Raw genomic sequence first — 288,358 nt, forward strand, 5'->3', positions numbered from 1 at the left:
ACAGGTATTACCATGTGCCTATCACCCAGAAGAAGCTGATATTATTATTATAGTATAGTGTATATATTGAAGACTCAGTTATGTCACATCCTCTAATACAGCTTCCAATATATGGTGCAGTTTCCCTCACAAACACACTTGGGTCTGTAACTCAAGGTGTGGAAGTGAGAGTGGGTTCACTTACTATTATACCTAACTACCTATTTGAATAATGTTTGCTTCCATATGCCATTTGTGCTTTGCTGGCCTAGAGGTATTAATACCCAAGGGATATTTCATGAGGGGACATAACAGTGGTCTCACCAAAGTGGAAGTCAAGATTGCCATCAGACTATTTTGAGGTCTTGGGGTTACTGAATTAACAGGTAAGAAGGTGAGTTACTGAATCAATAAGTGATTGATCCTGATTGTCAAGTGGAAATGGGAGTTGCTGCTACATTATGAAGGCAAGAAAATATATTTAGAACCTAGGAGAACTTCTGGAAGTACCTTCCTTAATTGCTATATCCAATGGTAAAAGATAATAAAAACCATAGCAACACAATACATGCAGGAATTCCATGTATTCATATCTCTCTGTAACAAAGATTTGAATCACCTAAAAAGGCAAAGAACCCCAACTATCTAAGGTGCTAAACGAGGATAAAGGAAAAATGGAAGAAGTGCTGGAAAAAATAATTGTAAGTGCCAATCAAAGGCTTTGTGATAAATTGTGGAAATTAGGATTATGATAGCTCTTTTCTTCCTTGTGCTACTATGTCTTTATTTTCTTTACTCATTTATTTACATTTCCCCTACTACTTTATATAGTATGAGTGGTTACTTTTATTATTCAATCCTTGAATTACAGGATATTGTGCTGGGGATGTGATTTAAGGAGAAAAGGAATAAACATCACTCAGAAATAGCTGTAGAGACTGATGAGACTTTGGGTTTCCTCTTTTGGGAGTAAGTGTGTTTTAATCTGTATAAAGGCTAGTTTCATTGTGGCTGGAAGAATGTTACGGTTGCAATTGTTATTTGGGAGTTTAAGTCTCAACAGAATCGTGTTTATGAAAGTAGAATAGCCAAAGGTATAAATTGTAGTGGATATAGTGGATTGGCACCCAGAATGTATGTTAGCCACTTTTCAAAGTATCTTCCAGAATGGCAGAGGCTGCAAAATTACAAAATAGAATTTTCAGACTTCCTGTATGTAGGATTCTGAATATGAACTCAATTCAGTCAATTAGATGCATTCACAAAAAACTTGAAAAATGGAAGTGAGGGTAGAGGCCATTTATTTTCTGTTTTGGCCGATTGCTAGCCTAGACGGTATTTGTTTCTTGATCTCTGGATTGTATATAGTAACCGGTTCCTATGGCAGCATCCCAATTCCCCACTTTCTTCATATTAGCATACTGCTAACGCTTGTTCCCTTGGAAAGCCTATTTAGCTATGTCATTCTGAGAACCATTCCTGAAGGCCCTGCCTAGAGGCTACTCATTCACCCTTATCACAACTGTATAGGCAACTAATTCCTTTTTTTATTAAAGAAAACATTTTTAATCTTACTGTACAGTACCTTGAAAAGTACAGTACAGTACAACAGCTGGCATACAGGGGCTGGCATTGAGCCAGCGAACACACATTCACATCTTTGAAAGTTTGCAGCTTGAAGGTTCGTATGTAGGGGACCTACTGTAGAGTGAAATATACAGAAGAGATGAAAAAAACTTAAAATTTCACCACCCAGAAATTAAGATTATAATTTGCGTGTATCTTCCAAAGATGAAATGCACATGCATATATAAAGGTATATATTATTTTTACATCATTGGTATTGTGCTATTTATACATTTTCTCTTTCTTTATTTGCTAATTGTTAAGAGAATTTTCCCATTCCACTAATTTATCTTTAAACAGCATTTTTAAAAGCCGTATAATAGCCCATCATATGGATGTGCTGTTGATTTATTTAGCCTGTCTCCTACTGTAGGTCAAGTCCTGGCTTCCAGCTTTCCAGTATTATAAATAACAAATGTCCTTGTCCCCTAACTCTAGCCATTTGTTTTCTGTATCATATGATGTGGCATTTTTTTAATAATGCAGAGGCCAATTGCATTTATTGAGCTACTGCTGGGTGTCAGCCTCTCTGCTTAGTGCTTTTCCTTTCAGTTAGAAAGCCTCAGAGCCTCCTTGCAAATAGGCAACTAATTCTGCTTTAAATGTTTTTAGCGCAGAGGCAAGTGAAGAGAACACAGACTTCTCGGGTATTAAACTATTCCAACAAAAATCTTTGGATGTGGTTTATATATAGAGAACTGACCATACACAAAAACTTGAAGCCTAAGTTTTGAGGGAATTATATTGGCAAAGAAGTTCCAAGTCTGTTCTAGAAGCTTATGATTATTTGACTGCTAAATCAACCTGAAGGTCTCCAAACCTGTAACAGAAAGATGGCTGCAAAAATTGTGAAACACTCTCCACCTTCACCCAAAAATTAATTCTCTCCAATACCCACTTCAAATGTGTCATATAGCATAGTGGACAAAGAAAAACTTCCAAGAAGGCAAAGCTAAAGGCCATGGAGGATAATGAAGAAAGATATTCCTTCAAGAGTAGAGAAATACAGGATGTCAAATGAGCTAAACTAGAAGTTTACCCCATTTTTAAAATGAGGGTTCTTTACAATTTCTACCCAGCAGGATTTCATGATTTCTGTAGATCTGTGACTATTTCCCATCCTTTCCTCTTCTGAATGTGAGTTTTTATTGTAGTTATCCTTTCCTGATCCACCATAATATAATGGGTATGTGTATGTGTGAGTGGAGAGGTGCATATAATACTTTTAAAAAATCTTATAGGATGCCAGACCACAGGAAGCCATATCCGGAAATGATGAAGAGGAATGCATTTCACCCACAAGTAGAGGACCTTGAGCTGTATAGAGTTACGAATGAGATTACATTAGGAAAAGAAACATGTTCTGTGTGTTATTAAAAGAGAGTACACAGGTTTGGGGGTTACCAAAAGGGTGGATTGTATTAGAAACTATTAGTTGTCCCCAATATCCATTTCCTGCTTCTTCCACAATTAAAAAAAAATTTTTTTTAGTTGGACAAACAGGCAAAATAGACAGAATTCTAAGATCACCCACAAGATTCTTAACACTAGTGTACATACCCTGTATAACCCCTCACCCTGAGTACGGAAGGATTTGTGAATGTGATGGGATTTCACTCCTGTGATTAGATTGCATTACATGGTAAAGGTGCAGGTATTTTGCAAGAACCTGAACCTGAATTAGCTTGGAAGCAGATTGTTCCAGTCAAGCCTCCAGATGAGAAGAGAGCCCAGCCAACACCTTCATTTCAACCTGGTGAGATCCTGCGCAGAGGATCCAGTGAAATATTGCTAAGACTCCTGATCCACAAAAACTGTGAAATAATAAATATGTGTCAGGTTACGCTACTGAATTTGTGATTATCTGTTACACAAAAATAGAAAATGAGTAGAGGCACATATTTAAACCTTATACTTCTATGCTTCTCTTGCAGTAGGTGTGGTCTGTGACTAAATTCTGGCCCATCAGACAGGAGCTGAATTCAACTGTGCAACTTCTGAATCATTATTGTAAAGGTAAATAATGGCCATACTATTAATTCTTTTGAATATATACCCACAAGTGGAATTGCTGGATCATATGGTAATCCTATTTTTATTTATCTATTTTTTCTGGTAAAAAATATATAACATAAAATTTACTATCTTAACCACTTTTAAGTAGTGTTAACTATATGTACCTCATTGTGCAACAGATGTCTAGAAATATTTTCATCTTGCAAAACTGAAACTCTATACCTATTGAACGATTCCCTTTTCCCCATCCCTCCCAGCCCCTGGCAATCACCATTCTACTTTCTGTTTCTAAGAGTGTGACTACTTTATTTACCTCATTTAAGTGGAATCATACAGTATTTGTCTTTTTGCAACTGGCTTATTTCACTTAGCATAGTGTCTTCAAGTTTCATCCATGTTGTAGCATGTGACTCCCTTCCTTTTTTTAAATTAAATTAAATTTAATTTTATTATTATTATTTTTTTGCGGTACGCGGGCCTCTCTCACTGCTGTGGCCTCTCCCGTTGCGGAGCACAGGCTCCGAACGGGCAGGCCCAGCAGCCATGGCCCACGGGCCCAGCCGCTCCTCGGCATGTGGGATCCCCCCGGACGGGGGCACGAACCCGCGTCCCCCGCATCGGCAGGCAGACCCTCAACCACTGCGCCACCAGGGAAGCCCCCTCCCTTCCTTTTTAAGTCTAAATAATATTCCGTTGACTATATATACCACAGTTGTTTATCCATTCATCTGTCGATGGGCATTTGGGTTGCTTCTGCCTCTTGGCTATTGTGAATATTGCCGCTATGAACATAGGTGTACAAATATATCTTTGAGATCTTGCTTTAAATTCCTTTGCATATATACCCAGAAGTGGGATGCTGGATCATATGGTACAGTAGTTCTAGATTCAATTTTTTGAGGAACCTCCAATACTGTTCTCTACAGAAGTTGAATCATTTTAAACCCCACCAATATTGCACAGGGTTTCAATTTCTCCATATCCTTACCAATATTTGTTATTTGGGGGAGATTTTGATAGTAGCCATCTTAATGGGTATGAAGCAGAATCTCATTATGGTTTTTTTTTTTTTAATTTTTTAATTTATTTTTGCTGTGTTGGGTCTTCGTTTCTGTGCGAGGGCTTTCTCTAGTTGTGGCAAGCTGGGGCCACTCTTCATCGCGGTGCGCGGCCTCTCTTGTTGCAGAGCACAGGCTTCAGACACGCAGGATCAGTAGTTGTGGCTCATGGGCCTAGTTGCTCCACAGCATGTGGGATCCTCCCAGACCAGGGCTGGAAACCGTGTCCCCTGCATTAGCAGGCAGATTCTCAACCACTGCGCCACCAGGGAAGCCCTCATTATGGTTTTGATTTGCAGTTCTCCAGTAATTAGTGACCTTGAGGGGTCTTTTTCATATGCTTGTTGGCCATTTGTATATCATCTTTGGAGAAATGTCTATTCAAGTCCTTTGCCCATTTTGTAATAGGATTATTTGACTTTCTGTTGTTGATCGGTAAGTACTCTTTATGTATTCTTAAAGTACTCTGGATATTGTTGTCCGTGGTTTTGAATTCACATCCAGGAAAACATTGCCATTTCTTGATGCTAGCCTAACACATATTTTCTGCCTTGCAGAAATGCCTGGAAGACAGTGACCCACTTGTAATGTGCAGGAAAAAAAACACATCTAATTTTTTTCCCCTCACTTTTCATAGGGACTGCTATTCTCGGTGCACTGAAAGCCAGTCACCTTCTCTTTCTCAAAGGACTTCTCACAGTTTTTTATTTTCTCAGGCCCCCCAATCTCCTTCCTGCTCCTGCATGACTACAAGTGTTGAGTTGGAGGAGGAAGACAGAGTCCATGTTAGTTCACCATTTTGTCAAGAATTGGGAGTCCGACCCTTTTTATTACTTTCTTTGTGGTGGAAATGATTTGGTCTGACAGGATCTAATCACAATTCCATGGGTGGGTTGGAGGTTAGGGGTTAATATGCTACATGCTCTCTGCTCTTTACAAGCAATATTAAATAGTAAGAGTGCTGAGAGAGAGAATTCTTATAAGAATTTTGCAGGCATACTGTATTGTTGTGATAAACTTGTGAAATACAGCTTTCTTAGAAAAAATTGTAGAATGATTTAATGAAGAATACTAGTATAATTTGCTGATCCCATTTGCCTCCTGGAAAGCTGGGGGAGAGTCATTAATTTTAGGGGACTTCCAGAGCAAAGAAGAATTGGACCAAGAAGTTTATAGAAGTATACTAAGCAAAGGAAATTTTGTTACCAATCCTCAATGAGCATTTAACTCAAAGGCTTGTTGTGAGGATTATATGAATTATTCATGAAGAAGCACAGCACAGTGATTAAGAAGATAGGCATCAGAGTTAAGTAGACTTAAATTGTACTTCAGGTGATCTTGAAATATTTAAACTTACAAAGCTTCAGAAATATTTACTCTGTAAAATAGGGATAATAATAGTACCTTAACAATAAGATTCTTTAGAATTATTTGAACCACTTTATGGAAAATACAGAAACTTTGCAATTACATAGTTCTATTTACAATGAACCCTTGACAGCCTTTATGCTCTGATTTTCATATATATTACATCTACATGCATTACAAACTCCACCAGAAAATGCTGTAAGTTTTGCTTTAAAAAGTATTATGTATTTTAAAGAAATTAAAAGGGAAAACAGTCTTTTATATTTATCCAGATAGTTCCCATTATTAATCTTCATCCTGAATGCCCAAGTTTCCCTTGGTATCATTTCTCTTTAGCCTGAAGAATTTCCTTTAGTGTATCTTGTCGTGTGTGTCTGCTGGCAACACATTCTCTTAATGTCCTTCATCTAAAAATGTCTTCATTGCACCATCATCCTTGAAAGATGTTTCTGTAAGAGACATATATATATATATATATATATATATATATATATATATATGTAGTTTTACCTTTTTTTTTTCTTTAAACACTCTAAAGATTTTGCTCTGCTGTTTTCTATCACTCATAATATTTGCTGGGAAACCTGTGACCCTTAGAATTGTGGTTCCCTATATGTAATGTGTCATTTTTCTGTAGCTGCTTTTAAGATTTGTTTTGGTTTTCAGCAGTTTAATTATGATGTGTCTAGGCATAGTTTTCTTTGAATTTATCCCATTTTATGTTTTCTGAGCAGCTTGAATCTGTAAATTTATGTTGTTGGTCAAATTTTGGTAAGTTTTTTTAGCTAGTTTCTTTAAATAGTTTTCTCTAATTTTTTCTACTTCTTCTGGGCTCCAATTCTTTGTATATTAGACCTTTTGATATTGTCCTACATGTCCCTTGGGCTCTGTTAATATTTTTTCCTCATGCTTTTTCATATTGGATAATTTCTATTGATTTCTGGCATTTTTCTCTGTTAAGTCCATTCTGCTGTTAGGCCCAGCCAGTGAATCTTTTTATTTCAGGGACTGTATTTTTCTTAAAATTTCCATTTGAATCTTTTATATTTGATTCCTCTGCTGAGTTTTACTATCTTTTCATTGATTACAAGTATATTGTCTTTTATTTCATTGAACATAGTTCAGTATTAGCTGCTTTGAAGTCATTGTCTAATAATCCCAACATTTTTGTCATCTGGAATTTAGCTTCTCTTTACTTTTTCCTTTGACACTAGGTCTCACTTTCTTGGTACTTTTAATGTCAAGTAATTCTGAATTGTGTGTTTGGCATTTATGAATGTTGTTTTAGAGTCTCTGGATTCTGTTTTATTTCTCTGCAAAGTACCGATGCTTTTGTTTAGCAAGAAATTAACTTGGTTTGAAACAAACTGAAGATTTTGTTTTGCTTGTAGTGGGTAACAACTCAAATCTTGCTTCAGTTCTTTTAACTGGAAGAGTAGTAGGTTTTTTATCTGAGCTGCTTGCATTCTGCCTTTATGTTATTCAAATCAAAATAGGGTTTTTAAAAAAAATTTGTTTTTATTGAATGATTTTTAAAATTCTATAGTGCTTTACAATTTTCAAAAGTTTCACGCAGATGATTTCATATAATCTCATAATAACCCCCTTTTCCCCTACTCCTATTGCCCCTCTCCCCAATGATAACCAACAACGAATTTGTTCTCTATATCTGAGTCTGCTTCTTTTGTTGTTTTACTCACTAGTTTGTTGTATTTTTTAGATTCCACATATATGTGATATCATACAGTATTTGTCTTTCACCATCTGACTTATTTCACTTAGCATAATGCCCTGCAAGTCATCCATGTTGCTGAAATGGCAAAATCTCATCCTTTTTTATGGCTGAATAGTATTACATTTTGTGTGTGTGAGTGTGTGTGTGTGTGTGTGTGTGTGTGTGTGTGTGTGTACACCACATCTTCTTTATCTGTTTATCTGTTGATGGACCCTTAGGTTGCTGCCATATCTTTGCAATTGTAAATAATGTTGCTATGAACATTGGGTGTATGTATCTTCAAATTAGTGTTTTTGTTTCTTTCAGCTATACACCCAGGAATGAAATTGCATATGTCTGAGTTTTTATACCGGGGCACAAACCCGCGTCCCCTGCATCGGCAGGCGGACTCTCAACCACTGCGCCACCAGGGAAGCCCCGAGTTTATAGTTTTTATCTGTGGAAAGGATACTATGCAACAAATTCTATGTAGAGAAAAACAACCCATTATATGGGTATTTTTAATGCCATATTAGAAATGAGAAAACTGAGTCTTGGTGAAGCATCTTAATCAAAATCACAGAGCAAGTAAGTGACAGAATCAGTATTCCAATTCAGATTTTTCTGGTTCCAAAGTCTGTACACTTAACATTACTGTGCTTTATTAATCATCAAATAGACTCATATACAAATTATTACATCATCAGGCAGATGGTTTCAAGTGCTCTATTAACACAGTGCTAAAAATGAACTGGGTAGTAGAAAGTACATGGGTCTCCCGTTCAAGAATTCATCAGTTTCTACTAAACTTAGCTTGGAAAATCTATGTCAAGGTATCAGATGACAGTGAGCCAGCATTTTGGAAGGCAGGTAGGGATGGAGAAGCAATATTTTTTTAATGAATCACTGTAGATGTTTACTCTTGTCAAGTGTTCCTGACTACCTATTCTCTCTGCCTACCAGAGGAGTACAGCTCTCTTTAAAAGTTATAGAAATGGGCTTCCCTGGTGGCGCAGTGGTTGAGAGTCCGCCTGCAGATGCAGGGGACACAGGTTCGTGCTCCGGTCTGGGAAGATCCCACATGCCGCGGAGCGGCTAGGCCCGCGAGCCATGGCCGCTGAGCCTGCGCGTCCGGAGCCTGTGCTCCGCAACGGGAGAGGCCACAACAGTGAGAGGCCCGCGTACCCCCCCCAAAAAAAAAAATTATAGAAATAAAACCCATCAGTTACCATCCTGTCCCTGCCAAGCTGGAGAATGGAACAGAAAGGCCACGTCTTTCTGCTTAAACACATATTCATTCATTGTAATAGGTACTATAGTTTATACTGAACACAACTAGGCTAGTTGTTCCTCTGGGGAAGGTACTTGCAAGTTAATATTTCAATTGCACTGGCCCTATACTTTAAGATTTTCTTAAAAACATCAGTTGTCAGTATAAATTAAATATAGTTTAAATCAACATAATTCTATTTATCCTAGCAAGGAAGTGTTTTTTTTTAAAAAAAACTCATTGTCTTAAGTTTTTCAGAAATAATCTTTGCATATTTTTATGCCACATACACAAGGTGATTGGGATTCAGTCTCTATCAGAAAAATTCTTTTATGTATCCTTCCTATGGCATTCCTTTGTCCTCTGTAACAGAAAATCACCAGCATAAGCATTTCTCCTTCACCCAGTTCTGGTTCTCTTATCACAGTTCTATCCCTCTACCCTCCCTTCCTGCCCTGCTTGGGAATTTGAGAGGACAGGGAAAGATTACTAAAAGTTTGCCCTCTGTCCAACACCACTGCATCCAACAGTATATGTGTCTAATGTTTTCACACAATTAACAGTTCCTTCCCCATTTCCTCTTTCATACTGTTTTTGTGTGGACAATGGATTAATGCCAAAAGTGATTTTCCCCTTCAGACACTTCCAGACCACAGAGACTTTAATCCAACTCACAGTAGGACTGAAAGTTTCAGCTTCTGTTCTAGCGCCCTTTCTACAATGCTGGGCCAGGGCTGCAACGGAAATAGAATGAACATTAACTTTTTCTCTACCTGTTTTATACTTTCCCTATTACCCTTCCCATACCAATCACTTGCTTACTTCTCAGCCCTGCTTCCTACATCTTCCTCTCCTACAGCCACCATTTTTGAAGTTGTTTTAGAAACTGTTGATATACATTAGTCCATTCCATCCTAACAACCCCTACGGAGACAGTAGTAATACTACTTACATTTGAGTATTTTCTATGTATCAAGCATTATTTTAAGCATTTAACATGTATTAACTCATTTAATCTCTGAAGCTATTATTATTCCTATTTTAAAGATAAGGAAGCTGATGTTCCATGCCTTGAATTACACTGCAAATAACTGGCAGAGGCAGGATTTGAATGCATGACTAACTCTAAAGCAGCCTTTATGATTTAATGAACAACTATTTAATCATTATTTTCAGCCCCTAATCCGGTGAACATTTTGCCATTTCATCTCTCACATCCTTATCCTTTACGCGTCCCTATGTTCTCTTCCTCCCTTCCTCATTCCCCAAGTCCCTCTGCCCCTCATCCTACTGTTTGCCCACGTTCCTTTATTACTCTGTCCTCCCACTCTCCCTGACCTCCACATTCCTGTCACAATCTTCCCAGTCCTTAAGGTCCTTGTCTCTTTCTTCTCTTCAGACGCTCGTTCGTAACATTCCCTGTTTCCTCTCTCTTATTTTTAAAATGTCCCCTCCTTCCGCAGCCCTGGTCCCTCCTGCCTCACGGAATCCCCTCCCCTCCGGTGCCGCCCCCTCACTTTCCCATCGACCAGCGGAGGCACGGCGGACACAGCTGGCGCGACGCGTGGGGGCGCTGGGGGTCACAGCGTGCGTGGCGCGTGGGGGGCGGGCGTCTGAGGGCGCCGCGGGGTCCTCCGGCTCCCCGGCAGCCCCCGCGCGCGGTGCAAGCTGGGGGAACATGGCCGCTTCCGGTCTCCCTCCTGGGCCGGCGCGGGCCTGACCGCGGCCCCTGCCAGTCGCACTCCGCCCTCCGTTTCTCCAGCCCGGCAGCCGCGGAGGTCGCTGCAGGCTTTCTCTCCCGCTGCCTCCGCCGCGCCATGGAGAAGAGCTCGAGTTGCGAGAGTCTTGGCTCCCAGCCGGCAGTAGCACGGCCACCCAGCGTGGATTCCCTGTCCAGGTAACCGGGACGCCCAGGGCCTTGCCCAGCGTCCGAGGGGGATGAAGAGGGGCCGGGGCCTCGTTGGATGGTGCCCCAGCTCGCCGCCTCTGGTTCCAGAAGACTGCGCCGGAATTCCTTCCCTAGGACTGGGAACGTCTTCTTTCTCCCTCTCTGGGGGTTAGAGGCTGGGAAAGAGGAGGTTAAAACTCACTGCTGCTTTTTCGGCTCCTCTACCTTTTGTATTCCGAGGTCGTTTTATCCGCGGTTGGGGAAGCCCCGGTTCATTACATTCTCTAATCTTTCATTACTTCTTAATTCATTTTTTTATAGCCCTTCCCCCATTTCCTCCCTGCCTTTCTCTCTTGACCACTCTTTCCAGAATCATCCTCCAGTGTTTTCTCCATTCGTCTTTAAGTCTTTGCTTTTTGGTTTCTTGCCGACTCTTTCGTCTCTTTCCCTTCGCTTCACTTATCTCTTTTACTATTTTCCTTACATTCTGATCTCCACCCCCGCCCCCCCCTTTGCTTTAAAATGTAAGTAAAAATACCCACCACTGTGCTTCTCTGGTCTGAATCTTGCAGCTGAAAGTCATTATTCCCGAGTAACTAATGAGCGGTAGTTTTCTTCCTTCTTGGGCTACCGGTTCTCCAGGTTATTTCTCTTGTACCAGATGGGATTTTGAGGAGGACTTTACTATGCAGCTTTGCAGAGAGCTGTTGTGAATGTTAACTACACGTGTTTCAGACGCAGTTTTTTCCTTTGGTTTTAAAATAATGATTTAAAATTTTATTAAGAAATAATTGGAAGACCTGTATTTGTTATATGGCCACAATGAAATCAGGTTCTTTTCCATTGAAAAATAGTCTAGTTGTTATTAGAGAGTTATTAGATACTAAACCGCTGTGAAAACACTATTTTCACTTTTTCCTGTGAATAAATTGAAGTTGCTCTGTGTCTTCTAATTCATTTTGGATTCTGCTAGATATGGGTGATACTGCCATTTTTTTTCCTGTGGCTGTTCGGGAACTCATTGAGAAATCATTAGCTGATCCCACCGTTCTAAATTAGATTCTCCTAAATGCGTTCATAGCAACCTGCCCACACTGTTTTCAGAGTCCTTAACAAGCACAGTGTAATTGTTGGTTTAATTGTCTTCTCTACTAGGCTATAAGCTACTTGAGGACAAGGATCGTATTCATCTTCATATCACCAGCATTAAACAGAGACCCTGCCTGTCAGAGGTGCTTAATAAATGTTTTTTTTTTTAATTTGTATATTGAGTTATCCAGGAGAGAAGAATTTTTCTTTGTGTTTGATTATGTACAGCGTACATTTGTTTTAAGTATTTTTTAAGTTTATGTTTATTACTTGGAAATTTAGAAAGCTGGGGATTTACACTCAGCTGTAAGATCATTCAGAAAACAGGTTGGAAAATTACAATTTTATGGGAGAATTACGAATGACAACTATGGCTCAGGATAGAGTGTAAAGAACAAAAATGAGGCAACTAGTAATCTCATCCAAGGGAGAGGATTTGGAACCACAGGAGGCAGCATAGTGTTGTTAGAAAGAAAGTACTGGAAGTCAGGAGGCTCAGGCTCTTTTAAAGTCCTAGGCTCAGCTAGTGATTTGGCCTGTATCATTTAACCTTTCCAGTCTGCAGTTTTTTCATCTTTTGAAATAAGGGGGTTGATCTAGAAAACCTGTAAGGTCCTTGGGAGCTCTAAAATTCTTTATCTTAATGATAATACTTGATGATAATAACCTTTGTTATGAATTTTTGCAATTACACTAAATAAATGTCTGTTAGTATTACAAACTAATGTACCTACCTGTGCCACTTAAGCACAATTATTTTCTAAAAAAAAAAAAAGTCCAGCAACTTTAAAGTTTATATATATATATATTTTTAACTTCTTAATGAAACATTATGTTACATATGAATTTGAGAAAATTAAGAACTCCTTGAATTTTGACTAGAGTATGTTAGCTTCATCCCCTCCAGACAAAAATATAAGTATGACTCTACTTTCACAGGAAAATGCCAGCTTTTATTCCTCTTCTCTAGAAGGTGGAAAAATAACATTTGATTGTCTACTGTATACAGTCCACCCTGCTAAATTCTTTCATATCTTTTATTTCATGAATCATTACACCTGTTTGTGGTATTCTCTTTAATCAACATTATAGAAAAGCTGCATTGTAGACACTTGTTAGAAAGCCTAATTTTAAACTTAATTTAGGGGAACAGTCACAGATGATTCTAGTACATGGGGGACGGGGGTGGACAACTGTGGTTATAAAAGCAATGTTAAGTGGCTACCCAAATTAAGTTTATTACTTTTGTTAGCCTATAATAAAGCAAAATATTGGTGTTTGAACTGTATTATCTCAGCCTTTTGCAGAAATCTCACCCTTAAATTGTAGTTATGCTTTTGTTTTATACAATTAGGAAATTTTCATTTTCAAATTTTCAATTAGGAAATTGCCTTGTGAAATTGTTTTGATATCTCCTGTAGAATAATAGTTAATAATACTGTTCAGTGTGTTACAGATTGTCTTTTACACATTTGATTAACAAATTTCTGCTGAGTTTAGTTCCAAGGAAAATTGTTTATGCAAAAAATTATATTTCCTATTTGTTTGAAAATGGAAACTATTAATGCATCTTCAATTTGGCAAAAGACTTAAGTCAGATTTATAACTGAAGTTGGTAATATACTCATCTTTAATTTCTTAAAGTACTTCTGTTAGATGAATTCATTTTAAATATTATGTTTAAATGTGTTAATTTGTAAAATGTTTTACACTGTTCTGGGAAGTAGGAAGAATATAAATCTGAAAAATAGTACTGTAACCTATGTGGTTGCCCATTGTTTTTTGGAAAATGACACACTCCATTTAAGTTGGGTGACTAGCTCTTGTGGGATCTGTAGTTCACACTAAGCATATATTGAATCTTGATATTTATATATCTACTGCCTATGTATGTATCTATAAATCTGTAGTCAGCTCAGAATTGCCGTTGCTCTGGCTTTGCCTTCTAGGTCATCATAGGCCTGATATCTTTGGTCACAGAAGAACAGTTTCATTCTTCGTATGATATTCACATAGCAGTTTCCTAATCAGCTGTATATGATTAGGAATTACATCATCTTGCATCCTTAAAAAAAGTAATTTTCTTTGGTGAGTCCTGCTTGGTATTGTCTACTTCAGTGAGCTGTTCAGCAGCTCTTGTATATCCTGCTATTGTCCATTCATCACACATGTTCTGCCCCACAGAGAGAGAGAGTTGTGAAAAAATTCACTTCAGCACACTGTTTATCTGGCTGTATTCCATAATTTTCTTCTTGTTGGTTTTGCTCTGATTCTTGTGTAGGATATTGATAAAACAACACTGTAGGCTGGATATGGTAGCTAGGGTAGGCCTGAGCCTTAGAATTGTAGAAGTTATACAGCAGAATTTGATACTATATTGGTACTATTCTGCCTTCTTAGTCTGGTTTTCCATTTTGTACACTGTTATAAAATGTACTGCTTAAGTGAGTTTCTTTGATTACTTTTTACAGTGCATAATCACATGCTAATATATCTGGTGCTGAATATGTGCCCAGTGAATGATTGAATAAAGAAATGTTGACTGAATGTTCACCCCACTTGTCTTATTTGCTGTTTCTATTCAAAGAATTAAAAAGGGTTTTCTTATGTGGATTTGGCCTGTAAAGTCACAACTTCAGGTTCAAGCTGGGAAGTTACCCTTGCATGAAGCCTCTTGACACCCTGAGCTATTTTATTGGCTGCATTATCTTTTCTGTGCCCACTCCTGTACGTCTTCACAACATTGTTTCCTTAGCCTACCGGATTTTCCATCTGTCTTGATTACTTTGGTCTCTTTCTCTCTAATTTATTTTTTCAGTCATTTTATTTAATGTATATTTCTTTCATCCTATATATATATCCTCATTTTCTAATTACTCTGGGTACCACTTGTTTGTCTCAGACGATTTTGGGTTATCAGTTGATTTCTAGTCTGTATAGTCGTTAGTATTTATGAGCATTCTGTATTTACGTTTAACTTAGATTAAAAAAAATCAGAGGGGAGGTGCACATAATGTAATCAAAAAAGTAGCTCCAACTAATTAGATTTTTGAATTGCATGTCTTCCTTAAAATTATCATCATTCGAAAACAGTAGATCCTGGATTTCTGTTTCTATGAGTTTTGATGGTACTTATAGCCTGAAGAGGTAGGAGAGTTTTTAAGATTTCTAAAATACATTTTGTCATAAGGTCTCATTTCTAGTTTCAGCCCCAAGGTTACTTAGAGGTGATGTAAGTAGGAAATATCCTTTTAGGTTGTTTTTTCAGTAGTGGTGATGGATTTGTATCCAATCACACATTCTTACCAATACTCCTTTTGACTCTTGGCATGTCTTCTGAGGCAGCTGGCCTGATTGGTGGTAGAAACTATAGGTACAGAACAAAGTGAAGCTAATAGGTTGAATCTCCAACCTTGGCCTTGTTATTAACACCTTGCATCAGACATTGAACATTTTGGTAGCCTAAAAATTACTTATTTTGGGTTTCATTATAACAGGACCCTAAAAGAACCTTAAAGTTCTGTTAGATAAGATCCAATATTCTTGTGAACTAATCAGTAATTGTATATATCTTTCTGGAAGAACATTTAAATTACTTACCAATCAAAAGTATACAAGTTAATACTAAGGCTGAGACTGGGTCCTGTGTATGTTTTATTCTTTCTTCCTTATGCTATCATCAATAGTCTTCTATTAATATAGGTCAGTAGTTCCAGGACAGTAGCATCAGCATCCCTTGGGAATTTGTTAAAATACAGATTTCCTGGGCCTACCTCAAGTCTAACTGAATCAAAAGCTTTGGGGGTGGAGACCGCAGTTTGTATTTTAATAAGACCTCCAGGTGATCCTGATGCATGCTGAAGTTTGAGAACCATTGTCTTGGGTCTTTTCCTGATAGTTGCCTAGTAACTCCATCAATATTAGTTGAAATGGACTAGATTAAGGTCTGTGTTAGAACTACTATAAGCCTGTTACTTAGCACTTTTGTAAAAATACTGACTGAAGTAGTGAGAGGTAAAAGTCATCTCTTGTGGATTTATTGTATCTCGCTTTTTGGAAATTTCCTGAGCTTTTTTCTTTCGTAGCTACAAGAAAGAACACCAAATCAAGAATATATGTTTTAGGGTTTTCTTAAAAATAGATCCTTGATGAGATGCATTAGTGGTAACATACATATTAAAAAAGTATTATAAAGAATTCCAGGAGGCCATCACCTGAACCGATAAAGGATTATGTCCAAGGGAAGGAAATAACCCAGATACAGATGTTCAGTAAGCAGTGAGTTTATTTTGGAAAGCTGCCAGGTAATGCTATTGTATTCAAATTCATCAGGGACAAAGGTTGCATGTGATTCAGGACTTGACCATTCTCTAGATTAGTATAGAATATTTTCTCTTTTTAAAGGAAGTTAGTTTTGAATAGGTAAAGCACTTGCCATCTCTGGGCCTACTCTATAATTTAGTTAAATCAGTGGGTAGGATTAAAACTATTGAGAGGTGATATGGATAGGGAGTGATCTTATAAGCCTGCATTCCACAGGAAGTCAGGTTAAAAGCGGAACTATATAAAATGAAAGATTGATACAAGGTTCTTAAAATTAAAGGGACTAGAGAAGATGCCCTCTTAATGAAAATAATAACCTCAATTCCCTTTCCTGTAGCTTTATTACACAGAACTGATTGTGCTTATCCCTCTTAATTTGTTTCTCTATACGTACCAATGTTGTCATCACTATAGACCACTAATGAGCAAGCTTCATAATTCTTCTCCTGGCCAAGTACATAGTACCCATGCAGTAATTGCTGATGAACTTTCCTTCTTTCAAAGACTCTTTACTGGATGTGATTAACTCTTGACCTCTTTAAGTACTTCTTAGTCTAGATTAAAGAAGGGCAAATGCTATGTTTTCAATATAATAAAAATTAACTTTTAAAATGTTTCAACCTATACACTTCAAAAAACCTAAATACACTTACTTGGAAAACTCTTTATTATTTTTTTAAAGTTAGGATTTAGGTTTAGAGTATAACAGAAAATCAAACTAACAGTGGCTTAAAACAGATATTTTGTGTTTTTTTTTCCCCCCACAGTAAAAGCCCGGAGATTGTTAATACAGATCTGATATAGTGGATATAAAGTATCAAGGACACAGACTCTTTCTGACTTAGTGTATGTTACATTCCAGTGTTAGCTCAAAAACTGAAATTGCTATTGCAATGCTTTACCCATTGGATCTTCATTAGTTGAAAGGAAGGAGGAAGGGAAGAAGAGAGGCATGTTCCTCTATGTAAAGAATACTTTTTTTGAAGTCACATACCGCCTTTAAGCTTACATCCAGTTGGCCAGATCATAGTCCCATGGCCATACCTAGCCACAACGGAGGCTAGGATACGTAGTCTCTTCTGGGAGGCTTTATTCTGAGCTGGACATTGGAGGTCTATCTCTAAGGAATAGGAGAGAATGGGTATTGGAGATAGTCAGCAGCTTCTTCCACGTATACAAATAAATCATCTTAAAGCAAGGAAAATATTTTTCAGTTCGAGTGTACAACACTTAATTTATGCCAAAGGCATTCTTAGATTTGCCTGCAATGACCATAATAGAAAATGCTTGGAAAGAGATGATATATCATAGCAGACCGAAATAGAGAACTGTATCTTGGAATGCTCTAAACTCTTGAGTTTATAAGCTTTTTACTTTTTTTGTTTGTATTATCTTGGGCCAGATTTTTATAATCTTAATCTAGGACCATAAAGGGGATAGACTTATTAATTGCCAGGTGATTAAGAGAAAGGCAAATAGAAATCAGATGAGAAATGATCAGCTGTTATTTCATTTGAAGAGCTCAAGGAGTTGCCTGGTAAAGTAGTGGTGGTATGAGGATGATGGCCTACACTGATTACTCCTCTGCAGTTTGGCGTTCATTTCCAAGCCATGTATCCATGTGTTGTATCTCCCCCTAGAATATTGCATCAGGTCACACTTAGGTATTTTCTCTCATTTCAGTTCAAAATCTTTGGTCTTCATAAGAGAAATAAAGCAGGCCATTTTGGGTTATGTTAATTTATGAATGCTTTTGCCAGTATCTTATGTTTATTTTTACATCTTCAACCTAAAGGTTTGATTGAAAATTCAGGGAATTCAGTGTTTTATGCATTTTTGTGTCATCTAACTTAAATATTAATATTTTAAGCATGTAATGTCAAACAGAGGAGTTTAATCATTTGGGGATAAATAGAGAAGGGTAGAAGAGTCTCTTCTGGGTTGATACAGCATTATTCATTGGGCTCATAGGGTTTAATAGGCATGGGTTACAAATATATCCATCTCCTTAACAGAATTGCCATTACTGAAAACAGCAAGTGAATAGTTGTTCACCTAGGCCTTTGTTAGGAGGTTGTATATTAGCAAAAGGTGTAATAACTTTGGCTGATGATGGGCTAGTGATTATGAGCCTTAATTTTCTTGAGTTGAGCCGGGAAATGCAGCAAATGTCAAAAATAAAATTTTAATATGATATGAATGTCCTCTGTTACTAGTATTGGATAATACTCTTCCATTTTAACCAAAGGCAGTACCTAAAAATATGAACATCTGAGATAAGCTTTGCTTTTCAAGTGGTAGAAAGTTGTTGTAGTAAACAATTAATAGTATTAATATCAACAGTCCCAATAATAATAATATAAATAATAGCACTTAACATTTATTGAGTGCTTACTATATGCTAGGCATAGTGGTAAATCCCTTATATGCATTTTCTCATATAATCCTCATAACTGTATAAAATGAACAGTATTACTGTTTCCATTTTACAGATGAGAAAACTGAAGATTAGGGAGAGCAGTTTGACATTTGAACCCAAGTCATTTTTAACTTCAGAGTCTCTGTGCTATAATGAGCTCATCATACCTGACGATCTGGTGCCCCAGCTCCAGGGCAAAACTTGGTAGTTAAGGGCAGTGCCAGGGCAGGTCAGTTGGGTTGTCTTGATGAGGAAATGAGTTTCCTTGACCAGCTGTACTGCTGAGCAGGAGAAGGATAAGGTACGCAATACATTAGTGAATTCAGAATGTCCATCTTTGGAGAGAATTTTCTCTAGCTTTGAATGTTTTTTCTTCTGACAGAAAATAGGATTTTTTTTTCTTTGCCTGATGATTAAGAGGATAGTATCATTTTCATTCAGAAGAATAGTTTTACATTTTGAACATCAGATAAATAAAAAAGCAAGTAAACATGATGCCTCTTCCCAACCCTCCCTCCCCTGTAGGCTTCACAGAATACTTTAGAATACTTTACTGTAGGGTTCCTTAAATATCTGAATTCCCCTAAGTTCCTTTGTGTTTGTTTACAGTTAATGTGTTAAGAGCCATTGACATTTGAAGATCATCAGAAGTGAAGATAAAACATCTCAAAAATTATAATGTAAGTGAATGGGAAAATGGAAATAAAAAATGGACAGAAGGGAATATTGCCAACAATATTTCTGCAATTCATATATTACCCCAAATGCAATTTATGCATATGACTAACCAGTAACTTCAAACTTTAGTCCCAATTCCAAGTCCTAGTTCTTAAAATTCTGTTCTCTTCTACCTAGGGAAAACAGTCACTAAGTTTTAGTCATCAGTAATTTTCCATTAGGATTCTTTTGGCTTCCATGTACTGTTTTTTGCTTTTTTCTCCTTAGTACTTTGCACTTTCACAGGGGGTTATGTTGTATTTAAAATTGTACGTGTGTAGAGACTGAGGTCTTCGCTTTCTAGCTGCTGATGTATGTTTTGCACAGTTTTAATTTTACTGTCATTCTTTATGTTTCTTGGCAGAACTATGACCAGTAAGCTAGCTAGCCTCCTCCCTGCCTTCCCTTCTGTCTTTACCAGCTCCCTTCCTTCCTTTCTTACTCTCTGTAAGTATTTGTTTAACATAGATTATGTCCTGAACATTGAGCTAGATCCAGAAATCCTAAGACCTTGTTTCTGAAATAAGTTATGTCATCTTGTTATGTCATCTTTTTATACAGTTGGTACATTAGAGATCATGTAGTTAATTTCTCAAGTGTGGCTGAGGCCCGCCTGCACATCTCAGTCACTTGTGGTGCTTGGTGAACACTTAGCTTCCTGGGTTCCAGGCCAGACATTCTGAATCACTGGGAGTGGGCCCAGGAGTCTTTACTTAAAGTGAGAACCCCACCGATCCAGTTACTTTTTGGATTCTAGTACAGCTCTATAAGTTTGCAGTTGAGGGAACGACCTAGAGAAGTTTCATAACTTTACCCAAAGGCACCATAAGTGCTAGAAGGCCAGGAATGGTTGGTGGTGTTTTCTCCAAAGTCATGGAGATATTTAGTGCCAGAAGTGATCTGCTGACTCCTAGACTTCAAGTCACGTTGTGGGTTTTATTAGGCCAGACAGCGTATATATATAAAATCACAGGCAGTTCATCACTGTTTCTGAAAAAAGTAACTAAAAAAATAACTGAAGAACATCAACTGTTTGTTTCTTCATCTTTAGTCAGATATATGACTGGTTCTGATTTTGAAATCACTGGGGTTGGGGGGAACCCCTGGTAGTCCAGGAAGAGGAAAAAAACCTTTTATTCCCACCATGGCACTATCCCTACTTGGTCTTTAAATTTTATGCTTCTGAAAAGGAAGGATCTGATTTCCATTTTGAATGATGGGTAGCTAGCATAGTGCTTTGCAAATAGTAGGTGCTTGATAAATAGTATGAACAGGTTACTGTTAAAACTTTGTTTTGTTTCCTTTGTATTCTATAAGCTATTATTAGGAGTGGTTTTATTTGCTTTGTACAGAAGCTGATACTTTGTATACCATGCCAGAGACCTTAAATAATTGAAGTCATTTATATTTATGATACTCCATTGTTGTAGTTGATATTCACAATATCTCTGAGGGACTAAATTATTCTAAAGTATTTTCTGAACTATATGTATTTGAATTAATTTTAGTGTTGTATGTGTTTTATATTGTATTGTGTATGGTATGTTGATAGTTACTGAATTGTAACCTTACATTAGTAAATGTCGTTATCCAATTTTCTTTGAAATATTCTGTAATTCTCAAATTAACGACTGAGTTTAACTATAAAATGCTATTACTCAATTTTCCGGAAATTTTGGGACATGTTTTAACTGTAAGATTTTTAAAAAGACATTTTAAGATCACATATTCATTTCTAATAAGCTGTATTTTTGTAATTTAAAATTTTCTTCCCATAAAATATTTTTGTTTGCTCTTTTTGTAACCACAAACTTAAAATTGTAAATATGGTGGTTCTAAAAAGGAGTCTTATCACACAGTATAATTCCTTCATTGTATTCCTTGATACTTTCTTAGGCCTGTGGTTTTTAGTTCGGATTCTACTTCTTAACTATGACCCTGGATGAGTCCCTTGATTTCTCTGAGCCTGATTCCCTTATCTGGAAAAAGGGTAAAATGATACTTGCTGTCCTATTTTTACAGAATCGTTGTGAGACCTAAATATGGTGACTTATGCTGATGACAATAATTTAAAAGAATAGTTAATGCCTGTGTAGTGTGTACCATGTAGTAGGCACTGTTTTAACTATTTTACATATATTCATTTAATTTTCATAACAGTCCCGTTAGGTATAAGAATTATCATTATCCCCACTTTATAGATGAGGAATCTGAGGCACAGAGAGGTTAAGTAACTTCCTTGAGGTCACAACAGGGTGGTAGAACCAGAATTTAGTACCAGGCAATCTAGCCCCAGAGTTGGTAATATGTATGGAAGATAAATGTGTATGAGCGCTCTTTGACATTTGTAAAAGGCTATACTAACGTTAAGTATTATTATTCTAAAAGTACTTTAAAAGAGAGATGTTTTCCTCATCCTTTTTATACAGATAGAGGAAAAAAAGGCAAAAACAAGCAAGAAAAAACAACCAGCTTAATCTGGTAAATAGAGAATAGTATTCAAAATTAAGAAGGGATAAATCACAGAATGATGCCAATACATTAGATTTTTAATTTAACCATTCCAGGCTAGGAAGAGGAAGAGACGTTGAATGCTCTTATTTTCCTACAAAATGTTTTAGTGAGTGCAGGACAAAACAAAATGAAACACCTATTCACTTATATGACTGAAGTTTGTGCAGAAAAGTAATATCTCATTATGCTGATGGGGTCGTTACCAATTAATAGTAATAATTTGTTTTTCTCTGTCTTGGGAAAACGAAATGTCTCTCTAGATAGCCTAAAGAATGGATATGTGACTTCATGGTTTTAATAATGAATTCAGATTTTCATGATGGAATGAGAAAATTACATGTAAGGTCATTTATCAAAGCATGAATTCCCCATGTGTTTTCTATTGTTTGTCCAGTTAAAAGTGTTTGTTGAGCAAGCGTTTACAGAATAGGTCAACTCTCCTCTTTTTAGTGTTTCTGCCCTTATACTTCAATTTGGATGGAAGTGTTCATTTCTAAAAGGAACTGCAATTTCAATGTAGTGTGCTTTGAGCTCTATTCTTTCAACTTTCAGTTTAGTGCCACATTTTTCCCAGCTAAATTGCTAACTTTTCCTCTCTAGGCTACTTATGAATCCATGTGAGTTTTAATTTCAGCTCACATCAGAGTCTGAATCAGGATTTTTGAAGGGGTTCTGAGAAACTCTTTTAAGGAGTTGCTGAGGGTGTTGGGATTGGTGCTGGGACTGAAAGTCCCTCCTCCTGTCCAATTGTCATCCCATTCCCCGTGGACACACTCATTTTGGCTAGAATACTTTGGCTTTTACCTATTTATTTATATTTCCAGATAAGATCTTTGAAGAAATAATACTCTGCAGAAGAAAAACATGTATGTAAACCATTTCTATACAACCTGGTTTTTCACACTTTCTGTTGCATTACCAAGTAATATGCTCTAACTTTTAGTTAGGGAAATGTAGTTGATAGACCTGAAAATAAAATAATACAAATTAAACTGTATCCAAGGTCATGTGTACCTCAGAACCTAGGAATTTTCCAGACTAAGTGCCAACATGCACTGCACCAGCTGTCTCAGAGCTCAGATCTCCTTTGTTTCTCAGAAGAATACAAAATGTAGGCTCTCATCTGTCAATCAGATGCCATGATGGTAAGATCACTTATGTCATCTCTTTTATACTATAGATTGGTTAAGTTAAGAAATTCAGGTTTCTGGTGTAGCATTTAAAAAAATAATTACTATAAGCTGTAATTAATTTGTTGGGGGAGTTGTTTTTCTATTTTGGAGATCCTGCAAATATTCTGACAATACGTCTTTTGTATCCTAAGTGCATTATACACACTGCAGGCCCTTTTTTTTTTTAATAAAATTTCCAAAAGAATGACTAATAGAGCATGAACAGTGCTTATGCACTGTAGTCCATTGTGTAAGTATTGACAGCAAAATTTGCATTTCTAGAAAAGCTCGTTCACAGTCAGAACGTAGAATACATTCTTTAATGTTCTTGGGCAAACATGCTATGTATGTGTTCAGGACATTACTTACAGGAGAATACTTTTTTGGAAAGAACCTTTTCTTTCCATGGAATACTGAAGAAAAATTGAATTAGCAGTAGGAGTGAAGCAGTTTAAATAAGGCAAGTGATTTAAATCTTATTGTAATGATTATAGTCAGTAATGACTGGAAATAAAAGAAATTAAATCCTCGGGAGGCATTGTTTACTAGGATATATGGAAGGATAGGTGACTTGTTTCTAGGTTGTTTTGAATTAAGAGTGTAAAATGTTGGTATGTTTATCTGCATCCCTAATTTTCAGACACACTTTTTTACTTTTGCTAGAAATGTTTTTATGGGATTTTGAAATGTTACATCAGGAGAACTAAGAGGAGTATAACTATATTTTTGGCATCATTTAGTGCTTGAATTTTATTGTGAAATACACCAGTGTTGGTGCGATTGACAATAAAGTAATGTTAATTCCATTAACAGTCCAGCAAACCAGCAGAGTCAACGAGGGTCAGTGCTTTGCTAACAGTTACGTTGAAAAATACTGGTGATGAAATTGGTTTTGTGATTGAAGCTTTGGGCCAGTCTTCTGCTTGAATCTATCAGAAGTTACACAGGATGCACGTATGCATGTGTGTGAGGGTGTGTGTGTGTGTGTGTGTGTATGTGTATAATATGTACATATTTATATGTATTAAAAAATTTTCCCCTTGATATTTGTGCTTAGTATTCAGTGATTCGTCCGTTAACTAAAACTTTTTTTACGTTTAAAAGTTTATACGTTTAGTTATCTTAGTCAAATGAAGACATTTTACAGTGTACATCTGAGTGAAAAGTACTTTTAGGGCCAAGGGCTCTGCTTCATTTTAATTTAATTAGTGGGTTCCTTTTTAAAAGGAGACCCTTATTTCTGATTTCATACTGTTTTCCTTTCTGACAAGGGTACTCTTGTATTTCCATGATACTATTCATTGAACGCTTTCTACCAGTTAAGTATTTAGTACGAATTGCTTTCTACAGGTCATGTTTTTTATCCTTACTATGGTCTTAATAAGATATCATTACCTTATTTTATAAAGAAAGAAATTAGGTTAAGTAACTTGCTTGAATTATTTGCTAAGCGGGAAACCAAGTCCTTGTGACCCTGCAGCTCATATTTTCAGCTACTGAGCACTTCTGCATCTGTGCTCTATGCTTTGTGTTCTCTTCTGTGTTTCCATTGCATCCTTTATATCCTTTCAGTCCTGCATTTTACTATTATGAGATACTTAGATATCCAGCATCTTCCTTAGACCATAAGTCCCTTGAAGAAAATGAATCTGTTTTCAACACTGTCCCCAGTACATGATACATTGGTGATGTCAGTAAATGTCTGTGAGAGGGGAGGGTATGAAATAGGAGACTTAGGAAGTTCCTGCCCCGCAAATGGAGGGGAAGAGTGTGAAGAGCCAGAGGGAAGATGGCTAAGAGGCCTTTAGTGGAGGTAGAGATTCTTAGTCTCCATCCTTGAAGGAAGCTGAGGGGTACTTTGAGGCATGGGAATATTTGGAATTGATAAGTGACCCCTGCTATCTGGAGACAGATTTTTCTGCCTTTGCAGCATTACCAGGGATGCTTGTAAGTTCACTAGTATTGAGGCAAGAAATACTTTTGTGGTAGGTACAAAAATTCATTTGTTTAGACATAATTGTCATAATTAGCAAGTTTTTAGCCTGATTAATTCTCAGGAATAAGTATAACTTAAAAAAAAATCTAACTGAAACAAACAAAAAAATTGAAAAGTGGAGAGTACCTTATTTAATACTATATATTTTGAAAAGCATATAAAGAGTAATTTCTATCTTCCTACCAATGATTAGTTTGTATAACTCTGTTCGCCTAAATGCTACACTTTGACATAGTAGAACTTTTGAGACCGAAAGGGTGGAACATTGCTCTTAGGAATAGTGTAGCAAGGGAGAAAGATATTCTGTTGCAATAACAACAGACCAGTAAATGTGTGGGAAAGACTAAGAGTCAGATGATGGGATTTCTGTTTTGATCTTGTGGTGGAAAGAAAACTGCATCACTCTGGCTGAGATAGTGGCAGGACTATTGAAAAATAGTATGACTAGTGCTGTCCTGTATTATGCCTCTCTTAGTCACTATAAAGCTAAGTTCAGTTCTTTCATAGGTATGTGTGTATGTTCATTTGGTTATTCTGTGGAGCCAGAAGTTAACATTTAAATAATATTGACTTGAATCCTTTAAATTAGGAATAAAGAGAATAATATAGTTTAGGGTAGAATAAGAAGTGGGTTAAAGAGGGGAGTTCTACTGGGAATGGTTTCCCATTTACAATGGCCATGGCTCTGCAAATTTGGATAAGCACATCTGAGAATGTAAATTGTTTGCATGTTCATATAATCTTTAACTGGTCTTCCAAAGGATTATACAACGGATCAGAATTTAGAATATCACGCAGTTTTATTCTGAGATATTTTGAGCCTCCTGAGAAAAGCAGTCTACATATGAATAAGTATAAAGAATAATTAGTATTAGTAACAAGAGTATTCCACAGTGCTGGTTATATTTTTATCAGTTTTGTAGCTTTTGAGAAAATATTCTCTCTATAACAACTTTATTAATTTCTAAAATGTGTGTTTTATTTATACTTTTTTTTTGACATAGCACACTTCTCTAAGTACAGACATTACTGCTCTTGAGGGCAGAAATTGTTTGGCCTACCCTTGAGGTATTATGATTGTTTTTGTTCCGAAGTACACTTACCTTTCCATTATTCTGAACCTTATTAATAACCTGCAGGTTATCCAGGGCCAGGGAATGTTGTATTTATTTATGGCTTAGGTATTTGAACCTTGTCAGTGTTTTTTTGTACCTCCATTAAAGGATTTATAGGAACAGAATGATTATAATTTGATACTATTTCTTAATAACAATTCTGATAAAAGGTTTGGGTAGAAAAGTGCCCACACTAATTGAAAATGAATAAAATTTCACGATGTTGCTGCTGTGTGACGGCCTTTTCATAGGGAAAGTTTATGCAGTATACGTAAGAAATAATGTTGATGGAGAAGTCTTTGAATCACATTTTCATATGGGACAATAGTTCATTTCTATGTATGTATGCATGTGTGTGTATAAGAGGGAAGAGTTGGGGGCATTATGACTATCAAGAGCTGAAAGGGATATTAAAAATGGTAAAATCCAGTTTAGCAAATATTTCCAATAGTTAGAACCATAACTCTTCATTTATAATCCTAGAATTTTATCTCTAGGATTTTTATGCTCTGAATCATAGAACCTTAGATTTGAACTTTGAGACCATCTTGTATAGCAGCTCCACCCCTCAGGTCTTCCTTATGACTTGAATGTCATCATTCACAAAGCCCCTCACTTCCTCAACACTTGTGCTCCATTTTGGAGATCACTCTCATCAAAGAAAAGAGGCATTGGGTACAGGAAATGACCCTTTTGGTAGCCTGTCAATTAAATGGAATATGGATAGTGGAGAATGATTGCTTAGTTTGGAACCATAGTTGTATTTCTCATTTAAGCATACATTTGGAAGAATCCTTTTTGTCATTGAGGGCAGGTGACATTTCATGATTAAAGCAGATACTATGGAACGGTTATAGTTTAATTTGAATAGTAACACCACAATTCTTTTCATCTTGACTCTTTGAAATCACTCTGTGAAACTGTTATGAAACTAATGGTCATTAAAAAAAAAGTATTTGGACCATGAACCTGTGACTCTCTATGTCATCTTTTCATTTGTGTGCCTAAATTCTATCCAATTTGGCTTTTGTCAAAAATAAGATGATGTGATTTTTTTTTTTTTCTGGACATCTGGTGACTTTTCCACGAGTCTTACTGTTTGTCATGATAGATTTGATCATCTCAAATATAAATAGACATTTATTTAATGTCTTTTCCTATAAATCAGTTATTCCTTTAAATTATTTTAGTGTAAATAGGTCTGGCTTACCATTTTAAATATAATGGATATGTCCTAAATGCTAATCTCTGAGGAGCTCTGATTTTTATTTGGGAAGTTTTCTTGATACATAAGCATTTATTTTGCACATTTTACCTAACTAGAAAACGTAAGCTTGCTTGAAAACATTAGCAAAGAACCGTAAGAAATAGCTGTGACTCAAAGATGAATGTGATGAGGAGGGTATATATCCAAGGAGTCATCCAGGAGGAATGGTGTTAATGTGGAAAGTCTTCCTGAGAAGATGCCTTGTTTCTTAGATAGCCCCATGTATATCTTAAACATTTTAACAGTTAACTTCATTTTCCATATTTTAGTACATTATCAGTTGTTGCATGCTGATCCCTCCCCTCCTCCCTTAGTAGTGGTGTTTATATATAAAAGAATCTTAATGCTTAGATAGCATTTTCACATCATTTTAGAACTATCCAGTGAGATAAGAACAAGTATCAGTGTTTTTATCCCTACTTTGCAGTATGAAATTGAGGCTCTGAGAGGCTAAATGACTTTCCATGGTTTACGAGACCTAATTTTCCTTTCTCTTGTGGCTTAAGCTTACATGTCCTAGTTGGGGTGAGAGAATAGTTTGTGTGTTAGCATCCTCCAAAGTGTCCCATGCTTCATACTGTGAAGGTGCTTTGCAGTATGGTTACTTATAATAATCCATTATTAAATGCTTAATGGTAGACTTCCCTTTTTGGTCATAAAATGACATAGTACACGGCATTTGTGTTGAAAGCAGAAAGGATCTTATGTTTCCAACAATGATTTAATAATTGGAACTGGTTGCTAGAGGGGAAATATGAAATTTCCTTTTCCAGAAGTTATTTTTGCTTTCTTGTCATGTTTTAAATAAATTGTATTAAATTTTCTCTGGCAGAGACTATCTGATTATGGATAATTTAGCTCCTTGCTTCTTTAAGGATAAAATTGTTAGAGTTTCATTTGTTTTAATTCTTCAACCCTGTGTTTAACCTCATTCTGTTAAACTGGTGTTCTCTGATGACAGTAGGCAGCATCCCATTCCAGCCTTCATTAGATAAAAATAGTATTTTACATTGTTAAGGTGTTTCTGTCAGGTAATGTGCTAAGCTCTTTGCATGCATTATTTTATTTAATCTTTATCAGTATGTGAACTGTTTCTGGCATGTGGTAAGTAAGTACTCAGCAAGTATTAACTAAATGGAGGAAACAGAAAATAAATAAGTAAAACAAAAAGTATGTCAGATAGCAGTGAGTGTTTTGGGAAAAATAAAGCAGGGAGGATAAATAGAGAATGAGTGGGTGGGTTTGGAGTTGTTTGCAATTTTAAATAGAATGGCCAGGGAAGGTCTCACTAAGTAGGCAACATCTGAGCAAAAAAGCTGAAGAAAGTAAAGGAAGAAATGGAATATCTAGGAGAAGAGAGTTACAGATAGAGGTAATGGAAGATATGAAGGACTTGAAGTGGGAGCTTGCCTGGTGTGTTTGAGGAACAGCAAGGGCTTCTGTGTTGTTATAGTGCAAAGAAGCAGAGGGGGGAATAGTAGAAGATGAGGTCAGGGAGGTAAGGGTGGGGGCAGATGTGAAAGCCTTTTGGGCCGTATTAAGGACTTTGGCTTTTGTTTTGAGTGAGATGGGAAGGTAGTGGAAGGTTTTTGGCCGAGGAGTGACTATGTCCGATGTTTCAGAAGGATCACTGTGGCTGCTGTGTTAAGAACAGACTAGGATGCAGAAGCAGGGAGACTGGTTTGTAGGCAATTGGAATCATCCAGGAAGGAGATGATGGTAGTAGCCGAAGAGGAGCGAGAAATGATTGGATACTAGACATGTTTTGAGGGTTCAGCCAATAGGATTTCCTGATGGATTGAACATGTAGTGTAGGAGAAGAGTCAAAGTTGACTCCAGACTTTTTGGCTCAAGAAAGTATAGAAGGATAGAATTAACATTTACTAAGATGTTAGAGCTGGTTTCAGGAAGAAGAGCAGGAATTGGTTTGGGGCATGTTGTTCACCTGGAGGTGTTACATAAATAAGTTATTGGAATCTGGAATTCAAGAGAAAAGTGTGGGATAATGCTATACATTTGGGTTCATCAATTTAGAGATGTTAAAGTTGTGAGACTGGATGAAATTATTAAGGAGGGGAGGTGTACATAGAGAAGATAAGTTTCAAGGACTGAGAGTTTAGGGGTACTCCAGTGTAAGGAGGTTCAGAAGTGAGAAGGAATCACTACAGGAGACCTGAGAGGAAGAAAGGCTTGTGATGTAGCCGTAAGAGTACAGTGTTTTGGAAGCCAAGGATAGAAAGTATTTCAAGAAGGAAGGATCAGCTATGTCAAATGCTGCTTATAGATGAGGACTAAGTATTGACAATTGAGTTTAGCAAAGTGGAGGTTCTTGATGGCCTGACAAAAGCATTTTTGTTGGCGCATTGGAAGTGGGTTCAGAGAGAATGAGAAGTGAGGAATTGGAAGCAGTGAGTAGACATCTGTTTCAAGGAGTTTTGCTGTAAGGAAGCTCAAAGAAGTGAAGTGGTATCTGGAGGGTAATTTAAGAGAAATAATAGCATGTTTCTACGCTGACTGGAATGATTGAGAAGAGAGGAAAATTTTTATGATACAGGAACCAGAGGGAAGAATTGCTGGAGAGATTTTCTTGTGAAGATGAGGGGAGATAGTTCAGTGGAGGAGCTGGCTTTAGATGGAAGTATGGATGCTTTCCCTACAGTAAGAGAAAGGAAGGCAGAGTACGTATGCACTGATGCAAAGAGGTTGTAGTTGAGGGAGCCTGTGAAAGATCTATTTTGATTACTTCTGTATTTTTCAGTGAAATGGGAATCTAGATCACCTACTAAATTCAAGACGGAGAGGATGGTAGATGATGAGGAAAGAAAAGACCATATGAAATAGTTGTCTGGAAGAATGGGAGAACATATGGATCAGGGAAATGTAGTGTGTTTGCTGGGCAGTATTAAGGGCTTGGTTGAGGTGAGTGATCATGTATTCAAAGTGAGTCCAGGCCATATGGTTGTGTGTATTTCTCTACACTAATCCAACTGTATGGGTACAGATCTGGAGTAGGCATAGGGTTGGCTTAACTAGCATTTGGGTGTTGCCAGGTAAGTACCATGAAGCAGGCAAGGACCAGAGATGGTTGTAATTACAGGCTATAGAATTTAGTAAGTTGGGGAAAGAGAAATAAGGTCATGAAATAGAGACAGTGAAAGACAGTAGGAATAGTGGAGGCCTTGGTAGAATTGAACAATTAAAAGATGTTGGCTAGGGTCCTAGAGAGATGAGCTGGTAGTTAGTAGAATGTTTGAAATTTAAATTATGGAGGTCAGTTAATTGGGAATGCCAGTGTTTTATGACATTTGAAGTAGAATCATTAAGTTCTGAGGTAGAGTGGAGGACAAGATCATTGGTGGAGAGGAGGTAAGGCACTGAGAGGCCAGAGTGTTGGAATATTCATTTATATGGATATTGAAATCAATAAGAATTATGGCAATTGTGTTGATATTAGAAAGAGGGTGAGCCTGAAGCTAATTCTTCAAGGAGTGAGGGAGAGTGAGTTAGAGACTGGTCGTTGACCTCAGCAAGGAAGGGTAGAAGGTAGTATAGCCTGATGACATAAGATTGAATGATTGGGGTTTTTAGACATGGAGAGGAAGAATAGTCTGAAAGTGGCAATGGAGAACAAGGCCTAATTTCCAGGCCCAGTTGTGGGAGAGAGATATTGGTGAGAAAATAAGAGGGCTTATTTTTCCATTTGAAAGGGCTGTAGGGAGAGCAGTGTTCTCAGGGGGAAAAACGAGGCTTTAGTTAGAGTAAAAGGTAAAGAGACTATTTAAGAGAGAGCAAGGTAGAGGATATTTTGCTGATGATTGACCTTGAAATTCAGAAGCACAGGAGTTGGGGGGGAGTGAATGGAAGATGAGATGAGAGGAGGGAATTAGTCTGGTGGTTCTGACTTCTTGTGGGAACTGTTGTAAACAGAGATAAAGAGTATAATGAAGTTAGTCCTTACAGTTTTTAAGATGGGATAATGGAATGTAGGGAGACTGAGTATTGAGGGGGAGGGAAGGGTGAGGTCCTGTAGAGATCACTCACAGTTCTGGGATCTACTCTTCACTTGACAGTGATGTTGGGGAGGCTATGGAGAGATGGAGACACACAGTCTTACTCTTCCAGAGCACTTGGATTTCTGATGTCCTTTTGTAACTCCTGCTGATGAGGGCTGGGGGCTGGGGGGAATGAGTGGTCTTATTTGAAACACAAGGAGCTGAATAAATGATCAATTATATGAGGTAGAGTTTATCATTTCCATTTTACACATAAAGAAACTGAGACTTAGTGAGGTAGAGCATCCTGCCCACAGCCACATGGCTGCTGATTAGTGGAGTAAAAGGAGATGAAGCAGTCTTAAACAGTAAAGTAGATGAGGAGTCAAGGAACAGTAACATTCTGAGATAATAGTAGATTGTCATTGGAGCTTTCATTTACTTTCAAGATTCTACAATATCACTTGGATTTATAGTGAATTCTTTTTTTTTAACCTCATTATATATGTATATTTTATTTTTGTTCTTATTATCACATCCTTTTCATACTGAATTCTAAATGGGAGATTTAATGAACAATCCAGTCTTCTCATATTGAATATGTTCCTTGTGTTTATTGTCCAAAAACTTAAAAAAAAATTATGGGAAAGAAACCCAAAGAAACTGCTTTCTGGTTGTTTTATTCTTAACCCACTTCTAAATCCAGTTCAGCTTTATCTTCTCCAGGGAGCATTCCTTGATTGGTCTCAGCTCAACTTCATCTGCATACAGTGAGCTTATGTGATAGAAATATTGGGGGGGGGGTGTGTGTGTGTGTGTGCGCGCGCACACGTGCGTGCGTGCGTGTGTGTGTGTGTGTGTGTGTGTGTGTGTGTATTTGTTTCATGTCCCTAGTTAGATAGTAAACACCCTGAGGGTATTTGTCCTTTTGGTTCTGTACTCCATATCAGAAGCAGTGTGATTTAGTCAGAATGGGACCTGATGTATCTGGCTCTGCTACTTATTTGATATCGTATTTCAAATCATTCACGTCACTTCTCTGGGCTGTATTTTATCTGTAAATGAGGGGAGTTTTGCTAAAATCTTGGCGGTCCTTGAAAGTTATAATATTCTTTAATTAACTGGCTAACTATCAGAGTAGTTGGCTAACTGGTGCCTATACTTGCATTTGAAAGGAACAATTAAAAACTATTATTTGGTATAACTGTGGTTACTTACTGTGCAGCTTAGTGTCATTGTAAGGTGTGGGCAGTAGCCAGACAGGATCAGAGTGAGAAATAGGACTGGAGAGAGAGAGGGTGGGGCCAGATAATACAAGTAGTATTTGTAAATGTGGGACTGAGAAGACTAAAGATGTTTGAAAATCGTTGGCACGGAGGTGATAACTGAAGCTGTGGGAATCCATGATGTTTCCGAGAGAGACTGAGGACAGAGAACAGAGCCAAGGTCAGAACTTTCAAGAGAATCTATATTTAGGGGGCAACTGGAAGAAAAGAACCTGGAGGAAGCCAGTAAATTTTAATGACAGCGGAAATTTAGAGAGGAAAAAAATCCCAAGAGGGAGGCAGTGCCAGTAGTGTCAGATATTGCAGAGAAGTTAAGGAGGGCAAGAACTAGAGAAACTTCCTGAAGTCACATGACATCCAGAAAGCAGTATCATTAGAGCAGTAGAGGGTAGAGTTATTAATGAACCTGACATAGATTCAGCAAATCAGTGTTGAGTTTCTACTGAATATCCAGTGTTGTATAAAGTCTGTGCATGTGTATGCATGCACACACACACGCACACACACTCACTCTCCTCTCCTGAAGATGACTGGATGGGGCAGGATGAAGAACACAGGAGGAGGGACTTGCCTTGAACCTGAGAAGGGATGTGTTATCATCTAAGATAGGGGGAAAGAGTGGGTTTGGACACAGTTAAGTTTACTGAGAGAGAGACAATATGCCTTATTACCTCAGTTTTTCATTCCTATTAGATTATTGTTTCTAAAACATATAGATCTTGTTGACGTAGTAATTGATTTTACATATCTTATTAATAATTCCATTGGATTTTTCTCTTATTTTCCTTGACCTCTTTGTAGTAGTATTATGTACTATGAACCACCAATTTAAAACACTCTTTTTGGCTTTCACTAAACTTTTTCTCTTGATTCTTTCATCTCTCTGACCATTTTTTTCTAGACTTCTACCTCCGGTCTGTATTCTGTGGAAATGACTGTAGTTCTGTTCACTAAATCTCAAATCTCTTATTGCTTTATACATCCTGTCCCTGGGCTACATGATTCAGTTTCATGGATTTAGCTGTCACCTAACTGTAACCTCTCCAAAGAATTTCAAAACTGGAAAAGTTTTGTACTTCCACTTAATGAGCATTTGGGTACTTTGTAAGAGCTTCAAGTTCAACAACATCAAAATCTACTGCGTATTTTCACATACCCCATTCAAATTTGCTCTTTTTTCTGTATTTCGTGTCTTTGTCATTGTGCGGCCTGTTCCAAATGTCTATTAATGATTTAGTTCAATAGCCTGTTAACTAATCTGACTTCCTCTAGGGGTTTTCCCCCAGTTGGTGCTCCATCATGCCAGCAGAATCTCTCTCTGCACATAGAACTGATTATGGAACACTTATGCTCAGAAATGTTTGATGGCTTCCCATTGCCTACAGAATAGAATCTGAACTCTTATTGTGGTATCCTTCATAGAACCACAATTTCTATGGTTTCTTCATAGAACATAGCTCAGCCTTTCTTGCCTCCACCCCTGCCATGATCCACAAAGCCCAGTCACATAGGTTTCCCCAAGTAATCTAGTTACTTCTGCTGTTCTCTGTGTGGAATGTTTTAACTTTTCCACTCTACCGTCAAATCCTGTTAACGGGCCGTTGTCCATAACAAAATGACTCATTTTTCAGGTCTACCTCAACCTTTCCCAGTCACACTCAGTCCTTTGCTCTTCTACTCTAGAGTATTTTTTAAACCACTCTTATAGCATTTATCACAGTCAGTTTCATAGATAGTTGAATAGGAGTCAGCCTCTCCCATGAAGATTTAATTTGGGAGCACATCTAATGTTGCCGTATTGCACGTATCTTCACAGTGCACTCATCCAACACAGTGTAAGCAGCAAATCAAAATTGCCTGAATGAATGGATGAACAAATGCATCACCAGGTAAAATATAAAATCCTCTGGCCTACTGCTGCATGGGGTGCGTATGTTTCGCTGTGGATGCCTTGATGCCACCTCAGTCTTAAAAATTCCAAGATGAAACTCATTAGCTCCCCAAACTACCTACTTCTCTTGCTCTGTAATTTGGCACACTGGTTTCTCAGTCAGCAGTACTTGGGTTCATATTTTGACCCTTTTCTCTCCCGTTCTCATAATATCAAGTCAGTTGCCAAATTCTACTGATTCTGTCTCCAGTGTGCCTTGCATCCGCTCGTATTTCATTTTTCTGCTAGTTTAGGTCCTTAGTACCTCTGGCTTGAGAAGGTCTCCTAATAGTTTTCGAACAGATTTTCCTGCTGTTGTCATCCATTCTTTGACCTATTGTTAAAATGATCTTCCGAAAGCACAGAAACTTTCAGTGGCTTCTCACTGCTTTCAGAACTAAATATCTAGATACCAACTTATTTTTTAGCACTTCTACAGGCTAATCAAAACTTACCTTTTCTGGCATATCTCTGATCGAGCCTTATAAGTATCCCACACTTCAACCAAAGTGGTCTGCCTCTTACAATAGCTTTAATATGCCCTGAATTTCCTAATACTTTCTTTTTCTTTTCTTTTTTTCATATTGTTCTTTTGCTTAGTGAAATTGTTGAGAAAGTGTTGAACCTCTTCTATAGTCTAACTTCAAATGCTACCTCTTTCTTAAAACCTTTTTCAAGCCCCTAAGTTAAAGCTGTATATGAGCATTCCAATTTCCAAGCCCCTAAGTTCTTTATTTCATTCATTTTTCATATTCTGTATTGTGTTGTGATTTTTCTGTACTTGTATTAAGTACATTGGAGTGAAAGCTCACTAGGGGCAGCAACCCTATGTTATTTATCTCTGTATCTCTAGTAGTTCCTAGAACAGTAGTGTCTTGCATATAGTAGAATCTCAAGAGTATTGATGAAATTAAACTGAGATATGGGATAACCAAAAAAATATGCTAGTGAAGAGAGCTGAATTTATAGTATCAGAACTGAGAAAAGACCTTTTTTTTTTTTTTTTTTTTTTTTTTTTTAGAAAAGACCTTTTTTAAAAAAATAATCAGGTCATTAGTAACTATAGGAAGGAACCATTTTAGGGGCTTGATAGAGGCAGAAGCCAGATGGGAAGGAATTAGGGAACGAGTGGGTACTAAGAAAATGGAACCATTGAGGATAGACAATTTGCTGTAATGTAGAAGGTAGCTAAACTCTTAAGAAATGGAATATGGCCTGCAGATTCGGAAAGAGACTTGTGAAGGAAAACCACATGCGGTGTTTGAAAGAAAAATGAGTGTGCTGTCAGAAACGCAAGTGCCAAGATTACTCCAAGTCATGCATTTTCGTTTTTCACCTTGGCAGAGGAGAAGCAGTCCAGTGAGTCAGGCCACTGAAGCTAATAACGAGTTCCAGTGTACTGAGACCACAAGGTTAGATTAAGTGTGCGAATCACAGAATAAGAAGCCTTGTAACATAACCATGTTGGGCATTGGCAAGGGTGATGTTCCTGTCACTGAGTTTATATTCTTGTGTTCCAGTTCATTCTGATGAAATTATCTATTTAGAAGAGTTACTGAGCCAACCATATGTATATTTTTAAGGAGGTATCTCCCCCTAATTATTACAGGTATGTTTTGAAATGTATGACATTTGAAATAGAATCATTTAGCTCAGAAACCCTAATGGTGGAAGCTGTTGATAATGTATGGTAGGGCCAGGGAGGCAGATAGTGAAGGTCTTTCCGTTGCACTTGAAATGACATTATGGGGGAGACTTCTGTTGCCCATCTGTAGTTAGTTAAAAAAAAAAAGGAAAAGAGAATCATTACTTAGCTAAATTAGAATATTTTTCAAGTGTATTTTAAAAGATAGATATAGCTTCTGATAAAATCACTTAATATAAAAACAATGAAAATATTTAAAGAAATTGTGGCTTATATTTCTTGATAGGGTATCGTTTCTATTTATCTATAATCAGGGGCGTTGAATTTACACAGTGATAGCCCAGAGTTCCTGAAATAAGTATAGCTATTGGATTTAGTTTCCTTTTGACTCTGTTGTATGAAATACAATATTGGAATATTTCTATTTAGTTTATGAGTCTTAACTTCATATTCAAGACTGTGATTACCTAATTAGGAAAAACATACGTATATATATACTTACATAGACATACACCTTTTGGAGAATCAGTTTAATCTTTCAGTATTTATCTAGATATTGTGTGAATATTTCAAAAGGCAGAATACTCATTTCTGAAGCTCTGGACTATGTTAGAACTAAAAGGAATTATCTAGGCCACGGTTCTTAACCTTAAAGTCCCTGACATTGTAAACAATTCAGGGAATAGCTTTCATGAGATTTTTCAAAGAGGTATCTGACCATCAAAAAGCTAACCATTAAAATAGTCTAATCGGTACTTTTCACAGATAATGAAACTGTAATGGGGAGTGGGGATTAAGTCACTTGGCCATGGATACTGCTGTTAAGTATCCTTGTTTCTTAATTCCCAACTTTTTCTTTAATCATTCCAGTAGAAATAACAGTCAAAAACCAATTCCCACCAGTTGTTTAAGGATTATTTGTCATTCACTTAAGGCATAGCCTCCTTAACAAAATATTTGCTCCAATGTCCTAAGAAATTTTTCAATGGAAATGGAATACTATATATGGTATATAAAGTAACATATGCACAGGAACTCCAGAAGGAAAATGAAACTTTCTGTTTATCTTCCCCTGCCTTGTTCTGCCCCCTCCAGCCCCGCTTTGCCACATTTCTTTTTCGTCTTGTCTTATGTTCTAGTCATGACCTCTGATGAATTTGATTAGAATAATTCAGTCTTTTGATCATTCTCATTTTTTCACTCAGTTAGTTTGAGCAGTATTTCTTGAGTGCCTGTTCTATACCAGGTACCATGCTAGGTCTTAGGAATAGAATGGTGAGCAAAATTGACAGTTCTTCCTTCTTAAAGTTTATAGTCTTAGAGGAACTAGTCAGGGAGTTTTGCAGAACTAGGCTCCCTGCACAGGTGCCAGCTTATTTAAGGATCTCAAAGAAGGCCACTGTGGTTGGACAGAAGAGCAAGGAGGGAGAGAGAGTTGTACAAGAGGAGGCTGGAGAAGGAGGCAGGGGCAGATCATGTAGCTACTTGAGGCTAAGGTAAGTAAGAGCAGTGGGGAGCCATGGAAGGATTTCAAGCAGGGGGATGTCATGGTGCATTTTAATTTTTTGGCTATTATGAATAATGCTGCTGTGAACATCCGTGTACATTTGTATAGTTTTTTAAGTAGGCATGTTTTCATTTGTCCTGGATATATGTTCAGGAGTGGAATTGCTATGTCATTTGGTAACTCCATTTTACCTTTTAAGGAACTGCAAGACTGATTTCCAAAGTGGCTATACCATCTAACATTCCCATCAGCAATGTATGAGGGTTCCAATTTCTCCACAGTTTTGCTAACGCTTGTTATTGTCTTTTTGATTTTAGCCACCCTAGAGGGTGTGGAGTGGTTTCTCATTGTGAACCCCTTGCCTTTTCCTAGCAAGGTTTTTAATTAACCCCGGCATTTAGGATTCTCACTGTTCTGGTACCAGGCCTTTTATCTATTTTGTTTGAGTCAGTGACTTATTATTCACAAAATACGCCCTATACTTTCCAAAACTCTTTTTAAAAATTTCTGTGTGTGTGTGTGTGTGTGTGTTGGGGGTGGGGTGGGGTGGGAGGGGGTGCTTGTGGTTTGCAAACCCTTGATCTGTGCCTTGCAGTCCTTCCTTAAAGGCCCAGCTGAATTTCTTTCTCCTTCATTTGAACACATCGAGCCATGTGGAATAGTTGATATTTGACCATTTTACCTACAAAATAGCAATTTCAAATGGTTCAACTTAATGTATTTCTTCTTTTCTCTAATCCTCAAATTATTACCATTTCCTTTGAGTTTTTTTCTCCTGGCCCTTGTTTGTATCTCTCACGGTATTATTGATATGCTTATGTGGTATAATGTCTCTTATCGGGCTGAAATCTCAATGGCAGAGGCTGTTCTGTAATCTAGTATTTTGTATATAGTCAGGGTTTGGTAATTGTTAAAATTTTTTTAAAGGTATATGTGCATTATACAGTGAATCAATATAGACAAAAATGAATCAGTGTAAACATAGTACATTAATGTAAACATAACTGAATACAAATGCAAAGGTGTTGGAATGACTAGACTTTATTGAAAGGGATCAGTAGGAATAACTTAGGACTGGTTTATAGTGGAAAATGCACCTTCAAGATAAGTTTGAGGTGGTTAAAACCCAGAGTTGGTCAGAAGAGAAGACAGTTTGGAGACTAAATTAACAGCTGTTCGGAGCGGAAACAGAGAAGAGTCTGATTCTCCTGACCAGGGACAAAGAACAGGTTTGTCTGGCTGGAGTGAAATGTAAACTGGAGCTAGAAGTAGGTATGGTGGAGAGCCTTGGCACTCTGAAAGCTATTACGAGATTTAGTTTGATTTGGAGGCAATTGGGTACCAGTATACGCACTTTCATCATAATGAATACAGGTGCTACAGGATTGTTGGAGTGGTGCTTGAAGAACATTATTCTTGTAGATTTGAATATTATATATTAGAAAGTGATGAGACTAACATCCCTGAATGAATCCAGTTATGAGCTGATTCCAGCTTTTTTCAGCGAAAGTGTATTGAGCTACATTGAGACATGAAAATGGGAAATAAAAACCATATTCAATGTGAAAGAAGAGAAGGGAAGAAGAAAAGAAAATATAAACTGTTTCTTGATGGAAATGACTTCATGCAGTTGGAGTGTCTATCAAGTTGGGGTGAACAGTTTTGGGAAAGGTAGTTCTGTGGAAAACATAATAGGCAACATGAACATTAATTTTTACTCATATTTTTCCCAGAGGTTATTTCTGATGACATAATTAGGTCTCTTCTGGTAGGACTGCCATGTCCTTTTTAGTACTTCTCAGAACTTTTGAGCTTTTTTTGTAAAGAAAAAAATTAATTTTATATTATCAATTTCAAATTGGAAATCTTTCACTTCTATCAGTATATCCAAGAAAAATTCCTTTGATGACTTTTATTCTCTGTGACTGTATTAGTCAGCTCAGGCTTGCATACAAAGCAGTACTATAGACTTCTGGCTTAAACAACAGAAATTTATTTCTCACAGTTTTAGAGGCTGGGAAGTCTGGGATCAAGGTGCTGGCCGATTCAGTTCCCAGTGAGGACTCTCTTTGACTGGCTTGCAGGTGGCTGTCTTCTTGCTGTTTTCTTACATGGCCTTTCCTGGTGTGTGCTTGCAGAGTCAGGTAGGGATGGGGGCAACGATAGGCTTTCTCTCTTCCTCTTCTTATAAGGCCACTAATCCTATCGATCTTAACTTATACCCCACCCTTATGACTTCATTTAATTTTAATTATCTCCTAAAAGCCCTGTCACCAATTACAATCACTTTGGGGCTCATAGTGAGCTTCATTGTAAGAATTTAGCCGGGGGGGCACCATCAGTTCATGGCAACGTCAGACTTCATTTTTAAATTGCGTTCACAGTGCCAACACACATGCCCTTATAGTGGGAAAAATATTCATTTTTCTAATACTTCTAACATAATGTTGTCCAAAAGACATAATTCCTTATTTTGTGAATACCAGGTCTTTAATTGTAGTTCTTGCTGTCCCCTCCGCCCCCCTCCCCCAGTAAATCTGTGGGTACAGTCACTAGGGGACATTTGTATTCTGACTTGGAATATGTCACAGCTGAAAGTAGTATTAATGAGAGGTGAAACAGCAACCTTGCCATTATAATTTTTAAATTTATGCAGCTAATCTTACTTGGGGTGGGGTAATTTCTGTGTAATAACACTCATTTATCATAAATAATTACAGCTAATATCGATACTTAAACGTGGTGCTACATTTTTTTTAGATGCTTTACATATTTTATTGCGAGCAAGATAGGGAAACGATCTGTGGTAAAGGATCTTGGAATAGTAAACAATAACAAAGTCTGAGAAGAGGAGCTCGTAGATGAGTAAACACAATACAGTGTTACAGGTATTATAGAAATATGTACAGTGTACAGTGAAGGAAGAAGTAGTCATGTTTACAAGATGGATGGGGCAAAGAGGGCATGGAAGTGTACGAAGGACATTAGAGGCAAAGACAGCAGGATTAGCAAAGGTGCAGATGCATGAAATAGCTAAAGAACTTAGAGAATCTGCAAGCCATTCCCAGTGGGTTCAGATGAATAAGAGCTCCAGCTAGATATGTAGAACAAAGGCCAGATCATGGAAGACTTCAAGTGTTGTGCTAAGGAGTTTGGGCTCGATTCTGTAGGCAGTGAGTAATCACTGAAGATTTAAGCAGGGAATGCAAGTTAAAACCACAATGAGATATCACCTCACACCTGTTAGAATGGCTCTTATCAAAAAAGACAAAACATCACAGGGCTTCCCTGGTGGCGCAGTGGTTGAGAGTCCGCCTGCCGATGCAGGGGACACGGGTTCGTGCCCCGGTCCGGGAAGATCCCACATGCCGTGGAGCGGCTAGGCCCGTGAGCCATGGCCGCTGAGCCTGCGCGTCCGGAACCTGTGCTCCGCAACGGGACAGGCCACAACAGTGAGAGGCCCGTGTACTGCAAAAAAAAAAAAAAAAAAAAAAAAAGACAAAACATCACAAGTGTTGGTGAGGATGTGAAGAAAAGGGAGCCCTGGTAGACTGTTGGTCGGCATATAAAGTGGTACAGTCGCTATGGGAAACAGGATGGAGGTTTCTCAAAAAATTAAAAATAGAACTACTGTATGATCCAGCAATTCGACTTCTGGATATTTATCTGAGAAAAACGAAAACACTAACTCAAAAAGATATGTGCACCCTCATGTTCATTGCAGCATTATTTACAATAACCAAAATATGGAAGCAACCTAAGGGTCCACTGATGGATGAATTGATAAAGAAAATGTGCTATACACACACACACACACACACACACACACACACACACACACACACACAAAATGGGATATTATTTACCATAAAAAGAAGGAAATCTTGTCATTTGCAACAACATGGGTGGATCTTGAGGGCATTATGCTAAGTGAAATAAGTCAGAGAAAGACAAATACTGTATGATCTCACTTATATGTGGAATCTGAAAAACAAAAACCGAACTCACGTAGAACAGATTGGTGGTTGCCAGAGGCTGGGGATTAGGGTAGGAGGGAATGGGTGAAATGTGAAGGTGGTCAAAGTACTTCTGGTTATGAAATAAAGTCATGGGGATGTGATGTACAGCATGGTGACTATAGTTAATAATACTGTATTGTATAGTTGAGAGTTGCTAAGAGAGTTGATCTTAAAAGTTCTCATCAGAGACTTCCCTGGTGGCGCAGTGATTAAGAATCTGCCTGCCAGTGCAGGGGACATGGGTTTGAGCCCTGGTCTGGAAAGATCCCACATGCCACGGAGCAACTAAGTCCGTGCGCCACAACTACTGAGCCTGAGCTCTAGAGCCCGCGAGCCACAACTACTGAAGCCCGCACGCCTAGAGCCTGTGCTCTACAACAAGAGAAGACACTACAATGAGAGGCCGCACACCGCAACAAAGAGTAGCCCCCACTCACTGCAACTAGAGAAAGCCCGCGCACAGCAACGGAGACCCAGTGCAGCCAATAAATAAATAAATGAATTTATGAAAAAAAAAGTTCTCATTAGAAGAAAAATTGTAAATATGCATGGTGATGGATGTTAACAAGACTTAACTGTGATTATTTCATAATATATACAAACATGGAATCATTATGCGGTACACCTGAAACTAATATAATGTTACATGTCTATTATATCTCAATTTAGAAAAAAGTTTTAAGCAGAGGAATGATAGGATCAGATCTGTTTTTGAAAGATCACTTTGGTATTAGTTTAGGATGATATATTGGATGAGTAGTTGAGGGAAGAGGTGTCGAGCTAAGACAGTAAAAATTAGGATAGAAAAAAGGATGCATTCAGGAGATGATAGGGAGGTAGACTCTACAGGACTTTGGATTGATTGGATGTGATTGGCTTGGGGAAAAGATAGTGATGGTTTAGAAAAATCACTTGACATGTGGGAGTGTTGCTGAGCACTGCCCAGGGTCTAGATAATATTTTCTAACCATGAGTTTTAAATGGCTCCAATGTGAAGATGTATTCCATTAGCACAGGAGAAGGTAGATAGTTATTCAATATATTGATCTGAATTTAGGGATTAGTTAGGGAAGTGGTGATCAGTGGATAAGGATATAAGAATACTGAGTGTTTGGCGAGAGAGAGTATAAAATGTTACTGTGTATTCCAGGTTGGATGGGGAAGGAAATGAAGGGGGATAGAGCAATAAAGCATGAAGGATAATAATGACAAATGGAGGAGTTGAGGGATGAGTTGTCACCACTAGGTTGAAGATTAGATGAAGGGAAAGTTAAGAAAGTGAGATATTTGGAAAGAATAGCATCTGTGGTCAGATATTGGTTTCCTTAAGTTTAAGATTACAAAGGCTGGGTAGTTTCCAGAAATGATAAAGTACAGTGTGTGACTACAGAAGCACATTGCTAAGGTGGGGTTATAGATGAGTGATGTAGGAAGTGAGGAATTTTGAGCTAGGTTGTTGCTAGTTTGCCCTTATGGGCATTAAAATTCCCATGACGAAGGCACTTTTGGAGTAGAAAGAAGCTTTGGAGTAGAAAGAAGCTTTAGAGAAGAAAGTTGAGCCAGATTAGAAAGTTCTTACTGAGTGAGGAGGAGTAATTAAAAGGTGAGTGGATGATAGTTACAGAGAGGTTTTATACCCAAATCCCATGAACCTCAGAGGAAGAAGGCTTTTATGTATGAAGATGGAAAAGTAATACTAGTGTGGAAGCATGAGAAAGGAGCTGGGGAAATGCTGGCTTTACCTTTGGGCTTTTAAGATGTGGGACAAGAAAGTTTTCTCTAGAAAAGGCTGCAGTGAAGTGGATTCCTGGAAGGAGATCTCAGTTGAAGCAAAGAGGTGGAGGGGAGAATTCGGTTGAAGATGTAAGAGAATTTATTCAGTATGGAGGAAAAAGTCTAGTATAAAGGTTAGGAAAAGTTAGGAGCTGAAGGAAGACTTGGGCAGGGAAAATGGATGGAGAAAACAGATAGTCGGACTAGAAGGTCTGGCATTTTTGAAGAAGTTCAGGATGACAAGGATAACAGGAATGTTTGGATTGAAATTTATGTAGTGAAGTTTATGGGCCTAGGAAAACCAAAGTGTCATTGGTTACTTAATGAGATTAGCAGACTGCAATCTTTGCTCTGAGTTCAAATGCCTTGCCAATTACTAGATTCTTATTCTCTAGCAGTTTATAATTTAAAAAGGAGGAGGCTGTGTAACCAAAGAGCTCTAGTCTAACGTGGAAAGTGTTAAGTGCCATTTTAGAGTATAGGCAGAAGTGTAGTCGACTGAGAGTTTTGTTCCAGCTGGAAGACCTGGGGAAGATTTCTTGGAAAAGCTAGCCTTTTAACTGGGTCTTAAAGTGTAAGTAGGATGTTAATAAATAGATTGGGATAAATGGGCATTCTTTTTGGAATGGCATGAGCAAAGGTATGAATTCAGGGAAATACAGAGCTTGTTTGTGGAACAGTTCATAAAAGGTCAACATAGAGAGCTTGACCTCAAGACGAGCAGTGGGGAAATGGAAGAGAGCAGTGGAAATTAGGTTGTATTATTGTAGTAGCCATGGTGATCAGAAGCATGCATAGAGCCCATATGACAGGAGAAAAATAACTGCTGAAAAATAACTGCATTCTGTGGCCACCTTCAGTCTGAGTAGCCACTTCATGTTTATACCAGAACTTTCAGGAGTTCTGGTGGTGGTAGTGATGGTGGTGGTGGTGGTGTGTGTATTTGTGTTTGCTGTAATCACAAGTATTCCCACCCTTGTCCCCTCCAGCCCCTCGTTGTCTGCCTGGAGTTTAAAACCTTTTAGTGCTTATTCAAATGCAACAGTGTAGATCACAATATCTCCCCATGTTTATGTGTATCTGAAAAGAGAAGTTAATAATTAAAGGCTGTTTTCTACACTTTTGCTTGAAAGACTGATTCTTTGAGACTGAAAAGTATTAGTTGCAAGACCTGGTTTTGTTTGTTACCTTATTTCTCTTAAATTTGTTTATTTCATACTTTGGCTCTAAAGAACTATTTGGTGTCTTAATGGTACATGCTATAATATTCCTATTGATACTATTATTTTTAGGTACACACTACCCATAATTCCAAATTGTATTTTATTGCCTTTACATGTTTTTTCTGTTTTCCCAGAAGATCATATACATAAAAAATAGTACCATGCATTTCAACTTGTTCAAAATAGACTTTGTGAGGTGTTGATTGCTGTAACACTTAGAATTGTGTTTGGCTATACAGAATAGAAAACTCCATTAGTGATTTTAAAAATTGAACTTCATTTATTTTACATAACCAAAATTCCCAAAGTGTAGGGATTTGTTGGTGTAGATTCAGCTGCTCACCAGGAAAGGACTTTATGCTCTTTTGTGTCCTTCGCAAGCCAGCATTTGCTCATGTTTACAGGATGGCCACAGTATATCCAAGCTTTACGTTCTTGGTCCAGGTAAGAGAAAGTAGGAAAGGTTAAGGACCACCTTGCTATTTCTGCTCCTCTTTGTTAAGAAAATAAGAGGCTTCCATAACAATTAATAAACTGCCCCTTAAATCTCATTGGCCATAATTGTGTCACATTGTTTCCTAGACACAAGGGAGCCAAAAACAAGCACGTCATCTTGGGCTGGCCACAAACTGTCCTCACTAAAGTAAGGAAAGAAAGGGGTGTGTATATATATGGAGCAGGCAGCAAACAATATCTGTTAGAGTACTGTGCCTAAAGTTTGTCTATTTTACTTGTTATTTTAATGCACATGGAATATAATTACTCAGAAATTGGTACAGGAAAAAAGGAAGAAATCATTCTCAGCCTATCAGTTTCTCTTTCCTTGCATTATAAAACTAGATGATAGAATTCTTATGACTGCTCCTTTGTATAATATAGATTCGTGGATACAAAAAAAATTACACAATTATACTTTGAAATAGTTAATAAAATAAAGAGATGTTTGTATTTGAATAAACAATTTTGAAGTGTTCACACTGGAATGCCATTTTCATTCATTTAAGTGAAGTGACAGTTTATTTTAGGGGAGATGTTTTTCACACTGTATAAATATATAAAAACATTGTAGATAGCATGATCTTATACATGGAACACTGAAAACTCTACCAAAAGATCTGTTAAAACTAATAAGCACATTCAGGTTAAGTTGCAAGATACAAAATCAACATGCAGAAATCAGTTGTTTCTATATGCTAGCAATGAACTTTCCAAAAAAGACATTAAGAAAACAAATTCATTGCAATAACATCAACAAGAATAAAATACTAAGGAGTAAAATTAACTAAGGCGGTAAAAGACCTGTATGAAGAAAACTATAAAATGATGGAAGAAATTGAAGAAGAAACAAATCAATAGAAAGTTATCCTATGTTAATGGATTGGAAGAATTAATCTTGTTAAAATGTTGCTGCTGCCCAAAGTGATCTACAGATTCAATGCATTCTACATAAAAATTCTGATGGCATTTTTCACAGATAGGAAAACAATTCTAAAGTCAGTATGGAACCACACAAAACCTGAAATAGCTAAAGCAATCTTGAGCACAAAGAACAAAGCTGGAGGCATCATACTTCCTAACTTCAAACTGTATTACAAAACTATAGTTATCAAAACAATATGGTACCAGCATAAGAAAATAGATGCGTAGACATTAGAACAGAATAGAGAGCCCAGAAATAGAACCACACATGTATACAGTCAACTTGCCTTTGAAAGAGCACCAGGAATGCACAGTGGGGAAATGATAGACTCTTCAATTAATGGTGTTGGTGAAAATGGATATCCACATGCAAAAGGATGAAATTGGACTCTTGTATTACATCACACACAAAAATCAACACAAAATGGATTAAACGTTTAAAAGTAAGACCTGAATCTCTAACACTCCTAGAGGAAAACATAGGGAAAAAGCTCTTTGGCGTTGGTCTTGAGAATGGTTTCTGGGATTTGACACCAATAGTGCAGGCAACAAAAGCAAAATTAAACTATTGGGACTACATCAAAAGCAAAAAGTTTCCCTATAACAAAAGAAAAAATAAAACGAAAAAGTGACCTACCGAGTGAGAGAAAATGTTTTCAAATCCTATCTGAAGAGGGAAAAAGTGGACATACTGATCAAAAGGGATAAATTTTCAGTTATAAATTAAGTTCTGGGTACCTAATATATAGTACGGTGACTATAGTTAGTAATACAGTATTGTATACTTGAAACTGCCAAGACAGTAGATCTCAAATTCTCTCACCAGAAAAAGAAAGGTAACTGTGTGAGGTGATGGATGTTTCAGTTAGCTTAATTGTGGTGATCATTTCACAATGTATACATATGTCAAAACATGTTGTACACCTAAAATATATACAATTTTTAGTAATCAAACCTCAATAAAGCTAAAAAAACCAATAAAAAAATGAAGTGACAGTTTTTTGAGGAGAGAGGATTTTCACATTGTAAAAATAGTTTAGTAATCATTATACACAGGTTTATGATGGACAAATTTTAAAACAAAAATATGATTCTTAAATATCACAACCTCAAGATGGATTATTCCATCAGGATCTAATGAAGAAGTTTTGACTTTTCATGTGAGGGAGACTTTTAATACGTTGGGAATGAAACTTTAGAAAAATATATTTATCAGAACTTTAAGTTTCAATTCAAAGTATCTGAGATTTTTCTTCCTTAAATAATTAAAATTTTTTTTTTAGTTTGTGGCATAGGTATATGGTCACTGTATTTTTGGCTGCAGGGCATGTGGGATCTCAGTTCCCTGACCAGGGATTGAACCCATGGCTCCTGCGGTGGAAATGCGGAGTCTTAACCACTGGACCGCCAGGGAAGTCCTGTATTTTTGAATGTAAGAAACATAATACATGTTAACTGTATACACAGGCACTGAAGTCGATTTTAAGGAAAATAAAGACACGGTCCTCCCTCTTGGGGTATTTAAATTTTAGTTGGTGAAACTAAATTTACATACTTGAGATCAGTAAACAGTAAAAGGCAGTATGTGATCAGGTATCAAAAGTTCTATAAGAATTTAAGAATAAAAGTAACTCTAGAGTGTGATTACTTATTGTAAAGGAAGAAGTGGATATTTAAGACAGGCTTGTTAAAAATATAGAATTTGGTTTGGTGGAAAGGTACAAAGTACAAAGACAGGCTCATCTTTCCATCTTCTGCTCTTCTGCTCATCCAGCACTGTCGAACTATTTGTAGTTTCTCAAGTGTTCTGTGCTCTTTGATAATTCTACACTTCTGTAGTGTTTTTTGTTTGTTTTTGGAATTCCCTTACTTGTTTGTCAGCCTGACAATTTCCTATCGTTCAAGACTCAGTTCAGATGTCACCTCCTCTGTGATGTCTTCCCTGAACTTTCCTGGGTAGAGTTAGGTGCTTTCTTTTCTTTTCTCCAAGTTCGTAATCATAGTCCTTCTTTCTCTTTCTCTTTCTCTCTCTCTCTGCCCTCACCCCACCCCATGTGTGTGTATGTAGTTATAGAGTTATCACATTGCACCATTATCTACTTGTCTGTCTCTTTCACAAGCTTGTGAGCTTTATGAACATGAGGGTTTTGCCATATTTATCTCCAAATCATAGTGCCTGGTGTAATGGTTTTGCACATTAGCCTGATCATTGGATGAATAAATGGATGGTTGGATAAAAAGAAAGAATTAACCTGGAGTGTATTCATGAGTACTGGGGAAGCTTGTTCAGAGGGAATGTGGATGGTAATAATACTTAGCCCTATTCTTACCAATAGAGCTTGCAATTTATCAGTATTTGGAGATAAGATTGAATAGGCAAAGTAGGACTGATTGGCAGTGGAAGTTTTAAGAAATAATAGAGTTATAGTTAATAAAATTTCTGAAATTGGTTTTTAACACGCCCATTTTTCAAACACACTGTGCTTTTGTATCTTGTAGTGCTTCCACTTCTCATTCAGAGAATTCAGTGCATACAAAATCAGCTTCTGTTGTATCATCGGATTCCATATCAACTTCTGCAGAGAACTTTTCTCCTGATTTGAGGGTACGTATACTGTTTCTAAGTTCTAGTGAAGTATTTTCTGTTAGCTGTTTGTGACCACACTATCAATATAACCTTTAACTAATTAAGAAGGAGACACTGATGGAAGTCTCAAAGACCTGAGTCTTTATGTAATATCCCAGAACAGGCCATTTTTCTTTATTTGTAAAAGAAAAATGTATAATTCATCTCTGGGTTTGATATCTTTAAGATAATTAATGAATTTTTTTGTGATATAAAAGATTTTCATGAATACTCCCATAATGCTTTACTCTCAATAATAGCTAATATTTTTTGAGTACTTACCATGTGCCAAGTATTGTTCTAAGTGCTCTAATGAAATATCTCTTGTAATACTTTTAGCAATTCTGTGAGGTAGAAATTATTATTACTACCATTCTACAGATGACAGTAACTCAGAGACAGATTAAATAACATGTCCAGGGTCTCATAGCCAATAAATTTAATTGTCAGTATTACAGCTCATTTAGTCCAGTTCTGGAGCTAAGTCACTTAAATATTTGCTATAGTTGCTATATACCTCATTATAGTATGTAGGTATTCCTCTATTTATTAAAGGTCTTGTTGCTATGAAATTAACCATATCAGTGATATCCTGTAGCACTTTGTACATTTTTGGATTCTTCTGCTTTTCTACTGCTGCTTGTCTATGAATGTTGGGGAAAATGAATTTCATATATAGCGATAACCTTTAAACCTTACCTCAAAATCTTTTTATTCTGATCAAGTGACTGCCTTCTCAGTGGTTATACTTTCACAATTTTAACTAAAACGTTGTTTTCATTAATGAAGTCATTTGCTGTTGAGACTATATTGAGAATATATCTTTGTCATGTATTTCATTTTCAAAACCAGAATCTAACAAATGTAAGAAGACAGGTTAGAAGCTTGTGTAAAGGTTTCTGCATATTTGCCATTATTTCTTGTGAAATGTCATAAAATACTAAATTGGGTATAGCAGGACTTTAAACATTGCTACAAATGATAAACATTTATCTTTAGAATCTGAGTATATGTTGTGCTGGTTAAAAAGGCCTCATAATATCATTAGCTGTTATCTTGAAGCACAGCATACATTTAGGGCAGCGTTTATCATTAATAATAGTGGATATAAGTCCACTGTTGCTTTTCATTAATTTATTACTATTTAAAAATACATATTTGGTATATGTATCTAACCTTGGTTTAGTCATTATATTAATAAAAATACATTAAAGGCCTGTAGGCCTCTTGATAATTTTGAAATTTTTTGGCCTACTTCTGGTCAGATTTTATTAGTTAAAAAATCATCGTTTTTAACTTCTTGTGACTGATAAAGAACTCATATTAGGAATGGGAGAAATGTCGCTTTTATTTTTAGCCTGTGCTTCTATTATTAATATTATATTTTACCTGCTGTTTCTTGCCTAAAATATGTTAAACCATGTGTGTATTCTTGTGAGTGTTAGCTTAGTTTTAAACTACTTAACTAGGCACGGGTGTGAATTGTCAGCTTCTCTGTGTGCAGACCCCCTTTATTTCCTCAGGATGTCATGTATACCATAATAAGAGTGACTGGCTTACATTGGGACAAAATAAGGGTCATAATGTTAATCTGCAGGTTAAATATTATAATTTATTTCTTATTTTTATTAGATAATTTTTTTTTTTTTTTTTTTTTTTTGCATTACACGGGCCTCTCACTGTTGTGGCCTCTCCCGTTGCGGAGCACAGGCTCTGGACGTGCAGGCTCAGCGGCCATGGCTCATGGGCCCAGCCGCTCCGCGGCATGTGGGATCTTCCCGGACCGGGGCACGAACCCGTGTCCCCTGCATTGGCAGGCGGACTCTCAACCATTGCACCACCAGGGAAGCCCTAGATAAATTTTTAATTTTAGAACAGGTTTAGATTTACAGAAAAATTGCAAAGATACTACAGAGTTCCCAGATACTTGACATCCAGTTTGCCCTATTATTAATATCTTACATTAGTATGGTACGTTTCTCAAAATTAATGAACCAATGTTGATGCATTATTATTAACTAAAATCAATGCTTTATTCACATATCCTTAGTTTTTACCTAATGTCCTTCTTTTTGTTCCATGGTCCATCCGGGATACCACACTGCATTTAGTAGTCATGTCTCCTTAGGCACGGCACCTCTTGGCTGTGACAGGTTTTGCTTTCTTTCTTTGTTTTTCATGACCCTGTTAGTTTCGAAGAGCACTGGTCAGATACTTTGTAGAATGTCTGGTGTTTTACCCATTATTAGACTGGGATTATGTCTTTTGGGGAAGAAGACCACAGAGGTGAATAGCCATTTTCATCATATCATATCAAAGGTACATACTATCAACATGATTTGTCACTGTCGATGTTAACATTAATCACTTGGTTGAGGTAGTGTTAGTTTCTTTCACTATAAAATACTCTTTTTTCCCCTTCTTATCCTTATACTATACTCTTTGAAAGGAAGTAACTATGCACAGTCCATGCTTAAGGAGCCCAGACTCTACCTTGTTAGAATGGAACACCTTTTATTTCTTTTGCATGAGAGATTTGTCTCTTCTCCCTCATTTATTGATTTATGCAATCATTTATTTATATCAGTATAAACTCATTGATATTTATTTTATATATTACAGTCCAGTACTACTTTGTTGTTCAAATTGTTCCAGCTCCAGATTGGGATTTCTTTCAGTCAGATCTTGTGTCCCTTTGACATACTCCCATCATTATGGTGTTTTGCTGTTGTTGTTGATTGTTTTGTTCGTTGTTTGTTTATCAGCTCTTCCTTACTTTCTGTCACTGCAAGATACTCCAAGCTTATCTTGATACTTCCTGCCCCAGTCCTAGAATCATCATCCATTTCTCAGGGAGCCAGATTTCTTTTATTGGAGAATGGTATTAGAAACCAAGATCTGGGCACTACGTGCTCCCTCCCTTCCTTCCTTCCTCCCTCTCTCCCTCCCTCCTTTCCCCAAAAAAGGTAACAAAGTACTTTTATTCTCCTTCTGAAGCAAAAGATCATTTGCATACATCCTATTTGGAGATAATGAGTCTGGTGATCATATATGTAAGTTTGTCTGGAGTAGTCTTATTTTATGCTGTTGTCCCTTCAGGTTTTACATTAGACACAAAAATGTCCTGAATTATTGACTCTCTTAGCACTAGGATACTAAGGGAATCTGTTAAATTTATACATTAGGTCCATGACTTCAGGAATTGTCCCCATTAGTGCCTTGTCAATTCAGCATCTTTCACAACTTCGTGGGGCCCTCAGATAATTTTTTTTTTTTTTTTGCGGTACGCGGGCCTCTCACTGTTGTGGCCTCTCCCGTTGCGGAGCGCAGGCCCCGGATGTGCAGGCTCAGCGGCCGTGGCTTACGGGCGCAGCCGCTCCGCTGCACGTGGGATCCTCCCGGACCGGGGCACGAACCCGTGTCCTCTGCATCGGCAGGTGGACTCTCAACTACTGCGCCACCAGGGAAGCCCAACTCAGATAATTTTTAATAGACAAATGAAGAGACAATTGTTAAATGTTAAATTAAGGAGAAGATGGTTTTGGGCAGCCAAAGGTTAACCGTACTTTCCACAGTAGAGTGCCTGAAAGGACAGAGAAAAAAGAAAAAACTAATATGCTTAGGCTGACTATTTTCCTGTTTCCTCATTTTAAAAGATATCCTTGATTATTAGATATAATCTTTACCTTAATCACAGTCTTTTTTTCAGTTGTGGAAGGGAAATGAAGGAGTAACATTTAATATCATTTTAAAAATGCAGCCTGATTTCAAATGTATGTGTAGGGTGGAGGAAAAACATACTTCTAATAATTGAAAAAAGTGTAGTGTGCTACCTGGATAAATATTTATACACGCCTTATCTCATTTAACTTTCACAACAATCCTGTGAGACAGATATCACTACCCCGTTTGACAAAGAGCAACCTGATATTCAGAAGAGCTGAATTAAATCATGTGCTTAAAGGCACACAGCTGGGTGTTGCCCTTATATTGATATTTGGTCTCAGATTGGTCATATTCCTGTACAGCACATTATCCAGAGAGAGTATTCTCCCATGATTTTGTTGCTAAGTTTTTTCAAATGTGAAGTGCAATTTTCTTAATTAAAAAGAATAACTTTAACACATTTTTGAGGTAGAAATAGCAGTTTTCAATATCCCTTAATAAGTGAGAATTGCTTTTCTAATTAATCATAAAAGATGGTTTTTCTAATAATATCTGATCTCTCCCCCTTCTCAATTTTGTTAGTTGATGATATTTTGCTTTTATTATGTATACCTTTAGTGGCTATAAAATGGTAGTGTTCTAGTAAATTATAGGTGCAACTAACTGCAGACAGCTATGTTGTTCTTTGACCATGGTTTGGCTCTATTTATGAGAGGAGGGGCTTGGTATGGTAGTTTGAACATCATCATTCACAGACGATTTGAAGTTGGTTAACCTCTAGGCTTTGAGTTCTCCACATAGCCTCATGTTTATCTCTGCCCTGAGCCTCAACATTTTAGAAGCTCTGTTAGTAACAACTTTTTTTTTTTTTTTTGCGGTACGCGGGCCTCTCACTGTTGTGGCCTCTCCCGTTGTGGAGCACAGGCTCCGGACACGCAGGCTCAGCGGCCATGGCTCATGGGTCCAGCCACTCCGTGGCATTGTGGGATTTTCTCGGACCGGGGCACGAACCCATGTCCCCTGCATCGGCAGTGCGGACTCTCAGCCACTGCGCCACCAGGGAAGCCCCAGTAACAACTTTTAAATAGAAGTGTAAAGAACATAATGCATTGAAAAGCTAATCCTGCTTCATTAAAAATATTAAATTGAATTGTATAGGTTTTCTGCTGCAGGCACCATGAAGTGACACTTTCCTGAAAGGTTAGTGTTGTAGTGGAGTAACAGCTGTGAAAGCTTCTGTTATGAATTTCTTAGTCAAGCAAGATTCTTTGCTCCTACATCAGTAAAGCAGAATGGAAAATCAGTGGGGGTAGTGGAGTATTCTAGTTATCTTGAACTTATATTTACTCAGGTGGAATTCTATTTGTGGTACTTTTTCACCCTGTGAGCCTTGTTTGTTGTGGAAAAAGTCATATACAGATTTAATCCAGTAGATGTATTTCTAAAAAGTTGAGCACAAACTTAGGCTTGATAAATTGAATCCTCAGTAACATTAGGGTTTTCTCTTTGCTTCATTTGTTCTTCACTTGGTAGTGCAGCCTATTTAATTTCATTAAAAAAACTTAAAATCCTTTCATATAGAATTTTTAATAAATTATTTTAAAATAGATTTGCAATTTTTAAAATCAGACTTTCTTTAATAAGAACATATTTTTAAAGTTTGACAGTAGAATTAAGAACCTAGGGAATTTGTGTTTGGTTGATTTATTTGCTCACTGAAGACTAAAATCCATGAAATACAGGATTTTAAAATTCAAATGCACAACTCTATTTATTTATAAATAGTATAAATTTTAATTAGTATTTATACTATTTAATAGTATAAATAGTAATTAGTATAGCATTGGGCTTTAAGCGAAGTATGCTCCTTAAATGGTGGTGATTAAAAGATAAGGTAAAAGGCTATGCAGTACCCCCTTTCCTTTGTTGATGCCTGTGATATGGCACTTACACGGATGTTTGTCTACAATTCAAAATCAAATATTAAAATGAAATTGTATTTTTTTTTTTTTTTTTTGTGGTATGTGGGCTTCTCACTGTTGTGGCCTCTCCTGTTGCGGAGCACAGGCTCCGGACGCGCAGGCTCAACGGCCATGGCTCACGGGCCCAGCCGCTCTGCGGCATGTGGGATCTTCCCGGACCGGGGCACGAACCCATGTCCCCTGCATCGGCAGGCAGACTCTCAACCACTGCGCCACCAGGGAAGCCCCTATTCTTTGTTTTTTATCTCTATTTTAGAAGGCCTATTTGATCTCAGAATATATATATATATATTTATATTTATATTTATATTTATATAGTTTATGTATACATAAATATATATGAGATAAAAGTTAATAATATTTTGGGTTTTGTTCTTAACCATCTGCCCTTGAAATATTTAATGGGCTTAAATCAAGCAAGTGTGATTTTCCTTTCAAAATTTGTGTTATATTGTTCATATTTCTTTATGAACCAAAGGTCAGAGATAATTGGATTATTTCTTATCTAGAGTGTGTACATGAATGTAATATTGACATATTCTGTAAGTATGCAAATCTAGTTGGAATGAGTTTAAGGCTCATAGAGCAGATGTTAGGTAAACAGAGAACAGTGTCTATTATACATAGTTATTTAAATAGCCAGAGCAAAACTGATTGAAGTTAGCACTTATTATGATTAATACCACCACCCCTCATACCAACATGAACTCTTGAGAACCTAGGAATTGAAAAGAACATCTTAGCAAAATAAAGGATATCCACCAAAACTCCACAGTAAGCCTCATACTTAATGGGAAGATGTTAGAAGCATTTCCTTTAAACTTAGAAACCTGATGATGATTTCTATCACCACTTTTATTCAACATTATGCTAGGAGTCCTAGCCAGTAAAATAGGAAAAGAATAAATAATGTAAGAAATGAAAGGAAGAAACAAAACTTTTATTATTTATGAATGATTGTATATACAGAAGACTTAAGAAAAATCTATATGTACAGTGGAAAAGGAGGTAGCAAATCCATGATTATTATATGTTAGGTACTATGACAAACGTATACCTTGGGAGCAGAAAGGGCAGAACATTCTAAAGCAGTTTACATTATAAGTAAATAAAGTACTACTACATTTAAACATACTTAAAGAAAAAACTTGGAGGGCATTTACAAAAACAAGAATTTAAAGAAAAATAAACATTCTGGAAAGAAAAAGAGAATATACTATAAGATATATACAGATAAGATATATCTGTTGTCCTGTCTTGTATCCTTAGAACTCCATATTTGGAATGTGGAAGGTACCCAGGAAAAGTGTTTTGACTAATCAGTTGAAGAGAATGAGAAATACAAAGTTACTTTCTCTTTTAACAGAATGTCATATCTTTTGAAAAATGCTCATTTCCCCTTTACTTTCCATTGTTAACAGTCCCCTAGTTCTTATATCTGATAGGCTTGTCTTTGTCTGATGCAGCTAATGCACTACCATAAGGCTAATCTTCCTCTGACATCACTTCCATATGTGATACCCTGTTTAAAAATTCTTCAAGGGGATCCCCGTTTCTTACAGTAGTGAGTTCAGACTTCTAAGCCTTGTGTTCAGGGTTCTGTGTGTTTGATCCCATCACAACTATCACACTGTATCTCTAACTGTCCCCAAGTGTAATCCCACCCCGATAGATAGGGATTCTTCTTTTAGTCCCTTACACAATATGTGCTCATTCACACTTCCATTCATGATCACTCACTCACACATCTGGAATGTTCTTCTCTTCTTCAGTGAAACAAATCATGGTCAGCCCGTTTATCATAGACTCAGTCCCATCTCTGACCCTTCTAGCTCATTATGATCTTTTTTTTTCTGATGGGAGATATTTAGATAAAAATCAGAGAGGGAACAAGGTTGAAAAAGCTTTGAAGAAATTATATGAGGAAAATTTGGAAGAGAGACAGTCACTAATTCAATTCCTTCATCACACTTGGAAATGTTCACAGTTGTCTCATTTCCATGCTTAATAGAGAAATGACTTCAGACCACACCCTCATGATTTCCATTTTACTGAAACTTTTCTCTCAAAAATTACCTGACTCATATTTGTAAAATTTTGTATCTTTTATAATAACCTTGAGAGTTTTTTTTATTATAAAAGTAATACAGTGTACTAATTTGTGGGAAATAGAAATAGGATTAAGGAAAAAATAAAAATCACCAGTGCCTCTACTACTGTCACCATTACTCTTAGTATTTGGTACACAAAAGAATCTTCCTTAAAAGTTTTACGTAGAACTTTTACAGTTACAAGATTGGGTATCAGAGTAAAAGCTCTTCAACTCTACTCACCACAAGTTCATGATGTCAGCAGTTGGCTAAGCTATAGTAAGTAGGGTCTTAGATGCTATACTGTTGAGTAGTCTATAGCATGTTTATTGGGTTTGTAATTATTTTGATGTGATTTGCAGATTATATTGCAGGTATTATTAACCCCTTTAAGGCTTAAAAGAATAAAAGCTCTGAATTAACTCTGTTAAGAGTTTTAGTAAAAAGAGCCAAATAATTATAATAGAAACATATATAGAGATTATTAAAAAATTAGAATGTATGGAAAAATTGATAAACATAAAAGTATATTTAATATAGTCATGATGTGACAGGAATAATAGTGACTATATTCAGTTGATAGTAAGGAGATAAAGAAAGTGTTTGTGCCTAAAGTATATTTAATTAGGTAGAACACTTATTAACATGATCCTAATACTGGAGTAGAGAATGTTTCACACTTCAAAGCTAAGCATAGTAAAAGTGCTGCTGATATAACTTCCTTTACAAGACAGAGAGGGTTCCACATAATTATCTTTATATATGCAGAAAAGGCATTTAATAAAGAGTATTTGACCAAATTTAACCTGTTTCAGGTTTTCAGAACTTTTAATTAGCATTGTGCCTAATATTAAAACATTAGAAGTAGTCCCATTAAAGAACAAGACAGGGTACCTACTATCATGCCTGTGTTATTTAGCATTCTTTATAAGTAATGTCTGATGCAGTTAGATTAGAGAAATATAGTCTGCCCCCTGAATCCACAGGTTCCTTATCAGCAGATTCAACTAACTGTGGATTGAAAATATTTGGGGAAATAAATTCCAGAATTTTCAAAATACAGAACTTGAATTTGCCATTCACCGGCAACTATTTACATAGCACTTACATTTTATTAGAATTTTTTTCAGTAATGTAGAATTGATTTAAAGTATGTGGGAGAATTTGCGTAAGTTATATGCAAATATTATGCCATCTTATAAAAGGGCCTTGAGGATCCTCAGATTTTGGTATCCAGTGGGGGTCCTGGAACCAATCCCTTGTGGATACCAAGGGACAACTGTACATTGGAGGCATATTACTGAAAAGGAGCATTGTTTTTACCTGGAAGTTAAGAAAATCAAATGAAAATTATTAGAAACAAAAGACTAATCAGGTGACTGCTTACAAAAAGAAGCTTGGAAGTCATCTGTCCTAACAAACAAGTAAAAAGCCAAAAAGTTGAAATTTAACTCTTCTTAGATCCATCAGAGAATTGAGATCACAGGACAAATGGCTGTCTCCCAAATTAGAGAGACAGGCAGAACAGAAACCGTCAGCAGAAACTGTCTCTGGAACCAGTAAGGGGCAGGACAACTTAAACTGTAATTGACAAATTGCTGGCGGATCAGTGTGGACAAGACTGAGAGTTAAATACTCAAGGGGGTCCCAGTCTTAGGGGGGCCTTCATAGTTTTGTGAGTTTTACCTATAGGAGCCCTACCAGGTTCTCACAGTGAAGACTGAGAAAAATCTCTTTTGCTTCTGGCAGAGGGAGGGGAAAAGCAGCTATTTTGAAAATGTCCAGAACATTCGTCTTAACAAGGCCTGCCCTCAAAAGAAACTATTTTACTAGCCCAGCCTACGGGCTTTGTGAGAGCCTAACTGACCTGGGGGAAGGGAAATACCCAATTCCAGCCTCCTCTAACCTTCCCCATGGGAGAAGAGAAATACAGACTTCAGCACCCTCTAGCCAACCTGTCCTATCTGGGGGTGGGAGGGGTGGAGGGACAAAGAAGCACTTGTAAACATCACGCTGCAGGGGCACAAGCTCACTAAAAGACAGAGGACTATGGGATTCAGTCATAGGACTATAGAACATTTCCCCTCCCACCTCCTCACCTCACTATGACATCATTAGGGGCCTGTTTATCTCAGTTCTTTTTACGTGGTGCATCATGTCCAACTTTCAGCAAAACATTACAAGGCATACTAAAAGCCAAAATTGATATGTAAGGATCAACAGCTTTCTATTATAAAAATACTTATAAATATCAGGAAGGGAAAGGTCCTATTTATAATAACAATTAAAAGTATAAAATATCCAGGAATAAACTTAAGATATAGGAAGAAACTATATGAAGAAACTTTAAAACTCTGCTGAGTAATATAAAAGAATACTTAAATAAATGGAAAGTCATACCTTGTTTTTTTGATAGAAAGGCTCAATATTGTTCAGATTTTAATTCTTGCTTATTTTGTAAATAATATGGTTAAGACTTGACAAGCTGATTCTCAAATTTGTAATGACAAAAGTCTGGAAACAATAGAAATGTTTTTTGCTTAGGGGGATGGTTAAATAAATTATGTGTTTACAATTGTATACTATGTAGTATTTGGAAAGAAAAAATGGATTTTCATATGTGGATATGAAAATATGTTCAAGAAAGATGAAAAAATTCAGGACAGAAGAGTGTATTTAAGTTTCCATTTGCTGGGAATTGTTGAGGGAGGTCTAGAAGAAGCCGCGGATACATAAAGAGGGGTATTAATTAGAGGCAGGTAGAATGAAAACAGGGAGATATGTTTGGAGGCTGTTTGTACAATTCCAAGTAAAAATTGATAAAGGGCATGCACTAGGGTAATGACAATGCAGAGTAAAGGACAGGTTTGAAAAAATATTTATGTGGACGTAATGTGTTTAAGCTGCCTGAGTATTGCAGATTGGGGGAGAGAGGAGTCAAAGATGATGACTCTAGGTTTCAAACCTGGTGACAATTTATGGGTTCACTTCTTTTCTATCGGACTGCCCCTCCTTTGTGTACTTGCTGTTCCTCTCTCCTCAGCTAAACAAGGTGACCGTAATATGTCCTTCATCACTTGCTCACCCCCAAACTCCCTACTCCTGTCTTCCTTATGCTCTTTCTTTCTCATAACTTCAGCTATCGTCACTTTATGGATGACTCCCATATCTTTACCTCTGGTTGTGATCTCTTTCTCAGCCACTGATCCATCATATCACTTGCTTGCTATACAGTTACAGTAGGATGCTATTATATCATGGTCATAGTCTTAGTTCAGTCATACATCTGTTCAAGTTCATCTGCTGTTGTGAGGTATATGTCACCTTGGAAAAGTTGCTTAACTTCTCTAAGGGTCAATTACCCCATTTAGAAATGGGAATAAAACCACTACTTCTCTTTCAAGGTATTATAAGCAGTAAATGAGTAATGATCTTCTAAAAGCAGTGCATTAACCAGGTCAGGTCATGATGATGTCTTCTGTGTATGAGGTAAAATGAAAGTAATGAGTTAATATTTTATCTACCTACCTATCTACTTCTGTTTGTTTTTGGCAGAAATTGATATAAGCCATCCTTTACTGGGAAGAAGTGTTCTTTATCACAGGATTATATCATTCTAACTTTTTGGTTTTAAAAGTCTCCTTTCTTCTATGAAATGATATTAGTCATAGATGGTAGTTTTTTTTTTTAATTTTTAAAAATTTATTTATTTTTGGCTGCGTTGGGTCTTCGTTGCTGCGCACGGGCTTTCTCTGGTTGTGGCGCGTGGGCTTCTTATTGTGGTGGCTTCTCTTGTTGCGGAGCATGGGCTTTAGGTGCACTGGCTTCAGTAGTAGTGGCACGTGGGCTCAGTAGTTGTGGCTTGTGGGCTCTAGAGCAGAGCACAGGCTCAGTAGTTGTGGCACGTGGGCTTAGTTGCTCTGCGGTATGTGGGATCTTCCTGGCCCAGGGCTTGAACCCGTGTCCCCTGAATTGGCAGGCGGATTCTTAACCACTGCGCCACCAGGGAAGTCCCAATGGTAGTTGTTTTTGTGGTTATTTTAATGTCCTAAGTTATTTTTTTTAAAATAGTTGCAGCCCTATGTTTTTTTTTTTTTTTTTTTTTTTGCAGTATACGGGCCTCTCACTGTTGTGGCCTCTCCCGTTGCAGAGCACATGCTCCAGATGCGCAGGCTCAGCGGCCATGGCTCATGGGCCCAGCTGCTCCGCGGCATGTGGTATCTTCCTGGACCGGGGCACAAACCCATTTCCCCTGCATCAGCAGGAGTCTCAACCACTGTGCCACCAGGGAAGCCCTGCAGCCCTATGTTATTCCCCTCCTCAACCTCCACAGTTTCTCCTATTTACATCCTATTTACATATTAGTGTGGTGCATTTGTTATAATTGATGAACCAATATTGACACATAATAATATTAATTAAAATCTGTAGTTTACATTAGGGTTCAGTCTTTGTGTGGTACATTCTACGGGTTTTGACAAATGTATAATGACATGTTTCCACCATTACTGTATCATACAAAGTAGTTTAACTACCCTAAAATCACTCTTTAATCCAACTATTTGTCTCCCCCCCTTCTCCCTGAACCCATGACTACCACCGATCTTTTTACTGTCTCCATAGTTTTGCTTTTCCAGAATGTCATATAGTTGGAATCATCTAATACATAGCCAGATTGGCTTCTTTTACTTAGCAGTATGCCTTTGAGATTCCTCCATATCTTTTTGTGGCTTGATAGCTCATTTCTTCTTATCACTAAATAATATTCCTTTGTATTGATGTACCACAGTTTGTTTATCCATTCACTCACTGAAGGACTTTTCTGTTGCTTCCAAGTTTTGGCAGTTATGAACACCTTGCATTTTAAGATTTAAACTTGAAAATTTTTCTTGATATTAGGTGTGTTATTCCTAGGGCTGCTGTAACAGAATATACAAACTGAGTGGCTTAAAACAACAAAAATTTATTCTCTCACAGTTCTGGAGTATGTAATAAGAAATATATATACATATACATATACATATACATATACATATACATATATATATATATATATATATATAGATCTTCATCCTTAAGTCTTGGTCAGAGCTCCTAAAACTTTTGTCATTTTCTAAGTGATAAGAGCCATAGGAGCATCTTTTGTTATAATATTTAGTTTTTGTCTCTGTTTCCAGAGTGATAAAAGTAAAAGCATCTTTTGTTATTCATAACACACCCCTTTGGATCACACCTGAGTTTATATTAATGAATGACTTTTGGAAAGCCCCTAAGGATGGGGCCTGGTTGTCAGGAAAATCCACCTTTGATTAGGTTTGGAACTTTCAGCCCCCTCCCATCTCTGGGGAGGGGAGAGGGGCTGGAGGTTTAGTTAATCACTAATGGCCAGTAATTCAATCAATCATGTCTAAGTAATGAAGCCTCCATAAAAATACCCTTATCCATAAAAATACCCTTACTGAAGGGGTTTAAAGAGCTTCCAGACTGGTGAACACTTTGAGGTTCTGGGAGACTAATATGCCCAGACAGGGCATGGAAATTCCACACAGCCTCATACCCCATTCCTTGCCATATGTAGGTCTTCCATCTGGTTGTTTCTGAGTTCTGTCCTTCATAATAAACTGGCGAATGTAGGTAAGGTGTTTCCCTGAGTTTTGTGAACCATTTTAGCAAATTATTGAACCCAAGGAGGGGTTGTGGGAACCCTTGATTTATGAACGATTGGTCAGAAGTACAGTTGGCAACCTGGGACTTGAGATTAGTGCTTGAAGTAGGGGGCAGTCTTGTGGGACTAAGCCCTTACAATGTGAAGTCTGCGCTAACCATGGGTGATAGTGTAGTAACTGAATTATAGGGCACCCAGTTGGTATCCACTGAGAATTGGAGAATTACTTGGTGTGGAAAAAAACACACATCTGGTGTCAGAAGTGTTGAGAGTAGAGGACTGAAAAACAGTGAGTTTTGTTTCTTTCTCACAATCTAAAATCAAGGTGTTGAGAGGGTTGGTCACTTCTGAGGGTTCAGAGGAAGAATCTGTTTGATACCTCTTTTCTTGCTGCCGGGGAGGACCAACGATCCTTGGTGTTCCATCCATTGGAACATCCATCACTCCAATCTCTGCCTCCATCTTCATATGGCATTATCCTGGTATCTCTGTGTCTTCTAGGGATGTCTTCTTACATGGACAACAGTCATATTGGATTAGGGGTCCACCCTATCCAGTATATCCTCATTTAACTAATTACATCTGCATTGACTCTGTTTCCAAATAAGGTCATGTTCCAAGGTGCTGTCAGTTAGTACCTCAACCTGTGTTTATTGAGGGGCACAGTTCAACCCATAGCATGAAGTGATGCTTTCCAGACTGTTCCTCTGTAGATACTCGCCCTTTTTTTGTTGTTGTTCAATCATTGATGGTGATGTAATATTATCCATATCTTACTAATTGTGGTTTCAGCTGAAAACCAGTGTCCTTGGCAGTGTTATAAAAAGAACGGGCTTCCTTGTGCTTGAATTTGGATGTACTTTCAAATATGTAACCAGTAAGATCCATCCCAGACGCCAGTCTGTGCCTCTTCAGAGTTTGGTTTGTATGATTCATTTGCATACTTTGTGGTTTGTCAGTGAAGTATAAAAATAGAATAAAGTGAAATTGATGTAAAATAATTTTCTTTAATAGAATTATCCAATGAAGAGTAAGTTCATTTTTTTCTTCACAGTTCTAGTACACAAAGAAGCTGTGAGAGATAGTGTATAACTTCTACAGACTCATTTTTCCCTTTCAGGTGATTATAATTTAGTGTTTTGCAGATTTCAGAAAAATTCTTTCCTATCTTTCTGTCATCTGACATTCCATGTGAAAACTGACCCATAAACTTGCCAACTTCCAGATCATCATTATAGACAAGGTTTCTGAATTTCCTTTATAGTAATTTCCTGATCAGAGAGAAGGAGAGAAAGGGAGGTAGGTTAGAGTTGCATGGAAAGTTACTGAGCATTTCGAAAATAGTTTGATAAAGAGGGCATGGAAGAAAATGGGGGAAAAAAAAACATGGTTGGGAGAGAGCAAAACTGAATTATGTTTTAGGAATAAAAAATTATACATTTCAATCTGTGTGTTTTTTTCCACCAGTAAGATTTTAATGTGATCAATACACTTTTCTTGATAGTTAAGAAAAGGATTAAATATTGTATTAGGTGCTAGTAAAGAGCAGATTTTATATAATCTTATCTATTGATATAGCCAGAGCTCTTGAGGCAGGCCAGCATCTAATGCATCTGATAGTAACAGAATGGATAGCCACTTAGTAACGTGACTTTGGTCCAGTATGAGAAAGTATTTTATGTATTCCAGGGGGTTTCTTCTGGGGGGAATTTCTCTCTTCCTCTCATATCTGAGGGTTATATAACTTTTTCTCTGCTGAAGACAGTTCCATGTGAATGCTGACAAACTTAATGAATCTGTCTGGCTTTGCTGTCTTAGTTTCTCTACTCTCATTTTAGGAAGGTAGGACCCTGGTGTTTCTGAGTTGACCTCTTGTTTTGACCTTAACTCCTTTCTTTGTTTAATCTGCATTTCTTTTTTCGTTACTGACATATCTGAAATGCAATTCTCTTCAAGTAAAAAGCAGCCTGTATTACTCAATAATTGCTTGTATTTTTTTTTGTTAATAAACCTAGGGTCAAATTTGATCACTTCTTCCAACAAGCTATTTCATATGCATCTTTATTTCTCCTACCACAGACTAATCCAGGATTTTGATATTTCTGTCCTAGATTATTATCCTTTCATCTTTATCATATACAGTTTTGTGCACCTTTATGACCATGCCGTTTACCTCTATCAGAAACCTGCAGTGGTTTTCCTTAACATGACTGGTCAAGTTTAAAATCCTTACTCTCCCCACTCCCCCCATATTTTATTATAAACATTTCCAAACACACTATTGAGTTGTATCAATTCTCTGTATATTCAATATTAACCCCTTATCAGATATATGATTTGCAAATATTTTCTCCCATTTGGTAGGTTGTCTTTTTTGTTGTTGATGGTTTCCTTTGTTGTGCAGAAGCTTTTTAGTTTGATATAGTCCCACTTGTTTATTTTTGCTTTTTTTGCCTTTGCTTTTGGTGTCAAATCCAAAAAATCATTGCCAAGACTGATGTCAAGGAGCTTATCCTTTATATTTTCTTCTAGGAATTTTATGCTTTCAGGTCTTACATTCAAGTCTTTAATTCCTTTTGAGTTGATTCTTGTGTATGGTGTAAGATAGGAGTTTATTTTCACTCTTTTGCATTTGGCTGTCCAGTTTTCCCAGCACTATTTGTTAAAGAGACTGTCCTTTCCCCATTACATATTCTTGGCAATTTTGTTGTAACTTAATTGACCATAGATGAGTGGGTTTATTTCTGTGCTCTCTATTCTGTTCCATTGATCTATGTGTATTTTTAATGCCAGTACCACACTGTTTGACTACTATAGCTTTGTAATATAGTTTGAAATCAGGAAGTATGCCTCCAGCTGTGTTCTTTCTCAAGATTTCTTTGGCTATTCAAGATCTTTTGTGGTTTCATACAAATTTTAGGGTTTTTTTTTTGTATTTCTGTTGAAAAATGCCAGTGGAATTTTGATAGGGATTGCTTTGAACTTTCTATGTTTTTAGTGTTAAAATTTACCTCTTTTTATATTGTGTATTCATGAAGAAATTATACTGGCTCTAGTTATTTTTAATAGTCTTTTCCTTTAAACTATATAATGTTGAAAGTTATGTGGTTAACACACCATCCTGTTACAGAATTAGAATTTTCTGAACCTCACTGTATATTTACCTTTATCAGTGAATTGTATATTTTCATGTTACTATTAGTGTCTTTTCATTTCAGCTTGAAGAATTCCTTTCAGCATTTTTTGTAAGGTAGATCTAGTGGTGATAATTTTATATGGCTAATCTAGCTTTTATTCATCTGGAAATGTCTTCATTTCTGAAGGATACCTTTGTTGGATAGAGTATTCTTAGCTGGCAATTTTTTCCTTTCAGCACTTTGAATATATCATTCATTCCACTCTCTCCTGGCCTGAAAGGTTTCTGCTCAGAAATCTGCTGATAGCCTAATGGGGGTTCCTTTGTAGCTTACAATCTTTATCTTACGGCTCTTAGGATTTTCTCTGTCTTTGATTTTTTTTTTTTTTTTTTTTTGCGGTATGCGGCCCTCTCACTGTTGTGACCCCTCCCGTTGTGGAGCACAGGCTCCAGACGCACAGGCTCAGCAGCCATGGCTCACGGGCCCAGCCGCTCTGCGGCATGTGGGATCTTCCTGGACTGGGGCACGAACCCGTGTCCCCTGCATCAACAGGCGGACTCTCAACCACTGCGCCACCAGGGAAGCCCTGTCTTTGATTTTTGACAGTTTGAGTATAATGTGTCTTGGAGAAAATAATTTTGAATTGAAACAATGGGGGATCTATTAGCTTTATGGACTTCAGTGTCCAACGTTCTCCCCAGGTTTGGGAAGTTTTCAGCCATTATTTTTTTTTAATAAGCTTTATTCCCCCTTTCTTTTCTCTTCTCCTTCTGGAACTCCAATGATTCTGCTATTGATTATTTTGATAGTGTTCCATAGATCATGTAGGCCCTCTTTATTCTTTTTCATTCTTTCTTTTTTGTTCTCCTCTGACTGGGTTATTTCAAAGTTCCTATCCTCTAACTCATGGATTCTTATCTTCTGACTGTTCTGTTCTGTTGTTGATGCTTTCTTTTGCATTCTTCATTTCATTCGTTGAATTCTTCAGCTCCAGAATTCATGTTTGTTTCTTTTAATGATTTCTGTCTCTGTTTATTTCTCATTTTGATCATGTATTGTTTTCCAGATTTTGTTAAATTGTCTCTTTATTTTCTTGTAGGTCATTGAGTTTCCTCAAATGTCTATTTTGAATTCTTTACTGGATAAATCACAGATCTCTGTGTCTTTGCCTTCAGTTACTGGGGGATAATTGTGATCTTTTGGTAATGTCACAGTTCCTTTATTCTTCATGTTCCTTGTAGTTTTACATTGCTGTTTTGGCATTTGAAGTAAGTTGCTTCCTCCAATCTTTACTAGCTGAGAGATACTTTTTGTTGATCCTACTTGTGTTCTGGGGCTTTCTGTGACCTTGTATGGGTACATCAGCTCCACACTTCTTGCTCCCTCTGGTGGCAGAACTGTTAAGCTTGTATGTCTTTAAATCTTACTGTGACCCAGGCTGGCTGTTGGTTAATCTCTCTTTCATTTTCCAGAGGGTGGTGCTACAGCTCAAGATTGTGGTTTCTCTCTTTCCCATAGACCCTGGCTTGTTTTCTATGTACACTCCCTGTCTACCTGAGCTTACTCTCACTGTTGTTGCCCTTGGAAATGTGAACAAGGAGCTGGCTGCAGAGTGGGGACGGTCTGGATGTGGCCTTTGGGGAATTGGGAGTTCTGGTGGGTCAGATTAGGGGATCTTTGGATGAAGTTTTTCCAGTGACTCATGGTGGCCTTCCTCCTGGAGTCTAGAATGCAGAGAACCACATCCATTTAATGCCCTCTGGTATTCTTACCTGCCTCTTCCCTGAACTCCTCCCTTCCCCCAGTCACGGAGCTCTTGCTTTAATAATACTCTGAGGCTGTGGGAGAGAGGTGGGTTTCTTTAGCAGTGTCCCCACAGCTGGGAAAGCTGTGTGCTCACTCACTGTTTTCCCTTTTCCCCAGAGGGATTCCAAACCTTTTTCTCCAGGCTGTGCCACCTTGAGGGGAGGGGTGATACTGGCAAAGGTCCTCTTACCCTAATGGGTCCAAACTTGTTATTTTTTTGTTGTTGTTCCCACTGGAGTGCTGGAACTTCTTTAGAAACCTGAACTTCCATAAAGCCTTTCTCATCTGTGGGTATTTGCTCATGTCATTGTTTTCCAGGTACCACAGTTAAGAGGGGTTGGAGTCAGTTCACAGGCTCCTGCTGGTTCTACAGCCTGTATCAAGTTCTGTCTGCTTTTTACACGATGCAGTGGTGGGGGAGACTCCTTCTAGGTCCCTCGGCATATGATGCTGGATTCCATAGCTCCCATGGGGACACTTTTGTTCATGGATAGATACCAAATTTTAGATGTTAAAGGACAATGAAAATGAGGGATGCCTTATGCTACCATGGAGCTAGCATCACTTCTCTTGCTGCTTTCTTTAGAATAGTAAGATGCTTGCTATTCTGTAGCTAAGTCTAGTAGTTAGTAGGTCAAGAGTTAGAGAGATATATGGTTACCTTTATGACATGCTGTCTCAAATATTAATCCCGGTGTATTTTAGAGCAGAGGAATAAAGCACCATGTGAATAAGCCATTGTGAGAAGAGACAGTGCAAATTTATGTTGATGCTTCTCTTAAGTGAATAATAAGTATTTCTTATATTTTAACAGCATCTTGCAAATCCCTTTATGATGCAGCTATCTCATTTCATATTCACAAGCCTGTAAGGTGGATATTAATATTACCGTAATAATATAAATGATGAAACTAAGACTCAGAGAGGTTAGTATGGTGGCTACTGCCACCAAATGGGTTTTCTTTTCTGTTTTTTGGCTGGAAGGCAGTTAGGATATAAAAAACTTGTCTTCACTGGGTACCACAAATTTCTTACATATAAGTTTTAATTTTCATTCCCCTTTTTCACCTGAATTACTGCCTTGGGTAATTTTTTTCTTTTTTCAAAAGCAGGACATGTGGGTTACATTTCTGTTGACTTGGCATATCTGAGAATGACTTCCACATTAGAGAGGTCACAACATTTTCCTTCAAGAATCTGATAACATTTTCTTATTGTCTTCTAGAATATGATTTTACAGAGAAACTTGAAGGTAGCCTGATTTTGCTTTTGTATGTAAATTCTTTCTCTTTCTAAACATTTTTGTCTATATTTTCACAGTTTGTCTTTTAATTACAGTTCAAAAATTTTTGCTGAGATACACCCATATATGTCTGTTCACTGATTTTTATGTGGAACATGATAAACTATTTCGATCAGCAAACTTAGAAAATCTTTACTCATTTCAAAAGCATGTTCTTCAATTACATATTGGATTGTTGCTTCTATCCTGTTTTAATTTTTTCCTTTAGGGAATAGAATTCTTTTATTGGTTATCATCTTCTCATGATTTTTATGTCTGTTCTTTTCTACAAATTATTAGAGGGTTTTTCACGTTTGCCGTGTACATAAATGCTGTCTTCTGAATAATCCATTCAGTTCTTTATTAACTCCAGCACAGATTTTACTTCTGCTGTTACATTTAAATTTTTTTGTAGTAATTCCTTATTTTACCCATTTCTCTTAGTTTCAGTCTCTCCTTTCTATTCCTGTTTCCTAGGGGATAGGCTGGTTTCCTTTTGGGTATGCCATATAGTTTATACATTGTTTCTACTAATGCTTATAGGAATATTTTCAGAGAACTGCTCTTTTTTTGAGCTTCAGGCTGATACTACCTTTTTCTTGTCAAACAGTCTTTTTTTAGGCCCGATTTTTTTTTTTTCTCTTCTGTTTCATTAAGGCTAGATTGGTTCAGAATCAGTATTTGCCAGTAAACAAAGGGTCTGGATTGCCCTTGGCCCTGCTTTGTGTACTTGTTTGAGTTCCTTTCTATATCTTGAGCTCTAAAGTGAGTTGTTCATGTATAACCTCCAGTGTATGCCTATTATTAAAAGTCTGTCATCTGGTGCAGATTTTCCAAACAAAGCTGTCCATCTTGCTTCTCTTCATTGTCTTGCTCTCTGACATTCTAGTTCAAGAGTATATGAGAGCCTATGATTTTCAACATGCACTACTTGCATGCGTTTGTTTCCCTGTGTCTTTTCTCACTTTGCAATCTTTACTTATGAAGATTGTACCTTGTCATACACCTGTGCCTCTGCCAGAACTGCCTTTCTCTCCACACCTGTCTACAACACACATATTTTCTGGGGTTTGCAGCTTCCTTCCGAGTACAGAAATATAGAAAGAGAGGAAATCATGGGGAACAACACTGTAGCAACTATAAGAAGGTATACCTGTGCAATAGAGAACTAGTGCCCAGCTTTGGAAGTGACATAATCATTGTATTGCCAAATCAAGTGATAGACAGTGGGCAAAGGATAAAGCAGATTCCCTTTATGTGACCTTTCACATTTGTAACCTTGTTTGGATTTTTCAGTATACTGTGTGTTAGTTATTATTCATATCTTTTGATCTAATTGTTTTCATAATTAGTAGAAATTCTTACCAGATTCTGGCAATCTTGTTAGTCTAAATTTTTACTATTATTATTAATTTTACTATTATTATTTCTATAAATAGGAAATACTTATTAAGTATATATTTTGTGTCAACACTGATGTAAATGCTTTAAGTGTATTAACTCATTTAAGTTATAACAGCCCTTTTGTGGCATACTGTAATTATCACAATTTTATAGGTGGAAAAAATGAGGCATAAAGAAGTTGAACACTTGTCTAAGAGTACTTAGCTAACGTATAGCACAGTCAGGATTTGAAGCCAGGAAGTCTATATATTTGCATAGTGCAGGTTTTTATCCTGTTTTTCTGCATCTTCATGGGCCCGCCCTTTCTCCTTCATTCCCTACTTCTCTCTCTTCCTTTTTTCTTAAGTTCCTTTTATGACTGCATAAAAGACTATATCAGGAACTGGCAATGAGATACCATTCAAAAATATGACGTTTTTTGAGTTTTAGAATGTGGAATATTAAGAAAGTATGTATGTGTGTATATATTTTAGTTCTTTAGGTATTGCACTAAGGTGACTTTCTGAAATAAATTTAAAAATTTTCAAAAGTATGAATTTGTTTAGATTGCAAATTTATTGAACAGAAGTAATTTGTTCTTTGTAGTTCTTCCTTTATTTGCCTTAGGTGAGCATTGGGCTGTGGCAGTAATGTCTAACCCTTTTGTGTAATCCTCCCTCAGCACCTAACTTAAACTAGGGAATGACTTGACTATCAGTAAGAATTAGATTCATTGCATTAGTGCTGCCAGTATGGGCACCACTAGATAGATGGCTATTGAACACTGGAAATGCGGCTGGTCTGGTTGAGATGTGCTAGAAGTATAAAACATACTCTGGATTTTGAAGGAAGGCTCAGTATGAATAAAAGAATATAAAATATCTCATTAATACTTAAAAATATTTATTATGTGTTGAAATGACAATAGTTTTGACTTACTAGATTTAATAAACTATGTTATTAAAATCAATTTTTGACTTTTTTATTTTTCTAATGTGACTATAAGACAATTAAAAATTACATATGTGCCTTGTGTTATATTTTTATTGGGAGTTCAAAATTGTATAAGTTATGGTACCTCTTCTCTAGGGGTCTAGTACGGAAGAAGACAGGCAATTAGAGTGGTGTGGTAAGTGCCAGATAGGAGCTCACGCATGGCAGACATCTAACTCAGTTTTGACGGCCTGCAGAAGGTGACCTTTAAGGCAGTGGTAATGCCTTGTTTTTTCTCCCTTTTACCTTCTTTTGAGGACTCTTAAGTCTACTTTTTGGATGGAAGGAAATAAAAGTCAAAAGCTATTTAAAGAAAAAACTGAGAATCTTTTTTCTAGTAGTATTTGTTCTCAGTCTAATGAAACAAATTGAGGTTGAAGTAGAAGGCCTGAGTCTGCTCACAGAGACCACTGCTCCGCCCTCCCCCCAGACAGGCTGGGACAACCAAATGGATGGTAGTGCCTCTTGCTAAGTATGGAACACAGATCAATTTTAAATCTGTTGAGTTCAGAGTGTCTGTGAGACATCTAGATGGAGAGGAACATTAAGCAGTTGGATGTATGGAACTAGAGTCCAAGAAAAATCTCAGCTGACAATGTAGATTGAAGTTAGGTAATGTCATAGATAAGGTATGAAATCAACAGGAAGTGAGTAAAGTGAGAAATGGACAAACCTTGAAGAAATAGGGAGGGTTGAGCAAAGGGCATATAAAGGTCATTGAAAAAGAATGGCCAGAGAAGGAAGAGTTTAGCCAGGAGAGTGTACTTTCAAGAAGCAGGCAAGTGCAGATAGTATCACATGTAGCTAGGAGAGGAGATAGAAATAAAGACTGAGAAATATCCATTGTCTTTAATATTGAGGAGGTTATTGGGGAGAAAGCAGGTTCCCTGGAAGGGGTTGGGTTAGGTCACAAAGCCAGATTGCAGAAGGTTGAGGAATTAATGGGAGGTAAAGGACTGGCGACAGTGAAGGTTGTTGTTTAGCAGTGAAAGAGGTGAAAGGGGAGGCTTTTGGCAGTTATCGGGATGTATCTAGCATAGGACAACAATTGCGATATTAGCATACGACAGTTGCGATATTTAGCATATTACAATTGCGATATTTAGCATATGACAGTTGCGCGCCCACGCACTTTTTAGCTATAGGATCTTGAACAAGTTAATTCTGGCCTCTTTCCTCATCTAGGAAATGAGGATGATAATACCTACTCTTACAGGGCTGTTATAGGAGTCAGTGAGAAAACGTAGTGTTTTGTGTAGTACCTTATACAGAGTAGGCACTCAGTACATGTTTTGTAGAAAAACAGCAACTTCACATGTTGCACATGCCAGCATTATAGTCTTTATAATTTGATTTAAAGCAGTATATGTGATATAGTTTATAACTTTAAATAAGACCAAGCATACACAGTTGAAATTTGAGTAAAAAATTAGCCTTTGAATAAAAAAATGTTTCTTTTCTTGCTCTCTCCTCCCCTTTCCAATCCAGGTCCTGAGGGAGTCTAACAAATTAGCAGAAATGGAAGAACCACCCTTACTTCCAGGAGAAAATATTAAAGACATGGGTCTGTAATGGTATTTTTTGTCGAATTTCCTCCTCCTTTGTGACTGTACAGACTATTTAGTACTCTGAATGTACAGAGAACAGGCTCACTGCCTAGACACCTCCTGTTTGGTGGACTCATTACTGCCAGCCTTCCCAGCATCCAGTGTGTTCTGTAAGCTTAAGTCTAGACCTGTTGGTTGTGTTTGGATTTGGACTACTGGGAAACATGAAAGTTGAATGATATTCTGCTGCTTTTCTGGTTTGCTTTGCTTTCACTGAGAGTAGGTGACTTATTTTAAAAACTGTTGCTGAATTTCGTGAAAGTAAATTTCATTATTTTGAATTACTGCAGTAAGATAGTGGGTTGCATAGATAAAAAAATTGAATTGTCACTTTGTACAAGTAATTTTTCTTAAAGCACATTCTCTCTTTTTGCTTCTTTATTTTTTCCTACTCTGAATAAATTTGTCAGTTTTGGATAAATATATTTCATCGCCATTGCAAAGCAAGCCGTTTGCATGTAGGTGCCTTTCTTTGTCCAGCCTAAATAACTAAGCATTAACTTATTGTATGGACTGGAAACTGGAAACATACTTTTAAGCTATTTTTTGGTCCTCATGCTTTTATTTTGTTCCACTTGCATGGTGATCTACAAAATACCCATAGCTTTTTTAATTTTTAAGATGTTTATTTATTTATTGAAGTATAGTTGATTTACATTATTAGTTTCAGGTATACAACAGAGTAATTTGATATTTTTATAGATTGCACAACATGCAAAGTTGTTATAAAATATTGACTATATTCCCTGTGCTGCACATTACATCCTTGTAAATTATTTATTTTACAATTGGTAGTTTATACTTCTTAATCCCCTTTACCTGTTTTGCCCCTTTCCCCACCCCTCTACCCTGTAGTAACCACTAATTTGTTCTCTGTATCTGTTTTGTTATATTTGTTCCTTTGTTTTTTTAATTCCATGTATACGTAAATGGTATGGTGTTTGTCTTTCTCTGTCTGACTTACTTCATTAAATATAATACCCTCCAGGTCTATTCATGTTCTTGCAGATGGCAAGATTTCATTCTTTTTTAGGTGTCCATTAACAGAGGAATAGATAAAGAAGATGAGGTATATATAGAACTACCGTGTGACCCAGCAGTTCCACTCCTGGGTGGAAAAAAAAAACCCAAAACACTGATTCAGAAAGATACATGCACCCCAGTGTTCATAGCAGCATTATTTACAGTTTCCAAGATATGGAAGCAACCTAAGTGTTTGTCAATAGATGAATGGATAAAGAAGCTGTGGGGGGTGTGTGTGTGTGTGTGTGTGTGTGTGTGTGTGTGTGTGTGTATAAAATGGAATATTACTCAGCCATAAAAAGGTGAAATTTTGCCATTTGCAGCAACATGGATGGACTTGGAGGTCATTATGCTAGGTGAAATAAGTCAAAGAGAGACAAATACTGTATGATATCTCTTATATGTAGAATCTAAAAAGTACAACAGACTAGTGAATATAACAAAAAGGAAGCAGACTCACAGATATAGAGAACAAACTAGTGGTCACAGGTGGGGTGAGGGAAGCGGGGAGGGGCAATATAGGCGTAGGAGATTAAGAGGTACAAACTATTAGGTTTAAAATAAGCTACAAGGCTATATTGTACAACACAGGGAATATAGCCAGTAATTTAGAACAACTATAATGGAATAAAACCTTTAAAAATTGTGAATCGCCATATGTGCACCTATAGCTTACATAATATGGTACAGAAACTATACTTCAGTTAAAAAAAAAGAAAAGAAATTGTATGCTTGTGTTCGTAAAAGAACTCTAAAGAAATAACGTAAGATGATTGAAAAAAAGATGTGGTATGTTTATATATTTATATATATACAATGGAATATTATTCAGTCATTAAAAGAAAATACTCATAGCTTTTGAGAAATAAAGTAATATATAGGAGAATACAGTAGATGGTTTTTCAGTCAAAGTAAACACCACCTTTCATTTGATTATCAATCATAATTTTAAAAAGCACTTAAATGCCTGATTTCCCCTGGTCGCATGTCATTTCCTTGTGTAAAAATAAGCAAGCCAAAGGGGACCTATCCCTTAAATGTGTTGTTATTGCCTGACGTACATTTAGTTCCTTCACACTTAGCATTTCTCTCTTCTTTCTTTTAATTCTTAATTGAATACCTCCACATTCCTTTTTCCCCCCCTACTCACCTCAGGTATCCTAAGCTTGTTCTGCTGAGCTACCTACTAAGTTAGGTGTTATGTGTTATTACCACTGGATATTATATAATAACACTAGTTATCACTATTAAGTGCTTACTGTCTCATTAAATCATCCTCACAGTGATCTTCTGAGGAAGATATTAATCCCATTTTGTAGATGAAGAAACTAAGGCATAGGGAGACTACCTAGCTAGTAAAGTTATAGCTAGCATTGAGACAATTTTTTTTCCCTCTTCTGAGCCTAAAGCATATGCTATTTCCACTATGATAAATAACCTTATGAAAGATTTTCAAGTTACCACTCAATCTCTTTGGTTGTCTTCCTTTCCTTTAGATAGCAACATTCCAGTTAGGACTTCATCCTTGGCTCATTTCCCTTTGCTCTCCTATTTGCTCTTTTTAGTTGATCATATCTAAATTGGTAGCTTTACCTACCATGTATTTACTGATGACTCCAAAATTTGTTACTTCTAGTGTGAACCTCTGTCTTAATACGTATAAAACAAATGCCTGTGTCTTAGACACATGCCCTTGGATATTCTGTAGATATCCCTTATGCTCAGCATCTCCAAAACTGTCATCACCTTTATCTCTAAATGTACTCCTTTTCTTTTTTTTTTTTTTTTTTTTGCGGTACGCGGGTCTCTCACTGTTGAAGCCTCTCCCGTTGCGGAGCACAGGCTCCGGACGCGCAGGCTCAGCGGCCATGGCTCACGGGCCCAGCCGCTCTGCGGCATGTGGGATCCTCCCAGACCTGGGTACGAACCCATGTCCCCTGCATCGGCAGGCGGACTCTCAACCACTGGGCCACCAGGGAAGCCCCATCGGCTGCTCTTTTTTTCTGAACTCTGACATTCAATCAGTTACCAGATCCAGAGGAGGAATCTCTAGAAATTTCTTGAATGATATCTTTTTCTTTCATTTTCATGAGCCCTTGGTATAATATTTATGTACATTGAATTTCAGGTACCTATGAGAAACTTGTAGGAGTTTGGGGGAGAGAGCAGGGCTGGAAGTACATATTTTGAAATCATCAGAATATGGATATTAGTTGAAAATGAAAGGAGGAAGATAACCCAGAGAGTTATGGAGTAAAAAGAGGACCAAGAACATAGCTTTGGTAAATGGTAGAAGAGGAACTAGGGAGGGAAATTGAGAAGGAATGAACAGAATGTGATATATAAATTAGAGAGATCCAGACTATATACTTACCTTGTCCAAATAGTTACCTTCTTCTGTATTTTAGTTTAGGTTCTTCTCTGCATTGAGTGCTGTATCAACATCTCTACCCATTAAAAGGATACCAACCACTGGGGCACAACTCACATGGCTGTGTTCCTTGAGCCTTCTCCGATCCCATAACTTAATGGACTTTCCTTCTTTGTATTACTTAGAGTATGTTTTTGTGCCTCTCTTTCTGCACAGATTGCATGCTCTCATATATTACATTTATTTGTATATATTTTGCATCCTTATAGATATGTATTCTCAAAGTCATTTTGGTCTGCCTCATGGAAACTATTATTGATTCTTTGTGAGCTCAGGGAAAATTTGAGAGGACTGGTAAACCTAAGCTCTTTTGGTACCACTAGGCAGTATCAGTATTGTGAAATTTAGAGGAATAACTAATATATTAAATAAAATATTCTGATTCAAAGTCATCTGTATAGACTTGATTATTCTTCAAAAAATTAAATGTAATACAAAGGATAAGGCTGGTAACCTTGAGTGTATTACTTCATATAGAAAAGACATTCTTAGTTGGTCTAATGTAAATCTGCAGTTTAGACATTTTTTAAAAGAGTAGTGTTAGGAACATCAACAGAATGCTTTAACAGTAGCAGCAACAGTCTCAGGATATTGTGGCCTGTGCACATCAGCAGTAGAGGTGGCCCCAGACGGCAGTATTTCACCCTTTAACACAGGAGACAGACTGTGCTACTTGAGTGGCTTAGCTTTGCATGATGTGGTGGAAGGAAATTTGGATTTGCAGTCATAGGAATTGCATTCAAGTCCTAATCTTAGCAGTTACTGGTTCTGAAACTTTAGATAATTTGTTTTACTTCTCTGAGCCCTGGTATTCTCATGTAAAAATTGTAGGTAATTAGAGGTTTTATATTTAAAGGTTGTTTTGAAGGTTAAGGGAGGTACTCAGGTAAAAAGTACTTTATAAATTCTGAAGTGCTAGGCTGTCAGTGCTGGTTGTTACTGTTGTCATTCACTCTGGTGAAGATTCCTAATCACAGTCTCTCTTCTACTTGGTACAAACTCTGCTAGGCATAAATTCTCTCTTCAGAGTGACTTAGCTGCCACCAGCCTGAGGAAAAAGGATAAAAGGGACAGAGCAAAGCCAAGCCTAATGATGATAATAGTAACATAGCTATAAACCCTTGGGTTGGCCAAAAAGTTCATTGGGTTGTAAGTAATTTTCATCAAGAACTTTATTGAATAACGTATTCATTAACCAAACGAACTTTTTGGCCAACCCGATATCTAGTAGAGTACTTTTAATTTTGGAAGCACTTTCATGTATATTATTTCATGATTTTAGAATAAAGGAAGTTGTAACAAAAACTTTGGGCTGGGACTAAGAGGGACATATCCTGTAGTAGAATATAGAATAATAAGACTGATTTTCTTGTGTGAGTGAAGAAAATTGGCTCTGGAAAAAATCAAGAAACGTCTTTAGTAACATTGAATAAAGCTTTCCCAGTTGAGACAAAAATTCATAAGGGAAAGAAAATGTCTGCAAGGCAAGCTTATGTGTCTTTCTATAATGATTGGTTTATTTAATTTTAATAGCTTCCCTCTAAATGAAGCATTGGAAATGCATTGGAAACAATGAGTCAAATAATTTAGCTCATACTTGAACATTCCCAAGGGAGCTATTTTGACGGTTAGAAATGTTTGTTGGAAGATCAGTCTCATTTCAAATTCCATACAAAGCGGTCAGTCCTTCAAAGTGAGGAATAGAAAGCAAAGTCAAGGAAGTTGCAATACCTTATTAAACATATTTCATGTTCCTAAGTTTTCCCAGAAGTCCCTTGAAAGGTTCTTAGAAATTTTTTGCTCCTAATTGTGACTTAGTTTCTTGGAACAATGAAGATGTTCCTTTATCTGCTGCTTTGCTACAGTAATGACATAGCAGGGATTTATGAATGTTTTAAGATACAAAAAACCTTTGTATTGGGCATATGAACTCTACCATATTAAATATTATTTTGAGCTGGTGGTAGCTGAGTTACCCTTCTTAATTAACACATTTTAAAAAGCGATAATACTGTATAGATTCATCATTTATCATTTAATTAAACAATGCTTGTGATTATTTCTCTACAAAGTTTGACATCTGTTGCTCGTTCAGGAATATAATACCCTCTTATTGTACTGTTATTTTTTCTAAGAATCTATTTCATATGTTTCATTTTCTGTACAGTATTTTCCGTATAAATATAATCAGATCAGGAGTTTCTGTTATTATGTTTTAGGTACTGTATAGTTAGAGGAATGGTGACACACTAGACTGTGGCTAGAAGAAGACCAGCAGATTGGAGAGATGATCTAGGAACTATGATTAGATGTTTGGTGACTGTGACTTGAGACATTTACTGTTCTTCCCACCTTTACCACTACTCCTCCACTCACTACTCCAACTGCCACACCTCATCTGTCCATCAGGGAGAGTGGCCATCTTTGTTTCCTTGTGTCTGTCTCAGGGTGAAAGATGTTCCTCTGCTTCTTCAATCCTTCCCATTTATTCTACATTCCTTCCTCGGATTAGTGTGTGGTTAGAAGCTTGGATTTGGCATTTGAGGTCTCTTTGAATCACTGATTCTGTGATTTTTTTGATCATAATTTAGACTAGCAATCAGAATTCTTTTAAATTTTGTTTGTGAAAAGATGATAGTGCAGTTTTTAATAGTGCACAATGTATAGTAAATTGTGGGCTCTTTTCCTTTTCAGCCAAAGATGTAACTTATATATGTCCATTCACTGGTGCTGTACGAGGAACTCTGACTGTTACGAATTACAGGTTATATTTCAAAAGCATGGAACGGGTAAGGCTTGTTGGATCAGATTTTTATATGTACATCTGTATGTTGTTTGTTCATTCTTTGGTCATTGTTAATTAAAGCATTTCTAGTTAATATTTTTCTCAGCTATAATTGTACAGTATCAGTTGCTCAGTTTTAATTTTTTTTTCCTTCCTTTAGGATCCCCCATTTGTTTTAGATGCTTCTCTTGGTGTTATAAGTAGAGTAGAAAAAATTGGTGGTGCTTCTAGTCGAGGTGAAAACTCTTACGGACTTGAAACTGTGTGCAAGGTAAATGTTGTAATACGTATGCAATTTTTTTTTTGTTTGAAAAGCTTTCTATTAAATAGATATTTTAGAAACTTCCAAAATATCAAATGGATTTCATGCTAGAAGTGTCATTCTGGTAGAAGAAAATAACATTTAGGAGTAATAAAAAGGTGATTGGTCGTGAATTAGACTTGAATTTTTTGGACTGAACACAAAGTACTCTCACATTCATTATTTCATTTTTGAGCCTCATAAAAATCTTGAAGTAAGCATGATGGACATTATTACCTTTAATTTACAAATTAGAAACATAAGGCTCTGAGCAGTTAAGGCTCATAGTACTTTGTAGTGGAGGAACTGATTGTGATACAATCAATTCTCTTTCCTATTTCTAGTTCTCATAATTTTTCTGCTTCTAAAACAATGGTGAGGAAAACTTCATGTTATAGACCTTCTGTATTTTCTTATCTAACTAGTATTCCTTAAGTGCATTGATACTTGAATGAGAGTTAGATTGTTATAATCTTAACATTCAGTCATAAATATTTAATACCATTGCCACTTCTAAGATCACTGTTCTCCTTACTATATAGCCTAATTAACAGCTATGTACATCTCACTTCTAGATCATCTTTTTCCTTTCTTTTGCTGTTCTGCGAGTGCCAAAAGAGTAAAAGCAACAGCATCTGCGTAACTTTCAAGATCCTTTCTCATGACAATCTTAGAAGCTTTATGAATCTAGTATTAAAGCTAATGACTTAGTAATTATTTGTGTGGTTTTCCATTATAGTTGGAAGGGCTCTAAGAGTATAATAGCTGTCAGTTGTGTGACAGGCACATTGTCTCCTGATGGCTCTTCTGTGGTCTAAAGAGTAAATAGAGCATAGAATATAAGAGGACATGAAAGAGGGTGACTGAAATTTTGATCATTTTAAATATAACTTTTTCCATAGAACAAGACCATTATCAATAAACCCAAACATTTGTAGGGCCCCTGCTATGGTACTTTTGGAGAGCTCTGTTTAACAGACTGATTATGAATATCTCTATTAGTTGTAAAGGTATTTACTGATGAAAAACAAAGTATCAGCTTAGGTTCTCACACATTTGTTTTAAAAGGTGGTAGAGCTGGCATTCTAATTTTGGATCAGATTTATAATAAAATGTTCTACTTGTTCATGTTTTGTAGGTGCATTGTAGTGGAGTGTCTGTGTGCTCAGTTTTACAGAATGCAGTGGAATAAAGCTATTTTGAATTCTGTCTAGATGCAACCACTTAAATAAAATGAATAGTCTTGAAATTATTCACAATCCCGTTTATTTTCTTAGTGCTATTAAGATCTCAGTAAATTGGAACATGAATATCTACATTCAGCCTGAGCATAGAAAACTGCTTGAGAACAAATAAGGGAAGGGAATTTTGCTCTTTAGATCTGACTTTAGAGCCTGGATGATATCAGTCAAACTATTCAAAGTTTTTGCTAGTAGATAGTTGAAGAACTTGGGACGTGGACTGGAGGAAGACCTTTAGGCAGAGTTTGGTTCTATCAGTCTAGTAGCAGGAGCCTAATGAATTGAAGATCCAATGGAAATGAGTCCTGGCAAGGGATTGTAAATAGGCAAGTGATCACCAAGCATAATGGGAATGAAGACATTTATGAAATATAACAACAGCTAATCAGGTTTTTAATAGGGAAATTCATAAGAGACATTGAGCTTTCACAGGGAAAGGACATAATTTTTTTCTTAAGATTTATTTATTTATTTATTTTTGGCTGTGTTGGGTCTTAGTTGCAGCATGTGGGATATTCGTTGAGGCACGCGGGATCTCTTGTTCCGGTGCGTGGGCTTCTCTCTAGTTGTGGTGTGCAGGTTTTCTCTTCTCTAGTTGTGGCATGTGGGCTCTGTAGTTGTGGCGTGGGGGTTCCAGAGCGCGTGGGCTGTATAGTTTGTGGCAAGCGGGCTCTCTAGTTGAGGCACGCGAGCTCAGTAATTGTGGTGAGGGGGCTTAGTTGCCCCATGGCATGTGGAGTCTTAGTTCCCTGACCAGGGATCAACCCGCGTCCCCTGCATTGGAAGGTGGATTCTTTACCACTGGACCACCAGGGAAGTCCCAGGGCATAGTGTTGATAGTGTGTATCAGCCATGTAATATCATGACTTCAGATATAGTATCTCTAATCTCCAGTGCCTACATAAGATGCTGGCTCCTTCAGTGGCCTTTTGTTCATAAGCAGAGGGAAATTTTCCGTCCTCTGAATTCTGCCTTGTATCAGAGTGTCTTGTGTTTATTTTTGTTTCTCTCAATAAGGCATTGTAATTTCCCTGCCTCCAGAAGCTGTTGTCTATTTTTGTATCTCACATTCACTCACTTTTTATTTAATGAACAAATAGTTGCCTTATTTGTTCATTAAATAAAAAGTGAACAAACAATGATAGGTGACTTGGATCATAACTCTTTTCTAGGATATCCGGAACTTACGGTTTGCTCACAAACCTGAGGGGCGAACAAGAAGATCTATATTTGAGAATCTAATGAAATATGCATTTCCTGTCTCTAATAACCTGGTAAGAGGTTTCTCATCTTTGAAAAAGCTATATTATAATTATTGGTGTAGTGTCAAGAAACTAGGCTATTTAGAATCTCTCTGTTTACAGTCCCACTTTGCCAGATGTCTAGTTTAGATTTAATCTATAGGACAAGCTTTTTAAGGTATAAAATGAGGAAGCTGGACTAGCTGATTTCTGAGGTCCATCCCTGCAGACTGACATTCTGTCATTATATGATCTTTCTATCCAGGGTATTTCCATGATGAAAAGCTGTATGTGGTTTTCATTAGGATGTGAAATCTTTTTAATTGAGAGCTGAGAGTTAAGTCTAGAAATTTCAGGAGGGAAGGGTGGATAAATACTTAGAACTGAGTTCCTACTGTGTGCTATTAACAGTACTAGGTTTCCTCATTTATTTTATATAATCTAACTTCTACAGTAGCTTCTGTGGTGCTAAATATTATTTATCCGTATTTTAAAGTTGAAACCAGGAGCAGGTAAATAATTGACTCAGTGGCGTAGTTAGTAAGAAGTAAAATTTAGAATCAATCCTGGTCTTCTGACTCGAGTTTGAGTGTTTATCATCATAGTTGTTCCTGCTATTCTGTCTACATTAATGATAAAGTTTCTTTTTTGGTACAGATTGCAAGCCCCAAATTAAAAAGTTTATTCAGTATGTTTTAGAAAATGTAGCATAATCCTTAAAGCTGCTTAACTGCTGATATCTGTGATGTCAAACTAATTAATTATATCAGGAGATGTCTTTTTTATGTAATATCTTTCATTATTTAGAAGTAAACCTAAAACAGCTACCAAAGATATCTGAAGGAAACATGGTGATATGTTAGCATTTGATAAATCTTGGTGGCAGACCTTTGTGCTTTTCTGTGCTTGAAAATATAAAAAAAAGTAAGTTTTCAAAATTATAAAACAAAAGCTAAAACAACAATATAAAGAAGAATATCAATACAAAATATCCTTACAGATAAGTAAATGAAAACATGGGGTATGATAAGGTTACATTTCTGATTCATTACCTTCTTAAATGTCTTTTTTAGCTATTAACTCTTTACTTTTTGTAGCCTCTTTTTGCTTTTGAGTACAAAGAAGTATTCCCTGAAAATGGGTGGAAGCTATATGACTCTCTTTTAGAGTATAGAAGGCAGGTAAGTACTTTTTTTTTTTGAATTTCAATATTCTGTATTCTTTTCATTACAACAGAATGTTCATGGATAGAAGTGAACAGCTTTATATAGTTTTGTGGGTTTTGTTGTTTCTTTAACAAAGGCTAATCTTGATTTTTTTGATTGCCTTTCAGTTTCTTTAAACAGCTTTTCAGACTATGCCAATGATCTTTCATGAATCTTTACTTATCTAAGAGTTTACAAGTAAATCAGTTTATTGAAAAAATGTTTAATAATTATAAAAATAAAATTGTAAATATATTTACATTTTAATGTTTTTATATGTCATTCTCATTATTCACTCAGATTTTTCTTTTTGGGTATCCTATAATTTAATTCTGAAAACATTTCCTAATAATTCTACTACTTATAATTTAGCTGCACATAAAATTTTGAAAGTTCTGCATTTTCAGAGGACACACTTCTACATAAAATGTTAATAAATCAAATCTGATAGTATACAAAAGAGATAATACATCATGACTAAGGTGAGTTTGCTTAATATTAGAAAACCTAATAATGTGATTCACCACAGTAGGAGATTAAAGCAGAATTCTGTCTTGAAATCTGTGTTATAGTGTATCATTCTCCCTATTCTTCCTCAATATACCACTTCCCAGAGTTCCTATACTGCAGTACTTAAACTCTACCAAAAATAGTCTTTATTTTTAACTTTCCACATGTTCACTGTGCATTCTTGAGAATTTTTCAGACACATTGATTGTTTCTTGGTAATTATTAGATTTGATATTCAAATTATTCTAGAATTCAAATATGACAAACATTAGGCTACGATTTTTATATTTAGATTTTAAACATTGCATTTTAATTACTATAAAGCTTCTAATTTTTTAGGTTTGTTTCAGAAAGCCAGGAAGAATAAAAAAACATCACTAGAGAACTAAAGAGATCCAGATGGTTTGAAACTGATTTTGTTGCTCAATTGCATGTGGCAAGTAAAATTTAAAATTAGTTATAAAACCATCAGTTATAAAACCATTCAGTTATAAAACCATCAGCTGGAAAAATATGAAGCAGAATACAAAATAAATGGATCAGCTTTTAAAAACCAAGAGTCTACACGTAACATTGCAAAATTTTTGCTAAACCAAAAATCCAGTGTCCGAATTAGGTGGCAAAGCAATCAGAAAATCTAACAAATGTCTGTAGAACTGTAAAAATAAAGAATATTCTTTGGGAATCTGGGCAAAAATTGCTGTCTGTTGTAGTAGCATTCAACATAGAACTTTGGAAAGGAGATGAGATAACTGTGTCCACAAAAAGAAAGAAATTAATATGAAAAAGAATAAGTTGAAGAGTGAGTGCGAAAAAACAACCCGATCAAAAAATGGGCAGAAGACCTAAATAGACATTTCTCCAAAGACATGCAGATGGCCAACAATCACATGAAAAGAGGCTCAACATTGCCAATTATTAGAGAAATGCAATTCAAAACTATAATGAGGGCTTCCCTGGTGGTGCAGTGGTTGAGAGTCCACCTGCCCATGCAGGGGACATGGGTTCGTGCCCCGGTTCGGGAAGATCCCACATACCGCGGAGCAGCTGGGCCCGTGAGCCATGGCCGCTGAGCCTGCGCATCCGGAGCCTGTGCTCTGCAACGGGAGAGGCCGCAACAGGGAGAGGCCGCAACAGTGAGAGGCCCACGTACCACAAAAACAAAAAAAACCAAAACTATTATGAAGTATCACCTCACCCTGGTTAGAATGGCTGTCATCAAAAAGTCTACAAATAAATGCTGCAGAGGGTGTGGAGAAAAGAGAACCTTCCTACACTTTTGGTGGGAATGTAAATTGGTATAGTCACTATGGAAAATAGTCTGGAGGTTCCTTAAAAAACTAAAAATAGAGTTACCATGTGATCTGGAAAAGATGAAAACTCTAATTCAAAGAGATACATGCACCCTAATGTTTCATAGCATCACTATTTACAGTAGCAAAGACATGGAAGCAACCTAACTGTTCATCAACTGATGAATGGATCAAGAAGATGTGTACACACACACACACACACACACACACACACACACACACACAGGAATATTACTCAGCCATAAAAAGGAATGAAATATTGCCATTTGCAGCAATGTGAATGGACCTAGAGATTATCATACTGAGTGAAGTAAGCCAGGCAGAGAAAGACAAATATATAATGTCACTTACATGTGGAACTAAAAAAGTAATACAGATGAACTTGTTTACAAAACAGAAACGACTCACTGACATAGAAAACAGACTCATGTTTACCAAAGGAGAAAGAGGTGGGGGGAGAGATAAGTTAGGAGTATGGGATTAACAGATACACACCACTGTACGTAAAATAAACAACATTGATTTACTGTATAGTACAAGAACCTATATTCAATATCTTGTAATAACCTATAATGGAAAAAAATCAGAGAAAATATCTATAACTGAATCACTTTGCTGTACATTTGAAACTAATACAATATTGTAAATTAGCTATACTCTAATTGAAAAAAAGTAAATGAACAGCTGTACACATTCAGAAAGAGAATTATGAGATTAGGAAATGCAGTAATCAGAATACAGCATTGAACTCTATACTGAATGGTACAGATGCTCTATGGTCTTTGATTTACTAGATTAATTTGTTGGCTTTTTACTGCAGAGTTAGACACTTTGTCTCTGAGTCAACTAAGTTAAAGTCTAGTGGAGAGGACACTGTATTTGGTGTAGTTAGAAGACTTTTTTTTTTTAAATTTAAGTTTATTACTGAAGAAAATGAAGATAATCTCTTCTGTTTGTTTCTTTCCTTGTTTTCATTGAGGTATAATTGACATACGACATTATATTAGTTTCAGGTGTACACCATAATGATTTGATATTTATAAATATTGCGAAATGATCACCACAGTAAGTCTAGTTAACATCTAGACAGTGTCACCCAAAACAGTTACAGGATTCTTTTTCTTGTGATGAGATCTTTCAAGATTTATTCTCTTCGCAACTTTCAAATATACAGTACAGTATTAACTATAGTTACCATGCTGTACAGTGTATCCCTGTGACTTACATTTACTTTATAATTGGAAGCTTGTACCTTTTGGCTCCCTTCACCATTTCGCCCACTCCTGACCTCCTGCTTCCAAGCTTCCAACAACCAACCATCAGTTTGTTCCCTTTATCTATGAGCTTGTTTTCTTGTTTTTTTTTTTTTTTAAGATTCCACATATACGTAAGATCATCATACAATATTTGCTTTTTTCTCTCTTATTTCACTTAACATTGTGCACTCAGGTTCCATCCATGTTGTCACAAGTGGCAAGATTTCATTCTTTCTATGGTTGAATAAAATTCCATTATATATAGAGATCTCTCACTCTCTTTATATATATATATACACATATATATGTGTGTGTATATATATATATATATATATATACACACACACCACATTTTCTTTATTCATCAGTGAGCACTTATATTGTGTCCATATCTTGGCTATTGTAAATAATGCTACAATGAATGGAAGCATATATCTTTTTGAGTTAGTGTTTTCATTTTCTTTGAATAAATACTCAGAAGTGTAATTGCTGGATCATATAGTAGTTCTATTTTTAATATTTTGAGGAACCTCCTTACTGTTTCCCACCAACACTGCACAAGGGCTCCCTTTTCTGCACATCCCCGCCAACACTTGTGATTTCTTGTTTTTTTGGTGATTAGCCATTTTATTTTATTGTTTATTTATTTATTTTAAAAATTATTCATTTATTTTTTAGTACATCTTTATTGGAGTATAATTGCTTTACAATGCTGTGTAATTAGCCATTTTAACAGGTGTGAGGTGATATCTCATTGTAGTTTTGATTTGCATTTCCCTGATGATGAGTGATGTTGAGCATCTTTTCATGTGTTCGCTAGCCATTTGTATGTCTTTGGGAAAATGTTTATTCAGATCCTTTGCTCATTTTAAATCAGATTTCTTGTTGTTGTTTTTAAGTTCTTTATATATTTTGGATATTAACGCCATATCAGGTATATGGTTTGCAAATATTTTCTCCAGTTTCATAGGGTGCCTTTTCATTTTGTTGATGGTTTTTCCTTTGCTATTCAGGGTAGTCTCTTAATGTAAATGTTGAGACTAAAAATAAAGCATCAGAGTATTCCTTTTTTCTTCTTTTAAATTAAAAAAAAAATTGGATGCGGTAATACTCACACTCTGTATAAAATTCAAAAGGTATAAAAGGGTATACTGAAAGGAAGGTTTCCCTTCCGGCCAACATTGTTCCCCAGCCATCCCAGTTCCTCTCCCTTTAGGAAATAATGTTACTCATTACCCTTATATCCTTTCAGAGATTTTATGCTACACAGCTTGTATAATGTGTATAGAGTATTTTTTTTAAAGCAGATAATAGCATTCTGTACACACTGTACCCTTCTTTTTCATTTAACATATTTTGGAGATTATACCATCTCAAAACACACAGCCTCTCTCTATTCTTTTTTTCTTTAAAATTGATATATAATTCACATACCATAAAATTTTCTACTTTAAAGTGTACACCACTGGTATTTTGTATGTTTGTTTTAGCGGTACGCGGGCCTCTCACTGTTGTGGCCTCTCCCGTTGCGGAGCACAGGCTCCGGATGCGCAGACTCAGCGGCCATGGCTCACGGGCCCAGCCGCTCCGCGGCATGTGGGATCTTCCCGGACCGGGGCACGAACCCGTGTCCCCTGCATCGGCAGGCGGACTCTAAACCACTGCGCCACCAGGGAAGCCCTACATCACTGTTTTTTAACATATTCATAAGGTTGTGCAGCTGTCACCACAATCTAATTCCAGATCATTTAGAAGACTCAGTTTTGAATCCTACCTCTGGCACTTGCTTAGCTCTCACACTTAGATATGTGCTGTTGAATGAGTCACTCATGTCACAGTGCATTTATTTTTTTACTTGGTGATAGGAACTGCCTTATAGGATTGTTTGAAGGATTAGTGATACACAGAAAGGCACATTATAAACCGTAGAAATCGATCCAAATGATTATTATTATATTTGTTACATTGTAAAGCTCTAAATACAGAAGTCATGATTGGTTGGCTTTTTGTGTGCTGCCGCTGAAACACAAAATGAAAGCCACATTAAATTTGTAGACCTATACCTTATAGTGCCTAAAGAAATTAGATTATATATTTTTTAAATGGGCAAAGCTGTTAGTAACCATTTGTTTGTTGTATAAGAGAGTATTTCTTTAATTTTCTCTTGACACATGTAGTGATTATACAGAGGACCCTGAAATTTGTGGATAAGGTCAAGAGAAATCATCAAGTTGCTAAAATAGTAAAAATCAGTACATAGAAAATGAGCATGGTCTTCTGCAGAAATAATCATATGGTAGATACCTTGCTTAACAAATTTGGAGAGCACTCAAGTACAGTAAAGGAGAACAGAATTTATCCTCAGAAATGGAATGTAAGTAACTAGGGAAAGCTATAATCCAGTTAATTTGGTTGTAAATTGACTGACAAATGGTTACATTAACTGAAGGGCAGTGATTTGCATGGAGAGAAGAAAGATGTATGCCAGAGATCAACAGTTGTCCTTATATCTTTAGCACTGTCTACAAAGAATGTATATGCTGACTAGCCAACTCCAGTTTTCTGCTTGGAAGGTACTTCTTTAGTGCAGTTAGGTGTGTCAGCTTCTCTAAGAATGAGGAGGACAATAGCCATTAAGGTAATTTAAGTCAATGATTCTACTCCCACCCATCCATTTTTCTGAAGAATATGACACAACCTCAGTGGTAACAGTTCTCCCTGATAGTGATTTTTCAAGGATATGGGAAGGCAGTGAGAGAGAGATGGGAGTTACCTACCTGTGTTAAAGATGGTACACTAGGATCTCAGGAGATCTGACCCTCTCAGCTTTGACTCCATATTTTCTAAGAAAACTCCAGAAACTAATTTTGCTTCTTGTAGAAGCTTCCTTGTGGTTCATTGATTTTATTCATTCACTTATTCATTCATTCATCAAATTCAGGTAGCACCTACTGTGTACTAGTGGCTAAAACAGAAAGACACACTCCTGACTCCCAAAGAACATATGTTTAATGGAGGATTCAAAGAAGTAAGCTAACAGTCAAAACACACAGTGATGAATATTGTGAATAATAGAGCAAGTACTCTGGTGATAGAATATGAAGCCATCTGGAAACTGAAGGTGTTTGGTATAGGCTAGACTAGAGTGGCCAGAGATCAGTGGGGAAAGCAGGAGTGTGAAGGTCTTTGCCAAGTCCCATAAAGGATTCTATACTTTATGTGAAAAGGAATAGGTAGCCATTGATAGTTTTTAGGCAGAAGAATGATGTGATAGCTTTTGCATCTTAAAAGAATTTTGAGGCAGTGTGGAGAATGGATTGCAGAGGGACAAAAGAGAAGTGACAATGGCCTTAATTAGGGAAGTGACAATGGCCTGAATTAGAGAAGTGACAGTGAAGATTGAGAGACGTGAGCAAACTTTTTTCAGGCACTTTTGGAAGAAAAAAATCATAAAAATTAGTCATTCATTGCAAGTAGAGGGTGAGGGAGAGTTAGAAGTGGTATCCAATTTTCTTGGTTGAGTACCACCTCTATAAACTTATGAATTCATTTTTTTCATTGTACATTTTTTATTATAGCATGAACAATTATTTTAAACATCTCTTACTTAAACCTTTTTTTAATTTCTGGAAATAAGTAAGGATCTCACCTGAACAGTTATCTAGAAAGCTGAGGAAAGCAGGAGGGAAGGAGAGATGTAGATCATAGGAAGCAAGTTGGGACCAGGCTAATTAAATGGGGTAAATAGTATTTAAGGCACTAATGAAGAGACAGACCTTGGCTAGGGATGGGTGGAAACTCTCTTGATAATATTTATCACATGATTACTGGAAGGGAATTTTCCTTTCTTAATTTTAATATCCTCCTGGGTGTTCGGCAACAACTTTAGAAATACCCCTTTAAAGGAGAGTACCTCCTGCCCTTTGATTTCAGATTTTTATAACAATTTTGTGAACCAGGATAGTAGAATTTTTCTTGAGGCACAATGTACTTTTTTTATTAAAAGGATAGTTTTAGAATGTACATGGAATTCTTTACAACTTTCTTTGGTCAAGTTACAGTTTGTGCCACAATTTCTTCATCTATAAAATGACAGTAATGAAACCTGAATACAGTAATATGTGTGTGTGGGGGGCGGGGGGGAGGGAGGGAGGGATAGAGAAAGGCTGCTGGCATAGTGCCTGCACATAGTAGGTGCTCAATAAATGGTTTTTTTTTTCTGTAATTTGGTTTCTTTCAGTTTTGTCTTTTTCGGTTTATTGAGTTGTCAGAAGTAATAAAATTAAAAATATATGTATTTTCTTAATTCCAGCCATTTAATGTAATGGCTTTATTTTCTATGGAATGGAGGATGGAAATTTTAAAGTGTTTTATTAAGTAATCCTATATGTGAAGTGGTATACTAGTTATAAATATGGCAAATATTTAAGGACCAAATGAGTTTAATAATTGGTGTGTTTTTAAAAAATTGTTTTAAGTGTTTCTCTTGCCTCTTTTTTTTTTTTTGGTTTTGCCTTCTATTACTTCCTTGTTTTTTTAAATATGTTTTATATCAGCAACATTTTATTAATACTGTAAAATTCACTTTAGGTATATAAGTGATAAACATGTATGTAGCATTCTGGTGGACTCTTGGTGCCTGCCCTCAGAAATTTCTTTGTATAGATGAATGGCAGCAGAATTACTCACCAGTCAAACTGTATGAGACTGTGTTCTTTTTAAAGACAAGAACATTTTCAGTCTTACTGTTTCCTTGCTTTTCATTTGATGTGCTTAGGACAGACCCAACACTCAATCAGTATTTAATGATTTAATAAATCTATTAACGTAAAATTGAATGCCAAAATGAACACAGATCCCTGTGTTAGAATATCTCATCCCAAAAGCCTGGTCACCACAGGCAGACAATAACTATTCCAACAACTTAAGTGATAGATAGTGGAGAAAAGAGAAGTTGAATAGGAGGCTTCTGTTCTGATGTTTTAAAATATTTTTGTTGGGCAGTAATTTGTCTTATGTTTTATTTCACATGTAGGGAATTCCAAATGAAAGCTGGAGAATAACAAAGATAAATGAACGGTATGAGCTTTGTGATACATACCCTGCCCTCTTGGTTGTGCCGGCAAATATTCCTGATGAAGAATTAAAGAGAGTGGCATCCTTCAGATCACGGGGCCGTATCCCAGTAAGTGCGAAGCTGTGCTGAAACTTTCCCATTGCTTTTGTACTTCACATAATGATGAGGATGACAAATGGGAGAATGGTTGCAGAATTAAAAATAGCTACAGCGCCAGGTCTTCTCTGGGGATATTAGAGAATGTGTTATTTAGTAAAATTTAAACCAGAGGAAAGACTTAGACTAAAGACGTTTCTGGAGAATTTGAGATGGATATTAGAGAGCTGCATGGTTCTTAACTTGAAAACAAAGTTGGCTCTGTATTCACTATTTCTTTATCTTATTATACATCTTTGGTCATGGTGATAAATGCTTTTTTTCCTTTAAATCCTAGAAAGAAGAAAACTTTACAAATTTGTGATGAATTACTGTGTTCTAGAAAGATAGCTCAAATAATTTTAGGTACAAAAATTCAGATTCTGAAGACTTTATAGTTGGACAGTTTTGCTGATACAGTACTCAGACTTTAAAAGTGGGGTTTACTTAGCCCCGTTTTAATCTATTTTTTTTCTAGAGACCACACTTCCAATAATCAGTGACTTTCATAAATCAATATCTGATTAATGAATTAGACCAAGTTTTCCACATGCTAGTATTGGCTTGAAAGAAAGGTGATGATTTTGATAGCAGCCTTGTATATCCTTTTATGGCTAGCCTTTGAATCCAATTAGAAAGCAGAGTTTTATAGAGTAATGATTTTCAGAAGGATTATAAACAGAGGAGCATGTAAAGGGTGTGTTGCCACTTTTTTCCCCCCATTAAGGTTTTATCATGGATTCATCCTGAAAGTCAAGCCACAATCACTCGGTGTAGCCAGCCCATGGTAGGGGTAAGTGGGAAGCGAAGCAAAGAAGATGAAAAATACCTTCAAGCCATCATGGACTCCAATGCCCAATCTCATAAAATGTTTATATTTGACGCCCGGCCAAGTGTTAATGCTGTTGCCAATAAGGTGAGATCGTCTTCCAGTAATTAGGATTATAGTTACAGTTTCATGAGTTTGGTGGGAGCCACAGTGCATTAGAAAGACTTTGGGCTTTTCAATGATAAAAGTGTAGATTCTAATCCTGACTTTTCTACTTGATAGTGTAACTTAAATTTTTTTTTTTTATTTTATATTGGAGTATACTTGATTAACAATGTTGTATTAGTTTCAGGTATACAGCAAAGTGACTCATTTATACATATAAATGTATCTATTCTTTTTCAAATTCTTTTCCTATTTAGGTTATTACAGAATATTGATCAGAGTTCCCTGTGCTATACAGTAGATCCTTATTGGTTATCTGTTTTAAATATAGCAGTGTGTACATGTAAATCCCAGTTTAATGTGGAGTCAGTTATTTAATCCTTTTAGTAACTTTAATTTGCTTATTTGGAAATGAGAATCATAATAACTAACAGGGTTGTTTTAGGGGCAAAACTCACCTGATAAAAAATAGTGCATAATCCTGCTTACTTATGTAAGAAATAGGTATTCATCAATTACTAGTTTCTCTTTCCCTTCTCCAAACTGGACAATAAACTGAGCTTGTGACTGACAAAAGAAGTCTGCACAGCGCTGTTGTAGAAATCATGCAGTGTTCTCAGTGACCAGTGCTGCCCTCTTCTGGCAGCCCTCCACCTGTACAAGCTATTCAGACTGAAAACTTGCAGTTAGCTGGAGCAGTGGTCCTGATTTCTGCTATAGAATAAATATTAGCATTGTGGAACTAGAAATTCTAGTCCAGTTGCCAAAATCTACCTTAGGAGAAGGAAAGAGAAGAGATGCAATTTAGCTTTAAAAAATTGCCTCACATACAAGCAGAAAAAAACCCAAAAGTCCCCCCAAAACTAAAACACCCCAAATCCTATAAATAAATAAGAGAGAAACACCATTAAATCTTGGTTATACATCCAGGCCTATGTGCAGATGCGTGCACACATATATTTGAGACAGAATGGGATAATTGCAACTTCCTTTTTTTAATTGGTGCTGTTTCTTTCTATGCCAATAAATATCTGTAACGTGATAATTACTAACACCAATTGTTTTTGGGTATTTAGGTTCTTTCTTTTTTTGCTATTATAAACAGAGCTGGGGTGACCATCCTTAAATTAAATTATGGATCATGTACCTAATTATTTCTGTCCTATTTAGTGTTTTGAGGACATTGTGAATTTCAGACATTCTCTGTTAAACTGTATTTCCCCTTAAAGGAGAAATGAGGCAATGTGTATATGAAGCTGGTACCCCAGAGACTGGCATGTATTTTTCCAGTAATTACTTGTTCCCTTCCGTAAACCTGATACCATGAATTAGCAGGAATGAGACTTAAGATGTTATCTAGGATGAGAGATGGAGAGAGGCATATAAGGCAGAAAAGGGGGTAGAGCAAAATATTACATTCCTCTTTTTTTTTTTTAACATCTTTATTGGAGTATAATTGCTTTATAATGGTGTGTTAGTTTCTGCTTTATAACATAGTGAATCAGCTATACATATACATATATCCCCATATCTCCTCCCTCTTGCGTCTCCCTCCCTCCCACCCTCCCTATCCCACCCCTCTAGGTGGTCACAAAGCACCAAGCTGATCTCCCTGTGCTATGCAGCTGCTTCCCACTAGCTAGCTATTTTACGTTTGGTAGTGTATATCTGTCCATGCCACTCTATCACTTCGTCCCAGCTTACCCTTTCCCCTCCCCATGTCCTCAAGTCCATTCTCTACATCTGCATCTTTATTCCTGTCCTGCCCCTAGGTTCTTCAGAATCTTTTTTTTTTCTTTTAGATTCCATATATATGTGTTAGCATATGGTTTTGTTTTTCTCTGTCTGACTTACTTCACTCTGTATGACAGACTCTAGGTCCATCCACCTCACTACAAATAGTTCAATTTCGTTTCTTTTTATGGCTGAGGAATATTCCATTGTATATATGCGCCACATCTTCTTTATCCATTCATCTGTTGATGGACAGCTAGGTTGCTTCCATGTCCTGGCTATTGTAAATAGAGCTGCAATGAACATAGTGGTACATGACTCATTTTGAATTACGGTTTTCTCAGCATATATGCCCGGTAATGGGATTACTGGGTGGTATGGTAGTTCTATTTTTAGCTTTATAAGGAACCTCCATACTATTCTCCGTATATACTGGCTGTATCAATTTACATTCCCACCAACAGTGCAAGAGGGTTCCCTTTTCTCCACACCCTCTCCAGCATTTATTGTTTGTAGATTTTTTGATGATGGCCATTCTGACTGGTGTGAGGTGATACCTCATCGTAGTTTTGATTTGTATTTCTCTAAAATGATTAGTGATGTTGAGCATCCTTTCATGTGTTTGGTGGCAATCTGTATATCTTCTTTGGAGAAATGTCTATTTAGGTCTTCTGCCCATTTTTGGATTGGGTTGTTTGTGTTTTTGATATTGAGCTGCATGAGCTTCTTGTAAATTTTGGAGATTAATCCTTTGTCAGTTGCTTCATTTGCAAGTATTTTCTCCCATTCTAAGGGTTGACTTTTCATCTTATTTATAGTTTCCTTTGCTGTGCAAAAAGCTTTTAAGTTTCATTAGGTCCCATTTGTTTATTTTTGTTTTTATTTCCATTTCTCTAGGAGGTGGGTCAAAAAGGATCTTGCTGTGATTTATGTGAAAGAGTGTTCTGTGTATGTTTTCCTCTAAGAGTTTGATAGTGTCTGGCCTTACATTTAGGTCTTTAATCCATTTTGAGTTATTTTTGTGTATGGTGTAAGGGAGTGTTCTAATTTCATTCTTTTACATTAGATTTCCAGTTTTCCCATCACCACTTATTGAAGAGTCTGTCTTTTCTCCATTGTATATTCTTGCCTCCTTTATCAAAAGTACGGTCACCAGGGCTTCCCTGGTGGCGCAAAGGTTGAGAGTTCACCTGCTGATGCAAGGGGCACGGGTTCATGCCCCTGGTCCGGGAAAATCCCACATTCCGTGGAGCGGCTGGGCCCGTGAACCATGGCCGCTGAGCCAAAAAAGTACGGTCACCATATGTGTGTGGGTTTATCTCTGGACTTTCTCTAATTCCATCGATTTATATTTCTGTTTTTGTGCCAGTACCATACTGTCTTGATTACTGTAGCTTTGTAGTATAGTCTGAAGTCTGGGAGCCTGATTCCTCCAGCTCCGTTTTTCTTTCTGAAGATTGCTTTGGCTGTTCCAGGTCTTTTGTATTTCCATACAAACTGTGAAATTTTTTGTTCTAGTTCTGTGAAAAATGCCATTGGTAGTTTCACAGGGATTGCATTGAATCTTTAGATTCCTCTGGATAGTATAGTCATTTTCACAATGTTGATTCTTCCAATCCAAGAACATGGTATATCTCTCCATCTGTTTGTATCATCTTTAATTTCTTTCCTTAGTGTCTTATAGTTTTCTGCATACAGGTCTTTTGTCTCCTTAAGTAGGTTTATTCCTAGGTATTTTATTCTTTTTGTTGCAGTGGTAAATAGGAGTGTTTCCGTAATTTCTCTTACAGATATTTTTATCATTAGTGTATAGGAATGCAAGAGATTTCTGTGCATTAATTTTGTATCCTGCTACTTGACCAAATTCATTGATTAGCTCTAGTAGTTCTCTGGTAGCATCTTTAGGATTCTCTGTGTATTCTCATGTCATCTGAAAACAGTGACAGCTTTACTTCTTCTTTTCCAATTTGGGTTCCTTTTATTTCTTTTTCTTCTCTGATTGCTGTGGCTAAAACTTCCAAAACTATGTTGAATAATGATGGTGAGAGCGGACAACCTTGTTTTGTTCCTGATCTTAGAGGAAATGGTTTCAGTTTTTCACCATTGAGAATGATGTTGGCTGTGGGTTTGTCATATATGGCCTTTATTATGTTGAGGTAAGTTCCTGCTATGCCTACTTTCTGGAGGGTTTTTATTGTAAATGGGTGTTGAGGTTTGTCGAAAGCTTTTTCTGAATCTACTGAGATGATCATATGGTTTCTCTCCTTCAGTTTGTTAATATGGTTTATCACATTGATTGATTTGCGTATATTGAAGAATCCTTGCATTCCTGGGATAAACCTCACTTGATCATGTTGTATGATCCTTTTAATGTGCTGTTGGATTCTGTTTGCTAGTAGTTTGTTGAGGATTTTTGCATCTGTGTTTATCAGTGATGGTGGCATGTAGTTTTCTTTCTTTGTGACATCTTTGTCTGGTTTTGGTATCAGGGTGCTGGTGGCCTTGTAGAATGAGTGGGAGTGTTCCTCCCTCTCCTATATTTTGAAAGAGTTTGAGAATGATAGGTGTTAGCTCTTCTTTAAATGTTTGATAGAATTCGCCTGTGAAGCCATCTGGTCCTGGGCTGTTGTTTGTTGGAAGATTTTTAATCACAGTCTCAATTTCAGTGCTTGTGATTTGGTCTGTTCATATTTTCTATTTCTTCCTGGTTCAGTCTTTTAAGGTTGTGCTTTTCTAAGAATGTGTCTGTTTCTTCCAGGTTGTCCATTTTATTGGCATACAGTTGCTTGTAGTAATCTCTCATGATCCTTTGTATTTCAGCAGTGTTAGTTGTTACTTGTCCTTTTTCATTTCTAATGCTGTTGACTTGAGTCTTCTCCCTTTTTTTCTTGATGTCTAGCTAATGGTTTATCAGTTTTGTTTATCTTCTCAAAGAAACAGCTTTTAGTTTTAGTGATCTTTGCTATCATTTCCTTCATTTCTTTTTCATTTATTTCTGATCTGATCTTTATGATTTCTTTCCTTCTGCTATCTTTGGGAGTTTTTTGTTCTTCTTTCTCTAATTGCTTTAGGTGTAAGGTTAGGTTGTTTATTTGAGATTTTTCTTGTTACTTGAGGTAGGATTGTATTGTGATAAACTTCCCTCTTGGAACTGCTTTTGCTGCATCCCAAAGGTTTTGGGTCATCGTGTTTTCATTGTCATTCGTTTCTAGGTATTTTTTGATTTCCTCTTTGATTTCTTCAGTGATCACTTCATTATTAAGTAGTGTATTGTTTAGCATCCATGCGTTTGTATTTTTTTACAGATCTTTTCCTGTAATTGATATCTTGTCTCATAGTATTGTGGTCGGAAAAGATACCTGATACAATTTCAGTTTTCTTAAATTTACCAAGGCTTGACTTGTGACCTAAGATGTGATCTATCCTGGAGAATGTTCTATGATCACTTGAGAAGAAAGTGTATTCTGTTGTTTTTGGAGGGAATGTCCTATAAATATCAATTAAGTCCATCTTGTTTAATGTATCATTTAAAGCTTGTGTTTCCTTATTTATTTTCATTTTGGATGATATGTCCACTGGTGAAAGTGGGGTGTTAAAGTCCCCTACTATGATTGTGTTACTGTCGATTTCCTCTTTTATGGCTGTTAGCATTTGCCTTACATATTGAGGTGCTCCTGTGTTGGATGCATAAATATTTACAAATGTTATATCTTCTTCTTGGACTGATCCCTTGATCATTATGTAGTGTCCTTCTTCGTCTCTTGTAATAGTCTTTAAAGTCTATTTTGTCCGGTATGAGAATTGCTACTCCAGCTTTCTTTTGATTTCCATTTGCATGGAATATCTTTTTCCATCCCCTCACTTTCAGTCTGTATTTAATCCATTTACTTTTAAGGTAATTATCGATATGTATGTTCCTATTACCATTTTCTTAATTGTTTTGGGTTTGTTATTGTAGGTCTTTTCCTTCTCTTGTGTTTCCTGTGTAGAGAAGTTCCTTTAGCATTTGTTGTAAAGCTGGTTTGGTGGTGCTCAGTTCTTTTAGCTTTTGCTTGTCTGGAAAAGTTTTAATTTCTCCATCGAATCTGAATGAGATCCTTGCTGGGTAGAGAATCTTAGTTGTAGGTTTTTCCCTTTCATCACTTTAAATATGTCCTGCCACTCCCTTTTGGCTTGCAAAGTTTCTGCAAAGGATCAGCCGTTAACCTTATGGGGATTCCCTTGTATGTTATTTGTTGTTTTTCCCTTGCTGCTTTTAATATTTTTTCTTGTATTTAGTTTTTGATAGTTTGATTAATATTGGTGTCATCTTATTTTTTAAGTCATCTTATTTTTTAAGTCATTCCCATCTTGGTGTCATCTTATTTTTTAAGTCATTCCCATGCATATTTCACTACAGAAATCTCTTTTTTTAAAAGACTCTGATATATTTTATCTATTGGGACATTCTTCTGATATGTGATAGACAACAAAAATCTAGGAAGGCATAGACAAAGCAAAGAAATAAAAATCACTTATAATCACTAATCTTTGATATATTTTCTCCCACTGTTCTGTGCATTTATGTATTGTTATATTTCATTGTTTTTCCTCTCTATATGAATTATTTCTTTTCATGAAATATCCCTGAAATAACTTTAATAGTACTCATCATACAGCTATATCATTGTGCAGTTAATCATTCTTCTAATATTAGGTCTTTAAGTATTTAGTATTTTAAATATAGCTAAAATAAGTATCTTTCGTTGGCATCTTTATTTCCATAAAATAGTTTTGTATATATACCATTACTATATCATAGTTTAACGTATGCATATTTTTAAAAGTTTTGTTACATATTGCCAGCATTCTTCGGGAAGGTTAGTTTACCAGTTTGATATATTTTTTCCTGCCATTTTATTGAGATATAATTGACATAGGAAAGTGCGTATGTTTAAGGTGTACAACATAATGATTTGATATATGCATATATTGTGAAATGATCACCCCCCCTAAGTTTAGTTAACATCCATCACCTCACACAGTTACATTTTTTTTTCCTTGTGAATTTTCAAAGTCTACTCTCTTAGCAACTTTCAAATATACAATATAGTATCGTTGACTATAGTCATCATGTTGTGCATTACATCACCACTACTTACTTATCTTTTAACTGGAAGTTTGCCCTTTTTTACTAACTTCACCCAATATCCCCACCATCTCCATTTTAAAATTTGCAAAAGTATATATCCTTATTGCAACAAGTTATTTTTTTACCTTTGTAGTAAGAACATTTTTTATAGCTTTGTCAGTGTGAATATGACAACTGCTTTTGCACCATGAGCCATATCAAGAATTAAAACTGTACTAGCCACTAAGTCTTCCATGTGTGCCCTACAGCAATTAAATTTACCTTCTACCCCTGCTAAAAGTAACCACTATCCTAACTTTTATAGTAGTCTTCTTACATTACTTTATACTTTTATTACTGAAGTGTATACATCTCTAGACTCTTAGCCTTGCCTTTTCAAGTATTGTATTTGATATGTCTTTTAAGTCTCTCTTCATCTATAGTCTTCCCCTTGCCCTTCCTTTCTCCTTCCCTCCCTCCTTCACTCCAATATATTTTATTGTAGAGTTTTCCACAGTCCAGGTTTTGCTGATTGTATCATGGTATGGTTCAACTTCCTTCAGTTCTCTGAATTTCCTTCACATGAATTCAGAGGTTTATTCAGATTCAGGTTCAACTCCTTTGGCAAGGCTATAGGGGATATATCAGGAGGCACATAATTTGTGGCTGATTCTTCTTTTTGGGATATCAGCAGCTGTTCATGCTCTGTACCGAGATGTGTTAATTCACTGGGGTTGCCAAATGGTGATATTCTGATTTCATGATTTCATTTTCAGCTTAGTTGAACTCTTTCTGTAAAGAAACACTTTCTCTTATCTAAATTTTGGTTAACCAGCAGTTCAGTTCATATAAGAAAGCCAGGATAAATGCTTGATTCTTTTTTCTTATTTATGAGTTTTCCCAATAATGAATTTACTCCCTACCATCCCATGAGGGTGACTAATTTTTTTAAGTGTCATTATGAATGCATGTATTTATATGTAGTCAACAATTTCTAATTCATTGCAGATGGTATTTTTGAAAAAAAAAATTCCCACCTTTGGTCTGAGGGGCACTTTTCAAGTTACCTCCTGAGTTCTTTTGACATAACCATAGTAATCTTTGCTATCTGGTATGACAAGGTATACCAGACTCATCAGGAAATCTTGTATGTTTCCTGCCACAGGCTTAGAATAGCCATTTCTCTAAGAAGTTCTGGTTTCTGTTAGTAGGAAGTGGTATTTCAAACCATAATCTGGGTGCTAAGGATAATTATTTGCTGGGTTGGTCTAATTTCTAAGTCTTTTCAGTGGATAGAGCTAGGAGACATATGTTTTTAAAGATAAAGTATTATACCTCATGATTTCATACTGGTGCTTTCAATTTAAATTCAGTACTAGAGTTTTTACATAACTTCTTCTAAGTTACATGTGTATCTCCTTCCTTCCACACCAGAAATCCCGATTCTCAAAGACAGAGGGGATAATAACATTAGTATGCTACGTAATTACTCATTTGCTTTATCCCACCATGGTCTTAGAATAACAGTATTAATAGTATCATCACCAGTACATTTACTGAAAAGTTAAATTTTTTTCCATTTGCTCCCATTTTAAAATGAATTGTATTATATTTATGTCATCAGAGCATGTGTAGACTTTACATAGTCTCCCTTTTGTACACATACTTTTTGCCTTTTACCCCTGACTTCTACAAGTAGCTAAATATTTTGTGCCAATAACCAATTCTTATATGGATGTCTTTCTGGTCTTTTTCTTTTGTCTGGAGTTGTTCTCTTGTAAATGTTTCAGCAAGGCTCATAAGAACTATGTTCTGAGTATTTGTATGCTGATAGCAGCTTTATGTCCTTTATATTCGAGTTAGTTTTGTTGGGCATAAAATTCTTGGCTTACATTTGATTTTATTGAATGTCTTAAATATGTTGCATTTTTTTTGGCATAAAGTTTCAAAGTCTGATGATAAACTAAATTTCCTTTCCTTCTAAGTCACTCTTTTTACTTGGATTTGTGAAAGATTTTGTTTTTTCTTTGAAGTCGTTATTTTGCCAGAATATGTCTTCATGTTTTGTGTTCTGGGTCTATATTATCAAGTATACGTGTATGCTATTTTAATTGGTAATTTCCAATTTAAAAATTTCATGAAGTTTTTCTTTAATCATAGTTCTTAGTATTTGTTTCATTTCCATGTATGGCTTGCTTCCTCTGGACTCCTGTTATTCCTGTGCTGGCTCTTCTTTGCCTATCTTCATCATTTGCCACTTTCTCTTGAATCCTTTTTATGCTTTCTATTCCTGTTTTGGTTTTATATTTTGCTTTTCACTGTCTATTTCTTTTAATTTAATATCCATTGTGTTTATTTGCTCTTGAGTTTCTTCTAATTTAGTCTTTATTTCTGGTTTTTTTTTCTTTTATTTCTAATTTGTTCCCAAGTCTCATTTCATTTCTGAGTTTCTCTAATAACTCGGCTGTTAGACTGGGCAGGACCCTTCCTGGTTTCAGTGGTACTTCTTAGATTGATCTGTTGTTCTTCCCTGTAGTTCTGGAGGAAGAAAGCTAAAACAAGGAAGCAGAACAAACACTACAAATTATAAGACTCTCTTGTGAGTCTCTTGTTCTCCACTCCATCTTATATCCATTTGTTCCTTCACACATTTGCCGATAGCATCTAGATCTTGTGACTGTTGGTGGTTTTGGGGTTTGATGGAATGCTTTGTCCTCCAGTTCTGTCTTGAACGATTTTTGTGTGTTTTTGATTTTACTATCTAGTTGCTCTATTTTTTAAAATATCAGTTATATTGAAATATAAGTCACATGCCATAAAATGCACTCTTGTAAAGTATGTATTTCAGTGTTTTTATTATATTCATAAAGTTGTATAACTATCTGATTCCAGAGCATTTTCATTCTGTGTGTTTTTGTGACAGGTTCTGTGTAGTTGCTACTACTGCCATGTTTCTAGGATTTGTTGCAACAAATTTGAACGTCCCTTTACCCCTTGCCTGTCCTATCCCACTTTCCAGAAGTAATCCATGTTAACAGGTACCTAATGAAACACTGTTAATTTTGTACCTGTACCATTCTTAACTCCGAACTATTTCCCAGACTATCAGTGTCAGAAAGGAAACTTGAACTTCCTTTGGTAATTTGTTGTTGGTTAAGAGGTGAGTTTTGTTGTTTTCAAAGGTGTAATCTCTTAATTTTGTATAACTACAATGGCTGTTCCTGTATCTTCCTAATTTTTTTTCCATTAGTGCTCTAAGAAGCATGATTTTATCCATAAGACAGGATGCATATTTTATACATAAGGTAGGAGAATATTTTTTTCTTAAAATAGAGAAAGATTCAATCCAGAAAAATTTAGTTCTCCAGCCATAGCTTATTGTGAACACCAAATATTTCTCATTCTGTTCTGTACTTGTAGATTTACATCTTTGAAAATAGTGATAGTATTATACTATAATACTCTGTGCTTTTATACTTGTTCAGTCTTTTTGTTTAATAGTAGTTGTGTGGTTATAATAGAAGCCAGTCACTATGATTGCAAAGCACTTTGCAAATATTAAGATTAAAAGGTGAAGAGGAAGGGAGGTGAAGAAGCATGGGCCAGGGGTAAACTAGTCCCTGCACATGGAGCTTGCTGGTCTGGTGACTTCAGTCTTCTTTATGAAATTATGTTTGAGTAGGACTTGAAATATGGATAGGGAAATTTTACCTTCATTTATGTTATCACATATAATTTTAACAAAAGGAAGTCAGGGTGAGAGTATATTCTTGTTTTATGAAGAACATGTGATAGAGCGTGGTTGTGTTAAGTTGCCTTGAGCCAGCCACATTTTCCTGTGGAGTTTTCCTACCATCAGTAATGTGTATCATCTTTGATTCTATTGGATATTTTGTGGCATTCTTGGGGATGTCAACATACAATGGATGTTCATTCATTTATGATTTCCTGTGATGTTTGCTTTTTTTTTTCCAGGCAAAAGGTGGAGGTTATGAAAGTGAAGATGCCTATCAAAATGCAGAGCTAGTTTTTCTAGATATCCACAATATCCATGTTATGAGAGAATCTTTACGAAAACTTAAGGAGATTGTGTACCCCAACATTGAGGAGACCCACTGGTTGTCTAACTTGGAATCTACTCACTGGCTAGAGCATATTAAGGTTGGTATGTTATTATTTCTTTAAACTATCATAGGATATCAAACAAGGACTTTCTCTGCCCTTTTGTCTATATCGGCTCTTTTCTTACAATTGAAATCAAGATGAAAGTATCTTTTTAAACAGCGAAAAATTGATAACTGCTTTGATAATTAGAACTACTTTTAAGTTTTGGTGCCTGAATGAATTAATTTTCTATATTATGCATTTGGTTCAGTTGTACTTCTTTTGTTCCCTCTCTTTCCCATCCTATCTGAATTCCGCCCATCCTTCAGATCCCAGCTAATATTTCATTTCTTCCATGAAGTCTTCCCAGATTGCATTCGTTTTCATTTTCTCTGAACTTTTCACTTTACTTTTGCTTTCCAGCTAATCATGTGGGATCCTCCCGGACCAGGGCATGAACCCGTGTCCCCTGCATTGGCAGGTGGACTCTCAACCACTGCGCCACCAGGGAAGCCCAATATATATAATGTTTGAAGCACCAAATGTTATTTCAGTTAATATAGTTACAAATATTTTCAGATAGTGTCTGAATTTCAGTAAGATACCTTACCAAAATATAGGTTTCTATAATATATATGACCACATATATTCATATTATGAAATAAATGGAAATGAGATTTTTCATGTTAAGAAGGAGCAGATTGTACTCACATTAAAACCTCTAAAACTGAGACAGAATTGAAAGCTAAATTGACCTAATGACAATTATAGACTATTTTGATTACTGTTTCTCTTCTAGAAACATAGAAGCTTGAATGTAGCAAAGTGTATACACACTCTTTTGTTAAAGAGAATGGTCACAGGACCATCTATTACATTGTATGATGTATAAGTAGAAAACCATAAGACTTGATTCAGAACTAACGTAAATTGCAGCATTCTGTAAGTTCCAGGTCAATTTTTAGCAGGTACAACATTCTCTCCAAAAATCTGGCTATAGGGCTTCCCTGGTGGCGCAGTGGTTGGGAGTCCGCCTGCCGATGCAGGGGACACGGGTTCGTGCCCCGGTCCGGGAAGATCGCACACGCCGCGGAATGGCTAGGCCCGTGAGCCATGGCCGCTGAGCCTGCGCGTCTGGAGCCTGTGCTCCGCAACGGGAGAGGCCACAACAGTGAGAGGCCCGTGTACCACAAAAAAAAAAAAAAAAAAATCTGGCTATAACCGAAATAAGTTTCCTTAGAAGTTTAAGAGGTACAGTTGTGTCTGGACCACTTTCTCCTTCCCCAGTCCTCACATCTGCAAGGCTTACCCACTTACTTTCTTTAAATCTCTGCTCAAATATCACTTTCTCAAAGATGCCTTTCCCAACCACTTCATATAAAATAGCAGTTCTGCCAGCACTCCCTAGACCTAGATGGTGCTTTTTCACTTACTGCCCTCTGACACACTGTGTATTTCTTTCCTTATTTGCACCTGGCTGGCCTCACCTAAGTAGAATGTAAACTTTGTTAAGCCAGCACTTTGTTCTGTTTGCTGCTCTATTTCCAACACCTGGAGCTGTGCCTGCCACATGGTAGGGGACTCTGTAAATGTTTATCTTTTGAATGAATGAATGAATGAATGAATCAATGAAGATGACCACTTTGGATAACTCTTTCTTGTCAGTCTTAACTCTCCAGCTGTTTTAATCCTTTGGGTCAGTGATGTGTAAGTTTGGATATACATTTGAATTTTAGGTAGAAGTTATTTAAAATAGTAAGTTAGGATTAGTGGAGAATGGGGACCAGGTGTTTGTTTTTGTTTTTTTTAATGCTCACAAATGACTCTGATGCATAGTTAAGATTGAGATTGCTTCAGAGTACCCCACTTCCAGAATATGCCTACAGTTATAATCAAAAGGAGGTCATCATGAGATTCTCTAAGCCTAGTATATCTTTTCTTTCATTCTTATCTATGTGTAATTATGCTGTTCTTTAAGTATGATTTGGCCATTGCAGAGAAAAATGTGGCTATATTGTTCATTTTAAAGGATACCATACTTTGTGTTTCTTTTTTGGTTACATCTAATTCTGTCTAGTTTTAACTCAAGATCAGCTTCAGGAAAGGTAAATTATTTTGCAGAGTCTCTGCATATTTAAAAAAAAACCTGAAATTATTTTAGATACCAGTTAAATTGACATGGTAATATATTGGTCTGATCAGAATTTTCCATTCATACTGATAGAAAAAAAAGCAGCTTACTCTGAAGTTTTATACTGTGCTTGCTGTATGCTATATGATGTATATAAAAACAGTAGAATAAGTGCTATAGAAGCTGTAGAATATTTTAAAATATCCAACTTTATGGCTTTCATATTCTAATTTGGTTAAGTATCAACAGGTAAGACTAAAGTTGGCGTATTATTTTTATTTAAATGGATGATGTTGGAATATTTGAAGATTCTCAGAAATAGATCTCTTTAGAACTTAGTCCTTCTTTCCTCTTACTCATATTTTTGATTTGTTTAGAACTCAAAGGCACCTTTTGTTTGGATATTTCATTGTGCAGATTAATAGGAGTCTGCATTTATGAGATTTTTTTTAGTTTTAAAAGCAAAATTTGTGTATCTTCTACCATTCACAAAAATTCTTTTTGGGAAGGGACTGATGTTTTTTTCTCCACATGGTATTGAGACAGTCATCTCTAAACAAAATTCTATTAGTAAATTATGAAGAATGAAGCATTTAATTTTTTTAAAAATTAATTTAAAAAATCTGTTTGCAGCTTATTCTCGCAGGGGCTCTTAGGATTGCTGACAAAGTAGAGTCAGGAAAGACGTCTGTGGTAGTCCACTGCAGTGATGGCTGGGATCGCACAGCTCAGCTGACCTCCCTGGCCATGCTCATGTTGGATGGATACTACCGAACCATCCGAGGATTTGAAGTCCTTGTAGAAAAAGAGTGGCTAAGCTTTGGACATCGGTTTCAGCTTGTGAGTAAAGAACCGTGACTCATTGTATCACATATGCATGTCATGTAAGGCGTGTGAAAATCATTCCTTTACCTACTAGATATTCATCTAAATCTGATCCTTTGTTCTAATGGGTAAACTTCCCAAGAGAACTTTGAGCTTGTTTTGGAAGCACTGGGTTATCCTGATGTGGCTCTGCAGTCTGGAGCCAGGGTTAGCTGTTTGTCAGGCTCCTGGCCCAGTCTCTTCCATACTCTCTATCGGGAATAGGAGATACCCTTCTGTGACTTCCACCTTCAAATGATAGTTCAGAGCAGCATGGACTGTTACGGAGCTACAGGGCGCTTCTAGCTTTTCCTGTAGACTTAAAAAAACGTGAGACTGGCCTATTATTCTTAATTTAAAGTATCCCTACAAAGTAACACTACTCACACAGGATCAGGGTCTAAAACAATTTAGACTGGGACTAAAAGAAATAACAGAGAAAAAATAATTTAATTTAGAGTTGGGAATAAAATAGCTTTTCTGTTACCCTTAATGACCATATGTATGGAAAGTGTTGCAGTTAGTTTTATGGAAATGGCAAATTTTTGTGCCCTCTATATGACTTATAATTTATTTTGTTGTTATCATTCGTATCAAATCTAAAAGTTGGAAGGGCCTCAGAGTCCAGGGAATGTCTTCTCTGGTGTCCCTGTGAAATGGTTGTTTGGTTTCTTCATTAACACCTCCAGAAATAAGCAGCAAGTCCCTTCCTGAGGCTGTCCAGTCTCACTGAAGAAAGTCTACCTACTACAAACTTTTTCTTCATATGAATTAAAATTTACTTCTCATTTTCTTACATTCCCCTTTGGAGATAAGAAGAACAAATATGACTACTAATCCAAATAAGATAGCCCTGCAAATATTTGAAAGTAGCTGTCTTCCTGTGTCAGTCATAATCTTCAGTTCTGGCAAAATGTCCGTTTTCTTCAGTCTTTTCTCATCCTAATCCCCTCACCCTCCCCTTTGTCCTCTGGACTTTGCTCATGGCTTTCTACAAGTGTGGTACCCAAAACTGTAGTAGTTCCTAAAATAGAGGAATGGGGTTATTATGTCCCTTTTAAAGGATACTGTGCTTTTGTATTTGCTTTTTGTTACAACATACTTTAGATTCATGTAGCTTTTAATTAAATAAACATTCAAGTGGTTTTTAGCTGTGTTTCTGCTAAACTCTAAATTTGGAATCAGCAAACTTGGGAACAGTTACCTTGTAGGCCTTGGTTCTCATGTATGCCCATCCGTGGTATGTGTTAGCTGTAATCATAGAATTTAGAGAGTGCGGAGCAGGAATATTTTCCCAGGAAAGAGGAGCAGTGTGAGCAAATGGTGAGTGTGAGTGTCTCACACTGGGTGGGACTGAGTGGCTGGAGTAGAGTCGAGGGAGGGGCAGGTTTAGAAAATCTGGAGATGAGAGTTAATATTGTTCAGAGGCCTTGAAGCCCCTGAGAGTGTGATTTTTGGCAGCATTTTCCTAGATTAGCTGAAAGACTTTCTGAAATATGTTTGCTCAGATGCTGTCTCTAATGTTAACCGTTAGTATCCAGTAGCTACCAGCAGTGTTTATGAAAAAACTTGCAATAAACGGACATTTAAAGGTAGTCTGCTCTTTTGAACTTGAACTGTTAAATAAAATTGGTCATCTGGAGTATCTATTCAAATAGCTCATGTTTTTCAATTCTCTATAAAACGTACTTACCATGAAAAGACCATTAAAAAAAAAAAAATGGGGCTTCCCTGGTGGCGCAGTGGTTGAGAGTCCGCCTGCCGATGCAGGGGACACGGGTTCGTGCCCCAGTCCGGGAGGATCCCACGTGCCGCGGAGCGGCTGGGCCCGTGAGCCATGGCCGCTGAGCCTGCGTGTCCGGAGCCTGTGCTCTGCAACGGGAGAGGCCACAGCGGTGGGAGGCCCGCGTATCGCCAAAAAAAAAAAAAAAAAGAAATGAAGAAGAATGAAGTTTTAGTCAGCCAAAGCCGTACATGTTCATATAAATATAACCAAAATCATAAATATTTCAGACTGTTTAAAGTTGCAGTGGATTCCTAAATTATTGAATCTGGTTACCTACTCCATTTTTTCCCCCTTAGTTGTTATCTGAAAGCAGAATTTGACAGTTAAAGGACATCTGATCAAGAGGGTATGCTCACATGGTTAATACAGGGTAATGATTCTCAAACTTTTTGATTTCTGGACCTCTTTCCTTTTTTAACAATTATTGATGACCCGAAAGAACTTTGTTTATATCTATCAGTATTTACCATATTAGAAATTAAATTTTAAAAATTTAAATATTATTTAAAGAAATAAATCTGTTTTCTTAGTCCATTTGGGCAGCTATATTTCTCACAGTTTTGATGGCTGGAAGTCCAAGTTCAGAGTGCCAGCATGGCCTTCTGGTGAAGGCCTTTTTCCGGGGTGCAGACTGCCAACATTTCGCTGTGTTCTTGAATGGTGGAAGAGGGCTGGGGCCTCTGTGGGGTCTCTTTTTTTTTTTTTGTGGGGTCTCTTTTGATAAGAGCATTAATCCCATTCATGAGGATTCCACCCTCATGACCTAGTTAGCTCCTAATACCATCACACTGGGCATTAGGATTTCAACATGTGAATTTTGGGGGAACACAAACATTCAAACCATAGTACTATTATATATTAACATAAATAACATTTTAAAGAAAAATAACTATATTTTCCAAAACAAATAAAGAAGTTTAATGAGAAGAGTGGCATTATTCTACATCTTTTGCAAATTTCTTTAATATCTGGCTTAATAGAAGATAGCTGAATTTCATGTCTCCTTCTGCATTCAATCTGTTGCAATATGTTCTGTTGGTTGAAGAAATGAGGAAAATCTGACCACACACAGATATGTAGGTTGAAAAATAGAGAGTATTTTAATTTTTTTCAGGGAATTGTGGATATTTTTCTTTGATACTGTGACAAAACTCGACAAATGGTAGTTTCTTAGCAGTTAATTGTAATGTGGAATCCAAAACTAACTCAATGAACTTTTTGTTGTTTGTTCTATTAAATTCCTTTGGTCTGTCTTGCACTTTGAATAAATAGATCTCTTACCCATGCATGATTTTGTAACATCAAGTGTTGGTAATTTGGAAAATACTGGCTTACTGATTTACACAGCCCTTCCAATATTAATGCATTTCATTATATAATATAGTCACATTTGTTAATACCGCTACTGATTTTATCAGAAAAGTATTATCAAACTCATTGTAGCAGATAAAAATTTCCCCCAAGTCTAATTTTCACTCAGAAACTTGAATTGTATCATTGGTAACAAATACTGTCCATTGTTTTCCTTGAAGTGACTCATTCACTTTTGTACATTTTCAAAAAAATGTCTGCAAGATATTCAGGTCTTAATAATCATAGTTCATATATTGTTCTTTCAAGTCAAAATGATGTTCCATGAAAAAGCCGTGTTTCCTACCATCCTACTTAAGTCTGCAGCAGAAGCATATTATGTGTATTTCCTATTTTGTTAATAGGATACTTAAAAATTTTGTACTCAGATGGGGAGATTTAATAAAGTTAATAACTTTTACTGCTTCATCAAGGAAACTGGCTTAAGAGAGATTGGCTTTTTTTTTTTCCTTCTTTTACTGCACGTGTTTGGCAAGGAAGAGTATAATAACTGCTAGTATAGATTGATTTCAATGCCTTGCTTCTTGATTCCTACTAAGGTACCAAAAGTTTTTATTCTTCATCACTTTAACACCATTGGTGCAAATGTCAACACATTGAAAAAGGCAAAACGTGTCTTAGTAATATTATAAAAATAGTTTTGAACTCACAGACCTGCCCTGCTGCTGGAAGTCTGTGGACCATACTTTTAGAATCACTGTTTTTGGGTACAGAGTAGAGGTTTATCTCAGTCACTGGGGGCAGAAGTCTTCAGAGGAGAAAAAAAAATTGAGAAAGTAGGTGAGTGCATGCTTGAGGGGAGATGTCAAGCATTTTTTAAAAGTTTTCAAAGATTTGTGCTAATGTGATTCTTTTTGAAAGACAGTCTGGAGCTCAGATGCAACAGGTCCCCTTCATGCACTGGCCAAGGTGTTAAAGGAGAAGGGTGCTTCCTGAAGCTAGTGTACAAGGAACTGTTAATATTCAGGGCAAAATCTCCAGAAGAAAAATCTGGGCTCTGAGGTCTGGCTGCTCCTGTGTCCCATTATCAGCCTTTTAGGATCTGAGTTTTGTTTATTAAACTGAGTTGTAATTCCTGTTACAAGTGTCTCATGTTAGGAAATAACCTGGCAGTTTGCACATTGAAATGTTAATAGAGATTTCTGCTTGGTGGGATTATGGTAATTTCTGTTTTCCTTGCAGTGCTCTTTTAAAAAGATATTCTGAATTTTTAAAAATATTGAGCAAATATTACTTTTCTTGGAAAATAAAATTACTTTCAGTAAAAGCTGAAAAATCCCACAAAGCTTATATAATATTTCATTCTTTGCTTCAGAGACTTGGCCATGGAGATAAGAACCATGCAGATGCAGACAGATCACCTGTTTTTCTTCAGTTTATTGACTGTGTCTGGCAAATGACAAGACAGGTAATTTATCTGGGATATCCATTCTTACATCTCTCTTTTAAGCTGTCCAGTCAGAGTTGGATTTGATCACTGATTATCTTACATTTCATGTAAAATGGAAATTCTTGTAAGTTTTCTAGGTCCTAGAACTATTACCTATTATTACATTATGAATTAAGTTAAACGATATTATTTGGAGGTAGTATTAAACACTTGACAATTTGATTCCATTAGCATTTCAATGCATGGCATTGATAATAACCCCTGAGAGGTTTCCTCTTTTGTTTTGGACAATTAATGTTAAATAATGGCTTTATATTCACCCAGAGACTCATCTGTACATTGCTAAAGGAGATAAAGAAATGAAATAGGCTAGGTAACTCAAGCGAAATGAAATCATGTTTTAAGCACTTTCGATGGAAAAATGTATTTAGATGGGAATTATGGCAAGGTATGTATGTAATAGATTCAGTTCTTTTTGTTTTTAGGTATGGAGAGAGAGATTATGTTCTTTTAGACTTAATCAACATTCTAGCAAATGATTTGAAATATTACTTTAAATAGATTTAGTCTTTTGGAAAGATACCAGAGGAGATTGAAAAACACCTGATTTATTATGGGATCACTTCACTAATGAGGCAAGGAATTGGTGTCTTAAAAATGTTTAACTCAGGAAAAATAATCTCAGAACCCAAAAGTTAGATACAGTTCATTGGTGTATCAGTTAATTATTTTTTTTTCAGTTAATTATTTATCCAAGAGTTTTATTAGACCTCAAACAACTGGGAGCCTGGTTAGTTTTTCATTAGACTGCCACAGGAATATAAAGTAGGGCAGTTGCTGGCTCTGCTTGGCTTTAGGATTGTGTTCTGGTTTCAATAAAATACTCTTTATTTCATTAAGAGAAAAATGGTGATCCTCAAGTGAAATACATTAATTACATATCGAATAGTTTATTTTTCTCCCATAAGCATTTCAGTTTGGGTGGATTGTTTTGAAACCTGCTGGCTTAAATGAAGTGTCGTAATAGATATGACTACCGTTTGTTAAGGCTGGTATTTTAACACATGTGATGCAAATGTGTATACAATTCAGTTTTGTTCTACAAATTAGGCCCTTGGCATACTAGGGGGAAGGGAGACACAACATGCTTATTAGTTTAATAATGTTTACTGCTTCTTGGAGTAGGTTTGAATTTTTCCTTTGGAACTGCTTTTGAGATAGTTTTCGATATATTAGCTATTACAAATCCTTATCAATCCTTTTTTTTTGGGGGGGGGGTGTTTGACCATAAACAATAGGACCTACTTTTGACCATTAATCTTTAAGTAATATTTGACAGTGTTGGTAAAAATCAAATATGCCATATCAAAGGACTACAAAAGTCATCACTGATGGTTAAGTGTACTGCTTTCTGGGGAACATACCTTGAAGGGAGCAATGTGTGTGAACTATTAGTTCTGGTATATTTGTTAGAAAAACAAAATCAGTCACATTTACCAATTGTTCACATAGAAGAGTACATGACAAATGCATTTCTGTCTTAGTAGTTGTGTTAACTTTTTATATGCTGTATATCTAAAAGCAATTTAACTCTAATTTTGAGCTTAAGTTAATAAATAATGTAATACCAGTTTAATCTTGTTTCGTTGATAGAACTTAAAATACCACTATAGTTGTGAGTCTTTATTGTAAATGTCTGCTTATATTTTTCTGTATGATATTTTCTTCCTGAGCATTGAATGTGTTAGATAGTAATGTTTATTGGCAATCGTCAGTTTTATGACTAATTGAATGTGCAGAGATTTAAATAGCAAATTTGTTAAAATGGGACCAATAATGTAATTAGCCAGATTCTACACCTCCTTCTGCCCTCATCCTCATCCTCTCAGTCCTGGGATCAGGAAGCAGTTGATAAAGGGCCCTTTAGAGTTTAAACATGTAAGGAGACAAAATATTCCTCCTCTGCTCAGAATTTTAAAAACAAGAGCAGCAGTTACTACTCTATTTAAATAATGCTCTAAAATAATGCTATTTTAGTTTTGTTGTCAGGAAATGCTCACTGATTAAGCCATCTTCTCATAACTGAGATAATAGTTTTGCCACAAAGATGAAAGACTAATCATAGGCTTAGCTCCTTTGGCTTGCTATGTAATGAGTCAGGGTGCATTCATGGATGACTAATAAATAAGGCTGTTAAGAGTGTGTATCAGTACAGGAGATGGGGCGACTTCCCTGGTGGTGCAGTGGTTGAGTCCGCCTGCCAGTGCAGGGGACACGGGTTCAATCCCTGGTCCGGGAAGATGCCACATGCCGTGGGCTAAGCCTGTGTGCCACAGCTACTGAGCCTGTGAGCTACAACTGCTGAGCCCGCGTGCCACTACTGAAGCCTGTGCGCCTAGAGCCCATGCTCCGCGATAAGAGAAGCCACTGCAATGGGAAGCCCATGCACTGCAATGAAGAGTAGCCCCAGCTCGCTGCAACTAGAGAAAGCCCGCACGCAGCAATGAAGACCCAATGCAGCCAAAAATAAGTAAAAAATTAAAAAAAAAAACAACAGTACAGGAGATGGGATTTGTTCTGTAAATGAATGAATGAGATTTGACAAAGTTTCTTACAATTGATTGGCTTTATGTTGGCATGTGCTTTATTACCTGCTTCATTTGCTTCACAGCCACAAAAATTATTATTCAAGAATTGTTCAAGAAGATAAATTGTTTGAGAAGATAAATTTGCCACGTTACCGTGCTTATAAATTTAGGAAACTTCAAGGCAAAGTTGTTTTCATCCCTGTCCCTTTTGCATGCAGTTCATACTGTTTTCCTCCACTATGGGGTAGGGATCATTCTAAGAAAAATTTGGCACCAATATTTATTTCCCAAATCCACAATCCAAATATTCATGGAATTCCTTTTCACAGTCCTGTAAATGGTACAGTGCTACATAGAAGCTTTCAGATAATTCTTGAAACATTAGATGGATAGGATGGATTATACTAAATCCCTTACCCTCCTTCCTGGGATCTGTAATTGGTCCTTGATACATTCCCCCAAAATTGTGTTGTTTGTGTAATAGCAAGACATCCAGTCAAGCACTTGTCCTAGGTTAAAGAGACAGTGAATTTTCTTTTTTTAGAAAGAGGCTGCCAGAGTACTGGATTACAAGATATCCTGGTTTGAGTGCATGTTCCTTGAAAAGATAAGTAGGTTGGCTTTTAAATGATCTGTATGTCTGCCTTGGAATTTATTTTTGTGCATTGCTGACATTTTCTGGAGACGTCGATATTTTTTTGTGTAATTCCTAGAAACAAAACTATGTTGAAAATTTAAAGAAACATCTTACTATGTTGCTTATGGTCATTTTTGGCAGAGAAAAGACAAGTCAGAATTTATTAGGCTCAAGTTGAGGGTTAACTGATATAAACGGATGCAGAAACATCAAGATCAGACCATTCAAACTCTTACTGTACAAGAAAAGGAGATATTAGGAAAAATTATCTCAGAAAATAATTTTGAACAGAAGACCAAGCAGATAATGCCATAATGGCTTAGAAATATATAGTCTTGAATATTGTTCAGCCTAATTTTAAGAAGTATTACAAAGGATCTGCCAGTATACAGGGATGAATATGCTTGAGAAAATGTCTTAATAATTTTGTGTGTTTGTGGTGTTTGATTTTGCAGTTTCCTACAGCATTTGAATTCAATGAATATTTTCTCATTACCATTTTGGACCACCTATATAGCTGTTTGTTTGGAACATTCCTCTGTAACAGTGAACAGCAGAGAGGAAAAGAGGTAAAACATGAGCCCTGACCCTCCCCCCTGTATCCCTAATATGTGCTTTCTCTACTAGAGTGCATCCTCTGATGGATTTCAGCTGAACAGTTGTTCTTTTGGATGATTCCTTTAGCTATATTTTATTTTATATGCTGTAATATGCTTCTTTCCATACATCTGAACCTGATCTATTTTAAAGCACCTCTGTCACAAGGCTGAATATGCTAGCCAGCTGTCAGTTGAGTTTATGGGTAGGAAGCAGTGTCTCCTAAAGAGAACTGAAGTATGTGTAGTCTTAGGAGTGCCCATGTACCTGTCACTCCCTGCAGGATGGAAATCCATCAAAACAGGTGCAGAAAAATATAATTAGCAAAAAAAAATGTATTTGAATGAATGGACAGCTCACTTCCCCAAATATATTCTGCATATGTATGAGCCATTTTAAAGGGTTTTTTTTAAATTGTAAAATAATACCATAAAACATTCGAACACTGAAAAGATATTAAGCAGAAAGTTAAAATTTGTTACCCCACTAGCCCAGAGTTACCACTTTTAAGTGGTTGATATTATTTAGAAGAAACCTTGTAAGCATTACATTTCAGGTTGTCTTCCTCAAAACACATCTATGCTATGTATGAAATTCTAAATTATCTTGATTAATGTCTCCCTCTGCTTCAGTTTTCATTCTAAAAAATGTGGCTATAAAATAGTTTCTTCATGTTTTTCTATAAAGCCTAGTAGCAAAGAATGCTTGCTCTGGAGCCAGGCTGCCTGGGTTCAAATCTTGGATCTTTGACTTACTGTGTGAAGTTGGGCAAGTTAATTTAGGCTTCTGTAAAGTAGGGATAATAGTACTTATTTACTAAAGTACTTAATACTGCTTACTGTTGTGAGGATTACATAAAATAAGCCATACAAAACACCATAATAACTGCCATGTAGTAAGTGCTTCCTAGACTAGAAATTCCTTGACGACCGGTATTAAATTTTTTAATTCACCATTACATCTTCAGTATGTAGCATGCAGTAAATATTTCCGTGCATAGTAGGCAGTCAAGAATTTATTGAATGTCTCATAAACAGTTGACATTTGTATATAAAGCTATGCATTTACTTACCATATGACCTGGTAATCACACTACTGGGTATTTATCCTAGAGAAATAGAAACTTTTTGTTCCCACAAAATTCTGATTTTCTTCCCACAAATGTTCATACCAGCTTTACTTACAGTGGCTGAAAACTGAAAACAACCTAAATGCCCTTCACCTGTGGTATTTCTATATGATGTAGTACTACTCAGCAATAAAAGAAACAATTATTGGTACAAAAAAAGAATTTCTTGCATGTTAGGTAATTAATAGATAACTTCCAAAGATACTTTCATTTTTTGAGAGCCTCAGATAGGATCCACTATATCTTTAAAAAAAGAAATGTTTTTTTAAACTGAGCTATAATTTGCATTCCATAAAATTCACTCTTTTAAAGTGTATAATTTCGTGGGTTTTAGCATCTCTAGAGTTGTATAGGCATCACCACCATTAATTTCAGAACACTGAAAAGAAACCCCATACCTATTAGTAGTTGCTTCCCATTCTTCTCTCCTCTCAGACCCTGACAAACACTAATCTGTCTCTTAATTTGCCTCTTCTGGACATTTCATATAAATGAAATCAGTCAGGGTGTGGCCTTTGTGTTTGGCTTCTTTCACTTAGCATAATGTTTTCAAGGTTCAATTTGTAGCGTGTATCAGTACTTCATTCCTTTTTATGACTGAATCATCCATTGTATTGATATACTGCATTTTATCCATTTATCAGTTGATGGTCTTTTGGGTTGTTTCTACTTTTTGGCTACTATGACTGATGCTACTTTGACCATTTGTGTACTGGGTTGTGTGTGCATGTGTTTTCACTTCTCTTGGGTATATACCTAAGAGTGGAATTGCTGGTATTGTAACTCTGTTTAACTGTTTGCAGAACTGCACAGTTTTCCAATACCCTCTAATTTTAATCTAAGTGGGGCTGTCACCACAGTGTCTTGAGTTCTCTCTCCCTCTGAAACAATTTAAATGAACACAATATACCTCTTTACAAATTCCATCTAAAGTATAATTAGCTTATGTAATGGAGAATCTTTTTCCTTCTTATAGAATCTTCCCAAAAGGACTGTGTCATTGTGGTCTTACATAAATAGTCAGCTGGAGGACTTCACTAATCCTCTCTATGGGAGCTATTCCAATCATGTCCTTTATCCAGTAGCCAGCATGCGCCACCTAGAGCTCTGGGTGGGATACTACGTAAGGTGGAATCCACGGATGAAGCCACAGGTATGCCCTGCAATATACAATGAGAGTTTTTATCCATGCAGTTGTATGAATTACATTCGTCCCCTTTAAAGCAGCTAGAAAAATTATCTTTGCATATTTAAAGCTTTCACTTTTTCCTGTTAACAGTTTTAATTGCATAGTAGAAAAAGCACTACATAGGGATAATCAGTACACTTGGTTCTTATCATGACTCGCTTGTTTGGCCTTGGACAAGTCACTTCTGTTTTGTCTTTTTTCCCCTCTTCTATAAAATGAGGGCGCTGGACTAGAGGTCTTGTTTTAATAGGCTGGAGAAAATAGCTTTAGCAAAGTTAAAAGCCTAACAAAATTCTGGTTGATTTTTAAAAAATGTTATGGAATATTTACTGCTTAGAACTGTTTAAAAGACTAAAAAGTCTGCAACTAAATGACAGGAAATCTTTGAGTATTGGCTTTTAGATTACATTGTTACTTAATTATTTGTTGTATTTGGCTAAGTACCAGTTTCAGGGTATTCTGTGGAAACACTTGGGGGGCACTAGGGAAGCCAGTGAAAAGAGCAGTGGTGTCAGAGGAGTCCCTGAAGTTAGTTTTCACTGATGTTCTGGAAAGGTGGGTGTGGTTCCCATAGCTGAAAACACACACATTGCAGCATTGAGGGAAGGAGCTCTGTACTGGAATGACTTGACTTTGGGTTTGTTTAGGATTGCCTAGTTAAATAATTTTAGGGTGTGCTGCTCTTGCAGGAGCCCATTCACAACAGATATAAAGAACTTCTTGCTAAACGAGCAGAGCTTCAGAAGAAAGTAGAGGAACTACAAAGAGAAATTTCCAACCGATCAACCTCATCCTCGGAGAGAGCCGGTTCTCCTGCACAGTGTGTCACTCCTGTACAGACTGTTGTGTGAGAGGGCTACTGGATGGGGCCATCGGTCATCGCCATGAACTCTGATTACAGTGGCAGCTTCATGAGGAGAAAGTTTCTGAATATAGAACCCATCTGTGAGAGAACTTAAGTCACTTTATTTATTTTAAATCTCTCTAGGATGAGTTTAGAACTGTAGCAGTGCAGGTGGTTTAAGTGAAATAACCCCACATGTAATTACATGTTTATGACACTAATCTTATAAGTCACCCAAAGAACATTAAAATGCTTCAGTCCTGGATCCACAGTGGGAACAAGTTTCTGATTTTAAAAGGAAAATGCTGTCTCAGAAATTCTGGTATGTGGTAAAATCAAAACACAAACTACTTCAGAAATATACTTCTTGATGGAAGAGCACTCATTGCACAGAAGGAGGAGCATCAGTTTTCAAACCAAACCAATACTGACATTTCATGGCATTATACATACTGGGCTTCAGTGTCATAATCAAGATCATTTGATGCTCCTTTGCCCATCATGGGTTTTTCCTTTTTGTAGTAAGTGATTTACTTTCACCATTCAAAACTTGTGTTCTTCATATAATAAGGCAAAGTCTTGAGGATATTATGGTGTAGTAATAGTTGAAAATTATTGCTGTCATTATTTATGTACTTAATTTAAGATGTATTAGATAGCTGTTCCAAAATGATGCCTTACAGATGTGCTTGGGAGGAGGATGGAGAGGAGAAAGTGGTAGCCATCCAGGATTTCAAAGAATTCCACATCCTTCAGATTAGTTTCCATTTGCACAATTACTAGAAACATCATGAAACATATTTAAAAAACTCATTATCTGCCCTACTTTATTATAGTTACATTTTTTTTTTGAACACAGAGAAGTTAACTGGCAAATTTTGAGGCAGTATGTAAAAGTTTAGTAGGACTGACATTTTTTCTGAAGTCTATAAATAGCATATGGTGAGAAGTACTGTGCTCAAATTTTACATGAAATATTTGACTATTACTTTCCTTTGCAAATTCTATAACTCCACTGAATGATTAAGTCTACCAAAGGATTTATTGCATGTAAAAATGTATTACAGTCTCAATGCCAGTAAAGGAAATCCTGCTTCACTTCTTGGCTGCTACAGTAAGAATTCAGCGCTGGTATAAACACTTGACTCCCTGGTGTCTATTTTACTCTGTATAAGAGCCATATGTTATGTACTGTAACACAAAGGAGCTTCTTGTCCCTTGGGTCTTTAATTAAAAGAAAATTTCAACTGACTTTTAAACTTTGTCCTTGTTCTAAGTTGTTTGCCTTAAGTTTCTTTTGCAGAAATGTTATTTGGAATTTTTTGAGGAAAGGGCTGTTTCATAGCAGCTGCTCTAAAGGAAATGTTCAGTTTGATCAGATAAATCAAATACTCAAAATCAGTGTTTTTTCACTTGTTAACTCACTAGTCTGAACCTTTTGCCCTGCTCTTGGTTTTGCAATGAGTAAGTATAATTTCCGTTATTAGTACATCCAGTATTAGCAAAATTGGTACCAAAATGATTTTATCACTGAAATTTGTTATAAGAAAATTTATAACAGTATTTAAGTGACCAGTCTGTCAGTATTAAAGCTAAATTTTCTATTCCAAATATTTTATAAATCCATTCTCTCTGTGCATTGTTCCATTTCCCTCCCTTAAGCCTTTATCGTCTTGGTCTGATGCCACATAAAAGAATGTAGATGACTGAAGAGGTTCAAGAATTTAAAACTTCTAGTCTTAATACCCTCATATTCACTTGAAATTCCATTCAAAATCTAAATTCCATTCAGAGCAATCTAAGTGCAAATCTGTCACTTCTCCTTTTAAAACTTTCCAGGGGGTTCCTTTTACCTTTTGCAGGAGTCTCCAAAGTGGAGTGCCTTTAAGATGATCCTTTAGTGAAGACATCAGCATCACGGTGGCACCAGTGCTTCCTTTTCTCTCCCTTTGACTTCTAACGAATCAGACATCCATAACTGGACACAAGTGCCTCTGCACAGCATACCAGGACACCTGAGAGAGATTCATCTCTGTATCTGAAATTGGGTGAATGAAACCTCAAAGGAGGCTAGGGAGCCAAGGGAGATGTGGTGACACTGGCTGTGGCGGCAGCAACCTGTCCAGCAGAGGAGGTGGAAAGTGCAAAGGGTAAGTATAAGTCTACTCAGCTTGTGGGCTGCAGTTGGAGGGTCCCATTGCTTTTCAGCGACACCCCAGATTTCTGAGGAGAGATCTCCATGACAGACCAGTAATGAGTAAAGGAACTGAAACAGTAATCAAAAAAATCCCAACACAGAAACCTACAGTACCAGATGGCTTCAGTGGTGAATTCTACCAAACATATAAAGAAGAATGAACACAATCTTCCTCCAGACACTTCCAAAGTATTAAGGAGGAGGGAACTCTTCCAAAGTCATCTACAAGGCCAGCATTACATTGATACCAGCACCAAATGAGGATATAAGAAAACTACAGACCAATATCCCTGCTGAATATAGACGCAAAAACTCTCAACCAAGTATTAGCAAACCAAATTCAAGGACACACAAATAGGATTATATACCATGACCAAAGTGGGACTGATCCCTTGTATGCAAGGATGATTTAACATATGCAAATCAATAAATGTAATAATACATCACTTCAATAAAATGCAAGAAAAATTATATGATCATTTCAATAAATGCAGAAAAAGGATCTGACAAAATACAACATCCTTTCATAATAAAAACCTTTAACAGATTGGGTAAAAAAAGAATATACCTCAATATAACAAAGGCTGTGTACCATAAACCCACAGCTGTTAATGGAGAGCAGTTGAAAGTTTTTCCTCTAAGATCAGGAACAAGACAATGATGCCCACTCTCACCACTCATATTCATTATAATATTGGAATTCCTAGCTACACCAACTAGGCAAGAGAATTTAAAAAGGCATCCAAATCAGAAAGGAAGAAGTAAAATGTCTCTATTTGTGATGATTTGGTTTTATATATAGATAATCCCAGAGTCAACCAAAACACTGTTGGGACTAATCAACAATTTCAGTAAAGTTCCAGGATACAAAATCGTCATACATAAGTCAGTTGCATTCCTTTACACTAATGATGAAGCATCTGAAAACAAAATATTGATAAAACTGTCCCACTCAAAATAGCACAAAAACAATATACTACTGAGGAAAAGTTTAACCAAGGAAGTGAAAGATCTGTACAATGAAAACTACAAGGCTGCTGAAAGAAATCAAAGATGACACAAATGGAAAGACATCCTATGTTCATGGATTGGAAGAATCCAATGGAGGACTTTACTAGATGTCCTTACTACCCAAAGCTATCTACAGATTCAGTGCAGTTCCCATCAAAGTGCCAAAGGCATTCTTTTACAGACATAGAAGAAAGAATCCAAAAATTTTTGTGGAACCACAAAAAAGCCCCGAACAGCCAAAATAATCCTGAGAAAAAAGAACTAAGCTGTGGATCTCATGCGTTCAGATTTCAAACTATATTACAAAGCCACGGTAATAAAAACATTATGGTACTGGCACAAAAATAGACACATTGACCAATGGAATAGAATAGAAAGCCCAGAATTAAATCCCAGTCGTCACCTAATATTTGACGAGGGAGCCAAGAACACCCAATGGGGAAAGGATAGTCTCTTCAAAAAGTGGTGCTGGGAAACCAGAGAAGAACACATGCACAACAATGAAATTGGATGCCTATCTAACACCATTCACAAAAATTAACTTGAATAGTGATAAGTGCTGTGAATAAAACAGGCTAATTGGATAGTAAATGAGGAGATGAGGGGGCAATTTTTGATAATGTAATCAAGTCCTGCTTTGAATATATTAACAGAAATCATAATTAAAAAAAAAATAACTTGAAATGGATCAAAGACTTAAACATAAGACCTGACACCATAAAACTTCTAGAAGGGGAGAAGCTCCTTAATATTGGTCTTAGCAATGATTTTTTGGACATAACGCCAAAAACACAAACAAAAGCAAAAAACAAATGGGACTACATCAAACTCAGAATTCTGCACAGCGAAAGAGACAAAAAATGAAAGGATAACCTACTGAATGGGAGAAAAATTTTTGCACACCATATATTAAATAAGGGCTTAATGTCCAAAATATATGTAAACAATACATACAACTTAATAACAACAAGAAAACCCAGTCCAGCTAAAAAATGGGCATAACCAAATGGACATTTTTCCAAAGAGGATATCAGAATGGCAAACAGGTACATGAAAAAATGCTCAACATGCCTAATCTTCAGGGAAATGCAAATAAAAACCATAATAAGACACCTCATACCTGTTAGAATGGCTGTCACCAAGAAGTGACATAACGGGTGCTGGTGAGGATGTGGTGAAAAGGGAACCCTTATACAGTTGACGCTTAACACAAGTTAGAACTGTGCAGGTCCACTTAGATTTTTTTTCAGTGAAATCTGAGGTTGGTTGAATCTCTGAATGCAGAAATGCTTTTGTTCAAGGGTCAACTGTACACTGTTGTGGGAATGTAAACTGGTCCAACTACTATGGAAAACAATATGGAGGCTCATCAAAAATTTCAAAATTGAGCTAACATACTTCCAGGTAAATACCCAAAGGAAATGAAAATAGAATTTCAAAGAGAATGTATGCATTCCCAGGTTTACTGCAGCATTATTCACAATAGCCAAGATATGGAAACAACCTAAATGCCCATCAATAGATGAATGGATACAAATGATGTGGTATATATACACAATAGAATATTATTCAGCCACGAGAAAGGACGATATCCTGCCATTTGCAACAACATGAAGGGACCTTGAGTACATTATACTGATATAAGTAAGTCAGAGAAAAAGACTGCATGATCTCATATGTGGAATCTAAAATAGTCAAACTCAAAAACCAGTAAAATGGTGGTGACCAGGAGATGGAGCTTAGAGGGATAAGATCGATGTTAAGGGTACAAACTTGCAACAAGCAGTAAATAAGCCGTAGAGAGAATGTATAATATAATGAATATAGACAATATTATAATTATGTGATAAATATCACTACAGTGGCAGTCATATTACAATATTTAAATGTATCAAGGTAACACATTGTACACCTTGAAATTTATACAATGTTACATGTCAAATTTGTTCAATTAAAAAGAAACCCTTATAATAAAGATGTTTCTAACACAGCTACTTGCAAGCTGTGTTCAGCACAGTGTCATTTTAGGGACTGGAAGTGATACCCACCCATTTTGTAATGCATGTTAAGAGGACATAATAAAGATACTTCCTGCAAAGCTAGCTGAAGCTGTGTTCAGCAGTGTTATTTCAGTGCATGCAAATGATACCCATTCTGTAATGCATGTAATGAAGAAAAACACTTGTAATAAAAGTGTTTCTAACAAATGTAAATCTAAAAGAAAAAAAAAAATAATCCATTGAGGTGTGTGGAAGCCTGGGAGAGGGTGGTCTTAGCACTTTTTATATATTTACACAAAACTTGAGTGGAGAGTTCTATGTTTTATAACTTTATATTTATCTGTGAATATTGGTTGCATAGGTGTACCTTTTACCTTTATGATCAGGGATATAAAATTTAGAGGCCTGTGTGGTTAAGTCGAAGCTCCTGAGCCTCCTGTCACTTGTCTGCTTACCCTTCCATTCTCATCGGCATACCTCAACTTTTATGTACTAGTACTGCTCAGCTAGTCCCAATTCTCCCATATAAAGGGCAGACTCCTGCCTCCTTGCTTTTGTTCATTTTACCTTGTTGACCTGGAACTGTTCTCCCTTGGAGTTACTCCTGTTCTGTAGAGTTGAGGCATCATTTCCTCCTCCAGGAAATGATCCCTGTTCATCACTCCCTTCTCTGCCATGCCTCACCTCCCTCTGTGCCACCGCCTCTGTGGTACACATGCCACCACCACACTGTACCGAAACGTGTAATTCAGGTGTCTACAGCCCGCTTGTAAGCATACCTTGCTTGCTAAGGAAGAAAACTGTACATGTAAGCAGAGGTGTACACACAATTTTAGGAGATTCACAAATACCCCCAAATCTAAGGACACTTAATTAAAAACTTTGTAGACAATGAATTCAGTAAAAGGCCTAACAAGCTTAGTGCCCAGACAGCCACTACAATTCATGCTGTTGTCTAGATAAAATCCTAGAACTCCATTTCAATCCCAGGGGAGGCAAAAAGGAATTGCTTTAATATCTAGTTAACATGTTCATTAGTACTCTTAAGAGTATCTTAACATTATACCATGAGATAATCCAGTTTTGTTGGGCCTAGTATCTATGTAAGCATGAAAAAGGCAAGTAAATTATGTAGTAAATACCATATATTCTTACTGTTCCTCATAATACATTAATGTCCTATTTAAAAGTGTATTTTTTTGATAGAATGCAACAAATAAAGCCTTTATTAACAGGCTGTTAAGGAAAATTTCAGTGTCCTTAAGAAAGCTGCTTTATTGATTTCAGTGGCAAATTTATAAAAAGTTAACATGTCTTGATCTATTCAAAATTGCGATTTACATTATTAACACAATGACAATTGCATGTGTACAGTTAATATTGCACTCACACTGTACACCAATAAAAGTAAATAGCCAAGGGGTTCTTCTAAGTTTTAAGATTAAAAACCATAATGCCTTGAAATAAATAGCATGATTACAAACAGGTATTATCTAAAAATACAAACATATATGCTTTACAACACCTCCCGTTCTCTCTTCATTCTAAAACCTCATTTACAATTTGTTTATAGTTTTAAACATGCTTTTGTAATCTTCACAGTTAACTGATTTAAAATGAATGCTTCGGTCTTCAAAAATTTTTAATGGTGGATTAACATCGATAAAGGTGTATTTAACACTGATCAATGTTTGAAGTGTCAAAAGAAAACAATCCTCTTAAATATGTATAAATATTTAAATATAGAAAACCTCCATCAGTAGTTGAAACAAAGTACATTTAATGGTTGCATTGAAAAGGAGAAGTGGGCAATTCACGCCAGGGGAAGATTTAAAAATGAGACTTTTCAAACACTGCCTATGGGACAGCCTCATACTTTGATAATTTAAACCTCATTTTACTTAGATATATAGAGCTATCAAAAAAATCACACCCACAAGTAAAACATTGGTAATTTGTTTACAAAGTGCAATATCTCAGTACAGCAAATTCATCTCAAACAAGGAAACAGAGTACGTGTGGCTTCTTGGCCTTTAAAACTCCCCTGGTTTCCACTTAGATGGGTTAACATTTAGTTGTGATATGTAACACAAGAAGCCTATGTAATGAAGCTTGGGCCCCTTAATACCTGCTATTAATTAATTCCAACGTAAGAGTATGAGACCTGGAAAGTAAACTGTCAACATCTGATTGATGAGGTACGGATTATGTGAATAACATTTATGACCTGGTACCAGTCAGTAATCCCAACACAAACTATTGCTCTGTAATGAATTCTGTATGGTTTGCATGTCCTTCAATAACTGAAGATTTTTCCTGCTTTTTTCTCCAGGTCTCGGTTTGGCAAAGTCCTTCTTATTTGTGGTCCCTGTGGTTGCAGAAGAATGGCCGCTGCTGTTTCCTTCTTCAAGAGTCTTTTTGGTGGTTCTTAATCCCCTCTTCTGCTTCTCCAACTTCTGTTTCTCCAGCTATACCAAAAAACCAAGGCAGGGAAAAAAGGAGAAATTAATGAAAACATATTTTTCTGAAAACTGTTATTTCTAACTCTCATACTAAAACACATATAATATATTCTGGGTTTATATTTTTAAAGGCTTCAAAAATCTATTGTACTAGTCATTTAACAGTGTTTAAAATATATAGTGACATAAACACCTGTAAGCAAGAGTCAACACATCAATTCTGGTGCTGTATCAGAAGTTAAGACTTGCCAAAGTGCAGCACAGGGTGAGTGAGAAGCAAGGGAGTTCGGGGGAAGGTCTCAGGGAGGCGGCAAAAAAATCTGACATGGGAAATGGAAGACAAGATTTTAATACACGAAGGAGAAAGGCATCCTAGAAACTAGTCTGCACAGACAAAGAAGCACGTTGCAGATGGATGAAGGGATGTAATGCTAATGTATTAATACTACGAAAAGGATTTTTAATTTTATTATTTCACCTTTTAGAATAATTCAATTTCAAATAGGGAGCTTTATTTTTACTTTAGCTGCTGGCACACCGGTGTTCCATTAGAATAAAGTTAAATCTAATGTACAGGAAACAAATTAGATCATTACTCCTATAGGAATCATTTGCTTGTATTTATTGTTTTATTTTTAGTATGTGAACTTTGGAAAAAAATGCTTATAAAGCTAGGTTTTGGAGTTGCAAAGACCCCAGTCTGCATCATACCTCTGCCATTTACCAGTGAGCCAGTACGTCCTTGGGCCAGTTACATAGTTTCATTTTAGGGTATGCCCGCCTCCCAGGACCTTGGTTCCAGTTTCCTCATTTGTAAAATGAAATATATACTCACCTCATAAGCCTTCCATGAAAATTAAATAAGATGACATAGAGCACTCAGCATTGTGCCTATTACACAGCAACTAATTAATAAATGTCTGCCAACCTGTTCCGCTACCAGTCTTCTCCGTTTCAATCAGCTGTACCACCGTCCTCTCCCTCCACATGATATCCAGCGGCAAGCAGCCCTGATAATTCTATTTCCAAGACTCACCTCAAATCTGTCTACTTCTCCCCAACTGCAGTCACCGGTGACCTCTGATCAAGATAAGCTTAAATGGCGTAGTTGGTCTCGCAGCCTCTCTCCTGTCTCTACCCCCTCCCGGCAGTCACAGTCTTCTCTTAAATACACCAGTCATTACACTTCTCTCTGGATGGAAACCCTGGAGTGTGACTTCCCATTGCACTTAGTAGATACTAAATACATGGTTGTTTTATTAATATAATTAGTAACATAAATGTAACTAAAGATCTTTTTCACATATTTACATCCGATTTATTCCTTTAGAAATTAAGAATTTCTAGGTGTTTTTAAAAAGACTTGGGTAAACTCGGAACCATTTAAACTCATCACAGAGGTAAAGCTTGTTCATATAAGAATATGAAATATATTCGGTACTTGGAAGATGTATTTTAGATTATAAAATCTACTCTGAGACTTCAAGACAGTGTCCTCTTTCTTAGCCTGCTTAACACCATTTCTTAATAACTAATGCAATGAATTAATAAGTGTCTACAGTGAAAAATACTTCCTGTAGCTTTCTTTCTATGATACACTTACAAGGGCATCAATTAACATATTTGAAGAAAAGGGGTTATTTTGTTCTGTTTTACTCTTGTTTTTTTAATTATTAGAAACGAGTTAAGGAAAACAGTTACCTGGGCTTGATATTTTCGAACTTTAGTTATTTGATTGGCCTTTGCCTCCATCCTGCCCACTAATGCCTCCAGTTCGCACTCTAGGTTGTCTTTCAGTTCAGTGGTTGGTGATTCTTGGATAAGTTTCGCAAGCTGCTGGTGGTCACTGTATAAAAAACAGGAGAGCCTGGTTAAGTTCCCTGTGTCAGCTGGTTAAGTCCACTACATCTCACTCACCATGGGACCACTGCTCTGCGCATTAAAAAACGACTCAATTTTGGGACTTCCCTGGTGGTCCAGTGGTTAAGACTTCGCCTTCCAGTGCACGGGGTGCAGGTTTGATCCCTGGTCAGGGAGCTAAGATCCCAAATGCCTTGCGGCCAAAAACCCAAAACATAAACAGAAGCAATTCTTTACCAAATTCAATAAAGACAATGGTCCACATAAAAACAAACCTAAAAAAAAAAAAGACTCAACTTTTAAAAATAGAGCAAAATTTTCCATATTATTAGTGATAGTGTAAAAGTTTAAAAAAGGTACTGGATGCAAATGCAAGAAGAGTTCTTAATTTCAAAGCACTTATTATTTATATCTCTACCTCCCCCACAAGAGCATTACATATGTAGAAAAGGAAAGTCTAGAGAAGGATCTTGTTCTTCAAACACTCAATTCCTAACTTATCAGTTACGTATAGCCAAAGTCAATGTAGATCAAGCTCCCAAACAAGGAAATAAAACTTAAATGTAAACCTTGGTCTCCAAAACATTTAACAGTTATAGAAAAAGGAGAGATTTCACCCAGAACAGTTGTATTGGTTAAAGTCCTAGTAACTTGTTCAGTGGTTGGTGCAAGGACTGTGTTCAACAAATATTTCTTAAAATATTGAAATATGACAGAATTAATAAAGTCACCAAGAAGTTAAATGAGGTTTTAGAACTAAATATAACTAAAAAAACAAAAAAACTGAAACTCACAAGCTCATTTGCCCAAATTCATCTTGTAAAGTCTCTAAGACTTCTGCCAGCTCTTCGTTAATGCTGCTAGAGGGGGAAGGCGTTGCTGACTTCTTGCTTTTCCCACTTCGTGAAGACACTTGCTTTGCCAAAGGAACACTGCTGACTACTCGATCATTGCACAAGACTTTACTGTGTTGCTTCATTAGATGTAAGACATGCTGAACATTGGCTACCACAGCATGGCTAGGGCTGGTGGACTGAAGGAAAATGAAGAGAAGTAATTGAAGCCACATCCTCTGGAAAAATGTTTTCTCTTTCCCCCCTAAGCCTGGGTAAAAACACCCTCTCCGCCTCTGCAGAAAAGCCTGTGATACAAACCTCCTGGTGTACAGTGCATCTCCAGTCTCCCCTTACTCTCCACCCTAGTGTTATCTACTACACACCCATCTCTATTAGCTATGGACGAACATCCCAACTGTCCCCTGCTCCCAGTCTCTTCAGTCTCTAACTCCATAGTTCTATCAGTTATCCTCCAAAAATATTATTCTGATCACGTTCTTCCATTTGACACCCTTTAATGTTAAGCTCGTTGACTCTAATGTCCAAACTCCTCAGCACAGAAATCAAGGCCCTATGACACTAAGCTGCAACTTCTACACCTTGGCCTCATGTCCCACTATCTCCTACCTGCTCTCCACTATTTGAATGAACTGTATTTGCACATGCCATTTCTTTTGTGTGCCAATTTTTATACCTTTTTTTTTTTTTTGCAGTACGCGAGCCTCTCACTGTTGTGGCCTCTCCCATTGAGGAGCACAGGCTCCAGACGCGCAGGTTCAGCGGCCATGGCTCACGGGCCCAGCCGCCCCGTGGCATGTGGGATCTTCCTGGACTGGGGTACAAACCCATGTCCCCTGCGTCGGCAGGCAGACTCTCAACCACTGCGCCACCAGGAAGCCCCTATACCATTTTTAAAAACCCAGTTCAAATACATGATTTGTACAGACTTTCTTAAAACATCCAGGTAATTAATTGGTCCATTCTCAGATCACCTATGGCATTTATCTCGATCACAGGATTTATCACAATATATTGTAATTGTGTTTGCATGTCTTTTTCACCTATTAAGTAGTGTAAGCACTTCCAGGTGGTACAGACTATTACCGTATTCATTTCTCTGTCCTCTAGTAGGAAGCATTAAGTTCATGTTTGTCACATAAGCAACGGGAAAAACCTGGTAACCCTCCCAAAATTTTTGTTTTTGTTTTGAACACTGAACAAGTCTCAATGTGCAACTTCAATTTATAAACAGATGGTTGGGCCAACTTGGCTCCATAAGCTAGTTTAAAATGCAGATTCCTAGGTAGCATGCCAAACTCAATCAGTGTGTGGTCAAGGCTTAGAAATGTGCATTTAAAAGTCTGCCAGTTGATTCTAATAAGCCAGGTTTACAAACCACTCAGCTAAACTAAACAGATGCTCTTTTTATCCTAGTTTTTGTTGTTAGGTAGCAAACTGAATTTAGTAATATATATACAAAGATGTATATACCACATCCAAGTGGGGTTTATTCCAGGAATGCAAGGCTAGTTCAATGTTTGAAAATGAATCTATGTAATCCAGCATATCAACAAGGTAAACAAGAAAAATCACATAACCATATCATTTGATGATGAAAAGCATTTGAAAAAATCCAACACCCATTAAGGGTATAAACTTTCAGCAAAGCAGGAACAGAGAAATTTCCTCAAGTTGACAAAGAGCACAAAGAACCTACAGCTAATATCATACTTATCGGTGAAAGACTGAATGCTTTCCCCTGAAGATCAGCAAAACGGCAAGGATATCCACTCTCATCACTCTTACTTACAACATGATACAGGAAATCCTAGCCAGTGCAGTAAGGCAAGAAAGGAAATAAAAGGCACACAAATTAAAAAGGAAGAAATAAACTATCCTTATTTACAAATGACATGATTCTTCACATAGAAAAGCTTACGTAAATCCAAAAAATAATTCCTAGGACTAATAAGTGAATTCACCAAGGTCACAGAATATAAGGTTAACATAAAAACTCAAATATAGAAGATGGCGGAAGAGTAAGACGCGGAGGTCACCTTCCTCTCCACAGATACACCAGAAATACATCTACGCGTGGAACAACTCCTACGGAGCACCTACTGAACGCTGGCAGAAGACCTCAGACCTCCCAAAAGGCAAGGAACCCCCCACGTACCTGGTTAGGGCAAAAGAAAAAACTAAACAGACAAAAGGATAGGGACGGGTCCTGCACCAGCGGGAGAGAGCTGTGAAGGAGGAAAAGTGTCCACACACTAGGAAGCCCCTTCGCGGGTGGAGACTTCGGGAGGCGGAGTGGGGGAGCTTGGGAGCCGCGGAGGAGAGCACAGCAACAGGGGTGCGGAGGGCAAAGCGGAGAGATTCCAGCGCAGAGGATCGGGCCGACCGGCACTCACCAGCCGAGAGGCTTGTCTGCTCGCCCGCTGGGGCGGGCGGGACTGGGAGCTGAGGCTCCGGCTTTTGTCGGAGCGCCAGGAGAGGACTGAGGTTGGCGGCGTAAACACAGCCTGCAGGGCGTTGGTGCGCCGCGGCTGGCCGGGAGAGAGTCCAGGGAGGGGTCTGGACCTGCCGAAGAGGCAAAAGACTTTTACGTCCCTCTTTGTTTCCTGGTGCATGCACGAGAAGAGGGGATTAAGAACGCTGCTTGAGAGAGCTCCAGAGACGGGCGCGAGCCGCGGCTAAGAGTGCGGAGCCCAGAGACGGACATGGGACACATGGGACGCTAAGGCCGCTGCTGCCGCCGCCAGGAGGCCTGTGTGCGAACACAGGTCACTAGCCACACGCCCTTCCGGGGAGCCTGTGCAGCCCGCCACTGCCAGGGTCCCGGGATCCAGGGACGGCTCCCCCGGGAGAACGCACGGCGCGCCTCAGGCTGCAACGTCACACCGGCCTCTGCCGCTGCAGGCCCGCCCCGCACTCCGTGACCCTCCCTACCCCCCGGCCTGGGTGAGCCAGAGCCTCCGAATCAGCGGCTCCTTTAACACCGTCCTGTCTGAGCAAAGAACAGACGCCCTCCGGCGACCTACATGCACAGGCAGGGCCAAATCCAAAGCTGAGCCCCTGGGAACTGTGAGAACAAAGAAGAGAAAGGGAAATCTCTCCCAGCAGCCTCAGGAGCAGCGGATTAAAGCTCCACAATCAACTTGATATACCCTGCATCTGTGGAATACCTGACTAGACAATGAATCATCCCAAATTAAGGAGCCCTGTGGATGAAAGGCTCTTGGTGCTGCAGCCAGGAGTCAGTGCTGTGCCTCTGAGGTGGGAGAGCCAACTTCAGGACATTGGTCCACAAGAGGCCTCCCAGCTGCACATAATATCAAACAGCAAAAATCTCAGAGAGATCTCCATCTCAACGCCAGCACCCAGCTTCACTCAACGACCAGCAAGCTACAGTGCTGGACATCCTATGCCAAACAACTAGCAAGACAGGAACACAACCCCACTCATTAGCAGAGAGGCTGCCCAAAATCATAATAAGTCTACAGACACCCCAAAACACACCACCAGACGTGGACCTGCCCACCAGAAAGACAAGATCCAGCCTCATCCACCAGAACACAGGCACTAGTACCCTCCACCAGGAAGCCTACACAACCCACTGAACCAACCTTAGCCACTGGGGACAGACACAAAAAACAACAGGAACTACAAACCTTCAGTCTGCAAAAAAGGAGACCCCAAACACAGTAAGATAAGCAAAATGAAAAGACAGAAAAACACACAGCAGATGAAGGAGCAAGATAAAAACCCACCAGACCTAACAAATGAAGAGGAAATAGGCAGTCTACCTGAAAAAGAATTCAGAATGATAGTAAGGTTGATCCGAAATCTTGGAGATAGAATGGACAATAGAATGGACAAATTGCAAGAATCAGTTAACAAGGACCTAGAAGAACTAAAGATGAAACAAGCAACGATGAACAACACAATAAATGAAATTAAAAGTACTCTAGATAGGATCAATAGCAGAATAACTGAGGCAGAAGAACAGATAAGTGACCTGGAAGATAAAATAGTGGAAATAACTACTGCAGAGCACAATAAAGAAAAAAGAATGAAAAGAACTGAGGACAGTCTCAGAGACCTCTGTGACAACATTAAATGCACCAACATTCGAATTATAGGGGTTCCAGAAGAAGAGAAAAAGAAAGGGACTGAGAAAATATTTGAAGAGATTATAGTTGAAAACTTCCCCAATATGGGAAATGAAATAGTTAATCAAGTCCAGGAAGCACAGAGAGTCCCATACAGGATAAATCCAAGGAGAAATACGCCAAGACACATATTAATCAAACTGTCAAAAATTAAATACAAAGAAAACATATTAAAAGCAGCAAGGGAAAAACAACAAATAACACACAAGGGAATCCCCATAAGGTTAACAGCTGATCTTTCAGCAGAAACTCTGCAAGCCAGAAGGGAGTGGCAGGACATATTGAAAGTGTTGAAGGAGAAAAACCTGCAACCAAGATTACTCTACCCAGCAAGGATCTCATTCAGATTTGATGGAGAAATTAAAACCTTTACAGACAAGCAAAAGCTGAGAGAGTTCAGCACCACCAAACCAGCTCTACAACAACTGCTAAAGGAACTTCTCTAGGCAAGAAACACAAAAGAAGGAAAGGACCTACAATAACGAACCCAAAACAATTAAGAAAATGGGAATAGGAACACACATATCGATAATTACCTTAAATGTAAATGGACTAAATGCTCCCACCAAAAGACACAGATTGGCTGAATGGATACAAAAACAAGACCCATATATTTACTGTCTACAAGAGACCCACTTCAGACCTAGAGACACATACAGACTGAAAGTAAGGGGATGGAAAAAGGTATTTCATGCAAATGGAAACCAAAAGAAAGCTGGAGTAGCAATTCTCATATCAGACAAAATAGACTTTAAAACAAAGACTATTAGAAGAGACAAAGAAGGACACTACATAATGATCAAGGGATCAATCCAAGAGGAAGATATAACAATTGTAAATATTTATGCACCCAACACAGGTGCACCTCAATACATAAGGCAAATACTGACAACCATAAAAGGGGAAATCGACAGTAACACATTCATAGTAGGGGACTTTAACACCCCACTTTCACCCATGGACAGATCATCCAAAATGAAAATAAATAAGGAAACACAAGCTTTAAATGATACATTAAACGAGATGGAGGTAATTGATATTTATAGGACATTCCATCCAAAAACAACAGAATACACATTTTTCTCAAGTGCTCATGGAACATTCTCCAGGATAGATCATATCTTGGGTCACAAATCAAGCCTTGGTAAATTTAAGAAAATTGAAATTGTATCATGTATCTTTTCTGACCACAACATCATGAGACTAGATATCAATTACAGGAAAAGATCTGTAAAAAATACAAACACATGGAGGCTAAACAATACACTACTTAATAGTGAAGTGATCACTGAAGAAATCAAAGAGGAAATCAAAAAATACCTAGAAACAAATGACAATGGAGACACAACGACCCAAAACCTGTGGGATGCAGCAAAAGCAGTTCTAAGGGGGAAGTTTATAGCAATACAAGCCCACCTTAAGAAGCAGGAAACATCTCGAATAAACAACCCAACCTAACCTGGCACCTCAAGCAATTAGAGAAAGAAGAACAAAAAAACCCCAAAGCTAGCAGAAGGAAAGAAATTATAAAAATCAGATCAGAAATAAATGAAAAAGAAATGAAGGAAACAATAGCAAAGATCAATAAAACTAAAAGCTGGTTCTTTGAGAAGATAAACAAAATAGATAAACCACTAGCCAGACTGATCAAGAAAAAAGGGAGAAGACTCAAATCAATAGAATTAGAAATGAAAAAGGAGAGGTAACAACTGACACTGCAGAAATAAAAGAGATCATGAGAGATTACTACAAGCAACTCTATGCCAATAAAATGGACAATCTGGAAGAAATGGACAAATTCTTAGAAATGCACAACCTGCCAAGACTGAATCAGGAAGAAATAGAAAATATAAACAGACCAATCACAAGCACTGAAATTGAAACTGTGATTAAAAATCTTCCAACAAAGAAAAGCCCAGGACCAAATGGCTTCACAGGCGAATTCTATCAAACATTTAGAGAAGAGCTAACACCTATCCTTCTCAAACTCTTCCAAAATATAGCAGAGGGAGGAACACTCCCAAACTCCTTCTACGGGGCCACCATCACCTTGATACCAAAACCAGACAAGGATGTCACAAAGAAAGAAAACTACAGGCCAATATCACTGATGCACATAGATGCAAAAATCCTCAACAAAATACTAGCAAACAGAATCCAACAGCACATTAAAAGGATCATACACCATGATCAAGTGGGGTTTATTCCAGGAATGCAAGGATTCTTCAATATACGCAAATCTATCAATGTGATAAACCATATTAACAAACTGAAGGAGAAAAACCATATGATCATCTCAATAGATGCAGAGAAAGCTTTTGACAAAATTCAACACCCATTTATGATAAAAACCCTGCAGAAAGTAGGCATAGAGGGAACTTTCCTCAACATAATAAAGGCCATATATGACAAGCCCACAGCAAACATCATCCTCAATGGTGAAAAACTGAAAGCATTTCCACTAAGATCAGGAACAAGACAAGGTTGCCCACTCTCACCACTCTTATTCAACATAGTTTTGGAAGTTTTAGCCACAGCAATCAGAGAAGAAAAGGAAATAAAAGGAATCCAAATTGGAAAAGAAGAAGTAAAGCTGTCACTGTTTGCAGATGACATGATCCTATACATAGAGAACCCTAAAGATGCTACCAGAAAACTACTAGAGCTAATCAATGAATTTGGTAAAGTGGCAGGATACAAAATTAATGCACAGAAATCTCTGGCATTCCTATATACTAATGATGAAAAATCTGAAAGTGAAATCAAGAAAACACTCCCATTTACCATTGCAACAAAAAGAATAAAATATCTAGGAATAAACCTACCTAAGGAGACAAAAGATCTGTATGCAGAAAATTATAAGACACTGATGAAAGAAATTAAAGATGATACAAAGAGATGGAGAGATATACCATGTTCTTGGATTGGAAGAATCAACATTGTGAAAATGACTCTATTACCCAAAGCAATCTACAGATTCAATGCAATCCCTATCAAACTACCACTGGCATTTTTCACAGAACTAGAACAAAAAATTTTGCAATTTGTATGGAAACACAAAAGACCCCGAATAGCCAAAGCAATCTTGAGAACGAAAGAAGGAACTGGAGGAATCAGGCTCCCTGACTTCAGACTATACTACAAAGCTACAGTTATCAAGATGGTATGGTACTGGCACAAAAACAGAAAGATAGATCAATGGAACAGGATAGAAAGCCCAGAGATAAACCCACGCACATATGGTCACCTTATCTTTGACAAAGGAGGCAGAAATATACAGTGGAGAAAGGACAGCCTATTCAATAAGTGGTGCTGGGATAACTGGACAGCTACATGTAAAAGTATGAGATTAGATCACTCCCTAACACCATACACAAAAATAAGCTCAAAATGGATTAAAGACCTAAATGTAAGGCCAGAAACTATCAAACTCTTAGAGGAAAACATAGGCAGAACACTCTATGACATAAATCACAGCAAGGTCCTTTTTGACCCACCTCCTAGAGAAATGGAAATAAAAACAAAAGTAAACAAATGGGACCTAATGAAACTTAAAAGCTTTTGCGCAGCAAAGGAAACCATAAAGAAGACCAAAAGACAACCCTCAGAATGGGAGAAAATATTTGCAAATGAAGCAACTGACAAAGGATTAATCTCCAAAATTTATAAGCAGCTCATGCAGCTTAATAACAGAAAAACAAACAACCCAATCCAAAAATGGGCAGAAGACCTAAATAGACATTTCTCCAAAGAAGATATACAGAGTGCCAACAAACACATGAAAGAATGCTCAACATCACTAATCATTAGAGAAATGCAAATCAAAACTACAATGAGATATCATCTCACACCAGTCAGAATGGCCATCATCAAAAAATCTAGAAACAATAAATGCTGGAGAGGGTGTGGAGAAAAGGGAACCCTCTTACACTGTTGGTGGGAATGTAAATTGATACAGCCACTGTGGAGAACAGTATGGAGGTTCCTTAAAAAGCTACAAATAGAACTACCATATGACCCAGCAATCCCACTACTGGGCATATACCCTGAGAAAACCATAATTCAAAAAGAGTCATGTACCAAAATGTTCATTGCAGCTCTATTTACAATAGCCCGGAGATGGAAACAACCTAAGTGTCCATCATCGGATGAATGGATAAAGAAGATGTGGCACATATATACAATGGAATATTACTCAGCCATAAAAAGAGACGAAATTGAGCTATTTGTAATGAGGTGGATAGACCTAGAGTCTGTCATACAGAGTGAAGTAAGTCAGAAAGAAAAAGACAAATACCGTATGCTAACACATATATATGGAATTTAAAAAAAAAAAAATGTCATGAAAAACCTAGGGGTGAAACAGGAATAAAGACACAGACTTACTAGAGAATGGACTTGAGGCTATGGGGAGGGGGAAGGGTAAACGGTGACAAAGCGATAAAGAGGCACGGACATATATACACTACCAAACACCAAACGTAAGGTAGATAGCTAGTGGGAAGCAGCCGCATAGCACAGGGAGATCAGCTCGGTGCTTTGTGACCGCCTGGAGGGGTGGGATAGGGAGGGTGGGAGGGAGGGAGACGCAAGCGGGAGGAGATATGGGAATATATGTATATATGTAACTGATTCATTTTGTTGTGAAGCTGAAACTAACATACCATTGTAAAGCAATTATACTCCAATAAAGATGTTAAAAAAAAAAACTCAAATATAATAAAATGATCATGTAGAAGCTGAAATTAAAACAACACAATTTACAATTGCTCAAAAAAATTTGTATATAAATCTGATAAAACAGGAATGGGACTAGTATGATGAAAATCCTAATGAAAGAAATCAAAGATCTAAATAAGTATGAGATGTACCATTCTCATGGGCTGAAAGACTCAACAAGGATGTCAATCCTCCCAAATTAATACAGTTCCTATCAAAATTCCAGCAAGACCTTTTCTTTGGTAGAGAAGTTTTTTCTAAAATTCACATGGAAAGGCAAAGGAACTAGAAGAGCTAAAAGAATCTTGAAGTTATTTTTCCTGTTATTTTTCCGACTCTATTTATTAAGGAAATTTTATGTCTTGAATCTAGTAATTAAAAAAATTGGAACGTGTATTTTGTCTTTTAAATTTCATTTTTTCTAGTAATTCACCTTTATTTCACTTTACAAATGTACTGGTTTATGACTCTATAAATAAAAATAAAAACTGGTCCTCCACAACAGATAAGTTTGGGAAACGCTCAGATGACAGCACATTTTTAGCTGTTTGAATATTTCACAAAAAGTACAAATTACAACTTCAAAAGAAGACCTCAGGCTGAAAAGCCCTATGTTTGAACCTGTCCTGTTCAAGTATTAATGACTTCAGTGAGAATTACCAAAGATAGGCAAATTAAGTTTGGGGATAACACATACATAACAGAAAACTGAACTAGATTCTAATCTAATGTGGGATAGGGTGAATCAATTCCTGTAGTGCTCCATTTGATTAAAAATTCTGTATAAAAAAATCAACTCCACAAGTATAGGACCTAGATAGGCTGATGCTAAGACTAAGTAGAAGACCTGTTACTTCAGATGACTCTAGAATTAATGAGTGAAAGGGATGCTGTGGCTTCCCCATAACATTAATGTGATACTAGGCTGAGTTAACAGACTAACCAGAACATGACCAAGACTCTCTATCCTGTGCTAGACACACCACATTTAGAGGACTATATTCGATTCAGGAAGGGAGTGAGGAGATGGTTAAGAAACTCATAAAGGGCTTCCCTGGTGGCACAGTGGTTGAGAGTCCGCCTGCCGATGTGGGGGACACGGGTTTGTGCCCCGGTCCGGGAAGATCCCACACGCTGCGGAGCAGCTGAGCCCATGAGCCATGGCTGCTGAGCCTGCGCGTCCAGAGCCTATGCTCTGCAACGGGAGAGGCCACAACAGTGAGAGGACCGCATACCGCAAAAAAAAAACAAAAAAAAAACAAAAAAAAAAACTCATGAAGTGTATCTTATGATGAATAGCTGAAGAAAAAGAATTATTTATAACCTAGAATAAGGAGATGAGAATAAAGATACAGTTATCTGGGACTTCCCTGGTGGTCCAGTGGTAAAGAATCCGCCTTCCAATGCAGGGGACGCAGGTTCGATCCCTGGTCTGGGAACAAAGATTCCACATGCTGTGGGGCAACTAAGCCTGTGTGCCACAACTACTGAGCCCGGGCGCCTCAACTAGAGAGCCCACGGGCCGCAAACTACAGAGCCCACATGCTCTGGAGCCTGCGTGTTGCAACTAGAGAAGAGAAAACCGGCACACCACAATTAGAGTGAAGCCCGCACACTGCAATGAAGAGCCTTTGCACCGCAACAAGATCCTGCATGCCTCAACAAAAATCCCACATGCTGCAACTAAGATACAACACAGCCAAAAACTAGTTAGTTAAAACAAAAACAAAAAAACCCCCTTAATCTATTATCAATATAAGGTTTAAAAAAAGATACAGCTATTTTCTAAAGTTTTAAAATTTTCCTATAGTTAAGGGTTCATTTGGTCTATGTGGATCCCTGAGAACAGAAAAAAATACCAATGAGTAGAATTTATAGTGACAGATTTCATCTCACTTAAGAACTTTCAAATAAAGCTGTCTAGAACTGTGAAGGGCTGTTTGAGGGTGTAATGAGGTCTCATCAGTAGATGTATTTGGACAGAGTACATGACCATTATTCTGGATGCTTACATAACGAAAACATTGGACAGGGAACTGTACTAAGTGGGTCCCAAATCTAAATGAACATTAGATTGAGACTCGGGAACAACTGACTATACTTTCTAGGTCCCACACCCAGAAAATTCTGATTTAGCAGAACTGTGGTGGGGCCTCGTAATCTGCTTTTTCAGATGCATAGTCAATGATTCTGATGCAGCTGGTCATCCTTTGAGAAACTTTCCAGCCCAAATCAAAGATTCTGTGGCAAAGTAGAAGAACCTTGGTTAGGAACAAAGGTTCAAAGATGAACCTTTTGACCTTGGTAGGTCAAAAGATGGTCTGCAATCTAAGAAGAGGTTAAATTTAGGGTAAAGGAAAGCCAACGACAAAACTTTTTAAAAGTGATTTGGCCGCACGCATCTACAAAGGGCAAGTGGAAAAGCTAGGAAATAGTTCATTCCCTAAGCTTTCACTGAGGATTTACTGTGGGGTTAAAATAAACAAATAGGGCTTCCCTGGTGGCGCAATGGTTGAGAGTCCGCCTGCCGATGCAGGGGACATGGGTTCGTGCCCCGGTCCGGGAAGATTCCACATGCCGCGGAGCGGCTGGGCCCGTGAGCCATGGCCGCTGAGCCTGCGCGTCCGGAGCCTGTGCTCCGCAACGGGAGAGGCCACAACAGTGAGAGGCCCGCGTACCGCAAAAAACAAAAACAAAAACAAATAAATACCTAAAATTAAAATTTACTCCTCAAGCTTCTCAAATTCACAATCTAGTTGGATACTCAAGGCATCTATAACCAGCAACACAAACATTAATGAAAAAGTGGTATAAACTAACACAATGTTAAGCACTTCTTAGAAATCACCCAGTACTTGCTGATATTTGATAAAACTATCATCTCCACATTTTTAAGCACTAAAGGAACTTAAGATTCAAGTCTATGTATGACTGCTTCTTGGAGAATGAATCCTATACGTAATAAGCATGTGAGGACAAAGAGGATGTGACTTCTTTTCATTTAAATATCTATTTATATCTAAATATAAATCAACAGGGCTGATCCTAAAAATCCAGTGCTACAAATATACTATTTCCTATCTGCAACCACACCTTCTGCAAACCAGAGTCTCTGCTTTTGCTCCTAAGTTCCCTTCTGCATAGACTCTACCTGCTTTAAAGTGTCCCCCCAGGCTCCTCCCTGCTCCCTCAGTCCCATAAAACTTTCCTTCATCTCATTCTCACATCACTATGATCCAACTGGTAAAAAAGCAGAAAAATATTTCCGCCGTTTATAGGTATACAGGCAGATGAGTGGATTTAATTCAAAGACCTAAGTTGTACAAAAAAAGCCAGAGTTCGACCAACTCACCTTTCCAGCTACAAATGGCATATCACCCAAGCATAATCTATAATGTGGTTGTGCGGCAAAATAGTTCCTAGAACCTTTCTGCATGGAAAAGAAAAAAGAAGAGCAATTTTACTCACATGATGATAAAAGCTGGCCATATAGGACTAACCTGAAACTTCAGCTTACTGCTGGGCTACTGCTTGTTTGATCTCTATAGGCATTATGGTCTGGAGTTCCTAATAATGCTCGTCACCACATATCCTAGCCTAGGAAAGGCTAGGAAAGAAAAAACAGTTCCTGACAAAACATCAGTTACAGTCTCAGTAGAGAAACTGTGTGTGTGTGCACGCGCACGCGTGCATGTGTATATACACAAACTTTTAAGTGCAAAAGATAATGTGATACTGAACAATAACTAACATTTGTGCAGTGCTGTGTAGTTCTAACACTTTCATATATATTATCTCACTGTCAGGGTGAAAATTTAGAAGTAGGTATTACTTATCCCCATTTTCCCAATGAAGAAACTGAGAATGAAAGAGATTTACTCATCCAAGGTTGAAGTACCACATGGTTTATAAGTGTTTTCACATAAACTACGCCAAGTAATAACCAGCACTTTGACTTAATGGTTATTTTTTCATACCTTTTCTGGTGGTTTTGACTTCTTTTTTTTAATTCTTTTTGCACTGGGAACACATGAAGTTGCCTTATCTTCAAAGATAAGTCTATTTCTTTCTAGACCAATCTGCAACTAGGAAAAATATGAGAGCCTAAAGTTAATACTGTAGAAATAAAAGCTATGATTCAAATTTGAGATCTGCCATGTAAAGGCCTGTTAAAAAAACCTACAGTAGTATCGTATAGTATAGAATGAAAAACCCATCATAGCTGTGTAGCTATATCTGGAATCAATCCGTCAACATTTATCCAATATTTTAAATCAATACCACTCTCTCAATTTACTTAAAGTGCTGTCCTATAATTTGTCCTTTCACTTAGCCTGGAAACGTTTAGCTCCTTATTTGAGGTTGGTCCTTAAATTATATCTAATGAGTTAAAGGCAGTATTTCTAACTCCAAACCAATGTTTCAACATTTTCTTCTTGTCACGCACAGCATATACAACAGCGTTAGATACAAAGCAGCTGGAGAACAAAGTACAATTTCTTCCTCTTTTAAAAACTCATACACTTAACAATGTAAGAAAAAGGAACTGGAAATCTATGTCCAAAACAACTGGGAGGTATATCAGAGAATGTTATCAAGCCCTTTTCTCTAGAAGCTTAGTAACTACATTAATTTAATATGGTAGAAATTCCATAAACAATTACTAAGGATTTCAAACAAGGACTGCTGTTTTCAACTTTCCTTAAAAAATATAATTACATACATATACACAGGTATGTGTGTGTTCGTGTGTGTGTGTGTTCATGTGTATTTGTCTAGAATAGTGGTTTTCAAACCTGCCTATGTATCAAAATTGTCTGGAGTTTATGAGAAAATTCAGATTGTTAGGTGCCTCTCCAGACGTCATGATTTTAAACATTCCAGGCTGAGGAAATTTATATTTTAAAAGTATTTTAAAGTTCTTCAGGAAATTATGATGGAGCTCAAACACTCAGAACCAATGGATTAGTTAAAAGAAATCCTGAGATCATTACTAATGCTTCCCACAATGACTGCATTCTTTAGGGATAGAATTTATTCAGTGACAAAGGAACACAGGGATTCCTACTCTCAGGAGTGTCTACATTCCCACACATCTAACGATGCTTTATACATAGTAAACTGAATGGACATAATTCCATGAACATGAAATCAGTACTCTGGAAGACCTATGAAGCCAATGAGTTTGAAGAGTATACAAAACAAAAAAAATGTGAACTATTTTAACTTCCTAAGTTCTTCCCAGTAGCTGTCATATATTTGTGTGGCAGAGTTTTAACATTTGTAAGTGCTTTCATTATATTTTCTCTTGTTGGAACTCTCCAACATTAAGAAAATGTAAAATAAAGACCAGTATCAGTGGTAAAATCCCAAGCTCTGAATGGTTACATATCTCGCCCAGGACTACACAAATTATGGTTAGACTTGGAACCATGTATCAACCCCGGCCCCTGTTCTACCACAACAGTGTTCACTATCAGAACTCAGAACTCAAAACCTTTACTGATATATTATCAGTAATAACTGATTTGTCCCAACATTTTGCCTGCTAAATACAAAATAAAACTACCACAAAATAATTTTTTAAATTCATAAAATAATGAACTTGTTAATTCTGTATTCCATGTATAGTAGAACTCACCACCACAGTGTATATAAAGCGTAACTTTAAAGTTTGCATGTTATGAGTGAGGAAACAAAGGCACAGTAAAGTGGCCTACCTACCCTAAAAAGTGGAATGGGGAGAGAAATCAAGTAATTTCAAAATTTGTTGGTGGTCAAAAATAAAGCCACATGACTATGTAACTCAGAAAGCACAGAGAGGTAAAAAGTACATACGAATTGATCAGAAGGTAAATATTTGAGAAAGAAAATATATCGCGTTTAATAGAAAGAGAATATGTTAAGTCAATGAATTCTGGGAAGCACTGGAAAAAATAGACAAGATAACAAAGATGAGATAATAGATGTTTATAGTCCTGCAAGCACATTTATGAAGTGAGCCCAGGACACCGTTGGCATCTGGCCACAACCTGAACTGCAGAGCCTCCTCTCCTAATTGTTTTGGAATCAGGACCTGCTTTTTGTGTTAATATTATGAGAAAAGATACATGTAAATGTTATAAAACTTAAAGACTTTGGAAGGGGAGGGGCAATAAACAAGAGGTATTTGAATTAATAAGCTCACATGGGGAGAGTCTTCAGTTATAAACAGAAGTATTTTATTTAGCCTGTAAGATTTGTTGGATATAGAAATGTTGCTATATCTTCTAGAAATGCAGTTCTAGTTGGTATATATAAACTCAATGATTCTGTGAATTCACACTGCCTCACCTGTTCTACCTGGTGGCCACTGCATGGGATAAAAATTCAAGGCTAGAAATGAGGAGAGCTCATTTTCCTTATATGGTGGCTTTTGTAAATTAGTATGGGTCACCACCTGTTGTGTAGCCCACTACCTCAGCTACTGTCCTGGTGTCTCGAGGCCACCAAAAAAGGGAAGCACTTACAAGCAGGATACTGAATGAGGCTTTCAAACATTTCCAATAGTGACTAATGTGAAAAGTTTTAGATGATTACATATTATATTATGTATACAGTCGCTGATATTTTTTAGTCTATTGATTTAAAAAAAAATAAAGCTGATAGAAAGCCCACAATTTAAAAAACCCTAAAGAATTGCTCAGCTTTTACTTTCTGTCTGTAAAAATATGTTTATAGTTTTCCATATTAAGCTAAGCCTGCCAATTTATATATTGGATCATTCCAAATTATAAATAATCAAAGCAGCGCACATCTACATCTATTTATATATAAAGAGTAGCATGAAATGTGAGGAGCCTACCTGCTCACATTTCAACTTACCTGGGCTGCCTTAGCTTGCATACGTTTCCTTTCCTGTTCTTCTTGATGGAGTTTTGCTTCTAACTCTTGCATTTTCTTCTAGTGATAAAAATATTAAAAGTGATAATAGTGAAAAGAGTTTCAGTGTCTATTTGTAAAATTTTTATCCATGACTCTCCTTTGCAATTCCACAGAATTATGGGTAAAATTCACGGGCAAAGAACACAGCCTCTGTATGAAGTCATATAGGCTACATCAGCGGTCCCCAACCTTTTTGGCACTGGGGACCGGTTTCTCATGGAAGAAAATTTTTCTACGGATGAGGTTGGGGGGGGATGGTTCAGGCAGTAATGTGAGCCATGGGGGAGCAGCAGATGATGCTTTGCTCACTCACCCACCACTCATCTGCTGTGTGGCCCAGTTCCTCATCAGTTGGGGACCCCTGGGCTACACGGAAGCTGAATCTGAAACTTTATAGTCTCAGTGGTATTAAATACTTCCCAAATGAATCAATTAAGACTAAAATTAGGACTTCCCTGGTGGCGCAGTGGTTGGGAATACACCTGCCAAGGCAGGGGACATGGGTTTGATCCCTGGTCTGGGAAGATCCCACATGCTGCGGAGGAACTAGGCCCATGCGTCACAACTGCTGAGCCTGAGCTCTAGAGCCTGCGAGCCACAACTACTGAGCCCACACGCCACAACTACTGAAGCCCGTGTGCTCTAGGGCCCACGTGCTGCAACTACTGAGTCTGTGTGCTGTAGCTACTGAAGCCCGCGTGCCTAGCGCACATGCTCTGCAACAAGAAAAGACACTGCAATGAGAAGCCCGTGCACCACAAGGAAGAGTAGCCCCCGCTCACCACAACTAGAGAAAGCCCGCGCACAGCAACAAAGACCCAATGCAGCCAAAAATAAATAAAAATTAAAAAAAAAAAAAACGAAAAACTAAAATTAGTTCAGAGAACAAAAACGAAGTGATACAAGCCTTAAGGATACTCAAAAACACTTCATCTTTCAACATTTTCAAAACGAACTCCTTCCTTATGTACACTAAGATGATAAAATGTGAACTTTCTCTCCAAATTTACATTTCTTCCTTTAAAAAAATTCCCATATGTTTCTTTGCTACAAGGTCACTTTTTTTCCTATAAAATATCCAATTTTACATAAGAACCAATATTATGCATTGAAGAGTATAAAAGATTCTCACTGACTTCTGCAAGGGCCTGCATTGTGGTAAGCTTGTTATACTCCTGTTCAAGAAGATCCAATTTTTCAAGTTGGTTTTGAACATGCGTTTGATCATGTTGTCGTTCTCTTTCTAGGGAAACCTGGGAAACAATATTAAATACAGCATAATAATTTGACAAAAAACTGAAAAACTAACACTGAGAGTACTATGCTACTTGTCTGGCTTTTATTTATTTTTGATTATTCAAAGTTCTTATATTTTTAGTGTACTATTTTATACTTACATATATGTTATTATACTACAAGACTATAAAACACAATCACAGTAGTCTCTGATTTTTGTGGTCTCCACTTGCCTAGTGGAGTAGCTATAAATACTTGTTGGACAAGTGAAAATAATACTTTTAGAAAGGTGTTCCTATGAATAGTTTTTCATTCATGACGTTTCTATCCTAAGTATCTGATCTACAGGTCTTAATCAAAAGTAATCTAAATTCCCTGAAAAAATTAAAAGGAATCTGAGATTCCTTCACCATATAAAACCTTGAAACGTAACCAGGCAAAAAACCCAATAACCTAAAATGAGACTAACCAGCTTTACTTGAGAAAAGGTAGGCTATGACCATGACAATTGTAAAACTGACTTTTACAAGTCAGTCCTTTGAAAAATCAAAAAAATACTAAGTTTCTTCAGACTCACAGACTTAGAAAACAAACTTATGGTCACCAAAGGGGAAAGGTGAGGGGGACAGATTAATTGGGAGTTTGGGATTGACATGTACACACTTCTATATTTAGAATTGATCACCAACAAGGACCCACTGTATAGCATATGAAACTCTGCTAAATATTCTATAATAACCTAAATGGGAAAATAATTTTAAAAAGAATGGATACATGTATATGTATAACTGAATCACTCTGCTGTACACCTGAAACTAACACAACATTGTCAATCAACCACATTCCAATATAAAATAAAAATTAAAAAGTACAAACTTCCAGTTACAAGTAAAATAAGTACTAGGGATGTTGTCTGGCTTTTCATACAACTACTTAGGTACTACAGAGGAATTCCAGGAAAACAATATTAAGATGAAACCAGAGGAAAATTAACAAATACAAGAGAAATCTTGTTCTTATTATATACTATTATAACATTTGGTTCTCTATACTAAGACTTGTTAATACGCTCTAAATGAAGGTATTTACTAGACATATAGGCTACACACAAATAGTTGTAATTAGTCTGGTTCTCTAACATAGTTAATCTCTTAATTAAGGCAATAATCACAGTTTTGGTACGTAACATTTACACTTCCTCTGAATTCTACGCAAAACATCCATCATTTTTTTTTTTTTTTTCAGGCTTAGGGTCAAGGATTTGAAAAGACTGCCACCTATCAGATTTAAGGACTGACAGCCACAGGATAAACCATTAAACTAGGATAAGAAGTGGAAGTATGCCAAACTGAGGTCTACTGGTAAAAAGCAAAACATTAAGCACGTGAACTTGTAAACAGTGTATCTTCATATACAAGTCTATAGCAATAGGTAGCATACTAACAGAAATTTGAATATGACAAAGTAATACAAACCAATAAATTTCTCAGGAATTTGTGTGAACTACTAATTTCCTCCTACCTACCTTAGCGGATAGTTACTGCCCTTGAAATAATACATTGAGTTAAATGTTGGCACAAATCACACTTCACTTCCAATATTGGAACCACTCATAAAATGGGCTAATCAAACTTTACTGATGAAAACAGGGCTTAATTCAAAGACATACATATATATATATATATATTTGTCTAACAACTATATCAATATTAGTCAAGACATCTCATGGTTGTCTTACAGATGCTTTCTAACCCGAGAACAGAAATATGCCAATGAAGAGAACTGCGTATTACTGTACGTAACGTTTTGCCATTTCCAATCAGATTTAACTCACCATCCCTTTCCCAACCCCATCCATCACATAAAAGTGTCAGAGAAAACACAGAAATAATAATAATTGCATAGCAAGTTTGAAGAAAGGGAACTCTTCAGATGCAAAAAAGATAAATCAAAAGCAAGTAATACTGAAGCCAAATATTACACGAGGCAAGACTATAGCCTTGGTGTATAAGATACACAAGGAACGTAACATAAATTTCAGGCAACGTACCATCTGCACGATGCAGGAGCCCAAAGCCAACAAATTATCATAAATGCAGACCAGAACCAGGGAAACCCATCAAGCCCCAGCAAAGGCAAATCCACAACCATTTCATAAGGCTGCCTACACAACTTAGAAGTATGGAATTCCCAAGATAAACAACTCCAAAGAATAAGAGTTCATCATAAAAATATATATATACGTACACAGTTCTCATAAAAAAAAATGATTTTAAGACTGGGAATTTTTATAGTATTCAAAGAGATAAAATGAAGGAATAAAAAGCAAAGTAATGGTACATTAAAATAACAACAAAAATAGGTGGACTGAAGAGGACCCAACTGGAAACAAAAAAATATGGTCACAAATAAACTCAATGGCATAGTAAAGAGACCTATAATACAAATGAAAATTGCTGAAACATCCTCTTAAATATTGTTGTGCAATCAAATATTTCTTTGATATCTCCAACTATGACTGAAAGCTGACTGAGGTGGAAAGCATTTAATTTCTTTCACACTGCAGAGTACCCAGCAAAATATTAAGCATATAAACATTCAACTTTTGCATAATAAAGTTAAGATGCCCAGAAACTATGGTATTCATGATGAAATCAAATTCTATATTCATAATAGGAAAAGGAGGTATGTTTTAAAAAAAAACATTCGAGACTGATATTGCAGATGTCCTCTCGTAAATGCATAGGTTACTTAAATTAAAATACCTCTGGTTTGACAGAGCAAAATATTTTTGTTAAAATAACAACTGTAAAAAAGTCTTTCAAAGTATAAAGAACCTTGAAATGTGCTACTTGAGTTGAGTCTTTAAACAAAATTCAAGAGGCAGAGAGGTACATAATATGCTTATTTATACTTTTGATAATGTACAAAGAAGTTAACAGGACCTGAAAACACAATTAAATGTGTAGTATTTTTCCAATTTAAGTAAAACTCTACGAAATACAGCAATAACAATGAAGACCAATCAAATCTTCAGACACCATAACTGATCCCAAGTAATTTCAGTCCTGTGCTGTTGTACTGTTCCAAAGCAGAAGCTGTTAAAGCTGTGTGTAGAGGATATGGCAGTGTGTGTGAGGGTCATCCAAAAAGGAAACTCCTCTATTTAGCTTCGCTGGAAAAACAAACCACATTTTTCTCAAAGCTTCCACTAGCAGTTTTTAAAAATGAACTACTGGTACTATTATCTTTTAAGATGGACGGAGAATTGATTACTTGTAACAGCACCATTAGTCCTCACTGAGAAAAAAGGTCTTTATATCAACTTAATTTTCTCTATAACTAACTTTTCTTGAGAGTGACTCTATGAAGTAACATACCTGTTTCTCTAATACAGATGTCCTCTCCATTTCTGCATGCTTTATCATGTTACGCATGTATTCCAATTGTTTTTCTAAAAGATTACATTTATTTTCTGCAGCTAACAGCTGAGATGTCAGCTCTAAAAAGAATTCATAAGAAAAGCAGAAATCAGCTCACTCGCAGAAGTTTTAGTTTTAAGAACCTGCTTAACATGAATCTACAGTATATATAATAAACATTTTCCAGTAGCTCTAGAAGCCTTTTCAGATGACCTAAGTCATTCTCTTTCTGTATGTTAGTCTAATCTGCCTTGAATTCTGACAGTAAATATAATACAGGACATCAGCACTTGTTCCACAAAATGCTCCCAAATATAAATGTAATTTTGTAGTGCTCGAAGACACTAAGCACTAGAAAACACTAATGTGGAATTTCTTTTAGAGTGATTTTACCATACTTATTTTGATAGTGTTTCATTTCTTTCATAATTAAACAAACCTTGATTGTGCTTTGATTCCTCATTCTTTGAATTCTCCCTTTCTTGTATCTGTTCATCCAGTACTTTCTTATATTCAATTGTTTCTTTAGACAAGGTTTTCACACTTTCTTCTGCCTGAATCCTTTCAAGTTCTAAACGTCGAATTTTATCTTGAAGATTCTTCAGAGCAGAAAATATAGCTGCCAAATACAAACATGGATACTATAATACATACGGAAAAAGTTCACTGAAAAAGAATAAACTCATCTAAATAAAAAATAAAATTGATGGAGGATCACTCTTTGGGAATTATCATCACATGGTAATTGTTTAAAAAACTCCATTTAAAGACATCTTTTGAGTCTCTGAAATGTGCTAGGTACTCAAGTAAAAAATGCCATGGTAAAAACATTTCAAAGATTTTATAAAATGGTAAAAATATTTAGCTAATCATACAAAATTCATAAACTGTCCCAAGGCACATTATTAACTATAAATATTTTGTTTTACTAATAGGATCACAAGCAGAATCCAATTATAGAGCTAAAATTAGTCAAGCACATAAAGGACTATTTCTTTTTGATCTCAAAAAAAACCCTAAGCACTCTGCCCCTCAAAAAGCTTTTGATTATAAAATAACACATATTCACTGTAAAAAGCACAGGAAAATACAACAAAGAAAAGAACTGATAATCCTAAGATAATGACTATCAATTTTGGTCATTTCTTTCAATCTTTTCCTATGTGTGTAACATAAATTGAGATCAAAATTGATCTAAGTGTTTTCACTTAGCATTATGGAACTGTGAGCATTCCCTCATGCAATCAGATAGACTTAAAAGATTATTTCCTTGTGACCAATTAGTAATTGAAAAACTAACTTACTGGATCAAAGAATATTCATATTTTATTTATTTATTTTTATTTTAAACATTTATTTATTTGGCCACAGACGGTCTTAGCTGTGGCACACGGGATCCTCGTTGTGGCATGCAGGATCTTTACTTGTGGCATGCGGGCTCTTAGTTGCGGCATGCAGGATCTAGTTCCCTGACCAGGGATTGAACCCGGCCCCCTGCATTGAGAGAGCAGAGTCTTAACCACCTAACCCGGCCCCCTGCATTGAGAGAGCAGAGTCTTAACCATTGTATCAAGTATCTTTTCCGACCACAACGCTATGAGACTAGATATCAATTACAGAAAAAGATCTGTAAAAAATACAAACATATGGAAGCTAAACAATACACTACTTAATAATGAAGTGATCACTGAAGAAATCAAAGAGGAAATTAAAAAAATACCTAGAAACAAATCACAATGGAGACACGACGACCCAAAATCTATGGGATGCAGCAAAAGCAGTTCTAAGAGGGAAGTTTATAGCAATAAAATCCTACCTTAAGAAACAGGAAACATCTCGAATAAACAACCTAATGTTGCACCTAAAGCAATTAGAGAAAGAAGAATAAAAAAACCCCAAAGTTAGCAGAAGGAAATAAATCATAAAAATCAGATTAAAAATAAATGAAAAAGAAATGAAGGAAACGATAGCAGAGATCAATAAAACTAAAAGCTGGTTCTTTCAGAAGATAAACAAAATTGATAAACCATTAGCCAGACTCACCAAGAAAAAAAGGGAGAAGACTCAAATCAATAGAATTAGAAATGAAAAAGGAGAAGTAACAACTAACACTGCAGAAATACAAAAGATCATGAGAGATTACTACAAGCAAATCTATGCCAATAAAATGGACAACCTGGAAGAAATGGACAAATTCTTGGAAAGGTACAACCTGCCAAGACTGAATCAGGAAGAAATAGAAAATATAAACAGACCAATCACAAGCACTGAAATTGAACTGTGATTAAAAATCTTCCAACAAACAAAAGCCCAGGATCAGATGGCTTCACAGGCAAATTCTATCAAACATTTAGAGAAGAGCTAACACCAATCCTTCTCAAACTCTTCCAAAATATAGCAGAGGGGGGAACACTCCCAAACTCATTCTATGAGGCCACCATCACCTTGATACCAAAACCAGACAAGGATGTCACAAAGAAGGAAAACTACAGGCCAATATCACTGATGAACATAGATGCAAAAATCCTCAACAAAATACTAGCAAACAGAATCCAACAGCACATTAAAAGGATCATACACCATGATCAAGTGGGGTTTATTCCAGGAATGCAAGGATTCTTCAATATATGCAAATCAATCAATGTGATAAACCATATTAACAAACTGAAGGAGAAAAACCACATGATCATTTCAATAGATGCAGAGAAAGCTTTCGACAAAATTCAACACCTATTTATGATAAAAACCCTGCAGAGGGGCTTCCCTGGTGGCGCAGTGGTTGAGAGTCCGCCTGCCGATGCAGGGGACACAGGTTCGTGCCCCGGTCCAGGAGGATCCCACATGCCGCGGAGCGGCTAGGCCCGTGAGCCATGGCCGCTGAGCCTGCGCGTCCGGAGCCTGTGCTCCGCAACGGGAGAGGCCACAACAGTGAGAGGCCCACGTACGGCAAAAAAAAAAAAAAAAAGAAAAAAACCCTGCAGAAAGTAGGCATAGAGGGAACTTTCCTCAACATAATAAAGGCCATATATGACAAACCAACAGCCAACATCGTCCTCAATGGTGAAAAACTGAAATCATTTCCACTAAGATCAGGAAAAAGACAAGGTTGCCCACTCTCACCACTCTTATTCAGCATAGTTTTGGAAGTTTTAGCCACAGCAATCAGAGAAGAAAAGGAAATAAAAGGAAACCAAATCTGAAAGAAGAAGTAAAGCTGTCACTGTTTGCAGATGACATGATACTATACATAGAGAATCCTAAAGATGCTACCAGAAAACTATTAGAGCTAATCAATGAATCTGGTAAAGTAGCAGGATACAAAATTAATGCACAGAAATCTCTGGCATTCCTATACACTACTGATGAAAAATCTGAAAGTGAAATCAAGAAAACACTCCCATTTACCACTGGAACAAAAAGAATAAAATATCTAGGAATAAACCTACCTAAGGAGACAAAAGACCTGTATGCAGAAAATTATAAGACACTGATGAAAGAAATTAAAGATGATACAAATAGATGGAGAGATATACCATGTTCCTGGATGGGAAGAATCAACATTGTGAAAATGACTCTACTACCCAAAGCAATCTACAGATTCAATGCAATCCCTATCAAACTACCACTGGTATTTTTCACAGAACTAGAACAAAAAATTTCACAATTTGTATGGAAACACAAAAGACCCCAAATAGCCAAAGCAATCTTGAGAACGAAAAACGGAGCTGGAGGAATCAGGCTCCCTGACTTCAGACTATACTACAAAGCTACAGTAATCAAGACAGTATGGTACTGGCACAAAAACAGAAAGATAGATCAATGGAACAGGATAGAAAGCCCAGAGATAAACCCAGGCACATATGGTCACCTTATCTTTGATAAAGGAGGCAGGAATGTACAGTGGAGAAAGGTGCTGGGAAAACTGGACAGGTACATGTAAAAGTATGAGATTAGATCACTCCCTAACACCATACACAAAAATAACTCAAAATGGATTAAAGACCTAAATGTAAGGCCAGAAACTACCAAACTCTTAGAGGAAAACATAGGCAGAACACTCTATCACATAAATCACAGCAAGATCCTTTTTGACCCACCTCCTAGAGAAATGGAAATAAAAACAAAAATAAACAAATGGGACCTAATGAAACTTCAAAGGTTTTGCACAGCAAAGGAAACCATAAGACCAAAAGACAACCCTCAGAATGGGAGAAAATACTTGCAAATGAAGCAACTGACAAAGGATTAATCTCCAAAATTTACAAGCAGCACATGCAGCTCAATAACAAAAAAACAAACAACCCAATCCAAAAATGGGCAGAAAACCTAAACAGACATTTATCCAAAGAAGATATACAGACTGCCAACAAACACATGAAAGAATGCTCAACATCATTAATCATTAGAGAAATGCAAATCAAAACCAATGAGATATCATCTCACACCAGTCAGAATGGCCATCACCAAAAAATCTAGAAACAATAAATGCTGAAGAGGGTGTGGAGAAAAGGGAACCCTCTTGCACTGTTGGTGGGAATGTAAATTGATACAGTCACTATGGAGAACAGTATGGAGGTTCCTTAAAAAACTACAAATAGAACTACCATATGACCCAGCAAATCCACTACTGGGCATATACCCTGAGAAAACCATAATTCAGAAAGAGTCATGTACCAAAATGTTCATTGCAGCTCTATTTACAATAGCCTGGAGATGGAAACAACTAAGTGTCCATCATCGGATGAATGGATAAAGAAGATGTGGCACATATATACAATGGAATATTACTCAGCCATAAAAAGAAACGAAATTGAGCTATTTGTAATGAGGTGGATAGACCTACAGTCTGTCATACAGAGTGAAGTAAGTCAGAAAGAGAAAGACAAATACCGTATGCTAACACATATACATGGAATTTAAGAAAAAAAAATGTCATGAAGAGCCTAGGGGTAAGACAGGAATAAAGACACAGACCTACTAGAGAATGGACTTGAGGATATGGGGAGGGGGAAGGGTAAGCTGTAACAAAGCGAGAGAGGCATGGACATATATACACTACCAAACGTAAGGTAGATAGCTAGTGGGAAGCAGCCGCACAGCACAGGGAGATCAGCTTGGTACTTTGTGACCGCCTGGAGGAGTGGGATAGGGAGGGTGGGAGGGTGGGAGACGCATATTTATACATATGTATATGTATACATGATTCACTTTGTTATAAAGCAGAAGCCAGCACACCATTGTAAAGCACTTATACTCCAATAAAGATGTAAAAAAAAAATGTAATAGAAAAAGAGAAAATTAATACATGCCATTTGAGTTGTTTTGCCTGTTTGAACCACTGAGTATTTACTAAACTTTGTAATAGCAAACATTTCTTGCATTCCTTCATTAAACTGTACCTAACAGTAAATGATTTTGCTAGTATTTTATTTTTGCATTTACAGTTATTACTGCAATTGGCTGGAACACTCTATTGTTTTTTGATACATCACCCACTATGATATTGCAGGGATATGCTAGATTAACGAAAAGACCCCAAAAGTATATGCTTTCCTTCACTGCATTCTGAAATGGCTAATATATCATGGAGATTGTTTATTTAAACATTTCTCAAAACTTATTCCCTAAAACTACTCGGGGCTAGAACCTTACCGAGACTTTGATAGTTTTAAGCATTTTTTTCTAGTCAACCCCCTCCCCCTCATTTCTGTTTAAAAATATTTTATTAAGACACCCAAATTTATTAACAGAGAACTGAACTTAATAGTCCTACAGTCATCTATCATATTCTCCTTATTTCTAAGTATATGAATAATTGATTTATGTTCTTTCCTTAAAATCTTAGCATTTCTTTAGAATCTTTCTCAGAAGTTCCTTGGAATCTTCAGCATTTTTATTTCAAAACAAAACAAAAGCCAAACATTACTTCTTTCTCCCACTTGTCTTAGCTCTATTGGTTCTTTAACAAACTTAAATTAATGCTTCGGTTTTCTTTTGCCAGTTTCACTGACAAATACTTGACATACATCAATGTATAAGTTTAAGGTGTCCAGCATGATGGGTTGATTTATATGTATTGTGAAATTAACACAGTAGGTTTAGTTAACTTCTATATCTCATATTCATACAGTAAAAATAAAAAGAAATTTCTCCTTGTGATAAGAACTCTTAGGATCTACTGTCTTGACAACTTTCCTATATATCATACAGCAGTGTTAACTACAATTATTTTCATTCTTTTCTTGATCGATAATGAAAGTATTTAAGATTATATGAATTTCCTTCCAAGTACTGCAATCCATAAGTTTAAGTATGTAATGCTTAACCGTTTTCTTTTGCAAAAAATCTGAATGCACATTAAGCAGGATTTAGGAAAAAACAGAAATGAAAAGGAAAACCAAGAGACCCACAATCCTATCATCTCAGTATAATGATTATAAACATTTTGTTGAAATCCTTCTGGATTTTTCTATGCTTTCATAAGTTAGTGAAATTATCCCTTTGCTAGCTGATATCACACTTATTGAAATATGAGTATTTCTCCATGTCAATCTGTAGATACATTTCTAGAATTCCATCCTTATACATACTTGTCTAGGAACTTTCTGTTCCACTGATTTCTAGTTCTGAACTGGCTCAAACCACACTTCCTATTTTTATAGCTCTATAATCTGTTATTAGTTGACATGGTGAGGCCATCCTTTATTTGAGTGAAGCCTTCTATTAGAAGAAAAAATGCAGCTCTCACACATCATTCTTTAAGTGATATTCACAATATTAAGAGTTTCCACTGAGGAACATTGCACAGCTCCATTTATTCAAGTCTTCAAGTATTCTCCTCACAGAGCACACAGAACAGGCCTAGGCTGATTTACCTCAGGTGACTTTTCTACCATGGCCTCCTTCCCAGGCCAGGTGGCTGAGCGATTCCAGTTCCTTTTCTCCAATTAGATTTGCAAAGGAAGCATTATTCCAGAAGCCACTTCACCTGGGCCTAAAGCTCTGTCTCCAGTTGCTACCTAGATTTAAAATCCCAACTTCTCCCCTTCTGTACCCCAATACCTAAATAAGGCTTATATCTAATACCAAGACTCCTCAGAGTGTCCCTGAGGCTTTTGGCCTTAAATTCATTTTATTTCTGGCACCTAGGTATTTCCCTTTCTTAATTTAAAGCTGGGTTTTATTTGTTATTATCATATGAAACTGCTGATATTTGTCTATGACAATTATTCTGACAGTAATACTGCCATCATCCTTTTTATTTGTTATGTTCCTAACATGTCTTTGCCAGCTTTTTACTTTTAATCTGTGTCATTCTGTTTGGCTTAAAAAGCATATACTGACTCGAGTTTTTCTTTTTCTTTTTAACATAATCAATGTCATCACATCTGATAAATGTCACCCTATTTTTTTCACTGTATTTTATTATTTCTAATTTTATTTCCTTGATTTTTATTATTATATTTTACTGTATGAAGTATAGCATACATCTTGGGAACTGTTTGTCTGGCTTATACATGTCTTTTCCTGGTAATTTCCTCTTACCTCAACATGGCTATAAATACAACTGATGTATTCCTTTAGTACCCTCTCACAAATATGGCCACAGCTGACTGACCCACAGGGATACCCAACTGAAGCCCAGACAATGGCTTTCTTCTTGGGACTTTTGGACTCTGGCCCCAAAAGCTGAAGCCAGAATTAGTTCAACTTAAAACTCAAGCTTTTAGTAGCCATGTTTCCTGATATGTGGAAAAGCTGTTCTGTGGCTAGAGAAAATGAAACTAGCTAGAAGAAGAATTTAAAAAATAGATGGGGAGAAAGTGTTGGTCATGTTTGAGTCCCTGGTTTCTAATGTTCTTTAAGTCCACCCGTATATCTGCCTTTCTGTTCTTGGTTGTTCAATCCTCCCTTGCATGTTTGTAAACCAAAAAGATTCTTTGCCAAAGCTAGTTCAGACTGGGAATGTCTATCACTTATAGCTAAGTTTTTATTAACTGCTCTTTGTTTTCTAAGTTTTTATTAAATAAATCCAGTACCATAAAGATGCAAAATGACTTTATTCTACCAAATGGCTAATATATATTTTAAAATATATAAACACATAAGTACATATGCACACACATCCCTGAATACATTTTCTATGTCAAAAATGAGATTCTGTATGAAAGGAAGTTCATGTACATTATATCTTCACTTTAAGAGTTACATTTGGCATAGTTTTTCAGCTTTATATTTAGTTTTCATACAAACATGCCTGCTTTATTGAGTTAAAAACATTCTAGGTGATGAAATGATGGATCTTACGTTTTTTGTTTTTCCTTAGAAAAGTATGTGAGTGAGCTCTTGCTTTTTTCTCCCTTCTACTGCCCTCACATCTATGAGGTCATGCACTGCTGCATTTATGTTCAAATAACCACATTACCTAGAAATTCCCTTGAGTGAAAAATATTCTATGTAGAAATGAAAAATGAGAGATTTTTAACTTCATATATTGGGAAGGTATACAGTGGGAAATACATTTCTAGAACAAGAAGCAAATTCAAACACTGAAAGATGGAAAAAAGTGACATACTAAAATACTGTACATATTTATTTTCACAAATAGACCTTCCACAGCAAACACTAGATTTAAAATTTTTATCCTCCTTACCCACAGTATCCCTGAACATACATTTCAAAATTAAATACATTTTGGTTAGTTGAGTAGGAGAGTGCAAATTGCCTCTGGAAAACTTAGCGTCAAAGATAGATACCGAGTTTTCCTTAAACTTTAATCATCTCTGAAATGTGAACTCCGTAGAGGGAAGAGACAACCTATTATTCATAATTCAAACGCCAATGCTACATATCATGTGTGGCACATAGTTGGTATGTAGATGTTTCAATAAACGTATCTAGGAAAGTCTCCATGATTATTCATCTAAAATATAAATTAGAAGACACGGCAGCAATCTCTTTCTAACTCTTAACCTAATAAAATTAAACCTCATCTTAGTAATTTATAATTCCTTCTTTCCCTAAGACAATCAGTGATTCCCCACCTTCACTGCATTTTCTGTACTACTTGGTGAGCTTTAAAAAATCCTAATGCCCAGAATATATCCCATACAAACAAAAACAAAAAACCCCAAAACCCCCAAACAAGCAAAAACCACCACAGAATATTTGGAATGAAAGGCAGGAGTCCAAGATCCTCAGGTGATTCTAATGTGCAAAGTTTGAAAACTTTCTAGTAACATCTAGAGCACGAAAAGAATGAAAGACTTTCTCCTCTTCTCAATCTAGCTTGTCATTCATTCAGAATTTGGGGTACATTAAGCCTAGCAGACCTCAGTATCATCTCATTAACAACAAAGTGGGGTCTATCTGTTATCTGGAATACTTCTATCACTAATTTATCAGCACAAGTTTGCTGCAGATTAAGGGGGGGGACATTGGGGGACCCAAATCACTAGTACACATCTTTAATTTCCCTAGTATTTTTCTGTCTTTGTAGTTCTCTACCCTTCTGACTATTCCCACTAATTTTAGTTCACTATTTAAACAGTGCTATTTTCCAAAACCCTTTCCCCCTCTACCTTCTTTCCAGAGAAACCCCTCCACACACATATAGCTTCATTTACTACCGTATCCCTGTTCATGTCTGAGTTCATTAGTGCAGAGTTCTTTTACACTTCACTTTTATTTTCATTTGCTTACTATTTCATCTCCACCTAACTCATAGGCATCTCAAATTTGATACAGCCAAAATTATATTATCTTTCCTTGAAATGTTCTAGCTTTCCTGTAATTTGTCCTAATCACACTACCATTCTCCACAATAGAAATTTTGGACGACTTCTTCACTGCCCACCAAACTATCCATAAATCTCTCCTTAATCAGTCTCCTGTTCTCTATCCCAACTGGCATTGCTTCAGTTTAGACTAATTTCTGACCTAAATTTCAGTTCAACATTTATAGAGCACATATGATGGGTAAGGCACTCTGCAAGATGAAGAAGAGAACATAAAAATAATTAGGATAGTCCTTGCTTTCAAGGAGCTATTGTCTAGTTTCTGGAGAGAGATACTACTATCTACTCTTCCCACACCTGGTGAAAAATATTTACATCAACAAAACATGACTCTGTATGTACTCAGAGTCTTTACTATGTTGGTTCTCAAAGCATGGGGCATGGCCCCATGGGGAGGTGTGGCTCATCACCAGGGTCTGTGAGATCAACACTATTTTCATTACACTACTAAGATTTTATTTACTCTTTTCACTGTGTTGACATTTGCAAAGATGATGCAAGAGCAATGTTGGGTAGAACTACTAATTTTAGCACAAATCAAAGAACTGGCACTAAACAATAATTTTGGCATTGTATTTGCCACAGCCACACTCAGTAAGAAAAAACAAAGCCGCTTGTTTGTTGGCCTCGATGAAGCAGTAAAAATCATTAAATCTCAAGACTTGAGTACACATCTACTTAATACTGTGTGATAAAATGGGAAGGATACATCTGTAAAGTACGTAACAAAGGACAATGGTCTTGATGCACAAATGTTTGACTTGTGAACTGAACAAAAAACAATTCCTTCAAAAGAACACCCTTTTTATTTGAAAGAACTTTTGTTAGACTATGACTATTCAGACTTAAGGTATTTAGTCATTTTCCTAATGAGCTTGTCCTGATTCTCAAATGACATGGGCCTTCAAAGAGCTGACAGTAATTGCTGCCAATGATAAAATTCAAGTGAAAGTTAAAATTCTAAAAAAAAAAAAGTTATCTGTTTTGTGAGCTTTATAGTTTCCCAATATAAAGGTTTTCTTCTATTGAGATCAAGTGATATTAACAAACGTAATCTTTTTGATATTGTATAAAGAAATGTCAAATTTTACAAGTGTGTATAAGTGAATACAATTAACAAGTCATGCATGGGTAAAAGAGCCATTCAAAGTTCAAAACAAACCAATGCATTTCAGTGGAATAGCACTCAAAAAAAAAAAAAAAAAAGGGTTTACAGGCTTGAACCTTGACTAACTTCTGGGAATTGGCTTTGGGAATGTTCTCTATGTTACTAACCGATAAGGTCGTTTTGTATGACTAGGGCACTGAATCCTGCTGCAGAAGTCTGCCTAGATTGTGTAAACAATATGTTTTATGGTGAATATCTTGACTGGCTGAGCAGGCACAAAGTGTCTGTGTGACCAATTCCAAATAAAAGCCCTTGTCTCTGAGCCTAGTTATGCAGTTTATTGCTGGAGGAAGAAGTGTGTTTTATGTGATCACAAGAAAAAACTTTGGAAGCCTGAATCTGGATTTCTCCAGATTCCACTGCAATAAACCACAGGTGTAATTACAACTGCTTCTGAATCTTAAATCCTTCTAGTTAATATGCAACCATGTAGGTGGTTCTGAGGTCCCAGATTATGAAAAACTCAGTAATGTTTCCATAATCCACACTGCAGCTAAATTTTAAGAAACTGTATTTGCCAAGCTGTGATGTAGTGTCAAAGAATAGCCACAAATTGTTGGAAAGGCTATTAAAATTTACTCATTTTCCAACTGCATATCTGTGTAAGGCCAGATTTTCTTTCCCACATACTTCAATCAGAACAATTTATCATCACAAGTGGAATGCAAAAGTAGATATGAGAGTTAAGCTGTCTTCTATTAAGCCAGAAATAAGAGATTTACACAGTGTAAAATAAAACAATGCCACTCTTTATAGTATGTTTTTTAAATTTGGAAAAATATTCTTTATTGAAATACTTATGTACACATGTAATGGGTTTCCTGGCCCCCAAAAAATTGAGAACCAATGCTTTAGAAGAACAGATGGGCAGTAAATTGTTATCAATACCTAACACAATAGCTATAACTTGACTATAACACTGGTCCTAATAACACTGAGTGTTCCAACACAAATTTGTAATAGATACGCCAAGATGTTTTTTCTCTCAGCTCTTAGGGGGATCAAGAGTAGCTTGGGACAGTAAAAGACCCCAGATTAGTTGCCACCAACCCCACCAGTTTATCTCAGTGTGCTATATATGTATTACTATTTTATTGTCCATATGTACTATGGTATGTGAAAGGTTGGAAAGCACTGGCCTAGTAGAACCACCTTGTAGCTACTTACCTTGTTTCAAACATCCAAGCCATTCTTCACATTACTATCATGTGAAATGTACTGAACAAGTGACATGACCTATAGGTTATACTGAAAATCTTTGGAATGATGTTACCATTATTTTAAAGGACTCTCTAGAAACATTAGTACATTTTTTGATGTCAGTAATAATTTCGAATTTCTTGTTCATTTCTTTTCTAACTGAAGTTCAAAATTAATATGAGAATTACAAGAAGCACAGTTTATCTCATTCCATGGCATTAGTCAAATTATATTTTCAAAGTCATTTTCCGATAGTGAAGTGAAATGGTAATTTATCAATGAAAATGTTAAACCATAACTAAACTAAAAAAAACAAGTTTTTCCCCCTAAAGTATTAGTGAGAAAAAAACATTTACTAAGTATAAAAGAAAAAGTTTATCATGGCAAGTATCTATTCAAAATAAGCCTTCATTCATTCAGTAAATATTTGAGGGTTCACTGAACAAATCAGGGAAAAAGTGGGAAGAGAAAATGGTTTTGATACTGCATATGTTAAAGTAATCATCTTTGAGATTTTCTTCATCAGTTAATTTTGAATATACCTACCTTATACAGTTTTCCTGAGAGGATGAAATGAAATATATTTGCTATGTCTGAAATGTTACTGCATTTCATTCCTTTCATTCTTTTTTTAAAGTTGTGTTTAATCAGTAGTGTGGCAATTATATTTACTAATGATTTTCTAGATAAAAGAAGTGTTATATTTTAGCCACATATGGGTTAAACAGCTGTTTGTAAATTAGTTTAGGAACCCTTTTGTTTCAATTGGGAAATGCATTGCAAATATCTTAAAAATCAATCTCAGAATAACACTGGTTTGTAAACTGTGTACTGGCTGTATAATAAAATACTAGGTAGGTAACGATATCTAAGTATACTTACCAATGTAAATCCTAGCCTGTAATGGGACATTAAAAGTGTTTGCTGAAATAAATTTAACACGAGGCCTTTAAAAATTTCTTTTAAGTGTCTTTTAAGAATTTCAATAGGTGATACTCAATTTACTAACTAGAAATATCTTATTCATAAGATACTGTATCTCAAAGATGATGATAAAGAAAATACTGATTAATTTAACGGTTAATAAAACAATTGATAAAGTGCTACTCATCAGAATACAGCAGGTAAAGACTGGCAATTCAGAAAAATAACAAAAGTTGTGTAACTTTCAAACAACATAGGTTAAAAAAGCAAAACACAAATAACTGAAGCCCACAGTGGAGCAAAAATCAGTTAAATTTTAGTAATGATTTCTTTTAAAAAAATAAGCACACACAAAAACATGCAAGAGTTCTAGCAGGAACATAAGGTCTAAGAATTAGATACTAATCCTATCACGATTTTTCATCTAGTTTTGATCTTTACATTGATCTTTACGTCGATCTAAAGACTTTTTTTAAAGTTCAGAGAAAAGCAAATTACTAAAGAATCATGAATAAGAAAAATTAAATGGGGCAGATTTATTCACAAAGCAAAGGTTAGCAAGTGTTTAACCTAGTGTGTTAGCAATAAAGCTAAATTCTGCCTGTGAGTAATTTGTGGTTTTCAGGAAAATGAGAAAGGGCAGAAAAAAGGAGAGGAAGAAGAAAGTAAAGGAGAAAAAATAATGTGGAAGACAGTAAATAAGCTTCTTTTATTCCTTCAGAACATGGTGTTATGAACTGTGTAGCAATGCCCCAAGATAATCATTATGATCCATTATACTTTTACAGCGTTTCTGGTATCAATCCAATGATACTTACTTTCAGTATAGGATGGATAGACACAGAAACCACCACCCCTCGCCCCAGACAAAAAAGTAAAGGCTATGAGGTATGACCAAAGGACCAAGAGAGTTCAGAAGAGACATCTGAAGACAGCAAAGAGAGGTATGTGTTGAGGAAGCTGGTAGAAAAGAAGACTGCTATGAAGAAATAATATACAATCCAGGCTTTAGAGAAAAGAGTATAATTTTCACCGTGGCTGGTGTGGTAGGCAAAACAGACACTCAAAGATGCCTATGTCCTAATCCTAGAATCCCTGAAAACCTGTTATATGGTAAAAAGCATTTTGGGAGATGTAATTAAAGCTATGGACCTTACAGATAGGGAAATTATATCTGATTATTTGACTGGGCTCAATCTAACTAAAATACATGAACCCTTAAAAGCTGACAATTTTCTCTGGCTGTAATTAGAAAGAAGCAGTGGGAGAAGTCAGAGAAATTTGAAGCATGAGAGAGACATGACCCACCATTCCTGTAGGGGACCATAAGAAAAGCACGAGAATGCAGACAGATTCTAGGAGCAAAGACTGGTGCTGACTGAAGGTCGGCAAGACAATGGAACCTCAGTTCTACAACCACAGGGAACTGAATTTGGCCAAGAATCTGAATGAGTTAGCAACAGGTTCTTTCCTAGACTCTCCAGTAAGGAATGCAGTCCAGTCAACACTGTGATTTCAGGAGCCTAAATAGAGTACCTTGCTAGTCCTACAGATAATACATTTTGGTTATTTAAGACTGCGAAGTTTGTAGTAATTTGTTAAGGCAGCAAGAAAACTAATACAGATGGCAAGTTTCAGGAACAACTATATTTCAAAGCAGCCAAAGCAAAGGATGTGTGGGTAAGTAAGAATGGAAGAGTGGCTAGGGATGAAGCTGGTAAAGCAGGTAGAGCCTAAGTTATAGAAAATCTAAGACTTCATTATTTAAGCCATGGAGAGGTGCTGAAACTTTTCTTTACAGTGGGAGAGATGAGTAACAGCAAATGGCAGCAATGTTGTTAACTGGGGATGAGAGGGAGACCAAGGCAGAGAAATTGGTTAAAAGTGTATTACAATTATCTATGCAATAGATGATGAGAGCCTGAACCAAACCAATGAGAATGAAGAGACAGAGAAAACCTGTAAGTTTTGGGGATATTTCAGAAGCAAAACACAAGTCTTGGTTCCTGAGTGATGCTGGAAATGACAGAACAGTCCTAGATGACTCAAAGTTACATAGTCTTGATGATCAGGTGGATGATGATGTCTAATAATCAAGGAACAAAAGAAAGGCATTATATTTTGAGGAGGTTAAAAACAGGAAGGGGGGTTTCCCTGGCAGCACAGTGGTTGAGAGTCCGCCTGCCGATGCAGGGGACACGGGTTCGTGCCCCGGTCTGGGAAGATCCCACATGCCGCGGAGCAGCTGGGCCCGTGAGCCATGGCCGCTGAGCCTGCGCATCCGGAGCCTGTGCTCCACAATGGGAGAGGCCACAGCAGTGGGAGGCCCGTGTACTGCCAAAAAAAAAAAAAATTAAAAACAGGAAGGGGGAAGTATACTCTCCTCCTCTAATTTTACAATAAACGGAAGACACAATTAAGAGTTTTTAAGCAGTGAATAAACACACAAAAGAAACCTCCATTTTGTTAGGCTCTATTACCTCTGCTGTTGCTTTCTGGATAGGCAAATGTAGGCTTATTTGGGGAACGTCGCAGATCACTATTAAGGAAAGGCTTATCAGGTGGATATATTACATATGAAGATGAGCAATCGTGACCCATATTTCCATTAGACTTTGATGGTTCTGCTAAGATGTTCTGAAAAATAAAAATACAGAAATTACCTTTCAAAATTTTAAACCACAAATAGCATGTGTATATATACATATGTTCCACTGATGGAGGCAAAAACTAAAGTCCATTGACCAAACACAACAGAATTCAATCATTACTTGAAAATAATAAAACTTTTAAAGCATTTCATATGTCTAAATGTAGCCATATGCCAAATACTATAAAAAGGAAATAATGTTCACACAACTTGAATACAAATGCTGCAGAGATACTTAAATATGGTACTCACAATGAATATTGTGAGTATAGTTTAATTAATTAGTTTATTAGAAAATAAATTAGTCTAATTTATTAATATAGTTTATTTTAAAAATATGTACCGTAAGATATATATTCAGAAAAGTAAATATTATCTTTTTACAGTATCAGAAACTGCTAGAAAATGACTAAATTAATCTTTCCCCAATCAACTACACAATTCCTGAGTATCTATCAAATGTCCAAAACTCTGGGGTATATAGAAAGAAAATAAGGCATATTCCTTGTCTCAAAAATTTTACATTTAGTTAGGGGGAAAAAAGGAAGAAGCCATTAGAAAACATTAAAGCTTATCGAACACATAAATGTAAAACTTTATTTCCACACACACACCATTCTGCATTTGTCATACTGTTCAATTTGGGATTACATTCCACATGATAATTTTCAGTGCAGGGGATGCTAACTGTTTTGCTTTTTGTAGGTGACTTCCTTTTGGTAGAAAGACCTAGAGTGGGAAAAGCTCAGGTGGAAGATATGACTGCTAGCTGCTCAAAACGCTCAGACATCCATTTTTCTTATTCAAATAGCCACAGTAAACTAGGTTCTCAACTCTTACCTTTGGGGAACTATATAGTACCAGAATATATACCAGAATAGTACCAGAATATATCTGACTATAAAGTACCAGAATAACCTGTGTCCAGAAAACTAAAAAGGAACAATGAATATTTACAATACAGTAAACCGCCTCCTGGAATAAAACGCCATCAAAAACCATATTGTATCTAAATCTTATTAAAAATTGAAGACTATATTTCCATGTTAAAAACCATGCAATTTTCCAGTTGATTTAAGAAAGCAAATACAAAACATACACTATGGCTGTGAAAACTAAAAGAGCTTGGAAAGGGTAGGAGGTAAGTCTCAAAAGCAGTACTTAAATCCATGCTACTCTACTGTGAAACGTGTGTTCACATGCAACAAGGACTAATAGTTGGCATTTTTTCAACTTTTGGGCAAACTGACATCAAGTTTTGGAGGTGGCTAGAAAATAGGGTGTTTTTCAATTCTTAAAATATATAATACTGCCAAAGCTCTTGCAAAACACCATGCATAATCAACCATATAGCTTAACTTTAAATACTGTTCTTCACAGAGTACCTCATGTCTCCATACAACCTACTAGAATCCTATCATTTAACAACTACCATTCAAAGAACAATGGTTAGGGAGCATTTAACATATCTATGAACATAAACCATGAGCAAATTCACTTATAATTTTCAAAAGGAATTGTATTAGTATTAGCAAACACTGCACAGATATTAACAGAAGGATTATGCATAAATAATTTACCAAAACCCAAAAGAAAAAAAAACAAAACACCCAATCAAGAAATAAGAACAAACCATCTTTGCTAAATTCATTGCCTGCTAGCTCTCGTAAAATGAACAGTTCAATATTTGTCTTTCAACAAAATTTGTTACGTATACATCATCAAAATACTGCTTGGGTCAGTTGACAAATTAAGAAAAGTCTTAATATAAAAATGCAAGTTATAATGAGACTTTTTTTTGAACAGTAATTCTAAATATATTCCATTTTCTAAGTCAGTCACCTCATTTTGAATGTCAGGGTTTAAGCAATGAAAGCCATTGTTAACTATAAATGTTTTGGATCAATGTCCTCATTTGCTGCCAGAAATCTGAAGCAAAGAACAGGAACAATACATAAATCAACCCAAAGCAAAAGGAAGAAAGAAAACAAAATGGCTTTATAAAAATTATTTACAAGAACTATTTTGAAATAAAATTAAACCAAGAAATAAGAAACTGATAACTCAATTAAGTACACATAGTGTCTATTAAAAATTGTAGCGGATAAAATGTGGTACCTACATACGATATTATTCAGCCTTAAAAAGGAGGGAAATCCCACCATGTGCTACATAATGGATGAACCTTGAGGATATTATGCTTAGTGAAATAAGCCTGTCACAAAAAGACAAATATTTTATGATTCCACTTACACGAGGTAAAGTAGTTAAATTCATAGAAACAAAGTAGAAATATGGTGGTTACCAGGGGCTGGGGGGAGGTTGCAAAGGGGAGTTGTTTAATAGAGTTTCCGTTTTGCAAGATGAAAAAGTTCTGGAGATCTGTTTCACAACAATGTGAATATGTTTAATACTACTGAACTGTACATTTAAAAATGGTTAAGATGATAAAGTACTAGGTAAACAACTAAAGATAATAAGAAAATAGTGAGTTGTCACACCAACCTGACCTCCAGTAGAATCAGGGCAATCATATTCTATGTGATTAACTGAAAAATTAACTAGCTTTCAAAAGAGAACCCACAAACCTACTTGCATCTATTCTCACACACATAACACAGGGAATGAGCTTTGTATAACAGACCTATCTCCACTTACCTACTCAGTCTTGGTTGTCCTTTCTAAAGGACATGGTATCCCTCCAGATGCCATCTATTTCTCCCTCCCTACTAGACCTTGCACACTGCCATTTGGAAAGAAAGGAAGGGAGGGAAGGAAAGAAAGGGAGAGAAAGAGGGAGGGAGGAAGGGAGAAAGGAGAGAAAGGAAGGAGGAAAGGAAGGGAGGGAAGAGACAGCAGGGAACAGAGAAAGCGGAGGGAGGTGAGGAAGGAAGGAAAGACAGACTTTTCTGAACTTTAGGGACTCCTCTCCAGCTCCTGTCTCATTTCTCAGCTTTTATAACGAAGTCCCTCAAAATACTTGTTTGTAATTGCTGCCACTTCTTAATCACCTTCCCTTTTAATCCCCTCCAGACTTCAATCCTCACCAATTCAGAGAAACAGCTCTTCAAGTTCACCAGTGACTTTTACAGGGCTGAACTCAGTGACCTCCCAGAAGCATGTGATACAGCAGATCACTTCATCCCAATACTTCCTTCAGTGGATGGAACACCACAATCGGATTTTTCCTTCTAACACCCAGGCGTCTCCCTCAGAATCTCCTGGGCTCTCTCTCCTTCCTCTTTCTAAATGCTGGAGGTTCCCTAAAGCTTAGTCCTTCCTCCTCTTGTCTTCATCTACATGGATACCTTTGATGATCTCATCAACTCTCAGGGCTTTCAAAAAGCCTCTATCTGCTGATAACTTTCAAGTTTAAATATGTTATATATAGCTCTCCCTCTTGAAATTCTATATTCAAATCAACCTTCCTACTCGCTGTCTCCACTTGGATGTCAATATGAGGACCCCAAACTTAACATGTCTATAACCAAATTCTTGAATCTATTTCCCAAACCAACTCCTCAAAGCATACCACAATAATTGGCACCACCACCTACCCAGCTGCTCAGGCCAAAACCCTTGCACGAGTCATTTCTCATACACATCTCACATCCAATCTTTCAGTATACCTGGCTGGGTCTCTGTCTTTACCATGTATACAGAAAGTCTTCAACTTCTCATCAATTCCACTAATTCCCTGCTTGACACCACTGTGATCTTTTTGTCTGGACTACCATAATAGCCTCCTAACCACTTCTGTCGAGGTCCCCCAGTCTGTTCTCCAAACAGTAGGTGTTATGATTCTTTAATAATTCAAGTAATGCCCCTAATCAGAACCTTCCAATGGCTTTCCATCCCAGAATAAAAACCAAAATTCTTACCATGATCCCACATTAACTGACCCCAGGCTAACCCTGACCTCATCCCTTACCAGTCTCTCTCCACCCCACCCCCATATTTTCCAGCCATACTGACCAACTTTTGGATTTCTAAAATGCACAGTACACTGTTCTCATTTGCTATATTTACTCTGCCTGGAAAGCTCCCTTCCTCCCACTACTCAGTTATCTACTCAAAAGTTTGTCAGTGAGGTTTTCCCTGACTACCCTATCTAAAGTAGCACCTTTTGTCACTCTATCTCCTTACCCTTTTAAGAAACACTATTTCTACCTGATATATTTATCATCTCTATGCCCTGTGGAAAAATTAAAAATATATTTAGTTTTTGTCCCTGAAAGAGGTTTAAAAACTCTCAGAATTTTTAGTGATAGGAGTGTCTTTGTTATGGTAATAGTGGGGGCCCTGGATAGCTTTAGGATGAGTGCAGATAGCCAGAAAAACCTACCAGGCGATTAGAGGGTTAGAAATTTCAGTCCCACCCCGTGCCCTCAAGAGAAGGAAGAGGGGCTAGAGATTGAGCTCACTCACCAATGGCTAATGATTTAGTCAATCCTACCCACATAATGAAACCTCCCTAAAAAACTCTTTGTTCAATGAGGTCCCAGGAGTGTCCAGATTGGTCATGGAAGTCCCTTTACATCTTACCCTGTGTGTCTCTTCCATTTGGTGGTTCTGGAGTTGTATTCTTTATAAGAAAAAGTTTAATAAAAGTTTTAATTGTAAGTGTAGTGTTTTCCTGAGTTCTGTGAGTCACTGTAGCAAATTACTGAACGTGGCGGGGGAAGAGTCAGAACTCCTTAATCTACCGTTGGCTGGGCAGAAGTACAGCTTCCTTGGGGACATCTGGGACTTGCAGGTGGCAACTGAAATGGGGGTAGTCTTGTGGGACCTAGTGTCTTAACCTGTGGTGTTTGCACTATCTCTAGGTAGTGTCAGAATTGAATGGTAGGACACCCAGTTGGCATGGAAAAATTGCATGTTGGAAGAATACAGTCACCCCATTAAGGGTTTAAGTTCCAAAAAGACAATAAATATGTTTAATAAATCTGTTGAACGAATTAATTATATAAATGTTACAAAACAGGAAAACTGCATAATGCTTATAAAACTGAATAATCCTATTCAATAAAGTTACTATAATCTCTTAGAAGACAAAAGCTTTTGGTTTCTTTTGTACCAAATAATAGCACAAATGTCATAGGGAGGCTGTGTAGAAAGAGTTAACATCGCAGACTCAAGGTCTGCCTGCAAGGTTAGTTCTTGGCTGGTATTTCGGAACTTGAATTTTGGGAAGGTTCCAAATATTGTCACCATTAGAGTTAGGGGTCCCCAAGACCATCCTCGGGTTCAATGATTTGCTTGAAGAACTGACAAAACTCAGCACAGAGTTATACTTACAGCTATGATTTCTTACAACAAAAGGATACAAAGCAAAATCAGAAAAGGGAAAAGCTACAAGAGATCAGGCACAAGCTTTGAAAATTCCTCTCCAGGTAGAGTCATACAGGATGTGCTTAATTCCTCGAGCAACTAATAGAGACAGCTGTGTCAAGTGGCGTCTACTAAGGAAGCTCTTTAGACTCAGTGGCCAAGGTTTTTATTTGAGGCTGGTTATATTCCTGACTCCCAGAAGGAAAACAGGTGTTCAACATTGTTTGCATGAACAGTTTAAGCACAATAAGCCACTCTTTCCTGATTTATGTTAAAGTTCTAGATCTGTGTAGGAAACTGTTTACCACTCAAGTTCACAGATGCCAATGAAGAGCTAACCTTGCAAACAGCCCTTTCTAAAAATAACAAGTCATCTGGAATTATGGAAGATTTCAAGAGAGAATTATTTTCTGTCTTCAATGCCATATGCATCCAACCATGGTACCTGAGAACTATGGAAGGGCAAAGGATCCTTTAAGCATACTGTTTATGCTATCTTCTTTCATATTAATACTAAAAACAATCCATAAACCTCAAACTTACCTTGCACTTTACAACCTACACTTTCATTATCTGGGTTGATCTTTACAACATTCCTGACAAGTAAGCAAGTAAGAAAGTATCTCCACTTTATAGTTCAGGAAAATATACTTGGATTTATTTTCAGAACAATGAACATGGTATCTTAGATTTGTTAGCACATTGTTTTCTCTAAGCACACTCATATTCTCCTTTAATTATCACAAGAACCCTATGAAGCAAGCATAGCAAATATTACTGTCCCCATTTTGTAGGTGAAAAAAGAGACTAAGAAAACATAAACCATTTGCTTCAGGTTTCACAGCTACTAAGGAGCCCAAGTCCAGCTCCTAATCCAGTCCTCTTTCCAAATATTTTTCCGACTAAAATGATATGATTCTAGGAAAAATTTTCAGGATTAAAGGCAAAATGTTTAACCTGACCACTTTCTTTCCTGGTAGCTTTAGTTGTTAGGGCAAACATCCTACTTAGGAACACTTATAACTCAAATATTTATTTTTTATTTATTTATTTATATTTTAAAAAGACTATTGATTGATTGATTGAGGCATGCAAGCTCTTCGTTGTGGTGCCTGGGCTTCTCTCTACCTGTGGCGTGTGGGTTTTCTCTTTTTCTCTCTCTAGTTTGGCGCATGGGCTCCAGGGTGTGTGGGCTCCGTAGTCTGCGGCACCCAGGCTCTCTCCTTGAGGCACGTGAGCTCAGCAGTTGTGGCGCGTGGCCTCAGCTGCCCCACAGCATGTGGGATCTTAGTTCCCCGACCAGAGATCAAACCCATGTCCCCTGCATTGGAAGGCAGATTCTTTACCACTGGACTACCAAGGAAGTCCCCTCAAATATTTATTAAACGTCTCTGTGTGTGACACTGTGTTAAGTGTGAAGGATGATAAAAAATGTACTATTACTTGCCTTCTTTTCAAATGTAATGTGCAACACAGCTGGAAGAAATAAAAATCAGGTACATAAAAATTTAAATACCATTTAGCAGACCATACACAAATACATAGAAAAGATAAAGCAGTATGACCAATGCGGGGTTATTCCAGGAATCTAAAACTGTGTGAACATTAGGAACATCTTTTGATGCAATCCATCCCATTAAAGTGAAAATCCATATGAACAACAAATGCAAAAGAGTAGTCAATAAAATTTAATATCTAGCCATTATTAAATAACTTTTTTCTTATGGTAATTAGAAAATTTACCAAAAAAATGGGAACATATTTAATGGTGCAAAATTTAAAACATCCCTTTAAAATTCAGGAACAAGGCAAAGATTATCTACAAGACAACTTCTTGTCAATGTTGTGCTGTTATTTCCTAGCCTGCACATTAAGATAATGAAAAGAAATAACAGATGTTAAAACTGTAAAGGAAGAATCCAAACTTCACTTATTATGACTGTCTCAACAGAGAATACCAAGAACCCTCAATTATTAGAACTGGAGTTTAGGAAAGTTTCTGAGTAAAATTAATATGCAATAATCAATAATAATTCTATATACTAGTTAGAAAATGCAACTTATGAAAAATAAAAAATAAAGTAACTAGAAATAAATTTAATAAATATACAAGACCTGAAACTATAAAACTTTACTGAAAAATGTTCAAATAAATGTTACTCCAAAAAACTGGAATAACATGTTCAGATAGCTCAATATCCTAAAGATATCAGTTATTCCCAAAATGAACTAGAAATTCAAATCAATTTCAATCAAAATTCCAATACAAGATTCTAGAATTTCTACTGAAGAACAGCAGAGGACCAAGAATAGCTACCATTTCTTCTGAGGAACAAGGAAGATAGTTGGCCTCTCAGACCAAAAAAGAAAAAGGAAAGCATTAAGACAACGAGTATAGAAAAATACATCAGTGGAACAAAGAGCCCAGTAACATGTTCATACACATATGGAAATTAATATACTTACAGCTGGAACTGTAAACCACTGAGGAAAGGATGAGTTTAAACAATGCTGAAATGCGTATCATAAATAAATAAAACATCCCTACCTCATAAGCACACAAATTAATTTCAAGCAAATAAAAGACAATAGGCCCCAACTTTAAAATCTGTAGAGAAAAATATAGAATATCATTAAGGCCTTGGCTATAAGGAAGAATTTAGCCAAAAAGCAATAATCATTAAAGAAAGAATTACATTAAAATAAAGAACTCTTGCTAATCAAAACATATCATAAAAAAACAAGCCAAAGAGCATTAGAAGACTCCTAATAGTTGACTCAGAATACGTAAAGAATGACTATAAATCAGTTTAAAAAAAAAAAGACAAACCAATTGAAAAAAGGCAAAAGATACTAAGAGGCATTTCACAGAACAAGAACAAAACACACAAAAGACTAGTAAAATTATGAAAAAAAAAGTGTACCTTCATCAATGATCAGAGAACACAAATAAGAATAAGAACAGGACACCACTTCACACTCATCTCTCAGCAAAAAAAAAAAAAAAAAAAATTGACACAACACCACGGGTTAAAGAGGATATAGATTAAAGGGGACTGTTGATGGGAATGTAAACTGGTACAATCACTTTGGGAAACAATTCAGCATTACCAAATAAAGCCAAAGATGCACACACTCTATGACCCAGCATTTCACTGAACTATTTCCTCTCTCCTCAAAAAAAAAACAAAAAAAGTCAGTCCTAAGTTTCTAAACATACACTACAAGCCATTACTAAGTTGTAACCCGCAGTACAAACCTGTGTTTCAAAAATCGCTGCTCCTCAAACTTTTTGGTCTCAGGACGCCCTTACACTCTTAAAAATTACTGAAGACCCCAAAAAGCTTTTGCTTATGTGGGTTATATCAATTGATATTTATCACATGAAAAATTAAAACAGAGAAAATTTAAAGATATTTACTAATTTAAAAATATTAAACCCATGATGTTATCATAAATATAATTTTTTTTTTTTTTTTTTTTCCGGTATGCGGGCCTCTCTCTGTTGTGGCCTCTCCCGTTGCGGAGCGCAGGCTCAGCGGCCATGGCTCACGGGCCCAGCCGCTCCGCGGCATGTGGGATCTTCCCGGACCGGGGCACGAACCCGTGTCCCCTGCATCGGCAGGCGGACTCCCAACCACTGCGCCACCAGGGAAGCCCCATAAATATAATTTTTGAATGAAAAATAACTATGTCATCCAAAAAATTTAATGAAAAGAGTGGCAGCACTGTTTTACATTTTTTGCAAATCTCTTTAACTCTTGGCTTAAAGAAGGCTGCTAGATTTTATTTGCTTCTGCATTCTCTCTGTTTTGGTTAATGTACATGAAGAATCTGGTCTCCCACAAAGTGGCTGGATAAGGAAGGACACTGTAGACCCCCAAAGGTCTTCAGACCACTCTCTGAGAAATGGCACGCTAGAGAAAATTGTGCACATGTGAAACATATAGAGATGATCACAACAGGACTGTTTACAATAGTTGGCAAACAAATGAACAAACCCTAAAATCCCCAAAGCCCATCAAGATACTACACTATACAGAAATATAAAAGAGGCTCTGTCATTTACTAGTTGTGTCACCTTGACTTAACCTCTTTGTCCCTCATTTTGCTCATTTAAAAATGGAAATACTAAGGCCAACCTCATAAGATTATTATGAAGATTAAATGAGTTAATATATAAAAAGTATTTAAAATGCCTGCTGGATAGTACTATACTAGTATTATATATTATTATAATCTCAAAATGTGTGTGTGTGTGTGTGTGTGTGTGTGTGTGTGTAAGAGAGTAAAAGAGAAGCAGGAAGATGCACTAAGGGGCATGAAGGTATTCATTTTATTATACTCAAAAATAAATCCTTTATATATTTAACATTATGAAATCTATGATACATTCATAAATCACTTTTAAGAGAAATACACAGCAGGTTTGTCAATGGGCCTGGCAAAAAAGCCAGGGAGACCAATTAGGAGATTAGCTTATTAATTAAGTCCAAAGTGACCTAAGAGTGTTGACCATGGTTACCGGGGAAAATTTAAAACAAAAACAGGAAAGATATTCTGTTTCAACACTAGGCTGCCTGTACTTTCATTATCATTATGCCTGATCATACTTATTTTCCTGAGGCTCTCCACTAGTGGGTTAATACATAGCAATCTTTCAATAAATGTTAGCTGCTAGTTGTTACTCTTCTTGCTGTTGTTGCAGAGAAAGAATGCTTACAAGAACAATTCAAAAGTATCACCTACTTCCATGTTGTTCACATTTGAGATTTACATTGCACCTGCTTCCCAAAGACTGTTATTTGTGAATCTACCTGATGCAAATCCTTGCCTCCTAAAAGCATTTCCATTTACTATACCTATGCTGGGTTTATCAATGTTAAATACAATAGAAATAATTAATGTTCACAACCCTGAAATCTCATTATGAGTAGCCTTGAGTTCATGTTGTAGTTTTAAAAGGTCTTCTTTCGTTGCCTTATTTTATGATCGGCTATCTGTTAAGCTGGAGTGCTTTTTAAATTCTGTTGGAAATGCCAGCCTTATTTCTGACAGGACAGTTAAAGTATCTAAGCAGGGCCATTTCTTATACACTGATAAGTTAAATTTAGTCATTTTTGTTTTGAGACATAGTGACTTCCAAATTAGACATTTTGATTTAGCAGGTAAAGTTAAGAAAGTTATACTTTGATTTGTAAAGGGTCCTAGGTATTCTTAGTGTACTCTGAGTATTTCGAATCCACTTAAAGCTGAGCTTAGCATATAAAAATATATATGCTTTCCTATTAAACACTCTATAGGATTTCTGTCCAGGGTATCTTAAAGACTAAGGGTTGACCACACCCCAGTAACCACTCTCAGCTAGGTGGCCTTGGCAGAGTTCAGCTCAAAACAACACTTACAGGAGTTTTCCTTGCTCAGTCTCCAAGTACTGTTTTGAGAGTGGTGAAAAGCCCTCCTTTCCCAATTATGTTTAATTATTTTTTCTCCTGATTAAATCTGATTAATCACAACTCCTATATCATCTCATCCATCTACTTAATGACATTTCTTAATAGTCTAATAGCTCGTCTTTTATCTTCCTTTTCACTGATCTAATTCCTGGATAACTCCAATTGTTTCCTTCCTTCCTTCCTCTTAATCGTCCCTGACCACTCTACAAACTTGCTACCCCCACTGTGCTGAAACTCTGAAGATCACTTCTGGCCTCGTTAACACAAATTTTAACAACAGTCACCAAAAGCTGAAACTGAGGAAAAGTGTGTTTTCACCAAGGTGACTCTGCTTTTACTGTCCCCCTAAGCTTTTCCCCGTTAACTTCTTTGACAACCTTACCCTGATATTCTACTCTCACTATCTCTCTTTTTTCATATTTTAACCTATTTTTACAATTCATGTAACCGAACTCTACCTCCACACTACCTCTGCTCAATTCAAATTTTTACAAGTTTTCTGAAAACACCTCTTGTCTTGGCACATATTCCAAAATGCCTGCGGTGAGTTTTTCTCCTTCCTTTTCTGTTCCTGGGACAAGCATTTCCGATTCCTTCACCACCCAGCTAGCTCCACCTTCTCTACCCAAGCACTGTTAATCACTCTCGCCTAGGTTATTCTAGCAGGGTGGCATTTATCAAACTGTACTGTGTAATAATCTAATTACGTGTAGTTTCTCTTCAGTGCTTTGCTCCTTCAGAGCAGGGGTTCTCCCCTATTCATCCGTGTAATCCTAGAGCCTAAAAGTACGCCAGACACTCAGCATTTGCTAGGTGAAGAGCTAATGGCTCCAGCTTGAGCTGCTTCACATTCACATTTACTGCCTATCTATTCCCAATGCGGCAGGTCCCGCTCCAATTCCACAAAATACCAGTGACTGGACAGGCTGGTGGCTCTTGTAGAGGCCAATACAATATTTAAGATTGGCTCCCCTTGTCGCCTCTCTAAAAGGGCATTTACTACACACTGAGGTCACCGTAATATAGAGGGAGGTGAGAAGCGCGCGCGCTCGAGGTAGGATGAGCACAGATCGAAGTTACTGGGAGGATGGGAGGGGGAGGCACTGCAAGCAAAGGAATCAGCAGAAGCACTCAAGACTGCGTACAATTCAACAGCTGCCCATTAAGCCGACTAGAGCGCCCACCTGGTCTCGGAGAGTTTCCAAGAGGGGCCGTTACACCCACGAGACCCAGGAGCCCTGTTCTCGCAGGCCAAGGTGTAGGTAGTCATCCCTGCGAGTCCAGGCCACTTTCGGCACCTGGGCGGCTAGGCCGAAAGATAAAAGAGGCTGCGGGGGGGGCGGGAGTGACGGGCCCGGCCTGTCTAAATGGAAGGGTGCAACCTTGACATAGGAGCGGTGGGCGCCGAGGTAGCAAGGGGCGATCTAGGCGCCCCCCGCCGCTCCCCAAGATGGAGTGAGACTCTGGGCCGAGAGCGCTCTGAAGAGTGAGAGAAAGCAAAGGGGCGCCAGGACCGACCCGGGGCCTATTCGAACGTCAACCGCTTCTTACCGAGAACTGAGAAGCCGAAGTCTCAGAGACCGACGCTGCCGCCATCTTCCTGCCGACCTCCGCAGCCCCGGGAGGGTCCGGGTCCGCGTGCTATTCTTCAAGATTCGAGAGCCGCCCGCCAGGGGCGACCCTAAACCGAACCCCTGATGGAAGGGGCTGGTATGTTGGCCCCGGGTCTGGAAACCCCTGCCACACACCCCCACAGGGCCGCCCACACTCGGAGTGCACACCAAAAGCGCAACACGTCCTAACAGACGTCCTGGCTAGCCAATCAAAAAATCAGACGTCTTCCGGTGGTAGGAGAATCCGCCTCTTCCCTCGGTGACGTCACAAGGTAGCGCGCCGCGGGGACTGGGCTGGCTGGCTACCGGGCGGCTCTTGAAGGGGTTCTGCACAGGGGCGGGCATTCTCGAAGGGGAAGCGTGGGCGAGGCGTTGTGTTGTCTCCAGTGGCGATTGAATGGGATGACTGTAATAAAAGCGAATGCGAAGCTCAAAACACTCCATCACTTCCCTTGCGTTAATCGCCGGAGAGAGCGTGAGTTTGACTCGGGGACGCCTCTCCACGTGAGGTACTTACCTTTCGACCAATAACAAATAGAAGGAGAGGGAGCTTAAAGATTTGGTCCAATAAAAGTCAAGGGAAAAAAAAACAGTAGGAGCAGAGAGTAAACCTCCGCAAACAACTGCCCAATTGGATTCGGAAGTTTCCACCCAAACCTGGGACTGGCTGCTAGGAAAAGCCGCGACCGGGACCTTTGGGCGGGGTGAGTTTAAAGCGGCTCGCGCGCTGAGAGCGTCGGGCTTTTATTGGCCAGCGACTTCCTCCCTTTGTGGGCGCTCCCTGCGTAGCGGGGTTTAGGAGTTGGGCGGAGCGACCGAGTGACGCAGTAGCCGCCCCAGCCAATCAGAGGTGGGGAAGGGAGGCCGAGGAGGAAGCGGATCCGTCGCCGTGCAGCTAAACCGCAGCGAACTATCCGCTTCGTCTCCCTCCGCCGCTCTCGGGGCCTAAGCGGGAGCTGCTGGGACGGCGTCACTGGGTGGGCTGGGGCGGAAGTGGAGGCGGAGGGAGACGGCTGCGTCTCCAGTACCTTGGTCTCTCGCGTCAAGGCTCTGGTGGGCGCGGGGGAGGGGGAGGAGGAGGAGGAGGAGCCCGTGGCCCGAGCGGCGGCGGCGGCGGCGCCCGAGTTCCCCGTAGGGCCCCGCCTCGGAGCGGGCGGCGGTGGAGGAGGAGACTGAGGAGCAGGATGGCGGCCTCGGCCCTGTACGCCTGCACCAAGTGTACCCAGCGCTATCCCTTCGAGGAGCTCTCCCAGGGCCAGCAGCTTTGCAAGGTCCGTGGGCGCTGGGTGGTGGGCGGGTGGGGTTTCCTCGGCCATAGCCCGAGGGAGCTGGGTGCCCGCTGCACTGCAGCCCCTCTCTCTTCGCCGGCGCCTTGGGGGTTTGGAGCCCTCGCCTCCTCACTCAGAGACCCCGTTATCCGAGGACCTGGGCATCAGCTGGGAAAGCCCCTGAGAGGAGGACGGAACCCTGCCCTCTTCCAAGCGACCCAGGAGGGGGCCGGGCCCCAGCAACGTTGAGGGGTCTCAGGGGTGGGGCTGCGTGAGGCAGCCACCTGTCTATGCCGCAGAGACCCCGGGATGGAGATGTTTTCATCTCGGTTTTCTGTCTAGTCTGTCCTCTCCTTCCACCGGGAGGCAGAGGACGGTGTTTGCACTTTCTTGCTAGGAACCTGAAGCCGCAAAGCTGATGGCATCCTTCTTCCCTGTCCAGGAAAGCGAAGCGTCTGGCTTGGGAACAGAATGCTCTATGATTTGGAGCTCCTCCCATCCCATTAAAGCCGGGATGCTGTCTGTGAGCAACGGTGCAAAATAATAAGTAGTTTCACATTTAACCAGTCCTTGGAATCGGCCCTGACAGCTTTTTTTAATTTATCTGTTGCGTACCCCCCCATCTAATAAAGACAAAGACACATAAGCCTTCTCTAAGGAATTATGCTGTAATTGGCTACTTATTTGATAAATCATTCAATTTTCTACGTTGGGGGACAGATTTTATTGATGTTTTAGGCATTTGACTAGGTTGGGTAATAATTTTCCACCAGAAACGTGAAATTTTGGGGACCTTGAGATAGATAATGACTAACATATTGTCTTATTACAGGAATGTCGGATTGCGCATCCCATTGTAAAATGTACTTACTGCAGATCAGAATTTCAACAAGAGAGGTTTGTATATTGAACAGTTTTTGATTGTTAAAGATAAAGTATTGTCTGTAAGGAATACTTGAGGGTTGTAATCCCATATTTATGTTACAGTATTTTTTAAAATTAAATGGTTTAGTTTCTAAGCTTTAAGTTGTAAGCCCTTTTTGCATGGTAGGAGAGAGAATGCTGACCAAAAATTAATGGGTATTTTACAGCTAGACTTTATACCTGAGGAGATAAAAAATAAATTATTGCATGGAAAATGTACAGCCTTGCTAACAAAAAGTGCAAATATAAACTGTTACTGTTAAACTATTAAAAAATGGCAGAACGTTAATGCTGACATGGACCTGAGGAAAGGTCTATAGTGTTACCAGCTACCTTCCAAGGGTGAAATCCAGTAACTTGTTGCCAGTGGAAGAACAGCACATATTTCTTAATGGAGTGATTCCTGTTAGAGCCTCAGTGCATGCACAAGAGCTTAAGAGAAGAACAAATAATTTTTTCACAAGTAGGTGTGAGCATCATAATAGTGGAGAGCACCCAGTGGAAGGTTAGATAGGCACTGGTGCTGTGCATAAATAGTGGCAAGTGTGAGGATTTTGGAACTAGATAGAAAACAATAGGGTTTTTTGATTTGTTTCCATTTAAAATACACAATAAAAATGTATGAAAACATTTATCTTAATTAAGGGGAGCAAAAAAGATCCTAAGAAGATCCTAAAAAGATCCTAAGAAGTTCCTAAAAAGATCCTTACGTTTGCATTTTTAAAAAATTCTTACTCTGTGTTAGAGTAAGTTTTAAGTACTACTAAAGCACATGGTACACTTCTACTAATAGTACACTTTGCTTGCTTTAGTTCAGCATCGTGCTGCATAAGTTTCATCATCGATATACAATTTCCTTTTCAGCAAAACTAACACGATTTGTAAGAAGTGTGCTCAAAATGTGAAGCAGTTTGGCACCGTAAGTATATCTTATATTTTCATCTCATTTTATTGCTGCTGGTGAATTAATGTTTTCACAAATATGGACCTTTTAAAAAATATGTATGCTATGTTCTTAAATATTTCAAGTACCAAAATATTTCAGGAAAGAAACTTTATATAGAGAGTCTGATGAGAAGATAAAATTTTAAAACAGTCATATTATGTGCATGTTTATATATATTGAATTTCAGTGGGGAAGTTATGATTTTATTCTTTAAGGAGTCAAATATAGCAAACAAACTCCTGGTTGTAGAGAACCTACTTATAAAGTTTGCATAACTGTACTTTACCTCTTCCTCAGAACCTCTGACAATTTTTATATAGTGGCACAGTTCAGGCATTTAGTCACAAAAGTCAAGAAGTTATCCTAGTATAAGTTCTTTTCTTATATGTATATTATAGTTATTATTGGTATATTACAGTCATGAATAGTCAAATTTCTGGCCTTAAGGGATTCTAAAATCTTCAGTTGTCTTTTGAATATCAAAGAAAATCAAGGTATGTTTGTTATAGTTATGTTGAATATGCTTGTGCCAGTTTTTTTTAGTTGAAAACTCACCTATTTCTTGCATCAGCTGTACCTATATATGATGAAAAGTTGTTAAATGTATTTTGAATAAATGATACAGTAATTAAGCTAACAGGATATTAAGTTAGTAGAAATTCACTCCCCCAAATACTGGATACATGAAACTTTTGTCAGTGTGTACCTTTGTTTTCATTTATTGAAACGTCTTTACATGTAGCTTTTGTATTATATAACATACTATGCAGGTCATAAGTACATTTTTCACGATCTTATTTAACTAGCGAAAAGTTTAATGAGTCTAGAAATAAATGTTAGCAAATGAATAGAAACATAATAAATGTCTTTGACTATGATAGGGCAACATAATTCACAGAAAACTTTTTGCCTATTAGTTTCCTTAATTAATTCCTAAAATATGTCCTGTTCACTGGGTATATTTTATGCAGCAAAATTTTAGTATTTTAAAATGTCTCAAAGAAAATATATATCTGTTTTTCAGCCTAAGCCTTGTCAATACTGTAACATAATTGCAGCATTTATTGGTACCAAGTGTCAGCGTTGCACAAATTCAGAAAAAAAATATGGACCACCTCAGACTTGTGAACAGTGCAAACAGCAATGTGCTTTTGATCGGAAGGAGGAAGGAAGAAGAAAGGTATGTTTTATTTATTTTATGACATCTGGAAATTAAATAAAACACAAACAAGTTGGAAGTTATTATACTTAATGTATTACTGAATCTTGATGTATTCTTTGGGTCCCTGAAAGCAGGTGGTTAGAAGAAAGTGCAGGAACAGTGCATTTTCTCCTTGCTGGCATGATATGTAGATTCATGTTGATCAGTTGAGATTACTATACTTTAAAAAACATTCTGTGATAGCTATTCTGTACTATTTGGTTATCCAGTATTTGGTGTGGGAGAATTACTAACTGCTTTTAAATCTTTTCAGCTACTTACCTTTTTGCTGGTTACTTGAAGTTGCTGGTGTGAAAATATACCTGATGGCACTTTAACACATATGATTCAAAGTTAGTCATGTACCTTTTGATTTGGGGCTCATATTTTATACCATTGTTTGTTTTTCTCTACCTACAGTGACTTAAAAGGTATCTATATGTGTGTGACATTTCTCTGCTGAGCATTCACACAGGCCTCCTGATGACTGTCAGTTTCAGTTGATTTGGAGGATGACTGTCTCTTTGAGGGGCTCTGCCGTGTTTCTCCACAGCAATATATGTACCCTAGTTGTAAGACATGTTCCTCCAGCACTTCTCATTTGAACAAATAGAGGATAGGAACTTAATTTTAGTCTTAATTTTGGAAAGATGTCTCTTTTCCTCCCCATTGACACGCAGACACTGGCCTCCCATTGTCTGTGAGAGTTGTGTTCTATAAAGTTGCTGCAAACACTGAGTTAGTGAATAGAACTGTTGCTCCTACGGACAATACAGGATAGGTCCCTGCCTCTGGTCACAACGTGGTAATCAGTGGATCGGTACCTAATCTTGTTTTGTTTTGTGTATGTTTCTGTTTAAAGACACCTTAATATATATTGTTGATTGATTAAATTGAACTCATAGCAAACAGCACTATAACTATGCCTGAATGAATCTTATCTAACAGGTATTTTCCACATAAAGTACATCATAGTCGCCTTATGCTTAGGAACACTGTACATCACTTTAGCACTACCTTTGGGGACCATTTTAACAGTGAAATCACTAATAAAAAGCACAAATGTGAAAAACGTGATAGTAGGTAGACTGAAAAGGATACTTGTTTACAGTATGAGAGCTGAAGAAAGACAGCAAAGCATCACCATGTTAACCTCATCTGGGAACATTTGCGGTCTAGCTACACACATTTTTTTGCTCTTCTGTTTATGTGGGTGTATGATCACAAAAGTGCTACAAATTGATTTAGGGGTGACATAAATTTTAGCTAATAGGTGGTGAATTTGCCAATACAAAATCTGCAAATGAGAGTCGATTCTATATGTCATTCAATCTCATTTTTTCTTTAACAGTTTTGCTTTCATGGGAAATACTTTGTCATTTTAGTAGTTACACAGTAATTTAAGAATTTATGATAGTGCTTAGATAAGGTTTCTTTGAAGTATATCATCAAGTTATGCTTATTTTCTAGTAATAAGAAAATAAGTTTTCCTCTCCAAATTTAAAAATGCCTCAAAACTAATGGAAGTCCATATATCATCCTTTCTAATTTTATGATCCTCTAAATAAGCATTTCCCCAAGTTTCGGAAAAGTCTACTTTTACTTCCATTTTGCAACAGTCTGTGTGTGTGTGTGTGTGTGAGAGAGAGAGAGAGAGAGAGAGAGAGAGAGCGCACATGCACACCAGCAGTTGAGCAGTTTATCTTAACCTGGTTTCACTTATAGCCAGTTACACGTATATTTAATCTAATATAAGCATTTTCTTTTAAAAGGTTGATGGGAAGTTATTATGCTGGCTCTGTACTTTATCGTACAAGAGAGTTTTGCAGAAGACAAAAGAACAAAGGAAGAGCCTGGGATCGTCACATTCAAATTCATCTTCTTCATCTCTTACTGAGAAAGACCAGCATCATTCAAAACATCATCACCACCATCATCACCATCACCATCGTCACAGCAGTAGCCATCACAAGTAAGTACTTTGAAATTGTGTTTTCCAAAGTCCTCACTGGCATTTTAGTGCCAGATTTTAGTGTTTAACTTTTTGTAAACGCTAGCTATGTGCTTGTCTAGTTTCCATTGTACATGGTAAGCTTCTTGTGTGTTACCATGACAGCTTCTAGGGCTGTTCCCCACTTTATTCAGTGTACAGAATTACACATAATGAGTGTAGTTGTTTACCATAAATATAAAGATAGGACTTTTAGAGATTTACAATATAAAGTTATGATCATATAATGAAGTCAGAATATAAGTACATCAGAGTTAATTGATGCTTCATTGATTCATGTTATCAAAAGCCTCAATATTTTTTTTTTGTTCAAAGAATTGTTAGGATTTTACTTGTAAAAATTTTATTTACCTCAGTTACTATTAACTTTTTTTAGTTAAAACAAATTTAAACCAGTGACTAGGAAATGTATTTTTGGAGAACAGATTGCAACACTGTCATTTGTGACCGTGATGGAAGCATTCTAAACCTTGAAGGTTCACAAAGTGTGAGAAGTAATCTTTTTGACATGGTACTTCGCTTTTTTTAAAAAACAGACAGGAACTCTTCAAATATTAACAACTACTTGATTTTTAAATTGCCTTAGGGAGAAAAGTTACATAGTAGTAGTATCTTAACCTTTTATGTGTGTAAAGTTTTTTTAAGGTGTAGTTTTAGTCTTCATGGACAAATCAAGAATATTAAAATGCAAAATAAACGCAAAAATTAAAATGGAGAAGAAGGGGACATGATACCCACTGATTTTCAGGAGAATTTATTTTTTTTTCACAAATTTCTCTGAGCCTTTTTAAAGTTCTAGACAGTTAAAACAGTTTCATTTACAGAAAACTGATGCCTGCCCTAGTTAGGAACACATGAAGATATTTGTGGAATGTAATGTAGTTCTGTCTAATTAACAACATTTGATTCTGAATTATAGGCAAGCACATATTAGATTATGGGGGTTTATTGAGGCACTGAGATTGTTTGCTTCTCTAGCAATTTTTCCATTTGTCTCACTGTGTTGTAGTGCTTTCTGGATGTAACAGTGGTAGACTGTGTAATGACTTCTAATCTGGCTACTTTGAAGAAATCTTGTGGTCTCTGTATCAGTGTATCCCAAGGAACAAAGGAATGTAAACCTTCCTTGATTTTGCTTCTTGCTTTAGGAAAAAATATGAGGAAATAACTACCATGATGATAACTGTCAGACCTAAGACTCAGCTGAAATGTCCCTTTCCCTTGCCTTTTACAGATAAATTTGTTTTAGCATGATGTGAAAGGACACACTCAGATTATGTTTATAAAGATCAAATTTTGTGACAGGAACTTAATCTTTTGAAATTAAGGTTTCAGAAGTAAAGGGAAAGAGAATGGATTGACTTTTTATTTTCCTTTTGATTATTTAACATATGCAAATACTATTTTGTATTTGATGAGTAGGCAACCAGTTTGTGGAGCCCTATCTTAAGTTCATTGGATAAGGATGATTATGAAGAGCTTACATATTGTGATATATAGTGATGGGGGTAGGAAGAAACTCAGGTTAACATGGATGCAAGAAATAGCCCACCTCAGAAAGCTGAGATTCTGTTTCTGTTAAGTCATTATTAATGTGATTTTTCTCATTTTGAGGTCTGGATAGTTCTGTTAATTCATGTGTGATTATATACCTTGCTAATGCTTTTAATGAAATTTGTAAAAGAAACAAAATGGCAACTGAATTCCTCAGTAAGGTTGCCGTTCATTGCCACAAGTAGAGAATAACTCAGGTTGAGAGAATTACAGCTGCTGTTTCCCCAGCTTGTTATTTATAGCTGATTCTTAAGAACATGGTTAAAAAACTTCTACAGCTAAAAGAATAGTAAATTTTATATACACACACAAACATATGTACATATTTTTATTTTGTGTATGCTAGCACTGTACTAAGTGTCTTTACATAGGTAACTCATTTAATCCTCATTTTCCCTATAAGGTATGTTTTATATCCATTTGACAGATGAGGTAACTGAGACTCAGGGATTTTAAGAACTTGCAAAAGGTCACACAGCCCAGGTCTTTTTAACATCTCTTATATTGTATATACAGAGGACCCTTGAACAACAACATGTTAGAACTGCATAGATCCACTTATATACTCAGATTTTTAATTTTTTTTTACTAAATATTTACTACAGTTCTACATGATCTGTGGTTGATTGAGTCTGTGGATGCAGAACCTCCTGTATGGAGGGCTGACTGTAAAGTTAAGTGCAGATTTTCAACTGCACAGAGGATCAGCACCCCCAAACCCCCATGTTGTTCAAGGGTCAGCAGTTTACGTGGTGTGCAGTACATAGGAGATGCTCTGCACCTGTTGAATGAATAAGCTAGAGGTTAATGAAGGATTGGCCAATGTGAAAGTACAGGAAAAAAGTATGGACAATTCATAGTGAGTTATAAAGTGGTTGCTAGTATTGCGGCATAGTGGAAAAGAAGTTAGTACTGTAGTAGTAATTATAAGTAAAAGTAAAATCAGTAGTTACTATGAGATTTCCCAGTATTTTCAGCATGACTGCTCCAGAGTACAGCCTAATGAAAGATGAGACTTTGGAAAAGATTCTTAGGAAAACTAGGAAAGAAAGAAAAACTCAGATATTTCCTGGTTCAACTTGACACACTATTGTGAGCAACTTGAGTTATTCCAAAGGAATTTCTACGTAGGCTTATTAGGAAGGCCTTAACTTTAAGATAAAACATCTGTCTGAAATAGTAAGGGTAGCCTAAGAATGATGATTTTCAGACTTTGTCATTATAGAACCCTGTTGTGGTGGTTTGCATGCTCATATACCCTAACCCTTAATATGATATTAAATTGAATTATTGAAAGTCCTGATTAAAAAGAAAATCCAGTCCCTATCATCTTACCTTTCTTAAACAACTTAAGATGGCTGGTAGTCATTTGATTAGAATTTATCTTATTGGAATGTGATTTATTCAATATATATTAGCTTAGGCTGAAAACTTAGTTGAATATGCCTTTCTCAGAACAAAAGAATATAAACATATATCATTTGATTCCATTGGGAAGAATGCTGTTAAAATGTTGATGGGTTAAATAAATGTTATTAGATATCATCTGTGTATTTTTCAGAATCAGCAATCTGAGTCCAGAACAAGAGCAGGGACTGTGGAAACAGAGGTAAATATGTTAACGTATTTTATGAAGTATTTTGACATGTATTTTTTAAGATGTGATATTCCTTTAACTTTGTTACTTAGGCTTTAAAAAAACTGATGTTCAGTAAAACTTTAGGGGAAGAAGAATAACTTTTCATTTGATGCCTATGCCCTTTTTACTCTAATTATTTTTATTAATGTTTGGTTTCAGCCATAAATCCTCTGCAGCAATTCAGAATGAAACTCCAAAGAAAAAGCCCAAATTGGAATCTAAGCCATCTAATGGAGATAGGTAAAAATGAATTCCTTTAGTGCTGTGAAAATTCAACTTAGTTGAACAGTTATGGCTGATTGCCAATTATTACTAGGTAAAAGAATAGAACATGTATCTTCTACATTGACTTCTTTGAGTCACCTAGAAGAGTAAACATAATCAGTTAAAATTTTTAACTTAATTTTAGCAATAAGAAAGTGGCACTGAATGATGTTCTGTTTGGGGCATAAATTTGGGTTTTGAAAAAAAATCTGAATAGAGAACATTATCTTAATTATTCTTCAGTGAAACACAAAACTAATTGTGATATTTGAAATTGACCTGCTTGGAAAATGTTTTTAGATTTAAAGTATTTTGAGAGTGACTTTGTTTTAGTTCATTAGCCAAAAGTTTGCTGATGTTACTGTACAAATTGGCTGCCTATTGCTTTACACTAGAAGTATTGACCCCCTAAAAGCTAATACTGAATTATATTTCTGCAGGTGTATGTAATGTGTGCCATTAGTAAGGTAATTTGCCAGTTGCATCCATTTCTGTCAGGTACATATTTTTTTGCATTAGCCTTAAGGATGTTTGTGGAATTGTCTAATTTATGCAATTTGAACACCTGCTAATTTTCCTTCTACTTCATTTAACTGTGTTTTACTCTTTTCTTTTTAGTAGCTCTATAAATCAGTCAGCAGATAGTGGGGGAACAGACAATTTTGTCCTTATAAGTCAACTGAAAGAAGAAGTGATGTCACTTAAACGTCTCTTACAACAGAGAGACCAGACCATTTTAGAAAAAGATAAAAAGGTAAGTACATGGTTCACTGAAGCCTGGTAAGGTTTACATCTTGACTCTTGCTTGATAATTGCAAATTTTGTTAGACTTTCTTCAATAACTTGATCATGTTTGTGGTACATGATTCTTATAAGACACAGAAGCCCAAAGTGGAACGTAGGCCATCTAATTATGATATGTAAAAGTGGTACTTCAGAATTTTAGTTCTAAGAATCAATTGAGAGCTGATTAGAATTCTAATAATTTCTGAACATTAGTTTTCAGTAAGCCTGTAATCTAAAATTAGATCTAATGTCTTAATTTGAAAAAGAGATGTAAATGGGATATTATGTCAATTCTTTTGGTATAAGAAAGTAATTGAATATAGTCTAATATACCAATTATATATTTATTTCAAGCAAGATCAAATAAGTGGAGAAAATTAATGCTGTGGGAATTTCCTATGTGGTAATGATTAACAATAGGTATCTAAGATAGGAAGTAAGTGTACTTATTGGGACTTTATCAGTTAGATAAAGAGGAATATCGAATATGTTGTCTGTTTAGTGAAAAGTTCTAATACTTTCTGTGTGCACTTGAGCAGAATTTTACCTGTTTGGGCCTCAGTTTTCTCATTTTAAAAATGAGAATATTAACACCATCTCATGGGAAGATGGTTGTGATTAAATGAGAATGTTAAGTGTTTACTTACAGCTTCTGGCATGTATAAGTGCTCATAGCTGCTATTACTGGGGTTTGGTCGTCTTTGAGGGTAGAACCTACTTCTGTACTTGCTTTATGATCCTAGACTGTCTGGCTTGACCTATTTCAAACATATCATTGCAATAGGAAAACATTGAAAACGTTCTTTTAAAATTATCAACAAGTTGTGATTATGAATATGTAGTATGTAGCTATCTCTGAGATTCCATAGTAGTGCTTGAGTCTGAGTTGGCTTTTACTTCTGGCTTTCATGTAAAAATGTAACTTTTATGTTACATTTTCCCACACCTTGATGATTAATGGATTTAAATTTATTTTAATACATTTGTACCTTACCTTAAGCAAATTCGATAAATGAAATTTAGGATTGACATAGACAACAATAGGATAGTTAGGAGTATTTTATTTTTTATGGTTCTTTTTGCTTAACAACAGAATATTTTAAATTAGCTTTAATGGAAATTTGTTTTACACACAAAATATTAGAAACATTTCTGTTATACAAAGACAGGTCTATCTGTACTAACCTAGATAAAAGTTGAATAAAATGGGAAGCTTACTATAAAATAGCAATGATTCCAAAACTACATAGTAATGAATTGTGGAATTTTGGCTTTTTTAGATGTTTTTTTTTCTTCAAGTATCACTATTCTATGTTAGTGCAGTTAATGAAAAGTTTTCTGGTTTTGTTAGTGTTCCTTTTTTCTTAAACACTAATGGAGATGGAAATTAGCAGTACTATGAGGAAAATAATTGTAAGCCTAAAATAGCTACATACTTACAGCTTTTTAAAATAATGTAAATGTAAGACAACCACGTTATTTTCTAGAATTTATTTCACTTTATTCAGTGACTTCTAGAGCCAGCGATGTACTAGATCATGAGGATAAAAAGGTGAAATAAGACATGATTCTTATCTTCCAGAAATTCATAATCTGGAGGCAACTCACAGTGTAGTGATGAAAATATCATAGCTTATCTGATGTGAACTGACATTTCAGAAAAGGAATTCCTTTGTAATGTAGAAAGCAGGATTCAGTTATTCTTTGAACTGGACAAAAAGCGAGAGCTTTTATTCAGAAAATCAGAATATAGGGCACTGTGACTTCCTTTCTCTCTTTTTGGTGTACTTCTTTGTTTACTGGCTACCGAGTAATTACAGAAAAGAACGTGCAAACCTTTAAAGCTTACATAATGAAAACCAATTAAAAATAACCAGAAGCTTTCTTCTGCCTGGTTCTTATGTTGAAATTATATAATACCAACTTATTTTTTAGTATGAAGTCATGAGATTTTGTATCTTTATGTATGTCATTTATATTTATGAAAAAAATTGTCATATAGCTGTCTTTCCTTCCTCAAATCACCATCTTTTTTCTTACGTTGCCTAATTTAGCCCAAATTTTAAAGTAACCCCCTTTCCTTTCTTATTCTGTGTTAGTTGTATTTCTGTTCTTTGTTCTCCATTTTTACCTCAAATCTTAAGTGGTATTGGATATGGAATTCTGCACATAAATTTTAAAATAAAAGCAACATAGCTTTTGGTTGATAAGACTGTTCCTTTATGTACTTGCCCAGTGTGAAACTTTTTTCTTTTTTCATTGAAAGACTTGTAACCTGAAACCAGTTTTACTGTTTACTTTGTTTATATATAATGTGAAGTATGTTTTAACTGAAGCATTTTCCAAGGTATTAACCATTAAGCTTTTCTGTTGGCATACCAGTTGCCAAACTGTGTCCAGTGAAACCACCTTTAAAAAGAAAAAAAAAAGACAACTTCTTAAAAGTTATACTGATGTTTCAATATTATCTTAACATTAAAATTGTATTAATGTTAAAGTAGTAAATTAGATAGAATTCATCATTTCTCAAAACAAATTCGAGATAAGTTACAAAACTCAGTGAACTGCTGTTAACCTTCTCCACTTTTATAATGAATTGTGAGTTTATTGTGAAAAATATTTAACGATGTGTTTGTGCATATGCATATATATATATATACATGTATATACATATATATATATATATTTATGTATTTTTTTTCTTTAATCTTTCAGTTAACTGAACTTAAGGCAGACTTTCAGTACCAAGAGTCAAACTTGAGAACAAAGATGAACAGTATGGAAAAAGCTCACAAAGAAACTGTGGAACAACTCCAGGTAAATGAGATTATTTTTGTAAACTGTTAGGCAAGGAGGGGTAAACTTGGTTAATAGTATTCTTTCTCTTAGACTGGTATTGGTATCCCTACTTTATGCATATCTAGAGCATTTTCAGCTTTGATTTTGACTTAAAATACCTTGTAATCCTGCTCCCATTAGAAGTTATTGCCTGAAATCACTTGATAAGGGGATTCAGTAGATTAATTCTGAAACCTTTTGCCTAAAGTTCAAATGGGGTTCTCAGAGGAGGATATCACTGAAGTATGTTCAGTTGATCCTCAGGTGAAAAGCAAAAAATTAAAAATCAGATTCATGAAACTAAGGTGAAAGTAAGGTCTTCAGTACATTATGTAGTTATTCTTCCTGTTTCCTCCCAGATAACGGGAGGAGAGGTGGGGCTACAAAACCAATTTATGGGACCTCGAGTGGAGGAAATTCATGCTGCATGCAGAGATGCAAGGCCAAAGAGTGCACTTTAACCTCCGTACTGTGATTTTTAAAGTGCCAAATAGGGTTCTGCTGTATCCACAGCAGGGAGCCTCTAAGGATGTAGGCCAACCTCCTCGGAGTACTGCAGAGGATACTCAGTAAGGTGTCCATATACAAAACAACTGAATGGTGATGCCGAGAGTCACCACAGTGACGAGGGTGGTTTCTGAGGTCTGGAATGCAGAGATGGAGAGCATCAAACAGAGATTTAGGTTATTCCCTTATTTAAGCCTTTTTTCACCTAGGTTTCATAAATTTAGAAATCAGACTACACTAAGTTAATCATATGTTTTATCGATTTATACATTCTGACATTTGTAGAATTAAGTCTTAAAAGCATAGAAGATGGCAGCACACAGACTTTAGGCTCTTGATGGGAGAGTGTAGCTTGGGAAGGAAGGAATTAATATTGCCCTGCTTTTGTTTTTTTTGTTTTTTTAACTGTAATATCAAGGGATATTTGCTATTTCCTATCTTTTGGTTTTGTGTTCTTCATACTTTGAAAATAGCTTAAATTGAGTAAGATTGTAAAGTGGATTTAGGAACCTGTTGAAATTCAAGGTAGAGATTGCCTAGTCGTAATGCTGATCTTACTATTACAGAGAATTCTGAAGAGAAACTTTCGTAGAACCTGACACATAGTAGGAATTCAAATAGTTTGTTGAATGAGTGACGATTTATGGAAATGCCCATCTGCCCTCTGTTCTGAGAGATTGCCCATTTTATATATTAGGCTTCTTATACATTATTGTTTCTCATCCACCAGCAAGCAGTAGTTTTATGTTATTTTACTCATTCAGTTATTAGTGCTGAATGATTACTGGAAACAAAATCTTCTGCATGGTGATCTCTGGTTTAATGTGATTTAGCCAAGACATGAATAAATCCAGAATGACATGACAGAAAACCTGTGAGCAGTACTTAACTATGATAAAACTTAGTACTTCTCACTGTTCAAAAGAGCAATTTGTTGTTTCCTTTTGTAGTTGTAAGCACAAGGGAACCTCTCTTTGACATCTTAGCCTGATTGGTATCTTAAGGCTACCTCTTCCTGGTTGGTAGCTGAAGTTTCATATAATTTAATAATAACTAATAATTATATAGAAGTATACATTTTCAACATAATTTTACATAGGCTCTCTTATTTGCTCCCTACAGTAACTTTAAGTTATGTGGTATCCAGATGAAGCTGTGGTCACAGAGTCAGAAGTGACATAGAAACCTATATCTTCTGACTCAGATTTAACTATACTTTTCTCCTGTTCTGCACTGACTCCCACCTCAGCTTACTCAGGTTTTCTACTTCATCCTTATTGTGAGGCCACTTCCCTTTATCATGTGTATTATTACTGGTGACATTCTGTCACAGTTACATATCCTCTTTTAACCCCACTCCCTTTAGCAACCATGTACTAGTAAGGTTCTCCACCTAAGTGAGTAAACATAGTGAACTGTTTTTCTTTTTGTCATAAGAAACTGAATGCTGAAGCAGAAAATTTATCTTGTTCTAATAACTCTCAAAACATTTGAAACTACCAAACTTGAAAAATAAGCACTGAGCATCACAAGAAAAAAATTGTCCAAAATACCGAAAACAAAAAGACAAAAACCCCACAACAAATCCCAACCAACCAAACAAAAACCAAATTGTCTAAAGTATCAAGAAAGCCAAATAAAAAGTATACCTTCATTTAGGAGGTAAGTTGATAAAAGGGGAAGGGGAATTAACATTTGAGTGCCTACCATATACCAGCCACTGTGTTAGGCTAAGTGTTTTGTATATTTGATTAGTTCTTTCAACTCCTGTTGAGGTAGATGGTGAAGTTTCTGTTTTACATATGAGAAAGTAGACTCCCAAGTTACATAGCAGATAAGTGGCAGAGCCAGGATTCAAAGCAGGATCTGTGTGATTCGTAATCGACATATTCTTTTCTTGAGGCCAGCATTTCTAAACATTTTTAACTTAACTTGCTTAAGAGTTCTTAAATAATTGATTTTTGCATGGTGCATAATAAAGAAGTAATATTAGGATAAAAAATTTTAATGCATATATGTTAAATATTTCTATAAAATATATTTTAAATATACCAAAATAAGACAGATTTGGACTTGTCCCCATTTAACAACTGACTTACTGTTTATTTTTCTTAAAGGCTTTTTTCTTACATAATTTATCAGCAAATAAATTTACTAGTGACGTGATTAGGAGACTGAATATATACATGCAGATTGAAAATTAGCTGCTAAAGAATTAAAAGGAAAAACTTCTTTCAATACCTAAGGTTTGAGTTCTTGTATTTCATACTTAGAATATGAAAATTATAAACTCATTGATTTTTTTGTTTTTTTCTTGATGAATGAGAAAAGATAGTTTGAAAATTAACTCTTTAATGATTTGCTATGTCAGTGTAAACACTTTTGTATAACAAATCTGACAGAGATCTCTTTGAGGCAAGTTTGCAGACATTTTCCTTTTTTTATGCCCTTCATTAATTTGTATTTTAAAATTTCTGTTTCTTAAGATTCCTTTTTTTAACCAGTGAGTCTATTATAGTTATATATTGAATAATATGTAGCAAACAATGAAAAGAAAACAACTTATAACTACCATGTTTACTAGGACTGGTCAGCTGAGTAATACACCAATTGATAATGGTTGCGTGCACTTGACTTCCACTAACTGCCAGGCATTCTCACTGATTTGTCGTCTGAGTTTCTCAAACTATTTCTTTTTAAAGGGAAAATAAAAATCCTTTTAAATTCTTGATGATTTTCCAAATTTGAAATTGAATTTGAAATTGAAGCCCTTAATTACCACCTTAATTATTTAATAATCGTGGAATAGAGAAATGCTATTAATCATACAGTCGAACATTAAAAAATGATTTGACTTGCAAATGTAAGATAGCTAGGATATTTGCATTTTGGAGGTCATGGGTATTAATTAGGGAGAATTTGATTGGTGAAGGGTTGGGGAGGGTTGGGACGTACAAAGCCTGGGAAAGGTTTATATTCTATGAAACTGCTTTAAGATGGTATACTGAAAAGGCAGAGTGCCATACAAAGGCTAAAATTAGAGTAGAAGATAAAGCACTGAGGTTAAAAAAGTGTAGATAATAAAAAATCTTGAGACCTGTGCAGGAAAATGGTTTTCAAACGTAAACCAGAGGATATCTTCTGAAATTTTGTCAGTTCTCAGATTCCAGACTGTTGTCAACATTCTCCCTGTTTTGGCTCAAAAACTCCAAAAGCATTTGTGCATTAACATATTTGTATATATGGAGGGTCCTTTATTATCTACATTGCCACAGTTAAGAGATTACACAGGGAGATGGATGTAGTCAAAATTTGAAAATATTCACTGAAGGCCCCCATTTGTACCTTCCTCCTCACTAAGCACTAGTGACTGTCATAGCACATTAGCTTGAGGATAGTGTGTTGTCAGTGGTGGATGGAACATTTGAATGACTTGCAAATTCAGTTCAGATTGATGGCAAAATGAAATCTTGAATCTTTGAAAAGAAATTTCAGCCTTCCGTGAAAATGAAAATAGTGATGATGTGTAACTGCTCAAATTATATCAAAGCCAATACCAAATAACTGTATGCCAATTAAAGGAACAACAACAACAACAAAAAGACCAGAAAGGGTGGTTGTGATGGGTGCTTCAAAAAGTTTTCTTTTGAATATCATTAAGAGAGTAGTCCCTTTGGGAAAGTGACAAAGTCTGAATATTTTTGCAAAAAGGACCTCTTGCTTGCTCTATAAATAGGTAAACATCAAAATGAAAGACTTTGTAGAGTTTGTCTGAAAATAGCCCTCTCAAATTATCACTTATTTGATCTTATTAATCATATAACAGTACTTATATTCATAGTTTTTGTTTCATGTTTTTCAGATAAAACAAAAATATTTTTCCCCTATTTAAAATTTTGACCCTCTTTTAAAGGGATTCACTTTAAGTTGCCTTTGGTGTAACCAATTATATCTTTGGACAACAATTACTTTAATATTGCCATTACAAAGGGGGCTGATAAACGAATCTAGCATTTTCCTTCTACATATCCAACATTAAAGAGATGAACCTAAATATATCAACTCTTTCATTTATTCTGTTAGTGTTTCAGTAAAATATTTGAAATAGTATTCTTCAGCATAACTTAATGTTTGAAACATTTTTAATCATAAATGTTTTTGTCTTCCACAGGCCAAAAACAGAGAACTACTCAAACAGGTTGCAGCATTGTCAAAGGGTAAAAAGTTTGACAAAAGTGGAAGCATATTAACATCCCCTTGAGAAGTGGTTGGTTATTCATTAGTGTTTCTGCTGAAAATGTAAAATTGGAAAAAAATTCTGTGAAGCCCTTAAATTCTGTGTAGTGGAAAAATATTTTTGCACACCAAATAAATTGGCATGTTTCCTATTCACTTTTGTAACTGATATACAGCATTTTTTAAGTTGTATAACATTCAAATAAAACTTCAACTGGTTTGAAGCAACTTTTTAATTATTTGATATCCAGGAACTTTTTTGCCAGCAATAGTATTAAACAGTTGTAAGGGAGTGCATGAGTAGTGCTCTTTATAAAATACAACATGCAATAATAGAGTAGGTATGGTTTTCAGAAGTCAGAGCAGCAGGGCTTTTTGTTTTGTTTTTTGTCTTACACTATGCTAATTTCATATAAACAGTTTTCAATTTAGAAATACAAAAACTTTTAAACAAGAAAAATTGTGAACACTGGTTTTTTGGTAATTGTGTTTTTACTTTTCATGAACATGACTTTAGGAGAGAATCATGGTGCTTTTATTAAATGGACTTCAGAGTATATGTAAATATGTTTTTTAAAGTTACATCGTTACCATTAGTTAGTAAACTAGTATTTTCATTATTGGTATAGGAATTAATGTTTATTGTACAGTATCCAAGGTAAATGTGTTTGTTTTGTAAAAACTACTGTAGATTTTTACTTACAAGTGCCTTTTTGCCACCTAATGTTTTTATTTATAGGAATGCTGATCTTTTGTACATACAGTTTGTTTTAAAATCATGTTTAATAAATGTTTGTATATAAATGCATATGTACAGAAGCCTATTTCAAAAGGAAATCAACGTTGCTAGTAAAATGTTTGAGGTTGCATTAAGAACTGATAATGCATCTAGACTTTAGATAATTTTGTGCTTTGTTTCTGTGTGATATGGGAAGCTGTTGGTCATTGAATTCATTGAATTATGTCAAAATACTTCCCAAAAGATTTAATTTTAAATCACTTCCGATAGAATAATTTTATTTTTTATGTCATATGGCTTCATGTTCATATTTTGTGTTACATGTTTTATTTTTCTTTTATTAAAATTTTTAAAAATTAATAATTTTTCTGCAGTGGTCCATATATCTGCTTTCCCTATAATATGTGGTTATCTAAGTTAATATTTATGTACACCATACTTAATTTGTAAGTTAAAGCAAATCTGGAAAAAAATATCTTTTAAATCAATCTTTGATTATCTTTAAATAAATTAGAATCTACTGCAAGATTCAGGCACTATTTATAAGAAAATTATATCAGAGTCTTTAAAATTGTCTATAAAAGGTTAAGGTAGGGTGGGATAGGTTAGGAGAAGTTATTGACTAATTGTGTTCTAATCCAGTGGTTTTCAGCCTGTAATAGAATTGATCTCCTACTTAGTAAATGCCTGTTCAGAGTTTCAGTTCAATTTTAAAGCGTCAAGCATTGCTAGATATACTGTATAGAGTAGAAGGCTCCTTCTCTTAGGAATTTATGGGCAAAGTAAATTTGTTTCAAGTAAACTGTTATTAAATTTATCAGTCTTGAAGCATTGATTATGAATGTCCTATCAAAGATCCTCTTTCCGCAGAACACAGGATGATTGTAATAATTGTTTTTAACATGATTCATGTTTCAGTAGATTATTCCTATAGTGATTCATTATAAACAGATTTCAAATAATTCTTTGTCCAATTTGAAAACATATACCTAGGGTAATTTTCAAGTGATAGTAAAATATTGAATCAGTCAGACTTGAAAGAATTAAACCAGTTTATTTGTATGAAATCTTCATGCAGTAATCTTCCTAAACTTAGTATTCTCAACAATGATAGGTAATGCCTCTTTAACATAGATTTTAACGTTTTCAGGATTTGCTAAATTCATAATACCGTCATTACCTTTCTTTAAAACTTATAATGTTTGTATTCTGGTTTCATAGCCATTTGTCAATCCACAGTGGTCATTATGGTTTTAAACTGTGTAATAGTTCTATACCTTGTTGGAGCTGCTACAAAAGAAAGATGCCCCTTCCCCGTTTTTTAGGTAAGAGATTAAAAATTGAAATGAGTCTAAATACTTAAGCTTTGTAAATTCCAAGGCTAAAACCTTTTAGGGGCTTCACAGTATTTAGTCCTAATTAAATGCCCTCTCTTTATTCTATGACCTGGTTTTATAACCTATTATTTTGCAGTTGTATAAACTAGTAATTGAGTCCCAGTCCTGAATCTGTAGTGTATTGACATAATGACCTGATATCCTCTCAATGTGGACCTGTAAGGAGATACTATGGTGTGCCGTATTGTGCTTTCTAGCCTGTTTTCAGCTATCGATTAGCATTTACCAGTGAGGGTCATTTTGGCTCCAGTTATTTATGTATTAATAGCCTGTGAATATTGCAGTCCTTTTTAGATTGTATTGGTCTAAATATGCATTCTGCAGTGAACCTGTTAAGCTGTTCACATGTATAGACTATTGAAATACTGTACCTGTACACATTTGACTGTTGACATTTTGTACTTTTTTTCTAAATCCAATATTTCACAATAAAAACTTGTCAAAAGCTTTGTATTGATTTCCTATTGCTGCTGTTAACAACTTACCACAAATTTAGTGGCTTAAAATAGCACGGATCAATTCTCTTACAGTTCTGGAGGCCAGAAGTCCAAAATCAGTTTCACAGGGCTGAAGTCAGGATGTTGGCAGGTCTGGTTCCTTTTGGAGGCTCTAGGGAAGTAAGTGTTTTCTTGCCTTTTCTAGCTTCTGGAGCTGCATTCCTTGCATTCTGTGGCTCTTTGCCCCCTCCTCCATCTTCAAAGCCGAAAGTACAGCATTTTCAAGTGTCTCTGCGTCTGTCGTCATATGATCTCTCTTTGGTCATAGTGTCTCTCTCTGTTCCCCCTTATAAGGACATTGTCGGGCGCACCTGGATGATCAGGATAGTCTCCCTGTCTCAGGTCCTTAATTACATCTGTATACTCCCTTTTGTCATGTAAGGTAACATAGTATTTATATAATGTTCCAGGGATTAGGACTTGGACATCTCGGGAGAACATTATTGAGCCTACAGTAAGTTTCACCTACATTTTTCTAAAACGATAGATTTGAAAGAGTTGACTCAGGCCAAACAAATTTAATTTTCCTATCTTTTAAGACTGCTCTCATGAAATAGTTATTTTCCTGGAAAGAAATTATATAAATTTTTATTGTGCTATTTCAAAGCAACAATAGGTGAATCAAGCTATATGTAGTTGAGGTTTTTGCAAACGTTGGAACGTGACTAGAACCATGCTAGATTGTTTGATAGGATAAGAGATGAAGACCTGACTTTAATTTCTAGCCTAGCTGGGGAGACAATATACATGAAAAAATACCTGGAACTTAGTTAAAATGCAATAGAAACTAATAGCTTTTAGCAAGGGCATTCGCAGAATTGTGGGAAAGGTTAGGCTATATCATTGTTTTCTCAAACTTGAGCGTGCGTCAGTCAGGAGTCAGGGTGTGGGGCTTGTTAAGCATGTGTTGCTGGGCCTCAGCCCCAGTTTCTTGGGTCCATAGCTCTGGGATGGGGCCCCCAAATTTGCATTTAAAACTCCCAGGTAATGCTGATGCTTCTGGCCCAAGAAGTGTACAAATAAGAAAAAAAAAAAATGAGGTTTAAGAGACAGTGAGTGGAAGACATTTGGGGAAGAATAAACTTGGAAAAGTTTTTGGAGATGTGTTTTAAAAGCAGTTGGGGTAGTCCTCAGTAGATTTTTGAAAAGGAAGTGATGTAAGACCAGATAATTTGACACTTTAAGAAGACCAACTGCTTTATTTCATAGCCGAAGAAATGGAGCCAGAAAGGGCAAATGACTTAAGTATTGACTTTTATTAATGTCCTGACATTTTCCAAAAAGAATTTAAGGTAGCTTGGTTTAAGTGATTTGTACCTAGCCAGTTTGCCACACAAATGAAGTTTTAAGGAGGGATATGTATAGTCATATCAGACATAGCTAAGAAGTTGAGGATAGTGAGAAAAGTCAATTGTATGCAACAAGCTTATGCCTTGACATATAAGGCACAGAATTTGTTTTTTTAATTGACGAGATGGTACATGATTCAAGCCCAGTGTTCTTTCTCTCATGTTTAATGTGATATGATTGCATTTGGAATATGTAGTGCTAGTCACCACTTTTCAAGAAATGCGTAGTCTGAAAAGTTATATGATTAGGGGGTTGGAAACTGTATCTTGAGTAAAATGATTGACTTGTTTCCTAAATAGAGAAGAAAGAGACCAACAACCCTATAGCAAACTAGGCAAGAGAAATGAGTAGACAGTTCATAGGAAAAATGCACATGGTTCTTAACCATGTAAAAAGATGCTCAACTTCACCCATAATAAGAAAAATGAAAATCAAAAGTATATGGAGTTACAATTTCTCACCTGTAGGTTTGCAATATTCCAAATCTGACAACATACTTTGTTGACAAAGTTGTGGGGAAACACTTTCCTATATTCCTATTTGTCATTGCAAAACAGTCCCTATGGAGGTAAATTTTAGTAACCAGCAAAATTACCTATGCAGTTGTGCTTTGACCTAGCAATCCAATTTCTAAAATTCTATCCCGAATACACACTTAGAAAAAAAAATTAAAAAAAATAGTTTCAAGGGATTGGTTAAAAAACTATGGTATGTCCATGTAATGGATACTATGTAGCTGTAAAACTAACTCAGCTACTTCTCTAGGATACATTGTTAATTGAGAGAAGCAAACTAGAGGAAAGTGTGTTGTAGCGTGTTACTATTTAAGAAGGGTAGGGCTCTATACCCGCACACATACACACAAGTATATGATTATATTTTTTTAAAAAATTGAAGGTTTAACCATAATTTTTAAAAAATGGTTACCAATAAGGGGGTGGGGGGAGGAATACGTTGGAAGGGACAATGTTGGAAGCTAGAATTCTTGGAATATACCATGTTTTGTTGGTTTGACTTTGGAGTCACTTAAATATCTTTACAATGTTATAATCAAAAAAAAAAAAAGAAACACCAAATGTACCTAAATATATAAACAGTTGGTGCCACAGCCACACAGATAACTATGCTAATTGCTATAAAATTTAATAATTTGTACCTCCCTAGTGGGATATGTCCTAAAGTAAAAAAGAACTGCAAAATCATCTTACACTGTTGACAATCATATTGGTGACAGTGTCAGCATTCTGAGATTGTTGTGTGGAATAAAACATTGTGAATAAGGCAAGTGAATAATTATGTGATTTTCTAATTCTATCATTCCATTCATTGTTTAGGACTAGGATTCTTGGCTGAAGAGAAAGGAGATATAAGTTCAGGAAAATCTGTAGAGCCCTGTTTTTAATTAGAATTATCAGCGTAAACTCAAGTTACTTTAAGAAGAAATAGATATATTCAGTAGGAAAAGTATAAAATGAGCCTGCATATCTTGTCAGGTCAGATAGCAAGAAAGCTATAAAGGATGATTTAGTACACTCAAAAGACTCACGAGCCAGTTGGCAGATAGCACAATTTGAACATCAATATAGAAAAGAATATCTGTAGTGGGTGGAAACGCTGAATATGTTTAAATACATGAGCTCAAAATGATACTAAATAAAGAGACACCATACAAAAACCAAAGCACTAATTGATCACCATTGGAGGATACTAGCAAGCTGACAATATTTTGAAAACTGGTAAATAAACAGAAAAGAATTCAATATTTCCTACAGTTCCCATACACACTGTACCTCTGGATAGGCAAGTAGTAAATGAAGGATACTTTTTCTTAAAAAAAAAAGTTCCATTTAATGAGTGAAAAAGGAATGATGGAATTACAGTATCATCACTTTGCAACTTCCAATGAATTAATGGAGATAATAAGCATTGGCCATACTATTGTTCAGCTGCTAAAAGTAAACAAAGAGACTCACTCTTAGCATCGCGTGCTTTCTGAGGGAGGAGCACACTATGACACATAGAGTAGTTTTGCCAAAAAGAATCATACCTAAATCTGATCAAGTATCTACCAATTTACAGGAAAGAGAACAACATATTATGTTGAATGACACTGAAGGGATGCAGTTGGCACAATTGTTTCTTCAATAATTTGCAAGGAGAAAAAAGTGATGGAGGGGAGTTGGAGGAAACATACAAGGTAAGAGGTACTTAGAAGATATCAACCAATCACAATATGTGGACCTGATTTGGATCTTGAATCAAAAAAACTTAAAAATTGAAAAAACAATATTTTAGCATTTATGACAACTGGAAATTTGAATATTGACTGGTTATTTAATAATAGCAAGGAATTATTATTAAACTTTCAGGTGTGATAATGGCTTTACTGCAGCTATGTTTAAGACACCTACTCAGATACAGTGAAATGACATGATGTTTGGTATTTGACTCAGAATAATATAGGGAGGGATGTGGATGGGAATATAAACAAAACAGGATTGACTGTAGTTGTTAATTATCGGAATTGAGTTCCAGAATTGGGATATGGCAGTGCATTATACTCTTCAGTTCAACTTTAGTGTAAGTTAAGGGTTTTTTTTCATAATAAAAAATACCACCACCAACCCCGCTGAATTATGACTCACCTTAAACAATATACCTTCTTTGAAAAAATTAAGGATAATACCAATAAAGAGTAGAAATAAGGGAAAAAAACCCACCCACAATTCTACCACTTGGGATCATTCATGTTTCTGTTTCGTCCATTTTCTTCTAACATTATCTGTGAGTAAGGGTTATAATCATGTTACAATGTAATTTTTATTCCTGTTTTCATCCTTCCCTTCTCCCCTCACCTCCATAACAAAAGCAACTCCTACATTATAAAAAACCATTTGTAGTAATTTCATAGCCTTTCTTTCATAGCCATACACGTGAGGCAGTAGAGCCTAGTATTTAAGACCACTATTTTTGGAGTCAAATCTAGTTTCAAAGCCAGCTCTGCCATTTATTAACTGGAAGTTTTGGGGGTATATTTATTAATATCCCCAAGTCTCAGTTTCCTCATCTGTGTCACAATTTATAGGTTGTTATTGACAGTTAATAAGATAAAGTATTAATATACAAAGCACTTTACATAATCTCTGACACATTGTAGACATACAATATGACTAAGCAATTGTTTACTTAATCAACTAAATATTTTTAAAGATAACATGAAGGCTAACGGTGCCTTTTCAGTTTTCAAGCATGTCTTTTGATGAGTCTGATGACAACAGACTATTAGGGTTGATTAATGTCTTCATAGTTTTAACCATGGAACTAATTTTCTTTTATCAAATAAAATCTTATCAGGAGTACCGATATGTAAAACAAACAAAAGCTGAGACACTTTGGTAGAAGTCAAGGCAAGGATGGGGTCCCTTTCATTGTAGGATTCAGTACAGCAGATGTTGGTGGTTGAGTCCTTGATGGTGCCACATAATCTAAATATCTTAGTTATTTTAATTATGTCTGAGTTATTGCTGATTTCAAATTAATTGGGAATCTCAATGACTGTCACCTTATTGTACAGGTGATTTCATTCCAGAGGAGTGAATTTCCTATTAAACTAGAAGCATCTATTATGTACTACATGCCAGTCACTGTGCCAGTTGCTACAAAGATGCAAAGATAGATCTTCATTCTCAGAAGCTCACAATCTAGAAGAAACAGCCAGGTAATTAAGTTATTTCAGAAAGTATGATAAATTACAGATATTCATGAATGATAACATTAAGAAGGGAGTTACTAAGATAAAACCATTTTTTTAAAGAAAAAAAAAACTAGGAATTCCCTGGTGGTGCAGTGGTTAAGAATCTGCCTGCCAATGCAAGGAACATGGGTTTGATTCCTGCTCCGGGAAGATCCCACATGCTGCGAAGCAACGAAGTCCATGCGCCACAACTACTGAGCCTGCGCTCTAGAGCCCATGAGCCTCAACTACTGAAGCCCGTGTGCCTCGAGCCTGTGCTCTGCAACAAGAGAAGCCACCACAATGAGAAGCCCGCGCACCGCAACGAACGGTAGCCCCTACTCGCCACAGCTAGAGAAAGCCCACATGCAGCAACGAAGACCCAACACAGCCAAAAAAAAAGAAACATACAAAGACACATGACTTCCAGAACATTACACTTGCCTGTTTAACTTTTCTTGCTGCTGCTTTTGCTGGTTCTTTCGTATACCCTTACATCGAATGGTTAGAGTTGCTCAGGGCCCAGTCATTGTATCTGTCTATATATCTACTTTTTTATAAATATATAATATATGTACATTTTTTTCATTTCTTAAGCTCATTAAATATTATCTATAATATTATCTGTAAGCTAATGACTCCCAAGCTTATGGCAGCAGTCTGAACATCTCTCCTAATTTCCAGACAGTCTATCATCTCCATTTGAGTGTCTAAAATGACTCTCAAACCTAACATCCACAATTGTGTGCTCCTGATCTAGACCCTCAAGTCCAAACAACTCCAGAGCCAGCTCCTCATGCTGTTTTCCCATCTCAGTTAACGGCAACTCAATTCTAGTTGTTCAGGCCCAAATCTTTGATGGCAGCATTGACTCTTTTTCCCTCTCACTCCATATCTGTCCTTCCAAACTTTCTGTCAGCTCTAACTTCAAAATATATCCAGGATTTGACCACTTTTCACCATCTCCAATCTTAACTGGTCTCTCTGTTGCCTGCTGGCTATTCTCAACAGAGAAGCAGAGAGTGATTTTATTAAATGATATCATATCATGTCATCCCTCTACTCCAGCGGTTCTCAACTGGGAGTTATTTATAGCGCCTCCAGGGATATTTGGCAATGTGTGTGCATGTGTGGTATAGTGCTACAAACATCAGCCTGTTGGAGGTGAGGGATGCTGCTAACCATCTTACAATGCACAGTACAGCCCTACACAACAAAACACTGTCAAGCCCAAAATGTCAATACTGCCAAGACTGAGAGACCCTGCCCCACTCCAAACCCTAAAATGGCTTTACACCTCAACCCTCACTATGGCGTCAAAAGCCTTGACTTTAACATAAATCTTTCTACCAGGGCTTCCCTGGTGACGCAGTTGTTAAGAATCCGCCTGCCAACGCAGGGAACACAGGTTCAAGCCCTGGTCTGGGAAGATCCCACATGCCGCGGAGCAACTAAGCCCGTGTGCCACCACTACTGAGCCCGCGCACCTAGAGGTCGTGCTCCGCAACAAGAGAAGCCACCGCGATGAGAAGCCTGTGCACCGCAATGAGGAGTAGCCCCCGCTCGCCGCAACTAGAGAAAGCCCGCGCAGCAACGAAGACTCAACACAGCCAAAAATAAAGAAATTAAATAAATAAATGTATATTAAAACACACACACACAAATATTTCTACCATATTACAGCTTTTATGGCCCACCAGTGAAGCAGCTATCCCCTTTTCATTTTCAATTCTATGATTTAAACGTTAAAGAGGAATGAAATATATTTGAAAGGTTTTACTGATTTTAAATTTCTACTCATGTCCACCAGGGGGTGGGCTTTACTGCTAAATAATACTACACAAGCTTCATTGGCTGTGCAGCTGTGGTGGAGTCACCCTGGTAGGAGCAAGCATTCTCACAGCTACTCTTTGTGACAAAGTTTTGTCATATATAGGATACATATTGTTGCAAGTGGGATAACCCATTTGCAGAAGCAAATTGCAGAAGAACTGGTTTTGCACAATTCCAAAATACACCTTTTCAATTCACTCAACCGATTAGCTCACAAAAGATGAGTTTTAAAATGTTTGTCTTGGGACAAATTGTTTTTGAATTCAGAAGTGCTATTTTAAAAAGAGTTGCTTTAAAGATTTCTGTCTTGACGTTTTGTGCACATGTCTTTCTCCTAAGCCAGTCCTGCTGATGCACTAGGGACATTTGTTTAGGCCTTCCTCCTCCTACCTGTGAGGGAGCTCCCGCACCCAAGACACTTAGGGGTGACATAATGGGTCAGGGAATCAGCAGTCCTAAGTCAGAGGCCCTCCATCCCCAACTAAGTTATGTCTCCCAGAGAGGGTTGACATGGCCACTGCATTGTTGAGCTGGTCTATGTCAAAAGTAACACCGGAGTCCTGGGTTGTATGACACACAGCTTGTGTAGCCATCAACAGTGACCTGAGACTGGGTGTACCCACGGGGCTGGAATGATATGGTTTGAGTCAAGCTATGAATGTATTGAACGACTCCTAAATGACATTTCTTTGTAGCGTTTTGCTCATTTTTGCACATTTCATGTGACGTGGATTTTTGTTTGAGAGGGTTATTAGGCCTCCCTTATTCCTTAGTAATGGGACAGGTCTGCCAGGGTTTCAGGAGCTCATAGGGACTGGGTCATTCAGCTTCTGTTGAAAACCCCTCTTTTTAATAGTCTTAATTGTCAATGCAGCTAGAAAAATCGTTTCTCCTTTGTCCATATAACAACCAACCAAACTGCTAGCTACTTCTAACCAGGATAGGGCTTGTGAATTTTCTTAGTGGGATAAAATCACTAATTTTTTTTTTTTGAGGCTCTAGGCCAAATATATTACATGCATTACCATTCTGAATAATAAACGTGGCATGTGGCAAGTTATTTTCAAGTACAGTTTTAGAGATTCCCTGAAAATGAATGAGTGGACCTGGCAATAATGATGGAATAGAACAGGCATGAGGAGGTAATCTGAGAAGCCTAGAGTGTAGCTGGAAGGAAAGTGGAGCATTAGGAAAAGTGGAGTTCAGGTAGAAATCAAACACCATAGGCCAGCATAATTGCTGCATCCAATTTTTGTTTATGTTAAAATGACTTTATACAAGTCTGGGGTTATGGCATAACCGTCCTACAGCTGGGTGCCTTTATAGTCAAACTAAAAGCCAAAACTAACAATTGGTTTAAAAAGAATGTATTTATATATTTTATATAAGATAAAATATAGATATATTTGAATCTGCATTCTTATTACTTTACATCATTTTCAAATTGTCAAGTTCTTTCCTACTGTAAATTTTATTAATGCAAGCCGAAGGTTTAAAAATGGCTGCAGGGATTCAGATACTTCTTTTAGAAATCATTCCCAAGTACCTCTCAAAAGGAATGAAAGGCTTTTTATATAATGTTTTCCTTGCCTCACCTTGTGATTTCCTTCAACATAGCAGCACTAAGCAAACAGAAGCCACGACGTAGGCTTCTGATGTCATTGGCTGCCTGCTCCTATGGTTACCAAGATGGGCCCTGGATTCCTGATCATCTATGTCAGTGAAGTGGCCTGGTTCCTAAACTATGAATATCTGGGTAGCTGTACAGAGTAGAAGAGGAAAAGGGAACTTGTCAGTATTCAGTCTCTCCTTTGGGTAAAGAAATTTGAGGATGTTGTGATATAAATTATTTTTGAAATATAAAGCACTATGCATTCTCCATGTTCTCTAAATAACTGTTCTCAATCCACTCGTCTCAAGGTACTACTGAAGGAAGAAAACCTTTTGGGAACATTTGAATGGAAGTGCAAAACAAACATTTGAATTAGGAATCGGGCTATGAATTCAGCTTGCACATACAGATCATTTGTATTAGGATATGAGATTAAAAGTCATGATGGAGATGCCAAGATACAATAGATAGTAGATAACCAAAGTGAGATGAGCCATCTTCAGGAACTTGGGAAAAGGAGGTAACTGAAAACCCAGGACACAATTCTTTTTTTTGTTTTTTAATTGAAGTATAGTTGATTTACAATGTTGTAAATTTCTGTAATTTCTGCTGTACAGCAAAGTGATCCAGTTTTATATATATATATATATATATATATATATATATATATATATATATATATATATACATTCTTTTTCATATTCTTTTCCATTATGGTTATTGAATATAATAACCATAGGATATTGAATATAGTTCCCTGTGTTATACAGCAGGACCTTGTTGTTTATCCATTCTATATACAATAGTCTGCATCTGCTAATCCCAAACTCCCAATCCATCCCTCCCCCACTCCCTGCTCCCTTGGCAACCACAAGTCTGTTTTCTATGTAGGACACAATTCTTAAGCCCCTCCAACACTGAGGGTCTAAATGGTTGAGAGCAGTACCTAGGAGAAGATTCGTTTGGAGAGAGCAGATCTGTAAAGCCCTTCTCTCCACCCAAGGAGGTAGGTTTGGAGTGTGAACCTCATGAAAGGGATCTTCAGTGAATTTACTTGAAGCGCTTGATATGTTCCCTGACACTGGGGCGATAAAATGGGCTTCTCCCTGGAAAAATCTAAAATCTGGGAAAGATGGCTGGCTTAGCTAGCTTCTCTGATGGTGCCAACTAAGGACATGTTCCTGCATCCAGACTGGTTTCCATTCTCAGAGATTACTGAGTCAAGGGTATGTGAGTAGTGCTTCCAGCTGTGGGAAATGTGATCTAGTCAACTTGGAGTTGGTCCGAATTTTGTCCAAGAGGACTGCTTTGTGTGAGTAGGAGATGGGTAAAGAGGGGATCCCAGCAAAGGGTCTTCATTGAAGAGTCAGAAGACAAACCTGAGCTTTAAGGGCCCAGTGAGTCACAGGAAAGTATCTTTGCTGTGGAAAGTACAATACAAAGTTCCCCGTGGCCTGGAGGGAGATCTCGAAGGAACTCATGAAACACCAACTCTGCCCCAGCCACCGTCCCGTCGCAAGAGAAGAAATCAGTTGTAAACATTTGCCAAATTCAAAGAGCGAAGCCAACTTAGAAAAACATCATTAAAGTAAAAGCTCCCACTCTGTTTACTGTTCTTGCATCTCCCTGCTTTGATGCTGGCTGGGTCAGAGATGTTGGCAGGCTGGCAGAAGAGGACAAATGCTAAATGGGATAGAAAAGGCTCAGGACCTCTCTCCCCACTGAAATGGCTGGTCCACAGCAGTTCTCAGCTGGAGAGAAGACGTCTCAACGTTATAATTTTAAAGGTTTAATTAATACGTACGTGTGGTAGATGAATTAATTTAGCCCCATGAATCACACCTTCCAGTATTCACACCCTGGTGTAGCCCCCTCCTCCAATGATTCTGGGATGACCCTTTGTCTCCCTTTAACTAACATAATGTAAAGGAAGTGATGTGCCAGTTCTGGGCCTCAGCCTTTAAGAAGGTCTGGCAACTACTAATTTTGTGCTTTCAGGGTCATTCATCCAAGAAGGCCAGATCTGCTGCTAAAGAGACCACATGGAAAGGCCACATGGAGAGGAAAAGTCCGAGACTAGACAGAAAGGAAAAGGAGCTGTCCCACTCTCTCCTGATTCTCTTCAAGCAAATCCTAATGGTCATATAATTGCACCCATAAATATTTTAATATGTATCTTTACATGAAAAAGATTCTTTCTAAAAACCTAACATTTAATTCTATTATCTCATTTGATAATGATCAGTGTTCAAATTTTCCTCATAGATCAAAATAGGATCTGTATAGGGTTAAAATTAAGATCTATATAAGGTCCATATGTTGCACTGATTATGTCTCTTATATCTTTCTTCATCTCAAACTTCTCCTTTTATTTCCCCTCCCACACCCCACACCTCGGGGATGAGAATCTTTTTTTTTTTAACTTTTTATACTGGAGTATAGTTATTTAACAATGTTGTGTTAGTTTCAGGTGTGCAGCAAAGTGACTCAGTTATGCATATATATGTATCTATTCTTTTTCAAATTTTTTTTTATTGGAGTATAATTGCTTCACAATGTTGTGTTAGTTTCTGCTGTACAATGAAGTGAATCAGCTATATGTATACCTATATCCCCTCCCTCTGGGACCTCCCTCCCCCCCAATCCCACCCATCTAGGTCATCACAGAGCTCTGATCTGAGCTTCCTGTGCTTCACAGCATATTCCCGCTAGCTATCTATTTGACGCATGGTAGTGTATATATGTCAACCCTAATCTCCCAATTCTTCCCACCCTCCCCTTCCCACCCTGTGTCCACATGTCCGTTCTCTACGTCTATGTCTCTATTCCTGCCCGGCAAATAGGTTCATCTATACCATTTTTCTAGATTCCACATATGTGCGTTAATATACGATATTTGTTTTTCTCTTTCTGGCTTACTTCACTCTATGACAGACTCTAGGTCCATCCACATCTCTACAAATGACCCAATTTTGCTCCTTTTTATGGCTAAGTAATATTCCATTGTATATATGTACCACATCTTCTTTATCCATTCATCTGTCATTGGACATTTAGGTTGTTTCCATGTCCTGGCTATTGTAAATAGTGCTGCAGTGAACACTGGGGTACATGTGTCCTTCTGAATTATGGTTTTACTCAGGATATATGCCCAGTAGTGGGATTGCTGGGTCATATGGTAGTTATATTTTTAGTTTTTTAAGGAAACTCCATACTGTTCTTCACAGTGGCTATATCAATTTACATTCCCACCAACAGTGCAAGAGGGTTCCCTTTTCTCCATACCCTCTCCAGCATTTATTGTTTGTAGATTTTTTGATGATGGCCATTCTGACTGGTGTGAGGTGATACCTCATTGTAGTTTTGATTTGCATTTCTCTAATAATTAGTGATGCTGAGCCTCTTTTCATGTGCCTCTTGGCCATCTGTATGTCTTCTTTGATGAAATGTCTATTTAGGTCTTCCCCCCATTTTTTTTTTTAACATCTTTTTTGGAGTGTAATTGCTTTACAATGGTGTGTTAGTTTCTGCTTTATAACAAAGTGAATCAGTTACACATACACATATGTTCCCATATCTCTTCCCTCTTGCATCTCCCTCCCTTCCACCCTCTGTATTCCCCCCATTTTTTAATTGGATTGTTTGTTTTCTTGATATTGAGCTCCATGGGCTATTTGTATATTTTGAGGATTAATCCTTTGTCTGTTGCTTCATTTGCAAATATTTTTTCCCATTCTGAGGGTTGTCTTTTTGTCTTGTTTATGGTTTCCTTTGCTGTGCAAAAGCTTTTAAGTTTAATTAGGTCCCATTTGTTTATTTTTGTTTTTATTTTCATTACTCTAGGAGGTGGGTCAAAAAAGATCTTGCTGTGATTTATGTCAAAGAGTGTTTTCCTCTAAGAATTTTATAGTGTCCAGTCTTACATTTAGGTCTTTAATCCATTTTGAGTTTATTTTTGTATATGGTGTTAGGGAGTGCTCTAATTTCATTCTTTTACATGTAGTTGTCCAGTTTTCCCAGCACCACTTATTGAAGAGGCTGTCTTTTCTCCATTGTATGTTCTTGCCTTCTTTGTCATAAATTAGATGACCATATATGCGTGGGTTTATCTCTGGGCTTTCTACCCTGTACCATTGATCTATATTTCTGTTTTTGTGCCAGTACCATACTGTCTTGATTACTGTAGCTTTGTAGTATAGTCTGAAGTCAGAGAGCCTGATTCCTCCAGCTCTGTTTTTCTTTCTCAAGGTTGCTTTGGCAAAGTGACTCAGTTATACATATACATGTATCTATTCTTTTTCAAACTTTTTTTCCCCAATTAGGTGGTTACATAATATTGAGCAGAGTTCCCTGTGCTATACAGTAGGTCCTTGTTGGTTATCCATTTTAAATGTATCAGTGTGTACATGTTGATCCCAAACTCCCTAACTATTCCTTCCCAGACCCTTCCTTCCAGGATGAGAATCTTAAAGCAGTGAATTATGAGAGGATTCAGTGAGCCAGCCACTGCTTAGGAGCCCCCAGTAACCCAACTGAGCTCCTGGGAGCTAACAAAGGACTTGCTCCCAGTGAACAGGGCCCAGCATTTAGATGGGGAAGATCAGCCAGAACAAATAACAGCACAATGAACTAGAGCTGCAGATGGGGAGAGACAAATATTTGAACAGAAAAAAAATAAAAATACACTTGAAGAACAGCCAGCATGTGGGGGGAAGGAGACTTCCTCCACCTAAAAAGATGATTTACCAACCAAACATTTGCTAAGATTGGATTAGTGGCCTAGAAGAATAATGACAAGAAATATACCCAAAATGCACAGTAGAAATGATGAGAAAAGATCACTTTTTGGTTAGATAGATTTAGGAGTTCTGACATGCTAAATAGTAATAATTTTACAGGACTTCTAGAAGAAAAAACTCACAAGAGACAAGAGTAGAACATTTATTAAGTTATAGTAGAAAACTTGCCAGAACTATGAAAGACTTGAGTCTGCATATTGGAAAGAATCAATGAGTTTCTAGTAGTATTGATTCTTTTTTTAAAGACATGTCTTGGTAAAATTTCTGAATTCTAAGGCTAAAGAGAAAATCTTACAGACTTCCAGACAGAAAAAAAAACAGGTTTTCTGCAAAAGACAAAGAATCAGACTTCTCATCTGTTGTAACACTAGAAGCAACAGAGAACTAACAAACATCCCACAAACTATTTACAAAAAAAAAAAAAAAAAGCCTGCAACCTAGGAATCCTACATTAACCAAGGATCATTCTTCTGTCAAGATGAAAGAAATTTAATTGTGGTTGTGCTAGTAATCAGAGACTCTATCATCTGTGTTCTCCATATGAGGAAACTATTCTAGAAAAGACACCAGACAAAAGGACGAAAAAAAAAAAATCAGTATGGAGATGTCAAGGAGAGGAAACATTGGTGAGCAATGAAGCTTGCAAGATATATTTACTTTAAATCTAAATAGATAATATTAGCCTGGGATGTTTTAATATTAGGACTCTCAAAAAGAGAAACCAATGATTTTAACTATCTCAGCAAAGTCTAACAATCGGAGATAGGAAAAAGGACTAAATAATTCCATTCCCAAAGTTTCATGGTGAGCAAGGCAGGGAGTAGAGAACAGCAAGAGAAGGGGGAATGAGCATATTTTAAAAGTTTAATCTTATTAGAAACGGGAGAAAATGAAATAATAGAACTCCTGGGGTAGGGGAGAAACTGATGGCAGCTTTTCTTCAAATAAAGTAGGAAAACATGAGAGCGTGATTGTGAGCACAGGAAAGGGAAGGCAGCCATTAATGAAATGAGAGGGAGGTAGAACTTGCAAAATATCAGGAGAAAAACTGGACTGAAGGCACCTTGATCACACCAGTAAAAATAATGAAAAGGCAAAAAGGAAATATCATCAAAAACATAACTACAGGGAGAAGTGACAAGAAATGTGGAATTGTTCAAAAGAAGAGGAAGCCCCACAAAATAGGACTGTGCTGTAAGAGTGTAGCATGAAGAGAATCACATTTATTCATTTATTCATATACAAAAAATTAGGTGCGTATGTATTTTTAAAAATGAACTACTGCTCAAGAGATTTTTTATTTTTAGAAAAAATCCTTCTGCTTTATGTAAATAAAGATAACAGTGCAATCAAAATAATATAATAAAGATAAACTTGGGCAACGATATACAAAGTAAAAGTGGAATAACGACTCATGTGTCCTGAACTGAAAGGACAAATGTAATTCAGGAAAGTAATTTCTCCTGACCACTAAAGTTTACTTAAGTCAAAAAATTTAAAATAGATTTTTTTTTTTTTTTTTTTTTTTTGCGGTACGCGGGCCTCTCACTGTTGTGGCCTCTCGCGTTGCGGAGCACAGGCTCTGGACGCGCAGGCTCAGCGACCATGGCTCACGGGCCCAGCCGCTTCGCGGCATGTGGGATCTTCCCGGACCGGGGCACGAACCCGTGTCCCCTGCATCAGCAGGCGGACTCTCAACCACTGCGCCACCAGGGAAGCCCTAAAATAGATTTTGATCCTCCCCTGCACCCTCCTCCCCTGCCCCCTGGCTAATATATATATATAACACTTCTGGCATTCTTAGGTGTTGATTTACCTTTTCCTTAACTCAAAGACAAGACACCTCACCTGAGACTTAGCACAGTGTTGCTTACCCAGGCCACAAGGTGTGGTGGTTAAGAACCAAGCAAGGCTTTAGAGTTAGATACTGGCTCAAACTCAGACTGTCATTATCTGGCTGTGCAACACTGGGTGAGTTACTTAACCTCTCTGAGACTCAGTTTTGTCATTAAAATGAAGGTCAATCACATAGCTGTTGTCAAGTTTAAATAAAGCATCTAAGATGCTGATCCCATTAAGTGCTCAGTAAATGGGCTCTTATTGTTCCTTATAAAGGCAAATGTAGGACTGAATAGGTTAAGACACTAGAACTTGCTCACTTGAAAAAGTCCTTGATAGCCACTTGCTTTTCAATTATTTGTCTCTTCCAAATAAAGGGGAGTGATATCTCTGCCATGGCATAACTTCCAGAGCTGAGTTTCTATTCAATTAATTATTGAATCAAAGTCTGTTGTGATGTATAGAAAGAAACATGAGGTGGGGAGTCAGGAGACCTTGAGAAAATAACCTTTTCTATTTTTCATTTTAGTTTCCTCACTTCTAAAGTGTTGCAATAATACTGCTGTACTTGTCAATTCCCAGGGCCATGAGGATCAAATAAGATCATGATTATGAAAATTCCTATAAATTCCATAAACTTCCATAAATGTTGTTGTTATTAATGATCAAGTAGCAAATGCTCCCCTGGCAGCTGAACTGAGCTGAGCCCACTGGGGTACCTTACATCTGGCACTGCCTGAGTTCTGCTGTGCTCTACTTATGGAGCTGCCAAGGTTAGTAAGTTAGCTGCCCTTTCACTGAACATCCCTCTAAACCACAAGTAAGGTCCAAAGATATCTGTTTTCTTTCTTTCTTTAATAAATTTATTTTGTTTATTTATTTATTTATTTATTTATTTTTGGCTGTGTTTGGTCTTTGCTGCTGTGTGCAGGCTTTCTCTAGTTGCAGGGAGGAGGGGCAACTCTTCGTTGTGGTGCACGGGCTTCTCATTGCGGTGGTTTCTCTTGTTGTGGAGCATGGGCTCTAGGTGCATGGGCTCCAGTAGTTGTGGCATGTGGGCTCAGTAATTGTGGCTCGCGTGCTCTGGAGTTCAGGCTCAGTAGTTGTGGTGCACGGGCTTAGTTGCTCCTAGGCATGTGGAATCTTCCCAGGCCAGGGCTTGAACCCATGTTTCCTGCATTGGCAGGCAGATTCTTAACCACTGCGCCACCAGGGAAGCCCGATATCTGTTTTCTTTGGTTGCCAGCATTTGCTACTCTCTGACTCTTCTTTGGTCTTTCGATTTTCTCCCTCTTTTCTTTCTCCCTAGTATTTTCTGTTTTGTTATTTTTGCTTGCTTTGTTTTGTTTTAATTTTACTATGCTAGTGAGTTGCCTGACTTTCCTGGCCATCAAAGACAGTGCTTTTTGCACTTTTAATATCCCAACCAGCCAGCCAACAGATCCAACTCAATAAATGGAGCATCGAGAAAAGTTGATCATGAATATGACTGGAAAATCTCAGATTTAGGAAGATCCACTATGTACCATATTATTTTGTTGAGGCCGCAAACCGCATGACACCTTGTAGTGAGGAAAGGATTTCCCCTGAAGGGAATGGATATTCTCATTGTCATGACCTGAGTTAAGCGAGTTCCATGGTCTGGGGTTGGGGGAGCTTTGACTCCTCTCTGGTGCTCTGTGTCAGTTTGTTACCGAAAGTAGGGTCCAGCTGCTAGTCTCTCAAAAGCCAGTACTCGAGAGGCAAGGTTGGTGGAAAGGAAAGTTTGCTTTATTTTGGAGGCCGGCAACCAAAGGCTGATTCCCCCCTGACAATCAGTGGGCAAGAGCTTTTAAAGGGGAGTCTCAGGGGTGTCTAGGGAGAGGGAGCGGGCTACATGCAGAAACAGCACAGTCAGCTCTGACAGTTTTCTTGAAATTGGTCATGCGGTTGTTTGATCATCATCATCTTGATTGTTTTAAGTACAGTTAATCTTCGGTTCCAGGGTCGGTTTGTTCCCATTTCTTTGAGGCCAGTTCTCTGAATTGTGGCAGCCTATGTCATAGTTACAGTCTGGTCGTCATGTGGTTAACTTCTTCCACCTGGTGGGGTTTCAGTATCTGCAAAACAGCTCACAGGATATAGCTCAGAATATTATCTATAGCCCTTGAGAAGGAACTAAAGGTCCTTGGCTTTGTTTAATGGCTAAACTATTATTATTTGGTCTTGTTTGATTGCTTTCCTTTGCTTCTGCATTTCCTCACTTCTTTGATTAAACTTATTCTTTGGCTAAAGTTTTTCTACAGAAAAAAGGCAGGTGGAGGACATGGAGTGGGGTCTGTCCTGGGAAGGCCCCATAGAGACCTGCTCTGTTTCAAGCTGGGCCTAGTCTCTGAGGAGTGGGAGGCCTGGAGCAGAATGAGCTGCACCGGCAACAAGAACAACAAGTAAGGAGAGACCAGAGCAAACAAATAACTGCTTTCCCACGGCAGAGGCAGGAAGAGCAGCAACAATAAGTGCAGAGGCTACAGCCTCAGGCAGCAGGGGGGGCCTTTGAATCTCCAGGGCTCCTGTTTGTTTCCCACTGGGCCCAAAGCAGCAAGAGATAACCCAACAAGAACGCATCTTCAGCAAGACTAGACTTCTTACTAATCTGATCGAGAGGCAGCTTAGTTTTTACATCTTGCCAATGGTGTGATGTTTGCACTTCCAGCTGGCCATACTCTTCATTCTGGTTGCAGATTGTTCAGCAGCTTTAGATGAGAGGTTTCCATGCTGTGCGTGCCACAGAAGTAGCAGGAGTTGCAAACATAGGAAAAATTCATTTAAGACGTTTTGAATACTTCAAAAACTCGTAAAAAGTAAAAAGCACACCCGTGGGCTGATACTAAATTTTAACCCATGATACTAATTTTTTTTTTTTTTTTTGCGGTACGTGGGCCTCTCACTCTTGTGGCCTCTCCCGTTGCGGAGCACAGGCTCCGGACGCGCAGGCTCAGTAGTTGTGGCTCACGGGCCCAGCCGCTCCGCGGCATGTGGGATCTTCCTGGACCGGGGCACGAACCCGTGTCCCCTGCATTGGCAGGCGGACTCTCAACCACTGAGCCACCAGGGAAGCCCCATGATACTAAATTTTAATCCTATAAGTTAGGATTATGATTTAAAGTAATATAAACCAACCCTAACTAGCTCAAGCCAAAATGGAGTATTTTATTTGAAGGACTCAGGACTTTGTCCTGGACCAAGGTTTAGAAGGCAGCCAGGTCTCACAAAGGAACCTAAGCCAGGTACCAGAGGTCAACAGGGCTGTTTCTCAGCTCTGTGTGTTTCTTCATTCTTTTCTCTCAAGACATGCTTCCTGTGCTCCTCGGGCCTTGTAGCCAAAAATATCGCCACTACACACCCTCTGCATCTGTGTATCTGCAGACACTGACTCAATGTGCAGTACCAATTCCAAATGCTTAGGAGAGAGGATCCAGCTGGCTAACTTGACCCAGGTATCAACTGTAGAGCCAATCAACCATGGCCAAGGGCACAGAATCATGCAGTATAAATACGGTTGCCAGGAGCCTCTTCCTGTGTGTGCTGACCCTAGGACACCTCTGCAAAGTCTACTATATGGGCCACAAATTAGGTGTTGACTTGTGATACCTAGTTTAACTAGCTTTTGTGCAACCTTTGGAATAAAATTTTTCTGACAGCTTTTGTACTTGTACTTTAAAAAATGCATTCTATAGGAGATTTGTCATCCTACCCCAGTGTAGGGGTAGGATGAATTCAGCTTGCTGTATGTGCCTCCTCACAAAGTTGTATAGACAAGTACATTATAACGAGCTACTGTATGCTGTGCTCAATTAAATCTTAGGCAACACTCAACTGCTTCCGCTGGATGCATGGCATTTTCATGGAGAAACAGCTGGTTTTAAAAGATATGTGAATGGGTAACTTGTGATCCAATTATATGACAGCTTTAGCATTTGTGAGTTTTTGGTGCTTTCTGTCTGACTTTTAATAAATTGAATAAGCTCAATTTTACAGTGCAGTCTCTCAGTATTTTCTAGCTTAAGCAAATACAGATGAAATATCATCAATAAAAGTGAACCTTAAAGTTTGAATTCTACATGCAAAACAAAATGAATATAGCCGTTTGGAAACAGCCTCAGTCTGGTAAAGCAGTTATACGATTCTGGAGTTAACTGCCCGAGTCCCACATGTAGCTTTACCACTTATTAGCTGAGGAACCTTGGGCATAATATTAACTTTTCTGTGCCGCAGTTTCTTCATCTGGATATAGTACAGTTTTAATAAGGTTGTTGTCAGGATTAAATGGGACAATACCTAGTAAGGTGCTTAAAAATACATTGTTTGGGGCTTCCCTGGTGGCACAGTGGTTGAGAGTCCGCCTGCCGATGCAGGGGACACGGGTTCGTGCCCCGGTCCGGGAAGATCCCACATGCCGCGGAGCGGCTGGGCCCGTGAGCCATGGCCGCTGAGCCTGCGCGTCCGGAGCCTGTGCTCCGCAACGCGAGAGGCCACAACAGTGAGAGGTCCGCGTACTGCAAAAAAACCTAACAAACAAACATTGTTTGGCATGTAGTAAGCACTCGACAAAACTCAGCTATGATAATTATCAACTCCTGCCTCTGGTGTGTGTCACTACTAAAGCTGACCAGCCCTCTGCCTCAGCCACATTGGGACATGCTCAGAGCTGGAGTGCCATCTACTCTTGCTCCTCCATGGGAATCACATCACCTAGATTCTGTCTTATGGAAATTTACCAATGCCTTTTGGTAAATTACATTGATACCCCCCTTCCCAATTCCAGCTCTTATAGGAGTTTCTCCTCTTCTTTGCTTATTGTCACTCCAATTGGTTTTCAAGAACAAGGGGAGGGAAGTGTGTGCTTCATTTACAACCTTGAACAGAAATCTTTCTGAGATTTTTAAAGACATTATTGGATATCTCATTATGTTCCCAATTATGTGCTGTTCAAAAAATTGTCGCACCAACTCACTCCAAACTGAATACTTACCGATGACGAGATGTGAGGTATTGTTAGTGCATCAACTTAAAAAAAAGATACCTTTTAAAAAAAATTTATTGGAGTGTAGTTAATTTACAATGTTGTGTTAGTTTCAGGTGTATAGCAAAGTGAATCAGTTATACTATACATATATACACTTTTTTCTTTTTTGTTTTAGATTCTTTTCCCATATAGGTCATTACAGAGTACTGAGTAGAGTTCCCTGTGCTATATAGCAGGTTCTTCTTAGTTATCTATTTTATATATAGTAGTGTGTATATGTCAATTGCTATCTCCTACTTTATCCCTCCTTCTCTTATCTCCTGGTAAACATAAGCTTGTTTTCTACATCCGTGACTCTACTTCTGTTTTGTAAATAAGTTCATTTGTACTCCCTTTATTTTTTTAAGATTCCACATATAAGCAATATCATATGATATTTGTCTTTCTGTGTCTGACTTACTTCACTCAGTGTGACAATCTCTAGGTCCATCCATGTTGCTGTAAATGGCATTATTTTGTTCTTTTTATGGCTGAGTAATATTCCATTGTATATATGTACCACATCTTCTTTATCCATTCCTCTGTGGATGGACATTTAGGTTGTTTCAATGTTCTGGCTATTGTAAATAGTGCTGTAATGAACATTGGGGTGCATGTATCTTTTCAAATTATGGTTTTCTCCAGATATATGCCCAGGAGTGGGATTGCTGGGTCATATGGTAGTTCTACTTTTAGTTTTTTAAGGAACCTCCATACTGTTCTCCATAGTGGCTATACCAATTTATATTCCCACCAACAGTGTAGGAGGGTTCCCTTTTCTCCACACCTTCTCCAGCATTTATTGTTTGTAGATAAAACATATCTTGCAGCTCCTCTTTCAAGCTTTTGGGTCAGTTATATTGAGTATCAGAAGACTTCTGGGTAATCTGGTAAAAACATTATTGTTTGCAACTATTTTTCTCTATGAAATAGAAGCCTCTCAATATTCTGCAACCCAATAAAAAGAAAGAAGTACATTAGACCATGAGTATGATATAAAATAGCAACTACTATATGATTTCTGATATTTGTCGTAGCAAAACTTCATTATTCATTGGTGACTTTCTAAGTAAATATTGACAATTTTCAATTTATTAAACTTAGTATATTGACCACATAGGTTTATATCCTCTTCCTTCTAAGACCTAAAGAAATTTAAAAGCTATAGACCCAGGAAGAAAATGGTACTTTAGGGGGGAATGATACATTTTTGAGAGACAGAAAGTGGACAGAGAAGTGATGACTGACATAGTAGCATCTGAAAAGGGGGAAACTTACAAGTGGTGAGCTTGTCCACTCCACAGAGACCATACGAGGCTCAGAACTTGGAGGTGTCAGGTACTGTGGAAGTTGGGAACAAGGCACAGGACTGAGAATAAGAAGATTGTTTGAGAGTCTGCAACACACAGAAAAAAGCTTGAGCTTAGAACTCAGCAGTATTGGGCATTGTGTTTGGCTAGGGTGAGAGGCAGGCCAGAAAGCAGGGACTGAGTGAGAGTCCACATCCAGAAAACATGGCCAGCCCTCCAGCAACTTTCCCTGATCTGCTTCTAGGAGATCAGAAGCCTGAGGATGAATAAAACAAGATACAAATACACAAGGACAGAGAAAAGAGGGTGGGAAACCACAGCAGACGTGTTATGCCAACAAATACTGTAGAAGAGAGAGTGCTGGTGGAGTCCAACTTAGCCAAGTGAAAACAGTGGAAATGTAAGTACCTCCAAAGAAGATGCCAACAGTGAAGCTTGACTCTGCAAGACCCAGGAAAGATGGAAGGATCGGAGGCAGGGTGAGAATGGGCTTAATGTAGGAAGACTGATTGAAATTCAGACTATTTAAACCCTTCTCCCACAACCATAAAGCCAGGCATCTGGATATTTATTCTCCAGAAAAATGGAACCAAGACACTCTGGACTTAATGATGACAGGTACAGCCTGAGGTCAGAGTGAGTCACTTTACTAGAAATGAGGATTACATTAAATTCTTCAGGGTGAATGGTAAGATCTCTTAGTCCATTTCTTTAGCTGGTCTCCCAAATCATGGCAATTCAGTGGATTGAACTGAGGCAGAAGTCTGGGGGGATTTAGTGCTCCAAGGGAACAGACATGCAGGAACTAGGGTGCTTATTAATGTTGTATGTAACAAATTACCATGAAATTTAGTGGCAAAAACATTTGCCATTTTATTATGCTGAATCCATTATTCTATGGGTAAGGATTTCAGATGGGTCACTCTCTAATAAAAATTAAGTGGTGATGGCATGTCTCTGCTTTATAATACCTCAAGTCTCAGTTGGGAAGATTCAGACATCTAGAATGACTCAAATAATAATAGACTGAAATCAGCTAGAAACTTCTTCAGCCACAGATATGGTGCCTGGTGGGGTGGTGAAAAGATTGGGTTCAGCTGGGATTCTCAACCGGAAGGCCCACATGTGATGTTTCCATGTGGGTTGTGCTTCCTCACAGTATGGTGAACTGGTGCAGCAAAAAAGACCGGGGCTCCCTGGCCATTTATGACCCAGCCTTGTAAGTCACATTGTATCACTTTTGCTATACTTTGTTGATCAAAACAGTTAAAACTCATCCCAATTCAACTGGGGCATAGCCATCATTTCTCAATAGAAAGGGTGTCAAAGAATTTGTAGCCAGATTTTAAAACCACCACAGATAGTCATGAGTGCAGTAGTCAAATGGTCAGAAACTTATCAGGGAAATAAAGCAGAAGCACAAAGGAAAATCAGGCTCAACTATAGTTGATAGATGCTATGGTAAGAAAGATAACTTCCCGATCCACCTGCTGGTGGTTAACACTGCTGCTGCAATCCTGGCCTGATCAGCTCGGGCTCAGGAGCTGCAGGGGAAGGGAACTGAGGACTCTAAATAGGAGGGTTTGGACAGGTCAGTAAGGAGTAAACTTCTGGAGCCCTCTCAACCCAGAGGCTCAGGGTGGACTTTGGACTCTTACTCAGGGAAATTTGTACACTGATGGTACTGAGTATTTACTGTCATTTTGGGGGTGTAATAATGATATTGCTGGTATGTTAAAAATGGTAATGTCATTTTGTTTTTAATAGTCCAGTGAGAAAAGGGGGTATAGGTGAAACAAGATTGGCTATCTATTGATAATTATGGAAACTAGTACATGGGCGGTTACTATACAATTTTGTCTCCTTTTGTGTTACTTTCCCTTGTATTTCTTACAATGTACCCAGTTCAAAACTGCCCCAATTCTGAAAGGTTCAGATATATTGACCATAATCTACTACTGAAATGATACTCCCTCTGGGTTGCTCTTCCCAGGCATGGAGAATTACTCCTTTTTCTGTGCTCCTGCAGCTCTCTGAGCATATCTCCATAAAATGAGTTCACTATATTATAATGATCCAGTTACACATCTTCCTCCTTTAGGGGACTCTGAGAATCTTGGGAAGAGCCACCATCTCCAGCCACCACTAGGGAATGGCTAGGACAAAGCATGACACATAGTAAGAGTGAAGTAAATGTTTCTGAATTAATAAATAAATAAAAATACCATTTAACAAATTACTTAAAAGAGCAAAACCAAAACAACAACAAACACCTGGCCTGTAAATACTTGCCAGGTATAACTGTATCATCCATTGGAGATCAATTAAGTAGGAATCGTTTTGAATGCTTCCTTCGATTGCTCTTCTGCATACGGGAAGGAGAGAAATATATTTTGGTTAAATGTCATTGAAAGTTCTCTTGTTTTATTAACTGCCCACCTGGAGACATTTAAATACCTGATCTAATTAAAATGTTCACTTCCAATGACTGGCCAAGAGGTCTTTGTTCTTCCTGGATTGATTAAATGTACTCTTTTGGGTTAAACAACAAAGGCAGAACTGTTTCTCCAGAAGCGGTCTGCTGATAATAACAGATATTACCTTGGTCAAAGGCAACAAACCCTGAGTTAGTCTCCCACCACCCCTGAAGTGTGTCCCACGTGTATGGTCCCTGTATGGGGAGCTGGACTCTGAGCAGATGGATAATTAGGCAGAAAATTCTGTTGAGAGACATTTTGAAAAAAGTGAGGAGCACGGTGTACTACATGGGGAATCCAGAACCCAGAATGTAAATGAAGAAAAGTGGTGAGGCAGAGGTTTGTTGCTAAGTGAAGTGAGTACATACATACCAATTTTAAATGGAAATCCTGACAACATAACCATTTTAGGATTTCTTTGACCATTTGTTCTTTTCTCTTCCTCAAATTTTGTCGATGATGAAAAGGGATTACTGTGATCTTTGAAGGGGAAGGTTAAGTCTTTTGTAGATTAACGTGAACTTTACTTAAATCAGAAAACCATTTTTGCCTAAAGTATAACAGCAATCAAAACACAGCATTTGACTTCCACTTCCAGATATGATGATGTAACAGATTGGGCTTGCTCTCCCACCAAAAACACTAGAAAATTAGACAAAAATACATTAAATAACTGTCTTCAGACTTTGGACAACTGGCAGTGCAGGACTGTGACCCTTAAGAGATGACAAAAAAGCAATGTGGGGTCATTCTTTCAATGACCCCAGCTTGTAGAGTGAGAGCCTAAGCAGAATGCAGTGGTCCTATTGCACTGAGGACACAGAAACCAGTGGTTGAGAAGGCTGAGGAAGATGCAGTTTGTAGGTCAGGGAATTGGACAGTAGGGAACCATGCAGAGAAAGAGCACCAGAAACCTGCACAGAGGTCCACCTGAGTCTGTTGATGAATTGTAAGCTATGCAAGCAGAGGATGAAAACTCCTCAAAGCCAACCAAGGAACAATGAGGGAGGTGTAAAATAAACAATTTCCAGAGATCTTACTTGACTGGAAGATATTTGAGTTCCAACTAACCAAAGTAGTGAGACCTCAATGAATGATAAATGGGGACCCCAGAAGGTTCACACTTTAGTACTAGATCTAGACTAAGCCTAGAGTAAAGGCTACTCTAGACATTCCTAAAAATTTGAAAACAAACCTCAAAAAGATCAAGGTGATCACAAATAATTTAATTGCCTGTCAAAACAAACTTAAACACACTTTAATGGAAAACAACAAAATCTTGGCATTCAAAGTATAACAATCACAATTCCCAGGATCCAATAAAAATTACTAGCTGTGTATAAAGAAGCCAGAAATTGTGACCCATAACCAGGAAAAAGTAAATCAGTAAACCTAGAAATGACAAAGAAGATGGAATTAACATATAACAGCTTTAAAATTGCTATGACAAATATGCTCAAGGATTTAAAGAGAAACATGAAGTTAGTGAGGAGAGAACTATATTTCAAAAAAAGCAAATGGAACTTCTAGGAATAAAAAAATCAATATCTAACATAAACATGTTACAGGATGAACATAACAGAAGATTAGATTGTGTAGAAGAACAGATCAGTTAAGTTGAAGATGTAGGAATAGAAACTATCCAAATGGAAGCAGAGAAAGAAAAAAGACTAAAATAAATGAATGGTGCCTCAGTGATCTTTCCAAGAATTTCAAGTACTCTATATACATATAATTGGAATCCAACAAGAAAGGAAGGGGTAGAAAGAGTAGAAAAATTCCAAATTTGATATAAACCATAAAATTTTACACTCAAGAAATTCAACAAACCCCAACCAAAATGAACAAACAATCACATAAACAAACAAACAAAAACCCATCAAGGCATATCTTAATCAAATTGCTGAATATCATTGATAAAGAGAAGATCTTAAAACAGCCAGAGGGGGGCTTCCCTGGTGGACCAGTGGTTAAGAATCCATCTTCCAATACAGGGCACATGGGTTCAATCCCTGGTTGGGGAACTAAGATCCCACATGCTGCGGGGCAACTAAGCCCATGTGCTGCAACTACTGAGCCCACGAGCTTTAGAACCTACGTGCCACAATGAAAAATTCCGCATGCCGCAACAAAGATCCCGCATGCTGCAACTGACCTGATGCAGCCAAATAAATAAATATTAAAAAAACCCAGAGGATATGAGAATATCGTATTATATAAAAGAGAACAAAGATAACAATGATGTCAGACTTCCTGTCAGAAACAGTACAAGCCAATACAAAATGGAAAAACAGATTTAAAGTACTGAAAAAAGTAAAAAAAAAAACAAAAAACACCCTGTTAACCTAAAATTCTATATTAAGCAAAAATATGCTTCAGAAATAAATGAGAAAAAGATTTATTCAGACAAACATAAACAGCACATGGCAAGATTATGGATTTAAACTCAACTATATCAATAATTCATGGACTGTAAATGGACTAAAGGCCCTAAATAAAAGACCAAGATTGTCAAATTGGATTAAAAAAAGCAATACTCAACTCTATGATACCTGTAAGAAACCTATTTTTAAATATCAAAACCTAGGTTAAAAGTAAAAGAAGGAAAAAAATACCAAGGAGAAACTAATCAAAAGAAAGAATGGCTGTATTAATAGTAGATAAAGTAGACTCAGAGCAAGGAATATTATCAGGATAAAGAAGGGCATTATGATCTAGGCTTCCACTTTAAGAAGATGCATATTGTACACTATAGAGGAAATGAAACCCAAAGTAAGCAGAAAGAAGGGAATAATAAAGACAAAACCAAAAGTAATTAAATAGAAAGTGGGCTAACTGAGAAAATAAATAAAACCAAAAGCTGATGCTTTGAAAAATAATCAATAAAATAAATAAGACTTTAGCCAGACTGATCAGGAAAAAAAAAGCTACAACTTACAAATATCAAGAATAAAAAGATTTATCACTGTAGATCCTGCAGCATTAAAAGGAAAATAAGGAAATATTATGAACAACTTTATGTCAAAAAATTGACAACTAAGATGAAATAAACATTTCTTGAAAAGCACAAATTATCAAAATCGACATAGGTAAAAATAGAATATCCATATAGTCCTATATCTATAGAAGATATTGCATTCAAAATGAAAAGATTTCCTACAAAAAAAAAAAAACCTACAGATTTGCTAGATGGCTTCATTGGTGAATTCTGTCAGACATTTATGGAAGAACTAACAAATCCTACACAAACTTTTTTGAAAAACAGAGGAAGAGGAAATACATCCTAACATGTTTTATGAGGCCAGCCTTACCCTGAAACAAAACCAGACTAAGACATTACAAGAAAACTGTTGACCCATGTCCCTCATGAATATTGAAGAAAAGTTACTCTACAAATTATCAGCAAATGGAATCCAGCAATACATGAAAGAAATAATACAAAATTAACAAATAAGATTTATCCGAGGAATGCAAAGTTGGTTTATATTAAAAGAATCAATATCAATCACCATGTCAACAGAATAAAGAAGAAAAACAATATAAGCATCATTAGATGCAGAAAAAGCATTGGACAAAATTCAACACATATTCATGGTAAAATATCTCAGCAAATTAGGAATAGAAGGAAACTTTCCAATCTGATAAAGAACATCTACAAAAAACAACAACAAAAAAATCACAGCTAACATCATACTTAATGGTGAAAGACTCAATGTAAAATTGGGAGCATAACAAGGAGGTCTGTTTTTATCAATTCTATTCAACACTGCATTTGTCCTTGTACACGGTCCTACTCTGTGCAATAAAGCCAGACCAAAAAAAAAAAAACATACAAATTAGAATGGAAGAAGTAAAGCTGCCTTTATTCACATATGACATGATCATACATGTATAAAGCCCTAAAGAATCTACAAGAAAGCTACTAGAATTAACAAGTGGATTTAGCAAGGTCATAAGATAAAAGGTAGCATGCAAAAAACAATTGTATTTTTATATACTAGCAATGAACCACTGGAGCGTTCAACAAAAAAGTGATTCCATTTAGAACAGAATAAAGTACATAAAATAATAAAGGATAAATTTAACAAGAGATATTAAGACTGTACACTATGAGAGTTGAAAACTATAAAACCTTGTTGAGAGAAATGAAGGAACACCTAAATAAATGGTAAGATATAGCATGTTTATGAATTGGAAGACTCCTTATCGTTAAGATATCGATTCTCCTTGCATAGAATTTTACCTCAATCATAGCATGACATTTTTTGTGGGGGGGGGAGAAATTATCAAGTTGATTCTACAATTTATATGGAAATACAAAGGACTTAGAAGGTCAAAACAATTTTGAAGAAGAACAAGAGTGGAGAACTTACACGACCTGCTTTCAAGATTAACAAAAATGATGATAATCAAGATAACATGGTACTGATGTAAGGATAGACACATTGATCAACAGAACAGAAGATAGTGTGTGTGTGTGTGTGTGTGTGTGTGTGTGTGTGTGTGTGTGTGTGTACTGAATTCACTTTGCAGCAAATCTTTTTCACAAATGATGCTTGAACAACTGGGTGTCCACTTAGAAAAAAATGAACATTGTATTTTACTTCCCATCATTCTCATGTAGTATCCTGAAATGATTCATAGACCTAAATGTAAATGCCAAAACTATTAAATTGTTAAAGGAAAAATATAAGAAAATCTTTGCGAACTTGTGTTGGCATAAAGATTTCTTAGGAACACAAAAAGCATGAAATGTGAAGAAAAAAATTGAAAAATTTAACTTTACCATAATCAACATTTTCTGATCTTCATAAGACACCATTAAGAAAATGAAAAAGTAAACATAGGATAAAGTATTTTCAAAATACATATCTGGCAAAACACTTATATTCTGAACATATAAAGAACTCTTAGATTTCAATAATAAGAAGACAAAAGAAACCCAAGTAGAAAATGGGTAAAAGAGTTGAACAGATACTCTACCAAGATATACAAATGGCCAGTAAGGACGATGCCAAACATCACTAATCATTAGGGAATGAAAATTAAAACACAGTAAGATATAATCGCATATCTACTAGAATTACTAAAAATTTAAAAGGTTGGTAATATCAAGAATTGACAAGAATGTGGAGTAACTGTAACACTTGTAAATTACTTATGGGAACATAAAATGGTGAAGCACTTTGGAAAACAATCTGGCAGATTCTTATAAAGTTAAACACACAACTACCATAGGACTAGCAATCATGCAATCATGCCTAGGAATCTACACAAGAGAAATAAAAGTGTATGCCACACCAAAAATTGTACATGAATGTTCATAAAATCTTTATTTGTAACAGCCAAAAACTGCACATAATTCAAATGTCCATCAACAGGTGAATAAAACAAATTATAATATATCCATACACTGGAATACTACTTAGCAATAAAAAGAAGCAAACTACTGAAATATGTAACAACATGAATAACTCTCGAAAACATGTTGAATAAAAGAGAATACACGAAAGTGAATTAATATGAAATTCTAGCAAAGGCAAAACTCATCAGTAGTGGTAAATGAGTGGTTGCTTGGGGATTGGTGTGGAGATAATTGACTACCAAGTGGTACAGGGAAATTTGGGGAGGGGGAGGGAAATGTATCGATGATGGTAGTAGTTACACAGGTGTATACATTTATCAAATCTCATTAAACTGAACACTTAAAATGGGCACATTTTATTACATATAATTTATACCTCAATTAAGTTGATTTTTAAAAAAGCACTTTTCAGTGAGAAAAAGGAAGGCGACTATGAAGCATGGGTCCCTGAGATGACCACTGGTCAGCCAGCAACAGTCATCCTACTGGTTGTATGAATTCATGTAACACTGACTCAATATCCAAGCTAGGATGTGAATACAGTTTTTCTGGTGAGACTGTGGGAGTTTTGCATGGCTAGAATTTATTATGGTCTCTGGGGGTAGAAGGTGTGAATGAGAGACCCCCAGGATAGAGAAAAGGGAAGGCCAGAGGGCACAAGTCTACCATGTGGTAGATAGTGTCCTTGACTAGATGCCACTTTTACTAGAGAGATCTGACTAAAGGGCAAGGCCAGACAAATACATACATGCTGTTCCTTGCTAGGTTCTTGGCCCCTGATGCTGCCTCCGCCTTGTGAGAAGTGAATTCTAAGAGATGCAGAAAAAGGGAACAGCGTGTTAAGAGAGAGCAATTGACATGGGAACAAGGGTCCATAAACTCATTACTGCTCTACTCCTAGTCCTTCAGGCTTACATAGTGTTTACCACGTACCAGACATTCTACATATATAGATAGGCAGATAGGTAGATATAGATATTATATAAACTATATTTACTCCTCATGTTATCAATCCTATCTGAGAGTTTAGAAACTAAGACAAAGAGAGGCTAAATAACTCCCCCAAAGTCACACAGCTACTAAGAGACATCCAAAAATTTTAACCCACATAGTATGGTGCAGGCCACTTTGAGTTGTTACATTATTCTACCAGTTTTACTCTGAAGTTATCAGTACAGAATTTCAGATTCACAGGTAGAATCAAGCAAAGAGAGCCTTCCTCTGCCTTCAGACAGAGAAGTGTAAAAAAGAAAAAGCCATTCTCTCTTCCCTCACTCCTTCCTTCCTTCCCTTCCTTTCCCTTCCTTTCCTTTCCTTTCCTTTCCTTTCCTTTCCTTTCCTTTCCTTTCCTTTCCTTTCCTTTCCTCTCCTCTCCTCTCCTCTCCTCTCCTCTCCTCTCCTCTCCTCTCCTCTCCTCTCCTCTCCTTTCCTCTCCTCCCCTCCCCTTCCCTCCCCTCCCCTCCCCTCCCCTCTCCTTCCCTCCTCTCCCCTCCCCTCTCCTTCCCTCCCCTCCCCTCCCCTCTCCTTCCCTCCCCTCCCCTCCCCTCTCCTCCCCTCCCCTCCCCTCTCCTCCCCTCCCCTCTCCTCCCCTCCCCTCTCCTCTCCTCTCCTCTCCTTTCCTCTCCTTTCCTTTCCTTTCCTTTCCTTCCGCTTCCTTCCCTTCCCTTCCCTTTCTTCTTTCTTTCCCCTCCTCTTTTCTAAGGGTAAATGACTGTCATTTATTTGAGTTTTCATTTAACAAATGTATTTCGTGTGACCTCTACGTGCCTGATACTATGCCCACCACTGGCGATTCAGAAATAAATAATATGTAATCCTTGCTTTCAAAGGACTGGACGTTCCTCCAAGATGAGTTGGTGAAAGACATACAGTGAAATGAGAGTTTGGAACACCTGCCACCCTAGCGTAAAGCAGGTATCGGGGCAGCAAGACTTGCATCCACATTATCAGGAGACTGTCTGCACTTGACTAACTGAAGGTCACACCTGGGTGTCTCTGGGGGGTCGTCTCAGCTTTACCATTAAGCAATCTGAAGCCATAAAATGATTAGGGTTGGCACGCTTTTAGAGGATTAATGTTCTAACAAATTGGGTGATTTTGCTCAGCATGGCTATTGAGGCTAACATATTGTGAATTTACTGAGCCCATCTGTGACCAGATTCCTCTGCAGGGTAATTGAAAGTGAATGGAAATGGCTATTTATGTATTCGCAGCCATTAGATGTTGCTTTCATCTCTGATTTCGTGGGATGATGAGTCAAAATAGACACCGAGATCGTTGCCTGTGGGCGGCACTTTGCATGTTCAATTAACTAAGGCCTGCGCATAGCACTGGTCATGAAAAGGCAGATGGTGAGGGAAGCTGCACACTGTTCGACCTCAGAGATGCCTCACCAGCCAAATGGGGGTATATGTCTGAATTTTTTTAGAGCTTGATGGCCACTAGGGGTGTTTGTGTCCCTTAGCTATATTCACATCCTATGGCAGTGTTGCATAAAGTTTTTGCATGGATGTTAAGAAAAAAATTTAAAGCCACAAAAAAAGAGTTCATGGTGAAATACACTTAGGAAGTCAAGGCATATTGCAGGGTATTTCAGAGCCCTGAGTGTACTTCTGCCAATTGTGAATCTCTAACAGAGGGAGGTAATACATTTATCAAATGTATGCAAGGAAGCCAGCATTTACTGAGCACCTCTGTACTATTTACCACATTAAATGCTTTACATAGGTTACCTCATTTAATCCATATAACTATTGTATGACATGTCCTTAGTTTTGGGAATGATGGTCCTAAGGCCTGGAATGCTTCAATAACTGCCTAGGACATTATGAGCGAGTGGCTTTGTTGCGATTTGAACCCAAGCGTTTGGCAGCAGAACCCACAATCTTGACCACGATGCTCTATTTTCTTCCTTTTTTATTTTTCCAAAGAGTATCTTGCTCAAGCAGAATCCTACAGAACACACTTTTAGAAGGGCATTCCCAGGATAAAGACATCAGGTATTGCTGGGACCTGCCCCAGCTCAGGCTCAAGACATTAATGATATAATGATATAATAATAAGGAAACACAGAGCCAAGGTTAGACATTTTTTACCTCACCCTAACCGGCTCCTATTCCTCTAAGTACCAAATAAATGAATGAGTCCTGGACTTTGGAATCAGAGCTGACTCCCCATTTTCCTGAGCATTGGAGTTGCTTTGTGCTTATCTAGCTCACCCTTCACATTTCTAGACAAGCATCACAAAGACCCCGACAACATTATTTCATTAAACTCTCTGATTTTTGAGTGCATATGATGAGCCAGGCCCAGTGTCAGCTGTGGTATTCAGAGGATTCAGGCATAGCTGCAGGAATTTAACAGAGACACAAAACTGGCTTTGTTGGTAAGGCTGACTAGAGACCATGGTTTAGAAATGGCGTCCCCAGTCGGCCACCTAAGAATTTACTCCTGGATTAGGCCAGCTTACTCACCCAGGCCTGGAAGAACAGTACCACCCCCTCACTCTCCAGCCTACGCCATATGCTTGCTCCATGGCCGTGACAGAGAATATGGATGTTCTGAGGGCAGGTCAACCCAGAAGGGGAGGTAAATGGGGCTGAGTGGAGCACGTGTGGTTTCTTCCCCTGCATTTCCTGATGAAGTGAGCAGCCTGGACAGGAGTGAGGGAGGGCTGGGAGAGACATTAGAAGATCCCCTTGTATTTTTCTCTTCTGAGAAGGAAGACAGACATTCCTGCTCCTCTCTGGCTGGAAACGTAGTGGGGAGAGAAGTGTTCTTCCATCCTGGATGTTGCTGACAGGAGATAAAACAGCTAAACACGTAGAATCTCTCAAGGAGCTCAGAGTAAAGTGGAAGAGACAGGCAGACAAACAAACAAGTAAAACATTATGAAATAAAAGTATGTATGAGTAGGGGATAAAGCAGAAGATTGTAGGAGAGATGTGGTCCTGATTTCAACCACTTAAACAAAATTCACATTGTTCCTTCCCTCTGACAGGATTACATTTTCATGTATTGGTGTTAATCATTCATTCATTCATTCATCAAACATACATTGAGTACTAATATACATTGAGCCCTAAAGATACAAGGCTGAATAAGATGAGGCCAAACACCCCTCCCCACTTCAAAAAGTTTTTACTTTACTTGGATTAAGTAAGTCTGAATTAACTTATTACCAACCACTGGTGTACAGGTTAAGTGGAAAGTCCTCAGGGAAGTGGCACACAGGGGGTAAACTTGGGTGCGTGGTGGGTGAGATTTGTAGTGCAGGGTGGGACTGCCATCAGAGCACTATATTTTGGAAGGGAGGGGGAGAAGGAAAGTACAGTAATAAATGGGTGAAGAGCCTCAGAAATGAGTTGTGGAGGGTCTCCCTTTCAGTTTTCACTTGCTCCACAATTTTGTCACATAATAAAAGTATGTCTTTTATTAAGATGGGCTTGTACCCATGGAAGTTCAAATGAGGTCCCAGGAAAGTCTTAGAATTGAATTGGTAAAACACTTACTGATTGGACTATTCTGACCTCAAAGGATGTGAACTGGTAATCTGTTTGTGAAGGGAAGATGGGAAGTTGAGGACTTGGAGATGGAGAAGCTAAATTAGCCCTAATGAAATATAATGGATGTAGAAACTAGGGTATCCTAATATGTCATTCCATAAAATCAGATGTGGAAATTAAAAGAGTGAAAACAACTATGTAAAATTTCCATTGCTTGCTTGAACTGAAAGGGAACAAAGCTATTACTTGCCAGTATGAAATGCTGTTCCAGAAGAAAGGCTGTGTGTCTTTACGGAATCCTCACTCTTTAAATGCTAACGGTTGAGAGGACAGGGGATAACTTTCTGCCCCTCTCCCCAAACCCAACTCAGCAGTTTTGATCCTGCTGACTTTGCTCTACCGTTCATAACCCTTATCACCTAATGTGTTATCACCTAACACATTATACAGCTTACTTCCTTATTATATTTCTTATTGTCTGTCTACCCCACTAGAATATAAGCTCCACAAGGGCATGGACCTTCGTTTATCCCTTAATGTATTCCAAGAGCCTAGATGAGTGCATGGCAACTGTAGGTCTTCAACTATTTGTTGTATGATGAATTCTTTGCCAAATTTCTCCAAGGGACTAAACTGGAGGTAATTTTATGAAAAGAAAGGAAAAGTACTTTTATGAAAAAAAAAGATCGTTTGAAAAGAAGAGTGAGTGGGTTGTAATAGTTCATTCTCAGAGTCTGAACTAGAGAGGAAGACAAAGCAATGAACTGGAAACCAATTTGGTGATTTGGTTAGACAAACTGCTTCCCAGGAGGTATTTAAATAAGAAAATTGCTGCAAGAAACTTGGACTTACAAAAGAAAATGTTTCCTACTACATGTCAGTTATTTTAAGGCAAAGATGTCCAGGTGATCTTCACTTCTTCTTCTGATTACTTAGTCCACTGTTTTGTGGGAAATCATTGGTTAACTTGTTTCATGGCTTACCAGACCCAGGCAAGCCCTGCACATCTGGACTATTTAGGGCTGTAAAGATTCAGTATAATAGATGGGGGCCATCAGTGAGCTTGAAGGTCTTCATTTAGCTGCTGCAGTGGAGAAGGCATAGAAAATTGTCTGTGTTTTTCCTTCTCTAATCCTGTAATTGTTTTCTCTTCTGGAGACTAGGTTAATTATATAGTGGCTATTTTAGGTTGCTTCTGACTACATAATGTTTGTGTTCCGTGTTTTTTCATGCGGTACAAGGAAGGCTCATTCTTGGGTCCCTGAAATAAAAAGGACAACAACAGTAGCCAACATTTGTGCAATAATGGTCAGCAACTTTATTTCTTTAAATCATCACCATGACCCTAAATGGTACCGTGAGTGTATTATTATTTGCAATGACCCGAGGCTCAGAGTTATCAAGTTCTTCGTCTAAAAATACATAGCTAGGAAGGTACTCCAGGTGACACTCAGACCCATGTGTTGGAACTCAAATCCCTGGGCAGTCCCTACTGTTCCTAAGTTATCTTAGTCTTCATGCAATAATGGCCTGATAGTCTTCTCATAACATTCTGCCTGGCAAATTATAGATTATGGACCCTTGAACTTTATGGCACAATCTTTCTTCAGACAAATATTTTTTTAATCATTGAAATAACTTTACAACATCAAGAAGAAGAAAAAGGAACTTAATCTTCAAATATTATTTACTAGTTTCACTTCTCTAAAAATACAAACCTTTGAGGTTAATATCAAGATAAGATCTGAACCATTACTGTTTTTTTTTTCTTCCTATGCTGAAACTGGAGTAGCCAGAAATAACATGGAAAATTCTAACCTTCTCTTATGCCATAAAGACCAAGAGAATAGGATTATTGTGTGCTGGAATCCAACAGGAACCCATTTTCAAGCTTTGCTTGAGTATTTATCTATTCTAATAATGCCTTTTAAAAACATTTATTTATTTATTTTTGGCTGCGTTGCGTCTCTGTTGCTGCACGCGGGCTTTCTCTAGTTGTGGTGAGCAGGGTCTACAGTGCAGGTACAGTAGTTGTGGCACATGGGCTTAGTTTCTCCACGGCATGTGGAGCCCAGACCAGAGCTCGAACCCGTGTCCCCAACCAGTGTCTCCTGCATTGGCAGGTGGAGTCTTAACCACTGCACCACCAGGGAAGTCCCTATTCTAATAATGTTTTACCATTAGGTAGTTTTTCTTTCTTTCCTTCCTTCCTTCCTTTCTTTCTTTCTTTCTTTTTTTCTTTTTTTTTGAAACTAAGGGAGCATAAGCCATTTACTCTTGCTTATGTTAAAACATGCATTTTAAAATGTTCTGAAATAGCATCTACTCCAATAGAAATTATTGAACATTTTTCAAATTCTGCTATATGTGTTTTTTTTGTGTGTGTGTGGTACGCGAGCCTCTCACTGTTGTGGCCTCTCCCGTTGTGGAGCACAGGCACCGGACGCGCAGGCTCAGCGGCCATGGCTCACGGGCCCAGCCGCTCCGCGGCACGTGGGATCCTCCCGGACCGGGGCACGAACCCGCGTCCCCTGCATCGGCAGGCGGACTTTCAACCACTGCGCCACCAGGGAAGCCCTGCTATATGTATTTATTCTAGCTTTGGTGCAGTGCTGATTGCTGCCCTCAGATCTAATCCTTGCCCTGCCCCTGCTTGAGTGGGCTGATCCCTCCAGGCTGTTTCCCAGGTTCATGTGTCACCTGGTTTCTGGCTCAGTGTGATAGATGGGAAGCCCTGCAGGAAATGGGAGAGTGAGAGAAATGGAGATGTAATAGGGAAGAACAAATCTAACTCCACATTAGATCTGTTCATTTTACTTTTACCTTTGTGTTCTGTTGCCTGTGCTTAGTCATGCTGGCTTTGTACCCGTTTGTAAAAGAATGTTGCCTATAGCCTGAAACATTCAAGATAACCTATTCTCAAGGTTCTGCCCTTTAAGAGTCCATTTATATAGAGATAAAATTTGCGGAACAGGGAATAACATTTGTCTTGTTGGAGGTTTACAGGAACATCATGACCTGACATACGTGGACAGCTGCAAGAACAAAGGATTCCGACACCAAGAAGTTTGCAGCAACCAACTTTGCCCCTCCCTCATCTTGCCTTTAAAAATGCTTTGCTGAAACCCTTCAAGGAGTTTGGGGTCTTTCGGGCATGAGCTAGCCATCTCCTTGCATGGACTTGCAATAAACTTTTCTCTGCTCCAAACTCATGTTTCGGTTTGTTTGGCTGCAATGTGCGTCAGGCGCACGAACTTGCATTCGGTAACAAGGGTATTTCTCTTTGTTCATCTCTTTCTGGTGGGTGTCTCAGGCAGGGCTATATATTTTCCGTGGCACTAGATTCTGTCTTCCAGGCTTGCCATGAAGCCAGCCTCTGCTGAGTGACCCTGGCACCCGGGTTCTGATAACTTTGCTTCCTCCCTTTGTCTTTCTAGCCTAGGGATAGTAGTGGTTCCCTGATGTTGCTAATATCTAGATTCCCTCTCACCATTTCATTTGGCTTCTTGGTTTTTTCATTATCTGTGGAACCAACTTTCAACATTATGTATCTTCTGTTGTAAATACTTTAAGTGAATTGTGTTTTTCTGGTTACACCCTGACCAAAATAGGCATTGATAATCACTTTAAGATTACTGAGACAAACAACTTTTTAATATTTATTAATATTAATAAATAAAATATTTTTAATATTTATTAATATTAATAATATTTTATTAATAAATAAAATATTTTTAATATTAATAATATTTTATTAATAAATAAACTATTTATTAATATTATTTAATATCAATAAATAATAAACAGAAAATTAAAATAATTAATATAATAATATTAATAAACATTGAGGGAATTTGCTTAAAGTCTGAATGAGTTCACATTCACTTTACTGGACTAACAGGAAGATGAATGGGCAGTGATTTTTACATAAATCCACTGTTATTTGTAAGGCAGAGCTATACTTTTATTTTTAATTAATAAGCTTAATTTTTTGAGAAGTTTTAGGTTCACAGTGAAATTGAGCAGAAAGTACAGTGAATTCTCATAACCCCTATCCCCATACATGCCCATCATTTCATTTTTTATATTCTCAAATGAAGAAGATGTAATAGACGAATAGCAATCCTAGTCCTGTTCTATTTGTGAGGGCTGATACTGAGAGGGCAAAACAAATGTAGCTTTCTAGAATTTCCCACCAGGTAATGTAGCAAATAATAGCTACATTGTATGTATGAGTGCTCTGAAGAGAAATACAAGCCAGGAGTCTCTTCAGCTGAAGGAATTCTGGGCATGGAGTATATGAGTGCCTTCTGGGTTTGAGGAAATGGACGAGGGGGTGGGGCTGAGGTTGGGTGCTGCTTATAGAAGAGGGGAAGGAAGTCGGAGACTCCCCTCACAATTAGGTGGGGTATGCTGGGGGGTGGGGGGCGAGGACGGAGAATGCATAGATACATCAAGACACAGCAAGGGGGAAGCCAAGCAGGTTAACGCCTGATGAGTAAAACATTTTAGCAACTCCATCAAGATGTAGAGGCTTTTTGCATAAGTGAACGCCTGGCATGTGCTGAAGAGAAAGATTGGGAAGTCCATGAATAGGGCAGATGGGACAGAGTCCCATGACCGAAATTCCATGGGGACAATGGGGTGCTGCGTCAGCAGCTTGGGGGACCTGGGGAGTCGCATAGAATAGAGATGGCTTGGTATTTTGAGAGACACCTTAGACATTGTCCTCTTGCTTCTGACATCTTCCTTCTTTCCTTGCTTCCATTTAACAATTATTTATAAGTGTCTACTTAAGTGTTAGGCACTATTCTAGGCAGTGGTGATACATTAATAAATAAAACAGACAGCACTGCCCCACCCCGCCTTCAAAAGAAAACAGTCAATAAATATAACAAAAAAGTTATTTAAAAAATTCAACATTTACAATTTGCAATTCAGAAGCATGCTTCTATGTTATTATTTTTTATGGAGGTAAAATTGATAGAGAACATTATATAAGTCTCAGGTGTACAACAATATAATTTGACATCTGTGTACACTGCCACCAAAATCTAGTTACCATCCATCACCATAAGATCGATCCTTTCTACTTATCTGGCTCACCCCCATCCCCCTTCCCCTCTGGTAACGATGTATCTGTTCTTGGTATCTATGAGTTTGGTTTTGTTTTATTTTATTTGTTCATTCGTTTTAACTTTTTATTATTACATTTTTAAGATTCCACATGAGTAAAATCATATGGTATTTGTCTTTCTCTGTATGACTCATTTCAGTAAGCATAATACCCTCAGGGTCCATCCATGTTATCACAAATGTCAAGATTGCATTCTTATATAGGGTTGAGTAGTATTCCATTGTATATATATATATATATATATATGTACTGCATCTTTTTTCTTTTAACTGATTTACAATATTGTAAATATTGATTTACAATATTCTGTTAGTTTAAGGGGTACAGCAAAGTGATTCAGTGATATATATATACATATATATGTATATATATATTTCAGATTATTTTCCATTATAGTTATTACAAGATATTTGAATATAGTTCCCTGTGCTATACAGTAAATGCTTGTTGCTTATCTATTTTATGTATAGAAGTTTATATCTATTAATCCCATACTCCTAATTTATCCCTCCTTTCCTTCCTTTCCCTTTTGCAACCACAAGTTTGTTTCCTATGTCTGTGAGTCTGTTTCTGTTTTGTATATAGATTCATTTATACTATTTTTTAGATTCCACATATAAGTGATACAATATATTTGTCTTTGTCTGACTTACTTCAGTTAGTATGCTATTTTCTAAGCCCATCCATGCTGCTGCAAATGGCAATATCTTATTTTTTTATGGCTGAGTAATATTCCATTATATATGTACACCACATCTTTATCCATTCATCTGCTGATGGGCACTTGGGTTGTTTCTATGTCTTGGCTATTGTAAATAGTGCAGCAATGAACATTGGGGTGCACATATCTTTTCAAATTAGAGTTTTCATCTTTTCCAGATACCACATCTTCTCTATTCATTCATCCAACCAATTAAGAAAAAATATGTGCCTGGAGTGTTTGTTGAAGACAAGCAGGTGTGCAGTGAGCAAGGAGGAATGTGGCTGAATATGAGTCCAAAGGCATAATAGGGGAAGAGGTGAATCATGGAAGGCCTGGTAGGCTGTCGTAAGGCCTCTGACTTTTATTCTGGATGAAATAGGGACTCTTTGCAGGATTTTGAGCAGAGGTGTGAAATGATTTGATATACTTAAAAAAAAATTTTTATTTAAGTGTAGTTGATTTACAATGCTGTGTTAATTTCTGCTGTACTGCAAAGTGACTCAGATCACTTTGAGTCACAGATTTATACATATCTATATATAAATATATATTTATATATACATATATATATATTCTTTTTCATATTCTTTTCCATTATGGTTTATCACAGGATATTGAATATAGTGCCCTGTGCTATACAGTAGGACCTTGTTGTTTATCCATCCTATATATACTAGTTTGCATCTGCTAATCCCAAACTCCCAATCCTTCCACCAGCCCCCCTTGGCAACCACAAGTCTGTTCTCTATGTCTGTGAGTCTGTTTCTGTTTCATAGATATGTTCATCTGTGTCATATTTAATATTCCACATATGTGATATGATCTGATATATGTTTTAACAAGATTGCTCTGGTTGCTGTTGAGAAAGACTGTGGAAAGCAAGGCAGATACATTAAAGGTCAATTGCAATAATCTGGGTGAGAGCCAGTGATGACTGGGATGAGGATGGCAGCATGGAAGGTGGTAAGAGGAGTTTGGATTCTGGATATAATTTTGAAGGAGAGATGATGGAATTTGTGGAAAGATTGAATGTGGAGTAAGAGAAGAAGAAAGGAATAAAACTGACTCCAAATTTTGGCTTGTGCAACTAGAAAGATGGAGTTGCTGTGAGCTGAGATGGGGAGATGGCAGGTGGAGCAGGCTTTGTGGCCATGTTCAGTTCGAGATGCCTACTGAGCATCCAAGTAGAGATGAGGATCAGGCAGTTGGATGTTGGGAGTTTTTAGTTTATAGAAGTTATTAAAGCTACCAGACTGGGTGAGATCACCAGTGAAGCAAGTGTGAATAAATAAAAGGGGAGGTCCAAGGGTATTTGAATATCAGCCATACTGAATAGATTTCTGGCCTGCCCATATAAGGCAAGAAAGGAGAATCCACCAACAGGAAGAAGATGGAAACCTCGTGATAAGCAGGATCAGAATAGGAGGCTTGGTCTCTTGTCCCTTTCCCTCCTCCCTACTTCAATATTGGAGGAGTACAGGAAGCAGGAAGATGAGGGGTGAAAAGGGGGGAAGTCAACCAATGTGCTCCTCATTCTCCTCCAAGTTTCTAGAGTCATGAGTTTAGTCTGTGCAGGGCAGAGAGACAGAGGACCTAGGATCAAATTTGAGATTAAAGTCAAGTGAGCAGCATTTGATTTTAAAGATCCAAAATGTGACGGTTTTAATAACTGAAAGTGGCTACAAAGTTATGTAACCAGAATGAGATACCTGAAGGGAGCCTGCTCCCCAGGCTGGAAAATGGTGTGGGGCTATGACCAAACCAAATTTGGGTCCACTTGCCTTCACACAGTAAAGCTGATCTACTGACACCAGCTTGTGGGGAAGGAAAGTGCAGCGTTTATTTCAGGGTGCAAAGCAAGTAGTCCAGGTAGCTAGTGCTTAAAAGGCCTGAACTCCCTGAAGGCTTTCAGGGTAAGGTTTTTAAAGACAGGGTGAGGGAGGGGTGTTGTGGGGTGTGTGATCATCTTGTGGATAGTCTTCTGATTGGTTGGTGGTGAGCTAATTGGGAATCAACATCATCAACCTTCTGGGGTTCACGTACTTGTGGGCAGCATGCAGTTAACTTCTTTCACCTGGTGGGGTTTTCAGTGTCTGCAAAACAGCTTGAAGGATATGGCTCATAATATTATCTATAGCCTTCAAGGAGGAACTAAATGTCCTTGACTTTTTTTAATGGCTAAACTATTATTATTTTGTCTTGCTTGACTGTTTTCCTTTCTTTTTGCATTTTCTCTCTTCTCTGATTAAATTTACTCTTTGGAACTCGGGGAAGGCCTAGGAGGGTAAAGTTTTTCTACAGCCAAGTGGCAGGTGGAGAACATTGGGGGGGTCTGTTATGGGAAGTTCCCATAGGGTCCTGCTCAGTTACAGGGTGAGAACACAGCTAGTGCCACTTATTAGGGAAAAAAACCTTTTAATGTTCACAACCTGTGAGAGACTACTCACAAAACTGGGGCATGTCAGTGTCTGATGCTATGAGATCTACAAGAGAGACAGTGATGGGCTTTAATTCACTCACCTATAACAGAAGTAGGTTGGAAAATGTGATAATCTCCAAGGTCATTTCCAAATCTCAAATTCTATCCTTTGATTTGAAGCACCTGAGGTCAGTGGTAGCACCTTGACTAGTGTGAAACCAATATTTTCCTAACAGTGATTTTTTTTCTTTGAAACTACGTTTGTGATAACAGAATTTGACCACTCAAGTAAGAATGAAACTAAAGAGTTTTTCAATCCAGTTCCTAAAATACTCTTAAGATTCTGCTTTTAAGGCCAGCATTACCAATAATAAGGAGCAATGTAATTTCTATCCATATGCATAGCAAGTGTATCAATGAAATTTCAGTTTACGCAGACACTTGCTTTACTGGGTTTAATGAGAATCTAAAAATAAGAACTAATGTCCTATGTGGAGGTAAACACACTGACAGATTTGTTTGACACAAAGTGTTCCCAACATTGAGGAACATATTCTTCCAACTCATGTTTTGGCCTCTTTAAGCCCACAAACAGCTATCTTCTAGCAAAGTTAATGACGGATGTGTTCCAGAAACGATTCCTGTAATTCTACCACATTAGTGTAGAAATCAGCTAAGGTCATAGAATGCAAATCAGTGATTTTACCATATAAAATTTATTCTAATTTTCCTCTTGGGAAAAACTTTGCAATTGAAACACATTGGTTTTTGAGCATATTTGAGGCCCATTTTACACCTGCAAATATACAAATATTGAAAGTTGAGCAGCAACTAATGGTCATGGTATCTGAGTGACTGTATTATAAAACATATAAAACATGGCATCTGGGTGACTATGTTATAAAAGAAGAAAAGCCATCTGAAATTTACTCTTGGATTCATTGCTATTTTGAGCAAACTTTTTCCTAAAATTTAGAGGCTAGATAAAATTACCAAAAATAAGATTTTGGGGAAGCGGGGTGTATCATTTCAGTGGAAAAAAAGGTGCTTAATTAATATCTGATCTGATATGCTCAGTACAGTCTTGTGTCCTTGGCCGGTATGGACTGATCATTTGATTGAGATTCTTATAGAAGTGGAGAGATCCAATGAAGGAAAAGTACATCTCAATCATTAATTTTTTCATTTGGTAGGAACTGAGGTGAAAATTTCAACTTTATTTAAATAGCAATAAAAAGTAGGCTAAGATGCTAATTTCAGTAAAATTAGAAATGGTTAAAAATTATAAATTTAAGTATGCAGAATATTGAGGAGTTGTGATGGTTTGCCTGTCTTGCATAGTTTTTAAACTTTTATTGCTGCAAATATACTTTAAAAATTCTAGAAATGCTATTTTCTTTGGAAACAAAAGTGTGGGTATTATATATATTATATATGTATAGATATGTATAGATTTTTTTATATGTATATATTTGTGTATGTATATATGTGTGTGTGTGTGTATATATATATATATATATATATATATATGGAGAGAGAGAGAGAGAGAGAGAGAGAAATATAAAACATGCCACATATAACTATATGAGCATTTACTATGAACAAGTTCCTTACATGGTTCCTCACAGTAAGTTGTGAGATTAGTAATAGCTTTACTTACAGATGAGAAAACTGAAGCTCAACAAATCTTAGAAACTTGTTTACAGTCATGCAGCTAGTTAATGGCAGATAAAGATTGATTTTTGGCCTATTTGATTTTAATCCCATGCTCCTTTCACTCTGTTGTGCCATTCCTTTTCTGCAATCCTACTATGGAGGCAAGACAAATCTACAAAAGAAATGAATGTGAGGTGATTATTTCCTTTACAAAAGAATTCACTCTAGATTTTTTTTCAATGATCAGTGTTTAAAATACCATTTGCTTTTTTTATAGCTAGATTTTTTTCTTTATTTCGAGAAGCAATTCATTTATAAGGATAAATTACAAAACTAAAAGAAAAAAAAGGTTGGAAACACAGGGTACCAGATCCTAAGTATATTTTAAAAGAAACAATTATCAGAATATGTTACATTGACACGTTATTCAGACAATGAATACAAAAGAACTGAATTTCCCAAAATTGTTATATTTGGATGTGTATAGGAGTATGACATTGAAGAGATACAGTCACCTTCTATTTAAGATCATTAATCCATATCTGAAAATCAGATATTCAGTGCAAAAGACCTAACCAAGAATATTTAACTGCAATAGTGGAAATAACTGCAATATTTCCAGTTCTTTAAATGGGAAAAATTTATAGTGCAATATACTTTACTAAAAACCCTCAACCAATTTCCTAAAATAAAACTACTACACAGTAAAACTATCATATTATGATATAAACTGTCTAAAACATTGATTCCTAATCACCAGAAAAATTTACATGATTGATAACAAACCACTGCATTTTTTTAAAAAAATTAATTTAATTTATTTTTTTATACAGCAGGTTCATATTAGTTATCCATTTTATACATATTAATGTATACATGTCAATCCCAATCTCCCAATTCATAACGTCCCCCCACCACGTTCCCCCCTTGGTGTCCATATGTTTGTTCTCTACATCTGTGTCTCTATTTCTGCCCTGCAAACTGGTTCATCTCTACCATTTTTCTAGGTTCCACATATATCCGTTAATATACGATATCTGTTTTTCTCTTTCCTACTTACTTCACTCTGTATGACAGTCTCTAGATACATCCACGTCTCTATAAATGACACAGTTTTGTTCCTTTTTATGGCTGAATAATATTCCATTGTATATATATATACCACATCTTCTTTATCCATTCATCTGTTGATGGGCATTTAGGTTACTTCCATGACCTGGCTATGGTAAATAGTGCTGCAATGAACATCGGGGTGCATGTGTCTTTTTGAATTATGGTTTTCTGGGGTATATGCCCAGTAGTGGGATTACTGGGTCATATGGTAATTCTAGTTTTTTTTTTCTTTTTCTTTTGCGGTATGCGGGCCTCTCACTGTTGTGGCCTCTCCTGTTGCAGAGCACAGGCTCCAGATGCACAGGCTCAGCAGCCATGGCTCACAGGCCCAGCCGCTCTGCAGCATGTGGATTCCTCCCGGACCAGGGCACGAACCTGTGTCTCCTGCATCAGCAGGCCACTGCGCCACCAGGAAAGCCCTATTTTTAGTTTTTTAAGGAACATCCATACCTTCTCCATAGTGGCCGTATAAATTTACATTCCCACCAACAGTGCAAGAGGGTTCCCTTTTCTCCATTCCCTCTCCAGCATTTGTTGTTTGTAGATTTTCTGATGATGCCCATTCTAACTGGTGTGAGGTGATACCTCATTGTAGTTTTGATTTGCATTTCTCTAATAATTAGTAATGTTGGGCAGTTTTTCATGTCCTTCTTGGCCATCTTTATGTCTCCTTTGGAGAAATGTCTGTTTAGGTCTTCTGCTCCTTTTTTTTGATTGAGTAGGTTTTTTTTTTTTTTAATATTGAGCTGCATGAGCTGTTTATATATTTTGGAGATGAATCCTTTGTCTGTTGATTCACTTTTAAATATTTTCTCTCATTCCAAGGGTTGTCTTTTCGTCTTGTTTATGGTTTCCTTTGCTTTGCAAAAGCTTTTAAGTTTCATTAGGTCCCATTTGTTTATTTTTGTTTCCATTAGTCTAGGAGGTGGATCAAAAAGGATCTTTCTGTGATTTATGTCAAAGAGTGTTCTTTCTATGTTTTCCTCTAAGAGTTTTATAGTGTCCAGTCTTACATTTAGGTCTCTAATCCATTTTGAGTTTATTTTTGTGTATGGTATTAGGGAGTGTTCTTATTTCATCCTTTTACATGTAGCTGTCCACTTTTCCCAGCACCACTTATTGAAGAGACTGTCTTTTCTCCATTTATATCCTTGCCTCCTTTGTCATAGATTAGTTGACCATAGGTATGTGGGTTTATCTCTGGCCTTTCTATTCTGTTCCACTGATCTATATTTCTGTTTTTGTGCCAGCACCATATTGTCTTGACTACTGTAGCTTTGTAATATAGTCCGAAGTCAGGGAGTCTGATTCCTCCAGCTCCGTTTTTTTCCCTCAAGTTTGCTTTGGCTATTTGGGGTCTTTTGTGTCTCCATACAAATTTTAAGATTTTTTGTTCTAGTTCTGCAGAAAATGCTGTTGGTAATTTGATAGGGATTGCAGTGAATCTGTAGATTGCTTTGAGTAGTACAGTCATTTTCACAATATTGATTCTTCCAATCCAAGAACATGGTATGTCTCTCCATCTGTTTATATAATCTTTAATTTCTTTCATCAGTGTCTTATAGTTTTCTGCAAACAGGTCTTTTGTCTCCTTAGGTATGTTTATTCCTAGGTATTTTATTCTTTTTGTTGCAGTGGTAAATGGGAGTGCTTCCTTAATTTCTCTTTCAGATTTTTCATCCTTAGTGTATAGGAATGCAAGAGATTTCTGTGCATTAATTTTGTATCCTGCAACTTTACTAAATTCATTCATTAGTTCTAGTAGTTTTCTGGTGGCATCCTTAGGATTCTCTAAGTATAGTATCATGTCATCTGCAAACAGTGACAGTTTTACTTCTTCCTTTCCAATTTGTATTTCTTTTATTTATTTTTCTTCTCTGATTGCTGTGGTTAGGACTTCCAAATCTATGTTGACTAACAGTGGTGAGAGTGGACATCCTTGTCTTGCTTCTGATCTTAGAGGAAATGCTTTCAGTTTTTTACCATTGAGAATGATGTTGGCTGTGGAATTGTCATAAATGGCCTTTATTATGTTGAGGTATGTTCCCCTCTATTCCCACCTTCTTTAGAGTTTTTGTCATAAATGTGTGTTGAATTTTGTTACAAGCTTTTTCTGCATCTATTGAGTTGATCATATGGTTTTTATTCTTCAGTTTGTTAATATGGTGTATCTCGTTCATTGATTTGCATATATTGAAGAATTCTTGCGTCCCTGGGATAAATCCCACTTGATCATGTTGTGTGATCGTTTTAATGTGTTGTTGAATTCTGTTTGCTAGTATTTTGTTGAGGATTTTGCATCTATATTCATTAGTGGTATTGGTCTATAAGTTTTTTTTTGTAGTATCTTTGTCTGGTTTTGGTATCAGGTTGATGGTGGTCTCATAGAATGAGTTTGGGAATGTTCCTTCCTCTGCAGTTTTTTGGAAGAGTTTGAGAAGGATGGGTGTTTGCTCTTCTCTAAACGTTTGATAGAATTCACCTGTGTATCCATCTGGTCCTGGAGTTTTGTTTGTTGGAAGATTTTTAACCACAGTTTCAATTTCATTATTTGTGATTAGTCTGTTCATATTTTCTATTTCTTCCTGGTTCAGTCTTTGAAGGCTATACCTTTCTAAGAATTTTTCCATTTCTTCCTGGTTGTCCATTTTATTGGCACAGAGTTGCTTGTAGTAGTCTCTTAGGATGCCTTGTATTTCTGTGGTGTCTCTTGTAACTTCTCCTTTTTCATATTTAATTTTATTGACTTGAGTCTTCTCCCTCTTTTTCTTGATGAGTGTGGCTAATGGTTTATCAATTTTGTTTATCTTTTCAAAGAACCAGATTTTAGTTTTATTGATCTTTGCTATTGTTTTCTTTGTTTCTATTTCATTTATTTCTGCTCTGATCTTTTTGACTTCTTTACTTCTACTAACCTTGGGTTTTGTTTGTTTTTCTTTCTCTAGTTCCTTTAGGTGTAAGGTTAGTTTGTTTATTTGAAGTTTTTCTTGTTTCTTGTTGTGGGCTTGTATTGCTATAAACTTCCCTCTTATAACTTCTTTTGCTGCATCCCATAGGTTTTGGATCGTCGTGTTTTTGTTTTAATTTGTCTCTAGGTATATTTTCATTTCCTCTTTGATTTCTTCAGTGATGTCTTTGTTATTTAGTAATGTATTGTTTAGCCTCATGTGTTTGTGTTTTTTCCCCTGTAATTGATTTCTAATCTCATAGCATTGTGGTCAAAAAAGGTGTTTGATATGATTTCAATTTTCTTCAATTTACTGAGGCTTGATTTGTGACCCAAGATGTGATCTATCCTGGAGAATGTTCCATGTGCACTTGAGAAGAAAGTATAATCTGCTGTTTCTGGATGGAATGTCCTATAAATATCAATTAATTCTATCTGGTCTATTGTGTCATTTAAAGCTTGAGTTTCCTTACTAATTTTCTGCTTGGGTGATCTGTCCATTGGTGTAAGTGAGGTGTTAAAATCCCCCACTATTACTGTGTTACTGTTGATTTCCTCTTTTATAGCTGTTAGCAGTTGACTTATGTATTGAGGTTCTCCTATGTTGAATGCATATATATTTATAATTGTTATATCTTCTTTTTGGATTGATCCCTTGATCATTATGTAGCATTCTTCCTTGTCGCTTATAATAGTCTTTATTTTAAAGTCTATTTTCTCTGATATGAGAATTGCTACTCTAGCTTTCTTTTGATTTCCATTTGCATGGAATATCTTTTTCTATCCTCTTACTTTCAGTCTGTATGTGTCCCTAGATCTGAAGTGGGTGTCTTGTAGACAGCATATATATGGGTCTTGTTTTTGTATCCATTCAGCAAGCCTGTGTGTTTTGGTTGGAGCATTTAATCCATTCACGTTTAAGGTAATTATCGATATGTATGTTCCTATTACCATTTACTTAATTGTTATGGGTTTGTTTTTGTAGGTGCTTTTCTTCTCTTGTGTTTCCCACTTAGAGAAGTTCCTTTAGCATTTGTTGTAGAGCTGGTTTGGTGGTGCTGAATTCTCTTAGCTTTTGCTTGTCTGTAAAGTTTTTGATTTCTCAGTTGAATCTGAATGAGATCTTTGCTGGGTAGAGTAATATTGGTTGTAGTTTCTTCCCTTGCATCACTTTAAATATATCATGCCACTCCCTTCTGGCTTGTAGAGTTTCTGCTGAGAAATCAGCTGTTAACCTTGTGGGAGTTCCCTTGTATGTTATTTGTCATTTTTCCCTTGTTGCTTTCAAAAATTTTTCTTTGTCTTTAATTTTTGCCAGTTTGATTACTATGTGTCTTGGAGTGTTCCTCCTTGGGTTTATCCTGTATTGGACTCTCTGTGCTTCTTGGGGTTGATTAGCTATTTCCTTTCCCATGTTAGAGAAGTTTTTGTCTATAATCTCTTCAAATATTTTCTCGGGTCCTTCTCTCTCTCTTCTCCCTCTGGGACCCCTGTATGCAAATGTTTTTGCATTTAATGTTGTCCCAGAAGTCTCTTAGGCTGTCTTCATTTCTTTTCATTCTTTTTTCTTTATTCTGTTCCGTGGCTGTGAATTCTGCCATTCTGTCTTCCACGTCACTTATCCGTTCTTCTGCCTCAGTTATTCTGCTTGAATCTTTCTAGTGTATTTTTCAGTTGTTGTATTGTTCATCTCTGTTTGTTTGTTCTTTAATTCTTCTAGGTGTTTGTTCTTTTATTCTTCTTGGTCTCTCTTAAAAATTTCTTGCATCTTCTTGATCTTTGCTTCCATTCTTTTTCCAAGGCCCTGGCTCATCTTCACTATCATTATTCTGAATTATTTTTCTGGAAGGTTTCCTATCTCCAATTCATTTAGGTGTTTTTCTAGGGTTTTATCTTGTTACTTCATCTGGTACCTAGCACTCTGCCTTTTCATCTTGTCTATTTTTCTGTGAATGTGGTTTTTGCTCCACAGGCTGCAGGATTGTAGTTCTTATTTATTCTGCTGTCTGCTCCCTGGTGCATGAGGCTATCTACACCATTTGCTTTTACATGCAATTCACTGCAAAGGGTTTTCAGGAATGTAAGCATTACATATTATGAGACATGTCCTTTAAAATGAATGTAGTAGATATGTTCTGGGTTTTATAAAAAAACTTTGTTGCCATATTCCATGTTTTATTTCCTGACATCTTGACTAATATCATGGGTAGAATCCTTTTCAGAGAATAGAAGTGACACTGAAATAAGCCCATATATGTGAGGCATCAGGATTGTCATAAGCGGCAATGGTTTATTAAGTCCCTACAGTGTGTCAGATAGTGTTCAGGCAAGGGCAAACAAATGTACAAAACAACTTTTCTACCATCAAGTCCCTTGAAGTAGTATGGTTCCAAGGTAATAATGAGAGATTTCTATAGATATAGAGTGATAGAGTCACATATTTCTAGTGATGTATTATACACCATGTTTCCCAAGCCACACTAAGAGGTAAAAATAAGAGGATCAGAATAACAGTACAAGTATATTATTTCTTTGGCTCTGCCTCATTCACTTGACTCCTTTGAAACTGTTACTGATTACTTTTGAGTCATCCTTAGAGAGTGTTTCTCCAGAGCAGACAGGCTCAAGCCCAATCATTTTACTTTTATCCATCCACAGTTTTGCTGCCTAGGGTAGGGTCTGCTGCCAATATCCCAGGGCCAAAGAGCAGATGCCACTGCCAAGGGTTCTTGCCTTGGCTCCCTCCTACCTCCTGCCCCCAACTTTTTTTCAGTACTGAAGCTATTTCATTGTGCCAAAGCCACTGATGGGGAGAGATTTGGTGCAGAAATCTCATGCTGTTTTCTCCACTGGTCTGTGGAGAATCCCTCTCTCCCTCTTCTGTGTCACATTCCTAGTATGTGTGTAACTCATATCCTCAGGCTTCTCCTCTGTGGGTAGAAATAAAGCTACATTAGCATAATGTCCAGAATGTGTTCGCTCCTTTGCCCTCATTTATTAAACTGCAGTAACTTACTAGTCCCCACCTGTGCCTGAGTCTCTTAAGTGTGGGAATCCGAGAACATCTCTGTACACACAGAAACAAGTCTGCTCAGATGTTTCTACCCACTGAATCCTCTCTAGACTTGATTTTCTATACTCCAGTCTCTTCCCTCCATGCAAAGAATGCTTAAAAATGGAGCCTTGGGAATCATGAGCCCCAGACATATGATCTTGGATTCTGATGCAGCACCATGTCATTGTAATAAAAATGTCCATGTTTTGCTTAAGCAGGATTAAGTTAGTGTCTCTTACTTTCAACAAAAAGAATCTCAACTGAAACAAGTGTGGAAGGAAAGTGTGGTCTGTTTGTCTCTGAACATGGTTACTTTTTCTGTTCTGAATCCTTCCAGTTCTTCAGAATTCCCAAAATTATCCCCAAACTCTCCATTACTAGTTATATCCTACAAGGTGAGGCTCTCTCAGATTAATTAATGTTGAGGGCTTCACTCATTTTTCTGTTGTGATTTGTTGTCAGTATCCATGAACATAACAGATTGTTGGATAATTTCATTTTCCTCTGATATTACAAAGTTTAACATTCTCAACCTCATTAACATATTTATGTTTTGCAAACAGTTAAATTGGAAAATGTTCTTTTGATAAAAAAACTCTCAGTGCAGTGGTATTGAAAATTGTATAAACTTATGAAGGTATTGTAAAGTCTTGGCTATAAGCTGGGAGACCTGTAATTTGGTCTTGGGTCCATCATTTATTTGCTATATGACTTTAATTCAGGCATTTAGTATCCCTGAAATTATTTCATCATCTTTAAAACAGACAGATGACAGTTGTTATGAAAAGGACATTATTGTGAAAAGGCAAATTGTAGTGTATTAATAATAGAAATAGTAAACAAAAGACATTGAGAGTGGTTTCTCAGTTTTTCTGTAGATGTGTAAAACTTTTCCTATTTGAATGTTTCTCATAATACTTTTGGAAGTACTAAAAGAAAAATATTTCAAATAGAATTCAAGCTAAAATTAGTAGAGAAATAATGATGATGTATTTGAAAGAATAAATATTTTTGGCAGTACACAATATATATTTATGAATTCATTAGAATGAGATATAAATATGTATTTCTGTCAGAATCTTTTTGTAGTCTTTTTAGTGTTTGATACAAGTGGTATCTTTTCTCTAGATGTATTATAATGAACCTACCTAAACAGTTGCTAACTCAGTCAGATTTTAAGATGGGGAAAAGGGAGGCAGGGATAAAGTTTAATCCTGTGTTTACTTCAGGGCTGATGAAGATATAAATGTACCCACTTCTTCAGTAGGTGCTGGACATCATCCCCTGAGTTAGATTAAAAATTAATATTAGCCAGGCAATGGATTTGGACTTCTGATGATTGTTCACCCAAGAATATCTTCTTATTTGAAGTTCTAACTATTGCTTTCTCCTTTCACTCCCTAACAACACCCTTTTCAGCATTATTTTACACACAGCTATTGTATGTTTCTTGAGGTTCAGTTTCAGCATCCTTGGAATTACTAACACAATACAACATCACATATCCATAATGATTGTGACTAAATTATTTAATACATAAAAAAATTACTAAAAATGTGTGCTCCTATACCATTAATATAATTTAACATGGGTTTGTTTCTATCAAGTCAATTAATTTAAATAGAATATACTACTAAACATATTGTACTGTAGCTGCTAGCCTTTATTTTTATTCAATAGAAACACATGGATTCTTTTAATTATCAAAAATTCTGAATTAGTGGCATATAAATTAATGATATAACTTCTCCTAGATTTTAAGTGCAATTGTATTTCTAGTTTTTTCTCTTTCGCTGTAACATATTCCCTACTTCTAGAAATAAATTGGATGAAGCTTCCTTTCACCCTCTGCAAGATAAATTGTTTCCTTGTGTGAAAGCAAAGCAACTAGAAAAATAATTTTTTCCATTTTGGGCAGCTCTGTTGAGTTATAGTGTCATTGCACAGCAGGCTTTTATAGATAAGGCAGTCAGGTGTGGAGGAACAAGCGTTCTCAAGGAGAAAGAGGCATATTTGGGGAGAAAGGGGAAACCAATCCTAGCAAGCCTGTGGTTTGTGATCTATGTGAGAGAAGGGAAGACAGCAAATTGGGACAGAACATGGTCTGGACTAAGGGAGCAGACTGGTGTGAGGTTTTAGCTGAGCCCCCGAAAGTAGACATTAAGTGTGCCTGGCTGCATTTACAATCACATTTAATCTTCATACCAACTCTGAAAGGTAGGTATTATTATCTAAACTTTGTTGGTGAAGAAATTGTAGCTCAGGGAATTGACATGACTGGTAAGGGACAGGATGAGGAATTTGATTCCAGGTCTTCTGATTCTAATGGATCCATTCATGTCCTGCCTACCCCCACCTTCCATAGAGTCTTCTTTGTCATCAACAGAAAGTGCTTGATGGCTGGGCTCCAAGTCAGCCTGTGGCTGTGGGGCCAGAGTATGATGCTTCCCCCTTTGGGATCAGTCTCAGGACATCTTTACAGAACTATAGTCATTAGAGTTTATAAAATTTTCAGAGCATAGTCTTGGTCTCTCTCTCTCTATACTTGAGTATTTGCTGAATGTCATTGCCTCAAATTAAACCATAAGTTCCTGAGGGCGTGGAGCATGTTTGTTTTGCTCACAGCTTTATAGGCAGTGCAGCCCAGTACAATGCAGGAACATAGCAACATTTGGATAAATTTAAAATTATCTAATTATGGGTAATTTAAAAAATAAACTTTCTTTTTAGAACAGTTTCAGATGTACAGAATTATTGTGAAGGTGGTACAGCCTTCCCAAATACCCCACATTCAGTTTCCCCTATTATTAATGTCTTACATTAGTGTGGAATATTTGTCACAATCAGTGAACCAATATTGGTACCTTATTATTAACTAAACTCCATAATGTATTCAGATATCCTGTGAATTCTTTAGTTTTTTATCTAATGTCATTTTTCATTTCCAGAATCCCATCTAGGATACAACATTACACTTAGTAGTCATGTCTCTTTTTGGCTGTGAAAATTTCTGATATCCTTGTTTTGAGGACCTGACAGTTTTGTGGAGCACTAGCCATATATTTTGTTGAATGTCCCTCAGTTGGGATTTGTCTGATTTTTTTTTTCTCATGATTAGACTGGGTAATGTGTTTTGGGGAGGATGACCACAGAGGTAGAGTGTCATTCTCACTACATCATATCAAGAGTACATACTATCAATATGACTTATCACTGTTGATCACCTGGCTTGAGGGAGTGTTTGTCAGATTTCTCCACTCTAAAGTTACTCTTTTTTCCTCCCCTTCCATTGTACTCTTTGGAAGAAAGTCACTGTGTGCAGCCCACACTTAAGTAGTGGGGATTATGCTCCATCTTATTTAAGGTGGAGTATCTACATAAATTATTTGGAATTTTTCTGCACAGGGAATTTGTTTCTTCTTCTCCATTTATTTATTTATTCAATCATTTACATCAGAGTAAATTTGTGGATACTTACTTCATGCTTCGGGTTAGAATCCAATGCTACATCATTTTATTTTCTATAATTATTTCAAATTTTGCCATTGGGAACTCTTCAGTAGGCCACCCCCCATCAGTGCAGGGTTTTGTTTTGTTTTGAGCACTTTCTTATTTTCTGGCACTACAAGATGCTCCAAGCTCATTTTGTATATTTTATGTCCAAATCCTAGAATCAGCTATTTCTCCAAGGAGTTCTAGTTCCTTTTATTGGAGAATGGTATTAGAAACCAAGATCTTGGCACTAAATATGCTCATTGCTACCAGTGTGTCATTGCTTCTAAGTTCTTTCAGATGACAAAACAAGGAGATATATATGTGTATTCTTACCACTATTTATACACATATCTATAAACACTTCTATATGCAACCATCTGTATCTATATTAAGCTAAACATTAGTTTATACTGATGCTTCCAACTCTAACTCGTTACTGCATGGATCATTCTAGACTCTTCCCATTGCTTATCTGTAACCTCCCATTCCAATAGTGAGAAACCTGGTTTCCACCATCTACTATCCATTTACTTACTGGTTCAATTCGAATATCCATTAGTGGTTTTAGAATTGTTAACCCGTAATTCATGAGAAACAACTTTATCAACTAGAGAACATGTAGAGTCCCTTTTGCCTTTAGACTGACAGACTCCACTGATTTCCAAAGTTATTTGGGTCAGCACCCTAATTCCCTACCCCATTCATTGAGATTGTTTCATACATCTGTAATATATTTGTATTCCTTTGTCACATTCTGAATTCAATCCTGAGATCCTCTGACCTCCAAAATGATTTTTTAAATATTTGCATACATTAAGGTTTCACTTTATGTTGCAATGTTCTGTGGGTTTTGACAAATGTGTAGTGTCATGTATCCACTATTACAGTATCATACAGAATAGTTTCATCACCCTAAAAATCTCCTGCACTTCGCCTATTCAACCTTACCTACTCACCTCCCACCTGAACATCTGGCAACCACTGATCTGTTTACCATCTCCATATTTTTGCCTTTTTTAGAATGTCACATAACTGGAAGTACACAGTAATTATTTTTAACCACTAAATGATATTTCATTGTGTGAATGTAGCAAGGTTTGTTTACCCATTGGTCTATTGAAGGGTATTTTGCTTGCTTCCAGTTTTTGGCAGTTATGAATAGAACTGTTATAAACATTTGTGTGCAGGATTTTGTGTGAACATATATTTTCAAATCAGTTGGGTAAACACCTACGAGCACAACTGCTGGTAAGACTATTAGTTTTATAAACAACTGTCTTCCAAAGTGGATGTACCATTTTGCATTCTCAGCAGCAAAGAATGAGAGTACCTATTGCTTCATGTACTTGTCTGCACTTAATATTGTCAGTATGTTGGATTTTAGCCATTTAAATAGGTGTGTAGTAGTATCTCTTTGCTGTTAAATTGATGAATTTTTCACAGGAAAGGGTACCATTCACTCATGTTTCCTTTACATGTACAATTTACAGATTATCTTCTGGATCAAACACTTGTTTTACAACTCAGCAAATTGAGGACCAGTTACTTTGCAAAGTCCCAGTGGCATTTGGTAGAACAGAAATCACAACAAGGCCATTAGTGGGACCATTTTCAAAAAACAAAACAAAACAAAACAAAACAAAAAACCCAAAAGACACCATTGCTCTTTTACAATAACAGATCTAGGTTTGTTGTGTAGAATTTGGAGAAGTCACAATGGCAAGAGATGATTTTAAGGAAATTATGAGACTTCAGAAACAGAGACAGGAACTGTGAGCATGAGCAGATCCCTGGTGCCAGGCATTATGGGAGCTCAGATGATATGGGGCCATTTTCTGAGGCTGAGGTGGAAAGTCATTGAATATCTAATCCTTTTAGCTTTGTACTAAGAACAATTCTACTTCCTGGCTCTGGGACTGCATCGTTTTAAAAACCTACAAGGATTAGAGCAAATCTATGGGACACTGGAAGGGGAAATATATACTGCCATCCCTTATATTTGCTGTTTGTAAAACAAAAAAGATGGAATAAGAACATATGCTGCTTACCTACAATTTTTGTCTGGATATGAGAATCTTTTTTTTTTTTTTTTTTGGTACGCGGGCCTCTCACTGTTGTGGCCTCTCCCGTTGCGGACCACAGGCTCCGGACGTGCAGGCTCAGCGGCCATGGCTCACGGGCCCAGCCGCTCCGCGGCATGTGGGGTCTTCCCGGACCAGGGCATGAACCCGTGTCCCCTGCATCGGCAGGCGGACTCTCAACCACTGCACCACCAGGGAAGCCCTGGATATGAGAATCTTGAATGCAAAATTCAGTGACGTTTCATTCCAGTCCAGAAATATTGACATAACAATATTTGAAGAAATTCTTTATCTTAAATTTTATTAAGAAAATAAAAGAATTAATGCATGGTTAATGAGTCTATATTATGAAATGAAAATTATATGAACTTTACTATACAGTTAATATGAGCAAAATAATAATATATCACAAACTAAAAATCCTGTTCTGGCAGTAATTCTGGTTCCTTCATCCCGAGGAACTGGTGAAACCCTCTGCCAGACATGACCAAGGAAAACATTTCTGTCTTAGTTCATTATCCAGGGCCTACCTTGCTATTCTGCTGTGCCTCATACTCATATCCCAGACTCTATGTGCAGATAGATTACTTTCGTCATGGGTTTTACATCTAATTGCATAGAATTTTCTGTATTTCTATTTGCAATTGCCCCAAGTTCAGATGCAGTGTTTGGAGTGCAAAGGTGTTTATTATCTCTAGGCATCTTTCTCATGTATTTGTTTAGCTACAATCAAACCTCTGCAAGATACTGGATTCAGCTTTCCATATTGCTCTGCACATGTATGTTCTGATCTGTGCTGTTGTGATGACAAAGGTATGGATTTTTGCTTTGTAGAAGGAAAGAGAGCTGCTGCTCAAGTAGGGATCACCTGAAACGTTCCCCAAAGGCAGAAAATTTGTGGATTCTTTAGAGTGACCAAGTGGACATTAGTAATTTCCTGGTGTGGCAGTTGGAAAGGGGGTTCCCAGTGTCATTTCTCTCTACCCAGAGCTGGCTGGGGGGTGGCTCTGTGTGTCAGCCTCCTCTTAAGGGTGACACTTCTTAGAGGCAAAGTATGCCAACTGTGTTGAATCACTTTGGGATCTGTAATTTCTGTGTACTTGTCTGACCTGAAGACATGAGATGGATCTCAGAAGCTTGGCCACAAGACTTTCTGATTTTATTCTCTTCTCTTTCAACAGATGGAGGATTGGAGTAGTAGGAGCCTCAAGAGTCTCACCCCTAAAAACCTCACTCTGCTTCAAGATTCTCAGGTCCTTTCTCTTCAGCTTCCTTTTCTCTTTTATTTCCCTAGAGATCTTCAGACCCAGGCAATTTAGGGTCACATTGATACTGCCACACACCAGCAGTGGTGTGAGAGCTGAAGTAGGGTTGGTAGAGAGTGCCGAGAAGAAAGTTCCTGAAGGAGGAGGAAGTGCTTACTTATAAGGTGTGGTTTCAGAGGCTCTAAAAACGCTTTTTGACTCCTTTGCTCAAGCATTTCCCTTTCTGATTCTGCCAGAGTTCTTGAATTTTCCCAAATCACCTAATCCCCTGGGTTTGGGTGCTAGAGTCTTTCATGAAGTACAGGTGCTATGTAGGTGCAGGAACCATGAAAAATTTAACTCGGTTTAACTTATCAGTTAAGGCATAGTAATTTAGTAAGGGAACAGGATATTCCTGAGGGAGGAGGATGTGAGACAGGTGAGATTTGATATGGGAAGAGCAGTGATTCTCAACTTAGGTGGTTTTGGATTCCTTAGAGAGTATTTCAAGCTCTATAGACCTTCTCCCCAGAAAAAAGTACATACAGTGGAAGTGACTTTTGCAGCTGAGTATGTTCAAAAGTCCAAACTAGAGACAAAATTTTGCTTGAAAAGCCCTGAACTAATCTATGACGTATGGTGTAAATGGTTTTGAGGTATTTTGCTTTTCAGTAATTCTTATGCATATTGAAATTCGCTTACCATTGATCTAGACTAAGGTTGGAATAAAAAGACTACACATATTCTGATATCTGACCCGTCACAACATTCTGCCTCTGAAGTACCTATTAACTCTCTGGAGGAGAATAGGAGATAAGTGTCAATTCTAAAGCTTGCCTGCAGGGTATATTCCATTTTGGTTTCTACTATTGAGCCACTATAACCTTAATACATGCTAATGGGTTTGTTGTGGTTGAAGATTAAAAATAATTAGTTGCAAGACTAGGTTCTAAAGCCAGAATAGAAGTTAAATTTGGACAATATGAGGCTTCGCTGCACACACAAAGCTAACTCCTGATTTGGAGCATTTGTTGTTTCAGGTGGTTGAGGGGATGGAAAGCAGAGCAGCTGGGAAGGGAATGGGAACGGAAGGCGGTCAGAACAGGGCAGAGAACAGAGAGAGAGAGCGAGAGAGCGAGAGAGCGAGAGAGCGAGAGAGCGAGAGAGCGAGAGAGCGAGAGAGAGAGAGAGAGAGAGAGAGAGAGAGAGAGAGAGAGAGAGAGAGAGCGAGAGAGCGAGAGAGAGCGAGAGAGAGCGAGCGAGAGAGAGAGAGAGAGAGAGAGAGAGAGAGAGAGAGAGAGAGAGAGAGAGAGAGAGGATTGTGTTAAAGCCCCTCTGCTGACCTTCGATTTTTCCTTGGACCAGTCCCAGCTGGAGACTTTTCTCCTTTGTAAAACTCCCTCTGCTCCCTCGTCTCTTTGCTCCTCCCCCCTCTCCTTTCTCTCTCCATGTGCCCAGCATTCTCCCCTGGCCTCTTAGCACTCAGCAAGTGAGGTTCAAAGGAAGTTCCCAGTTGAATAAAGGAAAAGCATCAAGCAGCCTTATCACTACTTCCCTGATTCCTCAGGGTTTTATTGTTATTAATTTTCTTATGCAGTGTTTCTGTGAGACAGCTGTGTTTTCAGCTGGAGAAAAGCCTGTGACCTTAAGGACAGAAAAAAAAATGCCATTAAGAAAGGGAGTGGAGAATTTTAAAAGTCAGGATTTCTTTAAATAGCATCAACTGTAGCCAGTTTCCATCTTTTCTACAAAATCTTGCCTGGCTGAATAGAAAGTAGATGGCCATTCTCTCTGGTCTGATGATTTCCAATTTCTTTTTTGGCACAGAGTCATGAAAAACAAATTTTCATAGTATCTGGTGAGGCCATTCATTTATTCACTCTTTAGGCAAGTCTATAAATCTGTTAGTTGGGAAGTTAATAAGTGATTTAGGAGCTCTGGCCATTGCAAAATCTATAATCTCTCTATTGATATGTAAAGACACAGCTCTACTTTTGACCCTGTTTCCTCATTTGGTAGGAAATAAAAAGGAGCCCATATGATTTAATTTATTGTTTGTTTATTGTCCAGATTAAATGAGATAATGCAGTATGTGAAATGTCCATCATAACTTAGCTCCTGCAAACAGCTTGGTACATGTTAGTTTCAACTTCCTTTTCTGGACAAATATTCCCACACTCCACAAGTTTCTATTCCCATCAGAACCTAGAGCCCATTACTTAGAACCCTGATAGGTGGCAGGAAACAATAGGACATGTGTATTCATGATAAAGCCATTTCTAATGTTACACACAGAAGGGTGGCCATGACTGGCTTTGATATGTCCATTACAATAGATTTCTACACCTTTAAGTTATGTTTCTCAAGTTAAAACTCTACTAGTTTTATGGAGATATATCCCCACCTGATCAAGATAGAAAACTTGTGAGATCCTTTGCCATATATGCAATCTGCAAACTAAAGGATTTTGTAGTCAAATAGCTGGATTTTAAAATTTCTTACTCAAATGTAGTTATGCTGACATGCAAGTTCTATGGGGACAAAGTTTTTGTCTCTTCTTTTCATTGTCGAAACCCAATCACTCAGCACAGTGCCTGACACATAGAACGAACTCCAAAATATTTGCTGTATAAATGAATGAATGAATGATCTTGCCCAAGCAGCCTAATGAAAGAGCCAATCCAGCTTCTGCCTCTCTGGCATATCTGAGAATATCTAAAGATATTCTCAGGAGTGCCGAGAAAAAACGTTTTTGAGTGCCTACTATGTGTCTGGCATTGTGTTAGGTCCTTGGGATTTTATGGTTAATAGGCAGTCATGCCCCTTGTCATAAAATGAGCATATAGCTTAGCAGAGAAGAGATATTGTATTAAAAAGTGAATACTAGAGGGCTGGTTTTTGTGAAGAAGAAGGTACAGAGTGTTATGGGAGCACTGCAGGGGGTCACAGTATGTGAACAAAGGCAAAGTTTATAAAGCAAGTGTTAGAGAACATGAAAATATCTTGAAAACTAAAAAAAGCATTTCGAATGAAAGGTACTATTATCCAAGTCCTTGTGATTAACTAGCTGTCTCTTTCCTGGTGTTCTGTCTTTTTCTTGGGATACAGAGGGAGGAGCATAGTTGTTCCGATGTGTATATGACCCTGAGACACAACTAAAGAACCAAGCCTGAATAGGACCCCAAGCCACTTGTTCTAAAATTCTTCTTTTGAAGAAACATCTATCTCTCTTTCAGGATGCCAGCCATCACACTGGCCTTCCAGCATTAGCATCTTTTTCAGCCATCTGCAACGTTTGCCTCCTCCACGCATGGGCTTCATCACGGCACACAGACACACACCTTTGCCCAAACTTCAGTACCAGGCTTTACTATGACAGACTATGCAAAATCTCCTTGAAAACATCTTAAAGCTTCATAGTCCATGCTTCTTTTCCCAAGAGCACTGCACAACTACTTTCTTTACAGTATATTTATCACTTTTCAGCTCCTGTAAACACAAGGGAAAATACAGGAGAAAGACGTTATTGTTTGTAGATGTTTTTGTTTTCTGGTTGTCATTGTTTTCCTTTAGAGTCAGAGGATGGAAGAAAGCCTGAGATGTCATTTGGTTTCATTTCCTATTAGGCAATCACATAGGCCCACTTTTAAATGAAACCTCTCATTTTCAAGTCATTTAGAGAGGATGAAATTCTGTAGTTTCCTTTGGTATATTATTCCAGATTAAATAAACTTGTTTTAAAAAATGCCTTTTGCGATCATCTCGGTGCTTTGTGTCCACCTAGAGGGGTGGGATAGGGAGGGTGGGAGGGAGACTCAAGAGGGAGGAGATATGGGGATATATGTATATATATAGCTGATTCACTTTGTTATACAGCAGAAACTAACACACCATTGTAAAACAATTATACTCCAATAAAGATGTTTAAAAAAATGCCTTTTACATTTAGCTCAAGTATCTCCTATTGACTCCGAGGATAAGTGTTAAGTTTCAGTGGTAGCATAGCTTATGATGTAGTTAAGAGCTAAGGTCTTGGAATAAGGCAGATCTTGGCTTAAATATGACCTTTACTTTAGATGAATTATGTGATTTGAGACAATTACATGACCATTTTGTATCCTGGTTTTCCCGTCTGTAAACTGAAGAAAATAATACTCAGATCAAGAAGATAATGAAAAGAAAGAAAGAAAGAAAGGAAGAAAGAAGATAATATCTGTGACCCTGACGTTGACCTAGTTTCTCTCACATGATGAATATTTGATAGATAGTGGTTATCATTTTGCTCTGTGTCAAGTATTTAATTATAATATATTTGGAAGTAGGAAGCACGACTTGTTTGGGTTTGTATCCTGCACAGCCCTTATACAGCACTGTAGATATAATAGATACTCAGGAATTCTACATAAATAATGAACAGAAAAGTAAGTAAGTGTAGGAAACACCTTGCTCTTCTATTAATTAGGTCCATGACAGGACAAATCATTTGCACTTCCTGAATCTTAGTTTCTTCATTTGTAAAATGGTTGCTTTATAAATGACCCTTTGCAGTTGAATATTTATGACGAGTATTTATTCTGCTTTATCAGAACTCCAGAGGAGGAAGCTGCTTAGGCAAAATTTCTGAGCCTAAAAATGATTTTTTTTATTGCTAATCTGATTTTTAGAAACTCTCATATATCTTATTTAGCTACATTTTAAAACATCTTTTAGGGGAAGTGTTAGAAACTTTGTCATATTTTATTGATTAGATTTCGGATGAAAGGAGGTGAATGTTGAGTTTCTGTTCCCTTTGCTATTATTTCATGAACAGTGTAGAACCAGTATTTAATACTGGCTACCGAAGTGAAAGTGGAGGTGGGGGAAGGAGGTGAAGGAGCAAACTCTAGAACAATCCACTTTATTTGTTGTTCCGGTGACAAATGGCTTCAGCTTTCTCCCTGGAGTGTTTCCAAATCTGTTTGCTAGACATTCACCTTGACTCTGCCCAATATCCTCAACCTCAGCTAAATGAAACTGCAGTTTATGACAGCACGGAAGCTACAGAAATGCAGCTTGTAAAGCCTGGGCCCAATTCTTTTTAGAGAGACAATGATAAACTCACACATATTCATTTAACTTTATTGATTTCTCAGAATTTTAGGTGGATTGAGGTTAGAGGTTTGTGATGGGGAGGAAGGGGAAAATTCCTCCCCATCACTTCTTAAATACTCTTTTTGGAGTTCCTTTCTACACTTGACTCTTTTCTGGAATGCTGAAGGTTCCAACCTGAATATTAACTACATCACAAAATTCTAAGAAAATGAATTCTTTTGTCAGTTTCACCAGGAACACTTACAGATTCCCAACGAGCATAGTATCCTTCAGTTAAGTGGATAAACCATTAGGTGGAGAAAGGAGCATGTCAGTCTTAGCATAATCTTCTCATCTGATCCACCAAACTGCAAATCTTATGGAGTTACCAGTATATACACCAATGTTGACTGAGATACATATTAGTAATACATAAATATTAGTGATACATAAATAGAAACAGGTAAATAAGACTTTATCCTTAAGTGTGTAGACTTACAGAAGCCTAGTTATGTGGTGGTATTCTACAATGGAATTATGTCATATTTACTTCTTTATTTCAATAAGTGGGTGGCATTCCTTAGATTTTGGGTAGACTAACTTGTAATCTGGGAAGATTATTTGTCCAACTTCACATTAATTGATAACACCAATGAGATTAAAATTTAGGTTAGTTGATAGTATTTCACAGCTTTGTTCCATAAACACTAGATTCATATCTTCATATTCAGCAATTTGAATTTATGCCAATGATATCAACAAAAAGAAATCCAAACTTAAGGAAATTTCCATGTTGAATCAAATAATTGTAAACAAGTTATTTTTTCTTAACTTTCTAAATATTATGCCAGTGATTTCATCGGATATAGAGCAAAGAGTCTTTCCTTTGAGAACTTCCTTTCCCACAAACTGATTAAAAATATACAATCCAGGAAATCCTTTTAGTACAAACTGGGGAAAATTGATATAAATGAAAATAAGGTAAAATGAAAACAGTGGGTAGAATCTGACATATTTGTTTGATAAACTATCATAGATAGTTGTGAATGGCACGATGTAATTCAGAGTCCACTAATATTTATTTAATATCATTATCATATATATTATCTTATTTAATGTTTACATTAAACTGGTAAGGTAGCTCTTACTATCCCCCAACACCCTTTTTGAAGACAAGGAAACAGATGCAGGGAGAAGTTAAATAATAAGTACCCAAACAAGTATTTAGTATGTGTGGGAACCCAAATTCAATTCTTGTTCCATCTGACTCTAGACCAGTGGTTTCCTCATTTTGCTGATGACTCCCAACCTTTTCTCAGTCAACAAACCTGATGATTCTTGTCCATCAATAGCAGTTTTGCCCTATGGGTTGGGAGGGTAGGAGTTTTCCCTTGAGATCCCACCAGAATCTATGTGTGGGTAGATGTGTGTAGTTTGGAAAGATGCCAGAGATAATTCTACTTCCCTACTACACACCTCGATTGACACTCTCTGCATTGTCTCATGCTCTATACCATAATGATCTGATTTTAGTCTATTGACTTTAGAATAGAACCTCTTCCAGACCTCTTGTTTAATAACCCTGTTATTAATTTACCAGGCAATAAGTTTCATGGAATACTTCTGGGCTAACATATTTCCTTCTCCCAGAAGTATATATTGGAATATATGGGGCAAAAAACTCTTAACATACAGCTATATTACATTTTAATTAGGAAAAAACCCATCAATTCAGAGGTTATTATATGAAGCTGGAAATCTCTGCTTTATCACATCTGTATATTTCTCATCTAGTGAGAGTCTTTGACCTTGCCTATGATGCCTTAATGTAATAGGAATCATTCCATCTAAGCTCGCTCTGATGCTCACGGTTCAAATGCTCCCTAACATGCTTCCAGGATTGGGGTTTAATTCCTTTCACTATCCCGCTACCCACAGGGCCCTTTCTTTCTCTAGTCTCCCTTGAGGTTCTCAATCCCAGCCATGCACTGCATCACACACAGTCCCCTCCCTTCCTCTATGGTACTCTGCTATGTTGGCCAAGTCACATCCATACTTAATATTCTGTTGTGTTTTTTTACTGGTTGCCTTGGGCTTTCTTCACACTTTCCTCCAGACATTAATTTTTTTAAATTTATTGGCAAAATAAAGTGGGGAGTTTTGTGATGTTGAACTGGGCATAGGGACAATACATTAGAGGGTTAGGGCCATGGAGCTCATTGAATTTAGGTGTCCCGAGCCCTCTGGAAATAATGTCAAGTAGGTTGAATTCTACAGCTTTATCTTCGGTCTTTATGACTCATAATGCCTGCTAAAAAGAGCATTTCTACTTACTCTCCATGTTGGTGGTTTCAGTATCAAAACGATATTCTTTCAAAATCTTTGGCCGGTTTGGATTTCACAGAGAGCACAGCCATTTCAGGTCTTACCTGAGGGAAAGGAGCTGTTACTTTTCGTAGAAAAGCTGCTGTCTGTCAGGAGCCCAACCAGGAGAGGATTTTTCACAGCTGGGCTTGTTTGTTCTAAAACTCTTCTTGGAGCAGCTGTGAGCTGATGACTGCTTCTAACCTCAGAAATCAAATGAAAGAAGAGAGCCTTATATTTTGCATATTCATCTCTACCTTTTTTATTGCTTACTGTCTACTCTGTCTGGGCTCTAACATTAGTGGACGATGGAGTGACTGAGCCTACAAATGATGTAATTTCAGGAACAGATGTAATTTTCAACCTTTGTCAAGATATCTGAAATCTTACAGTGAGAGAGACATTCTTTTGGGACTCTTTTCAAGAGTTCCATATAAAAGCGTAAATACCATTGAGAGGTATTGTATTTTAAGACTTATACATTTTTGCACTTAAAACACCTTAAGGCAATATCAGTCTACACCTGAGGGATACTCATTGACAACTAGCCGAAAGCAAAATAACTGGAAAAACAGTGAATCTCACAGTTCGCCAGGAAATGGTGCTAAAACAAACCAAGGACAAAGTTTGTCAAGTTCACACATTTTTGGTCCTCCACCTGTGTCTAATAATCATCCTACTGCAAGAAGTTTTGGCACATCACATTTACAGGACACATATTTATAGGTTATTGTGAAAATTAACAATGGTAAGCATTAGTCTCTAACAGTGGACAGGCTAATGTACAATGTTAAAATGTGGAATATGTTATTTTCCTGCAACCAGTCAAAATATGATCAAAAAATTGAGAGTGTATTCATCTTTCAAGTAGATGACTGATATTTTTGCTTTTGGTAGTTATTCATTTGGATAATTGTGGCCCGTCTCCCTCCCTTGATGAGATCAGAAGGGATTCCCTGGAAGGAGGGAAGCAGAAACAACCTTTACTGAGTAGAGAGTATGTGGGCCCAGACTATGCTGCTCAACTGGGTCTAAGAGCACATGGGTCATATTACAGGGGGATGCCCCACTGGGTCATCAGCACAGAAGGGGCCAGAAGTAGAAATTGGGAGAAGAGTTCAGAGATTCAGAGAAGATGAGAACAGAAAGAGAAGACTAATTAACGAACTGCTTGAACGAGTGTTGGATGCTGATAATGGGGCCGAGAATGAATCTTTACAGATTTGTACCACCCAGTGCTTGATCAGGCTAGATCTGTTCATAGCATCTGGGATAGAATGAATCTATTCTTCTCTACTCTATTTTACTTTAACACGCGTGTGTGTGTGTGTATGTGTGTGTGTGTGTGTGTGTGTGTGTGTGTGTGTGTGTGTGTGTGTTGAGTACTTCCTGTGGGCCAGGCTCTTGCTAGGCCTTGTGAATATAAACAACACCACCACCACTTACTATTAGACACGGCAATAAGTGGTTTATGCATATTGCTCATTTAATTCTCATAAAAATCCCATTAGGTGACTGCTATCTTCTTTTACATATGGGGAGAGCAACTTCAATGGTATTAGGAAATATGTCCAAGGTTACATAGGATACAATGGATAGAGTTAGAAATTGAGCCCAGTTTACTGTCTTTTTCTAAAATTTATGATCTTAGCTACTATGCTTTATAGCAGGCTATATGCATTAACCTGTTTCTAAATATTAATGAAAACAAGGATTTCAAGAATCTCCACAGCATGGCTGGGTAATTAAAATTAAGCCCCTTGACTTATTGGGCTGTGAGGAATCCTTAGAAGCAAAGAAAAATTATTCACTCTTCAGCTTTGCTGGTACTTCTTTCCACTTTTGCCTATCCTTACTCCATCCTTTTGTCTGCTGTGTTGTGAAGATAAGAGAGTACAGGGTACATGGTTAACAACTGAATTCGGAGCTCTCTCACAAAGATAAGCTCCTATGAGGAATTACGCAGAGCACAATGAAAGATGTTCTGAAGAAGAAGTGATGAGATCAAAAGGAAGGGCCTGTCAAGTCCAAGGCCCTGTTCTGGGTGCTGTGTGGTATGAATTAATATCTCACATCACCTCTGCCCTCCAGGAGCTTAAAAACCTGTCAAGATGTTACCCTAAAGCACGTGAATACCTAGAGAACCAGGCAAAAATTAAATAATAAAACCTCCAAGAGATGTCACTATGCAGTTTAATTGTTAAATAATTGTTCTTGACCGTGTGTGGTATGAAGACTCATGAAGGCTGGAAAGAAAGCTTGCATGAAATAAAAAAAAAAATTCTTCACTAATAATTGAGAGAGATGGAGGTTTTGACTCAGTGGTGAGGCTGAGGCAATGGGAATGGAATGAACAAAATCATGAGAAACAATATAAGAGATGGTGAGGAGTCCAGTTTGGTGCAGACTTGGATCAAAGGACTGGTGGCAGATAAGGCCGAGAAAATGGGCTCGTGTAAAGTGGGTCAGACCAGGTGTCTGGGTGCTAAGAAGAAATCTAAAATCCTCCTTCCAAAGCTCCTCCTTTTTCCAAGCTTCAGAGCTGGCCCTTCCTTCCTCTTTCTTTATCCCACAGTCCAAGACATGTATGTCCAATTGATGCTTATAAATATTAGTGTTGGCCCTGAGTTTTCAAAGCCTTGGGCATTTGGGATGCGTGGAGCTGACCAAAGAACTCTGTGAGAAGTGTAGTGGGGCAGATACACTAGGTGGTGCTCTCCAACCAAGGCAGGAAGAGCCCACACTGACTAGCCAGAGTCTGACTGAGGCTCTACCCTCCCATAAATCTGAAGTGAGTCGCTGTCCTACTCAGTAAACGAATTACCATTCCTTGCTTAGTGTATCCCTCATCACTTTAGTTTTAACTATTTAACTCTTTCACGATATTTTGAGGTGTGGGGGGCTGGGAAATTTATTTCTTAAAGACATTATTAAAGCTATTTTGGCAAATGGAATTGAGAGCTGCATTAAGGGCTGTTGATATTCTGCCCAGATGTCGGGTAGATGATGATCTTTTAAACTGAAACAACTTGCTTGCCCATTGAGGGTCTATTTTGTTTCTTTCCTTGTGCTTAATTTTTGCACGTTATTATTAAGCTTTATGGCAATAAAGAATCAATCATTACAGCCCTTTCTCAGAAGCGTGAAGAAAAATCTATTTCTGTTTGAGATAAACCTTGGAAATATTTAGAATAGAAAGCTCAATATAAGTGGGGCATGAGGTGTCTTCGCTGGTATGTCGCTATGGGAACATGCACTCTACCGCCCGGTCCTTGGCCCAGTGGAAGGAGAGCTGGGATCAGGGCTTGGCATAGAGTAGGGACTTGGGAAACAGTGAATTGAGCACTCACTCTATCCATATTTTATGTTCAAGAAAGTAGGATATCTTATCTTTGTCCACTTTTCTTTTACTTCTTTCCCTGAAGACTACAGCAAAAATTTTGAGGGCTAAGTGAAAACATTAGGGCCACCCAGGGCAGCCTTGTGACATTTTGTTTTTCAGAACCAGCTAATTCTCATTCTTTTACTGTCTTCCCATTCTTCTTGTGTATGCTGTGATGCTCTCTGATACTGATGGTCCCACACTCTTCCATTCCACCTGGCTCTACTGCCCTGTCCTCTCTCTAGATTAAAATGACCCTGTTTCATGCCTATGATAACTTAATAGCTCAGTTCTTCTAGTACTGCTGTGATTTCAAAAATTTTTAAAGTTCATAATTACACTTCTACTTTTGCAACCACTTGACCCAGTTTTAGATTTGTAAAATATGCTTACTGTATTCGAGACCCCTTGCTAGTTAATCTGAAGAAATGGCCTTAGCAATGCCTGAGTAGAAGCTAAGCGTGTCAATCACCCCTTTCCCTCAACTGCATGTTAACATCATGCTTGCTTTAACGAAGGGAGTGAAAAATTTCAGGCATGTGTCAGGTTGAAGAAGGAGATGGTTTGGGGGTAGGCAGGTCATTAAGTTCTGTCAAATCAGATCCTCTATGAGAAGAGTTATATATCATAACCAAATCACTTGGGACCCTTCTTCTTCAGCCTTGTGCCTTGCCAGTATGTGGTGTGGCATATCCAGATAGGAATAATCCTGCTGGAGCAACGTTCTGGAAGGGTTGTTGTTAATGTTTGCTTACACTAATCACCAGAATCTGATTATGCTTGTCCATTGGGCATATCCAGTCCAGGTAATTATTCATCATGATATTTTCTGGAGAGTTCCACATTAGGTCTTATAATTAAATGAGGATAATTAAACACATACCCAAGAATGTACTAGGTCCAACTTACTAAGCAGTTAACAAGCAACTATACATACACAACATGTACACATGAGACTACCAATCTTATACATTCAAGCATTCACAAGATTTCCCATTTTAACTCATTAGAACTGGTAGAAGGTTTGGTCAGGAATGCCTAAGGGAAATGTCTATGCCCGGTCCATGTATAGGTCTTCACCTCCCCTCCCCATTTTCATCTAATTCTAGGATGTGATTTTGTTATCTGCTATGTGCCATGCTATTCCTTATCCCCCATATGTCTGTGCTGGAGTGATTATTTCTTGAATCAGAGCCCTTATACTACTATAGAATTCTGAGGCTGTCTGTCTGCAACTGCCCATAATCTACACTTTGAGTTTCTATCAGCTGTGTTTCTTGAGATCTAATGACTCCTCTTCCAAAGTACTACTGCCTGGGTCTGTGTAATGCTGGAACTTCTCGAGATTTTCCTGTTTTTCCCCAACAACATACTGTGCTAGTCACCTGGATATGACTTAACTCTCTCCTATGCCCTCACTTTTTTTTTTCCAACCCTCTTATTTAGTGAAGGAGGTGTGAGTATTTGTGGAAATAACTGGCTTTTAATTGAAAAGAGAACAGCTTCCAAGCCATCTACAACCTAAAAGTCTTGACTATTATAAAAGTGTCATTAACTTTAGGCTGCTTCCCCCATCAATTTGGTACATAATGGAGGTCTTTAACCATTTTTTTGCCCATTCAGTTATGAAAACCTAGAAAGGATCTTTTTTGGTACTTAGGTTCTCATCCTCATCCTTGTCTTGAGGCCAAGACAGCAAGCAGTGCAGCCTGTGGCACACTTTGCTGAATGTCTGCAGTCTTCTTCCACAGGGAAACCAATACAAAGAAAACAGGCCATGTTACTAAAAGCAACAAGCTGTGAATGGTGGGGCAGGTCATAGGAAGGAGGACAGCTTTGGGGTTCCTTCACTTCCACAGAAAAAATGCAAGTCCTAAGGCTCTCCTATCCTTTTAAACCTTTCACTACTTTAATGACTGGTTGCTGGGTGCCCTGGTTGTAGAACCTGGTGAGCTTTCAGTAGCCAAGCTGCACCCAGTTTTCCTGTGTTCTCTCTCTCAAGACAGTGGCAGAAACCTAAGTGATCAGTACTGTACGGTTTGGAGGTTAAATTCTGGACTGAATTGGGGATCACAGAGACTGAGAAGGATTGAGGACAGGCGATAGACTTTAAGTTTTTTAAAAATTTATTTTATTGAAGTATAGTTGATTTACAATATTGTGTTAATTTCTGCTGTATACCAAAATGATTCAGTTATAAATATTTTCATATTCTTGTCAATTATGGTTTATCACAGGATACTGAATATAGTTCCCTGTGCTGTACAGTGGGACCCTCTTCTTTATCCATTCTCCATATATAATAGTTTGTAGCTACTAATCCCAGACTCCCACTTCATTCCTCCCCCACCTCCCCTCTACCTGGGCAATCACATGTCTGTTCTCAATGGATAGACTTTAAGTTTTTGTTGAACTGTAACATGCATTTATCATTTGAGCACCATTGTTTAGAAAATGCTACGATTCAAGCTGATGTGAAAGTTGAAAATTGTGTGTGTGCGTGCGTGCGTGTGTGTGTGTGTATTCACATGGCTCCTTTCCCAACTTTTAAAGCCTTACCATGACTCACTGCTTTCTTTCCACCAACAAATAATCATCATTATGGATTGAATTAACTGGAAATGACAGATAGCAATGTTTGATTTTATGATTACTATAAATCAGTAGTACCAGAAAAATGTTGGCTTAATAGATCTGGACTCTTTAGTCTGAGTTCCTTGAAGGTCAGAGGTTCTTCAACATCAGAAGGGTATGGAGCCTGAGTCCTCTAATTGCTTTTCTGTTTGGGAGCAGGACAGACAAGGGAGAATACTTTTAAAAGACCTCTTATAAAAATGCTTCTCCTGGTTGAATGAGTGACTTAAACATTTGGATTCTTTTTATGGGGAAGTGTTTCTTTATTGGAGTGAAGGAAGTTAACATGCTTTGAGAACTGAGGCTGCTTTATGCAGCTCTCAACATAGTAGTAAGAAGGTACTCAGGATGCATTTGTTGATTAAGTGATTGTAAAGTCAACTCTAATCTGCTGCTCGACTCCTCTCTCTATTAATGAAAACAAATGTAATACTGGCACACGAACTGTAATCTGGAAATGGCTTTTAGAAATCCACTCTACTGAATAAATGGTCCATTAAAGCCCATCATTATCAATATTAAGAAGGTACATTAGACTAGATGGAGGTGGGAGCCGAAGGGGGTGGGGAAGTATATTTAACTATTTCAAGATATTGATAGAGAAAAAATTAGCATCTAAATTTTTACCTGCTTTCTATTCTTACTGACAGCCTAAAATATCATATAAAGTCTGAAGATTATTAGCAACTATAAAGGGTTGAGGTTTTACCCCACCTGTAATTTAAAACATGAGTCTGCTACAGTTTCATAGATACTGGCAGAAGACACAAGACTCCTGGGTCAGAGAGAAAAGGCTTTATTACTCAGAGACATGGCAGTAGACAGGGTCTCAGAATTTTCTTGTGGCAATGCCTTGAGTCCTAGTTCCCACAGGGTGACGCAAAGAGGTCCAGGTGACACCTGCACATGCAGTGGGTTTCATGACAGAAGCTCAACCCTCAGCTGGGGAACCCAAATCCATTACAATGATCAATGCGTAGGCCAGCCCTTTCCTCCAGAGGGAAATGCTCTGTCTTCCATGGCTGCTTTTCATACAAGCATCCTTGAAAAGCTACTCCAAAACAAAGGAAGTGAGTGCCTCTGCTCATGAGATGTGCAGAAAAATGAGAGTCCAGTGCAGAAACTGTCTTGAAAAGCGTGGTGTCTATGCCCACTGTGGGCTCTCCATCCCTTTTCCACTGCTATCTTTAGGCCACCATCTTACTCAGCATGTAGTGGTTCTCACTGCCTCCAGTTTCTGCTCTCAAACTGGGCTTGGAATTATGCTGGGTATTTTTATTTTCACTGACTCTGAACACTTGAGGTTTCCCAGGGATCTTTGCAATCAAGAAAGAGGACAAATCAACTAGATCTCTGGCAGGAGGAAGGAACTTTTTCTGGGACCAGTGCTGACACCTGCTTGGCCTAGGCATGGGGAAGGAGGAGAAAATGAATAGGACAGGAGAAAACACAGTGAGGCGGAGAAGGGACAAATGAAGGATAAGAGAGAAAGAAGGAGGAGGACTAAAGACTCCCCCAACCCCATCCAAATAAAAGGGTTATGATTTTGAGGAATGAGAAATAAAGAGAGTAGAATTATCTGACAGAGATTGATAACCACTGTTTATGACAAGCAGGCTGGTGGGCAGAAACACAAGAGAAAGAGAAGGAGAGGAAAGAGGAGAGAGGGAGGGGGTCTGTTGTATATTTCAAATCTAACTGCATTAGTTAAGCTTTTTCCTTGAGTATTTTTATCTGCCTTTTCCAATAGAATCAGGGACAGTATTTAGCATCTATTTATGAAAAGTAAAGCTGTGAGTCATAGAATGATGACTTAGCCTTACCGACTAAGGCCCCAGAGGAAACTGTGTGGGTAGCAAAGAAATCAAGCTTTCATATATTGAACTTGCTGCGAAAGATAAAGATACTTTTTTAGAAAGTCCCTCTCTTTGGTAGAGTGAAAAATCTAAGGGAAACTTGAAGAAAACATGTTATGTAAGTTAAAGGTGAATGTTTGATGGTTATAACTTACAGAGAAACTTAAATTAATCCAGAGTTCTCTAAAGGTGGGAATGTGGACTCCACCAGCACCAACAGACAGATTTTGAAGGGTGCCTATGTCTGTAAGGTACCATTTTGACTGAGCTTCTTAATCTTCTCAACAGCCATCCATGGCTTTGCTACTATGCCCAGCAGAAGAAACAGCAGAAGAAACACTGGCACAAAGGTTAAATAACTTGCCCATCAGTGGACCAAAAACATGAACCAAGTCACCTGTCTCCAAGCCCAGATTTTGACTCACAGTGTTAAACTGTAATGGAAACTAATAAAATAGAAAAACAAGGGAGAAAACATGTCATTTCTTTCTCTTTCTTTTTGTTTAAAGTTGATCCTCCTCTCTAAGATAGTGGAGAAAATATGGCAGGGAACTGCTCCAGGCAAGGAATAGCAGCAGAGGCAAACAGAGGTGTCTGAGTCAAGAGGATGTGCTGGTCCAATGGTCCAGAGACGAGCAGCCAACTCTCGGGACCTTTCATGCAGAAGGGCCTCAGTCTGTAAAAGGCAGAGAAGGAGAGCTTGCCAAAGGACCTGCCCTTAACAACAATGTTTTCGGGTTCTTACATTCTGATATTTTTAGAAAGTAGCTGAACTTCCTCATGAAATACTGTGGTCTTTCTCATCATCCTTAAAGTGGTTCAACCTGCTGGGCTGGAAATTTTTTGAGTTTGAGACCCAGCTTCCTGTGGAAGAGCTGGTGTTGCACAAGCCCTGGAATCCATGGAGAGGAGGAAATAATGGGTACAAAGCATTAATGAAAATAATGATTATTATCATCTAAAGTGTCATCTAAAGTAGCATCCTAAATCCATCTTCATTCCCTAAGGAGATGATGACTTACATTAGTCTTGTCCAGAAAAGAAATTCTAGCCGCTTTTCTTTTTTATCTCCCCACCAGTTTCCCACCTGGTTTTATCTAGCTCAGTGCCCTTCCTCTTCCCTTATTTCCTCCTGTAGAGCATAAATACAATACTACTTTTAATATTATGTAGGTATTGTTCAGTGATTATTATTCTATCCTGTGTGTTCTCTATGTATTGATCTTACCAATATTGGCTGTCATAGAGTGGAAATGTCTCAAGGGCATGGAATCTGTTATTGTGAATTGTGTCTACAAAAGTGACAAACACAATAGGTGTTGAATAACACTTTGTGTTAACTTGAAGACAAAGTTGATGATGATAATGATAACAAACTTCTTCACAGTTTACTAAAAGTAAAGGAAGTGGTAAATTTATTCCCAAAAGTCTTTGGAAAAAGAGTCTCAGATACACTCAAAATCATGGAGACTGAGCAAAAATAGGAAGAAGAAGAAGAAGACAAAGAAGAAGAAGAGGAAGAAGAAGAAGGGGAAGAGGAAGGGGAAGAGGAAGAAGGGGAAAAGAAAAGGAAGTATGCCCTAGTCTTGCCCTTTTAAATCTATGGAGAGCATTTCCACTTACACATTCCATCATGAACACGCCTTAACCCAAACTCTCTGTCTTCCCTCTCAAAGCAGCCCTCCTGCTTAGTGTCTCCCTTTCAGATTTATTCTCACAGCTTCCTTAGCTCAAAATCCCTGAGTCATTTATTATTGCTGCCTCTCTCATACACTCATATCCAATCAGTAATCAAGTCCTGTTGTTTCTGACTTCAAAATAATTTCCATATCTTTCCCTTTCTGTTACCATGGATACCATCGAATCTCCCTTTTTGCTTCATGCCTGGACAACTACAGTAACTTCCTGAGTCTCTTGGCTCCAATCTACCTTGCATGCAGCTGCTGTGGAATAATTTTTTTGGTCATATCACACCGCTGTCCAAAAACCTTCAGAGGCTCCTCACTGTTCTTCCTTAAAATCCAAATTCTTTAAAGTAACTTGCATGGGCTTCCATGATCTGACCAAATTTAAAGGATTCCTGCTCATTTACATGATGCCTTTGTGCAAAATTGAGAAGGCACCCCCTGGAGGCACAGAAAGCCTGGTGATATAGGGCTTACAGAGAGAAGCAAGCCTTTGTGTGAACACTGGATGAAGGGTGGTCACAACCTCCGGGAGCATGCCCTCTGCTGTAGGGTACACAGTGACCTTGGAGAGTAGAGCATACGCTGTTTTTTTCAACCCCCAACCTCTCCAAGGTCCTTGCAGGTCACAACCTCCACAACCATTGACAGAACCGCCCTGCAGTTTACCTGTTCCACCTGATTTCCCTTTGGTCCTGAGCTCAGACAACTTTGCTTTCCTTGAACATGCTGTACTTAGTTTGACCAAAGTGCCCTGACTCATGTTTTTTGCATTTCCTGAAATATACTTCTGCCTCCTCATAGCTGGATAATTCCTGCTTGCCCTTCAAAATTCACCTTGTATGTTAATCTTCTGGGAATCATTTTTTAATTTCACAGTCTGAAAACGTTGACCTCCTAGGTTTCCACAGCAGGATGCATACTCAGTCATAGTACAGAGGGGTCACAAGTGATGACCCACAGCTCAGATGGGCAAAAGTATACACTTTTTAATTTTGTGGTAACTGACTTTATCTTGCTCAAGAGTTCTCATTTCTGGAATGTCAGAATCTTTAAACTTGCTCAATGCAAAGTAACTCTGTCTCTTTTGGATAATTAGACACTGCAAATGTTCTAACCACCTTCTCAAGGGAGTTGGAATCTGAGTAGGGGAATGTTTGTATGGACTGATGTGTCCAGGAAGAGGTGAATGATTTCTATGTTGTCCTTCTTTGCTTCCTTCTGATCCTCTGTTAAGCTCATCTCACATGGTATTTGGGAGGCAGCGTCCACGCACATTAAAGCGGCTACCAAGCATCTGACTGTTTGAACTCAGGGTCTGTTCTTCCAAGATGAGCAATGCATGGTGATTGCTCCCAAAGAGCTCAGCCATCACCTCCTGCTGATCAGGTACCACATGGTGCTTCAGCTTCCCAGTGACTCCATCTCATATCCTGCTTGGCCTATCTTTGCCTCTAGCAAGGTTACAGCCAGCATGCATGGTTCACATTCCATGAGGCATCCAGGAGCTTCTGGATTCCTTCCACGTCCTATAAGCACCAAGGGAGAGTCAGGTGTGCCATACCAGGCCCACCTCTGCGAACACCTCCTCCACTCTTTGTTGCTTTGCTGCTCCAAGGCCAGCTTGGACAGCCTGGGAAAACAGAGCTCTAGCTTGGATGCTCCTAATTTCTCCCTCAACATGTCTGCGGTTTTTGTGGCAAACTCTACTGTCACAAAATCCTCCTGTCTCCATGCATATGTAGCCCCTGTTCCAGGGATATACTCTGGGACTCATGATCATCCTCTCTGTCCTCTGACCTCCTTTATATCTCCCTGTGACCTCTGTCCCTCAAGTCAGGCGTTCTTTCTTTTCCCTTTCTACTCCTTAAGTGGATGGTAACTTCCCTTAAGTTATAACCCTAAATTTATATTTATCTAGAGCTTATAATACAATTATACATTTAACATTTCCAATTTTGTTCCTGTTACAAAAAGGCAAGCTATTGAACTTTAGAAATACCTTTATTTTTCAGCAATCTCTGACTTATATTACTACAATTTTTCCGTGGACTTCAAGATCCTCTCTTAGAAATCAAAAAGCTTAACAGTGGCTCTTTCTCTGCATTCTAGTTACAACAAAAAATCCTCCCAGAGGTAACTATGCATCTGGTTTAGTAGAGGACAGTCTCATGCAAGGAAGAGTGAAAGAGGAAACCATCAGTATATTACAGAAATATTATCTACTGCTATACAAACACCTATATTGTACTGTAATCACAAGTTCACTTGTCTGTCTTTTCTTTGCCACTAAAAGTCTACCATGGGGATATGTCTTATTCAACTTTGCATTCTAATATAAATAAAACAAAAGCAAGGCTTAGGAATATCTCCAAGCCATCCCTGGCTTACTGGGGAAGACAGGGAGGGTCTCACAGGAAAATAAAGTATTACAATTTCATACCCCCAAGCAGGGAGTATCACACGTATGGTGGAGAAGATGAATGAGCATCATTCTGGAAGCTTCTGGGTTCCTAAGCAATTGGGTCCTATATTGATTGGTTGGTCAGGTGAGAATTTGCAATCTTGTCAATGGATCTTCATAGGGGAAAAAACTAGATAGACGCTGTGTTGTTTTAGGCTTCCTTGAAGAGGAAAGCATAGTACCCTTATTTTTATGGATCTGGCCAAGATTAGTGCTGGCCTTTATGGGAAATGATGGGGTATTCAAGGACTGAGATACTCAAGTTCAAATAATAAGAATAGTATAACAATGTTCAATTACTGAGCTCATACTATATACCAGGCTCTTTGAGGAGCTTTACATATGTTAACTCATTTATTCCTTACCACAGCACTATGAAGTAGCTTCTGTTATTAACTTCATTTTACAGATAGGGAGATGGGTGTTCAGGGAAGTTCAGTGATTTGTCTAAGGTCATGTAATTAGAAAGCAGCAGGACTAGGATGTGAACCCAGGGAGTGCAACTGAGAATTACACCTGAGACTCTTATTTGTACAATTCAAATGTAACTTTTGTGCCTAAATTCAAACTGTTGTATTACAATCAATGGAATAAGTCTATTTTATATTTCAGGCTTATAGTCTTCAACAAAGATAGAGGAGAATCTGTTGACTGAAAGGAGGAATATTTGTTTCAAGTAGAAAATGTGCAAACAGCATCCAAAAGGAAATTCCCCAAAAGGAAAATTTCCTGGGGAAATTCACTAACACAGAGTCACAGAAAATTTACTTTCAGAAACTGAATGTTTTTCAAACTTTATTTAAAATAAAACTTTTTTTCCCAAATAAAGTCTTACAAGTCTATTAAGCAAGATAAATGAAAGTGAAGCTTCAAAGTTTGCATTATCTCAGTCTTAAATGCTCATCAATCTTCAGCATCCCTCCCAACACCCCTCCTTTCACCTGCATTGCATCACTGAGGAACAGATGGGGCTCTGTAGAGCATTTGACAAATTCATCCTGCCCCTTCTATGTACCAGGAGTTTTGTTACATTCTGCTATAAAATTTTATAAGAAGTCCACTACTGTATAGCACACGGAACTCTGCTCAATAATATGTAACAACCTCAATGGGAAAAGAATTTAAAAAAGAATAGATACATGTATATGTATAACTGAATCACTTTGCTGTACACCTGAAACTATCACAACATTGTTAATTAAATATACTCCAATATAAAATAAAAAGTTAAAAAATTTTTATAAGTCCAAGTGTGATTAAAAGAAATGACTACTTTTTAAAATACGTATAGTCAGTCTGAAACTTACTTTTTGGTGAGTTATTTGAACACACACATGTGTTAGAATAGCTATGAGGATAGCTACTTGCTTACTTGACCAGGTGTGCACATCAATTTTGGGGGGGAAAAAGAAAGAAAAAATATTGACTTCATTTTTTATTATGGTTTCATTTTCATATATTCACCATAAAAAGATACAGTGACTGAATTTTCTGAAGTAAAATTTGAATTTGGTACATTGTCTGACAATGGGAAAGAGTATTTCAAAATCTAGGCCATTTATACAGCTCATTATATGGTTGGCAGTTTAGTGTAGTAGGGTCAGAAAGGTCTGGTTTTGAATCCTGGTTTCATATATTTTGAGCAAATTACTTGACTCCCTATGCCTCAGTTTCCTCACCTAAAATATAGGATGACTATGGTATTTACATCTCTTAAAAATGTTCTAGGTGCAAATGAAATCACAAAGGTAAAGTGGCATAGTACCCTGCACATAGTAAATGTTAGCTATTATTATTATTACCAGGTTGGCAAAAATAATATTTTTGTGTTGGTATCATTTTTCAAATATGGTCAGCTCTTAATAAACAATGAATAAAGGACAATTCATTCATGTATACATATATATATTAAAATATACTTGTGGTACTGATGGGTACCAGACACTGTGGTGGATACTAGGTATACAATGTCAGTAAGGGTCATCCTCCATCCTCAAGGAGTGTACTTTCTTATGGTGGAGCCAGAGAAGGCCGATGACCACTCTCAGTAGGAGCTGTGGAAAAGGTAGTGCTACCGATTTACACAGGGTGTGATGTTAATGGATAAAATGAAGACACTTAAATGCAAGTGTGGCGTTAGAATAGGTTTTCAAGAGGGTTGGAAGTGACCTAAGATTTGAAGAATGAGTTGGAGAATTGTGGACAAAGGAACAACATGTCCAAAAGGAATGGAGATGAGAAACAGTTTGACATATTACTGAATTTGTAGTAATTTAGTATAACCCAAACAGAAGGTACACAGAAAGAGGATGAGTTAGTTGGGAAGTTGAGGTAAGCAGGTGCCAGATCTTGCAGGGTGTTGCATGCTAAGAAAAGGAATTTGAGCTTTATCATGAACAAATGAAGAGCTGTTAAAGGAGTATAATTAAGGGAAACAATATCAGTTTTGCACTTTAAGAAGATCACTCTGGGGTGGAGAATGACTTGTAGTGGGACAAACTGAAAACAGGGTGACCAGTTAGGATAGGAAAACCATTAGGAAGCTACTGCTATAAGCAAGTATGAAGTGGTTAGAGTACAAACTAAGAAATGACAGTAGGTATAGAGAAAGGTGTGTTTGGGGCAGATTCAAGAGATATTTAGGAGGTTGACTGTACTAGGATTGGGCAAGTGCTTGGATTGTGGCGGTGTTGATGAGAGAGGAAAAAAAGTATAGGCAACACCTATTTTATTCTACTTTGGGTGAGATTTATCTAGATGGCAACTGTAAGAAAATGTACAGATTTGGTAAGGAAAGAATGACTGGGCATAATGAATTTGAAGACCTTTAGGGTTTCAAAGGATAGCTGTCCCATAAGCAGTTGGATATACAGATCTCAAGTTTAAACAAGAGGTACAAGCCAAAAAATATGTGTGGAGTCAATGACACATACATAAGTAAGAGGTGATATTCGCAAGGAGAGTACATACAGTAGAAAAGTTAGCATAATAATAGAGCCCCAGAGGACAATAAATATAAGATTTAATTAGAGACAGTAGATTCTACAAAGGAGATTGGAAAGAAGCAATAAGAGGGAAACCAGGAGAGAACTGGGAGGAAATGGTTTCATAAAAGAAAAAGTAGTCAGGAGCATCAAACACCACAAAGGTCAAGTAAGAGAAAACTTTTGAAATGTTCATTGAAACTGGGAACTAAGGGAAGTGACTGGTATTTGGGGGGAAAGTAGAGTCAATGGAAAAGCTGCAGTAGACATTGAATGTCAAATCATATGTCTGTAAAGGAAAGAAGAGATGGGATAGGAGCTTATGGAAAGGGGGGCTTGAGGTTAAGAAAGTAATTTTTTTTTTTAGCAGCTTAAATCAGTCATTCACTATCTCCCAGATTTGTATATGAGAAGTCTGGCATGACTCAACAGGGTTCTCTGTTTGGGGTCTCCAAAGACTGAAATCAAAGTGTCGGTTAGGCTGGCTCTTATAAGGAGGATCTGGGGAAGAATCCACTTTCAAGTTGTTGGCAGAATTCAGTTTCTTATGGTTATAGGACTGAGGTTCCTATTTTCTGGCTGAGTCCAGCCTCTAGAGGCCACCTGAATTCCTCATTATGTGGTCTCCTCCACCTTTAAAGCCACAGCAGGTTGAATCCTTTTCATGCTTCAAATCTCCTGTTTTACCTGCTAGCTTAAATTTTTAAAAATTCTTAATTGTCACAAATTACACATAATATAAAATTTACCATTGTAACCATTTTTAAGTGTACAATTCAGTAATGTTAAGAATATTCACATTGTGCAACCAATCTCCAGAACCTTTTTGTCTTGCAAAACTGAAACTATATCAATTAAACAGAAACTCTCCATTTCCCCCGTCTCCTCAGCCCCTGGAAACCACCATTCTACTTTCTGTTTCGATGAATTTGACTATTCTAGATATCTCATATAAGTGGAATCATACAGTATTTGTGTTTTTGTGACTGGTTTATTTCTCTTAGCATAATGTCCTCAAAGTTTATCCATGTTTTGGCATGTGTCAGAATTTCATGGAGAAGGAAATTTTTAAGAGGGAGAATATGAGAAAAAAATGGATAGAGCCTGCCATAGGAAAGGAACCAACCCATGTATTAAGATTGGAGAAATCCTGCTTGAATTCCTACCATCTGAGAGCACCTATCTGTTTTTCAAGATCTTTTGTTCTTTCAATCTCCCAGGTAAAAAGCAAATATACCTGGAGATGAGTAAGCCATTAAACATCCAATGATTGATTAGTTGGCTATTGGTTGAAATTTAGGCCCTACAAGGAATGAGAAGATGATAGTGTCCAAAGATCAGACTGGTGATCAGAAGCCATCCATCCTAAGAATCCTACAAAATTCATCTAGATTGTCTTGGAATGAAAGTTATGGCCATACTGAAGAAGATTTACAATTTCATTTAGTTTGGTTTAGGTGGGTGTTAATTCTGTTTGCTTGCATTCAAGAAGACACTGTTGACAAAGGAACAGAGCCCAGAAAGGCCTCAGTGAGTGAAAAATCAGACTGAAACTAGATATTTCCATGGAGAATTATTTTTCAGAGCAAATCAGTTGTACACAGAGAATTGGGAATGACCATGTTGCAAAGGGTTCAGCCCTCAGGGGCTTCATGAAACACTTTATATCTCCAGCTATGACCCCCTCCTCTGACCTCTTGTATACTCAGCTACCTACTTGCCATCTCTAATTAGATGACTAAAAGGAATCTCAAAATTAACATGTCCAATACTGCACCCTGGATTTCCCACCTCTCCCCCAAATATATCACTCTCTTACTCTTCCCCAGTTCAGAAAATGTCTTCAGTATTAGTCCAGTTGTTTAGGCAAAATTCTAAAAGATTTTCCCATTTCCTTTGTGAAATCTATCAGCAAATTCTGGCAGTTCTATCCTGAGAGCCGTTTACTTCCTCCCAGTTTCATTGGACTACCCAGTTCAAGCATTAGTACTTCTCATCAGAACTACTGCAATTGGCCTAACCGTTCTCTCTGCTCCATTTCTCCCAGTCTTGAATCAGTTCTCCAAACAGCAGCCTCAAAATCCTTTAATGTCTTTTCACAGCACTTGGGGTAAAATTTAAGTTTTCTATCATGGGCTCTGGACCCTGTTAACATTTCTGACCTCATCTACTATGTTCTCTTCTCTTACCACTTCCCAGCTGCACCTGCCTCCTTTCTATTCCTCAGACTCCCAAGTTTTGCTCTCATCTTAAAGTTCTTTCTTCCACCTGGAACTCTCTTCCTTCAAATCATGTGATCACTGTCTCCTTATGATTATTCTGAACTCAGCTCAAATGTTACCTCCTTAGAAAGTCTACCTAAATCTAAAGAAATCTTTCACTCAGTCGCTCTGTGGCACACCACCCTCTTCACAGACCTTTTCACTATCTGGAAAGATCATTTTAATCTATATGTGTATCATGAGAGTACAGCCTCCAAGGAGAAAAGATCTAGTCTGTCTAACCACTGCATTCCCAGAACATAGAACAATGTCTGGTACAAAGTGGGTGTTCAATAAATGTGTGTTGATTAAATAGGTGAATCCTTTGCAGTCCTTTACAAAAATCCTTTGAAAATGCTGGTGGATTAAACAGATGGCAAGCAGCGCACCCTGTTTTCAGAATGGATTTCTGCTCTTGTGAAAGATGAAGCAAGAACATATTATTCAACGAATTAACAATAACAGTTCTGGATTCTTCCGGTTACAGGGTAAGTGTGTTTGAAGGTGAAAACAATGTGGTGTTGATCTCCCTTCCTGGCTTTGCAGAGAACCAGGAAGATGAAATCAGTGATTTCAAAATGAGTCATTGGAAACAGTGGTTTTCAAAGAACACACCTTGAAGTTTAAACCAGGTGACATGGAGGGAGGAAGAAAAACATGACAATCTTTTAGACCTTGTAACTTTTCAGCGGTTCAGTGTAGGTTTATCAGTTAAAATATGTGCACTAAAGCATGGGCTCTGGCACCCTCAAGGAATGAGTGATCCTGGGTACTCATGGGTGGCTGTTTTCCCAATTGTTGATGGCTAACTTGTAATTGCTGTAACTGAGTTTTTAAAAATGGGAAACATTCTAAAACATTCTAAAATTTTCCCTTAATTAAGGGAGGCAATGGAAAAAACATGGGCTTTAGAAAAGCAGGATAGACTTGGGCTCTGTCCAAGTTCTGCAACTAAAATATTCTGTGATGTTGGCCCTTAACCCTGAGCTGCAGGTTCTTTATCTGGAAGGTGAAACTACCAATCTCTCATGGACGTGTTATGTGGATGACATGAAGCAATGATTATAAAAATGTCCTTATACAAGATAGAAACTTCAGAAATGATAAATATCTTGAAAACTATTGGTAAAACATATTCTTTAAAAATATCAGATAACCTGTATTCTTTTCTAATGCCTCATTGTTAATATTATGAACAGAATATCTGTGATGTTAAAACAGCTATAAAAGTATGTGGTGTGAAATATGAACTCAAATACAAGTCAATACTCCTGCAGCATTAAAATTGTCCTTTCCTGAAGATGTCTCTGATTTCACATTAGTTTGCCCCCCTCTCATGAAAGTCATTTGAAACAGGGCAAATTTGTGAGTTCCAGGGAAGACTAACATGGCCACTTTTCTGCAAAATGAATTAGTCCCGTAAAGGCTACTCTTCCAAAAGTGGACCTCGGATTTCCAGAAGGTCTCCTTTCTTTGACAGGCTGTAAGGCAGTTTTTTCTAAGTTCCTTCTGTAAGAATCTGAACCTAAGAGATGTCCCACTGAAAAAGGATTCTATGGTGAGGTACATTTGGGAATAAGATTCACAGAGCACAGTGATATCTTCGGGACTCTGAAATGTCCTAGAGGAAGAAAAAAGCTTTCAAATCTGTTTAAACTAATGTTTGTTAAACTATTGGACTATACTTTTTTTTTTTAACATAACACCCATTAACAGGAAATTTGCTTGCTACAGAACACATTTGAAGTAATACTGCTATAAGAAAGTGCTACGTTTATTAATAAAATAAAACTACCAAGACCTTCATGATTGTCCCTGTAGGGAAAGAAGAGACATCATTTCCACCCCAAAGTTTTATCACCTTCCATGGTAGCAGTTCCCTGGGGAACATTTTGAAAATATGGGGACACTTCTGTCTTCCAATGTGATCATACTTGAGCACTTACACAGGAAAAACATTATTATTATTTTATTTTTATTTTATAGTTTCAGGATTATATAGATTTATTTATTCATGTGGATCAGTTATACTACCTCTGAATTCTATTTTAGGGTAGCAAAGGGAGAACTACAAAATATTTGCTCTAGAAAGATGTTGCTGGTTTGGTAGCAATGGGAAGAATTCATTGAAGGGTTTCTTACTTATTTTGATTGTCATCTCCACTCAGGTGTAGAAGTGTCAGGAGGTCCTTCTTTCAGTTTTGTCCCAAGCATGGATAAAGATACTTCCCTTAGTTTCCCTCAAGCCTGACAAACAAAACAAAACAAAACTTTGATAGCAGGGAAATAAACATGGAGAGTTGGAAGGACCCAAAGTAGGGGAAATGTAAACAGTCTGGCCTATAAAATATAACTGCTGCAGGGTCTTGCAGAATTGGTCCCATCCCTTAAGTTGGCTACAGATAAAGAAATGACTGATCTGAGTCTTTAACTTTCTAGTACCTGGCTCAGCTCCATGAGTTCATTATCAGTTTTTAAATGTGTTACTCAATGAACACTTTCTTAGGAAACTACATGGTACAAAGCCCAAGCCACAAAAGAAAGTGATTTACTTTTCTCCTGGTATTTGTTGGAACTGAGTTCAGTGCCTTGTGGCAGAAAACCCAAATATGGTGGCTTAACCCAGAACATTTCATTACTTCATGTAAAAACTCTAGAGGTCAGCATCCAGGGTTGGTACGAATTTGTCAGGAACTTGGTGTCCTCCAGTTTTCTTCTCTGCTGTCTCTTAGGGGCACCAAGCATTGTCTGTTGAAGCCCCAGTTATTTGCCCACATCAGCCATCAGAAAGGAGAAAAGAAAGGAAAAAAAAAATCATGCCTTCTCCCTTTTAGGATAATTTCCAGAGTTGTGCACACCATTTCCATTTCTATCCCATTGGCCAGAACTTGGCCATATGGTTGCACCTTGCTGCAAAAGTGACTAGGAAATATAGTCTTCAGTACAGGAACCCACAGTCCAGCTAACATCAATGGATTCATAATAGTTATTTTAAAAAGGCAGAATCTCTACTCCCCTTGTGTTCCAGAAGTCTCCAGATTTGTTCTGGATTCCATATTTCCAGACTCACCTCATCCTTATGGGACTAAATCTAGGAATAATACCATACACTTTGGGTGTGCCTTTAGGAATGACATCATACACTTCAGGTGTGACCAGTCACTTTTACAGGTCGCACAGTCATGCATGTCTTATTTTAATACAATAATGATATACATATGACAGAAAATTTTCACATTAATGGGCTTAGAGGAAATGTTTTCTCAGGTGAGTACCATTAATTTTTTTCTCTGATTTCTGCATCACTGGTAGTGAAAACATCTTCAAAATACTTTTCATCCACTTGCAGTTTTTCTTATGAGGTGTGATTTAATGATTCTCCTGCTCCAACTATATTTAGCTTTCTGATACCATAGTTTGGTTTGAAACATCAAAACTAGCCCTTGTAAAAATGTACATGATTCAGTCAGCTTCAATTATTTGTAAAATGTTATGATTTGTCATTGAGCCAGAAATAGGATAATTATGATGTTATGTGGTTGAAAACTAGAGAAAGTAGTTTATATTCTTCAGTTTATGGAAGGCACATCTTACTCTCTCTCTGCAGGCGTATATGAATCCTGATCATCGATATCACAGAGAGTGGCTACATAACTTTGTCCTGATTGACTTGCATTTTTCCCTTTGCTTTTCTTTCTTTTCTTCAAGTTTAGATTTTTAATGTAATTTTTTTATTTTATATTGGAGTATAGTTGATGTACAATGTGTGTTAGTTTCAGGTGTACAGCAAAGAGATTCAGATATACATATACATGTATCCATTCTTTCTACTCCCCTTACTTTTCAATGTAAATTTTATGTCCTCATGTTTCACAGCCTTTAGGACTCCCTTACTCTGAATAATAATAATAATTAGAGGAGGACGAGGAGGAAGGGGAGGAGGAATAATGTAAGAATCCTTTCCATGTGCGCAGAAAATGCAGTATTTTATTGTAACCCCTCCCCATATATTCCTGAAAATCCCTAAGGAATGCTCACGTGCCCTGCAAATCTATCCTGTTTGTGACTTGTCCACTCAGCTGATCATTCTGTTCCAGACGACTCCTCTGTGCTCTGGGCACCTCTTGCTGGCTTGTAACCAACTTCTCAAGGCTGCCGCTGCTTTCATTGTACTGATTTGTCCCACTGTAGACATAAGCCCCTTTAATTCCCAAAAGCATTGGTGAGGCTGGGCTTGTAATGGTTAACAAAAGCGATTCTTGGGTTGGGAAATACAAAGGGAAGGGAGAGAAGGGGAGCTTGAGCTTTTATTCGGTACGCGGGCCGTGGCCTCTCCCGTTGCGGAGCACAGGCTCCGGACGCGCAGGCTCAGCGGCCATGGCTCACGGGCCCAAACGCTCTGCAGTATGTGGGATCTTCCCGCACCAGGGCAAGAACTCGTGTATCCCTGCATCGGCAGGCGAACTCTCAACCACTGCGCCACCAGGGAAGCCCAAGAGAGCTTAATATTTTTCGCTGCTTTTTCAGTTGCTGGTCCTGGAGCCTCCTGCTCATGGCCCGTCAGAGGGGAAATCCCATCTTGAGTAACTTTCTCAACAGGGCTTCAGGAGTTCTTTCTTTCTCACAACAGTGCCTTTGCCCATGCTCTGCCCCCCTTCCCCTCCTCCCACAGCTGTGCAGACAACCAGATAAGCAAACTGTGAGGTCCAGTACTAGTTAAAGCAACTGGGAACGTAGTCTATTTTCTCTTTTAAGATTATGAAATACACTTTAGATTTGTGCACTTTGCCTCTCACTAAAAAATAATGAACTTTAAATCAAGGAATGGCTTCACTGAGATGCCAAACTTCTGTTTACAATCTGGTGCCAGCAAAGTGACTGTTAAGGCTTAGCTTTGCCATTTAGTTTTGCTTCGATGCCGTGAACGGGGAACACCTACACTTCCTATGTACATCCATTTAAACTATGTACCAAGTGTCATGACTTTGATGAGGACCCTGGGTGTTTCAATGAGTATGGGGCATAGGACAGGCTGGGGCACAGGGCTGGTGGTTGTTCGAACCTCCTCTTTGCCCACCCCAAGTGGGTAAAGTTCTCCTGAGTCCTGCTCCTATGTCCTCTCCCACAGTGCCGGGGCATCTGCTGTTCACCACTGCTGGTCCCACCCCTAAAAATCCATCTCTACCACTGCTTCCATGTTGATTCACATTTGCCATTCTCTTCCTTTGTTCCCACTTTCCATCTTTCTAGCCTCTTACATTTCCTATCATTCTACTCATATATCTTAGATAATGAGATATATAGATATTGCCATCAAATGAGAGTTTCTTCTCCCATCTCATAGCTATGGGAGGAATTTAACTCCTCAGCGTTCTGTATCTCCCTCATTGGTATTGGATGTTCTCAGAAACTGCTTCTCTATCGCTGAGAGCTGTTTGCTTTGTTTTGTGCAAGTTTCTCGGGCATTTTTGCACCTGTTCCAGAAGTCTAATGGCTCCAAAGGACTTCAGTTAGCACAGCCAGGGCTTTTCTGTACATGGATTATTGTAATGCTCCTCAGGTTTCACCATATGCTGAATATTAGAATGTACAGAACTAGATCAGAGGCTGTATTTTCCAGACAGGCCCATCTCAGCCCTGGTATGTCTTTGGGTTCTTGATGCTCCAGAAAGATGCAGTTCTACTCTACCCATGATAGGTTTGGGGGAATTGTAGTTTGGTTAAAAAATGATTTGGGATTCAAAATTAGCTCTAAAGAAGAAATAAAGTTTGGATGATATAGTATGGATATAATATGAGAAAACAATAAGGACTGGAGAAAAGGATTGTATATTAGTTGGGCACTTTTTGATTGTTAGTAACAAATACTGACTAAAATTAACTTAAAGAAACATGGAATTCACTGGTTCATGCAGCTCGAGAGAATGGGGTGGAACTGGCCTTCGGGTCAGCTGGATATCAGGACTGTCTCTGCGTCTCTGCTGTCTGCTCCCCTTTGCCTGATGGTGCTCTTCTCTCCTGTGGCTGAGATTTTTTCCATGCAATGTATCTAAGGGGGCACACATGATTTATTCATTGTTCCAGGCCTTGGCTTAAAGAAAATCTTCCCAGCTTAGTGACCATAGAGGAACAGGTGGACTTTTCTCCTCCTGCTTCAATGCATAAAAATCACAGTGCAAGATTCTGATTGGCTCAGTTAAGGTCCCAAGCCAGGACCAGGTCAGGTCATTTGCCCAGCCCTGTGGCAGGTGGTGTGTGTATGTAAGTGTATGTGTATTGTGTGTGTGTACATGTGTGTATGTTGGGGGGGCTGTAATTGGCAACTCCCCCAGAATCACATTATTTTTTGAGGGAAGTATAAGCAGTTACCTCCAAAGAAGCAGTTACCTGGAAAAAGGAAAGGGGATATTTAGCAGACAAAAAAACTGACATTCACTACGGGGATGAAGAAAGTAATTAAACTTTTCCAACTTTGGAGAAAAAGTAGATGGAAAGTAGAATACTAATACAAAAAATACAGGAGAAAAAAGGACAAATTTGTAGGGAGGATATGAAATAAAGACTATGATCGCAATAATAAAATATTTGAAGATAGATATTTGAAGTTTTTAGGAACTATAGAATAGTTAATAGTAGGATGTATGATTAAAAGTAGGATAAACTAAACTTTGGAAATAATTTGAAGACTAGAGTAATGTATACTGATAGAAAAATAAGTGGTCTCATTTACCTGGTTTAAATTTCACGTACTTGTTGGTTTAGAATGGCACTGAGTGGATTCCCTAGTAGTCTCAGACTTCAAAGTGGATTTGCAATAAGAAAGAAAGAAGGAGCAGAAGTGGGAGTTTTATCTGAAAAGATACGCAGATATGCTTTCAAAACTTTAAAGAGCAGGAAAGTGCAATGGTGACCTCAGCCAGAATTCCCATCTGTGAACCAACACAGCCAACCACAGGCGGCCTGAGCACCAGAGGAAATTTCCAGAGAGGACATAAAACAGTCTCATCTGGTTGGAGGCCTGTGCCAATGTCAAGAATGACACAAACAGTACAATACAGGGAAGTGTGGCCTACGTTTGGCACTGTAAGGTCCAAAAGTTCATGGATTATTCTTTCCTTAGGAAATAAACAGTTGGAAATCAAATGAGGTAAAAGGAAAATTACTTGGTAAGAGCAAAGCATCATGTCTTTAGTGTTCCTGGATAAGTAAATCCGTATATATAATCTCTGGAGAAGTTAACACTGTTATAGATACCTACTCCACCCAACCCTTTATCGGCTATAAGATGCTGCTCAGAATTTTCGAATAGTAAAACACCCTATTTCTAGGCTGATGAATTAGTGTACTAACATGAAAAGAGAGCGAACTTCAAGTCCTAGCTTTACTACTTGGGTATGACATAGTCACTTAACTGTCTGAGCCTTGATTCACCCATTTGGAAATGGGGAAACTGGAACTAAGAACCTCAACCTCTTATTTCTTATCTAGTGCACTTTCTCCTAAAAAAAAAATTTCCCTCTCAAAGGGGAAATATTGAATGTGCAAATTGAATGAAAAGAGAAAGTGCATAGGACAGACATTGAGCATAGACTACGATCCAGGCATTTGGGATGCGGAGATGACTTAGACATGGACCTACCATTAAAGGGTGTGGTAGACAGAATAAGGGCCCCCCAAAATTCCACATTCTAGTCCTCCCAATCAGTGAATATGTTATCTTACCTGGCAAAAGAGATTTTTCAGATGTGGTTAAGGATCTTGAGATAGGAAGGTTATCCAGATTATCTGGTGGATCTAATGCAATTGCAGGGGTCATTATAATGGAAAGATCGGGGCAGTAGAATCAGAGTCAGAGGGAAGGAGATGTCATGATAGAAGCAGAGGTCCCAGTGATGTGAAGACCATAAGTTGAGGTCCTAAGTCAAGGAATGTGGGCAGCCTCTAGAAGCTGAAAAAGGTAATGACATGGATTCTCCCCTAGAGCCTCCAGAAGGAACACAATTTTGCCAACACCGATAAGACCCATTTTGGACAGTCCAGAACTGTAAGATAGTAAATTTTTGTTAAAAGCCACTAAGCTTATGATAGTTCGTAATGGCAACAGTAAGCTCATTTAAATGATTTACAGTATATGAGATGAGGGGATCCATAAACAGAGAATTTCAATCCAGAATGATAGATGCTATGATAGGGGTGTGCACAGTGTCCTATGTGAGATGCAGTGACCCTCACCTAGTTTGAGGGTGTGTGGCAGGGTTGCTCAAAGAAGGCTTTCTCATATAGATGAGCTTGGTCATAAAGATGCCATATCTCTTGCCTGTATTGTCAGTCCTATCAATCTATCAACATCATCAATATCCTAAATATGTAACTTCCTAAAAACTTTCATTGTCTATCTTGGCTTTCTCTTTCTCACCTGTGTATTGCTTCTTTCCCTCTAAAGATCAAGTTCCTTGAGAGCTGTCTGTTGAGTTGTCTCTACTCCCCACTTCTGCTTCATTCCTCCATACCCTGTATTCTAGATTCCACCATCATTCCTCTAGCTGCTCTCTTTGAGGCTATTGGTGCCCACTAACTATCAAAGCATTCCAGTTCATGTCTTTCTTGATCCTGCTGAACACTTCCTCAATCTGAAATTCTCTTTCCTTCTGTTTCCAGTGACACT

At 37.3% G+C, this 288,358-nt stretch overlaps 3 protein-coding genes across 7 annotated transcripts; 2 read left to right on the forward strand and 1 right to left on the reverse strand.

The window, feature by feature from the left end:
- Positions 1-10,848: 10,848 nt before the first annotated feature.
- MTMR2 (myotubularin related protein 2) lies at positions 10,849-118,727 on the forward strand (the record flags this gene model as incomplete). Of its 3 annotated transcripts, none has more annotated exons than XM_082844845.1 (16): positions 10,868-10,928; positions 12,075-12,151; positions 48,825-48,930; positions 72,444-72,519; positions 78,711-78,805; positions 78,962-79,072; positions 81,516-81,617; positions 82,682-82,765; positions 90,904-91,053; positions 91,808-91,996; positions 102,834-103,019; positions 105,727-105,933; positions 110,430-110,522; positions 114,185-114,298; positions 116,432-116,608; positions 117,334-118,727. In XM_082844845.1, the coding sequence occupies 13 exons, from the start codon at positions 72,474-72,476 to the stop codon at positions 117,493-117,495; spliced, it is 1,716 nt and encodes a 571-aa protein (XP_082700971.1). In that variant the 3' UTR covers positions 117,496-118,727. The 3 variants fall into 3 exon arrangements, with proteins under 3 accessions (XP_082700969.1, XP_082700971.1, XP_082700970.1); XM_082844844.1 differs by lacking the exon at positions 10,868-10,928 and adding an exon at positions 19,360-19,430 and having other exon boundaries at positions 11,980-12,151; XM_082844843.1 differs by lacking the exon at positions 12,075-12,151 and having other exon boundaries at positions 10,849-10,928.
- A 5,234-nt stretch (positions 118,728-123,961) lies between these two features.
- On the reverse strand, positions 123,962-176,613 carry CEP57 (centrosomal protein 57). Of its 2 annotated transcripts, none has more exons than XM_082845205.1 (11): positions 176,408-176,613; positions 163,900-164,056; positions 148,770-148,949; positions 148,289-148,410; positions 144,809-144,925; positions 143,613-143,690; positions 140,726-140,833; positions 140,101-140,178; positions 127,813-128,051; positions 126,860-127,004; positions 123,962-125,164 (listed from the first exon to the last, which is right to left on the reverse strand). In XM_082845205.1, exons 1-11 carry the CDS (start codon positions 176,450-176,452, stop codon positions 124,934-124,936), a joined length of 1,500 nt encoding a protein of 499 aa, XP_082701331.1. In that variant the 5' UTR covers positions 176,453-176,613; the 3' UTR covers positions 123,962-124,933. The 2 variants fall into 2 exon arrangements, with proteins under 2 accessions (XP_082701331.1, XP_082701332.1); XM_082845206.1 differs by lacking the exon at positions 176,408-176,613 and adding an exon at positions 166,192-166,275.
- Positions 176,614-177,647: 1,034 nt separating this feature from the next.
- On the forward strand, positions 177,648-195,667 carry FAM76B (family with sequence similarity 76 member B). Of its 2 annotated transcripts, XM_082845747.1 has the most exons (11): positions 177,648-177,740; positions 178,570-178,634; positions 179,526-179,580; positions 180,632-180,787; positions 182,581-182,780; positions 185,935-185,982; positions 186,172-186,252; positions 186,895-187,030; positions 189,778-189,879; positions 192,525-192,653; positions 194,579-194,684. In XM_082845747.1, exons 1-10 carry the CDS (start codon positions 177,654-177,656, stop codon positions 192,609-192,611), a joined length of 1,017 nt encoding a protein of 338 aa, XP_082701873.1. In that variant the 5' UTR covers positions 177,648-177,653; the 3' UTR covers positions 192,612-192,653; positions 194,579-194,684. The 2 variants fall into 2 exon arrangements, with proteins under 2 accessions (XP_082701873.1, XP_082701872.1); XM_082845746.1 differs by lacking the exon at positions 192,525-192,653 and having other exon boundaries at positions 194,579-195,667.
- The last annotated feature ends 92,691 nt before the right edge of the window (positions 195,668-288,358 follow it).

The sequence above is a fragment of the Leucopleurus acutus genome, assembly GCF_964270905.1.
Source record: "Leucopleurus acutus genome assembly, chromosome: 8".
Lineage (NCBI taxonomy): Eukaryota > Metazoa > Chordata > Mammalia > Artiodactyla > Delphinidae > Leucopleurus > Leucopleurus acutus.

Coding starts and splice junctions, on each gene's coding strand:
- FAM76B (XM_082845746.1), top strand. CDS start 177,654: ATGGCGGCCTCGGCCCTGTACGCCTGCACCAAGTGTACCCAGCGCTAT. Junction 182,781..185,934: donor CACAGCAGTAGCCATCACAA/GTAAGTACTTTG, acceptor TGTATTTTTCAG/AATCAGCAATCTGAGTCCAG. Junction 189,880..194,578: donor AAACTGTGGAACAACTCCAG/GTAAATGAGATT, acceptor TGTCTTCCACAG/GCCAAAAACAGAGAACTACT.
- CEP57 (XM_082845205.1), bottom strand. CDS start 176,452: ATGGCGGCAGCGTCGGTCTCTGAGACTTCGGCTTCTCAGTTCTCG. Junction 144,926..148,288: donor CATCTGTATTAGAGAAACAG/GTATGTTACTTC, acceptor ATTGTTTCCCAG/GTTTCCCTAGAAAGAGAACG. Junction 143,691..144,808: donor CAATGCAGGCCCTTGCAGAA/GTCAGTGAGAAT, acceptor TTTTATCACTAG/AAGAAAATGCAAGAGTTAGA.